The sequence below is a fragment of the Callospermophilus lateralis genome, chromosome 7, assembly GCF_048772815.1.
Source record: "Callospermophilus lateralis isolate mCalLat2 chromosome 7, mCalLat2.hap1, whole genome shotgun sequence".
In the NCBI taxonomy this organism is placed as follows: domain Eukaryota; kingdom Metazoa; phylum Chordata; class Mammalia; order Rodentia; family Sciuridae; genus Callospermophilus; species Callospermophilus lateralis.
Window position 1 is genome coordinate 103,098,881 of NC_135311.1, and position 228,689 is coordinate 103,327,569.

At 42.8% G+C, this 228,689-nt stretch overlaps 3 protein-coding genes across 9 annotated transcripts; 1 reads left to right on the forward strand and 2 right to left on the reverse strand.

The window, feature by feature from the left end:
• Nucleotides 1–43,960: 43,960 nt before the first annotated feature.
• On the forward strand, nucleotides 43,961–86,527 carry Slc1a7 (solute carrier family 1 member 7). 2 transcript variants are annotated; one of them, XM_076862733.2, is made up of 11 exons: nucleotides 43,961–44,110; nucleotides 51,384–51,463; nucleotides 68,106–68,321; nucleotides 76,560–76,602; nucleotides 78,966–79,188; nucleotides 82,050–82,149; nucleotides 82,764–82,997; nucleotides 84,347–84,541; nucleotides 85,099–85,233; nucleotides 85,713–85,815; nucleotides 86,309–86,527. In XM_076862733.2, the coding sequence occupies exons 1-11, from the start codon at nucleotides 43,976–43,978 to the stop codon at nucleotides 86,525–86,527; spliced, it is 1,683 nt and encodes a 560-aa protein (XP_076718848.1). In that variant the 5' UTR covers nucleotides 43,961–43,975. The 2 variants fall into 2 exon arrangements, with proteins under 2 accessions (XP_076718848.1, XP_076718849.1); XM_076862734.2 differs by lacking the exon at nucleotides 68,106–68,321 and having other exon boundaries at nucleotides 43,976–44,110; nucleotides 86,290–86,481.
• Nucleotides 86,528–88,831: 2,304 nt separating this feature from the next.
• Nucleotides 88,832–110,081, reverse strand: Podn (podocan). 4 transcript variants are annotated; one of them, XM_076860341.2, is made up of 11 exons: nucleotides 109,782–110,081; nucleotides 102,679–102,917; nucleotides 101,716–101,809; nucleotides 100,353–100,417; nucleotides 99,026–99,135; nucleotides 98,299–98,455; nucleotides 97,828–97,943; nucleotides 96,627–97,284; nucleotides 93,228–93,376; nucleotides 91,936–92,155; nucleotides 88,832–89,744 (listed from the first exon to the last, which is right to left on the reverse strand). In XM_076860341.2, the coding sequence occupies exons 1-10, from the start codon at nucleotides 109,954–109,956 to the stop codon at nucleotides 91,963–91,965; spliced, it is 1,956 nt and encodes a 651-aa protein (XP_076716456.1). In that variant the 5' UTR covers nucleotides 109,957–110,081; the 3' UTR covers nucleotides 88,832–89,744; nucleotides 91,936–91,962. The 4 variants fall into 4 exon arrangements, with proteins under 4 accessions (XP_076716456.1, XP_076716454.1, XP_076716453.1 ...); XM_076860339.2 differs by having other exon boundaries at nucleotides 88,832–89,682; nucleotides 102,679–102,995; nucleotides 109,782–109,944; XM_076860338.2 differs by having other exon boundaries at nucleotides 102,679–102,995; nucleotides 109,782–109,944.
• Nucleotides 110,082–119,615: 9,534 nt separating this feature from the next.
• Scp2 (sterol carrier protein 2) lies at nucleotides 119,616–218,108 on the reverse strand. Of its 3 annotated transcripts, XM_076860342.1 has the most exons (16): nucleotides 217,956–218,104; nucleotides 211,022–211,079; nucleotides 207,224–207,295; nucleotides 203,145–203,276; nucleotides 200,529–200,593; nucleotides 195,607–195,733; nucleotides 186,058–186,121; nucleotides 181,377–181,463; nucleotides 180,030–180,180; nucleotides 175,793–175,940; nucleotides 171,699–171,806; nucleotides 151,637–151,790; nucleotides 141,390–141,483; nucleotides 132,650–132,779; nucleotides 123,278–123,357; nucleotides 119,616–120,655 (listed from the first exon to the last, which is right to left on the reverse strand). In XM_076860342.1, the coding sequence occupies exons 1-16, from the start codon at nucleotides 218,022–218,024 to the stop codon at nucleotides 120,560–120,562; spliced, it is 1,635 nt and encodes a 544-aa protein (XP_076716457.1). In that variant the 5' UTR covers nucleotides 218,025–218,104; the 3' UTR covers nucleotides 119,616–120,559. The 3 variants fall into 3 exon arrangements, with proteins under 3 accessions (XP_076716457.1, XP_076716460.1, XP_076716461.1); XM_076860346.2 differs by lacking the exon at nucleotides 132,650–132,779 and having other exon boundaries at nucleotides 120,568–120,655; nucleotides 217,956–218,108; XM_076860345.2 differs by lacking the exons at nucleotides 195,607–195,733; nucleotides 200,529–200,593 and having other exon boundaries at nucleotides 217,956–218,103.
• Between the last annotated feature and the right edge of the window lie 10,581 nt (nucleotides 218,109–228,689).

Below are 228,689 nucleotides of genomic sequence, written 5' to 3' on the forward strand. Positions count from 1 at the left end.
ATGTTACTGTTGTCTAGTAATCCGTGGCGTTAGCCCGCTGAGGATCTTTGACAGGCAGTGATTCTTAACACTGCTCAGCTGCCCTGCCAGCTCAGCTGAGCAGGTATTGGGGGTGGAGGGAATGTACAGGAGCCGGAAACCGTGAAATCTTGGGACCTGGCCACCTCATCAGTGCAGAGGTGAAGACCCTTCTCAGTGAACAGTCTCAGCTTGAACAGTTCCAAAGAAAGGAAGCCCGTTGTTAAGAGGAAACTCTTGACCTTTAGCTCTAGGGACTCTTCCTGGTTCAGTCGACCGCAGGAGGCTGCTTGTCACCACACATTGTCCTCAATGCTTCTTCCAACTCTGACTTGAAGATTCCTCAACTTGAATATAGTTCCACCATCCCTCATCCATTACAAAACAACCGCAAAACAACAACAACAAAAAACCCCACCCACCCCTTCCTTGATCTCAGCTGTAGCTAAAAGATTATGTAGGCTCTGCTCCCATTTTACAGAAGAAGGAAGATATCAAAAGACATAGAATTATGCTGTCTGGCCTGAGGCACAACAGAATTCCATTCTGGGAACACGACCTTCCTTTAGCTCCAGCTCTCAATCAGGACCCTGTGGGTTTGAGGCAGCCAAGTACATTCTGTTCCTTTCATGTCGGCCAGGCAGAGTCAGGGGCTGGAGTGCATCCAAAAGAGCACTGGATTGGGAGTCAAGAGACCTGAGGTTTGGTCTCAGCTCTGTCCTTATCTATTTAGGTGACCACCAGCTGAACAGGAAGATCACAAACCATTTCTGACACTCATTCAATAGTGATTACAAATGCTGAAGAACTAAGCAAGAAACTGGAATATACTGATTATCTAATCCTTCTCCCTTGAGGAGAGGACAGATCCAACTGGCTCAAGTCCAAAACACCAGTGCCATTTGAGTGTTGAGTATAGTGTCAGAAAGAGCATGTAAAATCCTTTCTGAAAAAAAGATCAATTACCCCCTCCCGAAACCCTAACAGTTTTCAGAGCCTTGAAACTTAAGGCAGATATCTGGATCTGGGTAGAGCTTGGGGGATCAGAGGAAGAAATTTTGGACTAGTAGAAGAGCACTGGTCAGTTCTAAAGACAGAGGACCAATCTAATGGCTAAAAGGGGCTCAAAAGTCTTCTGTGGTATGTGGCCAATAGGAACAAATCTATCCACCAGGCTAGTGTCCACAGCCTTCTGAATTTTGGCTCCCACCTATTTCTCCATCTCCCATCATGTCATCTGAAGCACTCCGTGCTGTAGTGACACTGAACTACTCATCATCCCATCCCCACCTCTTGTTTCTTACTCCATGCCATTTCTTTAAAAGAGCTGTCTCACTGCCTAGAACATTCTTTTCATGCATCTCTACCTAGTAAACTTTTTTTTTTTTTTTTTTTTTTGAGACAGGGTCTCTCACTAAGTTACTGAGGCTGAGGCTGGCCTTGAATTTGCAACTCTCCTGTCTCAACCTCCAGAGCTGCTGGGATTACAGGTGTGCATCACCAAGCCTGGCTCTGCCTAGTAAACGCTTCCTCGTCCCGCAAACACCATTTCAAAATGCACCACTTCTATGAAGTCTTCCTCAGTTCTCAGCATTCTTCCCCAAGAGAACAAATTCCTCTGATTCCACAGCACTTTTCACACTCCTTTACTGTTTTGTATGTACAGCTGTATTGTGAGTTAATGATGAGCTATTTAATTGTTTATACACTTCTCACCGTGAATTTTGAGGTCCTCTAAGGCAGGGACTTTGTTTTCATTTATGTGCCCAAGTATTTGGCCTGGGTCCTGGTGTGGGTAAGTGCTTCCCTAGAGATGGCCCTGGGGACTGTACCACATTAAGGATAACATGAGCTGGGAGTTTAGAAAGACCATATCTTGCTATGCAAGGGTCAAGAAAGTTAATCTGCTTAGAGAAACGTCCTGAAGAATAAATTGTTTGTATTGTAGTAATCCCCAGGGTTTAGCTCTGTTTTTAATCAACTATGAAAAAGCAGAACACAGTGGCCAGGTTAAAGTAATATTCATATTTTTTTAAAAAAAGTTCTTAAAAACAATGAACTTTAACTGGATAGCAGGAGAGTTTACATTCAACAAAAAAAATATCCAGTTGGTTAAGTATGAACAAAGAAATGGCAACCCTTTGCTGGGTGTGGTGGCTCACGTCTGTAATCCCAGCGGCTCAGGAGACTAAGGCAGGAGAAACTCGAGTTCAAAGCTGGCCTCAGCAAACGTGAGGCACTAAGCAATTCAGTGAAAATAAAATACAAAATAGGGCTGGGGATGTGGCTCAGTGGTCGAGTGCTCCTGAGTTCAATCCTCAGTTAAAAAAAGAAAAGAAAAGAAAGAAGATATGGCAATCCTCAAATATTTAAAGAAATGACAGAAACTGCTAGTACCTAGAGTTGAAATGGCTTAAGTCTGAAGTTCTCAGGTTTTACTGGATTTTACCTTGACCAAATATTGCTTAAAATAAAAAATTTATAGTCCAGACTTTGAAAAGCACTGCCTGATTTAATGGGATTTATTATGATGAATTATAAACCCTTAAAAAGTAATTGTCAGAAAGTATGTAAAACCAAAGTGTACAATTACTTTCTGTGCCCCAAAAAGAAATTTTTAAAACTTACCTGTGGATACACTAGATATTTGATTAAACCAATCAATGAGGAATTAGTGATGTGTGAAAAAAATTGTTCCTTTCAACTTTACAACTAATCTGACATTGGTTGGAACTATTGGAGATAACCAAAGATAAGGGCATAAGGAGCTTATTACATGACATGAAGTTCTGTGGGCAATGGAAAATGCAAAAGACATTTGGGCTAGGGCTATGGCTCAGTGGTAGAGTGCCTGCCTGGCATAATCAAGGATCTGAGTTCAATCTCCAGAACAGGGGGAAAAAGAAAAAAAAATAAATGCTATATATCCAGCATAGTGTACTCTCTCTCTCCACATACCCTATGTAGGGGCCCACAGAACCAAATTTATGCATCTCAGACATGGACAATGGTCATCTGAGCTGGCAGAGTTCTGTGTCCCTGTTTACAAGGGTGCAATGGAGAATGGGAATAGGGGAGGAGGTGAAGGCTTGGGTAGGTAGGAGAAAGGGAAGATGCTATTTAGCCTCTTTGAATATTGGAAAAGGATGGAAAAGCTTGCCCTGACGGAGCCCAAAGATGCCTTTTTATCCACTCCTGGAAAGGATCCTTTGGAGAAGAGATCAGTCCAGTTGTGAGCCCAGCTGTGGGATGAGAAGTTGGGCTGAAGTGGCTGCACTATTTTCCTCATCCCCACCCCTTCTTAGGTGCCCTGGCCCATTTGTCCAGGGCCTAATTGATAATAGTCTTTTTGTTTAAAACACCAAGATCCTTTCCCAATCATTCTATTACATCCCTTAGTCAATTGTTGGATGTTCCTCCTGGAGTAACATGTGACTTTAAAGTCAAGGCTGAGCTGGTCAGCACACTTAGGTGAGGATGTTGGGATTCATCTGGAAGTAGATTGGGTTGAAGAAGACATCAAGTAATCAGATTCCTTTGGAGGCAGCTCAGGTCTGCCCAGCGAACGTCTGGGTAACCCCTGACCTGTGGGTGAAAGGAACAGAAGAGAGATTGGATCTCAGAGGACATCCCTCAGGAACCAGCCTAGACTTCCTTCTTAGAACAGCTTCTGGTTTCTCTCCTTCAGGATCTTTTTCTCTAGCTAGGCTCTCTCTCTTCTCTCACCCTGAAATTCTCCAAATTTGTTCTGGCTTCTGTAGTCTGGACATGTATTTCTCATCAGCTAGAACATGCTCACTATCCCCTCCTCTCTTGTACAACATTTTCCTTCCTTTCAAAACCCCATTCTACCCACCAACCCTTGCGGCTCTCTCATAATGGCTCTTTCCTGTCAACACAGAGCACTTCCCATCGTTCCCCTTCATCTGCCATTTGGCACCTTGAGACATTGTCACTCACGTTCCTGATGGCATCATGACTGAACTCTTGTATCAGAAGCTCACTTTTTTAGTGTACATCTTGTTATACCAACTTCATATTGGCAGATGGGGCTGCTCTCTTACTTTCACTCTGAAGTACCCCTAGTGAGTAAGGGAAGTGTTCCTTTGAGAGGTTCAAGACACAGCTCACATGGGATTTCTATGCAGCCACCAATTTTAATCTCTGAAATTAGTGAAGATTTTTCGTTCTGGGTCATAGCATATCTATGTTTTAACATAAAAAATATTTTTCTCCAGGTTGTATAGGCTTGAATAAGTTATTCCACCTCTTTGGGACTCAGTTTCCTTATCTGATAAGGGAGATAATAATCTCTATTTCACAGGATGTATGCTGTATTTAAATACTTTAAAGCCGGGCATGGTGGCGCATGCCTATAATTTCAGCAGCTCGGGAGGCTGAGGCAGGAGGATCAAAGCCAGCCTCAGCAATTTAGAGAGGCCTTAAGAAACTTAACCAGACCCTATCTCTAAACAAAAAATAAAAGGGGCTGAGGATATGGCTCAGTGGTTAAATGTCCCTGGGTTCGATCCATGGTACCAAAAAAATACTCTTAATACATGAAACATTAGTAACTATAACTTCTCTTCTACTCAACTAATCTGCTAGCAAAATCTCCCCCATATGGGGGAAATGTGAAGCTGTCTGATGACAGACCTTGGTTGACAGACGCAGTCCATCCTGAACATTCTGCTCCTTAGCTATATCCAGCCAAGGTGGTCATATGAACTGTGGTGGAAGCAGAAGTCTTCAGGGTGTGGACTCCAGAAAAGCTTTTGTCTTCTTGATAAAGAGTGAAAGATTTGACTAGCAAGGTCCTATTTTTACCTCTTCGCCTCTTCCTGCTTTTTCCTATCTGGAAGATACCTGTAGACACATTGCCACCTTGGGCCATCATATCAACATATCAAGGGTGGCAACATGAAAAGACAGGAGACTAGAATATTGGAGACTGCTGCAGCCCTCAAATACCTTCTCCTGGATTTCTTTTTTTTTTAATATTTATTTTTTAGTATTTGGCGGACACAACATCTTTGTTTGTATGTGGTGCTGAGGATCGAACCCTGGTCGCACATATACCAGGCAAGCGCGCTACCACTTGAGCCACATCCCCAGCCCTCTCCTGGATTTCTTGCCTCTGAGGCAAATAGGTTAATAAAGTATCACCTCTGTTCATATTGTATCATATGTTAAGCCAGTGGACTTGGGTTGTCCCATTAATAGCAGTTGACACACTTAATTGATGCACTATCTCTTGGAGTAAGTAGCATTAAATGACTACATTTACATAGAAATTGTCCATGAAATTTCAGACGAAGAAAGTGTGCCATTGGACCCATTGGTAAGCCATTATTCTTCATGGGAGTCATAATAAATTAGGCAGCCAACTTTGAATTCAAGATAATCAGAGAGCCTAGTCAGATGACAGGCAAAAATTAGCTTGAAACTATCCCATTCCTCTGTGAAGCATTAGTGGCATTGTTGGTCAACTCTACAGGGCATAGCTTGAGAAAATGACAGGACTGAGATGGGGTGGCTCTTTAAGAATGGATGAGACTGGAGCAAATTTGAAGTCTTCCAAGAGGGAGCCCATATTATTGAGAGCCACAGCCGAAGGGGCCCCAGCAAACTTTCAGACTGCCAGCTGATGAGCTGAAGGGGCCCCAGCAAACTTTCAGACTGCCAGCTGATGATTGGCTCACAGCGGCCCAGCAACATCTAGCTGATTGGCTCCTCTGCGGTGATGCTCATTGGGCTGTTTCCCTGCCCTTTCAGACCACGGAGCTGCTCATTGGGGGACTTTTTTGGCTCCGCCCATGTGACCCAGCCAATCGGCCTCAAGAGCAGGAGGATTGTGGGAGGAAGAGGTTGTTGGGGTGTGTGGCTTGTGGGAAGCTGGTGGTGGCAGTTGGGCTCTGAGGGTTTTTTCCTGAGGAGCTGTTTTGTTTATCGTGTGTGGTTCTAAAAATAAAGTTAGTTTCTTTTGACAAGTGGCTCCTGAATTGTGCCCAGCCAGACTGCGGCACATATGAAGGCAGAGATTAAATTAATTGATGGAAAGTGTCTTGGAGGAAATGGGGGAGGGTTGGAGAAGGGGACATGTCTTTGAAACAGAGATGAAAGAAAGTAGAGGTGGTTCAAGATAAGGTCACCACCCCTCTCTGCCATTGGCTTCAATATCTGTCCTTCTGCTGTTGCTTTTATACCCAGCCAGCTCCAAGACCATGTGGGGAAAGCAGGGAACCAGATATGGGTCCTTCTCAAAATTATCTAAGAATCCTAATGTTGGGGATTCCAGCTTCTCAAAATTTTCATACCTGGGGATATGGAGCTAACAGTAGCAAAGATTGACCTCTGAGTCCCTTTAAGTTCAGATCAGTCCACTCCACACACCAACCAGGAGGAGGGACCCCAACCTTCCCAGTGTTCATACAGGTATTCCATCTTCTGCACCTTATAGGTGGGATCTGGATGTAGCAGGAGTGCCTTGGGAAGTCGAATAGACAGTGTTTCTCCATGGATGTGTCACATGACCTTAAATATGTCAGTTTACCTCTGAACCTTAGTTTCCCTTATTTATAAAATCAGACTAATCCTTCTACATCGTCTCAAAATTGTTGCATGAAAGAAATTTGCAAATTGGTACATGAAGATGTGAGGGTTTTGTTGCTTTCGTTGTTTTGTTTTTGGTGGTCTTAGCTTTGTTTGTTTTATGAGATGGAGGTCTGGTTATGTTGCCCAGGCTGGCTTTGAACTCGAGATCTTCCTGCCTCATCCTCCCAAGTGGCTAAGATTACAGCCTGGCAAGATGTGAGTTTTTAAATTACTGCGGGAACCAAGTCCTCTGAGTCCTTTAAAATCCACCTGTTCCCTATCTTTCCTATTCCTTAACTAAATTTACTTAATTAATTCTTTTTTTAAATCACATTCCCTGTTTCCAGTCTAGGTTCCCTCTAGCCCATTTTCCATCACATTGGTATAATATTTCTAGAACACAAACATGACAATAATAAGAATAGTATTGTGTTAATGTAATAGTGTTAATGATGAGAGCCAAGATTTATTGTGTTTGCTATTTGCCAACATTCTGTCTTCTTAAAATCCTAGCACTGAGAACGAGGGGTCAAACTCCTTAGCTTAGGTCCCCTTTATGGACTTGTTCCTAATTTCTTCCCTAGCCTAGTTTACTCTGCCCTCCCTGGCTGAACTAAAGTCATTCCCAACATATAGAATGCTATGCAATTCTTTTTTTACTTCCTGTTGCTCCTACTTGGTCCTATCCCACTGTCCTCTCACACAGGGGAGACTTCCTGCTCTTGACCAAGCAAGCTGGCTGATCCCATTCCCCCTTCCCGGGATCCCACACAAAGCCCTCTCTGCCCAGCCTTTATCATATGCTCTCTCACCACTGGTTCTTTTGTTTTTCCTCCTCAGCAAGGTCAATGCCTGGCAGACAGTAGAAGCTCAACAAATAACTGATGAATGAATTGGAATTATCTGGAGATCAGAATTAAAGAGAATTCTAGGCCAGAGCGTCTCAGCCTTGGCTGAGTACTAGAATCATCTGGGTTGCTTATTATAAGTATAAATGCCCAAGCTCCATCACTGGAAATGCTGATTCCATACTTTATAAATCTCATACTTTATATAAATCTGCATACTTTATAAATCTCACTAGAACATTCTAATGCACAGTTAAGATCACTGTTAAATACATCTTTGCTATTCAAAATGTAGTTAGTTAATTGGAATTAATAAGATTCCAATCCACTAACTTGAAGCTTGTTAAAAGTGCAGAATCTCAAGCACCACTCCAGACCTGCTGATGCAGAATCAACATTTTAACCAGATCCCCAGAAGATTTAAAAGTTCAAGAGATGGTTGATCTATTTCCTTTGACTGCCTCATTTGCAATTTAAAAACACAGTTCAAATAGTAAAAGGAAAAGCAACTAAAATTTATTAACTGTCCTATTCTGCTAGGTACTGTGTACCCACACTATTTAATTTAGACTTCACAGCAATCACTTGAAATAGACATGTGTCACAAGAGGGGTTCCCAGAACTCCAAGAGTTTGACAGGTGAAATCCACCCAAGATGGTTCTCAAATCAAACACCTATGTGTAGAGCCATCCTGCAAAGCCAGAGAAAGGTTGTGGATAATTTCACATTATTGACATATTCTTTTCTAACGGGTCACCCTAATGTCATTTACATTCTTTTAAGACCAGGGTCCTGAGGTTCTTTGATTAAATCAGAGTCAATCTGTCACCATATTTTTGAGGATTTGCCAGAAGGCATGCAATCAGAGCCCCTGTGTGACATCAGGGGCTCAAGATTTCCATCTACTTCACATGCCTTCTTCATTCAGCAGAACGTGGTAAGAGCAGGTCTGAACTGTGATTGGCAGGTCACTGCCTTAGACGCTCCCTAGTAATGCCTTCAGAGCACTTGGTGTGGTTGGCAGTGGGATGGTCTCCACGTGGCTGTGTTTGAAGCCTGCAGTGCTGCATGATTCATGGAGGGTCATCACCTGGTCACAGAGCCAGAGGAAGGCCATCTGGGGAAAATAGAGTCATCAAGCTGAGGGTCAGGCTACACTTTTTGGGAAAACTCTTGCCTCCTTTCTGAAACTGGACTTGGGGAGTAGATAGAGACTGCTTTCACTGAGTCATCAAAATGTCCTCTGATTTTGGCAATCCCAACTATTAACTTGAATTAATTTTATTTTGATGATGCTGCAGATCAGATCCTAAGCAGTTCTGCATGCCAGGCAGGCACTGCCACTGAGCTACACCCCAACCCCTGATGCTAAACTTCTTAGCAGCACTCAACGGGACCATATTGGATGGCTCGATTCTGGAGGAAATGGCAGGGGACCAAACATGATCTCTCAGCACCTCACTTATGATGCTGAGCAGTGTCTTGGGTCACCCCATGACTGCTCACATGAACAACCACAGGCTCAGCCTGTGTTAGGGTCAGGTGGACAGGACTGTTGAAGCAGGGCACACCTATGCCATGGAGCACAATCTGGGGCGGATGTCTAGGTCCCTTGAACACACACCCTGGGTGCACAGGCAGATTTTCACTACTGCTTTCACAAGTCTACCCTCTTCACTACTCTACTAGCTTCTCCCGCCACCTCATCCACATACGTCAGCTTTCCATGGGCAAGCAGGATGGGGGGAATTCTGGGGTGGAGCTACTGTCTGAGAAAATATACTTCAGATGGACCTGGATTTTGGAGGCTTCACAATGGTTACATTTGTCCATAAAGCATTCAAAATGCTAAAAAAAAAAAAAAGTCTCTTCTGGGATGTTCTGATATATTAGATCCTTTCATCAGTGTAAAGTTTTGCCTTTCTGGAGCTTGGGTGACTCACTTGTATTAAAAAGCAAAAAAATGGGAAGTCTCTGGAGTAGATTCTAAATGTGGAGGCAGCTGCACACACCAAAGTTTTATGACCATTGAATAAAACTTCTTAAAGAATTCAGATTCAGTTATATGGGAACAGCTTTGTAAGACATCAGGTTATGGACAACTACATCTAAAAGACTTCAGTAAACTTAAAAGAGCTGAGTTTGTGGCCCTGGTGAACTGGTGGTTACATTCAGCTCCAGAATCCTGATGGAATGCCAACCATGTCTTTGTATTAAATATGGTTGAGTTATGGCATCTCAGACAAGAATTCATCCACATCTCCAGAAAGAAAGCAGAGATGTAACGAGATAGAACAGAGGGAACCTGCTTAAGAGTGTGGCAAAGAAGGACAAAATCGCTGTCTTATTAAAACAATTGAATTTCTGCCTTCCAGTAGCTGGTGCTTCATTCAGTTCCCTGGATATTTCCAAGCACTTACTGTGCCAGTCTTACAGAAATAAATGTGAAATACAACAGCCTGCAAATAGCAGGTAGACTCATAAACAAATAATCACACCACAGTGGGAGGCATGCAGCAAGCACAGCATGCCCAAGATGCCACCAAAGTATACAGAAGGGATGCTGCTCCCCACCATCCTCTCAGTTACAGAGACCAGGAACCTGGGAGGCAGCCTTGACTTCCCCCTCACTCCACAGAACTCAACGGTCTCCAGGTCCTTTTCACTGAAAATGCCTTTGGATTACTCTCCTCTCCACCCTGCTTCCAAGGGCCTAGTGTAGGCCCTTCACATTGATTGCTTTGGTATCATTTGTCAATTCTGTCTGGACCTCATATTTCACCTTGTTTGTGGTCTCATTTCTCATCTTTCCCCTAAACAATTGCCTCTACTCTATGTCCGCAATACTTTGTACCCAATCTTTATTTGTCATTGTTGCTGTTGGTTTGGTAGTGGGGATTGAACTCAGGGTCAACCACTGAGCCACATCCCTAGCCCTTTGTTGTATTTTATTTAGAGACAGAATCTGAGCTGCTTGGTGCCTCACTTTTGCTGAGGCTGGCTTTGAACTGGCAATCCTCCTGCCTCGGCCTCCCAAGCTGCTGGGATTATAGGGATGTGCCACAGTACCTGGCTGTACCCACTCTATATTAAGTCTGTTCCTACTCACCTTTCACCCCCTACTTTTCTTTCTTTCTTTCTTTCTTTCTTTCTTTCCTTCCTTCCTTCCTTCCTTCCTTCCTTCCTTCCTTCCTTTCTTTCTTATACCAGGGATTGAACCCAGGGGCACTTAACCACTGCCACATCCCCACCCCGTTTTATCTTGAGATAGTTTCTCGTTAAGTTGCTTAGGCCCCTTGCTAAATTGCTAAGGTTAGCTTTGAACTCACAATCCTCCTGTCTTAGCCTCCCGAGCTGCTGGGATTACAGGCATGCCTGGCTCCCAAATGATTATTTCTTATCCTCAAATTACTTGACCTATCCAAGTTTGGTATTCCCGACCACACCTTTCTCCTTACAGTACCTTCTTCCCTTGAAATCCAGGATGCCACACCTTCTGTTTTTCTGTCTTCCTTGCTGGCCACTCCATCTCAGTCATCTTTGATGGTTCTTTTTTACCTCCTTGGACTCAGTGTGCTCTCTTCTGACCTAACCTCAAGCAGACTTGATCTTCCCACAACCTTTCTCTTTCCAGTAAAGAGAAACTCCATTTTTTTCAGTTACTCAGACAAAAAAAGTTACTCTTCCTGAATTCCTTTATTTCTCTCCACACCATATACTATCCATTTGGGAATTTTATTTGCTGTACCTTGAAAATAAGCTCAGATATACACACACACACTCACACACACACACACTCACACACACACACTCACACTCACACACACACATACTCACACACACACACACACACTCATTCTCACAGGTCACTTTTTATTACTTCTACCAGCATAACCTGATCCAAGTCATCACTATATTTTGTTTAAATTATTGCATTAATAAAGGTGGTAAGGGGCTGGGGATGTGACTCAAGCGGTAGCGCACTCGCCTGGCATGCGTGAGGCACTGGGTTCGATCCTCAGCACCACATAAAAATAAATAAAGATATTGTGTCCACCTAAAACAAAAAAAAATATTAAAAAATAAATAAATAAAAATAAAGGTGGTGAGTAGGCATATAATGCTTACTGTGTGCCAGGCACTTTCTATGTGCTTTATGTATACTTATTTATTTACTCTTAACAACAGCTCCATGAGGGAGGTATTACTATTACCCCAATTTACAAAGTCAGAAATGAAGCCCAGAGAGGTTGAGTGACTTGCCCGATATCTCTCTGGAGTGAGTAATGGAGCTGGTCTCCCTCCCACTCATGGCTCCCTACAATCTGTTCCCACATAGCACCCAGAGTGACCCTAATGAGATCAGAGTGTGTTTCTTCTTCACTTAAATTCACAACAGTCAACAGCTCTCCATCTCACTCAAGTAAAATTAAAACCTTATAATGACCTCCAATCTCCTATACTGGGGTCAATAAACTACAATTCGTAGGCAGTTCTGGCCCATTGCCCCCTTTTTTTGTAAATAAAGTTTTATTGGAACACAATCATGCTCATCTTTTGCATGTAATTGTTGACTGCTTTCCTGTTATAGTGACTAGTTTCAAGAAAGTTGAGTAGTTTCAACAAAGATCCCCACAGCTCGCAAAGCCTGGAATTTTTACTCCCTGGCCCTTTACAGAAAAAGTTCACCAACCCATGTCCTATACAATTTGGCCCCTGTAATTTCTCTGACAACACACACACACACACACTCACACACACACACTCACACACACACACTCACACTCACTCACACACACACACACTCACGCACACACACTCACACACACACACACTCACGCACACACACTCATTCTCACAGACACACACACTCACACACATCCACACCTTACCTGACTTGATTCTGCTCCAGTCACATTGGCCTCCTTGCTTGTCCTAGATCCCACCAGGTATGAGGTGACCTCAGCCTCTGACCTTGTTGTAGTCTCTGCCTGGAATGCCGTGGCCCTTCCTGACCTGGTCTTGACCCTCCCCTAAAGCTTCTATGCCCCTTTCAGGGTCTAGTCTCTGAATCTTTGATGTCCCTTTAGGACTCTGGCATGTCATGTCCTGCTCCATATTCCTGGACCTTCTCCCCTTGTCTCTGCTGTCCCCTGGGTGTTCCTTTAAGAACCTCCCCCAAAACCCAGATCACATAGTACCTGCTTTCGGGAGTCTCCACAGATCCTCCTTTCAGGGTCCTGTTAAACTCCCATGCCCAGAGCTCACCTAGATCATGGCCCTTACCACATGGCATGGAGGAGTCACATTTAGCCCACATTTAAAATACAGGAATATGATATCGTGTGATAGAAAATATTAATGAAGTCTGATTCCATTTCTACACATTTAAAATAATGCAACTCACTGAATGTGATGACACATGCTTATGATCCCAGTGACATGGGAGGCTGAGGCAAGAGGATCACGAGAGTGAGGCCAGCATGCAAGACTGTCAACCAAAAAACCTAAAAAACAAAATCCAGGACTGAGGATGTACTCTATAGTAAAGTGGCCTGGGTTTAATTCTTCCAGAACTCCCCCAGAAAAAGACACTTGCAAACGAAACAAAACAAAAAACAACAATAATGTAACTCTCCCCAATTTAAATGAAAGTTAATGAGTCTAGTGTGATTTCAAAGATGTGTAGCCAAGTTAATCACAAATGTTGGTTACAGTCCAGCCACACGATGGCGCCACTTTAGCTGGTTAAACAGAAATCCAGGACAGGAACTGCCAGCCTTGTCTCATCAGGCTCTTTAAACACACCAAAATTTCTGTGAGTGATTGTGGCAGCTTAATTCAGGTTTTGTGCCTTAAAATATCTTTAGATATCTTATAATAATGTCATTCATTCAGAGAGAGGTGGTGCATGCTTGTAATTCCAGCAAGAGGATTGCAAGTTTGAGGCCAGCCTGAACATATTAGTGAAAACCTGTTTCTCATATTAAAAATGACTGCGGATGTAGCTCAGTGGTAGAGTTCTTGCCTAGCATGTACAGGGCCCTGGCTTCCTGGGTTTCATCCCCAGTACTGAAAAAACAATTAAATGAAACAACAACAAATGTCACTGGGGGCTGGGGATGTGGCTCGGTAGTGGAGTGCTTGCCTGGAAAGCATGAGGCCCTGGGTTAAATTCCCAGCACCAAAAAAAAAAAAAAAAAAGTCATGGGTTACAATGGAAGGGAAGCTGAATGTGGTGAAGCAGAAAGCAAAAATGTGCTACAGAGATTATAGGTGACTGTTTTCCTAGAGTGCCTTCCATGGGAAATATCCCTAGAGAACAGGAGCACTGAGAGATGGTGCCTGACTCCTGCTCTGTGTGTGAGGACTTGTGTTTCTTGCTTTCTCAGCCCCTCCTTGGAGATTCCTAACACCCAGACTCTGGCTTAGCTGCTGTTTTATTTAGCAATTAGGTGCATGGGCTGTGGGTGAGACTTTATGGGTTCAAATCCTGATTCTGCCATTTGCCAACAGTGATCTTGAGCAAGTCATCACCTTTCTGCATCTTACTTCCTTTTCTGTAAAATGGGCACATAACAGTACCCAGCTCATAGGGGTGCTGTGTAAGAACCAACTGGAGACAATCTATTAGGGTTAGCACAGTGCAAAGCCCCAGGACCATCACCGAGAGCATCCCCCATCTTGCCTCCTGACCTAGCCAGTGTGCTGACTATGCTTGTCCTAGAGAATCGATGTGCTATTCAGTTCTTTGCCAGTTTGAAATCTGTGGGAAAACATTGGGGAAGGGAACTTCATGATGTCCCTCTGCAAGCTGCACTGCTTCTCCTCCCCTCATGCACTGCTCTCCTCCCCCCTGTGGTCCATACTGGTCTCCTCAGGGCACTGCTGACCTGTGATTGCACTTATCTGTCTCCAAGCCTACCCCCCCCCCCCGCCAACACACACACACACTCTGAGCTCCTCCAGGCCTGGCACAGGGAGCCACACAGCAGGCTCTTATTAGAGATTCATTAGATGAATGAAAAACCCAGAGGCATGAAGGGGCATGGACTATGTGAGTGGCAGGCAAGAGTTCTGTGCACCTGGCAGGTGGGGCGAGAGCTGGGAGTGGGAGGAGGGAAGCTGGGGATTAGGGGCAGTCAGACCATCAAGGGTCTTGTATGACTGGCTGGGAATTTCTGTGATGGTTCAGACTAAGGTGGCAGCAGTGAGAGGGGAAGTATGCGGATGTCACTAGATGGCTCCGTGGCGGCAGGGGCTGGTGGAAGCAATCAGGGCTGACATTCTTCTTGTGTGTTGAACTGCCTTCCCACTCTTGAATAATTTACCATGTCTGCCAAGAGGCGACAAACACGCAATCAAACCAGGCCCCAGACAGTCTGCTGTGGTTGATTGGCTCCAGTCGTGACTCTCTGGCAGGGAAGGTACTTGTATTAGTCAGGGTTCTCCAGAGCCACAGGACCAAGGGTGAGCGGGAGGAGTGGTGTGTGTGTGTGTGTGTGTGTGTGTGTGTGTGTGTGTGTATGGAGACAGAGAGATGCGTATTGTAAGGAATTGACTTATGTGATTCTGGAGATTCAAGTCCAAAATCTGTCGGGGGAGGCCAGCAGGCCGGAGACCCAGGGAAGTGTTGCTGTTTAAGTCCAAAGTCAGTCTACTGGCAGAGCTCCCTCTTGCTCAGGGGTGCCTATGTCTGTTCCATTAAGGCCTTCCACTAACTAGAGGAGGTCACCACGTCATAGAAGGCAAGCTACTACCCAGAGTCCATCCATTTCAATGTTAAGCTCACCCACAAAACACTTTCACAGAAACATCCAGAATAATATTTAACCAAGTATCTGGGTACTGTGGCCCAGCCAAGTTAATGCATAAAATTAACTCTCATAGCACTCTAAGACTTCAGCCACTTGCTGATGGACAGCCCACCAGCAGTGTATCTGCTGGGTCTGTCCCTCCCCTCCCCTCCCCTCCCCTCCTCTTCTCTTTCTCTCTCTCTCTCTCCTCTCTCTCTCTCTCTCTCTCTCTCTCTCTCAACTAAGGTCACCTTGGGGGGAAATTTAGGGGCCCATCTCTAGCCCTGTTTTGCCCACACAGCCTCCCAGCATCTATTGTTACCCCCGCATCCCTGTAACCGGCCACATCTGTAAGGCAGTAGCTCATTAAAATCTCCTGAGAGTAAGCAGGGAACAAGTTTTCTGTACTCCTGGGTTCCCCCAAGTTTAAGGAAGAACACCAATGTGTTCCTTCCTGGCCAGATGTGGAGAGGCAGGGGCAGGGAGCAGAAGCTATGCTCAAGTCGTCTAATTTGTGGAGAGCTGATAAAGGGACCATTTACAAAGGTGAGGGCAGGGTGTGGGAGACCCACGGCTAACGCAGCATCCCTGAGCTACCTAGTAACACAGGCGTCACTATTGCCTGATGGGGCTGGCGTATTTACTCCTGTGGAGAGGCCACCTTGACTAGACACACAACCTTGATCAGAATACTCCCAACCTGTGGTGACCCTGCGGGAAGGGAGCAGGGGAGAAAATGAGCCCACCCCACTTTCCTCCTGCCTTCCTTGTCCTGTCTGAAGCCAACTAGAAACAGGACAAAGGGGCCCACAGGTATATTCATAGGCCAGTTTTCTGGGGCAGAGAGCAAAAGGGAGAAGGGAAAGGAGGGAATCTGGAAGGGGCTCTGGTGCTCTCTGGCTGGGTGGGCTAGAGATCCCTTCCTTCTCCAGACCCTATCTCCTTGTCTACAGCTCAGAGCTCCGGGTGGTGACAGGAGATGGGAAACTCCTTCTGCCTTGTCATTCTCTCTTTAAAACAGTTTTTGTCTCTGCTGGAGATATAGCTCAGCTAGTAGAGTGCCTGCCTTGCATGCACAAGGCCCTGGATTCGATCCCCAGCACTCCCCCCCGCCCCCCCAAAAAAAACAACCCCACAACAACAAAACAGCTTCTGTCTCACACTGTAGATCTAGACTCTAGACCATGGCAGTTTGTGCTTAAACTGAGGGTTTGCCATCTTTTTTGAGTGGACCCGTTTCTGGCAACTATCTGCTGGGGCAAACAGAGGACCCCAGGGCAGCCTTGTAAAGTGTGTGTGTGTGTGTGTGTGTGTGTGTGTGTGTGTGTGTGTAGGGGAAAAGCAGGAGAATAAAGAACATTCTGGTAAATGTCTAAGACAATCCTTCACAATAGTTTATGTTTACTATGTGCCAAACACTGCCCTGCTCGTGTCATCCTCTCCCATCTCCATAGTGGTGTTTTCTCCCTACTTTGCAGATGAGGAAACTGAGACTTCAAGAGCCCATGGGACTTGCCACGTGAACTCCACAGGAGATAATGAGAACAGTTTACCTTCAATCTTATGAGCAACAAATAATAAGAGAACAAGCTCCTGCTGGGCATGAGTTTATCAGCTTCCCCCAAGCTGAGCGCAGCCCCCATAGCCAGCACCATGCAGCTTCAGCACAGTTGATGTGACTGGGCATCTATGAGGGCATTCAGGCCACCCAACTGGGTGGGTGGGGAGACTTGAGCAGATATGCAGTGAGGTCAGTGTTGGGGCGGGGAGAGGCAGGTGGGCACACAGAGCAGACAGGGATTTACACTCTGGGGTATCTGTGAATTCCTGTTGAGTTTTAAAAGACTAGATCACTAGATGGACTGAGAGAAGAGGACCTTCCAAGCAATGGGAATGGCATGTGCAGAGACTGAGAGAAAGGCCAGGTGGGCTGGAGAAGGGGAATCCACCGTGGGTGGAGTGAGGGGCAGAGGCAGGGAGGACAGTCTTTGGCCTTTGTGATAAAGTGAATTCCCTTGGCAGAATTCTTGCTGAAGCACTAATTCAAGTTTTACTCAAAACATAGAACACGCAGTGATCAACCAAAGGCCCTGCATGGGAAGTGGTAAGTAAATTTCATTTGCTTGACTTGTCCAAACACGGCTATAAAAAGAGTTAAATAGAACTTGGAAAGGATGTTTTGAATTTAAAAAAAAAAAAAAAAAACAACCTTTTGCAATGCTCAGGAAGATCAACGTCTCCATGCTTTGGAAGCAGCGCACATTTGGGGTAGTTGGAGGACCTGGAGGACTCTGGTGGTCCAGCAGCACGTGGGCAGAGCAGCTTCTCAGGGTCGTCTGCTAAGCCTCCTCTCTGTGGCCGGATGACTTCCTCATCAGCCACCTCAGACCTTTCTTCCCTTAACCACCCAACTGTGCACTTATCCTCCTCCTCCTCCTCCTCCTCCTCCTCCTCCTTTTGATACTAGGGATTGAACACAGGGGCACTCAACCACTAAGTCACACCCCCAGCCCTTTTTTGTGTTTTATTTAGAGACAGGGTCTCACTGAGTTGCCTAGGGCCGCCTTGCTAAGTTGCTGAAGCTGCTTGGAACTCACAATCCTCCTGCCTTATGCACAATCTTAACAACCGAGAGATCAAGAAACTCCACAGGAGATGAGAACAATTTACCTTCCATCTTATGAGCAACAAATAATAAGAGAACAAGCTCCTGCTGGGCATGTAGTTCACCAGCCGACCCCAGGCTGAGTGTAGCTCCCATAGCCAGCACCATCCAGCTTCAACACAGTTGATGTGACTAGCCTTGCTCTTGGGCACCCACAACTTTCACAACAGTATTTTGAAATTTTAACATCATCTGGCTTTCTAAGAAGCATTAAGGATTATTCAGTGAGTGGCATCTATGAGGGCATTCAGACCACCCAATTTGGTCAGCCAGGAAGTTCAATTAACCAGAAAACTCCATTTTCTTAAAAAAAAAAATCAGAACAACTAAGAGTTCATTATAATCTCCCTAAAAACAATTCTTCTGGATTCATCCCCATGGACTTGCTCTAAAAGCTTGGATCTGCAACATCACACTTTACCTAAACCTTAGAGGGCTCTTCATTCACTTGATGATGATTTATTCAGCATCTACTATATGCCAGGTGCTGCATTGGTTTCCATGGCTCAACTTCATAGGCGATGAGCATAACCAAGAGGTAGTGAGTCTACATGCATTCAGAGCAGAATGGGAGAGATCATCTGCACTGTAGCAATAGGCCTGAATGAGAATAGACAGGCTATTGATTCAGAATTTGCTTGAGCAAGAGTCAGCCACTAACTCTTTGGGGGGACTCAAAGGCAGGTAAAGGAGCAGGAAAACTTTATAGTAGAAATGAAAGGAGGTTTAGGATTCTAAGTGAATGGAGGCTATTAGAGTTGGGGAGCTGGAGGTGGGCTGCCTAGAAGTAGACATCTTTACACAATCGGTTGAGGAATGTATTTATTTCTCTCTGGTTGGTCTTGAGTTTTAAGTGGAAGCGAAAAAAAAAGGAAAGTGGATAGAAATTGACCAAGACCTGACTGTTCCAGACCATTATTGCAGAGGCTGTGGCTCCCCAGGCTGGGAGCTGCAGAGACTGAGGGTCAGAGTTCCACTGTCATGGGGTCCAGCCAGGGTCTGTTTACATATTCCATCTCTTCATACTTACACATCCCTGATTTATCAAATAGGACACAAGCTTGGGGCAAAACTGGATCAGGAAGTGAAGAGGAACGTTCAGCACCATGTTGGGAAGATAGCAGTCGTTTAATAAGTCCATGGTCTTACTGGTGAGGCTGGGAAACAGGTCTAAGAGCCCAGACTTCTATTATAGCTCCTTCTCAATTCCTTTCAATTCATTCCATTCATTCAACTCATATTTCTATGTCTTAGTGTTGTGTTTCCCTCAACCACCACCATCTGTTGTGCTGTTTTTATCTGAATTCTGATTTCACTTTTTTGAATTCTCGTAAGTGAGTGTGTTCTGGGTCAAATGGTGTCTCCCACCCCCAAGAAAAAGTTCCATCCTTATCCTAATCCCTGGAATCTGTGAATGTTGCCCTATTTGGTAGGAGTCACTGCAGATGAGATTCAGGAAGGATTTATGCAGATATCATTAAATGAAGGTCATCCTGGATTCTCTGGGTGGACCCTAAATCTAACAACAGGTGTTCTTCCAAAAGCGAGGCAGAGGGAGACCAGAGAGGCAAAAGAGAAGGCAACGTGAGGACAGAGGAGGGGACTGAGTGGTACCTCCATAAGCCCAGCACTACTGGTGGCCACCAGGCACTGGGAGGGGAGACTGGAATGCACCGTCCTCCAGAGCCTCAGGAGGGAGCGTGGCCTCCAGACACCTTGATTTTAAACTCTGGCCTTCAGAACTGTGAGGGAACCCGTGTATGCTGTTTTAATTCACTGAATCTATGGTTATTTATGACAGTAGCCACAGAAAATGGATATGGTCACCCTAGAAAGCAATTATTTTTGGTAAGCCCAAATAATTATATAATTTTGAATACTATATTTCTAGAAGTTCTATTAAAACCACCTAAAAATTATTAAAAGAAATAAACCAACTAAAAAAATACCCATGATCCCCACTGTTAGCATAACTGCACCCATCTTCCTCCCCCACCCCCACCCTTTATGAATACTGTTCTTATTCCCAAGAAATAGGAAGTAGCCCAAGGTAAATCCTGGGGATGTGCTAGTTTCCGTGTTCTCTCCTTGAGAAGATAAAAGGACATGGCAGTTTCCCTGTTTCCACTTTGAGAGATAGGAAAACTGCTTGTCTCTGTTCCCAAGAAACAAACTTGCCTTCCACAAGCTCGGGGGTTGCTTACCGTGTCAGTCAAGACTAAACCCGCCCCTAGCTCGCAGCCATGATGCTAGCCTATAAAAGGTAACACTCAAGGGGGAGTTGCTGCTGCTCTCCCTCCTTGCTGCTGCTGTCCCTCTCTTTGTGCAGAGTAGCCTTGTCAGGCTCCTGACAATAAACCCATTTCATATCCCGGGTGTGTGTTTGATCAGTCCTGTGCCACTTTTCTTTCACCCACCAGGCATGTTGTTTATTTCTATTTAAAAAAAATTCTATTCATTGTACTTAAGAAGATAGTAAAACTAGACTTTGGATTTCTTGTTTTCATTTAATTTATATGGGAGACATTGTCCCTTGTAGCTACACTGTTTCACCATTGTATTCAGATTGTATTTTTTGGGGGGTGGAACTTCAAGCATTAATTATTAATCATTCCTATTGTTAGATTCTAGGCTGTTTCCAGATGTTTTGTGTTAAAGATAATTCTGCAAAGAAGAACAATAGCTATAGCAATCACCATCCATGGTGCACCTATTATATTGCAGGCTCAAAACTTCACTTTATGGGATTTTATTTAAGCCTGTCAATCAGTAACTCTCTGAAGCAAAAGAACATTTGGAGTGGGAGTGTCAGAGATGAGGAAACTGGGTATCTGAGAAGTAAACCAACATGCCCGAGGCATAAAGCTGGGAAGCAGGGAGACTTGGATTGTAACTAGGTGTGACTTACTCTAAAACCCACACTTTGTCACAGGACCACATTGCCTTCCCAAAGTCTTCAAATAAAAGTTTTAGTTTGCATCGTATCCTCAGCCTCATAGTGAGATGACAAAGTCAGGGGTCAAGTACTTACTGTGTCCTAAACAAATATGGTCACACCACCTGGGCTGATTATTTTCCACTAAGACATCCCTACCTCTGCATCCTCTTTCCATCCTGCCCTTCCTTGCTCTGGGACCCAAGAGGCTGAGCCCAGTGGACTTCATCACTAGGTACCCTTGTCTTCTGGCTTCTGGTTTGGTGGGAGGAGAGAACAGTTGGGGATTTACTGCTTGGCTTGCTTGCCTGATCAGCCTCAACTTCCCCTCTGACTCCTGGCTGCTTCTCTGGCTCCAGCAATAGACCCTCCCCCCCCTTCACCTTGCAAGGGAACAGCCCCCTTTGTGGGCACTGTTTCCTTCCTGCAGAATAGTCATACTAATTCACAAGTTTGCAAAGAACTGAAGGATCCCATCAAGGCCTGAGACATGGAAGTGCAAAAAAGAGTTGCCAGGAAGGTATGAGATCCCTCTGGAAGTAGATCTTTCTGAGTTTCCTAGTCAGTCCTCCAGATGTGGTTTCTATGTGAGAAGCAGACTTGTTCTCCATGTAATCCCTCTTGCCCCAGGCAGAGGCTGCACCTAGATAGGACAGCTCTCCCAGGAATTTGAACTTGGGACCTATATATCAACATACCTCTATGATGGTGCTTGAGCTGAGAGATCAGGAACCTCTGGGTCTGGGATCTGAGGTCCACCATGACATGTTGGAGGAAAATAGTCTGGCTTATGCAAGGGAGAGAAGGTATACTTGCAATGTATACAATAGCAAAAAAAAAAAAAAAAAAAGAAAAGAAACAAAGAGAGAGAGAGAGAGAGAGAGAGAGAGAGAGAGGGAGGGAGGGAGAGAGAGAGAGAGAGAGAGAGAGAGAGAGAGAAGGAAAGTAAAAAGAAAACCAATTTCTGACCCTCAGGGATTAGCCAAGTAAATGTGGAACAGGTATGTCATGCATTATTAAGGCCTTAGGGAAATTAGTTATTCTGAAAAGATGTCCATAAGTTAAAAAGCAATATATGCCCAATAGCTAGCTACAGGTGGAAGCAACTCATGTGCCCATGGACAGATAATGGGTAAGATGTGACGTATACATATGACGTATGCATATTAAACCAGAACAAGGGAGGGGGCTCTGACAACATGGATGAAATTTGAGGACATTTTCCCAAGTGAAATAGACTAGAAGCAAAGAACAAATATTGTTATGACTCCACTCAGAGGAGGTTCCTAGAGTGGTGAGATTCATCGAGACAAAACAGAGTGGTGGTCGCCAAGGGCTGGGGGTGAAGAGTGGGAAGCCAGTGCTTCATGGGTCCCGAGTTTCAGCTGGAGAAGATGAAAAAGTTCTGGAGATGGATGGGAATGATGGTGGCATAATAATGTAAATGTTCTTAATGCCACAAAATTGTCTGCCTAAAATTGGTTACAATGATAAATTTTATAACAAGAAGAAAAAGTAATATATGGCTTTTGCAAAAAAGAAAGAAAAAAAGAAAAGAAAGGGAGGGAGGGAGGAAGAAAGGAAGGAAGGAATAAAGAAAGAAAATTAAAATAAAAAATGTTTAGACCTAGAAAAATGAGAGTACAGTCAGGTGTGGTGGCACATGCTTTTAATTCCAGCAGCTCAGGAGGCTGAGTTAGGAGGATCGAGAGTTCAAAGCCAACCTCAACAACCGAGAGGCGCTAAGCAACTCAGTGAGACTCTGTCTCTAAATAAAATACAAAATAGGGCTGGGGATGTGGCTCTGTAGTTGAGTGCCTCCCCCTCAAAAAAACAAAAAAAAAAAAAAAAGAAAGAAAAGAAAAATGGGAGTACAAACCAAAAGAGATTTCTTGGTATTGGATTGCAGAGACTTTCTATTTAGGTTTTTCTTAGTTTTTGACAATTAACATATTATTTGCAGTATCTTCTTTTTTAGATAAAAGAGGAAAGAGACAGGGCAAGTCTGGCACAAACTGGCTGGGCCTGTGCACTGGTGGGAGGAAGGGTGCAATGCCACCTGCAAGTGTCAGATATTGATTACCACTGGTGGGATCCCAACCAGCTCATAGAGCCCAGGCCCGTTCTTCCACCCTTTATGCATGTGGATGCACAGGCAGACAGCACACCATGGAGAACCATAGAAGACAGGAAGAGTTCCCAGACTGCTCTTGAATCTCCCTCACCAGTGCCTTGCACTGTTTCCATCATTTGGTTCATACGGTACCTTGTCTCTCCCTTCTGCACCTGGTCACCTTCATCATTTAAGGCCCAGCTCAGCTGACACCTCCTCCAGGAAGCTGTTTGGAGGCAGGAACTCTGCAGCTCTGCAGCCCTGGGGCCCAGCTAGATGCCCAAGTGGCAGAGGGGATCAGGGAGTTGAGCTGAACAGAAAAATCTCCATGCTGAGTTGCAGCTGCCTTATTACTGGAGGTCATCCAGGGCCAGCGGCTAGATGTACAACTCAATTTCCAGCTGCATTCTGAAAATGATGGCAAGAAATTTGTTTTCCTAAAACAAAAAGGGGCAGTATCATGAATCCAGGTGGCTTTTGTTTCATTTTGGGTTTTGGCCTTGTTTCTTTAATCATGAATGGTAAGAGCAGAGAGGTCCTGATGATGGAGCCCATGCTCTTGCTGGCAAATTAAGTAGTGAGGTGGCAGGAGGCACACAGCCTGGTGTTGGAGGATCATCCCAAAGAGAGTGACCTCACCTCTCAGCAAATCAAATTCCTCATTAAAATGTATTCCTTCTGCTCCCCCAAATTCAGTCCAATGTAAAATAATATGCTATGTCACACTGAAGCAGTGGCCTCATGTCTCAGCCTAAAATAGTGGTACAAAGTCTAGTCCTGTATAGCAAAAGCATAACCCAGAAACACAGCCCTTTGGTATCTTTATCAAGCATTTTGTACTGTATGTAATTGGATAGGTTCTATTTTATACCAATACCAACACAGTGGATGCATATACAATCAGCATCACCACAGCCATGTGAGTCACATATGCTACGGCAGTATGACTTCATATCTTCATTGGATGATAGGAATTTTTCAGTTCCTTTATAATCATAGGACCACTGTCAGATATTCATTCCTTTGTTGACCGTATGCTGTTAATGTGTATTAAGAATTTCCCTCTCTCAAGATACACACACACACACACACACACACACACACACACATGTGTGCATATACATATATGTGTGTTTATATTAATATATGTGTATATATACACACACACATATACATACTTACTTTAACATGAAACTATGAAAAAGCCAGGTGTGGTGGCACACGCCTATAATCCGAGGCTGAGGCAAGAGGATTGCAAGTTGCAGGCCAGCCTCAGCAATGTTGTGAGGCCCTAAGCAACTTAGGAAGACCCTGTTTCAAAATAAAATACTAAAAAGGGCTGGGTTGCAGCTCAGTGGTAAAGGGCCCCTGGGTTCAATCCCCAGTACCCTCCAAATATACACACATATATATATTTATGTATGTATATATATAAATATATACATGGAACAGGTATGTCATGCACTATTAAGGCCTTAGGGGAAATTAGTTATTCATTTGAAAAGATGTCCATAAGTTAAAAAGGTAACTTATATATACATATGTATATATGTATATATTATATACATATGTACATATGTATATATAAGTTATATAAATATGTATATATATGAAAAAGAAAAAGATATATATAAAATAATTTACTTGAAATATTCTGCTTTAGTATTTTCTCTGCCACATAATGCTATTGTCTTAACAAAACATTGATGGAAATAGTTAATAGTAGCACTTAGTAATTAATAATAGAATTATGAAACATTCTTATATAAATATGTAGAATTTTATTTGTCAGATAGTAGGATTAGCCGGGCACTGTGGCCCATGCCTGTAATCCCAGTGACTCAGGAGGCTGAGGGAGGAGGATCACTAGTTTGAGGACAGCCTCAGCAACTTAGCAAGGCCCTAAGCAGCACAGTAAGACCCTATCTGGATTTCTTTTTTTTTTTTTTTTTTTTAATTTAAAAAAATAGCCAGCACAGTGGTCCATGCCTATAACTCCATGCCTGTAACTCAGGAGATTGAGGCAAGAGGATTGCAAATTCAAAGCCAATCTCAGCAACTTAGCGAGGCCCGAAGCAACTTAGTGAGATCCTGTCTCTAAATAAAATATAAAAAGGGCTAGGGATGTGGCTCAATGGTTAAGTGCCGCTGGACTCAATCCCTGCTACAAAAAAAAAAAAAAAGGAGAAACATGTTAAACTTCATCATTGCTGGATCCCAGTGAGCCTGTCCTAGAAAAATGGAAATATTTTATCAGGGAATTCTTCCAAACTGAAGTTTGTCTTGGGTTTTCATCATAAAATTTCTGGAGACTCCAAATCTTCCTGCCTATAAACCCAGTTTCATTGTTGAAATATAAATAATAATAAAATAATAATCTTTCTAAACTGGCTTGATTTGATTTTTAGTCTATATTGTAAATATTTAGATCATTGATAATTTCTAAGGGAAAAGTAATTTTCTTGGCAAATGACTTGTGTCTGCACATATCCTGTATTTGAATTTTGTCAGTCAATATTTCTTACTGAACATGAGCTGTTTAAAAGCAAGAACCTGTGCCTGCATAGTAGGTCCTCATCTTTATGCTAATTAATTAATCAAATTAACTTATTTACAGACTCTGGGGGTACTGACAGCTGGCAATAGGCCTCTTTTGCTATATTCTTTCAATATTCCTTGGACTTATGCTACATGCCAGGCACCATTCTCAGTGTGGGAGATATGGCAGGGAACAAATTTACAAAAATACAAAATCTAACTGGAAGCTGGGGTCCACAGATTTGCCTATTTTGGAAAAGAGAGAGGTCCTCTCAGCACCCTCTGCCCTCTGCATTCCTCCGTTGATGTCCCTGCTATATAGCAGTTACTTTGTTTATACTCTGTCTCCCCGTGAAGCTGTCCCCCACATGTTTATATCCTTGGAACTTGGCACAGGCTGGGATCCTGTAAACATTAAGTGAATTTCAAACAGAGATGCAGTTCCTGGCTTGAATTCATCCCACAAACCACTGAGTCTGTCTTAAGAGCCAGGAAGACCCTGTGAAACCTCAGGTGGGCTTTACCTTCAAGATGTTTGCATTTACCCCTACAGGATTTAAGAATAATGGCGGCAATAGCTTCACCTTACAAGGACCAGGCACCATGGAGGGCCTCACAGTACCCCGAGTCGTCAGGGCCATTTTGCAGGTGAAACAGTGAACACTCTAATGGGTTATGTGACTTTCTCAAGGCCACAGACCTATCAAAGGGCTGAGCAGGGACTGTCCCTGACTTTTATAACACTTGCATAACTAGCAGGTTGAAAGGTATCATGCCTACTCATAGTCTATCACCAAATCAGAGCAAAGGTCTTGAATCTGGATTATGGAAATCACAGAAGACACCTATTTTAAGATGAAATAGGTTCACATGAAGAAGCTGGGAAATAGCTTATTTTTTAATTGACAAGTAAAACCGTACATATTTATCATGCACACATGATGCTTAGAAGTACACATATGTTATGAATAGTTCTACACAGCACATATAGAAACTGGGGGCTATGGAAGCCCCAAGGACACTGGGATACCGATCAAAAGATCTTCAAACTAGACCATGGTGTTTAGAGAAAAATTTGAACCAGGACCAAGGCCCTGGTGGATTTTTAAAAATATGACTACTGAGGTGGTGGCGAGCGCTGGGTAAACCTGTCATTCAGAATACAAATGATGCAGTCTTCCGTGTGGAAATGAGGATCACCTGGCCGAGGGCTGAGAGGGTCATCAATTCCTGGACAAAGCTGATAAACTGCCTCACAGAAACTGCTGCTTCTCCAACTTGGCCTTGACTAGCTTCGTTCAGTGTTTACCTGATTTAAATCTGGAAATGGCTGGGCAGGGGGCTATGGAACAGCCAGAAGTACAAAAGAAATGCTCTTTCTTCTTTCTGTGCTGACACTGGACTCAATGCTAGGACACTTTAAGAGAGAGACAGCAGGCCCTGACGTCCAGAAAGTAACCTGACGCCCCCAGCAGAGTTGTCAGAACACCAGTGTCACACAAGGCCACTCCATATACCTGATGGAGTGAGACAGAAAACTAGATCATTCAGTGAGTAATGACTGTGAAACTTGTGTAAGTACTTAAAAAAAAAAAAAAGCAAGGTCACTGGGCATTAGAATCCTGGCTAATGGGGTGACGGTGGCAGCTTACCAGCAACAGGTCTAACCTGTTCTAGTCTTCCTGTTTTCTAGATGAAATTTGTTAAGAATGTCCAATCATAGAATTCTCCTTGATAATATCCAATCCGGAAAAAAGTCCTGCTTCCTAAAATCCCTATCCAAACATCTAATATGAACTTAAATCCTGTAAATTCTTTTCTAACGACCTTTTACTGAGAAGCCTCATGGTCCCCAGAGAGATGCATTCTCCTTTCCCGAAACTGATTCAATTACAAACATAAAAATAAATTTTAATAAGAAAGAAAAGAAAGGGGCAGGAAAGAAGGAAAGAGATTGGGACAAGTGTAGATTAGGATTCAGAAGGCTTGAGCTGAGAGTGTTCTAGGTGTTTAACCTTGAGGAAGTTGCTTAACCTCTCTGTACCTCAATTTCTTCATCTATAAACTAGGGATAATGAAAATATCTAATAAAATTGTTGTGATGATTAAATTAATGAAAACCTGCAAAGTATTTAAAATAGGCCTGGCACATATGAATACCCAGCAAATATGAGTTATTTATTACTGTTGCTGTGATTTTTCACCCTGAGTAACCCTAAATATGTCACAAAACATTTCAGAGTTCGTTTCTTCCCCTATAAATTGGGGACAATATTAACACCTCTGTCACAGGTAAGTACCAAATGGCCTGAAGTAGATGAAAGCATTTTACAAACCAGGGCTCTAACTTAGGGATGCAAAGCCCTTAGCTTCTGTCCATGCTGGGGGCCTGGGGGCCCTGGGGACAGGGGTAAGGAGGCCGAAGGTGGCAGGGAGCTGTGGGAACGCGCAGCTGACTCAGCCCCGGCACTTGTGGTCACGCAGATGTTTCTAATGAAGCCACAAATCCAGGTTTTTATGTAAGATCCACAATTTTTAAATGTTGGCAACTAAGTCAGGTTTTTGTAAGTCACTTTGAAGGCCAATCAAAACAAGGGTGCGGGCCGCCAATTCGTGACCCGTTATAAACTTTTACAACTATTACTTAATAAATCAAGCAGGGGGGGCAGGGCCATGGAAACAGCTGATGAAATAACTAAACTGAAAATCCAAGAAGTAAGGAACATGCACTGGGGACTACATATTGTGCCCAGCATCATGTGACTCTTCCAGGAGCCCAAGAGACAGTCATTACACCCAATCTACAGGTGAGGAAATCGAAGTAGGAGACAGAAGGCCACAAAGCTGGTGGGCGGCCAGTGGGACGGCAGCTAGGACTGTGAGTCCCATTCTGATGGTGAGGCGAGATGACAGCACAGACTCTCCTGAGCCCCGACCCCACAGCCTCACTGCAGAGCTAAGCCGGGGACCCAGCCTGCGGGCTCACTGCCTGCCTTGCCCCAAGGTGGGGAAAGCCTTCATGAAGACCGTGAAGGCTTGAGGCCACTATGGACTTTTGAGTTCCACCATCAGACACCTGGACTGCTCCCCACTTAACAGGGGCCTTGGCCACTTAGCTTTTCAGTTAGGCTTCCAGATCTTTAGGCAAACTAAAGAGAAAAGAGAGAGGGCAGGGTGCTGGGGCCTCCAGATCAGAAAGGACCTCAGAACTAGGCCCCAAAGCAATGTACAAAAAACAACAGTGGGGCTGGGTTTTCCTGGCATGTGTGTAGCGGGGGAGCCTGGTGTCCATCCTCAGCACCATGTGCATGTGCACGTGCGCACACACACACACACACACACACAAATGTAGCAAGGTCTTAATTCTAATACAGTTTATGTGCATAATCCAAACCCTAAGTCTCTAGTTGCTGTGGTTTTTAGGTCAGCACCTCCCATTAACCTCAACCCAGTGCTGGGCCTCACCTCCAAACAATTAAAACCTAGGGACCTAGTGGGGACATTGTTTTAAAACTTCCCAGATGACTGAGAATCACTAATCCAGTGAATACTTACAGAATTCATTCATCCACTTAATTTATTCAACAGTTATTTCTTGAGTACTTACTATGTGCCAGTCACAATATCAGTATTAGGAACACAGTGGAGAGGGGGCAGAAAGCACACAAAACAAAGTAACTTTAGGCACAATAATAATTGTGATAAAGAAAAATAGACCTGGTAGGAAGGTTGAGAGTGATTGAAGAACAGGTTATTTTATTGAATATTTTTGTCTTTTGAAAAATAATGTTTGTTTTAAAAATTAATATTTATTTTTTAGTGGGTAACAAGCACCTATAACCCTATCCATCTTATTCCCTAACCAGCAGCATCAACACCACGGGGAACTTGTTAGAAATGCATATTTGAGCCAGGCATGGTGGCCACTCCTGTAATCCCAGTGATTTGGGAAGCTGAGGCAGGAGGATCTCAAGTTCAAAGCCATCCTCAGCAATTTAGCCAGGCCCTAAACAACTTAGTGAGAACCTGTTTCAAAGTAAATAAAAAAGGATGAGAATGTAGCTCAGTGGATAAACCCCCCTGAGTTCAACCCTCCCCCATCCCACTCCCTCCTGTACCAAAAAAAAAAAAAAAAAAAAAAAAATCCATGTTTGAGAATCTAGCACAGACCTCCTGGATCTGCAGCTGTAGAGCAGGAGCTGGCAATGTTTCAACAAGCCCTGCAGGTGATGACAACCCACGCTGAATCTGGAGAACCACTGCTCTCATCTAATGCATAAACATTTCTCTTGGTTTCTTATGCATCCTTCCTGCCTCTCTTGTAAATAATGGTAACACAAATATTTATTCTTGGGTTTTCCTTTCTTATGCAATTACTAGTTTACACCTTAGTTTTATTACTATATGTGAGAGACCTTTCCATGGAAGTATTAAGATCACTATTTTCCTTGCCTGTCCCACAGAATAGTTAACCAGTTCCCACTTATTGATTGCAGGTTATTTCCATCCACAGGGTGATAGCAAAACTAACCTTGTGTTTGTGCCATTTCAAGCTTGTGCAAGTCAGAGATGAATTCCTATAAGCAGGTGTGGGATCAAAGGGTCAATGACTTTGCAAATTTCATAGATGTCAAATTGCTGCTCACAGAGTTTTGCTTTTCCATCAGCAATGGGTGAGAATGTTTTGCATCACCACAAATTCACCAACAGAATGTGTTTGGATTTTGCCAATCTGTTAGGTAAAAACTGTAGCCAAGGATAATTTTAATCTAAATTTACCTTATTTTGAATGAAGTGAATTGTAATCTGCTTTTTTGTGTCTTTTCTCTCTCTCTCTTTTTCCATTAGATTGACTGTCTCTTCTTCCTCTGTTTCTAGAAGCTTTTTATAGATTAAGAGGATTAATCCTTCGTGCTATGAGCTGCATTTTATGCCTCTCAACTTATCTTTTGTCTTTTGATTTTGCTTGTGGATGTTCTTTTTGGCTTTTCATTTGATTTTAAATTTTTGATATTATTGGTTTTGGTTTGTTTTTACCTAAAACTTAGTTCTTGAAAAACTTGAATTCAATAATTCATCCAAAATCTATTACAGGGCTCACTTGGCCTATCAGAAGCAAAAGATGGAGCCGTTCCCTTCATGAGGAAGGCACCCTATTTCCCCTCCTCTGCTCTCTGGATGGCATCAGTACACCAGGGTAACGGGTCACCTGAGGACCAGTCACAGGGAGTGAAAAGATCCAGGCAACTGGAGCCAAGCCCAGAAGGCTGGGTGAGCGAGACTCCCCACACAGGCTTTGTGGCCTTTGATTGTGACTCCTTCCCTGTGGACCCTGAGGGAACGTGCAACCACCACCCTGTGTGAACAGAGAACAGCTGAGGGCAGGGTGCCTTCTCACCTTTACAAGTTAGATTCTGACTCTGGGCCTTGGCCTAGGCCAGGTCCCACAACAGGGGACTGGCAGCCACTGTGCTGGGGCTCTGCCCTGCTCAGGAGGCATCCAGATGGGCCTGCTCTCTTCCATGGTCCACCACACCTTTCAACCTCATCTCTGCTCTCTGATCTGAGCTCCCCACTTGGCATGAGGGAGGCATTCAGCTTCCTTGTCAGGGACCCTCTATGTGCTGGGGCAAATGTTACCATCAACCACGCTTTCTTCTTTAATCCAACTCAAGCATCAAATTCCAAAATTAAATAAGGCAATAGAATTTTTAAAATTTTTGTCTACAATATGTGTACACAAGTGATTATGCACTATTCACCTTGTGTCAGATACAAAGAGTTTTTTTGAGCTATGTTTTTTCCTACAATTTTTCTTCTTCTTCCTCATACTCCTCCTCCTCCTCCTGCTCTTCCTCCTCCTCCTCCTCTTCTTCTTTTTTGGTACTGGGGATTGAACTCAGGGTTACTTATCTACTGAACCACATCCCCAGCCCTATTTTGTATTTTATTTAGAGACAGAGTCTCTCTGAGTTGCATAGTGGCTTGCTTTTGCTGAGGCTGTCTTTGAACTTGCAATCCTCCTGCCTCAGCCTCCTGAGCTGCTGGGATTACAGGCATGCGCCACTGCACCTGGACAATTTTTCTTCTTTAAGAAATTTTTATAGAAAATGTTATTCAACACACTATGTTTTCCAGTAAAAGGACAATATATGGAAAGAGTTGATGTATCTTGCAGCTACAGGAAAAACAAAGGAGAAAAACTAAATGTGATTTTATGATTCTGTTTACTTCACTCAAAACTAGACATAAGGCTGGCATTAGTTCAAAATAAATGAGGTGGAGGCTAAAATAAAGCTATACATTAAAATGAGTCTCAACATCAGTCATATCCACTTGCAGACCCACCCAATAAAAAGTGACTCCTTCCCAGTGGCAAATTGTATAGGTTCATTCATTAAATATGCAATTTCATTTTTCCATTTTTCATTTTTATTTTACCCTTTCACAAAGTCAACAACTTACTAACCACTAGTGAGTGTGCCCTCTTGCTAAAACCTACAAGTTTTCAATACAAATGTATATATCTATAGATAATTATATATATTGGACTTAATATTTTCCATGTATGGAATAGGAGTCCATGTATAGGATGGTATAAGTCTTTTCTATCCCCCCAAAGAACAAATGATTCTGAGAACCAAGCATGAATTTACACGTGAAATTTTGGAATGTGGTCTATTTGTAGAATCTTAAATGACTTGGCTTATCTTACATCTGCACTTTAATGCTAGGTTCTGAGGAGGCAAAAAATCCAAGTCACACAAAGCTCACACTAAGTACTTCTGAGAACACTTTATCAATCAATGAATCACAGAGAAGGTGGCCAGTCAAACATATCGTGTCTTAAAGTGCCCACGTGCTGGTTCTGTGACCTGGGGCTCTCTCTCTGTGTCTCTCTGTTCTGGGACTTCTAGGTCCTCAGCTAGCTCCCTGGGAAGGGCCTCAGACAGGGACTTTGTCACTTTCAGATCATAGCCCCTCTACACTGTTGGAGCTGGGTGGTCCAAAGTTCATCACATCTGAGCCAGATCAATTCCTTTAGTTAGGAGCGCCCCATGATAACGAGACCCACCATGAACTCAAGATAGTCCTTCTCTGTTTGGAACTTCTAGAAGACAGAGGAAGAAAAGAAAAAATAAACTAATATTTTCATTTTCAATGTTTGATCTTTAAACCCATCCCAATGAAGGTAGAGTTACATTAATTCCCATTAGAAGAATGAGGAAACTGAGGTCCAGAAAGAAAAAGGTATTTGCTTATGGTCATGTAAATTAGTAGGAATCCAAGTCTAGAATAGTAGCAATAATAGTAACAGGAATAGCTAGAAATTACCAAAAGTTTGCTGTAAGTCAGAAACTGCTTGATGTTTTCCATGCAGGATGCTATTTGATGTTCATAGTCACCCTGTAAGTGTCCATGAATTGCTGATGAGGATATTGAACTCCTTAGAGGTCAAGTGACCCCAACAGCACTCCTCTGGAAGGATGGTGGAGAAGGATTCACAACCAGGTCTCTCTGTTCCCAGTCCCACTGTGCCACCTGGTTGTCCCCTGCACCAAGAACCAGAACTCAGAAGGCTGTGGGAGAAAGGATGTCCACACTTCCTCCCCTAACTCCACTGGCTTTCCTGGCTGCCCCAAATGGATCAGAAATTGTTTCCTACAGAAGTCAGGTTCTCTGGGTTCTCCTTCAAATGAAGAGCTATAAGAGGTTAGTCCAGATCCTGGCTCTGCTACTTGCTAGCTGAGTCCCTTGGGAAAGCCTGTTTAAGTGTTCTCAGGACAATATCATCCTCTTGGAGTTATTGTATAGATTGGATGTAATCAGGGATGTCACAGAGCTGGCCCAGAATAAGTACTGAATGAGGGTTTTTATCTTGTGTGTTGGTGAGACCAAGGCCAACTTCCTCCACACTGGGGGAGATTATTTCTCTCAGTATGTGCTTGTCTCCTCTCCAAGCCCAAGAGTTACTCAGCATCAACCAGGGAGGAGGAGGAGGCTGTTCTCAGGAGGTGAGGTGATATCTGGGCTGGGAGAGGGTCTCACCCCCTTTATACAATTCCATTTATGTAAAATGTTAGAAAAGACAAATCTATAGAGACAGAAAGCACTTAGTATTTTCCTGGGATTGTAAGTGGAAATGGAATTGATTAGAAATGGGCATGAACATTAAACAGGGATGAGAGGTGGGAGGGAAAGGGAGAGAGAAGGGAAATTGCATGGAAATGGAAGGAGACCCTCAGGGGTATACAAAATTACATATAAGAGGAAGTGAGGGGAAAAGGGGAAAAATATAAGGGGGAGAAATGAATTACAGTAGAGGGGGTAGAGAGAGAAGAGGGGAGGGGAGGGGGGATAGTAGAGGATAGGAAAGGCAGCAGAATACAACAGACACTAGTATGGCAATATGTAAATCAATGGATGTGCAACTGATGTGATTCTGCAATCTGTATACGGGGTGAAAATGGGAGTTCATATCCCACTTGAATCAAAGTGTGAAATATGATATATTAAGAACTATGTAATGTTTTGAACAACTAACAATAAAAATTAATTAAAAAAAAAAAAGAAATGGGCATGAGAAGTCCTTGGAGGATGATGGACATGTTCTCAAATTGGATTGTTGTGATGATCACACAATCCAATGAACTTACTAAATACTATTGAATCATACAGTTAAAATAAATGAACTGTATGACATGAAAATAAAGTGGCTCACTACAACTTTTTTTTTTTAAATAAAAAGATAATTAGGAAACCTATGTTGCGAAGTTAAGAAACGTACATGTTTACATATAATGTATTCAAATAACAAAAAATATCATGGCCAGATTTTGTTTATTCCAGTTATACAACATTATTAAATGTTTGACAGCTTTAATGTAATTCAACAAATGAAAAGAGAAAAATAATTTGATAAAATTCAACATTAAAAAAGGCAAAAATCACCAGGTATGGTGGTACACACCCGTAATCCCAGCTGCTCAGGAGGCTGAGGCCAGAGGATTGCAAATTCAAAGCCAGTCTCAGCATTTCAGTAAGGTCCTAAGCAACTTAGTGAGACTCTGTCTCAAAATAAAATATAAAAAGGGGCTGGGAATGTGGCTCAGTGGTTAAGTGCCCCCTGGGTTCAATGAAAGCAAAAATCTTTTTAACGAACTAAGACTAAAAGAGAATTTCCTTAATGTGACAAAAGGTATCTCCAAAAAAGAAGACTTGTAACAATAACAATACTGATAGTAAAATGCTGAAAACATTCCTCTTAAGATCAAAACCAAGGCTGGGGATGTGGCTCAAGCGGTAGTGCGCTCGCTTGCGTGCGGCCCGGGTTCGATCCTCAGCATCACAGACAAACAAAGATGTTGTGTTCACCAAAAAAAAAAAAAAAAAAAAAAAAGATCAAAACCACGACACAAATGCCACAAATCATGATTTTTCATTCATTTTTGTACTGAAAGTTTTAGCCAGGGCAGAAAAATCAATCCCTCAATAGTAAATGAATCTACGGTGAAAAAATTAAAGTGAAAGAAGCATAGTTATTGTTATTTGATTCTCTTGCCTCAGCCTCCAGAGTTGCTGGAATTATAGTTGTGTGCCACTACACCCAGCCCCATGTTGCTATTTCTAGTGCCTAACACTACCATATTTTGGAATATGACAGTCAGAGAAGGTTAAGAATGGAATGGGAACTTCTGGAGGTGGTATTCACAGAGAACCAACAAAAGGTATACAACATCCTGGGTCACACAGCAAAAGATGTCAAACAATTGATGGGATACGGCACAGGGAGGAGGGCACTAGGCAGTAGGCCTCCATGGCCTTTTCCAGACTTTCTCTCTCACTATGCCTACTCACTCCCAGGTCTAGGGAAGGAATGGTGACCACACAACTCTCATCTGGGCAGTGCTAAGGAAAATCCTTCAGAGGACCAGCCACCAGGAAAGCCCACAACACACAGGTCCCTCCACGTATGTGCATGCATGCCTGTGTCTGGATGTTTCCCCTCACACACAGCCCAAGGGTTGATCCTGCAAGAAGAATGTGCTAACTGCTGGCTAGTGGAACCCCTCAGTCAGAACCCAGCTAAAAACGGATGGCAGCGATCGTGAAGAATCTCCAGTTGATGTCTGAACCTTCACAGGGAAAGAGGGCCCACCTGAGCAGCCACCTAAATTTCCCTTCTGGGCTTCCTCAGATAACCCAGATCAGAGATCAGCACAACCACAGACTGTTCATTTAATGAAAGGATTCTCAGCTCTGGGAGGCAAGGGGTCAGCACAACCCCTGAGGGTCATTGGAAGAATCTTTGAAGGAGGTTTTGCTTCAAAAAGCAACTCATCTGGGCTACTGGGGTATACTTATAGTCCCAAGCACTTGGGAGGCTAAGGCACGAGGACTCTCAAGTTTGAGACCAGCCTCAGCAACTTAGCAAGACCCTGTCTCGAGGTTAAAAAAAATAAAAAGGAGTGGTGATATAGGTCAGTGGTAAAGCACAACTGGATTTGATTCCCAGTCCCAAATAAACAAATACTCAATATCATAATTTTATTTCTTGAAAATAAGCAATAATTCTCTCTTCTTTTACTCCATGAACCACAGAATAAAGTCCAACTAAAGCTTCAGGGCTAAGAGAGCCTCAGCTATTTAGCAAGACCCTGTCTCAAAATAAAAAAATTAAAAGGTCAATCCCTAGTACTGTAAAAATAAAATAAAATAAGGAAAGAAAAGAAGAATACTGACATGGAACTTGGGTCTTGGCTCACTGCTAGAGCATTTACCTAGCCTGTGTAAGGTCCTGGATTTGATCCACAGCACACACACACACACACACACACACACACACACACACACACCGCCCCCCCCACACACACACACAGAGAAAGAGAGAGAAATGGAAGGAAGAAGGGAGGGTGAAAGAACTTTCAGTAAATTGGCTAAAGCTTTCTTGATCGGGGTCTACATGTCTTGCAGCCATTTATTACACAGTACATGCCAAGCTCTGTATTATTTTTCATGTAATATTCTATTGAAACTTCCCTAAACCCTTGAATTGGGTACAGGTAAGGTCCTCATTTCAGAGATAAGGAAAATGAGACTTAGAGTAGTGAGGCATAAAGGTCACACTGCTGGTTAATGGCAGGGCTGGGACTTCCAACCTGGTCTGTCTGAGACCAGAGCCCATGCTCTTGACCACCATGTACCCTGACCTGCAGCCTTGCCACAGATTGCGTCGTGTAAGGAGTCTCCTTTGAGCTGAGGAAGCTGAGGTAGCTGAGGTTCAGGGAGGTCAGATGACATCCTGAGATCCTTCTGTAGCATCAAAACAAGATCCTTAGCTTTTTTTTTTTTTTTTTGCACCAGGATTAAACCCAGAGGTGCTTTACCACTGAGCCACATCCCCAGCCCTTTTTAATTTTTATTTAGAGACAGGTCTCCATGAGGTGCTTAGGGCCTTGCTAAATTGCAGGCCTGGCTTTGAACTTGCTATACCCCTGCCTCAGGCTTTTGAGCCTGGGATTACAGGTGTGGGCCACCATGCCTGACAAGACCCTTAATTTTTATCTTGTCCTGATTGTTCCACCCTCTGCCCAGAGCCTCAGGTGCTCTGGCCCACTCTCAATTTTACATTTTCCAGAAACCAATGCTGAATATAACTCTAATGGAAATTAATCCATTAGAGAATATTGCCGGTTCAATTCCTTAAATATTCCTTAACATATGATCATAATTCCCCAGTATCTGTCTTCCCCTAGCCACTGGCCACTGTGACCCTGAAGACAGCTGTCCTGGGGCCCTCAGCCTACCTCTGCATTCAGTAACCACCTACCTCAGTACCTTAAGGAAAATGAGCACCTGGCAGCCAGAGGAGCATGTGCCTTGGCCCAGGCAGTACCTGGTTCACCTGGTGACTGCCATGCTGGGTGGGAGGGAGAGGCTTATTCTACATCATAAAGGAGACGGGGCTGCAGGAATGGTTCTTTCAGCTGTGTTCCCAGGCTTGGCAGGACTGAGTAGGAAGGAGAAGACCTTCTGTTCCTGTTCTGGCAGCTAATCTCCAAGTCCTTCCCCTCTAGGGACCTCAGACAATGAGCCAAAATGGCTCAGGGTTCCCTGTGGGCTTTAGGCCTGGTTATTGAACCTCGGCTCCCTAATCTGGTTGGTGGCTGTGTCTCCCAAACAAGTGAGAAGCAGTGGGCTGAGAAGGGGTAAGGGATCACCTGGACCAAAGTCGGCTGGGGGCTCACTGTGGGTGGGACCTCAGGACCAGCCACCTGGAAGGGGAGAGGCAGATGTCAAGAAGACAGCAACAAGACACCTTCAGCATTGGGCCCCCAGTGATGGGGCAGGTTTAAAGGGAACAAGATGTTGGGTATTTTGCACGAGAAAGAGAGGATAGTGAAGGCTTAAGTGAACAAGACCAGAGTGACTAGGACGATGCACTAGGCCTCAAACTGCTGCTACACACATCTGCTTAGTGGAAGCAGCACTTTAAAACAATGGAACCCTGCCTCTGCCCTCCTGCCCTCAGTCTAAGTTGAGCCAATCAGAACCATTTCCTGAAGATTTTGGAACTGGAGTGAAATAGCTGCCGAGGGCCACGTTCCTTCCATGTTGTCCCCAGTAGTAGTGGAAGTGAATCCATTAGAGAAAGAATAATGTAACTCAACTGTCACCATCAAAAGTAAGCTCTTTGAGAGCAGGGACTATTGTCCACTTCTACTTACAAATGCCTCTTGATTGGAACCATTAAACTCCCGAAAATTCCTTTTCCTTTCTTTTCTTTTTTCTTTTCTTTTTTTTTTTTTTTTGGTGCTGGGATTGAATCCATTTCTGTCCTTCCTTACTCTCAGTAAGCCAATGATAGAAAGTACTGGTTACATCCTAATAAAACCTTCATAAGTTGGAAATGCACATAATAACCCAATACATTCATTGACAATTCAAAAAATTATAAGCTGAACCCTGGTAAGTCCAAATGCTCTTTTATTTACAATGGGACTACACCCTGATAAGCCCATTGTAAGGTTGAAAAATGATATTACAGTGTCTCCCATGTCTGGAATGTGCCTGACGCATAGTAATAATGATAACAGCAACATGGACATAGATGGTGCTTACTGCGATCAGACAAGTTGCCTAAGCTCAACACATGTAATTAGTTTAGTCCCCACGACAACCTTCTATGGTAGAATGTTGTTACCCCCATACTCCATGTGAGAAAACTGAGGCTTGGGGTCACTAGCCTAAAATCACTCCTGAAGGAGCCAGGATTCAAGCACAAGTCATTTGGTTGCAGAGTCACTAACCTCTACCGCAGCTTAGTATGCATGTGTTGAATGAAGAATGAATGAATGGATCAGGCATGCAGAAGGAAGAGCTGGTGGGAGGGAGAATTCTAACCATCCAGCACCTGGCTCAGAGGGTCTTTGCAGCTCAGTTACCACCCACTCTTGCCCTTGGGCTCTGTGAAACCCTCATGCACCCAGCCTCCTAAACAGGACTGCTTTCATGGCATGTGACCAGTGCAGTCACTCAGGGTCCCAGGCTTGGCTTAATGTTCACCATCTTTAAATTCTCAGTAATTTTATCTTTGAGTTTGTGTCTTACAAGCAAAGTGTGGTGGCACCACGGAGCATGCCTGGGAGCAGAAGAGGTACATGCCCCATACACATCTACCATTGGTCCTTGCCATCTCATGCTCACGCTTTGCTATACACCACAGCCCTAGGATTCTGGTCAACTGGTGTTTTAGTTAGCTTTTCCATCAATGTGACCAAAATCTCCAACAAGAACAACTTAGAGGAGGGAAATTTTATTTCGGACTCATGGTTTCAGAGGTCTCAGTCCTTGGATGGCTGACTCCATTGCTCTGGGCCCAAGATGAGGCAGCACATCTTGGGAGAAGGGCCCGGCAGAGGAGAGCTGCTCCGTTCATGGTGGGATCAGGGAAAGGGGGAGGGGGAGAGGAAGCAGGGAAGGGGCCACAAGGAAGATGCACCCTTCCAGGGTATGTCCCTGGGACCCACCTCCTCTAGCCATACGCCATCTGCCTATGGTAACCACCAAGTCAGTCCATGCACACCAGTAGGGATTGGTTAGGTTCCAACTCTCACAATCCAGTCATTTCACATCTGAACATTCCTGCATGAACACAGGAGATTTGGGGTATACCTCATATCTAAACCATTCTCTCCCACGACCCGTGTGGGCGGTGGAATTTGGGTTTTCTCTATGTGTAACAGGCTGGTTGCGAAATAAAGCTAAGAAAGAGAAAACGGCAAAGAAACTACAGGACACAGGAAGTAATTTTAGAAAGCAGCGGGCAGGACGGCTCCAATTTTAGGGGTCAAGTTCCACACTGGAAAGAGCAAGAGGGCCCGCACTTGCTTTATTTATACAGGGGAAGCATCAAAGGTTTTCCACGGAATGTTCTTTGCCAAATAAGGTAGGAGGTGGGCTGTCCAGTTTCCAACAAGTAACCCCAACTCCGGAGCTACAAGAGCGTCTCCCTAGCCAAACAAAGACCTCTGTGGTGGTGGGCATGATGCTATCCATTAAGTGGGAGGAGCCACAAAATAGTTTGCAATTCCAAACCTAAATCTCCCCGGCTCAAGGCTGAGTGAAGACACTCAAATAAGCTAAAATAATTCATGGTGGCATCCCACAACCCATAACAATTGGGTTAAAACTGACATTGCATAATATAAAGATTAACAGCAAAATTCATGCTAATAATTCATACTAACAATTTAACATATTTCTTTTATTTACTTAAGGATGACATTAAATAGCAAATTAAAAAAAAAAAACATGATAAGTTAAGAAGCTGTGGTAGCTTAATACATTTTTTCCTGCTTTGTGAACAAAGACACCCTGGGCCGTGCCTGCACATGTCCATCTGGGCATGTAGTCAACCCTGCTTATAAATTCCCTTTTTACCTGCTCCAGGGTGGTTTAATTTCCTGTAACTTGCTAACAAGAGTCCTAACAAATTTGGAAACTTAATTTGAACTTGCTAGGGGTTTCAACATTACACTTTGCTCCAACTAACACACTCAAGCAGGAGGAAGTATGATACAATGTAAAAAATATGGGCTTTTATAGATGCAGGAAAAGGTTCAGAGAGGTTCACTAATTTGGGAAAAGTCACATAGTTTCCAAGAGGAGCTGTGATTTGAATTTAGCTCAGTGCCACTATAGAAGGCTCAGTAGAACTTTCTGTGACCATAGAAATGTTGTGTAACTGCACTATATAGTATGGTGACCACTACTAGTTACAGTATCTATTGAGACCTTGAAATTTTGCCTAGTGCAACTGAGGAAGTGAATTTTAAACTTTCTAAACTCTTACTTAATTTGAGATAAATCTCATGGATCCAGAACCTGTTCCCTGAATCCTGTAACCCTGACCCTTGATGGATCCAGTGAACACTTGTGGCACTGACTCGTGTGGCTCCCTGGCACTGGTGCGTGTGCGAAAGAGTTCGATACTCAGCCTGGCCCAGGGTGAGTGCTCAGCACACAGAAGCTGAGTTTGGTTCCTTGGGTGCTCGGGCCTGACTTCCATAAGTGACACATCTGGACAGGAGGGGCGGGAGGGGAAGGAGGAAGGCAGCACGTGTGAAAGTCACTTGCTCCATCCTCAAAGACCAATCTGGGAAAGGACCAGCTTTCTGCAGGGGTCAGATCAGCACCAGGGTGAGTAAGGCTAACAAGAATCCACACCCGGCTAGATTAACTGCCCACAGAAAGCCTTCCCAGAAGGGCCCAGCCTCTCTGTGCTGGGGAGACATGTCATGGAGATTAAGACACCTCTGGGATGTCTCTGGAAAGCAGCCAATAAACCTGGAGCTCTCTACAAACCAGCTAGGAGCTCAGATGGCTTGACCCAAACATATTGTGACACAGTGGCAGGGGTGAGGTCCCAGGACCTGCTGGCCGCTCCAGCTCCCTGATCTCTTGCTGGTCCCAGAGGGCTCTGCTCTCCTTCCTCCAGCCTGGGTCCCTCTCCTCTCACCAGACCTTGACCAGCATCCTACAACCCGCCGCAGACTCCCTGAGGTCTCCCACTAAATGACCCCTCTCTGGGAAGCCTTCTTGCACCCTCCTCCCCAGACAGAGGTGCCCTCCTCTATGGGGCCTGGGGAATCGTCAGTCATTAATCATTAGCTGACCAGGCGCCCTGCTCTCTCCCACAGCACTCCACACAGGGTGGCAGGCCTGGGAGACCCAGCTTCTCGCTGGGCCGCTGCCCCTAATGCTTTGTGACTGGGCCTGACTTTTTTATTTTTGGGGGGGAGGGTTTCACTTTCGACAGCACTGCCTATCTCCTGCCCACACATATACATGTCCTCAGCTCAGGTGTGCTGCTGCCCGTCAGTGTTGGCTGCTCTGAAGGACAGCCCCTTGCTCCCTGGGATGCCTCCAAACACCCAATTACCAGCACACCCTCCAGCTTTGGGGTTTCTCCACCGAGGGGTTTTCAAATGACATGGTGACACACACAGACTGGTTTTATTCTCATTGATTATTATTCTGGTGTCAGAACCACTTAACAAGGATCTGGGGCTAATCCCTGGCTGGTGACTGTGGAAAATAATGAATGTAAAACCATATTTTTCCTGAATTATATTTACTTATCATTAAATTACTTAACACTCCATTGTTAGTGGAGGAAAGAGAGGGGTGTAGATCCAGGGTAGTCAGGGAAGGCTTCGAGGAAGGGCACATCTGACCTGTGACTTTCATATCAGTGAAGGACATCCTAGGTAGAGGGAATAGCATGGGCAATGTGTGGAAGGCTGGGAAAGGAGGTGGCCTTGGAGGATTGGGGTCTTGCAGTTGGTTGGGGTCTCTCAGACTTGAATCCATCGGTCCCCCACTCCTCTCTACACCCCCCACCTCCAGTGACTGCAAAGAGCAGGGACTTCAGAAGGTTGGTCTACTGGACTGAAGCTCCTTAGGAGGCCTGCAGCCCATTTCCCTCATTCTCAAAAGGGCAAGACTGAGCCCAGAGAGGGCAAGACCATAAGCTGATGGCATTCGGCAGAGTTCTAGTGTCTCCTTCTTGTCTCCTTCCTGTGGCCTGGGAGCCTGTGCCCCAGACCCCTCTGTCCTTCTGCTGCAGACCCTTGGCCCCACCCCCTTGTCAGCAGGAGGCAGGCCCTGCTCACACCCCCACACTCAAGCCTGTCACATCCCCTCCTCCACTGCTGCCACCTGACTGCCCCTAATGGGATTGCAGATTCCTGATGAAATTAACCAGAGGATTAATTCCTCTGGTTTTAATGACATGACAGGCCACAAGAAACTTTACGAAGAAAATCTTTCTTTAGAATGGGGTGTGATAACGATCCTAACAGCCCTGGCTCCTGTTCAGCACCTGGCATTCACCACCGCTTTTCCAGATACTCTCGGTACAGAATTTTGCACCAGCCCTAGGAAAGTTTATCTCTATGGGTGGGAGGAAATGCCTCATCCAGGGCTAAGAGCTAGTAAGTAGCAGAACTGGATCTTGCATACAGACCTCCTAGCTCTGTCATCTTTAAAATTAACAGGTACGCAGAGCCCACAGTGGGAGCAGCTCTAGGTTTAAGGGCCCTGAAGAAGGTGCATCCTTCCTTGGCTTTGCAGTGGGTGGTGGCCCGACTCAGAGTTGAAGTCGGGTCCCTTGAACTCAAAGCTACATTTCTCACAGTACTAACTGCCCGGAGCCCCATCTACCTGTTCATGGGTAGAAACTGAACTTCATTTCGTCACGTGCTCTGTGACGTGACCGGGGCACTCTGGCTCCTGGAGTCCCAGTCTCCCTTTTCAGTGACACGAAGGTGGGGATCTGAGGGTAATTGGGAGGAGTTCCCATGATTAGTGTAGATAAAGCAGCAGAACAGGCCTGGCTCCCGGTGCTCACTGGCTCCTCACCCCCTCTGGCTCTTCATGTATTAAATGGTATATGAATAGTTCTTTTCCCTTGGGACTGGTGTTAGGATTAAATATGCCAATATGAGTAGTGTGCTTCCAGAATGACACCCAGTGCCCAGTAAATGTCTAATTAATGTTGGTGACTACTGGGATCTTATGGCCTTGCTTTCGGTTCCTTCTGGAATGAAGTGGTGGGTACAAATCAAACCAGCCAAGCAGATGTTCCTCTTCTTCCTCCTCCTATCCCTCCGCGGTTCTAGAGGAGCTCTCGGCTTTGAGGCTGAACTCCCAGACCACGTGGCCTGCTCTAATTTCCCAGGCCCTAATCTGTTCCCTTGTTCCTAATGATGCGGCTGGTAATAGGATTGTGGCTTCCCTCCTGAGCGGCCACCCAGGCCATGGCTGTGGGGCCAGCAACTGGTGCTTAGCAACTCTGACAACCTGAGTGCCAAGGAGTCGGTGTGCAGCCCGGACCCCGTGCCCTGGCCAGTCTCACATGCATGGAATGGTGCTGTGGCCCGTGCCAGAAGGCCCTGCTCATCATGGTGCTGGGTGCCTTCCTGGCGCGAGGGAGAGACGTGTGCAGGCGGAATGGGCTGCTCATCCTGTCTGTGCTGTCTGTCATCGTGGGCTGCCTCCTCGGCTTCTTTCTGAGGACCCAGCGCCTCTCCCCACAGGTGAGCCGCCCAGAGCACCTCAGGGTCCCTGTAGGAGGAGTGTGTGGGCTTGAGGGATCTGGGGCTCCCCGTGGCATGATTGCCAGTGAGTCACTCTGCCTGTCTGAGTCCCCGTTTTCTCCTCTGTAACATGGGTCTGATAAATGCCTGGCAGGACTAGAGGAGACACAGAAAAATGGCCAAGGAGAGAGAAAATAACAAAAAACCTGGCATAGCCAGGCGACTAGGAGGCAAGGACACCCTGTTGGAATGACTGGGGGCCTAAGGGCTCTGGTGGAGGAGACAGAGGAGTCTCAAGAGCTCAGCACTCAGCTCCTACAGGCAGCCCAATGACTAGAGGTCCAGGAAGGGATTTGTAGGCAGCAGTCACAGCAGGAGCCACACACAGGGCTGTGGAAGACTTCAGGTGAGCGCAACGTACAGTGGGAGGCAGGGTCCGCAGGGACAGAGGGCTATCGCTAGATCAGGACTTGGGGCAAGCATGAGAAGACTATTAACAGAAAAATGAAGCAGACAGTTTGGAGACGATGCCTGGGTGCCGGGGAAGAGGGCAGGGATTAGTGGGGCAGGCAGAGACCACAGGGGGCAGTTGTAGGGGTGAGGTCTGATAGGATGAAAGGGGCAGATATGAGAACTGTTCCTAACAGAGGAGGTTTCAGGGTGCAGTGGCTGATTAGAGATGGGGTTGGGAGACAGAAGCAAGGGGGCCCCAGGTTTCCAGTCTGGATAACGGCCATGGGGAAGATGCATTGACTAGTTCCTTCCCTCTAAAGCTCCAGCTCCTGTGGGAGAAGGGAGGACACTCACATGGTGTTAGAGAAGAAATTATTCTGACATTTGTTCAAATAGTAAGGAAGACTGAATACTATTGTATTCAGGTGTCAAGACTTCCTGGAGGGACAGAGAACTCAACTCTAAATACAACAAAGACATCTGGGGATTTATAGCCAAATAGCCAGCAAAGGAACCCCCCCTCCCCGAAATTACTAAGAGGAGACATCAAAGGTGGGGAAGTGTGCCTGAAGGCAGGCCAGGGTGACCAGATACCCAGAGTGGGGGTGGATTTGAGGGATGAGGGATTTTCACTAAGCTGAGTTGCCAGAATTTTGGTTAAAACTGTGTTATGCAAATTGAAGAAAAGGCCCAAGGACAAGGCTTCAGTGAATAGAGGGCCTAGAGGGAGCTGTCTACAGTTTGGCTAAAGAGAGTTATGGTCAAGGGACTCCTGGAAGAGTCCTGATAAGATTCTTCTTCCTGCAGCTCACTGATACTAATACTCTCTCTACAACTGGGATCCAGGCATCAGATTTTGTTTTCCATTAGCAGGTAAATGCCATCAGGGTGCAGTGGCACACCTATGTAGTAGTGACCCAGGAGGCTGAGGCAGGAGGATCCCAAGTTCAAGTTCATCCTCAGCAACTTAGTGAGACCCTGTGTCAAAAAAATGAAAAGGGCTGGGGATGTAGCTCAGTAGTAAAGCACCCCTGGGTTCAATCCCCAGTCCAAAAAAAAAAAAAAAGGAAAGAAAGAAGAAAATGCCCTCTTTCTAGGCACTGGGTCTCTGTCACTAGAACAACCTGGTCAATCTCAAGAAGTGACTAAGGAAAGCCATGCACTCTGGAGACAGAGGAACTTGAACTCTAACTCTGCTAAAAAAATGGCTGGGAAAAATCCTTTCCCCTCTTCAGGATGGGATTATGGCTCCATGGCAGGGCACTTTCCTAGCACACGTGAGGCACTGGGTTCGATCCTCAGCCCCACATAAAAATAAACTAGTAAAATGAAGGTATTGTGTCCATCTACAACTAAAAAAAAAAAAAAATTAAATCCTCTCCTCTCTGTCTCGATTCCCTATCTGTAAATGGAATGGGAGGAGGTCTATGTCTTCTAGAATTGAATTAGTGTAAAGAGTAAAGAGGATTCACCAGCATCCAGCATATAGAAAGTGCCTACTGAATTTTAATTTACCTTCCTTCCCTCATTTACCTGTCAAAGTCCTGCCTACATCAGGAACCACCCATATTCTGTATCTTCTAGAAAGTCTTCTAGAACTGTCTCTGTCTGTAGTACAGTCCGTCCTGGGATCACACCTTGCAGCCTTGTCCTCGGCAGGCCAGCTGCTGGTTGCTTGCTCAGAGCCGACGGTGTCTGTTTCCCCGAAACAGACTGCAATAACCGAACAACTCATGGGTTCTCTTGAATCAAAATGTGAGCCACGTGCAGTGCTAGGCATGGGAAGTAGAGGTTTTGTCAGTGTTAAACCAGCGATGGCACAATTTGCAATCTGCTCTCTTTTGATTTTCCCCAGCAACAAATACACATTTCCCGAAGGAAGATCATTTTGTGAAAACAAATTGGAATGCCTATTATTAAAAGCCAAACCCATCTGGGGCCTCCTATGCCAGAGCTGCCTTTCCCATCTGTTTGGACATGCAAATGTGTTCCCGTCTGTATTAACCTGCCAGACAAACTGAAGGAAGGATGTGGAGTTTTAGAACAATTACTTGGCAGGAATTGGCTTTCTTAGCATCTTACTTTGAAATCCAGGATTTCTCTGTTTGATCTCTTTGCTTGTGACTCAGAAACTAAACCCGTCTAATTTTGTAAGCTTATGCAATAGGCAAAAATCATAAACAATTTAGAACATGGTAGAATGTTCTATTTGTGAAAAGAAACTTACAAAATTATATGATTTTTACCTTTGGATATGAATAGCTAGTAAAAAAAAATATGGACTGTTTTGAGACTTCCAGTAAAACCAGTTAACAGGGAATTACAATTACATTCATTTTCCTCTCCTTCCTGGAAATTATAATAATGGAATTTTTAGAGGCTATGAACCACCCCAAACAAAGGGGATATAAAAGCAGATAGCTAAGAAAGGAAGCAGAGATACTGCATCAAATTCAGCGATGTGGAAAGAGGATGGAGTTGAATGATCTCATTTAGTAATGTGCAGAAAGCCAACATCTTAATGTCTATAGAAGTGAGACCAAGCAGCTTGTCCTGCAGAACTCCAGAAGTGCTCTGGATTTGGAGGTGCACAGTGTGTTCTAGCCCCAGGTGAGGCATGGAGTTGAAAGTAGGGACATTGGCTGGAATTTTGTAATCAGAGTAATGAGACCCCAAGGGCCCCTCCAGTTCATGGGAACCAGAGGACTCTCCATCCTCCTGCCTCTACCTCCTGCCTGTCCAAAGAAACAGAAGCTTGACTTAGGGACATCAGACCCACCTGCCTGTGTTGGGGAAAGGGACAGTGGTAAGGCACAGGCTTCAAACAAATTAACAGACACCTGCACTAGATTTCTGTCCACAGTCTCCTTCTACAATGGGAGGAAGAGAACTCACTGAAGGCTTGGAGCAAAGATCTCCAAATCCTGATAGAAAAGAATTTCCATTCTACCCATCTCCAGTAAAAAAGCCAGGTTGCACCCATTACCCTGCCCCCAGGGGCCAATCAGTTGACAAACCCCATACATACATCTAAGTTCAGTGCTTTACTCTTTTCTTATTGTTAAATTTATTTATTTATTTTAATTAGGTATATATGACAGCAGAATGCATTTTGATTCACTGTACACAATCGCAGCACATCTTTACATTTCTCTGGTTGTACACGATGTAGCATCACACCCTATGTGCAGTCATACATGTACCTAGGGTAATGGTGTCCATCTCATTCCATCATCTTTCCTGCCAGTGCTTTACTCTTAATGTGAGCAGAAAGCCAAAGTCATCAGAAATTTAAGGAAAGCAGCTGCAAATGTAAAATAAACTAAACAAAGAGAAAAATAAATCTTCTTTTCTCAAAAAAGAAGCAAAGACAATGCAGGGAGTAGAATACAAACTTTTGAAATCTTAAGATCTTTGGTGACCTGAGAGAAGATATAGTTACCATAAAACAGAACAGAATATGGGGGCTGGGAGTGGGGCTCATGGTTCAGCCCCCCACACCACAAAAACAAACAGGCAAAAAGCAGAATGGGATGCTAAAAAGAAGGAACAATACATTGGAGAATAAGAAAGAGCTTTGGGAAATCAAAAAATAGAAGAACCAAGATAAAAATGTCAATAGTTGGGACACAGTTGTAGAAATCACTCAGAAAGTAAAACAAAAAGATGAAAATAGAAAAAGAAAATAGAAGCAAAGTGGAATGCCCAACATGCCAATTTTAAAGAGTGTTAACAGTAAAAATGGAGGAAAGAAAAAAATTGCAGAGAATACTCCAAGTTTCTCAGTGTCAAGGAGGCATAGCACAAGAAAGAGAAAATGCCATCACATACTATCACATGTCACCATGAAATTACTGAAAAGTGAAGATAAACAGATAGTCTTTAAACAGTTCCAAGGGAATAAGAACAGTTCTCATGTAAGGAGCAGGAGACGTAAGAATGGCTTTGAACATGTTAAGCAACACTGGAAGTTAAAGACAAAGGAGAAATGCCTTCAACATTGGGAGCAGAGACTATTTTCAACTGAGAACCTTACCAATGACCAGGCTGCACGTAAAGATTCACAAGTTTCCCTTCCTCCCAGCCTTTCTCAGCTACCAAAGGAGATGTTCCATGAAAACAAGAAAATAAACTAAACAAGGGACCCAGGAAACAGGGATCCTATGCAGGATAAAGTCCTAGAATGTCAGCCAGAAGAGGCCCATGACAGCTTTTGGGCCTAGAGAGCAGGCTGTCCAATCTGGGACGGGAAGACAGAGAGCTGTCAGAGGGGTAAAGGAAACCGAGGTAACTGTGTGCATAGAAAATGCTATTATTAGACATTTAAAAAAATATTTTTTTTTAGTTGCTAATAGACCTTAATTAATTAACTTATTTATTTATTCATATGCGATGCTGAGAATCAAACCCAGTGCCTCACACATGCCAGGCAAGTGCCCTATCGCTGAGCCCCAGCCCCAGCCCCTACTACCAGACATTTTAATAGACAAGTTTGAATATTTGGAAGAAATTGATGAGTAGTTCATCAAATGAAAAATCATTTTGAAATTTTTCATTTCAAAGCAAATGAAACATCAGTGAATTACTAACTTCAGGAGGAAAATAAAGGTCTAACAGATGAGAAGGCCAGGCTGGAGCACATTACTTGGCTCAGCAGTGAACATATTTGATGATCAAAATTTTGTAAACCTCAACTACTGATTCACCCAAAAATCGACATACGAATAATGGTGAAATGGGAAGAGGAACAGCAGGCGGGGACGAAGTCCTCATCATCATGGCAGGGAAGTTAGTAGATGTCAAACTGGTAACATGAGAAATAGCATTGTAACCACATTAGCTAGAAATAGTCATACTAGCGGAAACAGAGAAGTTGAAGGTGTTCCTTCCTGGGAAGTTGAGGGGTGGAGATAGAGAGGGGAGGAAGAGGCTACCTTGTATAATTACAGCACTATTCAATTTATAGAAAAAAATGCATATGTGGATTATAATTAATCCAAAATATATAGATGCAACAAGTATACTTCTTTAAAAAGCCAATTTTCCAGGTGCATTGGAAATAGTAGAATGAAACTAGGAAGCCTGATTCTCTGTCCCCTCTGTCACTCCATGAACAAGTCACCTCCCACTCCTGGTTCAGTTTCTTCCTCTACTGAATGAGTGGGCTGGACGAGATCTTTAAAGCCCCTTGGAGCATCAAAATCCTATGATTTGAGGCTTTAAAAAGCATCAGACCATTAACAGATCCTCATGTTTGGCACTGATATTTTAGAAATGGTTGCAAGCACAAAAATGCAACTTGGATGGTGTTTGAAAGTCCATTTGTCTGCCTCACCCACAGCCTCACCGGCTGGAGAAAGGGGCCCCAAGCCAGGGTTGCCAGAAATAGCAAAACTGAATTAAATTTAAACCTGAGAAACAGCACACCCCGTTAAGTTAGACTTTTTGAGAAACAATAAATCAAGTTTTAGAACAAGTAAAGAATGGATTATTATGATCTCAAAGTCAAATTTAACTGGGCTTGGTGGTCTCTTCTGCATCTGCTTCAGGGATTTACTCCTGTGACTTGTCTTCAGGAGAGCAGATGGGGCAAAGATTTGGGACCCTGGAGAGATCTGGGGATAGGCCTGAGCCCACAGCTGATGAAGGGGCGGATGCTAGAACTCTGCCTAGTGGGGACCTTTGATGCAGATTGATGTCTCACCATCCAATCAGGTCCTTTCTCGGCATTTGGAGGGAAAGGCTAGAGAGTGGACCAGCATAAGTGGAGAAACTTTCTCTCAAGAGGGCAGTGGTCTGCTTATAAGTCCTTCTTCTCGTAAACGAAACTGGGGACTTGGGCAGGAACCATTCCTAATTTATTTGGGGGTCGCCAGTATGATGCCCATCACAGTGTGGGTTGCAGGAACAAGGCTCAGCCCTGCCTTCTTGCCACTTACATCTGCTGTTGAAAAAGGATTCTATACCATGGATCAGATAGGCTGGTGAACGGAGCCAATGGGAGAGCTGTTGTTTACTGGGAGTACTGAACACTTGTTCATCCAGGTGCTGTGCTAAGTGCTTATGTGCATTCTCTCACTGAGCCTCCCAGTAACTGTCTGAGGTAGTTATTGAAAGGAAAGTGACCACTACACTTGGAGTGACCAAGAGATCTTTATTACGGTTGTGTCTGATTAACAGGGAAGGAAGAGAAGAGAGAGAGAGAGAGAGAAGAGAAAGAGAGGGAGGAAGAGAGCAAAGCGAGAGGGGGAGCCCAGCAGGAGAGAGTTTTTATAGCCAAAATCTAACGGGGTCTCTGGGTCTGCAAGCTGCCTTGTTGGAGTACAGTGATTGGATCATGCAGTAGTTGCTAAGGGTGTCATCTTCTGCCTTCAGGCAGACTGGGCAGGGGCCAGATGTGGGTTTCCATTGGACCAGACAGGTGGGGGTCAAGTGTTCAGCCTTGAATGAGGTTGAGTGTCCAGCCTTGAGGCAAACAAGCAATAAGGAACCAGACAGATGGGGGTCGAGTGTCCAGGCTACCCTGCAGCTAACATTCATTCAGCCTGCTCCGCAATTAACAGTTATCATCTTCATGTTACAGGGGGAAACTTGGGGGGGATCACCTGCTTAAGGTCACACAGCTGGTTATGAAGGGGAGTTGCTGGGATTGGAACCCAGGGCTGTTTGGCTCCAAAGCTCGTTCTTTCTCCCTCGACTCTGCAGCCCATGTGCTAGACAGGAGGGTGCAGATGTGATAGCACTTTGCAGATGGCAAAGAATTGAGCAACCAAGAAGTCTGTGCCCCCTGCTATAACTCCAACTCTTGCTGTGTTTTCAGGAAATTAGTTACTTCCAGTTCCCTGGAGAGCTCTTGATGAGGATGTTGAAGATGCTGATCCTACCACTGGTGGTCTCCAGGTGAGAAGCAGGTGGGGCGGGGGCGGGGCAGTCTGTCCCCTGGGAGGTTGTCCTCCGGGCTCCCCTGCTGTTGAGGAGTGAGCCAGCTCCTCCTCTCTCTCTCTCTCTCTCTCTCTCTCTCTTTTCTTTTCTTTTTTTTTATTTTTTCCAGTTGTTGTTGGGATGCATGCCTTTATTTTATTTATTTTTATGTGGTGCTGAGGATCGAACCCAGTGCCTTGCACATGCTAGGCAAGTGCTCTACCGCTGAGCCACAATCCCAGCCCCCCTCCGCCCTCTCTTGTAAGGTGGGGATGAAGCTCCCAGGCTAGGGGCTCCTCAGTGGTACCTCGTGCTCCTACTGGGAGGCTCTTGTAGGCAGCATTCAGATCTCAGACTCAGTCTTCTAAACTCTGCTGAAAGCCACCTCCTTCAGGACTCCTCCTCTGACTCCTCATCCTGCTCTGGTTAATGTCTTCTCTTTGTGCATCCTTGGAGTCATTCATGGAGCTGGTGAATTTGTCAAGGTCATCAGTGACCTCCATGTTGCTAATTCCAAAGGACAATTTCAGTTCCTGTTCTGCATGACTTCTCCATCAGCAGTTCATATTGTTGGTCCCTCTTACCCTCCTGGGACACTGCCAGTGGCCTTGCCCTCCCCTGGCTTCTGCCCCCTCAGCTTCTCTTCCTCTGCCTTGACATGTTGCAGCCTCTCAGGCCTTTCCTGCTCTAACCTCATGGCTTCAATATGCCACCCAGGGCTCTTAGGTGTAGGAATGTGAGCTCCACACTTGATTAACCAGCTGCCTATTTGACATCTCCACGTGGATATTTCACATGTATTTTAAGTTTAATGTCACCAACTTGAGATTTTACCCTGCAAACCAGTTCCTTCTGGTTTTTGCTGTCACGTAACGCAGCTCCCTGTGCCCAGGCCCTTGGTCACCCCTCTCCTCACTCCACAGTCAGGCAGCAGCAACTTCAGCTCAGCTCATCCCTCCCCATGGGTCCAGGGCTCTCTCTTTCATGTCCTGACTCCACAGTAATCTCACCTAGGTTCTTGTCCCCCACTACTGCTCCCCATCTGTTCTCTACCCAGTGGCAGAATGAACTTGTAGGAAGCATTTGCCTTCAGTAGCTTCCAAGTATTTAAAATAAACCCTAAGCTGGGCACAGTGGTCCAAGCCTATAATCCCAGCAGCTCAGGAGGCTGAGGCAGGAGGATCACAAGTTCAAAGCCAGCCTCAGCAATGGCAAGGTGCTAAGCAACTCAGTGAGACCCTGTCTCTAAATAAAATACAAAATAGGGCTGGGGATGGGGCTCAGTGGTCAAGTGCCCCTGAGTTCAATCCCCAATACCTAAATAAACCCTAAAATCATTTACCTGGTTTAGGAAGCCCCATATGGTCTGCTGCTTCCTGTCAACTCCACCCCTATTTCATGTCATATTCACTCCAGTTCTGAGGGCCTTGGTCCCCTAGGGAGGCCAGACCCTCCCACAGCTCAGGACCTCCACACCTGCTGTCCCTTCCACTTGGAACATGCTTCCCCTGTATCTTACACCCCTTCCTCTTCCTCTTTGTGTAGATCTCAAAACTTACATGTCACCCCCTTAGAAAGGCCTTCCCCGCCTGTCCCCACCCATCCCCGCACACCACCTTGCTCTCCCTTGCTCTGCCCTTTCTCCCCCTGGTGCTCATTGTGTTGTCATTCTGCACATATTCATTGTCTCTTTATTTTCCAGTGGATGGTAAAGCAGCATCAGCACTCTGTTGACATTCAATTCCGGGTTGTCAGCATCTAGCCAAGTGCCTGGCACATACTAGACACTCAGTAATACTTCTCTAATGAACTAATGAATGAATCAACAACCATGCACTATGCTTCTTGAGTACTTTTCCCTGTGGTGGGCACTGCAGATACAGAGATGATCAGGTACTTGTCTGACTCAAGGAACTTGCAGGCTGTGGGGGAGACTTGGCAAGGAGATGAAAGGAGGGAGCCCAGGACTCCTGCCAGGCTGTGTTGGGCCCCTTTGCTGTTGGCTCTCCTTGCTGCCTGGGCAAGGAGAATCAACAGCAAGGAAGACACTGCAAAGACAGAGCGCAGACCCTGGAGTCAGACTTGTTCCTGTCCTGCTCTTGATGGCTATGTGCCCTGGTGCAAGTCGCTCAGCTTAAGGGGAAAAAGCCAGTTCAGAAGTCCAAGGCCTGGTACTCGACCTGCCCCTCACTGTTGTGATCTGGGATGAGGCACCCGTCCCGGGCTCCTGTGCTCCCCGTGGCTAAGGGCTGGTCCAGCTCCCCTGAGCCTTGGCTCTTGCCCCTGGTCCCCTCCACTGGGCTGGAGTGCTTTTTCTTGGCTAGAACAGGAATGTAGTATTAACTTGAGAAAAGCCAGTGTATTCATACATTTCATTTGTTTATTATACAGTTTGGGCTGATGCAGAGCAACCACGTCACTGAAAAATGGAAATGCTCTAACATTTTCCAACCAAGGGAGAATTAAACCTTCTTGGGGGGAAGAATGACGCATTTCTGGGCCCCAAATCTCCTGAACCCTCCTTCCGAGATTCTCAAATGAATCTATAACCCGTCATGCATCCACTAGTGTTTCCTGGGCTTTTTTCCTGCTGTCCCAGGGCTGGGTGTCCCTGCTCCTAAAGAACACCCACTCTGGTGTGGCTGTCACTCAGGGCAAGACAAATCTCCAGAGCCCCTTTGACAAATTTGTTTCAGACCTCACCCTGGGCTTACTGCACCAGAACTGCCAAGGGGCCCAAACAGAGCTGTGTTTTTAAAGTCCCACAAGAATTATGATTTAAAAAAAAACAACAGATGGTCTTGGGGTCCGTCCTCTGGCTGGGCAGCTAGAGTCCAGCATAAGGCAGCTACTCTTCCATCCCCAGGAATCAGGGGCTTTGGGGGTATATTGGTCACAGGCAGCAGGGAGGGTTCACATTCAGGCTCATTTGCTTCTGGTTCCAATAAGCAGCAAGTCTGGGCTCAAAGACTGGCACCCATGTCTGCTCCCATCTCATCTCAAACAGCCTCTGACTCCTCCCAACACCAAGCCTTGGAGATAGACTGCCACCTCATCTGTCCCTAAGCTTTTGTGTCTGCACACTGTCACTCCTGCTGAGCCCCTGCCTCCAATGCCGTCTTCTCTCTGTTTAGTTCTAAGTCTCACCCTGTGTCCATGACTGATTTACTAGCTCAAGTTTCTATCTATGAAATCCTCCCACCCAGCTCCTTGTTTGTTGGTAACCACTGATGACAGCCTGTGTCCACCTCTGATGATACTTTTAACCCTGGATGTGCCCAATGTTGTTAGATAAATGAATCTGTGGTCATAGTTGATGGATCTCACTATGGGATATGGGCATCCTTTTGGGGTAATGGCATCTATTTGAGTAAATGAAATAGCATTCCTACCTGGAGTAATCACTCTTCTGGCTGAACAAGAAGTGGCCCTGCCAAGGGCCAGGCCCAGTTGGCATGACCCCACATGGTAGCGTGGTGTGTGCTGGGAGGGGATCAGGTTCTCCCCATCTTGGTTTCACAATGACCTCCTTTTGGTGGTCAGCATGACCAGCAGATGTAAAAAGATGACGAGATGTAAAGAGCTGTGGCAGTAGCAGTGAGGTTGACGGGAAAGATGGTTCTGCCTTAGAGGACCTCGCCATCTGGTAGGGAGACCATCACAGAGACTCTTTGTTCCATAGAAGGGAAGGGAAGTCCCTGGGGAGTGAGGCAGGACCCACAGGGCTGAGTTGGAACCCAGCTTAGTCACTGTTCCCATAATCCAGCATCTTCTAAATCTGGGGCCTCTTTCTAGAATCTGTTCTAACCCAGCCCCTAACCTGAGCCCCTCAGATATGCTACCATCCAGCAGGATGCCACCTATGCCTGCTAGCTGTGGCTGAGGAAGCCACAGTGCGGGAGGGGACCAGCAGCACATGCAGGGTGCCAAGGACCTGCAGGAGGTCCAGGACAAGAACAGTAACTCTGTTCTTATCACTAGATGTGCCCACTTAACCAAGTCTCTGACCACCTGAGTCTCAGTGTCATCTGTAAGATAGGAGAGACACCTTCTTCCCATATGAAAAAGTGACATACCCGAAGACCCAGCATAGCTCTGTGGATGTTACGGATGCTACAGATTTGTTTTTCTAATTCTTTAAAGCTTCCCCAAGGCCCAGGAGATTCATGAAACCCTGCACTTCTGTTCTCAGCAGGCAGTCCCCTTGGGTGACCCCTCTCTTCTTCATGGGGTTTGGCCACTAGAGCTTACCTGACACCTCTCCTAAGAAGTCCCCTCAACCGGGCCCCATGTGGTGCTTCCTCGACACGGATGTAGACCTGCATGCAGCACCTGTGTCACACACACCATATCTCTGGTGGGTGGCCTTTTGCAGAGGTATGAACAACCTCTCCCATCTCACCATGTGTGCTCATCTACTGCCCAGGCCAGTCCCCCAAGCCTCCGCCTTTTCCATGAACTCAGTGCTCACTGTATCTTGCTTTTGGCCCTCACACTCCTGTAACCCAGCAGTTTCTCCATTCCCCAGTCACGTGGACATTGCTCCCTCACAAGGTTGATGAAGCTAGCAAGCTCCCTGGGGAGAGCCCAGTTAGGATCACAGGCTGTCAGCTCTCTCCTGACCATCCCCCAGTTATCTATTGCTATGTAACTTTACCACAGACTTGATGTAAAACAAACCTAGGGTTTCTGTGGCTTGGAAGCCCACGCCCTCACTCCAGTGTCTCACAGGGTCTCAGCCAAGGTGTCGGCAGGCCTTTGTTCTCATCTGGGGGCCCTGCCATGGAAGAACCCATTTCCAAACTCCTTGAGGTTGCAGGCAGAGTCATTTCCTTGTGGCTTCTTAATGGCTGCCAGCTGGAGGTCACTCTGGGTTCCTGGAGGCCACCTGCAGTTCCTGACAGCTGGCTCCCTTCACAGGCAGTTCGCAGCACGGTCCCACACCTCCCCTGAGCTGGGGAGGCTCTCACTCTCCAGTCCTCTTAGACCAAGTCTTATACAATATGATCATATGAGTGACATCCCATCATAGCCTATGAGAAGCAAGTGACAGACCTGCCCGCGCTCAGGAAGAGGCCTACACTGGGCACAGACTCTTGGAGGTCTCCTCATGGGATATCTACCTCTTTCTCTCCCTTCACCTTCCTTCTAATTTTGCCCTCAGACAAGCCAGAAATCCTGCCTTTGCTTCCAGAATCACTTCAACTCATGCTCTGTCCCTGGAGCAGCTGGGTTGGGGGCTGCTGCTGCTTAGCTTCTAGACCAGGTAGCTCGTCAAGAAATTTTTGAACAAGCACAGCTCTCTTACCATGGAAAGAATTCTGAAAAATGCACTTTATCTCTTTCATCAGATTCCTTATTATCTAGCCTAGGGATTAGGAGGTACCCAATAGTGTTTATTAAATGAATAGAGAGCAGTAGGAGCACACCTGGAGCAGAGGAAAGTTTCCTGTCCAACATTTGAACCCTTGTGACATGGCGAGGAGTCATCTTTTAAAGATTATTTTTGTACATTTAAAGATGTGTTTGTAATTTTAAAAAATACATAAACAAATTACAAACATTTTGGATAACAGAGGGAAAAAACCATCATTCCACAATTCAAATTCTGCCACTTGTATTATTGTTGTTGTTGTTGTTGTTATTATTATTATTTTAAATGTTTGCTCTCATTTTTAATAGTGAGTTCATAGATCCAGGGTGTCCTTGGTGATTAGTTCAGAGGCTCAACCTTGCCTGGTCCCCAGAGCTGGTCAGCCAATTCTCTGATGCTGCCAAGAGATGACCAAATAAACCAAATGCTACTTTATTCATTCACAGAGATAAATATACTTGCCAAAGGGGGCAGATACATACAACCTCTGGCCAGAGCATTCTCCCTGTAGGTTCACCACATGGGAACCCTCTGGTTAGCTCTGTTTGCTGGTGGGACAATTTCATTATTTAATTATGGAACCAATATGACTACTCCAGGTTTGCCAGCTCTGTTCTTGTCTGAGGCCCCAACCTCATCATATGTGTATTTCCGTGAAATCAGTTACAGGTGCTCTGAAAAAGAGAGAATATCATTTCAAAGAGGCAGGAGACTCCTTCAAAGGGTGGTGCCCAGATGGAGTGGGGCCTGCAGGAGAGGGACTGCTTTGTTCTCAGCCTGTCTCTTGGGGACTCAGCTCTGTGCTCCTAGATCACATCCACATGTCCCTCCAGGTACAAGCAGCTCCCAGCTCCCCTGGGGATTCTGGAGAGAAGTACATTTTTAGCTAGTAGCCTCTGAATGTAGACTGACTGCTTCATCTGGTAGTCATCTAATTAGAGAGTAGCCATTCCAAGGCTGGGAGGATAAGCATCTGGAGGATGCATCCGGAGGGCACTCTGACACTATGCCTACTGACTGTCACCAGCAGCTCCAGCTATCTTCAAAGGCAAGTTTAATTATGCTTGGTTATAGCTTTGTTACTGACACTGGAAAACTGTGTATGTCTAGTACAGTCCAACTCCTAATACAAACAGGAAGTCCAGTGTCTCTACCACATCGGCCAAGGTCAGCTTATTTTGTTCAGGGAAGCTTCCTTCCAGTGCCCAGTAGCTAAGAGAAGTAAAATGGCTGCCCTGCCACCCTGCAGCTCTGGTTCCTTATGTACAGCGTTACTGTGGATCACAGGTCCTGTAGGGCTGACAGGAGTCTGCACACAGCTCCTCTCAGATGCACATCTCTGCTCAGACCACAGGGACTCCCGCTCTTTGGTACTAGATCACACCCCCATGCTCCATCATTGTTTATCAAAGCACCCCAGACATGCCCTGAGATTAGCTCCCTGGGAGTTGAGATCCAATCCCCTTTCCATCCTGTGGGTTCACTCTGAGGGCCTTTTATGCTGACAGGCCTTGGTCTTCAAACCACAGGAAGCAGGGATTGGGCCTTGACCTGATTTATCTCAGGGCCCCTGGGTCTCCTGGACATTGGTGCACCTTTCCATTACTCTGCAGATCTGCCATCAAATCACAAAAGGGTCTCTCTTCTCCTGGACACTGTGTGCCTTCTCACCTCACACCTGCCCTTCCAGAGATTCTTCTCAAAATGAAATTGGCTATAAGAGGATTTGCTGTCTCTCTACTTCTGAGCTTAGAAACCTTGGATAAAATTCAGAAAATTCTCTATCATGTGACAACTGGCAAAGGAACAAATAGTCTGATGGATAGGACGCGTCACAGCGCCATCATGTCCCTAAGTCAGGGGTGCTCTCCAATGGGCGTGCTTAGATGGGCACCAAGTGGTTTGCCCCCAGCTGTGTTCTCTGCACCTCCACTCTGACCGATCCCATGATCATCACACCTTCTGCATCTAGAAAAGTCCAGCCTTTGGGATCGAGCAACCCTCTTTTCTCAGTCCCTTTCAGTTAGGACACTCCCCACTGCTTAAATTCCTTTTGCTTTTAATTTATAGACTAACCCTCTCCCCATATATCGATAACTTTCTCCTCCTTTAAGTTCTTGGAGACTACCTTACTGTTAACTTCCACAAAAATAAATCTGCCCCCTGCTTTTTTTGGTTTTCATTCAACATGTCATAAGACTTTCCACACGGCACCCTTGCCTGGGGAATCCTATTTTGCTCTTCCGCTCAGGGCTGGAGCAGAGTTTGCAAAGCCCTTTTCCCCTCACTAGACACTTGGGGTGCTGCTGGAGAAACTGCTGTGGTACCACTGCACCCCCGGCCTCTGGAGTTACCTCGGGTTCTGTGATTCACAACACATTCAGCCTCTACCATAAAACAGACACAATATCATCTGCAAATTTACAAGGCAGGCTTAGCAGGTGGCATGTGTGCATGTGTGCATGTGTGTGTCCCATTATGGCCCCTCTGGGGCTGGAGATTTTGTCTAACCTTTAGAATTCAATTGAGCCTTGTTTTCACACATCCCCAGACAAGAGCCACACAAGGAACCAGGGGTGGCTAAACCAGCATCTGGATCCAGCTAGAGCCTCCAATTCTCCACTTGCTTTTTGCCAAACCCTCCTCTCCCCTTATTCTTCAATTTCTTAAACCAGGCATCATTCAAGCAAAACTCAATCCATGTGTTTATGATTCACTGAGACCGAGCATGGCAGTGTTTTGTAAGCTCCACATCACAGCAAAGAAATCCAAGTGTGTGTTTGTGGGTTTGTGTGGGAATCTGTGGTGTGTGTCTGTACATGTGTGTGGGCTGAATGTGTGTTCCTCTGTGTGTGTGTGTGTGTGTGTTGTTGTTGTTTTTCTTCCTATTTCTTGTAGACTTTTAAAACTTACTTGTCTTAGAGTCAGGAAATCATGTTTGGCCAAAGAATCTCCCCCACTCCCTTCTCCCCCTTGCTGAGGAACTCTAGTTTGGCAGAAAACTCCCAAACACCCACGTTCTGACTTCTTGGAGATGGTCCTGGGCCAAGCAGCCTCTAAAGTCTGGTCTGGAAGCCAGGGTGTAGGGGCAGCTGCCCTGGGTTCCCCAGGACAGGCTGGGGGTGGAAGGGAGGCAGGAGCTGTGGGCAGCCAGGGGGCCAATCTGGTATGGCCTGTGCTTCTGAACTCTGCTCTCAAGTCATGGGCAGCCATTCCTAGCAGAGCTCTGTGGAGTCTTCTGATGGGAGCCCTAGGGAGCTGCCTTTGGTCCTCTTGCCCAGTCAGCTGAGAACCTTACTCATCAAAAGGGAAACATGGCCCAGCTGTGGGCTGTGGGTGGGTCAGACCTTCAGTCTGGTGACTCTGAAAATCTCCAATGGTCCCAGATGCCTATGCCCATTCTCCCTTCCAGTTAGAGACCTCCTCTTCCTCAGAAGATCCATTCACAGTCACCTCTGGCCCAGCTCCCGGGTGAGCCAGCCCCTGCTCTGGTCTCTCTCAGTCACAGCTACCACCCAGAACTTTGTGTTGTCCAGCTGCAGGTGTCACCAGTCCCTGAATGGAGCTCCCAAGGACCACAAACCCATCTCATTCATTTCCAGAACCCAAGGCACCCAGAGCAGGAGCTCATCAGGGGTGGGATGAGAACATGTGCCAGGGTCTGGGGAGATGAGGGGGTTTTTGAAAAAGCTCTTGCTGCCTTCTATGGAGAACCACTGCCCTGGGAGAACCTCATTCATGCAGGTCCTGTCTGAGCAGGTGGGACAGATACTAGATACCCCGCTGGTGAAGGGAAGGGCAGAGAGCTGTGTTCCCATGTGCATGGGCCTGGTCTTCCCTTTCCTTGGGAGTGGCTTCCCTATCCATGGCCTGGTGGTGACCAACCTGACAGGTGGGCCTAGGAAATCCCTGCTCATGGTGGACAACGATGTGGTGGTCATCCTTAGAGACACTGCCCTGATGTTCTTTGCCACATGAGAGAGAAAGGGGTAGGAGGCCAGCTCACGCAGTGTGGAACTGGAGCCGACCCTTCACGGCAGGATACAGCTGAGAATGATGGTGGTCAGACATGAGCTCTGTGAGGGCTGCAGCTGTGGCTCCCCTGGCTTGTGATTAGGTTCAAGTTTGTCACTTGTACAAGTCCCAGTGGAGCTTCCTCTGGGGGCCTGGGGGCCTGGGAAGGAGGAAGTTTCAGAGGGCGGCAAGGATGCCAAGGCAGCAGTGCCCCCTGCCCACTTGGAGCCACCTTTGCTCCCTGGAATCACCAGTGGAGCCGGAGAGGCATGGCCTGTGTGGCTGCAGAGGGCTGCTGGGCCCAGCGGGGGCGCTCTCCTCGAGGGGGGTGGATGTCATCCTGGCACCAGAAGGGCTTTTTAGGAAGCCAAATCAGCCCGCAATGGCAGGGCTGACTCTGGAGGTGGTGGGTCTTTGTCCTCTGAGGTGTATATGCAGAGGTTGTAGAGAAATTTCTGCCTTCAGGAGGGTGTGCCAGGACCGGGAAGCCCAAATTTTAGCAAGCTGGAATCAGGGCATCCTGCCTCAGGTCTTCGAAGGATTTGGCTTGGGGGCGGGGTGTGGCAGAGCCATCTGGAAAGTGTAAGTCCTCCGTGCTAACATGGCACTTGCCGTCAGCTGCCGGGGCCTGTCATCTGCTCAAGGAAAAAAAGTAACCCAAGATGCTTGGAAGGGCTGAAGGGACCCTTCTCACCCACAGACACCCTCTCCCGCCCCAGATGCCTCCTTCTCTGTGGGGTGGAGTCTGCAGCAGTGTCCCGGGGGCCAGTGTGGGAAGGCCTCTGTGACTAGGCCAGCTGAGGTCAGAACCCATGGGTCTGGTCCAAGGGCTCAGGCTCCTCCCTGTCCCTCAGGTCTCCCAGAGGCAAGATGTTGGGACTGGCTGTGCTGGCAGACCAGGGTACCTGTGTTCTCACTGTGGCTTTAGCAAGTTATTTGCATACCTCCAGTGACTGGAACTTCACTCCTTCTCAAAGCAGCTCCTTCCAGGGCAGGACAACTCTGCTGGATAGTCACTCCTGGTGCCAAGCCAAGGTCCCCAAGGCTTCCCCATCATTCCCGGTGTCCCCAGTCTACTGCGCTCTGGGTTCCGTGGTGCTGCCCCCAGCCGCTCCCCCAGGCCTATGTCTCTGTCATCTGCTGCCTACCACAGTCACCCTCTGTGGGACACAGCCCCCTCCCTGGTCTCTTTGGTAGAGGGTCTCAGTCTTAGAGCAGACCCATAGCATCCTTTATGAGTCCCCAGGCTTCTGGCCCCACAGGCTGAGGGTCCATCAGCCCTTTGGTGGCTCCATATGCCAGGTGACTCACCAGGCTGGCAACCAACAAAACCCCACTGTCCCCTCTTCATGGGCTGCTGTTGTGGCTCAGGCTCCCTCTCCCCCACAGTGTTTGTATTCTCCAGGCTGTTGAAGCCGAGTCCAGCCCAGCATGTCTGTGTTCAGTTGCATCGTGTCAGAATTGGCCCGTGGTCCCAGCCTGCTGGGGTCCCTCATCTGACACATGAGCGGCTCCTCCTGGCTTCCTGTGCTCTATAAATCTGATCCACATGCTGTCAGCAGCCTTGGCCAAGCCATTGATAAAAATGACCAGAAAGAAGAGGTCTGAAAGTAGAGCCTTCCTCTAGAGGCCATGTCTACTGTCTGCAATAGTCATTCAACTTCTGTCCCTTTACCAACTCACCATCTGTTTCTGGAAGTCCTGAGGCCAACTTCTTCAATATCACACAGACTCAGTGCCAGGGCACTCCCTAAACTTGGCCAGGGGACCAAAGCTGGTTCAGATGACTGTTCTTAGGGAAGCTACGATGGATGCTCACAGTCACCAGAGCTCACAAGGTATCCTCTGATCCTAAACGTCCCCTGGTTTAACATCACATCTATCACACACCTGCCCCCAGGCCTGCCTATGCCAGGGTCTGGGATTCTGAGGTCCTAAAATTGAACTAGATCCAGCCCTGTACTGAGGAGCTCCCAATCTATGGGCCAGGTGGTCAGAGGACATTGACAACACAGGAGCACAAAGAATTGAAATATATTGTGTGTTTACTATTCTAAACCTCTCATGACAAACCAGCCATTAATCCTCCACTGGGAACAGAGGTAGGCAGAGGCTCTGGAACTTGCCCAAGGGCTCTGGCTAGTAAGACATGCCCAGGAGCTTTCTAGCCTAGCCTGGGTCAGGCAGGCCTTCAGAGAAAAGAGGTGCTACAACCTGAGAGGTGAGCAGCAGGAGAGGACAGGAAGGGAAGAGCTTCCTGGGACAAACAGGAAGCACAGGGTGCCTGAGAAGTGACCAAGATGGTGGCAGTCAGGGAAGGCCTCCCCGAAAAAGTGATGTCTAAGCTGACCTTGGAAAAGGCTCATGGAAATGTCTGGGCTGGGGACATAGGGGCAGCACTGCTCGGTAACCAGCCCTCAGGCAGATGGCTGAGCTGCCCAGAGCTACCTGGTGTAAGAGGGGGTCATAATTCCCACCTGGGGGTTGGTGTAAGAACCAGGTGAGGCCAGTAAGCAGCCTTTTTCTCCCTTCACCAGGAGCTGGGCAGCGGCTGCCTCCCTTCCCCCAGCCCCTGCAAGTGGAACAATTACCAGATTGAATCGGGCGGGGCCCTGGGAGCCTGGCCAGCTCCCTACTGCCTCTGCGAGTCGGTGCCTCTCATTACTACAATCTCTTGATCCCCAATCCCTGGGCTCTGAATGGTGGCCAGATGGCTTAGGAGGCAGTTGCAGGCCTCTAGGCTCCTGGAGCTCTTCTCTGGGGCCCTCATGGGCCTGGAGGGCTCCCAGGAACACCCACCGAGATTGGAGTAGGATAAAAAAAGGTTACCTGTTGTTCCCCACCCCCCACCACAAATCACAGAGCCGGAGAAACATTCGAGCTCATCTTTATGGGACCTCCCACGCTATCTAGGTTTAGCATACCGAGGTGGTCATCTAGGCTCCACTTGGACATCTTCCAATAGGGAAGCTCCCTACGACAAACACTGGGGCCACAGCCATGGGCAAATCAAGAACTCTGATAATTGAATTCAAAAGGTTGGATCACATTACAGTCATGGTCAGTCCAAACCAGGACATGGGGGTGGGGGTGTTAAACCAGATCTGTACCACCAAGAAGCCTTGTGGGAGATAGGAAACCTCCAAGGGTTCTGAATCTGAAATCCCTGTTCCAGTTTTGACTCTAGAACTTACTAGCCTGGTCCATTTGCCTTCCCCTCCCAGAGCTCTGTTTTCCTTATCTGGAACTCACTCAGACCTAGGCATCCACTACAACAGACACTGGGCAGAAGCAGCTAATGAGCAATTGAAAGGTCGTGAGTGCAATCAAGGAGATAAATCCTAAATTGTTTAAAACTAATTTTAATTAAAATATGAATCATGAGCAATGTAAAAATTTTTACATTGATTACGCTTTGAAGTGGGAATATTTCAGTTCAAGTATTATTAAAATTAACTTTGCAAAAAAATGCATTTTACCTGTTCCTTTTTATTTTTATTTTTTCAACGTGACTATTGGAACATTTTAAATGACAACTTTGGCTGGGATTATGCCTATAGGGCAGCACTGATTTAGCAAGTTATTTAAGGATTGAATGAGGTAGATTAGATGTTCAGGGCTTGAGGAACAGTATATCTTGAGGCAAATTGTGGTTTATGCCTCTGTCAGGTGCTCATGTGTTCTGTAGCACATAAAAGATGCTCATTCTAGAGATTCTAGAAAACATGGACAAAAAAGAAAAACAAAATACAAATTACCTGTGAGCCCACCACCCAAAGAAAATTACTATTAACTTTTCTTTCTAGAGTTTGTGTGTATACATACATACCATGTCCATATGGCCTAAAGTGCCCCCAACCACCATTGTGTCCCAGCTTGTAGATTCTTAGAAAAGTCACTTTAACAGATAACTCTAAAAAGTCTTGGACCTTGAGGAGCCCTGCTCTGAAAAGAGTCTCCTAAAGGACACACTACAGAATTTTCCACCTCCTTTCTTGTTGCTGTGATTTCCAGGAGTGGCATGGGTCACACATGGGGATCAGTGCCCTCCTAGTACTTCCCCCTGCTTTTGGCTGCTGCCATTGCCTACGGTCACACCGTCACCACTGGCACCTGCCTAGGGAGCAGCCTCTGGATCAGCTCTTGCCAGCAGCTCCCACTCCCCTGGTCCCATTTCTGCTCCCCCTCCCTTCAGCCAGTAGGAAAGCCCTTCCCCTTTGGGGCTGGAGGGAGGGAGGTTCCAGAGTAGAACTGCTTGGGTCCCAGGAAATGGAATTCCTTCCATTTTCTCAGGCAGCCCTCTCTCTCCTTTCTAGAGGAATGAGGGACCCACAGGGCTCGGGGTGGAGATCATGTTCTGTCCAGAGCCTGTATTTCCTGCCTCCCATGCTGCTTGTCCCTGTGTTGGCACCATCCCTGTTAGGGCTATTTTTTCCTCCAGGCCTCTTTACCCCTTTCTGAAGTCTGGTTTTTATCCCTCTACCGCATAATCCCTCAAATATATCTCTCTACATTCTGCCCAGTAAGCTGGAGAGGGCTCACTTACCTCGAGGGCTTCCTGCAGGGCTATAACAAGTTGGTAAATTGCTTTTCTCCATTGCATTAGATTAGGAGCATCTTCTCAGTGATACCATCCATTGTAAAGGCTGCTTAGAACTCTGGCACACGGACTTGCTGCACTTTTTGATCTAAGTCTTTGCCCTTAAAGGGACCATTCCAGTACCCTTCGGGTACATTTTCCTCTGATATTCTCAAATGCAAGGAGTGTTTAGTTCTCTTCCTCAAACATCCAGCAAATTCTGCTAGATGAATTATGCTAAAGTTCTGCCAGGCCCTTGCTCCCAACTCTGGGCACCACCTTGGTGGCTCTCAGTGCCCCCTGTCTGACATTCAAGGCCACCCACTCCTGCATTCAGTTGGTCTTTTCTGTCCCATCACCATTCTTCAAATATGACCTGAACTCTGTCCACACTGAACAGCACAGTGGCCCCACGCTTTCAGCCTCCCCGTTACCTTCTGTTATCCCCTTCCCTGGCACATCTGCCCCACCTCCAACTCTTCCTTATCTTCTAAGAACCTCCTCCAAGAAGCCCTTCCTGACTGTCCTAGCTGGAGTTAACCCTCATCCCCTAGAGAGATAGATAGTCCTTCTTGTCTCTTTCCTTGCCATACCAATGTATCCACCTTGTCCTGTGGTTATTTCACATCCCCTCCTATCCCAGATTTTTGTCTCCATCCCTACTCACTGCAGGAGTAGAAGCTCCCTAAAGTCAGGAACGGGTGCTGACTTCTCTCTTTGGGCACAGGGCATGACACAGAGTGGCACAAATTTTAAAAAGACAGGTCTGGAGTTGGGGCCTGAGTTCTAATCCAGTTGGTCTGATCCTTCTCTCAAGGCCTGAGGTAGCTGGACTTGCCTATGGAATTCTGTTGGGAGAGAGGACTGCTTGGTTTGGGGTCAATGTGCTGGCTCTGGCCTGGGGTAATCTCCTGGATAATGATTACAACAGCCCAGCTCCTCCAGCTACACAATCCCATTATGAGCCCTTCAGGATTTATGTCTGAGCCCCACCCTAAGCCCATCACTAACATATGGCATCCTGGCAAAGGAAGATGACAGCAATTCTAAACATTGATTCATTCATTCAATCACTCATTCATTAAACAACAAGCTACTGGACTAGCCTGGGGCTAGCTCTGGGTGGACTCAGCAGATACCAACCTGGCCTGGAAGGTGCTTCTAGAAAACAGTCAGTAATTCAGTGAGGTGGGGACTGTGGGAGCTCAGATAAGGGGTTCCTTTCAGCAGGGTGATCAGGAAAGGCTTCTGGGAGGAGGGACCCTTGCCTCTTTTGTTTCCCCCCCTAAACTTTTCCAGTTTATTCTTGTTTGAACATTTAGACAGTTTATTGACTGCTAAGAATAACCTAGAAAGAGCTTATAATTATGTTAAGAAAATTAATAACAACTACTTCTTTTCCTCCACATTTTGTACTGGCGCACTCTAGTTGTACCTAATGGTGGGATTGTTGTCACATATTAGTCCATGCACACGCCCTGTGTCTTCATATGGCAGGCCAGCCATGTGGCAATGAGCAGGACAGCAGGGCTCAGGCCAGGGAATGGGCCTTTTGTCCTAGCCTTGGCCTGGCACTGGCTGCTGCTGCCTGTAGTCTGATAAGAAGAGCGTGGATGGATGGGGAGGGATTATCTGCTCTTGTTTACATGATTAAAACCAGACAAATATTTCCCTTATCTGAGAGAATGAAAGAGCTTTGGGGAAAAAATCCTTTTGGCAACAAAACAAAGCACAAGCATTTCCTTAATTAATCTCTGTCCCTCCCCTTCCCCACCCTCTCCACACCCCTGCACCAGCCACAGACTCTCTGGGTCTGACCTGCACTAGTGGACAGAGGGGTCAGATGGGGGTGGCCAGCAATGGGGAAGAACTGAGTGGCGAGCGATCCGCAAGCGCCCTCCACACAGCCTCCCACGAGGGAGATCTGGTCTAGGCACCAACCCACGATGGCCCAGGCTGGCTCCTCTCTGAGAGGGGGTCCACTCTTGTTCTCATTTTGGAGATGGGACTCCTGAGGCCCCAACATGGAAGGATGACTTGCTTGCCAGAGGTCGCGTAACATGTTGGCAGGACTCTAGCTAGGCCCAGGTCACCGACCAGTGGGCTCACTGGCTTCTCACTCATTGATTCACTCAGCAAAGCTGAGACTTGGCTAGTGCTGGGGACTGGGGTCTCACAGATAATCAGACCTGTCCCTCTCATATCACTCAATCCAGAGACAGACAGAGACAGGTCAACAGACGGTGATAACCAGGGTCGTGATAGAGGAGGCTGGGGGGTTGGGAGAGCCCCAGAATGGGCTCCTAACTGTGGGAGAGAGGCAGGTAGTCTAAAAAGACTTTGCTGAAGAGATGACACTGAGCCTGGTGGGTAGGAGTTAGGCCAGAGAAACTTCTGAGAAGAAGGGAACCACACCAAGGGAACAGCACCAGCAAAGGTGTGAACAGCTAGGCTGGTGACCCTGGGTGTCAAGAGGAGAGCAGAATGGAAAGAGGTTAGCAGGAGCCACAGGACTGGATTACTGAGAAGAGGGTTCCCTGGAGCATGCGGGGGGTTGGGAGCAGAGGGCTGAGCACAGCCAGGAGGGGGCTAGGGTGGTCACACTGCCAGGGCCTGTGTGCTTCCCATAGACCTGACCTATCTCTTCCTCCCAGCTTGATGTCTGGCCTTGCCTCCTTGGATGCCAAGACCTCTAGCCGCCTGGGCATCCTCACCGTGGCATACTACCTATGGACCACCTTCTTGGCCGTTATCGTGGGCATCATCATGGTCTCCATCATCCACCCAGGTGGTGCAGCCCAGAAGGAGATAACAGAGCAGAGTGGGAAGCCTGTCATGAGCTCGGCGGACGCCCTGCTGGACCTCATCCGGTAACTTGCTACTGATACCCTGCTTAGGAGTGCACACCTGGCCAGGGGTGCCCTGCATGGCCTCCTCAGGGTAGGATAGGGCAGACGCTGGGGGCTACTGGGAGCTGCTCTATTATGTGTGGTAACAAGAAGCAGGCTTGGAGGTCCTGCCAAAGCCCTGAGCTCCTGGGACCCTGAAGTCAATGAGGAGCATGTCCCTGTCCCCCAGCCCAGGTTTCCATCTGAGCTCTTGCTGCTACCTGCCCCATCAGTCCAGAAGCAGGAGGGCAGGACAGGCCTGCTCCCATGCCTGCGTTTTGGTCAGAGCAGGGTCAGTGAGCACCTGCTGATTCCATAAGCAGCTGTGAGCACCTAACCTATGGGGTTGGAGGCCTGAAAGGATGGGTCTCCTCCTCTTTTCTAACAAAGAAAAGGTCCCCTTTTCACAGGTGAAGACATGCAGCTCCAAGAGGTGGTGTGACTTTTCCAGGGGTATCCAGCAGGTAGACTGTAGGAGCAGGATTCCATCCAGGCCTGTCTAAATCCCAGGATGGTGCTCTTGGCCACCATTATGGTGCCGCAACAGCTCTGCTGACCATGTGCCATGGACCTGAGCCCTTGTCCCCAGGAAAGTCCTGCAGACTCAGCCATAGAGCCAGAAGGGACACCTCCCCACAGACTCCCTGCAGGCAGCCCCTCTCCTGTCCCTCACCCTGCCTTCTAGGAGAGAAAGATACAGAAATAGGTAGAGACTATATCAGGGATGGGTGCTGTGATGGGGTAGGAGCAAAAAGAAGTCTAAAGAAGGGGATAGGGAGGTGGTGGAGGGCAGGGATGGATGCAGGTCTGGAGATGGGAGGGAATGGTGTGGGAGGGAGGGCCCGCAGCCATCCAGCCTGACTGCAGCATTTGTGTGAGGAGAGACATGGAAGGTGTTGCTGGGCAATTGGTTGGAGGCCCGTAACGGCCCCAGGAAATAGGTTTTAAGCAGAGGAGTGGCATGATCCAATTCAGAAGGCTTTGGCTGTGAGAGTGACTCTGGGTGGAAGCAGGGGTAGGGTGGGAGGAGAAGGTAGATCCAGGGACTGGCGGCTGTGGGGTGGGGGATAGGATGGGGACTGTGCAGCAGCTCAGGGGGTAGCATCAACAGGGGGAAGAAGAAATGGAAGTGAGGCTGGAGGAGGTGAGTGGCGCTGACATGCATGTTTCTGGCCTGATAATCCAAGTGGACAGCAATGTGGTCACCAAGCCACAGGAAGTGCCAGTGCAGGGACAGATCTCAGTCTTGTGGGAGAGAGTGAGCTTGATTTGGAGGTTTGGAAAGTACCAGGGTAGAGGCAGTAGGTGGCTCTGATGGTGTCTTTCCCAGGACCATGTGAATGTGGACGAGGGACTAGACGGTGCCTGCAGAAGCACACACACCTGGGAATGGCTTGGTGGACTTGATCTGCTACCCCGTTAAACTTGCCCTGTGGAGTCCTCCTTGTCCCTCTCATTTTCCAGCCAATTTAGGATATAAGGAGTCTCGGCCTGTCTAATATTAAAACTCCAAACTCATTCAATTTAAACCTAATCCTGTCCTAGCCTTGAGGATCTGATCAAGCTCAGGAAGCTGCAGTGGGAAGAGGATCGTCAGTGTTTCTTTTCTTCTGTCTGCTCCTCTGCTGCCAGCACTAGGGTTGGAGCAGCAAGGAGAGAGGGGAGGCTGGGGGCACTGCAAGATCCTCCTTACCGGGATGAGTAAGCTGCAGTGGGGCTCCCTGGTTGAGATTCTTCAGGGATATTTTTGTGGGTTCATTTGATCTACATCTTTATATCTCTTCCATCTGTCTGCTTCAAACACCCTCCTCAGGCCTGATCTCTGGTTAATCCCTCTGCTGTGGTCAACTCACCCCTCTAGGTGATGCTCTTGGGCAGAGTCCCTTCTGTGACTGGCCCATGGGAAAGAATACATATTCTTGTTAGAAGTGCAGGTTTTTCCCAGGGCCTTTGGACATGAGTCAGGCACCAGCCCCTACATTCCTCAAACCCTGGGGAACATGAGCCAAGATCTCTGAATAGTTCTCCTGGCTTCAGTTTAGGGAGAAGCATTCCTCTCATCCCCCATGGGGATACATGCCTAGCACAGCTTCTCTCCCCCTCTTTAAAAAAACTCTCACTCTCTGTGTCAGTCAGTTACTGCTGTGTAACAAACTAAGATTTTTGTGTTTGAAATGACCACCAGGAGTCTACAGTCAGCTGGGAGGATCTGCTGATTTGGCTGAGCTCAGTCATGGCCTGCAGGAGGCCAATGGCCCCACTGTGGAATGGATGGCTTGGCTGACATGGCTCAGCAGGGCTGCGTGTGGTCTTTACTCTGGCAGGCCAGTCCAGCTTCATTCAGGGTGCCAACAGGATTCTAGGAGACAGCTTGTCTGAGCATCCTTTTATGCTGAAGGTAGAGGAGAAAGAGAGGAAATAGAAGCTTGTGAGTATGTTTTCAAGCCTCTGCTTTTGGCAAGTCTATGAGCATCCTCTTGGCCAGAGGAAATCACACGGTCAAGCCCAGACTCAGAGTGGGAGAGGCAACTCTCCCTTCCTTCCCCTGACCCTGGCCACACTGGCCTCCGCTGTTCCTCCATGTCAAGTGTGCTCCTGTCTTGGTGACATTGGTGCCTCTCTGAATGGCCTTGATGGGGGAGCACATGGCCCCTTCCCTCACTCTGTCGATGTCTCTGCTCAGTATCACCTTCAGAAGGTCCTCATGGTCCCTTCCCCACCCCATTCTCTCTCTCCCTCCCTTCTCTTTGCTTTTTCGGACAGCCTTCATGACTACAGACACTATCACATCCATGAACTTCTTTATTTCTTCTTCTGTGGCCCCCACTGGAATATACCCCTTGTAGCCAGATCTCTACTTGGAGAGATCCAGGCTTGGAGCCTGGAACAGCACAGAGCAGGTACTAGGTATCTGCTGAATGCATACATGGGACACAGAGTCTTCAGTGGAGTTGGGGTCTGAAGCCCTGGGAGGAGCTGGAATCACCCAGGAGAAACACCCTGTGTTCCAGCCACAGAGGCTCAGGACCAGCCTTGGTGCACAGCTATGCTGGAGGCTACAGGAGCAAATGGAACACAAGTGGGGACAGGAGGAGATCGAGTGTCCTGGCAGCCAAGGCAGGAAGAACTTGGAGAAGCCTCATTTCTAAGATCATTATTTCTAGGATCTGGTGCCTATGACTCATCATTTCTTGGATTCTGTGATTCCAAACAGCTTCTCCACGTGGTAGAAGAAGTGGTGGGTGCTGGAGCAGATCTTTCCTCCCCTGCACAGCCTCCCCTGATCAGGGACTGCAGAACTTTGGATCAGACACACATGTCAAAGTCAAATGTTCCAGAGCTGCTTCTCACATGGTGAAAACTGATCCTTCTGCTTTGAGGCTTTTGCAAAACTGGGTGGTTGGGCATCACCGTCACTATTTCTTGGTCAGAGTGGGGCTGCGGGGAGGGGTCACATGCTTTCTGGGGTGGAGAACCAGAACCTGAGAGACCTGCGGTCTCTTCTCAGCATTGCCAGCCATAAGCCACTGTGTGACCCTGACCAGGCCAAGCCCTCTCTCCACAGTTCAGTTTCCAGTGATTCTCAAGATGCCTCCGGTTCTGTGGTTCTACACACCAAGGCCCACGAGCCAGTGAACAAGCAGCAGAGAATGAGCTGAAGCTTCTGGAAGCAGATTCTAGAGCAACAGGACAGCTCAACCTCCTGTACCTTGCATGTCCCCAGGGTGGGGTTGGCTGTTTGGCCTTAGAAAGGGAAGCTGGGGCTGGAGGGCAGCTCCGTGGAAGAGGGCCTGCCTAGCATTCTTGACACCCTGGGTTTGATCCCCAGCACAGCAAAATAAATAAAAAAGAAAGGGAGGAGAAGCTGGTGAGGTTGGGAAGAATGAGCTGGAGAAGGATGGAGTGGACAAAATTTGGTATAGAGATGCCCAGGGAGCAGATGTGGTCACCCACACCCAAAGCAGCCCACCTTTACTAAGAACCGGCTCTGGATAAAGACATTGTAATAGAAACTGGGTGTGGGGTGGTAAATACAAGGCTCTGCAATAGGGCTGTCTCCCATCTATAGATAAGAAGGGTGTGAGAGATGCCACTGTCATCCTCTGAGAGGATGTGAGGACAATGAGGACACTGGCAGTGAAGGTACCTGGGGTCTCCTTCCCAGAGACCAGAGCAGGTGCCTGCAAATGTTTTTGACTGAACAAGAAAATGTATGACTGGGACAGGGAACTGGGATGTGGGGGCAGATATGACAAATGAAAAGCCAGAAAGATGCAGGGGCTGACTGCACAGGGGAGAAGAAGCCACACAGCTCACCTCCAGGGGTGCAAAGATTTGTGTCCATGTGTCAGGATGATTCCAGAGGAGTGCAACAGGCTGTGTCCCTGGATGACCTGCCGAGACATGAATTCATTTCCCAAGGCTCCAACTGGGGGCTCCAGAAAACTGACGTCTGATCCCTGTGCAGCCTCACAGAAAAAACCCACGCGGAACACTAATCAGAGTTGGCCCCTTATTCTTTCTTTTTCTTATTTTTTTTCTTTTTCTCCTCCCCCCCCCCCCGCAATCTTATTAAAACACCACAGAGGTTGAGTAATGACTTGGCTCTATAGCTCCTAGTTACCATCTCAGGGACTGGACAAAACTCTCAGAAGCTGTGTTTGAAAAGAAATAATCTCCACCTTTGGGGCCTGGATTAGAGACAAGTGACTGGGGGCTAATTTGAAACTGTCATAGTGAGAACTCAAATAATAAGTGAGGGGGAAGTCTGGAGATGGACCTTGGCCCTGCCCACAGAAATGCACAGGGAGTGTGTGGGGATTTGTAGGCATGGTAATTGTCTCCAGTCACATTGTAGCTGCCACCAGGAGCACAGGCCTCACCGGACATGCAGAAATGACTCCCATGGATATTCAAAGCCAAAAGAAAATGTTGTACATTTTCCCCAAATAATAATCCAAAGCAAAATTCTTGATTAAATCTGCAGTTCCCTGATGTTAGTACGAGCAAATATGTCAGTCAGGAACTGCTCCAGGCTGTTAAGAGAAACCTGCAACAGCAGAGGTTAGGTGATTGATTCCTAGCGGGGGGATAAAGCCCTGCATTTTCTCCTAAATGAGTGGTCCAGAGGCGGGCAACTCTCATGCATCAGGATCTCATGCTTGGTCATCTGTGTGCACTGCCATGCTTAGCATTTGGCTTTCATCATCAGCGTGATGATGACGTTGTGCTGACGTTAAAGGAAGGTTCAAAGGAATGTACATACCAGGTACAAATTCCATTTGGTTTTTCCTGATCTTTTACATGTTCTTTAGTTTCTGCTCAAGCTAAAGCAGATTTCCCTTCAAATTTCATTAGAAAACAACCTCGGATTAAGTCACTTGAATCTCCTGGAGCTAAACCTGGGAGAGATTTTCAAACTATTGATGCCCAGATGCCCAAGGCAGGTGGACCATGTACCCCAGCAGGTTGTACATGCATGCTCCTGGCACAAATGCAGGCACTGTGCTTCTGGTCTGCTTGACATCAGAAAGATTTTTGCGGGCTGCTCCCATACTGGTGGCAGAGATCTGCTTATCTCTCATAGGAAAAAAAAAATTCTTCAAACCTCTGAGATCCCAGTTCCTGACCTTTGCTTCTTCTCTCCCTTGTGACAAAGCTGAAACTCCTGGGGAATGGGTAAATGATGGTTGGGTCACAACATACCCATGACCAGCCTTCTGCTTTGCTAGCTCCTTCTAACCCTCTTCCTCTGGCCATATATGTACACTGAACCAGAGTCTTGGCAGCAGTGAAAACATGACAGCGTCTGCCTCCAGCGGTGGCTGCTTGGGAGTAGGGTTAAGAAAGCGTGCACACTCACGTCCACGTGTCTAACTCCATGCATGTGTGAACTGAGTCTTGAGAGAGAGAAGAGATTTGCCAAGAACAAAAGTGAGTGGGAGGGTGATCTAGGAGGAGAGCAGCGTGAGTGTGTTGCACATGGACTGTTCCAGCAAGTACAAGCTGGAACAAGAGTCTTTTTAGCATCTCTGATTTCAAATCGATTCCTAGAAGGAGAATTCCTATAAAGACAAGGATATAAACTCTTTTAAGACTCTGGACATGAATTGCTAAACTGCTTTGGGAAAGAAAAGGTCACTCCCAGATCCACCTGAGGGTGCCCATCTCCCCAGCATGTGGACTTCATTTTAAAAAACACATGGTCACTTTCATAAGTGGAAATGTCTTTCATGCATTGATAAAGCCAAACATTTTTTAAAAGTGTTTTTGCCCAAGTGCATCTCTTTTGGAAAGTAAATTGCCTGGGCCTATCTTCCAATCATTTGCCTGTGGAGGCATTACTGTTTTGGGGGTCCTTTTGTTTGTTTGTCTATGCAGCAAATAGTTGCTGAGTCCCTGATGTGTGCCAGGCCCTCTTCCAGATCCTGGGGACACCACCGGAATCAAAACAGAGGTCTCTGCCCTCCAGGGAGCTGGTACTCTGTGAGGGGAGACTGGCTGGGAGCACGGGAATAAGGGCAAGATTTGTGAACCTTTTAAATAACGCTTGGTCATCTGGTCTCCCTAGTTGGTCATTTGCCTTATAATCTCATTTGTATTGTAATCCTTCTTATAGACCTGCTTTTTTTTTTTTTTTAGCTTTTCATTTTGTCAAAAAAAAAAAAAAAATTGCAAAGAAAAGATCCCCTACCCCACCCTGGATGTTAGTTAGCATCTTATATAAAAATGGTCCTTTAAAAAAATAAAAAGAAAGAAAGGTCCTTTAATCAAAACTAAGGAATTAAGTGAGTGCAACACCATTAACTAAGTTACAGATCTCATTTGGATTTCATCAGCTTCCATTAATGTCATTTGTTTTTTCTGTTCCAGGATGTAATCCAGGATACCAGAGTGCACTTAGGAATTTCTTATTTTTAGTGTAGTAACTTTTTTTTTCCCTCAATTGCTTCATTTGTTTTTAGAGAGTCCTTTCATAATCTGAGAGATGATAAAAATATTAACTTTTGTTTCTTCTAACTATTTATTCATTAGTACTGGGGATTGAACACAGCAGTGTTGAGCTACATCCCTAGTCCTTTTTAATTTTTTATTTAAGACAAAGTCTTGCTAAATTGCCCAGGCCATCCTCAAACTTGAGATGCTCCTGCCTCACCCTCCCAAGTAAGTGGGATTATACTTGTGCACCACCATGCCTGGTTTTGGGTTTCTTTTTTCTTTTTTCCAATTATGTATGTTTTGAAACCATCTGTAATTTATTTTGGTAAAAGGTGTTAAACAAGGATCTAACGTTTATTTTCCCAAATAGTTGGCCAGCAGCAATCCATGATGAGCCCTCCCATTCCTCACTGATTTGTGATGTGAAATGTGAAAGGTCCTGGGTTCTATTTCTGGGCTGAGGTTCTGGCATCTTTGTCCTTCCACTGATGGCTGTCTGTGTCACATTGTTTTGACAGTTACTTCTTTAAAGCTGGCAGGACAAGACTGGCTTCATTTTAAGCTTTATAATAAAACATTAATGAAAACACAATCAACTCTGTATCTATGGGTTCCATATCCACAGACTCAACCAACTGAAGATCAAAACTATTTGGAGGAAAACTGCACTTGTGTCATTTCTCCCCCTTGTCATCATTCCCCAGACAATTTACAACTATTTACACCACATTTAAATCATATTAACTATTATAAGTAACCTAGAGATGCTTTATATAGGAGGATTGTGTAGGTTATATGCAAATACTACATCATTTTATACAAGGGACTTGAATAACCTCGGATTTTGACACATGTGGGGGCGGTCCTGGGAACAATCCCTATCCCACGGGATGATGTGATTATCCCATGGTTGAGCCAGGTCCTGTGTCAGGCCCCACAGATAGGATGTGAGCAACCGAGACTTGCCTTCAAGGAGAGGCAGACAGAGGTAGAGAGTCAGACAGGCCTGGGCAGAGGAAGTGGCGCTTGACTGTGATTGAGGAGTTGGTCAGGCAGAGAAGCCGGAGGCCATTCCAGGCAGAGGGAACGGCATGAGCAAGGCCTGGGGCTGGAAAAGTGCAAAGGCCTGGTCCGGTTGCTGTGGGTGATGGCGGCAGGGCCAGCTGTGTGGGGAGAGGAGACTGCAGGGAGAGGGGCTGGCTCGTGGAGGGCCTGGGCTGCCAAGGGAGGGCTCTCCAGACCGGGGCTCTGCAATTCTTCATTCGCTGACTCTCTTCCCAGGAACATGTTCCCAGCCAACTTGGTGGAAGCCACATTCAAACAGGTGAGCAAGTGGGTCCTGCCAGCCTCCCAGGCTCCTGAGGAGGCAGGATGCCAGAGGAGAGATGGGGGGACCTAGGTCCTCAGAGCCTCCATGTCCGTACCCCATGAAGAACAATTACTGGGTGGAGGGGAGCCTGGCTGAGTGCCTGTGAGGCCCTCGGTGCACACAGAGGCTCACACACCTCCTCACCGTCCTCACAGGAACCCACACTGAGGTCAGATCAGCCCCATTGTCTGGCTGAGGAGACTGAAGCTCAGAAGGATTTGATGATTTTGTCCAAGGTTAGGCCACCAGCTGCTGGAAAGACTCAGGCTCAGCTGGCTGCTAAGTCTTTTGTTTTTTAAATATATATATTTTAATTATATATGGACACAATATCTTTGTTTATTTATTTTTATGTGGTGCTGAGGATGGAACCCAGGGCCTCACATGTGTGAGGCAAGTGCTCCACCACTGAGCCACACACCAGCCCTGCTAAGTCTCTTTTCTTCTTCTTCTCCTCCTCCTCCTCTTCTTCTTCTTCTTTTTAATATTTATTTTTTAATTATAGGTGGACACAATGTCTTTATTTTATTTATGTGGTGCTGAGGATGGAACCCAGTGCCTCACACATGCTAGACGAGCGCTCTCCCTCTGAGCCACAACCCCAGCCCACTTTTTCCTTTTTTTTTTCTTAAATAATCCTTTTACTCCCTAATAAGAATAGTTACAATGTTCACTGTAGAAAATTAGGAAAATATTAAATAAAGTAAAAAAAAAATTCTAGATAGCTGACTCATCTAGAAAGGTGTCCTGGCAGTACCAGCAGGAGAGGTAGCAGATAGTATGTCTCTAGTCCATGTACGTATGTGTATATATCTATATCTATATCTATGTCTATCTATCTATACTTTTTAATTAAATAAGGATTGTAGTACATGCACGGTTTATATCCTGTTCCCCCCACCCTCTTTCATCATACATGAGTATTTTCCCTGGCTACTAACTGATCCTTAAAAGCACAACACTGAGTGGTAATATAGGAGCCGTGGGAAGGCTGGACCGTCATTTACTGACCCATGCCCCTTTCAGTGTTCCTTTAGGTTGCTTTCAAAGTTTTGCCTCTTTTAGAAATTGTGGTAAACTTCTTTGCACCTCCATCTTTGTCTGCATTTTTAACAGCTCTCCTCTCCTTCCTCATGTCAGCTGTTTGGTTGACTCAACCCAGCAGGTGTGTCCTGAGCCCCTTCCTGGGGCTGGGCCCTGTGTTGGGCTGAGGACACAAAGGAGATAGCTGAGGGTTGGGAAGGGAGCTCCAAATGAGGAGCCTGCATAAGTCACTAATATCTTGGGTCTTTGCCTTCAGAATTAGCCAGATTATGCAGGGTCTCGCTGCCAACTATGGTAGGAAATTATTAAAGGCAACAGAGAAAGAGAATATCACTCTACCTTATGCCTTCTTGGAGTAATCTTTTTCTTTTAACAAACCCCTACTCATCCTTCAAGACTTAAACCAAAAAGTCCCTTCTCTGTAAGGTAGTCTGACTCCTCCAGGCAGAGCTAGTCATGCTAGTCACTCCCTCTCCCAAACTTTCAGGGCAGAACTCGTATTTGGTTCATTTTTGTATCTCTGGCACCCAGCACAGAGCCTTGGGTGCTGTTTTCACTGCTGCTGAGGGTGGCAGTAAAGTGTACACAGGCCTTGCCATGTGCCCAGAACTGCTGTAGACACTATATATGTGTGTGTACAGTTTTCTTTAATCCAGCAAGATAGATGCTGTTATGATTCCATTTTACAAATGAGGAAAAAGGAAGCTTAGAGACCTAGGTCCCATGTATTTCCTGCCTGGTTCTTTTCACCCCATAGAAGGATTATCTTATTGATACTGTGATGTTCAGGAGGGTGAGGGCTTCCCTTTTTGGGTTCCCAGCCCCTGAGGCCTGAGGAGGAGAGATCCAGGAATGCTCTAGGGACAGAGGAGGATGAGAGGCAGGCTGAAGGCAAGTGGAGCTGTCTCAGAGGGAAGCCCCCACTCCCACCAGGTGGGAAGCAGGCTGGCTGGTGGGTAGGTGGATGGCTCCTGTGGGGAGACGTATCTCAGTAGAGGGACAGATGGTCAGACAGGGAACCAGGTGGTGTTCTGATGCATATCAGAAGAGGCTGGAAAGCTGGAGGCAGGCACTCCAGGTAGTGAATGAAGGAAGGAATCTCAGTTTCTTTTGGATAAAGTATTAATAATAACCCCTGCCCTGCCTACCTCACAAGGCTACTGTCAATTGGATAAGATATAAGGAGATGCAAATGTGCTTTTGAGACATTCTTCTTGTTGTTGATATCATAACACCGGATCCTGACTCCTTCTGGCTGGAATGTCACCCACCAGTACCGCACCAAGACCACTCCAGTTATCAAGTCACCCAAGGTGGCCTCAGAGGAAGCCTCTCCTCGGAGGATCCTCATCTATGGAGTCCAGGAAGAGAATGGCTCTCGTGTGCAGAACTTCGCCCTGGACCTGACCCCGGCACCTGAGGTAGTTTACAAGTCAGAGCCAGGCACCAGCGATGGCATGAATGTGCTGGGCATCGTCATCTTCTCTGCCACCATGGGTATGTGCTACCTGCCCACCCCCACAGTGCCCAGCAGCCGTCCCCTCCTGGCATCCTGCCATCCAGCTCTCTAAGTAACCTGGAGCCCTCTAGCCCTCCAGGCCCTTCTTCCTTTTCCTAGGCAAAGAGTGGCTGGAGCCCCCCTCACTGAGGGTGTCCACCTCCCCACCCCCACAGCAAGCCAGGGGGTCCTCGCTCAGAATCCCCATCCCTGAGGACCGATTTTCTTCCAGGGACACTGGCTCTCCCTCTTCTTTTGTGTCTCCAGTCCCGACCAGCAGCTTGTCCCTGAACCTTTCACTAAGGCCTGGAAAGGATGGGGAGGGGTGCCACTGTTTACTTAAGGTCTATCACCCCACCCCACCCCCAGGGCTTCTCACTGGCCACTTCTCTCTTCAGAGCCATTTCTTAGGCACAGTGTCCTCCCTGTCCACGCCCTTCCCCAGCTACTCTTCTCTGGGTCCCCAAGGCCCCTAATCACCATGAAGCCATAAAGTTCAAGGCTCAGGACCCCTCATTTGTATAGGAGCCTTCCGAGGCCTAGACCTTTTTATTTTTAAATTTCTTGTTCTTAAAAAGAGCCCCCAAGGTGTATAGCTTCAGTCTCCACAAAACCTATGCTGTGCCTCTGCCTGCGGTGCCCCCACAATACCCTTTTCCTTCTTAGGACAACTCCCAATCCTGCTCCCCATGTCTCCACCAGGGTTTCTTCTCAAGTAACCAGCTTCCTTATCCTCCTGGCTGCAAGACATCTGGGCTCACTTTCTCCCCCACTTCTGCCTTAGCCCCACGTTCAAATCCTGTCAGGTCTGCCTCTGGATTCTCCCTCTACTCATGCATTTCCCTTTCCCACCACCACCACCCTGGTTCAAGGCCACCTGGTTCCTGCAAATGCTGCCTAAAGAGTCCCCCACACCCTCCTCTTTTGTCCCCTCTTGGTGTGTCCTCCTCAGAGGGTCACAAAGCTGGACATGCTCTGCACTTAGAAAGAAGCCAAGCCAGCTGCAGAGCTCCCTATGACCTGGTCCTTGGGCTCAGTCAACCTGTTGGAGAGATGAGTGACAGATGGCCAAATGAATGGACAATGACAGACAAGGCTCTGATCATCTGGGCCAAAACGTCTGGCATGTGAAGGGGCCAGGACAGGCTGGTGCGCATGGGGCAGGCTGGTGCTGGAAGGACCCTTCAGCATTCCTGGCACTCAGTCCTCAGACCTGGACATTCTTCCCTTCCCCACCTGGAGATTCTCTTAGGGATGGGGACATGGAAGAAGGAATCTATTAGCAAAGCCAAAAAAAAAACCCCATGGGACTCCAGGCACCTGGTGATTACTGAACAGGTGTAACTGTCCACATATCAATGTTTGTGTGTGTGTATCAAGTCAGTGTGAGCCAGCGTTAGTGTGTGCCCACCTCTGTCCGTGCCCACATCTGCTGGTGCCCGTGTTTGTCAGTGCTAATATTGTGCTCTGAATGGGGTTCTCTTTGACTCCTCAATTGAGCCTTCTTTCTCTAACCCTCCCTGGGGCTGGGATATAGCTAGTGCTGAGGTCTCCTTGGCCTTGCCTGCAGGGGCACCCTACTGCCACACCCCCAGATCCCTGCACACTAGCTCCCATCCAGCCAGAGTCCTTGGATGCCCCCAGAGAAATCCAGGTGGAGGCTGGGAGGGGCAAGAGTAGCCTGGGGAGGGATGGAGCTGGCAGAAGGAACCTGGGTCCACATCAGCCACGCTGTGACAGGCCAGCTGGGCAGGGCTAGGCCCAGTGTCACCTCCAACTCTAGCCTCTCCTGCCCAACCAGACAGGGCCTCCTTTTCACCCCATCGCCACAGGGCAGCTGCTCTGTGGACTATAGGGAAAGAGTCCCACAGGCCAGGAGGGGAATGCCACGCTGTCCCCCACTGGCTGAAGCAGTCACTGAGCTCTGAGCATGTGACATGAGCTTCCCCAGGGCAGCCTGGGAGTGTGCTCTGTGACCCATCTTGGTCTCATCACCTTTTCAAGACGGGCATGGTGGTGTCCAGTGTCATGGACCTGACCCCATGGTACAGTCTGCACCTGTGTAATTTCCAAGTGTGTTGTGAGCACTGAAGGGAAACCCAGAATACCCCAGGGGCACTGGAGCTTCAGGGATGGCTTCAGCATCAGTCATTCAATAGTTTTTGTCAGGTGTCTCCTGTGTGCCAGCTGAGAAGCCAGTTCTCACCTCCAGGGAGCTAACGGACCAGAAGGGACAAGGAGAAAAAGCAGACAAATGGGGAACAAAGTTATCAGTTGTAATAAGCAACAGAAATGATTCAGCGAGAGACAGAGGGGAATAATTTGGGAGTTGGCCCAGGGGAGTGGGGAGGGGCTTCTAGGCCACAGGAAGTACTCAGGCCTTGGGAAGGGATGGTCAAAGGCCCTGAGGCAGAGCAGACCTCCATGTATTCTGGAAGCCTGGGGAAGGCCAGCAAGGTGGGGGACAGTGAGGAAGGGAAGAGCAGGGCGGGCCGAGGAGGGTGGCACAGCAGGGTCAGATATAGAGTGGAAGTTGTGGGAACTTGGTTATGGTCTAAGTGCGGGGATTCAAAGGTGTTTGGCAGGAGCATTTTTATCTTGAGGGGATGCCATCTGCCATGTGGAGACAGGTTAGAGAGGGGTGAGAAGGGCGGGGTGGGGGCCCCGTCAGGTCCAGTGGTGGAGGCCAAAGGGAGATGGGAGTTGGGGGCAGTGCTGCTGGTTAAAGCTGCTGGGGAGGCAGCCAGGGCTGGGACGTGTGTGTGTGTGTGTGTGTGTGTGTGTGTGTGTACGTGCGTGCACCACTGACATGCCTGTGCCCTGGCCTGGCACACCTGTGATATGCTGTGTGTCCCCACAGGCATCATGCTGGGCCGCATGGGTGACAGCGGGGCCCCACTGGTCAGCTTTTGCCAGTGTCTCAATGAGTCTGTCATGAAGATTGTGGCTTTGGCTGTGTGGTAAGCTTCCTCCAGGGAGGGTCCTCTTCAACCTGCCCCCTGACCCTCTCCAGTGCTGGGCAGATGGAGAGTCACCACGGTCCATCCCATCCTGTGGTCTCTTAGGAGCACAGCAGAGGCTACACGGGAGGCTCAGCCTCCAGAGCTAATCATGTAGGCCTGAACCCCCAGCTCTGACCAGGCCTGGTTCCAGCCCTGGGCGTGCTACTTCTGGCAAGGCATGGAGGAGAGCTAGCCTGGCTCTGCTGCTCACCTCAGTTTCCCTCACCATGGAACCTCCTTAGCTCTGCTTTTGAAGAGAGTTCACACTGGAAGTGAGAACCAGCTGCCAATCGTTGGTTCAGAATTCAGATATTAGGAACCTATAGTGAGAGAGGAAATGCAGAGGCCTGCCCACCGTCCCCCAAGGAACTATACCATTGCTGGGGCTGAAATGGGGGCCTTCTGAGGGCAGGGATACTTCTCAGAGGCAAGAGCTTGCCCAGGGTGGGGTGGTTGAGGGAAAGGGTACTAGGGATGCGGGGAGCCTGATCCTAGGCTGGGTCTCATTCAGTGACATGGTGCCTGGGCCGAGATGGGCCTGCCTGCCTGAGCCCAGGGCTGCCCACCCCCAGGTACTTCCCCTTTGGCATTGTGTTCCTCATCGCTGGCAAGATCCTGGAGATGGATGACCCCAAGGCTGTTAGGAAGAAGCTGGGTTTCTACGCCATCACTGTGGTGTGCGGGCTCGTGGTCCACGGCCTCTTCATCCTGCCCCTGCTCTACTTCCTCATCACCAGGAAGAACCCCATCGTCTTCATCCGTGGTGTCCTCCAGGCCCTGCTCATTGCACTGGCCACCTCCTCCAGGTATCCACTTGGAATGAGCAGGGCAGGGTGGGGTGGATGGAATACAGCTCTGTCCATCTGTCCAGCCATCATTTGTCCACAGCCACAGAATCATAGAAAGTGCTAATATGGCCCACTTCACAACCTAGGGATGGCAATGGCGCTGTGGTATCAAGACCCAGGATAGAGATTTCATGGTTGAGACTCCACCGAATCACTCTTATGGCCTTCCCCTGCCCACGGTCTCTAACACTCTCTCCATGCAAATGGGGGTTGCTTCCACATCTCAGGGGAGAAAGAGCTGTAGAGTCTGAAGAAAATCACCACTGGCTTACCAGTCCCCAGGTACTTCTGCCGGAGTCAGGCCCCACACTGAAGACCCCACACTGTCCTAGGGGCTCTGCCTGTCCACTGTTGCTGGGATGTCTTGGCTGGATGTCCTGCTTCAACCTTGGCAGTGAGGCTAGGCAGGGGGATTCAAATCACGGTCCCCTCTCACACTGAAGGTGGTGGGCTGCCCCTTGATCTCCCTGGGCCTCAGCGTCCTCATACTCAGATTGGGATCATTTGAGCCTCTCCCTCCCAAGGTTTGTGTGGAGAGTGAGATAATCCACTCAGGGGCTGGAGAGTGCGGGGGACCCCAGGGAGAGAGAGCTGTGCAACCCAGGCTGCTGGGCAAGGAGTTGGAAGGTGACAGCCACTGCTGAGCCACTTTCCCTGTGGAAAAGGGCATGCTCCCCACAGCACGTGTCCATGCCCCCCAGGGACGAGGCACGGGACCAAGTCCATCTTCCTGTCCCAAAGGCCTCACTCTTCTCTGGAGCCCTTGCTGTCTTCTCTTCCTTAGGCCTCAGATCCTCAGTCTGCAAGAAGCCCACAGGCCTCTTTCCCCAGCAGACACACAACCCCAACCCTGGACGAAGCACCTCCTACAGACTCAGTGCCAAGCACTCTTCTGGGCCCCAAGTGACTTGATCCTCCCGATAGTTCTGAACTCTGAGTATTGGGTGGGAGAAGGAAACCAAGGCACCCAGGTTGAGGCACTCGCCAGGGCCCTGGCAGGAGGCTGACTCCAGGCCCAAAGTCTGGCGCAGAGCCTGTATGGTTCGCCACTTCAGAATCTCTAGGCCCAGCAGCGTGGCATTGCACCAGCCCTCCTCCCCGCAGCCCCAGGAGGAAGCAAGTAAGAGGACGGTGGGTGCCTTGGTGCAGTGGGTGCCCTGTTGTGGTGGCTCCTCCTCTTGTCCCAAGGAGGCCCCACATGGGTGCCTGCACACACCTGTCAGGGCACCTGTTCTCCCCTCTCATGAGCTGCCTGACTTTGCCCCTGGAGAAGGGCAGTGGGCAGACTCTGGCCCCTCTGCCTGTAGCTCAGCCACACTGCCCATCACCTTCAAGTGCCTGCTGGAGAACAACCACATCGACCGGCGCATTGCCCGCTTTGTGCTGCCTGTAGGCGCCACCATCAACATGGACGGCACTGCGCTCTACGAGGCCGTGGCTGCCATCTTCATTGCTCAGGTCAACAACTACGAGCTGGACTTTGGCCAGATCATCACCATCAGGTGCGTCCTGACACCCACACCCTGGAGGGGTCTCTGAGGTCAGCAAGAGTGAAGGACTCACACCAAGCCACACAGCAAGTCGGCACTGGCTCTGGGACTCAGGGTGCCCGAGCGTGGCAAGGAAGAGGGCCTGGGCCTAGACAGGAGGGAGGAGCGGACACTGCAGGTGGGCCAGGGACAGGACTGAGCACTGGTGTAGCTGGAGCCAAGGGCAGGCACTGGGTGGGGCAGGCCTCACCCTGGAGATCAGACGCCACAGCAAAGCTGGGCAGAGCTATGCTGGTGGAGAATCAGAACCCGTGGATAGTTCTAGAACCTACAGAATCTGTGCAGGGCCACACCCTGGTTTCCACACTTGCCTCAGATTGGACCCTGGGTCATAGGACCATGAGCAGGAACATGAGAACAACCTAATGTGGCATTCCTAGCAACCTTGGCCCCACGTGGCTGTCTCAGAGGCCCAGCCTTCTGGCCTCCTTCTTGAAGCTAGGGCCCAGACATGAGCCCCCCATCCCCACCTACTGCTCCTCCTCTTCCTCTCGCCGCTCCCCCTGCAGTATCACAGCCACTGCAGCCAGCATCGGGGCAGCTGGCATCCCCCAGGCTGGGCTTGTCACCATGGTCATCGTGCTTACCTCTGTGGGACTGCCCACCGACGACATCAACCTCATCATCGCTGTGGACTGGGCTCTGTGAGTTCACCCAACCCCAGTCCCACCCCTTGGCAAGGGCAGCAGGCAGCAGGACAGGGAGCCAAGTCCCTTCCCCAGGGCAGAGAGCCAGGGAGCTGCCGTGCTCAGCACAGTAGGAGTGCCTTACTCGCCTGCAGGCTGGCTGCATAATTTGGGAGGAGGGGGCAGAGTTCGAAAATGAAAACAGGAGGCCCCTTGTTCAAAAATTATCAAGAACTTCAAGAAAGTGACTGCAGAGCATTAAGCTAAGTTGGGCCCACCTAAGCACCGGGTCCTGTGCAGCACACAGCCATGTGCCCAGGAGCCACCCTGCACCAACTCACTTCAACACTCACAAGGAGCGGGCTTGGGCACTCTGCCCTGCCTCCCAGCACTGCCTGGGCCGCTGCTGCAGTGGCCTTATGCCTGTGAATTAAACATGGTCCTTCTCCAGCTCCCCTCAAGACGCCCACCACTCACCGCCCACCTTGGTTTCCCAGGGACCGATTCCGCACCATGATTAACGTGCTGGGTGATGCATTGGCTGCAGGGATCATGGCCCACATCTGCCGGAAGGACTTTGCTCGGGATACAGGCACCGAGGTGAGAACAGAGACCACTAGCAGGGTGAAGCTGGGAGGGGCAGGCAGAGCAACAGGCCTTCCAGCTGGGCAGCCTTCAAGCAGTCTCCCCTTGTCTCTGGGCCTTGGTCTCCTTGTCCGTTACAGAGGGTGACTAATTCCTCTAACATTTATTTATTGAGCTCCTGCCAGGGCCAACACTGATCTAGACAGAAGAGAAGACAGTAGGAATAGAATATAACAACCCGTGCCCTGGGAAGACTCACACCCCAGGGCAGGATGGGGCTGTCCTGCTCAACGACTCCGACACCTGTGGGTTTGTGTGGGGCTGCAGGGTCTCCAGGGCTCCCTAACGCATGTGTGCTATAGGCACCTTGGGAACTGGTGTCCAGTGACCTGCTTGGTCCACTCATGTCTGTAGAAAAGTCCCCATCACGGTCCTCAGCCCTGTGTTTGCACTGCTCCACCCACCCTCAGTCCCTCCTGCTGATACCAGGCCTCTTTCCCTCCCCCAGAAACTGCTACCCTGCGAGACCAAGCCCATGAGCCTCCAGGAGATTGTGGCAACCCAGCAGAACGGCTGTGTGAAGAGTGTGGCTGAGCCCTCCGAGCTGACCTTAGGTCCTGCCTGCCCCCACCATGTCCCTGTACAGGTGGAGCAGGATGAGGAGCCAGCCATCACCAGTCTGGACCATTGCACCATTGAGATCAGTGAGCTTGAGACTAATGTCTGAGCATGCAGGGGCTGCAGGGACCAGGCAAGGCCCCTGGGGCCAGGAGCCAGGGGCAGGATCTTAACTTATAGCTCACAGGGAATATGCTCACACATTCTTCCCTTGCTAAGGGGCTGGAATTGGCTCTATGGGTGGAAAATGGGGTCTTCAAAAGGGAAGGTGCATACAGGAACCCCAGTCAGAGAGCAATGGCCTGCAAAGCCTAGCTGTGACCACTTCTGCCCTGAAAGAGCACCAGGCAGGGGTTATTGTCCCCACCTTCTGGATGACAGGTTTGAGGCTTTGAGAGCTGAAAACACTTGCTCAAGATCTAAAACAAGCAATATTAGCGCCAAGAGCTAACTTAAGTCTTTCGGGGCTTGGCCACCACCTCTTGAAGGAGAGGGTGGCCCGCTTCCAATTTATGAAGACAAAATAACAATGTCCTTGTTTCTGCCCCAGCTGTGTCCAGGTCCAGGCCAGCCCCCTACCCCACCCTAGAGCATGTGGCCTCAGTTAATCGGCTCTCCTCAAGGGCGGGCCCATCACAGGGCCCAGACCCACCGCCTTCCACGGGCCACAGCCTGCCCTGACTCTGCCCACATGTCTCAAAAAGCTCATCTGATGTGGAGACAGATGTCTTCAGCAGGGTTGGAAGGCCTTGTGGACACATCCAGGCTAGCCTCCCATGGGATGGGTGGGCCAGGCCAGGCCTCAGGAAGGGAAGTGCTTGGGCCCAGGTGCCAGTGGCTCCCTTGGGTCAGAACTCCACAAGGCCTATGTGGGAAAGTGGAGTCAGAGTTCATACCCTTTCTGTGTTTGTAAATTCAGTGATAACTAAATAAAGATGTTTGGTTTTTCAAGTCCTATGGCTTAGAGAACACATTCTGAGCAGCACTTCTTTGTTGGGCTAACACAGGCTATCAGAATGCAGATAAGCCTGTCTTGGTGGCCAGAGTGAAAACAGGCCTGTCTGAGCTGTCACATGCAGAAAACGGTGCAAATCAGCCTGCCCAGGGGGCCTACCTCAATAGGCCTGTCTGCGGCTGGGCCTTGTTCAGGGATCTACAGTGCAGACAGACCTCTCTACCCTGACAGAAGGCAGGGCAACGAGATCAGTCCCTATTGTTCCCTTTGGTGAATGCTTTGCCTTAGACAGGGGACATGCTTGAGAACATTTCTAGTGAGTTCCTCATTCTCTTGTCACAGGGTGATTCCAGGAGACCTGCAGGGCACACAAAAGGGCCCTGGCCACATAACTTGTTGTAGATGTGTGACAGGGAGAAGATATGGCTCTGTGGTCTATGAAGGTCTTATACCAGGATGCTCACAAAGACACTGAGATCCAGAAAGGGGACAAAATTGTCCAAGGTCACCTGGAGAGTTGGGAGGGCACCTGCTTCCACCCCCAACTCCTGAACTACTTCTATTCTTCTCCCAGGGTCACAGCTGGAGGAGGAAGGGCCTCCACCCCAGAACTCTTCCCACTGCAGGGCTAGAGGTTTAGGGCCACCATCCTCTGTCAGACCCTAGCCACCTAGGAGAAGTCAGTTGTCAAGCTGTTAGTCACTCCTACCTTCATGTGGACAGGGTTATTTGCCCTTTCCCTGGGTCACATTTCTAAGATCCTTTGAGTAATGGAGTCTACCCCTACCGGCAAGGCAGGAGTCTGCTCTTTAGCAAGCTTGATAGAAATGTCGTACACACCTCTAGAAGCAGAGAGGTCACTACTTCCTGGGCATCTAAATCCACCGAGTGGGTAGCACTGCCTGTCAGAGGTTTTCTTTGCTCACAGCTGAATGCCACCTCTCTGCAGTTTCCCACTGTGGGCCTAACTCTGTCCCCGTGGGAAGGCATGTCTATTACCTCTTCCCTGGGAAGGTCTGCAGAGACCAGGCCCTCAAGTCAGGTCTACTCCCATTCCTAGGCTTGCGTCCTATTCCCTTCCCACCTCTGTGGGACTGACCCCATCAATAACAGCCCCTCAATATAAAGGCAACCCTCCAGGTGAGCCCTGAGTAGCCCGAAGCCCAACAGGTCCTTTGCTTGAAGTTCAGCTCTTGAGAATGCAGAGCAGGCAGTGTGGGCCTACCTGCTGATTCCCACCCAGCTGTGTCTGCACACACCTCCCCAGGCCTCTTCACCTACCTCTAAGCCCATCTCTCTGGCTCTCTGCCTGTGTGACTCCTTTAGGAGCCCCGAGACCTGAACTTTGCCCTGATTCCTTCTGGTCTGGCCAAAGGGCAGATTTGCATGTAGGCTGCCAACCCTACGCTGACGCCCAGCACGTGGCTGGAAGCACACAGACGCAGACACGGCTGCAAGGACAGGGATAATGCTTTTATATTAGATTTTCTGTAACAAGAAAAATCAACTTTGAGATTTTTATCTTTTTTTTTTTTTTCCTTAAAAAACAACACCCAAAGCACCCAGAACTTCCCTGCAGGCCCAAAGATTCAAGAGTGTCTCAGAGGCACAGCTGGGCCTTTTCTGGATCCTCCGGGCCTTGCCTCCCTCCTGCCCCAAAGCTCCCTCAGTGGGGCTTGTCTATCAGAAAGTGCCTGCAGCCTGACAGCAGGGTGACTGCTCTAGCACCTGGGGGCAGGGGCAGAGCCAGGACAGAAGTCCAAAAGGTTCCTGTCCCCAAAGGGAGGAATAGGAACAAAAGCCAGCTTTTGTGAGTTCCAGAGAGTGGAAAGTACCCCTCCACAGAGCAAGGAGCTAAGCTGTGTCTTCTCCAGGGGACTGATGGACAGAGGACGGGGCAGATGGCAAGTGACATGTATATTTGCTAGTGTGTGTGTGTGTGTGTGTGTGTGTGTCAACAGGAGGGAGTAGGCTCCCTTGTGGGCCAGCTCCTTCCCCAAATTTGCATGACTCAGGGAGCAGGCAAGGCAGCAGTGTCGGGCCTGGGCAGAGTGGGATGGTTTGGAGGGTGATGTGCAGCAGCTGGCTGTGTGTGTGGCCGAGCTGTGTGTGGGGGTGTGACGTGGTGTCTGCACGTGTCTGGTTGTGAGGCACACTGCAGGAAGGGGCAGGGATACGAGACTGCGTTTAGCCTGTGGTATGAGGGATGCCCCGTGGTTTAGCGCTGGCTGTGTCCATGTGACCGTGGCAGATGGGGGCTCACAGGGCACAGGCATGTGCTGCAGAAAGGAGTCCGGTGGTCCATCGTCCTGCAGAACATGTAGGAGAGGTCAGGGGCCAGCCCAGGACAGAGCTACCAGCCACAACCAGCCTGGGAGAGATGGACTAGAGGTTAGGTTAGATGACCCTGATTGAGGGGGCTCTGATAGGCCAGGATCCTCTGAATGAGGAGGGGGAGTCACCCCTGGAAGCCTGGAGCCAGAGGGAAGTGTCCAGGCCAATGTGGGCAGGACAGCCTTTGGGTCCCATTGGCCACTCCTTAAGATTTTTCCCAGGGTCATCCTCAAATGATGACTATGTCCAATGTCCTCTAAAGGGGACAATCCCCTACTTCAGGATTCCACAACCCTCCTTATGAGGGCCATGAAGTCCTCACTGAATGGCCAGTCACCCCTGTTGCTGACTGCTGGCTCCACATGAAGACAGTGCTTCAGAAGAAGGGTTTCCACCTTCACACCTGGCCCCAAAAGCAGGGCCAGGGACTCTGGGGCACTGGCTCTGGGTCTGCACCTTCACATTCAGACAGCCCTGCTTCTATCAACGGGGACCCACCCCTTTCCCCACTCCTGCTGTCTACCCACTGGGTTGAAGCCATCCATCAACATACCTGCAGGCTCCTCTCTGCTCCAGACCCTGCTTCAGGTCAACATCCTTAAGTGGCCCAGCAACCCCCACCCATGTCCACACCCTGGCCCTGTGACCCCCGCATGACTCACTCCCAACTCTTAACTAACCTCTGACATCTCCCTGACTACCTGCCTCTCCTTCCAACCACCCACTGTCACTGTGCCCAGGCTCTAACACCCTCCCCAGTGTCTATGCATAATGATTCCTCTGGTCTCTACTGCCTTCCCTACCTAGGCTGGCCCTCAGGACCCATGACTTCAGTCATCCTCCTGTTAATATACTCTATTTCCTTGTTCCCTGTCCTCTTGGTCCCATACCCTTGGTCAAAACCCAGCCATGGATGATCCAACTGTCCCTCTTCTCTGTGCCCCATGGTCAGCTAAGCACCCCCTACTGCACGGAGAAGGTGAAAGGCTGAACTCATTGGCTGATGTGACTTCAGATCCAGCCACCACTATCAGCCTGCCTGTGACTGCAACCATTTGGGCCTCCAACCAAGGTAGAGGAAGCCTGGCCTCCTGTGGCTCACAGTGCCTTACACTCACTCTCCTTAGCACCACACCCCTCATGGCCACCACCAGCAGCCAAAACAGCTTCATCCCTAAAGGAGCAGCAAATGAAATGAGCCCTTCCTAAGCTCACATGCACCCACTACTGCCCCTGCATCTCTTCAAACCAGACGTCCTGAGGGTATCTACACTCCTGGATCCACTTCTTCACTCCCATTTTCCCCTGTAGTCACTTGCTACAAAGTCATAGATGACTCCATGTGGACAAGTCCAGTAGCTCCTTCAGCCTCTCGGCAGTACTGACCCAGCTGGGTACCCCACTTCTGGAGAAGCCTGTCTGTATGAATCATGCATGCATATGTGTGTCCACATGCAAGGGCCTGAGTGTGTGGGTACATGTGTGTGCTCATATGCAGGCACACTTGTGAATGCTATTACTACATGGCCTGTGCCTATGAATGTGTCATGGAATATGTGTGTTTCTGTATGCACATGAATGGCATGCATGTTGTGTGTGTGCTTTGTGAGTGTGTGTACATGCTTAGACATGGGTGTGTCTATTTGTATATGTATGCTGAGAAACAGGTGTGCGTTTGTGTGCATGTGCATGGGTGCAGGTACCTGTGTTACACGTGTGTGCAAAACCCAGCCATAAATGATCCAACTGTCCATCTTCTCCATGCCCCATGGTCAACTAGGATCCCCACCCCTGTGCCTGCTAGTCTGTGGTTCCCACCTCCTCTCCTGACTGCTCCATATCAGCCTCCTCTGCACACCCCCTACTTGCTCACCCTAGGCAAGACCTCAGCCATCTGCAGCTTCAGTGCCTGTCTCAAAGCTGAAAATGCCTGGATCCCCATCTCCAGCCTAGACCTCATTCCCAAGCCTCAGGCCCTAAGTCCAGTCCATTCCTGGGCTGCTGCCATCACAGTGCCTATCACTTTGGACTAGAATCCCCTGGCACTGACTGGCCTCCATGGCTTGATGTCATACCCCAACCCAGGGCCTGCTGCATCCCTATCTGCAAAATGAGCATGTAGATTTACAAAATGAAGGGATGAAACAGAGGCCAGAGAATGAAGAATGGACAGAGACAGGCTAGACTGGGGTAGAAACAGGAAAGCAAGGTGAGGAGAGGCCACCTACCTAGGCCAGAGCTGTGTCATCCTGTCCCTATCTCCTGTCCTCTTCCTCCTCATCCTCCTCCTCTTCCTCCTCTTCCTCCTCCTCTTCTTCCTTCTCCAAGTGGCCACGGTTCTTGGAAACGTCACCAAACTCAAAGTTGCCTTCGATGTCCAAGACCTGTAGGTGCTTCAGCCTCCGGAAAGCACTTTCCACCACAGAGCCCACAGCCAGCTTGTTAAACCTAGGAAGTCATCCACGTGGGGGTCAGCATAGGCGCCCACTTCTGGGGTCCCTCCCCACTATCTACCTTGGAAGGTAAAAGAGGAGGGAGTGGGCCCTCCAGGAGATGATACATAAAGTTGAAAAGGCCTGGGGTGGAGAAGCATGGTGCACTGTGGGAAGTCTCAGTTGTTCAGAGTTAACAATGGCTTGGGGGCAGGGAATGGCACTGGGCTGGTCATCCATAAAGCAAGAATTCTCTCTCTGCACACACATTCACTACGACTTTGGGAGTGGAAGACCTGGGAATGCCTCTCTGCCTGCCCTCCTGCACTAACCCCAAAGCCTGAGCTGGCACACAGGCAAAGCCATTGCTGAAGTGAGCCAGAGACACTCTCAGGCCATGGGAAGGCCGAGACTCTGATCTCAGGCTCCCCTACTCTCTGCACCTCAGCTTCACTGTAGAAGCCTGAACATATGTCACTCCACCCCAATGTCACCAAGCTCTTGGCTTTTTGCTCTACTCTCTTCCGTTTCAAATCCGATTTGAGGGTTGGGATTGCGTGGGGGGGTGTTGGAAAGAACTACTCTGGCTCTGGATGGAAGTGCCATATCCTCCAGGAGCTGGGTCCTCGGAATCACTGCAAACTCCAGTCCCACATCCCTAGAGCCCAGTGAGGACCTGAATGTGCACATCGTGGCTCTGCGGCCCAGGCCCAGTCTGGCTGACTGTGGATGAAGCAGTCACCTGTGCTGTCTGGGCCTTAGTTTTTCCAACTATAAATCAGGAAGATGTTTTTTGGGTTTCCTTCCCATCATATTAACATCAAAAACACTATGGTGCATTGGTTTTAAAGTTTCCAAAGTCCATTTATGAGGCATATCAGACCTGGCCAGAACTGTCCTCACCCTTCAGGGTTGAGACAGCAGAGGCTCATGGGATTCTGTGATGTCTCCAGGGTCCCACAGCCAGGCAGTAGTGGAACCAGGCTCTGAACACTGGTCTATTCATATGAGATACTCCCGTGTCTCAACTGTCTGGCTGGAGTTGGGCATGTGCCAAGGGTTGTATGAGGGCATTGGGGACTTACTACCTGAGAAAGATCCCCTTGAGGTTGGGTGTGGAGTCAAAGGCATTGGCAGGCACGGTGCTAATCTTGTTGTTCTGCAGGTACAGGTACTCGAGAGACTTGGGGAGCCCTTCGGGGATCTCCGTGAGCTGATTCCCAGCAATGTCCAGCAGCTGCAGAGGTGACCATGGGAGTCAGGGACTCCCACCTGTGCAAAGCACTTAACAGCTTACAAAACTCCCACCAAACCCCAGTCTATCTAAATCTAATGATAATCCTGTTGAGGAGAGGGGGTCTATGATTATCTCCATTTTCCAGGTGGGAAAATAGAAGTTCAAAGAGAGTAGGTGATCTAAGGACACACAGCCTATAAGAGGCTGAAACCTGTTGTGCCTGACTCCAAACCCTTGTTCTCCAAATCCTACCAGCACCTCTGCCTTCACACATGAAGTCATAGCCAAGATATTTGGGTGTCACAGTCCTTAATTCTTTTTTAAAAATATTTATTATTTTTTAGTTTAGTTAGACTAATTATCTTTATTTCATTATTATGTGGTGCTGAGGATCGAACCCAGGGCCTCACATGTGCTAGGTGAGCGCTCTACCGCTGAGCCACAATTCCAGCCCCTACAGTCCTTAATTCTTAACACACTTCTCCCATCAGATTAAAGACCTAGGACAGGCAGAGGCCAAGGGTCCTCTAGTCTTTGAATTTTGCTCCACTGGCCCTAGAGCGCACACAAGTGGGGTGCTCATTTGTGGACCTCAAAGGCCACATGCACAGGGGTCCTGAGCAAGGGTGTGAGGCCTACAGTGATCCTGGTACAATAGCCAGGATTATACCAGGCTGGTCAGACTCAGTCATCAAGTGCCAGGAGCCCATAGCCAGGGAAGCGGGAATGGGTTTGCCCAGAAGAGGAACACACCTGCAGTGGGCAGGAGGCTGTGGCATGTGCTGTTGTGGCCACTCTCACTGTCCCTCAGGGCAGGACCCCATGATCAATAAGCTCCCTTCCTTACCCTGAGGCCAATCTCAGGGTCAAAAACTAGGGCCATTAATCCAGACAGCCAGGCACATTGGCATCAGGATTCCAGGGGAGCAAGAGCTTCACGGATCACCCCTACACACAGGGCTCCTGCTTTCTGCTGTCCCCACAGTACTCAGTGCCCTCCATGTGTCTCCACTTAATCCATTTCCTCATGCATCCCAAACATCCTGTGCCCATGGGTTCAGGGGACACGGACTCCACTGAGACACTGTGTCCATCTTCAGGAAGCCAGACCAGCTGTACAGATGGACCCAAACTGAGAAGGACAAGTCAGTGGAATTGGCTGTGCTGAGGGAGTGGGGGCGGGGGAGCGTGGCCCAGTCTCGGGACAGGGAAAGCTCTCCAGGGTGGGCTCTGAGGCAGCAGGAGCAGCTGCCTGTAGAAAGATCACAGTGTGAGGAAAAGTTCTCTGTCCACCAGACATCCCAGGCTGAGCTCGCCCAGGCTCAGGGAGGCAGCTGACCTGCCATGAGTGATAGAGGAGAAAAGGGCCTCCTAGAGGAGGCAATGTCCTAGTTGAGTCCTAGGTGTGTGCTCCAGGTAGTAGTGGCCTTCTATCTGTCTTAGCCCCAACAGGTCCCCAGTTCTGAAACTGTCTGACACACAGCAGGAGCTGCACGTAGGCTGGTGGAACAGATGAAAGTCATGACTGAGTAACTATCACTGGTGGGCAGCATGGAGAGGTACTTCAAGCAGAGGAGCCAATGTGCATTGGGAACAGGGGCAGAGCAGGCCTTGAAGGCCATGGCCAGGAGTCTGTCCTGGGCCCCCAAAAGACCAGGGGGAGCTGTGGAATCAGGACAGGAGTATGAGAGGACATGTTTTTAAAGATACCCTTGATTGCATATGGAGTACTGAAGTGATGAGCTCCTAGGGAGCTGGGCCCCAGGCAAAAAGTACAATGGCCTGGTCTGGAGTGTGGGCAGTGGGGCTGGAAAGAAGTGGACAGACAGAGATACGGTGGTAGCACAGCAGAGTCAGGTGCTGCTAGGCTGCTAGGGAAGTCAGTAGGGCAGAAGGGGATGCCAAGGATAGCTTCTAGGTCCCCCCGGATGGATGCTGTCTTGTCCCTTCAGTGAGTTGGAAAATGCAGCAGGAGGAATGGGCATGGAGGAGAAGATATGGGCTCTGGGTCCTCAAGAACAAGCTCCCGAGGGACAGTAAAGAGGGGCAGAACAAATGATTAGATGCTGGGGTCTGGTACTCAGCAGGGCAGTCAGGATGAGGTGAGACCCCAGCTGACCTGCAAGATCAGCTGCCTGGCACACCCCACCCTGCTCTGCCTCAGGGCTCCCCCAACCTCTCCCTTGCACTCTGTTCAGACACCCTAGTCCAGACAGCAAGTTCTATAAAGTTGGATCAATTATCTAGTCATCCCTCCCAAGGAAGTGACCACAAGCCCACGCCTGCTGCTCATTTGGGCTGGAAGGGCAGTCAAGGAGAGCAAGCAGAGGACCTGAGGTCTCAGGGGACCAGGCTTATGAAGAAAAACAAAATGAAGGAAGGCCTCCCAAGGAGATACACTTGAGCAGGACCCTGAGAAAGAGAGCAGAGGATGCCCTGGGGTGAGGGGATAGCAATGTGGAGGCCCAGAGCCTCCAGGTCGAGGTCTGGTTGTGAAGGGGCTCTGGTATGGCAGTAGGGAGGCTGTGGCCAGTTCAGGGGGGAACCACCCAGCATTTCAGCAACACCCTCCTGGTTCTGCAGTAAAGTTTCATTTTTGCCTGTACTTGTTAAGTTGGGAGGTTCCACCTATTACCCAAAAAAGCTCAGTGCATGTGCCCAGACATCACTGATCTGACCACGTGGCCACAGCAGTCACACTCACTGGCCAACCTCAGAATGCCTTGGGCAGACTCCCCACCCCTAGCACTCTGCAGTATGGTAAGGTGAGCCCATGACATGGGCAATACCCTCCCAACCCAAGGCCCAGCCTTCTCCAAGAACCCACCACTGTACCTGCAGTGGGGTGAGCTGGACTTTCCCAAGCTACCTGAATGAACTGCCTCCAAGTGGTCCTGTGGGCCTCCCACCTGCAGGCATGAGCTCCTACTTCCACAGCCCTTAAACCTCTAACTACCTGTGGTGAGCCTGACCTGGCCCTTCCAGACAAACACTTCTGTACTCTGCCCAAAGTGGGCTGAGCTGACCCAGGCACGCTAGTCATGTCCTCTGCATGGCCACCTCCCTGTTACCTTAAGGCCCAGCCTCTGCCTCCCTATTCTCCCCAATGGATACCTGAAAGTAAATGAGCTCAGTCTGGCTATACCAGAGGATCCTCCCTCACGGCCCAGCCCTCACCATGTCCCACAGATGAATGGGTGCAGGGCAGCCAGACAAGTAGCACCCCACAGGCAGGCCCAGCCCTCCTCACCTGCAGATGGGCGAGGTCCACCCAAGCGCGGGGACCCAGGGCCCGGCTGCGGAGTCGGTTGCCAGTGAGGTAGAGCTCCCGCAGTTGGGCCATGCCTGCCAGCGCCCCGCGTGCCAGGGCAGCCAGCTCATTGCGCTTGACCTTCAGCACGTGCACATTGCGTGGCAGGCCGGGCGGCAGCGTGTGCAAGCGATTGCCCGACAGGTCAAGTGAGCGCAGGAGGCGCAGCTTGCGGAAGGCGTCGCGGTGTATCTGAGGGCTGGTGATGCGGTTGTAGCTGAGGTTGAGCTCCTCCAGGAAGTAGGTGGTAGCGAAGTCCTCGCGGCCGATGCCGGTGATCTGGTTGTGCAGGATCATGAGGGTGCGCACGCGGCGGGGCAGGCCGCTGGGCACGCGCTCCAGGGCGTTGTTATACAGGTGCACGGTGTGCAGCCGCTTGAGGCCCTGGAACGCCAGCGGGTGGATACCGTCTGCCTGCAGCTGGTTGCTGTGCAGCAGCAGGTACTCAAGGCTGCGGATGGGGGTCAGCACGTCGGCGTCCACACTCCGGATGACGTTCTTCTCCAGGTGCAACAGGACCAGGCTCCGTGGCAGTCCTGCAGGGACCCGCGTCAAGTTGTTGCTGGACAGATCCAGGTACTCTAGGCTGGAAAGCTTCCTGGGGGAAGGAAGGAATTAGAACTTGGCAGGAACCCACATCTGCTTGATTCCACCATTATTCCCAAGGGAGGGGTGTGTGTGGGGGTGGGGGGGTGCTGTCTCTAATTCACCCAAGCATGGGGGTTGGCAGGCAGCTCAGTGTAGGAAGGATCTGTGCAAGGTTTTTGATATATGAGAGCTTTGAAGGGACCACGGTGGAACCTTATGTTAGCCTTTTGTGGCTACCCTGGGCCCCCCAAAATGAAAATGTATTTGCTTTCAATAATAATGTTCAAGTATGTATTTGGTACCAACAAGCCAATCTCCGCCAACATTCCCTGGACTCCCTGCCACCTTGGCATCCCTTAGCTGTACACATCAACTCTTCTTGGGGACAGCATTGTCAACTGAGGCACAAACCTTACAGATCCTTCCTTCTCCAGGGAAAGTGTCCAGGGGAGATGGGCAAGGGATGCCTGAAAGTGTGTGGCTGGGGCTGGGCCCTGGGAGGAGCTTGCTGGGTACAACAGTGAGGCTGAGGATGTGTGAGAGGAGGACCCACCAGAAGGTCTCATTGTCCAGGCCCTCATCAGTCAGGTAGTTGTTCTGCAGATACAGCTCTCGAAGGTTGCTCAGCTCACTGAAGGCCCCAGGGGGGATCTTCTCCAGCTTATTGTTCTAGAGAGTCGGAAAGTAGGGAGGGAAGAATGAGGGAGATGCAAGGGACAGGGACAGGGCCTCAGGATAAGGTGTAGAGAGGGGACTGTGGAGAGGGGACCACCAAGAGGAAACTCAGAGCACCTGGGTGTGAACTGACAGCCCTCCACGTAACCCACACCAAAGGTCAGGTGCCCAGGTGTCTCCCTGCTTTCCTACAGTGACTTGTTGGTCTCCATCCTGTGCCCACAACCCCATAGCCTCAGTTGGCAGTGCTGTGCCCACTGGGCCAGCTCTTCTCCTGCAGGTCCCTGTTCTCATGTGGGTCCCTGCTGTGGGTCTGTTCTTCCCCCACTTTGTTCTCTTTCCTCCTTACCTTGAGGTGCAACTTGTACAGGGCAGGTGGCAGGTGCTTGGGCACATGGCGCAGGAAGTTGCTGGACAGGATGAGGATCTCGACATTGCTGGAGCCGTTGAACATGCTGTCCGGCAGCCCCGCATCTGCTAGCTTGTTGTTGTGCAGATACACAGACCTGGGGGCCAAGGCATAATCTTCACCCCACCTGAGGGGCCCCGAGGCCAACTTCCCAGTGAGGTTTCAAACCTTTACTGAGGCTGGGACCAGGGTCCAGAGTGCTCTCCTCCCATATTAACCCAAGGATGCAGTTAAAGAGCCTCAGACCTCACCTACACAGCTTCTGGACCAGGCACCAGAGGGGTCAGCACCCCACCGGGAAGAAATAGAATTTCCTGGCCCCCTCCACACTACGCCTGTGCTGGAGGTATTTGCTCCTCCCAAAGCAGCTCCAGTCAGGGCCATTCTGCCTGCTGGAAGGGGCTGCCCTCCATCCTGTCCCCACTATTCCCGAACACAGTGTTCTCACCCCGTGGACACGTCTTCCTCAACCTCTAGGTCCATCCTTTGGGACCCTGAGCTCTCCAGTCCTTGGGTGTCCCTCCACCACAGCTCTGAGCATGGCCCTTGATGCCCCATTACATAGCACATCCCTCTCAGGGTCTTGACTGTGCCTCACACAGGAGAAGCAGCTCTACCTCAGCCCTTCCCTTTGCCCCTGCCAAGTCCAGGACCATCACCCTCTGACCTCAAATTTGGCTTCTGGCCAAAGGTGAGCCCATAGATCTTGGTGAGATAGTTGGCAGCAAAGTCCACGCTGATCAGGGCATTTGGCAGGAATCGAGGTGCCAATGTCAGCTGAAAAGGGAAGAGTCCGTCGGAAAGACCAATAGAGAGCAGAGGCCAGCTCTGGGCCCCATGGCCAGCTATTCATCTGGGTCCCTTCAAAAGTCTCTTCTCTACAACCAGCGCCATCTTTCTAAAGTGGAAACCCTACCCTTCCCCAAAAGAGCAGAACCAATGTATCTCTGGCTCCCCAGTCCTTAGCTTGACAGTCAAGGCTCTGCCTGTCTGCTAGCAATTTCTAATCTGCCCCACCCCCCATGTCCTCCTGGGCTCATCCTAGGTATGGAGGGGTAGAAGTGGATAAGATTTTAAATGTTGCTCTGGCTGCCCTGAGGAGAAAGAGGAGAAGCAAATGAGGCAGAGGAGCATCCAGGGAGGGGTGGTAGACTGGTGCCTGAGAGAGGTTGAGGACCTGCAGAGGGTTGGACGTGGGTGAGGGATGCCCAGGCTCTAGAAGACTCCTGATCTGTGGTCACACCAGTGCTGCTGTGGTGGTTAGAGATGTCCTTCACCCAGATGGAAAGATAGAGAATTAATTTTGGGGCTGGGGGCAAGAAGCAATAGTTCCACTTCCATTAGACACCTAGGGGAGATATCGAGGAGGCAGGCAGACCTCAGGAGTGGAAAGGGCTGGAGATTGCCATCGGACATGGCCAGAATGCAGATGGAAGTCAGAGCCTTGGAGGAGACAAGGTGGCTCCAGAGTGTTCAGGGAGAAGAGGCTAGGATAGGCCCTGTGTATTTTGAGATTGGCTCATGCTGGCCCTTTGTTTCTTCTGTTTTGAAATGGGGTCTCACTATGTTGCCCAGGCTAGTCTCGAACTCCTGGACTCAAGTGATACCCATGTCCGGCTTCCTGAGTGCTGGTACCACAGGTACACACTTCCACACCAGCTGTTGACCCTTCTTCTGCAGTGTCCTCCTCAGGGCCCGTAACTGGAATCTGACTACCCTTTATTGCCTCACTTCATCTCCACAACGAAGCCCTCCAGGCACCCTGCAGTGGGTCTCTTTCTTCTATACTCCTGGAGGCCTGGGCCTATCTTCATTATCTGACACTCTGATGCCCTAGGTGGGGTCTGTCTCCCTCGCCTCCTCCAGGGTCATGTGTGAACAGCAAGCTAGACCCAGCAGCCAGCCAGGAAATGGCCTGGTAGAAGTTCATGGAACTTAGCAGAAGACAGCATCGGGAGGGCAGGGCAGTACACCCCACCCTCCGAGGCCCTCACCTTGTTGTTGGCCAGGTACAGGTAGTTGAGGTTGGTCAGATGCTCAAATGCCTCCTCCGGGAGCCCTTCAAAGGACAGGTCAGAGCCCTGGATGAAGGAGACGCTGCAGGGAAGCACGCGAGCCACCCGACCCTCGCCCTACCCACCACTTGCCTGTACAGGGAGACAGGCCACTCAGATCCCTTCCCGGTCAGTTCCAACAGGCCTGCCCAGCCCCATTTTCTTTCTCCTTGCTCACGTGGCCCAAGCACAGGAGCAAGCAGTTAAGTGCCAGCTGAGGGACTGAAGGATGAAGTAGCCTGACCCTTTCAGCTAGGAAGGAATAATCCCCTTGGGATGGCCACAGGTGTCAGAGCCTCTCTTAACACCCAGACCCCTCCACAGGTGGGGGGACAAGCTGGGACAGCTCCGTGTATGGCAGGGCTACCACTTCTGGGTCTTCCAGCCACCTGGCTTGCCCCTGCCCCTCTGACAGATGTTGTGTTGCTGGGAGCCCAGCCAGGCTGGCCCCTCTCCAGCCCTAAGGCCAGACTCCGACACTCAGTTCCAAGCTCCAGGACCCCCAGATGCTGGGACTTGCCCAAGTTTTTAATGAGAGGGAACAGTTACATAAACCCTGGAGTGTCCCTCCACGGATACCCTGCTGGTGTAAAAGGCCGGCCAGCAAGAGCTGCAGCAACATGGGGAACACCGTCACGCAAACTGCTCAGAGAGGCCGATTATCACATCTGAAGTAGGAATTCATCGATGAATTGAAAAACACTAGGGAAAAAAAATGACTGGATTGTGAGATGGTTGGACATCTGCATAAACTTACTAGAACTCATCAAATTGTACCGTTAAGTTGGGTTCACCTTATGGAATATAAATCACACCTCAATAAGGCTCTTTTTAAAATTGGAAAGAAATATACCAAAATGTCGACAGTGATTAATTCAAAGTGGCAGAACTGTACATGATTTTTCTTTCCACTTTTATTTTCTAAGTTTTCTATCCTAATCACATACCATTTTTGTCATCAGAAAAAAATAAAGCTTGAGTTATAGCTCTTTGTTTTGTTTTTGACTTAGATTCTAAAGGCCTCTGTGAATGGAAGAATCTATGATAAGGTCCTGGGAAGCTTGGCTGCTCCAAAGCCCCACCCCAACTCATGTCAGAAAGACCTAGGCCTGGCTTTCAGGCAACATCACGGAGCCCCTGGAACATGTGGAGCCCATCCTCACGCAGCCCCACTACCAACCCATCCCAGCCCTACTCCTCCACACCCCAGGATCTGCAGGGCCAAGCTTTCCCCATGGATACTCGGCAATGCTCAGGCCCCTGAGTCCCCACCTGGTGTCCCATGGCTCTGGTGACCCCTCACCTCTGGAAGTCAGGCGATTGTTCTGGAGGTTCAGAGTCTCCAGCCGCTGGAGCCGAGAAAGCTCCTCAGGATAAATCTTCTCCAGCTGATTGTTCTAGAAGTGGAAGGGGGCGGTGAGGAAGCAGCATCAGTCTGGAGGGGTGCTGCATGTACCTATCCTTAGTCCCAGTCCTGGGAGCCAGTTCCTCTCTTGGGCATCTGTCTTGGCAAACAGAACCTGCGTGCTGACTCATAAGGGCACTGGGGGCACAGCAGTGACCACAGAGATGTGTGAGCCTTTCAAAGGACCCACAGGTATGGGTAGGGATGTAGCTCAGTGGTAGAGCACGTGCCTAGCATGTACTGAGACTCCAATCCCAAGTACGGGGGTGAGGGGAAGGAACCCACATGTAGACATCTACAGACAGTTGTTCATGCTTAGTGGGCTATCTGCCCTCTAGACCCACCCCCTGGGTATTTCTACTTGGTGACAGGCATCCATAGCTGTTCTCCAAGCAGAAACCACTATGCTTCCCCTTTCTAAGCCCCATGGACCCCTCTCCTCTTAGAACATTATAAAACCTGGGTCATTTACCACCTTCCCCAGCCTTCCTAGGTTGAACTGGGGCTGGATTAGGAGCTTGCTCTGTGCACCACAGTGGAGGTCCTTTTTGTGCGGTTTCTGTGTTTCGGTCTCTAACTTGCCCATGGACTGTGAGCTCCTAAAGGGCAGGGCATGTCCAAGTCCTCTGTGCCCACCATCCCACGCATGACCGGAGGTGTAGAGCAGGAACCCAAGAGATAGTCTATATGTGAATGAGTAAGCGAACCTATGTAAGAGTTGTCCTCTACTTGTCTCTTCTTATTACTGGCCACCCTGGCCCAGGACCCACAGCTGCCAGGACTCTACAAGTCTAATCTGCCTTGTACCCTGAATCTAGAGATAGGGAGCATCCCTCACGATCACTGGCACATCAGCCTCACCTGCAGGGACAGATGGTTGGTGTGCTCAGGCAGGTCCCCGGGGAACTCACGCAGGTCGATGCCACCACAGTCCACAACACCCTCCTGGGAGCAGGCACAGTCTCGTGGACAGTCGACAGTAGCTGGGCCAGGCCCTGGCTCCTCGGGGCTTAGGACCAGCACAGGCTCCTCCTCCACAAATTCATTCTCCTCAGGGCTCAGACTGTGGGTGCTGCTTCGGCCAAACATCGGGGCCCTCACTGCGAGCACAGGTCCCAGGTGTAGCTGTGGTGGCAACAGCAGCAGGAGCAGCAGTGCCCTGCTCTGAGCCATGGTACCTGGGGAAGGTACTGAGTCAGGCTTTTCTTGGTGTCAGGGCTGACTTGGCCTGTTAGATGCACTGGGCACAAGGCTTGGGCCCTCAAAAGACATGACAGGGCCTGCTGTGGCACAAGGCAGGACCCACTCTGGTTCCCGTCCTCGGCACCCTGCTGTCCTGCCACCCTTCCCTCCCCACCCAACCTCCATCAGGGCTGCCCTCTGGAGGGATGGGGTGGGGTGAAGAGATGAGATGAGACCTGTCCTCAGGCAGTTCTGCAAAAGCTTCTACAACTCAGCAGGTTGGGTCCTGAGGAATTGTATCCCCGTCTCACAGAAAAGAAGATGAAGCAGGATCTGAATGTTGCTAAGCTCCTGCTGCCCTGACACCAGTAGTGTAGGGAGCCACTGTCCCTCCTCCAGCAGCCGCAAGCCATGGTGGTCCAGCATCCGCAGTTGCATCCCAGAGCTTCAGCTAGCCATTCAGGATCTTTGGGACTTGACCCTGCCTCTCCCACAACCATCTCAGTTACACAGAACTCTGAGGTGGATCCTCCCTCCAACCTTTGTACCTTGCTGTTCCTTCTACCCAGAATGCCCTTCCCCTCTCTTGTCCAATCAGTAACTTCTTTTCCAAGAACCAACTCTAAATGCTATGATGAGGGGGAGATTCCAAGATGGTCCAGGGCTTGGTTGACTTGGGTTGTGTCTTTATCACACTTGGGGCTGTGAGCAACTCCCAGTGTCTGTGGTAGGCCAAGCACAAAGCCTAGCACGGAGGAGACCTCAGTGAGGGGAGCTGCTGCTGCCCTGTGACCCCATCCCATTCCTGGTGTTCACACGCTCGGCTGCCCTCACCAGAGCCTAATGGGCTTACATAGTCGTTGCCATTCTCAGGAGGTCCCTCCCCAGCATGGTCCCCTGTTGCAGCAAGGAGAGAGGGTGCAGACAAGGAAGAAGCTGGAGTGCCACTGACCCAGCAGTGCCGAGACCTGGGTCTGACTTAGATCTGGTTTCTGAGTCACTGTGACAGGAACTCAGAAATGTCAATGTCACTGGGATGTGGTAAGCTGTGTCAGGTGATAGTCAGGGAACACAGACCCCAGTTTGAGTCCCACCTGCACCATTTAGGGGGTTGGACCTCACTGAGCCACCACTTCCTTATCTGTACCGTTGCAGACCATATGTCTAAACACAGGCTTCTATGAGGAGTTAGTAAAATAACAGACACAGAGACATGGCACCTGGCAGGTGATGAGAAGCTGCCATTGCTACGTACTGAGTGGCACAGTGACTAGCCCCAATAAATGGGCAGGGGGTGCAGAAACAAGTATCTAGGCCTCAGCACATCCAAGCCAAGGGCTGGGTCCCAAGTCTGCTTATGTCACATGGACCAGTGGGTGAGTCAAGGAGGCCTGGCTGCCCCCTCTTTCCTCATACCTCCTCGGCCTCATCTTCCTTGGGGCCCCTTTATGCTCCCACCCCAGTCTGGAGCAGGGTAGCCACAAGCACATGGCCCAGTAAAACGCTCCCATGGCAACATCAGGGTTAAAAGGTTCTGACCAGAAATTGGGCCTGGAAGAGTATGGGAAATGGGGATACAATCACACAGATGGCCGAGTGGGCTTTGCAGGTACACAACCAGGGCTGTCATCTCAGCTCTGGTCCCTAACTGTTGTGTGACTTCAGGCAACTTTTTTTTTTTTTTTTGTACCAGGGATTAAATTCAGGGACACTTGACCTCTGAGCCACATCCCCAGCCCTATTTTTGTATTTTATTTAGAGACAGGGTCTCACTGAGTTGCTTAGCGCCTCATCTTTGTTAAGGCTGGCTTTGAATCTGCAATTCTCTCTCGTCTCAGTCTCCCAAGCCACTGGGATTACAGGCGTGTGCTACCACATCCAGCTTCAGGAAAGTTTTGAAACAGTCTAAACCTTAGCTTCTCATCTGTCTTTGGAATGATACCAGAACTGCCATCATGGGAGACTGAGAGGGTCAGTGAGATGCACACTGCACACAGTAAATGCTCAATCAATGTCAGTTCTTCCTGCCACTATTCATATGCTCCATGGTGTAGTTCGCTCCCAGCCACACCACTGCCCACTCCAGAATCCCCTGCTCCTCCCTCCCCTTGTCTAGACCTCACCTGGGCTTTTTGGTCAGACAAGCCCATCTGCTCTCAGAAGATGTTGCCAACATGCTGGCCATCTACGAAATCCAGCCCTACGGCTGGCCGCTCAGGATTTCAGATATGGCTTCTCAATCCTCATTGGCTCAGCCAGTTCTCCAAGGTGAGGCTTGTCTGCACCCAGCCTGGCACTGGGTGCTGGGGACACAGGTGAGGTAGATAAGGTCCTGCCCTTCTTTTGCAGGAAGCAGTGGACCCCAGTACCAATAACCACTTTCTACCCATATGGGGATGGCAGTGTAAAGGGATCCCTTGGATGACAAGCCCTAGAAGGAAAAAATGTGAGGAGAGAGAAGAGCCGGGACTCCTTCACCCAAAGGTCCACTTGTCCAGGCAGACTTGGGTCCCAGCCTCCCGGTCAGACAGAGAACAAGGGAGCCCAGCACATACCCAGCTCCTGAGCTCAGTTAGCAGCAGTGAGTGACACCTGCCTCCTCTCTGCTGCCTCAGTGCCTTCACCAAATGCCAGTCCACAGACTGCCACTCCCCTGGCTCACTATGAACCCTACAGCTGGCTCCACAGCCTTCAGCCCAGGAGCTGCCAGCACTAGTCTGAGGCAAGCCTTCCCTCCCTGCTGTCTGACCCCACCACAGACAAGGTCCCTGGGAGAGGGGTGCAGGTCCAAGCCTGGGCCCTAAATTCACTCAGGGCAGGAGACCAGGGACAAAGGATCTAGGGGAAGGAGCTCAGGTGCCTCATACTTTGTACACTGACTGGATAGGCTGATCTTTCTCCCTTATTTTCTGTTTGTATCTAAAAAATCTGTAAATTACATCTGTACAAATATTTAATTTATATTAGCATTCTGAACCATACTGAAGATGTTTCCATCACTTCACAGATAGGGGAGCTGAAGTCCATGGGGTTCGGCCATTAAAATAGCTGTTAAGTGGTCAAACTGAGCTCCCAGCCTATGTCTTCAGTGCTGTCTTGTGCTGCTCTGCCTGGGACAAGCCCAGCTGGGTGCAGCCTCCTCCCCTTAAGAGGCTCACACTGTCCCCTCTAGTAGCCACTTGAAACATGTGGCACTTAAAATGTGGCTAGTCCAAATTGAGCTGTGCTGTAAGTGTAAAATGTAGTATATGTGGATTTCAAAGATGTAGTAAAAAAATGTAAATATATATAATTTCACATTTATTTTTATACCAATTACACAATAATACTTTGAATATATTAAACAAAATTAAACTTGCCTATTTCATTTTACTTCTTTAACATGGCTTCTAGGAAATGTTACATTGCATTTGTGGCTTGTAATTCTATTAGATAGTGCTGACCCAGAGCGTTATGTGTAAACTGAGTCTGATGATCCCAGTATCTTCAGGTATAGAATGGAGGGACGCTTAAGAGAACATAGGGGACCAGGGGAAGCCTAATCTTGCTAGAGGTGGCTTCCTAGAAGTGAAGCCTGGTCTAGCCATTCTGAAGGATGAATATCCAATGGAAAATAAGGCAAGGGTGGGGTCAGTGTGTGTGAAGGCCTGGAGCAAGAGAGTCCATGCTGTGCACTAGATCTGCAAGCTCACTAGACTGTCTGGTGACAGGTGGGGACTGGGAGTGATATGGGTGGAGGCAGTGGACACAAGTCTAGGCCAGGTAAGGCCATGGAGTATGAGCTTTATCTCTGGAAGATGGCCTGTGGAGGGACAGGGGTGTGGCAGGGGTGGCTTGTGAGGCTGTGAATGGCATAGGGGAGAGAAAACGAGCCTACCCTGGGTAGAGAGGGAGGTGCTGGGCTTCAGGGATGGAGAGGAGGGACTGGATTCCATGGAAAGGTAGGAAGAACAGTCATGTCTTGAAGAGTGGTGGCTGCAGTGGCACCTCCTTGTCCTCCACTTTCCAAGCCACCCTCAGGACCATGGAAGCCTGGGCAGCTCCAGCTCTACTACCTGATTTGCTGTGTGACCTTGGGCACACCACTGACCCATCTGAATTTCAATTTTCCCATCTGTTCTTATAAGAATGTTGAGCAAGGTAAGCCCCAAGGCTCCTTCTGAGTGCCTGGCCACATGGGAAGAGCAGTGGAGAAGCAGACCCCCAGGTCTCCAGGAGCTTCAAATCTACCTGGGGAGGGACAACTCAAACCCTTAAAGCAGCTTAGTCTATGGCAATCTCTTCCTTGGGTGGAGAACATTAGACATAGGGGAACACAGGTCCTAACCTGACTGCTGTGTGAGCCCAGAGGATTCACTTCACTGCTCTGAGCCTCCATTTACAAGCCGAGGAAACAGAGGGAGCTACACCCCAGGATTAAATGACAGGATGGGCCCTGCCTGATGCTGGCACCAAGTAGGTCTTCCATACACAGGGTCACTATTACTGAGTAGGTAACTGGCACGTGCTGCCAACCAAACCTCAAGGCCAGAAGTGGGGGTGGGGGTTAAGGCAGAACTAGAAAAGAAGAGGGAAAGGCCAGGGGGCAGATCCTGGGCCCCCAGAACCACCTTTTTCCTCCATTCAAGGTCAGTGAAGTAAATACTCAGTGATCACCTACCTGCTCTGTGCTGAGCCAGACAGCAACAACTTACTGATGCTACCTTCCTAGTTTGCAGGTTCAGAACTCAAACACAAAGGGGACCCCACTGCTGCCCATCCCCGGAAATCTCCTCCTCAAATTCCCCTACTCTGGATAGCCTCTTTTGCTCCCTCCTCTAGGTTAGGGTGCTCCCTGGGTGCTCTCACAGCACCCTGCCAGCTTGGTCCTTGGAAGCTCAGTGGAGCCTCCTGTGACTCCCCAGACATGGAGTGGGTACTCAGGAATATGTTTGTTGAATGAATGAATTTGTGAAGGGCAGAACTGGAAAAGATTTGCAATATTATCTGGTCTGACTCCTCAGTTTACAGATTAGTACGTTAAAAACAAAGCCAGGGGGCTGGGGTTGTAGCTCAGTGGCTGTAGCTCAGTAGCAGAGCACTTGCCTAGCATGCGTAAGGCACTGGATTCCATCCTCAGTACCACATTAAAAAATAAAAAATAAAATAAAGACATTCTGTCCATCTACAACTACAAAAATAAATAAATAGATAGATAGATAGATAGATAGATAGATAAGTAAATAAAACAAGGCCAGGGCTAAAATTTTTCTTGAAGGTTGAGTAGGAGTTCTCCAAGTAATTAAAGGGAAGGCACTCTAGGCAGATGAAAGGGCATGAGCAAAGGCAAGGAGTGGGGATGGGGAAAAGGGAGGTGTGTTTAAGGAGAAATTAAGTTGGGGCTAGGGGCAGGTTGCCAAGAGCATCAGCCACTATGCAAAGGTTATGGTGATAGGGAGCTATCATGGGTTCCAAGCAGATGGTGATCAGCAGTCTTATACATGATTCCACCAGGCCTAAAGTCTCCACCATTAGCAACTTCCTCCCTTCCCAAGTTTCAGACAGAATGGACAAAGTATGCAAGATCGTTATGAAAACAGTCATGTGAATCTGACACTTCTTAACTTGCACTCTAGGCTAGGAGTAGACTGAACCCCAGCGTGGACAGAAACACTCAGACCAGCCACAGATCCTTGCCAGGACAGCCCACAGACTATTTTGAGTGGTGGGCTCTTCTACCTTGGAATGGTGTGAGCCCGGGGATCTAATTGGGCCCCTCCTACCTGGCCTTGGCCTTCCAAAGGCAGAGCGCAACTTCATCTTCCCTAGCCGCCCAAAGCCAAAGGGCCAATGCTCAGGTCTGGTATACTGGTCCCTATGTACTTTCAGACTGCTGACCATCAGCGGTCGGTGCCTCAGCAGCACGGGGGCCGGGAGATCGCCCCTGCTGCAGTGCCTCCTTCTTTCCCGCAGTTCAGGCTGCAGCTGCCTCCCAGCTCCAGCCCCGGACGCAGCCGGGAGCTTGCCGCCGCCACCACCTCCTCTTACACCTGACGGCTCAGGGACCCACAACCTGGGTCTTCCGTTGCATTCGCTGTAAAGTGCGGACCTCGCTCCTTGCCTTCCCTTCTTCCTGCCCCTACCTCTGTCCGGCTGTCCTGACCGGGAATCAGCCGCCTAGACAGATTGAGTCCAGGCTCCACTAGTGCGCGGCGCTGGGCTGGTACCGCACAGGGGCGCAAAGCCGAGCCCCTCAGGACCCCGAGGCAGGCGCGCGGGGTGCGCCCCACCTGTCGACTTGCCCTAGGGGCATATTTCTGCCTCTTTCTGGGCCTCAGTTTCTTGGTCAGTATTGAGGCTGGAGGCTGGGCCCAGGGGAACCTGAAGAAAAGACGCGGGGATATTCTGGGCCCGGGCTTTAAATATAGGGGTCCGCATCCCTCTCCAGTTCCACCTGCCCCCACATTCCCAGTCCCCGCCTGCGTCCTTCCACTATCTCCCTCCGCCCCATCCGCTCACAGATTCTTTCCAGATGTGCGCAGCAGGAGGGGCCTGGGGTCTAGGACTAGCCTGACCAGAGAAAAGGGCCCTCCCTGCCCAGGTCGGGATCGCTCAGGAGTCGCACCCGAGGGGAAGATCTCCGGGTCTGCCCTCCTGCAGGCTCCGACCGGGGGGCGAGTGCGGCGGCTCCGCCCCAGGCAGCTGTTGAGGTGTCCGGAGAAGAAGGGGAAGTCTGAGTCTGCTGCCCAGTCTCGACCCGCGGCCCCTGGCCCCTGGCCCACCCGGCCGCCGGCGCCTGGTACCTGCTGCGCCCCGCGCGGTGCCGCGCCCCGCCGGCTGAACACTCTCTCCCGAGTCTCCGCTGCGCTCCGCGGACGCGGGCTCCTTCCATTCAAGTCGAGCCGTGCGCGCCGCGACGCAAGTTTTGTTGTGAGTTTTCTTCTCCCCGCCTCTCCCCCGCCCCCACCCCGCGTGCATCTGCTGGACGCCGGCCTCCTCTGGACACAGGCGTAGGGTCCCCCCGGGCGCGGGAGGGGAGGGCCTGCACCCTCCGGCACTGTGCTTGGCGGGGCCTTACTTCCCGGGGAGACAGAGCCGCCTCACCGTCCCCTCCGCCCCGCGGGCCGCCGCACCACGCCCCCCCCAGACCGGGAAGGCGGGGTGTCTAGCCCGCAACGCTTCCTAGTTCCCAGCCTTCCACCTTGGAACTCGACCCTCTTTAGGCCCTCGCACCTGAAAGTAGGGCGGGGGAGAGGGCTCCTTCCACTCAGGGGCTCCGATCGCAGCTTCTTCCTCGAGCGGAGGATTTTGCGACCACTCCAGGCATGACTACCTTTCCATTCACTCTCCTACCCTGGGGTCTCCGGCCGTGGCTAACACGGCCGCCAGCCAAGATCCTGCTGGGCCCCTTCCCGGAAAAGTTCCCAGCTCTCTCCCCCTTCCTCCGCACCCATCCTCCAGTGATCCTGGGCCACAACCTGGTGAACCTTGAAAGACGGTAAATTGGGCTGGGAATAGGATGCCTGCAGATCCCGGTCGCAGCAAGAAGACAAGGCGGGCGGGTGGTGAACAGTGAGCCCTCGCGGCATCACATTGCTCCCAGGAGCGCGAAAACGTTTCCAAGTAAAGGAGTATTAACTACTAGCAGCTGAAGCAACACTGTTGGAGCCAGGGACTTCGGTGGTGGAGGGCAGTGGGGCTGGTTGAGGTGGTACTTGGCACCTCTGCTGCGGAACAAGCCTCTCCCTCATACCTACTCTGGCCCACAGACAGGGCACCCATAAGCTGCTTCATTTGGCGCTTGGATAAATAAGTCAATCGTGGGACCATTTATTCACCTAAATTGCGTAGGCCCTGAAAAATGAATGGTTCATGTAAAGATGCTCCAGACATTTCACTCCTGCCGCTGCCCACCAGGGCATCCTGTTTATACACCATGTGCATTAAGTGCATCACTCCGTTCTTCACAAGCTTATGAAGACCACCGTCTGTGGCATCCTACAAGGAAGGAGATGACTTCCAAACGGGCGAGTGGCTGAGTAAAAAGACCATTAACTGGCAGGACTGGGGAAGAGCCCTAATCTACCCCTCTTCACTGCCCTCTCCGGGTGGAAATAGACACATGAGAGGCAAGTGTAGAGCCTGGATTTGAACCCACAGCTGTCTGTTTCCATTACACCACTAACTCAAGAACTTAGCAGAATGAGAAAAGGAAATACTTTGCCTTCTTTGGCCTCAAGTTCCAGTCATCTCTGGGTCCAAACTTAGGAGTTGGTGTGATTCACAGGATTGGACTGGGGCCATCAGAGAGATACATCTGGTGTCTTCTGAACAATGAGCCTAGATTCATGTGCAGCTAAAAGAACAGGATTCTATTAGCTTGAATATCCATGAACTAAAATCCAGGACAGTGAGAGCCAGCATATACTGAGTGCCCACAGGCACTGTCCTAAATCTTAAGTATCCTGTCATCCCAACCCAGGGGAAAGTAGGCTCTACATTTGTAATTGCCAGGGCCAGCCCCTTGGCACACCACTCACTGTTCTCCATCTCCCACTGACTGAAAAAGGCACTGCCAAACCAATGTCCATACATGCTTTGTGGCTGCCTGATGCTATGGACACAATCATTTGTCTGAGGCACAGACCCTTTGAGGGTCTCTGGTGGGAAAATGGAGGCAATCCTGGTGCTCCAGAAACAAGTCTTCTAGCTTTTAGAAGAGTTGTAAAGATCCCAGAAGATCGGAAGTCTGAAGCAGGAAGATCACAAGTTCGAAGCCAGCCTCAGCAACTTAGTGAGGCCTTGAACAATGTAGCAAGACCCTGCCTCAAAAAAAAAAAAATTTTCTTTTTGTTTTGGTTCTACTTAGTTATACATGACAGCAGAATGCATTTCAATTTGTTGTACATAAATAGAGCACAATATCTCAGTTCTCTGGTTTTACTTTATGTAGTGTCACACCATTCATGCAATCATATATGTACCTAGGGTAATGATGTCTGTCTCATTCCACCATCTTTCCTGACCCATGCCCCCTCCCCTCCCCACCCTCCCTTTTACCCAAAGTTGCTCCATTCTGCCCCTCCCCCATTATGGATCAGCATCCACTAATCAGAGAAAACATTCGGCCTTTTGTTTTTTGGGTTTGGCTTACTTTGCTTAGCATGATATTCTCCAACTCTATCCATTTACCTGCAAATGCCATAATTTTATTCTCTTTCAATGCTGAGTACTATTTTATTGTGTAAATATACTAGTTTTTTTAAAAAAATTATCCTAATTTGTTATATATAACAGAAGAACACATTACAATTCACACTACACATATAGAGCATAATTTTTCATATCTCTGGCTGTATATAAAGTATATTCACACCATTTGTGTCTTCATACATGTGCTTAGGGTAATGATGTCCATCTCATTTCACCATCTTTTTTACCCCCTTGCTCCCTCTTTTCCCATCTCTCCCCTTTGCCCCATCTAGAGTTCGTCTAATCTTCCCATGCTCCCCCTCCCTACCCCACTATGAATCAGCCTCCTTATATCAGAGAAGACATTTGGCATTTGTTTTTTTGGAATTGACTAACTTCATTTAGCATTATATTCTCCAACTCCATCCGTTTACCTGCAAATGCCATGATTTTATTGTCTTTTACTGTTGAATAATATTCCATTGTGTATATATACCACATTTTCTTTATCCATTCATCTACTGAAGGGCATCTAGGTGGGTTCCTCAGTTTAGCTATTGTGAATTGTGCTGCAATAAACATTGATGTGGCTATTTCCCTGTAGTATGCTGTTTTTAAGTCCTTTGATACCATAGTTTCTTTATCCATTCATCTATTGATGGACATCTAGGTTGTTTCACAGTTTAGCTATTGTGAATTGTTCTGCTAAGAACATTGATGTGGCTGCCTCACTCTATTGTGTTGATTTTAAGTCCTTTGGGTATAGAACGAGGAGTGGGATAGCTGAGTAAAATGGTGGTTCCATTCCGAGTTTTCTGAGGCGTATCCATACTGCTTTCCAACGTGATTATTCCAATTTGTAGTCCTATCAGCAATGTATGAGTATACCTTTTCCCCCACATCCTTATTATTGCTTGTATTCTTGATAACTGCCATTCTGTCTCAAAATTTATACACACACACATACACACACACACACACACACACACAGAAAGGGCTGGGGATGTGTCTCAATGGCTAAGTGCCCCTGGGTTCAATCCCTGGTCCAAAAATAAATAAATAAATAAATTGTAAAGACAGTTGAGTTTGAAATTTGGGTTTCCTAACTCTACTTGCTACTTCAACTCCTTCATGCTGCTCCCCAATTTCAGATCCTATTTGATATTACAATGGCACATAGTATCATGCAAGCCTTGAATGTAGACCTGGGTTCAAATGAAAATAAAAATAGTACCTACACATCACAGAATGTCTACATTAAATGGGGAGTTGCAAGTATGAGATTCTGTAGAGCACCTGGTACATGATAAGCATTCCATAAATGGCAACTGTAATTATTACATAACTATCATCCACACTTAACTAGCATTCAGTAGATATTAAAACAGTAATGTTAAGTGGTAAGAATCAAACAGAACTTCGCCACTACCTGGGACAAGGGCTTTCTAACAAAACAGAAACAAAGAACACTCAGTAGGGAGGAAAGACAGACACTGTAGAGATAACTGGGGCTGAAGAATAGGAACGCTCTCAAGAGGGTCTAATGAAGAAAAGGGAGAAAGGAGCAATGAGCTGTTATATTTCATCATCAGAGAAGATTACTCTCTCACCTTGAGCTGATGGCCCAAGACCTTTCCTTATTAATACTGAGCTACAACAGTGGCTTGATCAAATCACATGGTGTCATTTGGGGTGTATGGATTCCATCTGAAGGATCTTGATAAGACTCACCAAGGAACAAGCAGAGAATGATGAAAAAGCCACTTTGTGCCATCAGGTGTACAAAGTCTCTGGACTCTGACAACGTCTTATGAAGACTCTTCATTATTGAACTTTTCTTGCCATATTATTATATTTTTCAACTTTGTTTTCTGGATTATGAGCCTTCCAGGGCAAGAACCTCATTTCATGTAATGTGAGGTCTCCTTTCCAGCCCTAAAAAACATTGTAATAGGTAGATCACAAGATGCCCCCTAAGATGTCCACGTCTTAATCCTAGAATCTGTGAATATGTTACATGACACCAAGGATTTAGGAGCTATAATTAAGACTACAGAGACCCCTCCTTAGTGCTAAGCATCAAACCAAGGGTCTCAGGCATGCTAAGCAAGCATTCTACCAATCCAAGGTTATGGACCCGAAAATAGGGAGTTTGTCATGGATTTTCCAGATTTGCCTAGTCTAATCATGTGAGCTATTAAAAACAGAGGCATGTCTGTGGCTGGAGGTAGGAGAACTGAAGAGGAATGGTCGGTCAGAGAAATTTGAAATGTGAGACATACTTGACTAGCTTTAATGAAGGGACCATGAGCCAGGGAATGAGGCAGCTCTAGAAGCTGCAACATTCTCAGGCTGCCTACAGGGACTTCAGTCCTTTGGAGCATGGAACTGAGTTCTGCCCACATCCCAAATAAGCACAGGAGCAGGTTTTCCTCCAGAGCCTCCGGATGGGAGCCCAGGGTAGCAATATCTCCACTTCAGCCTTGAGAAAGAGCCAGAACACAGAAACCAGTTGAATACTATCTAAGCCTGGTGCTATTCCTGCCCCTTATTTTAGGAAGCATGCTCAGGGAGGATTCAAAACCTGCTTCCGTGGCCCGGCTGGTGAGTGCTTGGGGCAGGGTTCAAACTTGTCTTCACATTCCAATTCCATTGAGCATGGTCTTCAATGCTGCAGCTAGGGTTCTATGGCTTGAAGATTATAATACCTTAGGCCAAATAAAAACCAACTACAAAAAAGGACAAAACCAAGCCAACACCCCTCCCCACAAAAAAACAGAAAAACACCTCAAGCCTTTTTCACATTATGAAAATGTAAAAGCTTTTGAATATTGCTCCAAAGTAAATTATGAACAAGTCAGGGTATAAACAAGTAAAAAACAAACAAACAAATATTTTGATAAAGCAAAAATAGAAATCCTCAAGTGGCTATCAATGAGATAGCACTTCCTCCCACTCAGATGATCTTTCAGCCACTATTAATGTCCATCCATCTCTTGAAATGAAAGGCTCTCAGTGTTTGCAGTGGGGTTTAGGAACATCTCTGACTGGAGTTTCCAGTCTACTCATGACCGATTTTTATTGTCAGGAAGTTCAACTGATTTTTCAGTCTTAAATTTATCTATTTTTCCCTTTACTTCTAACAACTAAGCAAAACAGTTCCTCCCCCTCTTTCGGTCTTTCCATCTCTCAAATATTTGTGAACTGATATCACACCCTGCCTTTGGGTATCATTTTGCCAATCCTAAGCCTCTTTCAGCCTGCTTAAGTCAATCATTCTCCCACACTACTGTGTCTTCATGCCCAAAACCCTTTTCCATTTATTTCTGTCCTAACGTCTACTCTTAAACAGACAATGGTCTGCACAGTACAAAAGATGCCATGTTCCAAAAGGCGAATTACATAATAACTTGCAGTGGAAAATTTAAGTGTTGTTGGGTAGTTGGTTAGAAAACTAGTACTAACAGCTTCTCTGCCTACAATTTAAACAAATAAAAGACTATCATACATTTTCCCCAATTCTACATAAAAGTTTATGGCTACAGATACAGCAACTAAAAGGTCAAGTGCTTACTACATGCTGCTGAAAACAGTATTGTGACTATTTACAAAGTATTTAAATGACTATTAGTATAATAGGCTAAATGGACATCACTTTTTGCAGTAAGTTTTGGATATATTTTTGAAAAAACATTTCTTCAAGAACTCTGGCTAAAATGTCATACCAGATTAAAGTTACAGCCAAATGGAATCAGACTCCACATTTCTTAAAGGCCAGAAATCTGGCCCAATATTCTCTGTTCTTACCAAGAACTAAAGAACTGTTTGTTTGCAGCAGTCTCCAGATAGATCTAATGTTGGCCCTTTCCAGAAGATTTTGTAACACTCTATTGAGAAAAACTCTAAAATTTGGCCAGAGTTGGCTGTTATTTCTGATAGCATGTAAACCCTTCAGGCCCCTCATGAGCCATTTAGTACAAATTCCTAATTCATGTCAGTGTTGTCTCTAAACAACTTCAACCCCACGGAGTAATTTACTAGGAGGTACTATCTGGCCAGTTACCTTTCCTTTCTAGTCAATAACATCAAGCAACTTCTTTGTGTTCAACAAGCAATCATGGCATGGACTTCTGGAACTATAATTTTTGGCCAAATGAAAACCTTCTGAAAGTCATACCAAATAATTCTATACCCATTCAATTAGTTACAGAAGCTATTAAATTTAAGTGATTTTAGAGGTAACTGTAAGGATGCAGATAGTCAACAAAAGTAAATTATTCTCCATCCTAAAGCCAGCCCATTATTTGGTCCCAAAGGATTATTTCAGAGTATACCAGTGAATTTCTTCAAGTGAAACAAATCTCTTAAATAATAGTAGGCCTCATTCACTGAGTACCTACTGTGTACTTGACATTTTACAGCTACAATTGCTAATCCTTACAACCACAGGTTGGCACTACTATTGCCATCTCATACAGGGAGAAACAGGCTTCCAGTCCTTACTTATTATTAGCTCAAGGTCACAAAGCTATTTAAGTACCACAGCTAGAAACAGAACCGACATCAGATGGGCCCCAAAGTTTCCCCACCATTCCAGGCCTGCTCTTAATGTATTACTTTCTAAAACCACTAAAATTTCAGAAGATAAAGATGCTAGCTACAGGCTTTAATTTCCTGTTTCTTTTTCCTTAAAGTGACAATAATATTGAGGAAAATGGAAGGATATTTATATGTGACTGAACCTTTTAATAGGTATTTTACAATCTACAAAAGGACTTTAATGGTCTTTGGTTTAACCCTAATTTGTTTAAGAAATAGCTATTTTTTTCTTTTTTTATTATTAGTTGTTGAAAACATTACAAAGCTCTTGACATCATATTTCATACATTTGATTCAAGCAGATTATGAACTCCCAATTTTACCCCGTATACATATTGCAGATTCACATCGGTTCCACATCCACTTTTTTACATACTACCATACTAGTGTCTGTTGTATTCTGCTGCCTTTCCTATCCTCTACTATCCCCCCTCCCCTCCCCTCCCCTCCCCTCCCCTCCCATCTTCTCTCTCTACCCCATCTACTGTAATTCATTTCTCTCTCGTTTTTTCCCCTTTCCCCTCACTTCCTCTTATATGTAATTTTGTATAACAATGAGGGTCTCCTTCTATTGACCTTAACTTGATGGGCCACTACATTAACACTGGACACACAGAGATGAATAATGGTTTCTATATTCAAGGTGTTTATGGTCTAATGAGACACATCTACCCCCAAATGAATGGTCCCCCTTTTGCAGAGGAAGAAATTAAAGGCTGGTGAGGCCTGAATGTCTTGTCTTGACTTAGCTTCAGGAGGCAGAGACAGGACCAGTTACCAGGTTCTGCCAGCTCTACCTCTGCCTACTTTTTCACATCTATCTCCATTACTGATACCCTACTGCACTCCGCCACCTTCTTGCATGTGGACATCCATTCTGCAACCCTCAGCCTCACATGTCCTCTACACAGCAGCTACGGGGATAGCTGAAGATATCTCACTCCCCTGCTTTCAGTTCACTGCTTTGGTGGCCATCAATTCTATTCACAAATATTCTAACTCCATCCTTTCTTTCTGGTACATGGTAGGGTTTAGAAGTTAAATGGGGCACATGACTTTCTTTGAACAATGAAATGGTAGCAAAAGTGATATGTATCACTTCTGAGTGGAAGCTCTAAGAGCACTTTTTCTCTTCTCTGCCAAAATGATGTTCTAGATAGTGGTTATTCTGTTAGCCTGGGCTCCATACTGAGAAAAAGATAGCAAGGTAGTCATGCAGCATGAAAAATAAATATGTAAAGCTGTATCTTCAACCACTCCAACTGCACTAAAATGAAACACAAAAGTCTTACCATAAAGAACAAATTCCAATATAACTATCTCCTATGTACCTTCTGATCTTATCTTGGGCCTGTCCTTCTCACTTGCGTATATGGCCGCTTACAATTTTAAGAATGAGCCAAGCTCCTTTCCACCCTTTAATGCAAGATCCTTGGCATGGTTTGCTCTTTCCTAACCTTCAGAGCTCAGCTTAAAAATTACTTCCTCAGAGATGTCTCCCTTAATCACATCATCAAAGAAGACCTTCACTGTGATTCTCCATCACCACACCCTGATCACCTGCTGCATGGCATTTCAGTTTGACTCTTTGTCCCAGTGGACTGTAAGCATTGTGAGGGAAGAACTTACCAATATCTCCAGTGCCCAACACTCTACTTTCTAGAAAGTACCTGATCTATGATAGGCACTCAATAAAAACTTGGTAAATGAACAAATGAAAAGGACTAGACTCCAGAAATGAGATAGAACATTACAGATAGCCTATCACAGGAACAAATGGTGGTGGTAATGGTGAGGATGGAAGGGAACTCATGTTTATTGAGGACTGTCAGGGACCAGCACTGTTTTCATACAGATCAGGTAACACAACTAGTAACAATTTTAACCCTGACCTCTAAACCATAACATTAGGGAAAAAATAAAACTGATAGTTTTTTTTTCCCAGTAAGTACCTGTTGTACACATAAATTTTATTTATATACAAATACATTTCTATTCCAAGAATCAGTTTTTGTTTTTAATAGGATCATCCTAAAGTCTATTTCAGGCATCTCATGTTTTCAGGGACCAGTGAGGGCAGAATAAAACAGCAAATTCAAATCAGTAGATTTATCATTTCATTGAAACTTCTTTCTTAAAGTCATTTTTTTGTCAGAGGAAGAAGTCACTATGATTAGGAAGTCAAGTTCTGAATTTATTCTATGGGACTCGGGAACAACTTGTATTGGCCTAATTTATCCTCTGGCCCTATCACCAAATACTATTCTGCTGGTCACAGAACATACAAAGCTGAATGCCAGCAAGAGCTCCAAACATCTAAAACAAATCAAACAATCTGGGTTTTTTATAGCTAAAGTAACAAAGAAAGTGGGCCTGCATAACTCCCAAACAGTTCTGTTACGCTCTGCATAGACTCTCGGGATTATCAGAGCAGAAGGACCCTCAGGGACCATTTACTTAAATCCCTTCCTTGAATAGTTTAGGAAATAGAGAAGCAAGTTTCCTGGCTCTGGTCTGGTGCTCTTCCCAAGACCCCATACTGACTCCCTAACGAGAGCTGGTCATGTCAAAGCACCCAGCAGGCACTATCCAGAAGATTCAGCTGGTAAACTCCAAGGTTTCTTTTTTTTTTTTTTTTTTTTAAATATTTATTTTTTAGTTGTAGTTGAACACAATACCTTTGTTTTATTTATTTATTTTTATGTGGTGCTGAGAATCAAACCCAGGGCCTCGCATGTCTAGGCGAGCGCTCTACCACTGAGCCACAACCCCAGCCCAATATTTCTCTTATACTCCATCACTTAGAAAACCCTGAGCAGAAAGAACATACACAATGAAACAAAGGAGATCAGCAAGAGTTATTTTAATTTTCTATTAAACATTCTTCCAAAAGCATTATATTTATCCTGTATTTTAGATGTAAGAAATAACATTAGAATTAGAAAAACTAGGAAGATAAATGCAGATAATTAACCAAACATGAAAAAGAAAAATTATAATAAAAAGCTAAGAGCTTTATAAACTTAAATGATTATGAGATAATAATTGGAAAACTATGCATCTAAAATTAAACTTTTTTCAATTATTATTAGCAACAGCATTTTATGACACGAGTACCCTGATTTTTCAAGAAAGAAACCCATTTACAAATACTTTTACTTTAAAAATAGGCCTGTGTTCGCTATAAATGCCCTCCCCTCCAACACAAGCTCTGATTTTATCACTTTATTTGGGAAGAAAAAAAAATCTTTTCTGATGTCATGAAATGCGAAAGTTTACAAGTTTTATTTTGTTTTGTTTTGAAATCTCAGTACAGAATTTTAATTATTAGTAAGAAACTGATTCGGGTCATTAAGTGCATAACACTAATTACTGGCCAGCTTCTGCTATTCTGTTTCTTCCCTAGTTCTCCCAAGAAAAACTTACACTGAATCTTCAGCAGAAAAATCCTTAAATATAATTTCTAAGCAAAATGAGAGCTTTTGTTTGCATAGTTTTTAGATTTTTTTACTGTTCCTAATTTTATTCTGAAACTAATTTACCCCAAACCATAATTACCATATTAACTTTGTCATGCACAGTTGTATGCAATTCCTCAAAGCAGTAGGACACCATCAGGCTCTGTTTACCAAAAGCATAGGAAAAACACAATTGGTTACACACCCATTTAACAAATCTGTCTCATGCTATTTGCCAATGTGTAGTTTCAGTCTAAGTTCTGACAATGAAATATGTGGATATAGATCTATATATCTCATCTCGATTTTCCAAAGTTGCCAAAGGGAATTCTTCACAGCTTAGCTTTGCCTGGTTGAAGCTGAAGATTTTGTAACTTCATTGCTAGGCCCATGTTGCCAGTGATTTTCAATTTGCCTTGAAAGAAGGCCTGTAAGACAAAAAAATACTTATTACTTGGTGGTTTTTGTTTTGAGATTGCTAATGTTTCTAGACTATCCATCCCTGAGATCTGGTATCTACATCACGTAACTTTATTCAAAATACAACACTTGGTTTTCTGGAATAGACATAGAACCAGAATATTCAGGAAGAAGAATATGTAAAGGACATGCTTTACCTATAGCACTGGAAGGAACATCTTTTAGAAACGGAATCTGTCTTTACCTGCCTTACTCAAAGGTGGTACTTTTTCCTCAATATTAGGCAAAGAAAATTCATACTAGATAGATTTCATTTAAAAACATTACATATGGGTTGGAAATACAAACTGAAATTCTCAGTAAACTGCTGGGAGAAGAAGCACACTCAAAACACATTTGGAAAACTCCTGGGATTCAATACCATGTAGATGAAATGCCACCAACTGCTCTGCTCTTTGCTATCCCTGAAAAAGGATGGATTCTCCATCCTCAAGAGGACAGGCCTTCTGCTGTAGGTGCTCAAGTTACTCTCTGGCTCAGTGAGAGGGATTAGACCACTCTGAAGGGCGGGGCTGTGAGCTGTTCCATTTAACAAGGCCTGGGATTAGATCACACAATGTTCGAAATGTTACCATGTAATAAAATCCTGGGGAAACTCTAGAGAAATAGCAAAATTGGGACTGAAGTATGATTTCCTTGACATGATCTCAGTTTTTTAACTCAATTCCTGAAGTAAGGAAGAGCTAGATGAGAAAAGTTTCTGTAATCTTAGCTTTTACACAAGTACACTGAAAAGTAAGGATCTTTGTTGTTTTTTTTCTATACCTCCCGGTAAGGGTGACTAATTCCTTTTTTTTTTTTTTTCCTCCTCTGTCTGGACAAACTAAATATTTCCCTCTTTATATGGCACAAAGCCTTCTGTCTGATGATTTAAAGGTCAGTTCTCTCAGACACAATATATTTAACATATGTCATTTAGAAATATGGACCAGTAGCAGCCCAAGAGAAACTCATCATCTTCTCCTTTTTTTAAGTTAAAAAATAAACTTTTTTTAAACTAATAGAGAAAACATGAATCTCTCTCTTTAGAGAACCCAAACATAAGGATCATTTTAATCTGGCCCCTAGGTGTTCTTCATGTGTGCTTTTAGACTGGAGAGCACATTGCTTTGTTTCAACTGTAGCCAAACACTGAAAGTAGAATTTCCATTGCATTTAATGATTTCCAGTCAAATCCTCTACTGAGCATAAGGGAAGGCCATTAGCACATTAATAGAAATGTCTGCCATTTTAATATTTAATTCCACTGGGTGCTAACAGGTGCTGAATGAAAATAAGCTAACACCTTTCCCCCCCAAATAGGCAGAACATAGATAAACTGAGGGAATGAGGGCAGCAGATGTGTGAAGTTTGAGAACCCTGCCAAGGCTGTGGACAGTACATGCCATGGGACTGGGAATAGCAGCTGGGAAGGAGGATGACAGCCAGCTCCTATACTGGTGGCCTCTGTTTCGTCCAGGTTTCTGGAGCAGGCTCTATGGTAGAAATGTCAATGCCATGGTGTGGATTCAGCTAAAATGGCACACAGGCACATCTCTTTCTAAAAAGCGTTTAAAAAGGAATATAAGTGGGAGTCAGAGTTGGTTGTTTGGGCTAATCTTATGAATTACCAGGGAACAACAGGAACAGGACCTGAAATGAATAAGGCTCAGGCAATTAAAAGAAAGATTTTAGGTTTTTGTTGTTATTTTTCAATGTATCGAGTTGACAGAAAGTTCAGCTTGTCCTGTCTATTGAATGCTGTGCCACCTGAGTATAAGGAGACAATAGATCATTTCGGGACCAGGATGATCCGAATAAGTTATAAATACATTTTAGACAAATAAAATTTAATCCAGCAATAGTTTATAAACCCTAAAAGCATCAGGCATTGTGCTAAATTCTAGAAACACAAAGATCAATAAGATGTGGTTTGTCCTCTGAAACTCACAAACTAATGGGGACAGGCACATTAAGGCACTATGGTAAGTGCTAAGCTAACAGCCCAGTAAGTGGTTCGAAGAGGAACTGCTATATCCCCCCAACAACCTGGAAGTAAATCCTTGGAGATAACATCTGAGGTAATTTCAAAAGACAAGGGAAGGACAGTTCAGAGAAAAAAAAGAACATAGGCAAAGATTTCTGTTCTCAGCATATCCTCCCTCCATTAGGAGCATGAATTCCTCTCCACTGTGCACTACTAACTTCTGGTTATCCTGGGGGCCCACTCCGTATTGTTTCCTCTGTGAGGCGTCCCCTGATGGTCTAGAACACGTGGCTGCTCCTTCTTCCACCCTCCCCAGTGACTTCAAGCTAAGAATGGCACCTTGGATCTTTGGCCACATTTGATCTTTTAAGACCTGTCTTGTTCCAAACTGTGCTTACCCTAAGCATGGACCTATTTCCTACTCTTCCAGCACATAGGACAGGGTGTCTGGCACATAGCTCACTCCACAGGTGCCTGCCATTTTTAGGTGAACATTTGGGAGAACACTGAGTTTTGTGTGTCTGACCACTTTGTACTTCAGGAAGGAAGCTGAATGGGAAGGGCTAAAAGATCCACCTAGTAACAGGATATACATCAAACTCACCGACTGTGGATTCATTTTACCAGTCATTAAAGCCAGTAAGTCCGAGTCAGCCATGGTGATTGTGCAGTCAGCCTTCTTATCTAAAACAGAGACATGAAGGAAAAGGAAGAGAAAAGGGAGAGTGTTCAGTTTCCATATACATTTTAGTCAAGAGCCACTGACTGCAATAGAACCAAACCCAGTCTGAAGCAGCATGGGGAAATGGGCATCCACCTACACTTCTATGATAGCCTAGTAAGATGTGCATAGACTACAACTTCCATATCTAACTGAATGAATTAATTAAGTAAATTATGGTATAGTCATACAATGAGATACAATGTAGTCATTATAAGGGATGATGTGAATCTAGACTTACTGACCTGAAGAAATTTTCATGTTATATTATACATGACTTTGCTATATAAGCCAGTTACAAAAAAAAGCTGCATGATCTCATTTCTGCTTAAAACAGTATCCAAATACATAAGAACAGGACAAACATCTGTCCCCTTAGACAGCAATATTTCCACTTAGACAGCAATAAATTACTTATAGTTATTGTGGACAGATCTAAGGTGACCCCTATGACCTCTGCCTCTTGTCATACATACATGCCACTGTGTAATCCCCTTCCCTCCAATTTGAGTAGGACCTGTGACTTGCTTCTGGCCAAAAGAGTGTGGTGACAGTCAGGGAATGGCAGTCCTGAAATTTTTCTTATGTTATATAAGCCTCCATCTTACTAGCAGACTCACTAGTGACTCTTCTGCTGGCTTTGGATAAACTAGCTGCCATGAGTGACCTTCTCACAGAGAGGGCCATGCTTCCTGAGGAGCTGGAGGGACTCTGACCTGGAGCCAGTAAAATACTGTAGCTGTCATTCTCACATCCATAGAAAATGCATCCTGCCAGCAAATGGAGTGAGCCTGGATGCCAACCCATCCACAGCTAGGCCTCCAGATGAGGGCCCAGCCCTGACCAACACCTTGACTGCAGCCTGTGTGACCCTATGCAGAGGACCCAGTGAGGGTGTCCTCAATCTCCTTAACCATGGACATCTACAATAAATGTGTGTAGTATTTTAAGCTTCTAATTTTGTGATAATTTATTATGCAATAAAAGAAAATGAATACAGTTACCTAGATCCAAAGTTAACAAATTTGCTCTATAAAGAATCAGACACAGGGGTGGGGGGTAGGGGGTGGGGAGGCTGGGGTTGTGGCTCAGTGGTAGAGCACTTGACTAGCTTGTGTGAGGCACTGTATTCGATCCTCAGCACCACATAAAAATAAATAAATAAACAAAAAAACTATTTTCAAAGCAGGTGGCAAATAGAAGAGGAAATTTGCAACTCATATATATCTGACAAAGAATTTGTTGTGTCCAGAACACAGAAAGAACTCCTTCCATTCAGAAAAGCTCAGATAATCAATACAAAAATGGGCCAATGATAATAAGCATAGTGTAAAAAAAGGCTAAGTGGCCGAAACCCGCATTAAAAAGTGCTTAACTTCAATAGTCATTAGAAAATGCATATTACAACTAAGATGAGATAGATGCCACATATCTACTAGAATAAATGGCTGAAATTAAAAAAATATATATATATATAGTTGGGTAGTGATAATATATATATATATATATATATATATATATATGTATATATATGTATATATAAAATATTATAACAGCACTAGTAAGAATGAAGAGCAACTGAAAAGTCAACCCAATAGCAGAGTTGCAGGTACTCTGGAAAACAGACTGGAAGCTTCATATAAACTACATGTACACATACCATGTGAACTAGCTATCCTACACTTACATATTTTCCAAAAGGAAAAGAAAACTTATGTCCACACAAAATCCAATATGTGAACATTTATTGTGGTTTTATTTTTAATTGCCCAAAGCTGGAAAGAGCCCAAATGTGCTTCAACCGGTGAGGAGATAAAGTACTCAGTAACAAAAAAGAAACTACTTGATAATATACAAGCAACAATGCATGAATCTCAATGACAGAAGCAGGCTCCAAAAGCTACACTTTTATGATACAATCTGTATGACACTGTACGAAACACAAAACTACAGGGACAGAAATCAAATCAGTGCTGGCCAGGTCCTGAGGGCAGGAGGAGGGGGATGACAACAAAGGGACATGAGGACACTTTCTGGGGGTGGTGGTGGAAATATTCTATATCTTGAATTTTGGTAGTGGTTATACATCTATGCATTTGTCTAAATTCATAGAATTGTTCAACTAAATAGGGTAGATTTTATTCTATAAAAATCATACCTCAATGAACATTACTTAAGAAAAAAAACCTGTCAGTATCAAGTACTGTCAAAAACATGGAACTGAAACTCTCATATTAAGTGGAAGGGAATATAAAATAGTGCATCTACCTTAAAAACCCGTTTGACCACACTGTACCTTATAACCTAGCATTTTCACCTCTCTATATATGTCCAATGGAAATGAGAACAGATCCATTAAAAGACAAAAGAACCTTCAGAACAGTTTTATGAATAAGCCTCCAAGACGGGAACAACGTTAAACAATCAGTCAATAAACAAATTCCAGGGCATTCACACAGTAAAAACAAGCTATTGCTACATGCAACCATAATACTGAAATTTTAGGCTGCCAGGTGAAAGAAGCCAGACTTAAAAATGAGTAAATATTGTATGGTTCCATTTATATGAATTTCCAAAATAAATAAAATCAATCTGTGGTGAAGGATTCAGAACACAATGTAGATGGTGATGGGTAGGGCCTGGGGGAGGCTTATGGAACGCTGGCAACATTCTCCATCCTGACTTGGGAGGTATGTGCATCTACAAACACTCATCAGCTGTACACTTAGATTTATGCCTTTTACCACAGGCTAGAATTTAATAAAAATATTACCAAAACAAAGCAAAAAAAAAAAAAAAAAAAAAAAAAAACAGGTGGTAGGCTATATTTGGTCTACATGCATAATTCACCTACATGCATAATTCACCAATTCCTGGGCTATGTGGTAGAATTCTGGTATACTCTTCTCTATTTTTTTCTAAATTTTTCATGCCAGGTGTATATTGCCTAAACAATACAACATTTAAAATGTTAATTTTAGTACCATCAAAGTAAAAAGACTGAACAACAAGAACTAATATCTTCTTGCTAAATCAGCCATGTTTACCTTGGGCAAATGGGATGTGTCAAATGCAAAGGGAAAAATTCACTAAGAGACCAGTTTTTTTAGCAGTCAATATTTTAGGCAATCTACTAACATAACAATAGTGCTTTAGCAGCTGGCTCCACCTCTCATTAAGGATTAGAAAATTAAAAAAAAAAAAAAAAGAGGATTACCTCAAATTCAAGTTGACCACTTTCTAAAACCAAGGCACTTTCTAGTCTACTTTTTATTCACTGTATTTATGTGAAACCACCTTACATATTTACATATTTTTCTGCCTGTATTTGTCCAAGAGAATAAAAACTTCAAGGGGGCAGAGCTTCATCAGTTCTGTTCACTGCTATGTTCCCAGGCTACAGAAGAATGCTTTGCACATAAAAAGCAATCAGTAAATGGCTCAGTCAACCTTTGCCTTAATATGAGACAGAGGTAAACTGTTAAAGCATGGCATGCCCATATTATTAAATAACTAGGCAAGAGAGAGAAAAAAATGTTTTTATTTTATGTCTTACAATTCAGGAAGAGTCTCTAACTCAATGTCATTCTATCTTAGCTACTAATGAAATTTTCTCTTATTATGGGGGAAAAAAGGTTTAAAGCCTTCAAAGTAAAGGAATTTACAGTCTAGAAAATGAGTTCTATTGTAGATTATATATATATATATATATATATATATATATATAGAGAGAGAGAGAGAGAGAGAGAGAGAGAGAGAAGTAAAAAGCTAACAAAGTGAGATAGTTGGGCCTGGTTCTAATACTCCAAGAAAGGACTCCTAGTCACTGAAAGGTGACTTGGGGTAGGGGTGAAATCTGTGGCTGCTGTAATACTGACATCTATGGTACTCTCACAATGCTAAGCAGTTCACATACCTGGCCTCATCTGATCTTTATAACAATTCTATGAGAGTTAGAGAGGTCAAAAAACTTGCCCAAGATCACACAGCAGATTCATGTTCTCAAAGCCCATACTCCCAACTCCTGTATTCTATGGCTTTCTTCGGTTATAGGAAAGATGCAAACATTACTGTTATAGTTTGGATCTAGAATGCCCCCAAAAGCTCATATGGTAAAAACATAATCCCCAATGCAGCAAGGCTCAAAGGTGGGGCTTTTGGGCAATGATAGGTCATGTGCACTCTGATTCATCAGTGGATTCATCCATAGTTGGATGGACTACTAGAAGATAGTCCCTAGTTGGAGAAGTTAGGTCACTAGTAGTGTGCCTTCTCTCCCTCTCCCCCTCCCCCTCCCTTCCCCCTTTCTCCTTCCCTATCCCTCCCTCCCTCCCTCCCTCCCTCCCTCCCTCCCTCCCTCTCTCTCTCTCTCTCTCTCTTGTTCCTGGTTGCCATGAGGTAAGCAGCTTTCCTTGCCCATGCCTTCCACCATGATGCACCACCTCATCTCAGGCCCAAAGAAATCGACCCAGCTGGCCATGGATCAAATCCTCTGAAATCATAAGCCAAAATATACCCTCTTCTCTAAGTTGTTCCTGCCAGATATTTTGGTCACAGTGACAAAAAGTTGACAAACATAATCCCTCAACTTAGTTTTGACTGGGCCTTCACCAATTCATTAGCATCTAATGAATCCCAGATGTTTTCCCAGTTCTCCAAGTCCTTTTGGGGGGATTAGCTGACAAGTTTATGCATTTAAACTAATCAGTATTTAATACATGGATTGGGGTGGAAGCTTGGATTTAGTATGCACTTATAAAACTAGGTGCTTTACCTACCTTATTTAATCCTCAAACCAGCTTTACAGGTTATTTTCACCCATTTTCTAAATGAGACACTTAGATTCAGGGAAGATATGTACCTTGTAAGGGACAGAGCCAAGACCCAAACTAAAACAAGGTCTAGGTATCTCCAAAGGCTATGTTCCTTCTAATGTACCTTGGAGGTAGAAGACTCTGAAGCTTTCTCTGTCATGTTACTCTTAAAGGGATAAGGTTGAGAACTCAAGTGCTAGGAGGGAAGAATAAAGAATGAAGGAATACTACATAAATCATGTAATGTTAGATAAATCAAAGCTGGCTTCTTGGAGATATGCTATGTGAATCATTTCAATGGAGAGACGGGAAAGGCGGAACTCATGAAAAAGATACTAAAAGGTATCCAGGAAGCAAGAAAAGATTATGGAAAGTGCACAAAATCTACAAGTCTTTAATATAATCATTACCAAGCTCTTAAAATACAAGCAAATTAAATACATTTAAATGAATTTTACTTCTTTAACAAGAAGTAAACCTCCTAGCCCTATATACAGGTCACAAGAATTAGCAATTCTCCTTCAGATGCCAGTTCAAACTAGGACAAGTTACTGATGCTTTAACATGGCTAATGTCTAACAAATGGTCATTTGTTAGTGGATGTAAAAAGAGCTGGCAATTTCCAGTAGTGGCTTTTACTGGCTAAGACCATTTTTCAACACCACTGCTGACTGCCAACAGGTGTCAGTTTCAGCAGAAATTACCCTGCCCCAGGCTAAGATCTCTTCAGCACCTGAGCACATGAGAAAAGTCACTCTGCAGGGAACAAGGCTTTTCTGAAACCATTCACAAGCAAATTGCCTTTCATGTCAAATGACCAACCAAAAACATTGAAACAGGAGAAAGAGGAGAAATTTCAAAATCACCTTAACATTTGTTGGAAAATATCAACAAACTACTAACTTTAGTTATTTAAAAAAAAAATGGCATTAGTATATTCCCCAAAGCTCTTTCTATTTCTAAAAGAATCCAGATTAAGCTTTAGCTTTTCTTCCTGTACCTTAGAGGGCAGCTCATAGAATGCAGACATAAAATCTTTTTCTGCCTACTTGTTTTGGGGGGGAAAACAAAAAAAGATTATGTGTAAGTCAGGAATCTTCACAACAAAGTCACACTGCCCATACCAGATTCAGGCCCTTACCACTGTTTAGCTTTTCCTTCTTTATCCTCTCACTGATTCCTTATCAACAGTGCACATAAAATGCTCTTAACTTTTTCTCCTGCTTCCAAGCTCTACACTCTATTCCAGGAGCTTTGTCAACCTACTCTCCCCTTGAAGTGCCCCTGAATATTTAAGCACCCTTGCAGAAAAAGAAGTATTCATCCCACCCTGCTAGGCTAACCCTCCTTTCACTGTGCCTGTGCTCCTGATGTCATCATCTCCTTCAGGACCTTCCTCAATACTGTATCAAAAATGAAGCACTATCATCTGTGATAGACCTCTCTCTCCTGCACAGATTCCAGGACCCACCAATTTTACCTCAAATACCCCAGCATTGACCTTGAACACCCTCCTCTGCTCACTGCCACATTATGCTGCTCACTCAGTGGTGACATCCATCCTAACTGCTCTCTCTGCCTCTGATCACTCCCTTTCCAGTTCATCAGGTCCAAAGCACCAGCTTCATCTTCTAAAATACAGCTCGGACTTTTACTATTTTCTACTTAAAAAACAAAGGATTCACTATGTATCAAATAACTTTCAAAGTTCCTATCATGACCCTTTAAACCCTTCAAAAAGCAGGTCCCAATCTATCATACATCTAAATTACACTAAACCCTGTCAGACAAGAGAAATTTAACAGTGTGATACAGCTACTACTGAGTGAAGGCTTGCTGAGTGCCATTCATTCAGTTGTTTGAATATCTTGATTTTTGAAGGCCTACCATGTGTCAGGTACTGTTCTGGGGCTAGAAAGGCAGCAGTGAATCTAACAGGCAAAAAGCTCTGCCTTCAGAGATTACAACTCACATGGGGAGATGAACAATAAGTAGATAAATAAAAAATTATTATATAGTATATCACAGAGTAACAAATACTATGGAGAAAAATAAGGTAGAAAACCACAACAGGGGGCTGGGGTTGTGGCTCAGTGGTAGAGCACTCGCCTAGCATGTGTAAGGCTCTGAGTTCAATCCTCAGCACCACATAAAATTAAATAAATAAATAAAGGTATTGTGTTCAACTACAACTAAAAAAAACATCCAAAATGATTAAGAACACACACACAATTGGGAATGACAATGGGGTATGATTTTTTAAAAGGGTGGTTAGGGAAGGGCCCCTGGGACAAAGATCTGAAGGAACTGCCCAGAGAGCCAGGAAGAAACAGAGAGCAGAAAATCCCCTACCCATCGAGAATACCTCACATTCATGAAATAGCAAATAGACCAGTGTTACTGATGCAAAGTGAGGGAGAATGTGCCAAGACCAAAAAAAAAAAAAAAAAAAAACTGGGGACAGATCATGAGGTGCCATTGTAGGATTTCTGCTTTTACCTGGAATGAGTTGAAGGTCATCAGATGGTTTTGAGAAGAGGAGGGCAAAAACTGGACTTGAGTTTTTAAATGATCACTCTGGCTAGTTGTGCAAATGAACAGAAGCTAGCAGACTCAGCAAAAATAAGAGGACAGCTCAGACCAGGTGGTAGGAGTAGAGGACAGGATTTGCTGCTGGGTTAGACTGTGTAGTATGAGAGAAAGTGGGGGTCAAGGATGACTTCAAGGCTTTTGGACTAAGGAAACAGTAGAACACATGAGTACAGTGGGAGGAGTACACACTGCAGGAGAAGGATCAAGAGTTCAGTTTGACACTTGTTAGCTTTGACATATCTGCTAGGTATTGCTATACTTTGAATGAATGTTTCCTCTAAAAATTGCATGGCCATTGTAAGAGCATTAAGAGGTGAAGCCTTTAAGAGGTGAATAGGCCAAGAGGGCTCTGCTCTCATGAATAGAGTAATGCCATTGTTGCAGGACTGGGCTCCTGAAAAAAGGGTAAGTTCTGCCTCACCCTTCTTCTTCCCTCCTCTCGTTCTGTCTCAAGCACATTCACTTGCCCTTTCACTATATTATAATGCAGTAAGAAAAGTTCTCACCAGATACATCTGCTCATTATTGGACTTCCAGTCTCCAGAACCATAAGCCAAATACATTTCTTTTTTTTTAATATTTTTTTTAGATGTGTAGACCTTTATTTTATTCATTTTACTTATACATGGTGCTGAGAATTGAGCGCAGTGCCTCACACATGCTAGGCAAGCACTCTACCACTGAGTCACAGCCTCAGCCCCAGCCAAATACATTTCTAATGTTCATAATTTACCCAGTCTGTGATATTCTGTTATAGTCACAGAAAACACCCTAAGACAGGTGTCCTAGAAAACTTGCCATTTAAGCAGCTGGATAAACCCCTTGGAGTTCAGTGGCTGGATACTTGCTAAACACATACATCTGGGAATCATCACTGTAGATTGTTCTAAAAGCATGAAACTAGATGAGATCCCCAGGGAGTGAATGAAATAGAGCTGAGCCTTGTAACACTCATGAACTTGAGAGACAAGGAGAAATCAGCAAGAGAGGCCAGGAAGGACCAGCCTGGAAGAGGAAAAGCTGGAATTATAATATCATGAGGGTGGGAAATTAACCACTGAATTCAGCAAGATAGTGGCTATTGATGACTTTGGCAAAAACAGATTTATGATACTGATCAGGAAAAAAGGTGACTGGAATGAATTCAAGAAAGATTTGGATGAGAAGAAGAGGAAATAGTAGCAAAGCCAGTCTTCCAAGGCCATACATATAGCCATGAACTGGACCATGTTCTTTACAGGCTAATTAAAAGAATATTCCTAACCCTTCCATTAACACTATGAAATAGGAACCATTTATCAGGCCCATCTACACATGAGAAAATCACGGTTAAGAGAAGTAAATAACTGGTACAAGGTCAGAATCTTAGAGAGGCAGGGCCAGGACCCCAACCTAAGATTATTATTATTTTTTTTTTTAAAGAGAGAGAGAGAGAGAGAGAGAGAGAGAGAGAGAGAGAAGGAGAAGGAGGAGAGAATTTTTTAGTATTTATTTATTTATTTATTTTTTAGTTTTTGGCAGACACAAATCTTTATTTGTATGTGGTGCTGAGGATCGAACCCAGGCGGCACGCATGCCAGGCGAGCGCACTACCGCTTGAGCCACATCCCCAGCCCCCCAACCTAAGATTATTTAATTCCAAAGCCTATGACTGGCAGCTCTGTGGTTGAGTCTCCCAATCTTGGGAAGAGGCAGTTTTGATCTACTTCTGTATCCAAGATTCAATGGTTCTTTAACAAGGTCCTGTAACTCCACTTTTGGGGAATAACCAAGTAGACTCCAGTTCTCCCAGCTGATAGTCTTTGTGAACCAGTCATTGTTCCATAAACCAAGTTACTGCTGCACTGACCTGAGTTGGGAAGCACCGATCCTTTGCCATTTTTCACATCCACCACCCAGGTGGCTTCTTTACCCCCAGGACCATCCTTCACCTTGAAGGCAAAAATACCACCAATTTTCTTCACAAACTGTTCCCCATCCTGGAAATAAAAATAACACTCAGAGTTATATTAGGTCCCTTTCTCTGGCTTTCTCCCCAAGCAAATAAATGTTTAAACAGGTACAAGATGTGAGCAGCTGGGCCACTGGGCAGTCCCCAAGCTCCTTAGGATCTTTCACCCAGAAGTCAGAAAGGCAACCAGGCAACAATTCCCAAATCTGCCAAGTCCTTTGTTAAAAATGGCTCTCAGGCACAACTGCAGGAAGGGAAAGAAAGAAAGAAAATGTGCCAGCATTTTCTGCTGAAACAGCCTTCATTTTTCTCAATCATTTGGGCACGATTCATTCTGGTCTCTTAAAATGCAGGCATCCTCACTGCCTTTCTGCAGATTAATGTTTTTTATGTCTAATTTTGTTTTCTACAACCAGACTTAAAGTGAGACCAAAGACTTTTGGGGGGAGTAATTTAATTTTTGTATTAGTCTAAAGAATTATTTATGTAGTATAATGCTTATATTCACCACTTATTTTTGGATCTTGGGGAACAAAGCTGGCCTAAATATAAAAACATATCCTCAGACCCACACCTCTTCAGATGGGTGTCCTTTCTCCTTCCCTTCTTCTCCCCTTCATTCCCACTCTGTTTCAACTTTCCTTCCTGAATCATTTATTAAGTCAGACATTGTTCCAGGCACCAAGGATATAAAAGCAGGAGACAGAAAAGTGAATGCTGGCAATCCTTCATGACCACATGACAACACATGGGGATAAGGGAAGCACAGGGACTGCAGGAGCAGCTGGTAGGATGTGCATGAAAGGATGACCACAACCTCATACTCTAGCTTTTAAAAAACAAAAGCAGCACAATAATCTTATTGAAAATATTTTTCCTTAGAGAAGAAACACATTTCATTGTGTTAGAATTAGAAAATATTGATAAGCAAAAAGAAGAAAATACAAATCATTCAGAATTTTATCAAAGAAAATCATAGTTGGAATAAATTCCATCTCTTTTCTCTGCATATGCATTTTAAAAATGGGATCATGCTGTCTTGTAATCTTTTGTTTAATTACTCTCATTATGTGTATCACTTAATATCCTGTCATACAATTTTAATTTATTTAATTTTTTGAAAGGGGTCCCGCTATGTTGCATAAGCTGGCCCTGAACTCCTAGACTCAAGTAATCCTCCCGCCTCAGCCTTTTGAGCTGCCGGGACTTACAGGTATACACCACCAGGCGAGCTTCCACACAATTTTAAATGACCACATATAAAACTGTAAAAGGGCACTTCATTTAACCAGTACCTTTTTTCTTGTTAGAATTTGCTAATTCTAACTCTGGCTCTTATTATAATGCTATGAATAATGTTCTTATATTTCAACAATTTTATATAACTCACTTTTATATATGGGTAAATTCCTAGAATTAAACTCTGCTAACTTTGATTCTGGCAATCACCATAAGTTCCTCCTTTTTCATATATTTCTATCTCCCTGGACAAGTTATTAAACCAAACCTCTCTATATCTTAGGTTTTTTTTATCTGTTAAATGGAAATAAAACAATAACTACCTACATAGAATTGTATGAGAATTAAATTATATAAATACCCACAAAGCACAGAACAATTGCTCAATGGATGTTAGCATTTTCTGTTGTTATTTTATTCTATAATGTTTGCTAATCCTATGCTAATATTGTAGATATAAAATGTATTTTACTCTTAGGCATAGAAAATCATCATCTTCCAAATATTCTTGGCTGTTCTTAGATTTGGGGGAACATTTTTTCCTCCATATGAACTTATAATCATTTAGTTAATTCTTCCCCACAAATGCAGTTGAATTTAGATGCCATTACATAGAACATATGGATCAGTTTGGGACAGAAGTAATCTTTAGAATATTAAGCGTCTCTACCCATGAACATGGTGTATCTTTATGGTATATCTTTTTTTTTTTTAAGATGTAGATGGATACAATATCTTTATTTTTGTTTGTTTGTTTATTTATTTATTTTTAATGTGGTGCTGAGGATCGAACCCAGGGCCTCAAGTGTGTGAGGCAAGCGCTCTACCACTGAGCTACAACCCCAGCCCCTTCATGGTATATCTTTAATGTCCCTTAGAGAAACAGTTTCTCCTTGTAGGTTCCAAACCCCCCAGTCCCCACCCACCAGTGCTGGGGCTCGAACTCAGGTCCTAGCACACGCTAAGCAAGTGTTCTACAACTGAGCTACATTCCCAGCTCCCACACAGGTTTTTGAACATTTCTTAAGTTTATTCTTAGGCATTTATAGTGCTCTTATTAGTAATATATTTTATGGCTGGGTTACTAGAAATATATAGGAAATCCAATAAACATTTACATTTAGTTTGGAACTGGTTACCTTTTAAGTTCTCTTATCTCTAATAGTTTTTATTTCCTATCTTTTTTTACTTAAGACTTACAGTCCTGCAATAATTTATACGCTAGATTCTTTCTTTTGTGTCATAATAGTCATTCTTTTAACAAGGATTTAAGAGTTTACTATGCTCAGGAACATGATGTACCTGAAATACTCAAATAATTATTTCCCCTGAGGAACATACATTAGATCATATGAGACACCAACCTTCGTTTCTATGTATGTAGTGCTATGTCCTAAATTTGTTCTTTCTTTTTGTTGTGGTTTGTTTTACAATAGCAATTGATATATAATTTACACCCCATAAAATTTATCATTTTTTAGCATATTCAAAGAAGTACAACTAAGGAAGATGGAAGGAGACCTTCATCATTATACAGAATACATGTATGATGTTGTGAGGAGAAAAAAAAGTGTGTTACATTAGATTGGACAGAGAGAAGTGATGGGAGGGGAGGGGAGAGGAAGGGGGGATAGGAAGGGCAGCAGAATAAAATAGATATTATTATTGCTGTATGTATATAGGTGACTGTATGACCAATATGATTCTGCAACCTGTACAATCATAAAAATGAGAAATTATACCCCATTTGATTCAAATGTATGAATTGTCAAGATCATTGTACTGTCATGTGTAGCTAATTAAAAAAAAAAAGAAGTACAACTAATATGACTAATTTTAGAACATTCTCATTAATCCCAAAAGAAATCTGAACCCTTTCATAGTCACTCCCTGTTCCTCCCCACAAACCTACTTTCTGTCTTTACAGATTTGCTTATTCTGGATATTCCATATACATAGAATCATACAATATGGGTTTGTCTGTTTGTTTGGGGGGTTTTTTGGTACTGGAGAGGTGCTTTACCACTGAGCTACATCCCCAGTCCTTTTTTTATTTTAATATTTTTTATGCAAGGCAAAAGCTCTACCAACTGAGTTATAACCCCAGCCCCCCAGTCCTTTTTTTTTTTTTTTTTAATTTTAAGACAGGGTCTCACTAAGTTGTTGAGGCTGGCCTCGAACTTATGTTCCTCCCACCTCAGCCTACTGAATAGTTGGGATTACAGCTGAGTGCCACCATACCTATCCAATGTGTGGTCTTTTGTGACTGGCTTCTTTCACTTAGCATAATGTTTTCAAGGTTTGTGCATGTTGAAGTGTATATCAATCAGTATTTTGCTCCTTTCTATTGCCAGGTAATATTCCACTATATAGATGCATCTTATTTTGTTTATTCATCCATTGATGGTTGTTTTCACTTTTTAAAAATGAATAATCCTGTGATGAACACTTATGCAAAATATTTTGTGTGTACATAAGTTCTAGTTTCTCTTAGGTATATAGTGGAATTGCTAATAATAAGGTAATGTCTAACTTGTTTAGGAACTACCAAACTGTTTTCTAAAATAGGTATACTATTTCATAATCCCACTAGCAATGAATGAGGAGTTCCAATTTCTCCACATTCACAACATTGTTATCTTTTTTTAGTCATCCTACTGAGTGTGTCAATATTTTTCTTATATAGGTAAATCACCCTAAGCCTATTTGAAATCAATCATGGGTCCAAAGCAGCTGTCTTAAAAACATACAGTCTAGGCCTACTTATCTCAAAAGCCATGGAGGCATCTTTTACGTGAATATTTTTAAATTAACCACCAATATTTTCTAGTCAAACCAAAAAACCAAACCACTGTCAAGTTTTTAAGTAAAAAAGAAATTATCTTATTTTGTTTTCCCTTAATAGAGCTTACTCAAACTGTTTTAAATAAATTTTAGGGGCTGGGGATGTGGCTCAAGCAGTAGCGCGCTCGTATGGCATATGTGCGGCCCGGGTTTGATCCTCAGCACCACATACAAACAAAGATGTTGTGCCCGCTGAAAACAAAAAAATAAATAAATAAATAAAATATTTTTTAAAAAAATAAAATAAATTTTAATAACTGGGGAGAGGGGGCTTCAAAGTTTTCAAGTATTTGTACAAATACTATTTCTTTAACCTTCATAAAGCCCTATAAGTAGCTGGGTAGGTATTAACATTAACTTTTCTAATTATGTGGAAAAGGCAACCAAGGCTCATAAAAATCAAGAACCGGGCTGGGACTATATAGCTCAGTGGTAGATTGCTTGCCTTGCACATGTGAGGCACTGGGTTTGATCCTCAGCACCGCATAAAAATAAATAAATAAAGATATGATGTCCATCTACAAATAAAAAATATTTTAAAAGTAAATAAATAAAGGTCAAGCACCCTCAGACTATCTTCTATATTGCTGCCAAGCAATCCATCTAACATAACCTAACTCTAACTCTTAACATAATCTTCCAACACTTTTAAGGCTTGAATTTCATACATGGTCTCCTCTAGGCAACAGGGTGAAGTCTATCTTTATCATTTAGGAATCTTCATGAGTTGAGGCATATTCGTCTATCTGATCACCAGCCACTTTCTCTCCCTCACAGATTTTATGCTCTAACAATACTGATAATTTTGAATATAATGCCAAGGTCTCTTATGCTTCCATGCCCTCACCTCATTCATGCCCTTTGTCCCATGTTGCTCAACTCCTATTCTTCTTTCCTACCCTGACCTCATCATTCAAGTCTCAGCTCACATGCTAATTCTTCTGGGAAGGCTTCCTCTGAAGAATTCTGATGGACTTCTGCACATGCACCCAAATAGTTATTTTTTTCTGGAAAAAATTTTCCACGTCTCTCTTTCCACTAAACAATGTTCCCTGAGGGGCAGGAACACACAGTTAATAAGTAGTAAAACCTGAATTCAATCACAATCCCACATTCGCTCCTCCTTCCATCTGACCACACTGTACCACAACTGTAGGTTATATCAATTGTCCAAACATGAGCCTATGACAGCAGAATAGTATCTGCTACCATAACATGAATTAGAAGAAAGTTCAGTCTTCCCCACATTCCCTGGAGTCTTCTCTCACTCTGGAGATGACCTAGGGGAGGGAGTTAATAATGTTGGTGTGATGTGCTAAGACACCCAAGAGCCAGACTTCCTCTGGGGCCAGTGGCCCCTGAAGGACTATTGTAGGTACATCCATACCACCCGCTTGCACAATGGCTCAGGAATACATCTATGAGCAGATGTTGACAAGTCAGAGCAGGAAAACATCAGCAAGCACTTAGAAATTTCACCTGCATGCTTGAAGAGAAATTCCTGCAATCTTACTACTACTTACCTCTTATCTCCTTAAGACAGTTGTAGATTAATTTGTACTTGGTATTACTTCTGAGAACCAAATGACTCTTAGAAAATCACATCCCCTTGAAAAGCATTTTCATTTGAAGTGGGAATGAGAGTATTCAAGGAAATGAAGCAGAAGGACAGAGAGTTAAAGAGAAAAAGAAAACACAGTTGCGAAACTGGAGATCATTAGTAACTAAGAAAGTTCTAACTGCCTCCTTATGGGAAGAAAAGTACTTCTTTCTGAGTAGGCAAAAGGTCATGGAGTAGGGTCCTGTTGTAAACTCAATAGGGACAAAAAAATTAAGACAAATTCAAAGAAGGGCAATGGAGTATTGCTAACAAAGACAAAAGTGGAAATAAAATCTCTTACCAAGCAGCCTTTGCTAATGTAGAAAATGCATGAATTGACAAAAGATTCCAAGACTTTCACTTTTTAGTGCTGCAAATACTGAGGAAACTGACAATCGTGGGAAGGAGAAAAGAAACAAGGGGACAAGGTCTGTGGGGGTGAGTTCATGGAAGAGAAAGGAATTAAAATGGGAGCAAGAGGCATACATTTGCAAAGCTAAAAGCATACTGCAAAATAAAAACAGCACTGCTTTGTTAATCTCAATAATGGAGTATTCAATGATTGATCTATGGTCATACCTCAGACCTCATACTAGATGACCTCTAATCCTTTTATTTGATTTTTCAAACAGACTGCAGTTAAAAAAAAGAAAAAGAAGAAAAATCAAGCTGATGGGCTGGGGATGTGGCTCAAGTGGTAGCGCGCTCGCCTGGCATGCGTGCAGCCTGGGTTCGATTCTCAGCACCACGTACAAACAAAGATGTTGTGTCCGCCGATAACTAAAAAATAAATATTAAAAAATTCTCTCTCTCTCTCTCTCTCTCTCTCTCTCTCTCCTCTCTCACTCTCTCTTTAAAAAAAAAAAAAAGAAAAGAAAAATCAAGCTGAACCCTCATTAGAGTCCATCTTCATTTTACAGTGGACAGTTAAAGAAATTCAAAACAATTATGAGATTTTTTTCCCTACTAGGTTGTCAAAGTTTTTTTTTTTTTTTTTTTTTTTAAGCAACCAACATAGTATCAGAGAAGGTATGAAGAAAGAAGTTACTCTCCTGAACTGTTAGGAAGTCCACCAAGCAGTACCCTCCTTCTGGTGGGGACTTTCACAAACTATTAAAATGAGAAATGTATTTATCTAACTATCCAACAATTCTGTCCTTTAATTATTAAACTAAGTTGATCCTGTAATAAGTACCTAAAGACAAGTGCAAAAGGAAATTCATTATAGTAGTGTTTTACTTTCAAAATTTAAACACAATCTGATATTAATCATAGGAAGCTTGTTAAATAAATTATGATACATATGTGCAAGCACATACTATGTACTGAAAAGGATGGTAAAGATTTATACTGATGGCCAAGAAACAGCAAGAGAAAACAGCAGACTATAAAACAACAGGTAGCCCCATGCAGATACAACCTCACAAGATGACTATGTGAACCTCCTACAGCTTCTGATCAGTGGCACTCTCTTGGAGCTATCAGCCTGGCCCTGCTCCATCTCAGGAAGGCTGCTGATCATTATGAAGATCCTGGAAATATTAGGCCCTTTCACAAGACACAGCTGCCTCCCACCCACAGTGTAATCACCTTAGATGCTGTGCCCGGCAGTAAAGATTACGAAACACACACAGTGTTTGCTTCTCTGTGGCTCTAATTGGACTGAAATACACAGCTTAAAAGTTTTGAATCCTCTTATTTACTTCAGTCCACTTTGAGCTCCACATCAGATGTGTAATTTGAATTGTGATAGTGGCTGTAACTGTACTTTGCATGAAGAAATCAATAATGAAATCCCAGATATTTCTAAGTTTGAAACAATGAAATAAATATCTAATTCTATCAAAGGAGAATAATGTTCCTGTTAGGTTGCTTCTGTATGATTATTATCAAGAATTATTGTACAAAAATATCTGCATATATGGTATAATTTAAAAACCCAACATATATTGTATGATCCTCATTATATAAAATTTTAAGTTTATGTAGAGAGAGATGTCTGAATGAATATTCACCATTGTTGACACTTCAATGAACTGTGAGTAGTAGAATTTGGGGAGGTTTAAATTTTTATTTTGGGGACTGGGGATATGGCTCAAGTGGTAGCGCACTTGCCTAGCATGCGTGAGGTACTGGATTCTATTCTCAGCACCACATAAAAATAAAATAAAGATATTGCATCCACCTAAAACTAAAAAATAAATATTAAAAATAATTATTTTGTGTGTATTTCTGTACAATGTAAATTTTTGAAAAATTAGTATCATTTCTTATAAGAAAACAATTAGTTAAAAATTACTTTGAAAAGTAATTTTGTGTGTGGTGGCACATGCCTGTAATGCCAATTACTTGGGAGTCTGAGGCAGGAGGATCATAAGTTCAAGGTCTGCCTGGTTAACCTACAAGATCATGTCTCAAAATAAAAAGGGCCAGAGATGTAGCTTAGTGGTAGAGTGCTTGCCCAGCATGTGCAAGGCCCTATGTTCAACTCCCAGTACAGAAAAATAGAGAAATCAAATACATATGATTCCTTTTAAAAAAAAGAATTTTGACATCATGTACATTTAAAGGCTCACTTAAATATTATTTAAAATATTATTCTTTGGAATTATTCTACATAAAATATTTTTAATTCAGAAGGAAATTACACCAAAATATATGAGAACCCCTTATATACATGAACTTTGTCCAGAACTAAATCTCTCTCTTACAAGGGACTGAGTGACAATTTTAAACCTTATTTATTCTAGTTCTTTAACTCCATCTGGAGATCTGTACATTTCTGAAATAACATTCTTACTAGAATTACAAGGAAGTCTTAATTAAACTCTCAGAAATCTAAAACATACTGAATACTTGACAACATGACATAAATTCTCAACTTGTGCCACAACATGAAACCTGTGTGCACTTCCCAGCCTCAGAGTCCCTGGCAATGTTTTACACAGATCTCACCTCTTCAAGCTTCTTCTCGATCTCCTTAAAGACAAGATCTGCCTTAAATCCATCACTTGCAGCACTGGTGGGAGCAGCCTCAATCTGATGTGTCCTATGAGAATTGGGGAAAAGGATCAATTTCAATTCATGGGTACTAGGGTTTTCAACATTTATACAATAGTAATTGTCAAAAACTCCTAGAGATATTGCAACTCTTATCTAAAATTTTCAAAAAGCACATAAAACAATCCTTATTCCCAATTTTTCCCCAAATATTGAGCACTCATTAGGTGCTAGACATTATGCTTGAAAATACTGTAGACCAAAGAAGCCCCCCCAAGAAACTTATATTAGCAGTGGAGAGAGACAATTGGCAAGCAAATAAATAAAAAAATATAGTTACTATGAAGAAAATAAAGCTGGTTAAGGGGATATAGAGGGAGTACTTGCCAGCTGAAAATGGACTGTAAGGGAGTATGTGGGAGGGCAGGGAGATCAACCAAGTAGCTTTTGCAACAATCCAAGTGAAAGATAATAATTACAACAGGGAAATAAGAGTGGGAAGGAAGCATGTTGGATTTGAGATTGTTTTGTTGTTGTTTTGGTTTTTTTTTTTTAAATCTCCAATACAAGGGTTTAACAACCACCTGTCTACTGGATTGTTTGATACTTAGGAAACAACTACAGAAATATGGCTTGATGTGGCACAAGGAACACAGCCTTTACAGAGCCACAGGCTGAACCCAAGGGCCTCCTCCACTCACAAGTGACATGATTTAGAGCAAGCTACTTCACTGCAGTGCACAGTGGGAGAGAGAGAAGAGGTGGAATGTGCTAAAGACTGCAGGATTAAAGGGGATCACCTCTCAGAGTTCGTGGCCCATGGTGAACAACAAGAGCCATAACTACTGTTGATTCAGAGCCTCAAGGTTAGGTATGGACACAAATCCCATCAGTCTGAGGAAGAAGAGGGCAGCTTAGGCTGCCAGGTAATTCCTCTCACATACCACCGCAGCAGACTGGAATGCAGGAAGGAAATGTCTGAAGGAGAGGAGCAGAGCAGCTACTCATCAACAGCCCTTCTTTCTTTCCCCTTTTCACCTCCTCCCTATACAGGCTCCCAGTTCATTTTTCCTTTCCTTTTTTTGCTCTATCACTTCATAAATATTTAGTGACCTTCTGCTACACTGCCAGGTGCACTGGGGATTTTAGGGTGAAGCTGTCACACCCAATCCCTGTCCTGAGTTTATATTCTTCTGCTGGAGAAAAAAAAAAAAAAAAAAGCCACATATTCCCCAAAAGATTGGGAATTGTAGCACGTATCTGGATACAAAGAAAAAGAGAAACTTACTTTATGTAGGACAGTCAAGAAATGACTCTCTGAACAGGTGATTTCAAGCTACTATTCTATTAGAGAAAGAAAGGGAATTAGCTATTCAAAGAAGAAACTGCCAAGATCCTGAGGGAGAAAAGAGCTTGGTATGTTAACCGAAAGTAAAATAAGACCAACCTCACTAGAAACCAATGAGTAAGGGAAAATGACATGAAATGAAATTGGAGAATTAGGCAGAGACCAGATTATGTAGACAAGCCAAAGCAGGGAATCTGGAAAACCACAGAAATGATAACAAGGAAAAGAAATAGTTTGTGACTATTCTTACAACAATGAACAGAATGATTTGGAGAGAAGGGACAAAAACCGAGGTAAGGAGACTTATTTTATGAGTTCTGGAGTAGTCTTGATAGGTGGTGAGTAGAAATGGAGAGAGAGAAGTATAGTCAAAGTAGAATCCATAGCTTGTGTTGCTGGGGATGGGGGAGATGGAAAGGGACAAAGAAAGGGCAAGGAAGATTCAGGAGTTTGAGCATAACTGGGGACAACAGGGTCATTTCCTGAGATATGAAAGAATATAGAGAATAGAAGAGCTCAACTTTCGGTTACAGGTACAGTCAGTATGGGAGATCAGAAGGCAGTTGGATGAGAGTCTGGGGCTCAGATGAGAGATCTAGCTGGAGACAAAAATGAAGCAATCATCAGTGTTATGGTTTAGATGTGGTGTCCCCCAAAAAGCTCACATGTGACACAATGCAAGAAGATATAGAGGAGAAATGATTGGGTTGTGAGAGTCTTAACCCAATCAGTGAATTAATCCCCTGATAGGGATTAACTGAGAGGTAATTGAAATAGTAGGATGTGGCTGGAGGAGATGGGAATTAGGGGCATGGCTTTGGGGTATATATTTGTATCTGGCAAGTAGAGACCTCTCTTTCTGCTTCCAGATCACCACATGAGCAGCTTCCCTCTGCCACATTTCTTCCACCATGATGGAGCCAACCTTCTATTGACTGAGACCTCTGAAACTATGAGCCCTTAAATAAACTTTTCCTTCTCTACAGTTATGCTGGTCAGGGCCTTTTAGTCATAGCGGCAAAAAAAACTGACAAAAAACAATCAGCATAACCCTTTAAATCCCTGGGAATGGAACATAAGGGAATTATAGAGAAAGAGAGCCCAGGACAATGCCCTTCAGAACCCCATCATTTAGAGTCTAGGACAGAAGGGGAGGAGGCAGCAGCCAGTGAAGACTCAAGCAGAAATCCAGGGAAGTATGGTACCACAGGAGCCCAGAGAAGAGGGAGTTCAGGGGGAGGAGTAAACTATGCCAAACATTGCCAAAGGTTAAGTACCCACTGGATTTGGTAACAAGGTAACACATGACCTTGACAAAGGCTGCTTCAAGTGGCAGAGGGTAGTGGTCAATTACAGTGGACTGAGGGGAAATGAAAGGAAACAGGACAGTGTGGCTCTTCTGAGACATTCCTTTTAGGGGAACAGTGAAATGGAATAGTCTTTAGAGGGGAACACGGTATCAAGGAAGGTTATCTTCTTATTTTGAGGTGGGAAAAAAATAGAATCTTTTGACTAATCTCTTTAATCTCTTCAAGAAATGTATATTTTTTCCTGGATGTACTTCTAAAAAATTTTTCTATTTTTTTCACTGTGTTAAAATATATATAACACAAGATTTACCACCTTCTTCTTCTTCTTTTTTTTTCCCTCCCAGTACTGGGGATGGAATTCAGAACCTTGTGCATGCTAATAATGATAAAGCAACATTCCCAGCCCTTTTCAAAATTTTATTTTGAGAACCATAAGGTTCTTACTAACTTTCCCAGGCTAGCCTTAAAATTGTGATCCTCCTGCCTTAGCTTCCTGAGTAACTGGAACTACAGGCGTGTGCCACACAGTTCAGTGGTATTAAATATGTTCATAATGTTGTGCAACTGTCATCAATATCCATCTCTATAACTGTTTTCATCTTGTAAAACTGAAACTCTGTATCCATTAAGTAATAACTCCTTAATTTCCCACTCCCTGCTATTCCGGGCAAACACCACTAGCTTTCTATCTCTATGACTGTGACCACCCATAAGTACCTCATATAAGCGAAATCATACAGCATTTATCTTCATGTGACTAGAGTCTATCACTTAATGTCTAAAAGGTTTATTTATGATGTAGCATATGTTAGAATTTTCAAGGAATGTTTGGTTTGGTTTCAAGATTGACTTATCAGAAGAGCTATACCTGATGATAATAATAAACCAGAGGAAAGAAGGTGGAAGGAGAGAAATCTTAAGAAGGTGACAGGGGACGGGATCTAAGCCAAGGAGGCTGAAAGGAAGAAACAGGATCAGAGAGGTGCAATTCCAGACAGGTCTATCAGTCTAGTGATCAATGATAAGGGTGTTTGAGTTTAAAAATTGCTACATTCTCAATAAAGAATAAGATAAAGCAATCAGCAGAGTGGGAATGAAAGGGTGGCTATGGAAAATCTAACAAGTTGAAAAGTGAGCCTACTAGGGGCAACACAGTGATAGGAACCAGGAATGGATCTGAAGCAGTAGAGCAGGGAGGCTTCAGGGCCATGTGGCTTTGCTTCTGGGTCTGAATGTCTCCTTCTTGGCTTCTCCCTTCAAGTCCTGGCCCAAGAAACTCCTTTTTCTATGAGACCCTACTAAAGATCTACTTCTCAAAAGCAGATGCCACATTTAAAAAAAAAAAACCCAACAGCAACAAACAAAACACTTAGCATCACTAGTTCCCAACACATAAAGTCTGAGCGATCTAAAGCCAGGTGACAACATTAGTTTTTCTCCAAAAGCCAATTCCATTTATCAATAGTTGAATTTTCAACCTTTACCCACCACCGTGTATTTCTCCAAACTTGCCACATCTTAACTGAATATGATAAATAAGATATTAGTAGCAGTGTACAGTATTTGTTATGTGGTAATGTCCAGACATGTTCCCAAAGATCACAGACTATCTCTTTATCTTGTTTGTTTTGAAAAGCTCATCAAGTTGATGATTAACCAACTTTTCATTCAGATTAGGAAAAAGTTAATATGTGGTATGCTATCAATATTTTCTGAAAACCCCTCCTTACAGTTTATTTGATGTGTGTCCTGTTCAAAGGAAACTGAAGCTATTAACTAAAATTCAGAAAGAGAATATACACACTCAAAAAAGTTTATTCTCACCATTTCTTTCCATTGTTTTGTTTGGTTTTTGATATGGGGGTCTCACTATGTTATCCAGGATGACTCCAAGCTCTCAGGCTCAAGTGATCCTCCCATCCTGCTGGGATTACAGATATAGGGCCACTAAACCCAGCTTCTCATGTGGTTTCTTTATACACAAAGTTCTTTTAGCAAAACTAAATTCTGACTGGTTTTATTTAAATTTGGTTTACCTATAAATTTCCTGGAATAAATCTAGTATGTAAAATGTTGGAAAGAACCCTGAAGAGAAACCAGAAGACTATCCTAGTTGGTGAATATCTAGATTGCTGAAAAATATCATTGTAAGACCTATACAGGCTTCATTTAAACAATGTCAAAGACTGGGAATCCAATAGTCTACAAAACACATACCCTGCCCTGAGACAGATGATGGTTAGAACCCTGATTCCTACCACTTGAGGCTTTCTTTAGATAGACTTGTCTTCAATTTCAGGGCCCCTGTTGCAGCACATTAATCTCACCTACAAACAGGTATATAATACTGACCATGAAGGAGTTTTTTATGAGGATTAAACAAAGATGTGCAGCTGGGGGTATAGCTTAGTGGTAGAACACTCACCAAGCTTGTATACAGTCCCTGGGTTTGGTCCCCAAAACTGAGGGAAAAAAGTAAGACTGAATGTGAAACATCTAGCATGTATGGCCTGGCACATACCAGACCCTCAAAAAGGAATTGTTTAAGAACTCTCACTCCAGGAACAGTGTTCACACCCATAATCCCAGCTACTCAGGAGGCTGAGGTGAGAGGATTGCAAAGTTCAGGCCAAACTGGGTGCTGAGAGCCATTAGCCAAGTAGGTATGACAATTTCCTTGCCAGCGTACCCCATGTTGCTTAGAAGAAGGACTCGTGGAAATGGACTTGCCTTGGACATTTTGCAGTGACATTGCATGTAAGGTGACCTTGCTCAAGGACCAGGGTGGATCCCGGTTTAGGGCGGATCAGGGTTTAGGGCTCTCCTTGGGTTTAGGGAGGTTCCAGGTTTAAGTTGTACCCTGCTGGGAATAGGGCGTATCCTGCTGCCTCAGGCGTGCCCGCTCCTGGAGTTCCCGTTGAGTTCTCGCAGAGAGTTTTTGGGATCCAGAACGTTGAACTTGGCAGAGAACGTGGATTGCCTCAGAACGTGTTTGTAGAGTGCCGGTGTGAGTTTGGGAATAAAGAATTGCTGTTTGAATCTACAAGGCTGTGTGGTGGCTCGTGATTTTGTGCCCAGCTAGACTGCGGCAACTGGGCAACTGAGCAAGACCCTGTCTCAAAAGTAAAACTAAAAAAGTGCTAAAATGTAGCTCAGTGGTAGAGAACCCCAGTTCGTTCCCCAGTAAAAACAAAACTTTTATCAACTCAATAATAAAAAGACTTAAAAACAACCCAAATTACAAAAGGCCATTTCTCCAAAGATGATATACAAATAGTTAATAAGCACATGAAAAGATACTTAACATCATTAGCTATTTAGGAAATGCAAATCAATATCACAATAAGAAACAACTTCACACAGAATAGGACAGGTAGAGAAAGGATGTAGAAAAATGGAACTCCTCATACAAATAAAGACAATAATGAGGGGCTGGGGATGTGGCTCAAGCAGTAGCGCGCTCGCCTGGCCTGCGTGCGGCCCGGGTTCGATCCTCAGCACCACGTACAAACAAAGATGTTGTGTCCACCGAGAACTAAAAAATAAATATTAAAAAAATTCTCTCTCTCTCTCTCTCAAAAAAAAAAAAAAAAGACAATAATGAAAGACCACATATTGCCTTATTTATATGAAATTTCCAGGGTAGACAAATCCACAGAAACAGAAGGTAGAGGAGTGGTTTCTAGATACTGCAAGAAGGAAGGGACTAGGGAATGATGGGTAATGGGTATGCAGTTTCTTTGGGGGTGATGAAAATTTTCTAAAATTGATCATGGCCCTGAGTGCACAATTCTGTCTATTCTCTAAATTGCTGAATGTACACTTAGAATAGATGATTTGTGTGGCATGTGAATTGTGTCTTAACAGTTGTTTAATTTTTAAAAAGTGGTTGCTATTATTCTTAGTGCATGAGAAGAATTAAAAAATCCTATATTTTAAATTTCAATTGCAAAATCTACAGTTAACCCTAATCAGTTTATTCTAATTAGCGATGGTTTTGCAATGTGCCTAAGGACTACAAAGTGAAGTTCATTCTCAATCAGCAACTCCACTTGACCTCAGAGAAGGCAAATGGTCCCATCACAACTGAAATACAGCCTTTGAAGACAAAAAGAAACCCTTCAGGATAAGTAGGAGGTGCTCCTCATCCCAAACCACTATTTTCGACAAGCTGGGTATATTTCCCTTTCTGTACAAAAAAATTCAAGTTCATTTTCTTCAAGTCCCTGGGTGACAGCTGTAATTTAATAAGTAAAACCACTTTTGGCCATTTAATCAGTGATATGAACTTGAGACATAAGAAGAAAAGAAAAAGCACTGGAAAATGAAAAAACAACTATAATGTGTGGCAGTTGTTTTCTGTTTCCCTAAAAGAGATACCTTCAATATTTTCTAAATGAGGAAATGCCCAACACAGGCAGTGTGACTGTACGTCAATAATGTGCTCTTTCCACTGATCAATATTGCCTGTTTAAAAAAAAATCTGCCTCCAGTCTATTAAGAAAAAACCTAAAAAGATATTACTTACAGATGGTATTTAACTAAGGAAGACGACAGGAGCAGAAAACAGACCAGTGGTTTCCAGGAGGGAGAGGATAGTGGGGAAGGCTGGCTAGAGAGGTGCACAGGAATTTAGTGGGGGGGACAGTGATGGAACTGTTCTATATCTTGATATGGTAGTAGTTATGACTATGCAGCATATGCATGTCAAAACTTGCAGAAACCTGATGAAATGGTAAATTTTACTGTAAGTAAATTTTAAAAAAGAAACGCATAACAAAGTTGAGTTTTAGAAATAGGTTTCATTTAACCTATTAGAATGAATTAGGTTCTATTTAACCTAGTACAGAATGCAAACTTAAGTCTGTATCATAAAAGTTCCCTAGATATCATAAAAGTTCCCTAGTTAGATAAAAAGAATTTTGTGTTATGTAACACAAAAGCCAATCATATTTAAAACTGATCTAATTTTTAAAAATTTAATTGCAAATCAAATGCAGTTGTCATCACTCTTAAATATGGCCTCAGTTAAGAGAGGTGGCACACACCTGTAATCCCGCTACTGGGGGGCTAAGATAGGAAGATCCCATGTTTAAGTCCAGTCTGAGCAACTTAGCAAGACTATTCTCAAAAATAAAATATAAAAATGGCTGGAGATGTAGCTCAGTAGTAGAACACTTGTCTAGGCCATAAAAGGCTTTGGGTTCAGTCTTTAGTACTGGGGGTTAGGGGCGGGGGTGATGGGACTCTCCTCTTCATTTTCAGGGACCCTGCTGCAGCACTAAACATTTCTTTTCCACACTATTGCACCATCTGCCCAAGCATTCCTGGCCTCTATTCTCTCTTCCATCCATCTCAAAGTAATGCCAGGCTCTTGTACTGAATAATCACATCATCTTTTTCTAAAACATATATTCTATGAGAGAAATTCCAAACTCCTCTGAGTGTTATAAAAGCAAGTTGTACTGCTTCTGTTTGCTACACAGTACTGACTCTGTCCCTTTACCTAGATCCACACAAAATAATCTACCCTCCACCCATGCAGCAGTACTTGCCAAACTTTCAAATCTATATTCTTATGTACAGGCCTGGACTGCCCTTCCCCTACCCTTCTGTTGAGCAATCCTAGTCATCCAAATTTAAATTTACCTTCTTCAGAGTAATCTCTTCCTCTGAGCTTTTATGGCATTTTGAAAAGAATATGTTCTGCCCTCCCCATATACTTAGAAGATGACACTTGAGGGACCTGAGCACGTAGCAGTTGCTCCATCAAAGTTAGCTAAATGAGTACACAAATCAGATTATGTGCAGTGAGTAGCTTATAATTATTTTGTTTAAAAACCAAACCATAACCATATTTTTAAACTGTATTTCTAATACCAGAATTAAGAATTTTCCAATTTTGCCTTTCAGCATAAATTACATTCTGTCACTAAAACTACCAAATAATGTCTGTAATATCTCCAGCCGATTTCTTTTCAATCATTAGTGTATCATCTGGAATTTTTTTTCATGTTTCTGCTTTCCCAAAAATATCATCCCTGGGTTATGTGAACATTTATTTCTCATAAAACTATGAGAATTCCACATTTAAAAGAAAATCTATTGTAGAGAGCCCATAACTTTCTACTCTTAAGAAAATTAGAGAACTATACAAATTATGCTGACTAAGGTAGCTTTTTCTAATTTGCCTTTTACTAAGGGTTTTCAACTCCAAATATAATAGGGACTTCCAGAGTGAATACAGAAACAATGAGTTCGATTTAGGAGCAAACATTTAGATTCAATACCTTTTATTTAATTCAATAAACATTTATTCACTATGAGAGATTCTAAGAGCACGATAAGGAAGTCACACTCTTAGGCCTAAAGTATTTCATAGTTAATGAAACCAGACAGATTACAAATCAAACTGAAATAGGACCCAAGAGGCACAAAGAGCTGTGAATATTTAAAAGGTGATGATACTTGAAATGTCTCTTAAAGAATTTTTACAACAGAAATGATACTCTGGGCAGAGGAAGAATAGAGAGAAGAGATCCAACAACATGTAAAGAGTAAGAATACAGGGGATTCTGTGTGTCTCACACCCTTTGTAAAGCAAAAGGTATGAATAAATTTCAGGAGAAAACAAGGGAATTAAGTGCTAAAAGCTAAGGTATGGTTAAAGAGAATAATGAGGGAAAGTAAGAATAATGACCTTTGATTTCATTCACATCAGCCTTGCCTGTCATCAGGAGTGAGGCTATACTATGAGGTATTCCAGCACACAACAGTAGCAAAGATGCCTCTATATAAAAGGCTTATCATGAAAGAATAATTATGTCAATGAGAAAAATCAATTTTTTAGAATAGGGAAGATTATGTTTGCTGATAGAGGGAAAGGAGCCAAGGGAGCAGAAAGATGGAAAGATTCAAAAGAGAGTATACATGATATTTGGAACAAAGTTACAGAAAGTGGTGGGAAATAAAAGCATGCAAAGAGGAAAGCTGGGCCTCTGAAAGGAAGGGGGACTTTCTTCCTCTTGGAAGAAAGAGCCCTTCTTAGGTGACAAGGAAGTTGAGGGACCTAGAGGGATGGCAGAAGGTGTCTGAGCCTTGGGGAGAGCAGGTGTTTGAAGGAAAGGAAAAAGTCAGCAAGAGGCCAAAGAATGCCAGCAGCAGTGAAGGCCTGGTGACTCAGAAACACACATTTGCGAAGTTCCAATCCCACATGTACTGACTGGGTGGCTTCCTCTATCCACCTCAGAAGCCTGGGCGGCCAGGAGAGAAAGCCTGTGGAAAAGGAGACCAAAAGGTGATTCACCTGAACTCCTGCTCTGGCCGCCCGCCCAGGGCTCGGGTTCAGCACTCTTGGCTTCGCAGGATGTGGGTGGAATATTTCCCTAAAGCTGCTGAAGTTTAAAAGCCGTTGCCAAGGCAATCAACGTAATGAGATTACTTTTCCCTGAATACTAAAACAATAAAATTAGGACTTTTACCTGGAATGGGTCCACTGTGAAAAGTCAGAAGGATTAAATGACAAAACGCAGAATGCCACTTACCTGGCGGCTTCCGGAAAACCCATCTTATAGAGCGTGACCACCACTGCTCCTCCGAGGCCTAAATTATGCTGCAGAGCAACCTTTGCACCAGGAACTTGCCTCTTCCCGGCTTCCCCTCTCAGCTGCCAGCAGAGTTCGGCACACTGAGCCAGACCTAGCGAATCGAACACAGAGCACGGGAGTGCGGAGTTCAGACAGCGGCAGCCACCAGCCTCCTACAGCCAGAAACGCCGAGCGTCTAATAGTGACTTTGGATTAAAGCAGTTAGACAATCTTTTATTTGGGAAATATCCAATATATCTGAAGAAATTCCCTCCACTCTTTCAACGCACTCAACCTGTCGTTTTCTGGCACGTTATAAGCGAAAACACCAAAAAAACGATTTGCCGGCCCAGGAAGACGGGCATAAAACAATTTGAGTATGTCATTTTTAATGTATCAGAAGAAAATACTTACCTAGGATTTGAAAGTTCATTAGAAAATAATCTAGGATTTGGACATTCACTTTCCCTAAAAAAATCTAGCTGATAAAGCAATTTTTCCCATTATTTTCCCCAAGTAGTTCCCAACAAATATGAATTGCTTTCCAGACCCATTCCCAGCTGTTCGCAAGAAAAGTTAGGGATTCATAACATTCTGGCCCTTGGATAATAAATTCTAATGATATAAACACCGAGAAACAGAAAAATTAAGTAATCTGAATAGTCAGAGCAGGCTAATTCCAAAGCTGAGACTAGAACTCATGTCTCAAAATTTAGGTTTGTCTATCAGCCCAGCTATTACAAGAGAATTGAATTAAAAATGGTTAATCAAGGGACTGGAGTTCTATCTAGCTCAGTGGTAGAGCGCTTGCCTAGCATGTGTGAGACACTGGGTTTGATCCTCAGCATCACATAAAAATAAAATGAAGGCATTGTGTCCATACACAATTAAAAAAAAAAAAAAAAAAGAATGTTCAATCAGGAAAGACTGGTTTCACTGTCCTGGAGGCAGAGCTCTGCAGGCCTACCTAGTGTTTATTCCACCCACATCCTAAGTAACAACTGCTGATTTCTGAGCATCTGTAACAGTTTTCTATACAATCCCTAACCCTTAAAGACATTTTTAATATGGACATAATATCTTTATTTTATTTATTTTTTATGGTGCTGAGGATCAAACTCAGTGCCTCACATGTGCTAGGCAAGCGCTCTGCCGCTGAGCTACAACCCCAGCCCCCACCTCCCCAATAAATTTTAATTGCCACTTTTCATTTCTAAGCAGTGCCACATATTCAAAGTATACCCTAAACACATTTTTTTAAAGAGCTAACTCCCGGGGCTGGGGATATAGCTTAACTGGTAGAGTGCTTGCCTCACATACATAAGGCCCTGGGTTCAATCCCCAGCACCAGAATAAAAAAAAAAAAAAGCTTTAACTCCACATCTTTAATTTTTTTTTTCCCCATGATACTGGGGATTGAACTCAGGGCCTTGCACACACTAGACAAGTGCCCTAGTGATTTTTTAAAATTGTGAGCATTTTGAAAATTAATGAAGATCAAATTGAAATTATTGTATTATACCCAAACTTTGGAGCAATCAATTGCTCTAGAAATCTGCCTTATAAAAAGTCTAAACATCTAATGAATATGCATAACAAAAAGTATTCAAACTGGTTTTATATTCACTGGTTAGAGAAATATTGCTAGTTGCCTTCACAAAAATAATCTCAAATGATTTACAACCACTTGAGAAAATATTCAAGCTCACCATTGATGAAATAAAACAGAATCATACCACTTTCAACTGATCAAATTGCTAAGAGTATTTAAAAATGAGAAAAATCAAAGCTAGGAAACTATGCAGAAAGACACTCAGTACTGGTGAATGTTTAAGCCAGCACAACCTTTTAGAGAAGAAACAGGTATAGGCCCAGTTTTATATCCAAAGTTATCAGTTCACCACATTGTTATGACAGTGAAAAACTAGATAGTCTAAAAGTGAAATAATTGGTTAATGGTTTTATAAATTATGAGCTATCCATATGCCAAAAGGAAAAGTCACACACATTTAATGACTCTATGACTTATGACCTCTCTGATCAACACATTCACAACATTTCTGTGATCAGATATATGGGAGAGGCAGTTTCCCCATATACCAAGAACTCTTCAGTGGACACCAGTTGGGCATCCCACAATTCCTCCATGGGTTTGATTAATTTACTAGGATGGCTTATATAACACAGGAAACACATTTTGCCACTTCATTACAAAGGACAGAGATAAAGAGGTACATGGGGCAAGGGCAGGAAGGACCTGAGCATAGGAGCTTTTGTGTGCAGCCCTTCCAGAAGGAGTATATGCTCACCAACAATGAAGCTCATCAAATCAAGTTGTCCAGAAGATTTTATAGAGTTTGATCTCTAGTTCCAACTTTTCCCTGGAGGCTGATGGATAGGTTTGAGGGTTCCCATCCACTAATCCTCTGACTAGCCCCAGAAAAACTGTTTTTGCATAAATTCAGGTGTAATGGAAAGGGCTTGTTATGAATAATGATAGATACTCCCACCCATTAGGATATTCCAGAAGGTTTAGAAACTTTGTAAAAGAACAAATACTATAACAAAAGATGCTCCTCTCACCCTTATACAGAAAATTTTATAAGGGATTTGGAAACTGAGTGTGTCAGAAACCAGACAAAGATAAAATATATACATATATATATTTTCATATTACATAGTATATGATAAAGTACTTTGTTCCCATTTAAAATGGTGCTCATAAAGTTTTTTTAACAATACAGAAAAATGCTTATGAATCTTATTGGATATATTTTCTTACCCATCAACCCAACAAATATTTAGGAATACCTAGAATGTGCCAAACACTGCAGGAATACCAATATGATACAAACACGGAATCAGGAGATCCAGCAATAAATAAGATAAGCCTGGTCCTTTCCCTTGTGAAATTGATGGCCCGAGAGAGATGCTGACAGTTGCAATGTAGTCTGATAATGCCACCACAGGCATCAGCATATATGATCCCAGAGCAGAGAGGAGGAATATCTAGTATAGCTTAGAAGGTCAAGGAATGATGTCCAAATGCTAGAAATCTAAACTGAGGCTCTGTGAATAAAGAGAAGATAGAGGGAAAAGGAGAAAAGAATGTTTCTAGAAGAGCGAGAAACATGTATGAAGAAACATGGTCTGCTTAAGGAACAGAAAGTTGGGTGGGTCAGGAAAGAGAGTGTTTAAAACAGCTAAAATAGGAGGAAGGGGATACAGAAAGGGAAAGTAGAGAAAAGAGGGAAAGGAGAGAGAAACACAGAGAGAGAGAGAGGTGGGAGGAGGAATAAATGTAATGGAAGCACTTCCAGATTTTGCAATAATTTCAATCTCTACTGCAGAAGACATGATAGACTACACAAGTCTCTATTAATCATTTGCCCAACTTAAATGAAAGATGAAGGAAGGGAGGGAATAAAGATCCATGTAATTAATTTATTTTCTCATTCATTTGCTTTTGACAAATGCTGAGTGTCAGGGGTGGTGGGGGAACATACTGTTTATATAAGCTTTCTGATTATCTACTTTCAAATAAACAGGTTCCTTATATTGCTAGAATCTATTCTGTGAAGAGCAGAAGTCAACAATTGGCCTCAGGAATTCACTTGCCAAGAAAGTGGGAAAACATCAATTATTTCAGCAAATTTTTTAAATTTTTTTCCCTTGGATAATTTCTGGCATTGAATTGAAAGCCATCTTTCCCTCTGCCATGAACATATTATGCTTATAAATAAATTATGGACAAGTATAGGAATGTGCATTTTGTCAAATTAGTATATTCAATCAGTAATAGCCTTCTTTTAATTAGGGGAAATTTTTTTTAGCCTTATTACTTCATTTACCATCATCTTTCTGGAAATTCTTCCTAACAAGTTATTGCTCAATATTTTTATATAAAAACAACTGGGCTAGTACTCAGCTATATAGATAGAGTATTTGCTTCTAAAATAAATCATTCAAACATCTAATATATAAAAATATAAAGAATTTATAGCTTGGAGCTGGGGTTGTGGCTCAGTGGTAGAGTGCTTGCCTAGCACGTGCGAGGCCCTGGGTTCGATTCTTAGCACCACATAAAAATAAATAAATAAATAAATAAATAAAACAAAGGTATTGTGCTCATCTACAGCTAAAAAAATTATTTTAAAAATTTATAGTGTAACTTAAAATACTATCAAAGATAACTATTAAGTGCTTTGGAAAACAACAGAATAGAAATAACTCTAAGGGATAATGTTTTGAGAAACTATCTGAAATCTTTTCTTCATCCTGTTTTCTTCAACCCATGACCCTTCCTATTACCGTGAACACAGCCAAAGCCAGGCGTGGTGGTACACAGCTATAATCCCAGCTTACTCTGGAAACTTGAGGCAGGAGAATCCAAGTTGGACACCAGTCTGGGAAACACTGTTTTAACAGTGGGATACAGTCTGAGAAACGTGGTGTCAATTTCATCACTGTATAAACATCATAGAGTGTGCCTATATACAAACTTAAATGGTATAGCCTACTGCATACCTAGGTTGTATAGTATATATCATCACATATGCAAATTGTTGTTGACCAAAATATCATTACAGCTCATGATTTGGAAAGTTCTTTTATATAAGTGAAGCAGTACAATATCACTTGAAGACAAACTATGATTAGATGTATACAATAAAGCCAGGTATGGTAGCAAATGCCTATAATCTCAGCTACTCCAGAGGCTGAGACAAGAGGATAGCTCAAGCTCAGGAGTTTGAAACCAGACTAGGAAACATAATGGGATTCCACCTCAAAAATGAAAAAGAAAAGAGAAAAACAAACAAAAAAAGATGTATACAACAAGTTATAAAGCAACCACTCAAACAATAAAACACTGTTGCCAGGCACAGTGGCCCATGCCTTATAATCCCAGCAGCTTAGAGGCTAAGACAAGAAGATCACAAGTTCAAAGCCAGCCTCAGCAAAAGTGAGGCACCAAGCAACTCAGTGAGACTCTATCTCTAAATAAAACACAAAATAGGGCTGGGGATATGGCTCAATGGTCTAGTGCCCGTGAGTTTAATCCCTGGTACCCCCCACCAAAATAAAATAAAACAAAGTTATACCTATATCAACCACCAAAAGAGGTGAAATAGTCATTTAAAAAAAAAAGGAAAAGAAAATAAAAAATAGCTGGGACAATTAGAACACAAACCTAACCATATGACAGACTCAACCCTAACCATATGATTAATCACATCAAATATATAAACAGTGCTGGGGTTGTAGCTCAGCAGTAGAGTGTTCACCTAGCACATTCGAGGCCCTGGGTTCATTCCTTAGCACCACATAAAAATAAATAAATAAAAATGAAGGTATTGTGTACAACTACAACTAAAAAAATAAATATTTAAAATATATATATATAAATATTTAAAATATATAAATATATATACACACACACACACACACACGCACACAGAATATAACAACAGAATACAACAGACACTAGCAGGGCAATATGTAAAACAGTGGATGTGTAACCGATGTGATTCTGCAATCTGTATACGGGGTAAAAATGGGAGTTCATAACCCACTTGAATCAAATGTACGAAATACGATATGTCGAGAGCTTTGTAATGTTTTGAACAACTAATAATAAAAATTAAAAAAAAAAAAGAAGAAGTGTAACCAATTTCCAGCAGAATCAACAGGAAGGACTCTGCAGGACTCCTACATTCATAGCGGTGCCTGGCTTTAGAACCAGAGAAAAACAACAGACTTTACATTACAATTCACTCACCATAAAGAAATATTAAAATTTTAATGTTAAAAATATATATATACATATATATATGGTATATATTATGTATATATATATATACCGTATATATATATATATGTGTGTGTGTATATATATATATATATGTATATACAGTCTAATCATCCAACTGAAGTCAGAAATAATCAGAGTGGAGAAAAAAGCAAGAACCAACTAAATGCTGCCAATGGCCGTTAAATATAAAGACACGAATAGATTAAAAGCAAAAGGATAAAAATAGAAATATTTGCATTATTTAATTACTAACATTATTCTTATTGTCAATAATAATTATTATTTAAAAATTGAAAGCTGGATTGGCTGTATCAAATCAGCCAAAATAGGTTTCAGATTTCATAACAGTAAAAAAATTATGTTTTTAAAAAGGGACTAGAAACTAGGGCATGGTGTGCATGCCTATAATCCCAGTGGCTTGAGAGGCTGAGGCAGGATGATCTCAAGTTCATGTCAGCCTCAGCAACTCAGCAAGACCCTAAGCAACTTAGCAAAACCTTGTATCAAAATAAAAAATATAAAGGGCTGGAATGTGGCTCAGTGGTTAAGCATCCCTGGGTTCAATCCTCAATACCAAAAAAGGTACTAGAATTAGTGAATGTTACAAGGCTGTAGGATACAAGATCAACATACAAAACTTAATTCTATTTCTACATATAATTATATTTATACATATTATTGTAGCTTCTTTAGCTAAGGATAACCTAAATAAATGGAGGAACAATCTTTGTGGATAGGTCAGAAGAGACTGATTTGGGGATGTCAGTTCTCTAAATTAATCTACACATTTAACATAATCCCAATCAAAAGCCAGAGAGTATTTTTTTTTTAAGAGATCAACAAGCTGATTCTAAAATATCTATGGAAATGTAAAGGATCTAGACAGACAATTCTGAAAAAGAAGACCAAAGCTGGAGGGCTAAGACTACTTATTTCAAGAATACAGGGGTTGGGATTGTGGCTCAGCAGTAGAGCACTCGCCTAGCACATACGAGGCTCTGTGTTCGATCCTCAGCACCATATAAAAATAAAATAAAGTTATTGTGTCCAACTACAACTAAAAAATAAATATTAAAAAAGAATTATTACACAGCTACAAAAAATCAAGACAGTATGGTATCAATGTAAACACAGATGAATGGATTAAATAAACATAGAAGATAGGTCCAGAAAGAAGGCCCTGTACAGTTATATACAAATGATTTATAACAAAAGTACAAAGTCAATGGAGTAGACAAAGTATAGCTTTTTCAACAAATGGTGATGAAACAACTGGAAATCCATATGCAAAAATAAAGTTGGATCTATAACTTGTGACACACACACACACACACACACACAAATTAACTCAAAATGGATCATAGACCAAAATGTAAACTTAAATTATAAAATAGCTAGAAGAAAAAAAAGGAAAAGATCTTTGTGACCTTGGGTTAGACAAAGGTTCTTAGATACAGCATTATATTGGGGATCAGAACATGATATCCCAAAGTTTGACACCTTGGCATGCTGAGTATTTTTTAGCTAAAAAACACAGGCGGGCTTCAGAAACAACAACAGTCTCTCTGATCTCCTCATATCCTCCTATCTCCTACCCCCCTCAACTCCTCACAAAACAAACAAGAAAACCTGGAAAGGTCACCATCTTGATCTATCTCCCCTAAAAGTGAGTTATAAGATCTCCATGTGACAGTTGTCCTGCCCTAAGCACAAAGAGAAGGAATGCTACATAGAGACCTAAAGGGTTCTCCTTCAGGTTTACCATTACATCATACACTTTTTGTCCAATCATGTTTCACAGTGATTATCCACTTCTTTCATTAGACTTAGCATAAAAGCGTAGTTTTCCTCTGTGTCTTGGGTCTTCATTTCTGAAGCCTCCATGTTATATAAAACTTTGTTAAATAATATACTTTTTTCTTGTTAGTCTATCTTTTGGTATAGTAATGTCCGCAGTAACCCTTATAATGGATGAGGAAAAGGCATTACTTTTTTCCTCCATAACTAGATGTATAATATATAAAAGGACAAATAAATAAATTTGTATAAAATTCAATTTATACAAATTCCATTTATAAAATTCCAAATAGAAGTTTACAGCAATTTAAAACTACTGCTCTTCACAGGACAGTACATGGAATGAGAAGAAAAAAGCCATAAACTGGGAGAAAAATCATTGTAAAGCAAATATCTGATAAAAGACTTGTATATAGAATATATTTAAAAAAAAAACTCTTAGATTCAACAAAAAGAAAAACCCAACATAAAAAAATGGACAAAAATCCGAATAGACACTTCACCAAAAATGGAATACAGACAGCAAATAAGAACATGAAATGATGTTCAACATCATTATTCATTAAAAATATGTTAATTACAATCACTAGGAGATGCTAATACACACTGATTAGAATAGCTAAAATTAAAAGGACTAGTCATATCAAGAGTTGTCATAGATCTGGGGAAACTAGAACTCTCTTGCATTTCTGGTGGGAAAGTAAAATGAAACAACCTTCAAAACATTGAAAACAGTTTGATGGTTTCTTAAAAAGTAGCAGATGATTTAGTCATTCCACTCCCAGCTAAATAAAATTCGTTCATACAAAGATTTTTGGTTTGTTTGTTTGTTTTGGTTACCAGGGATTGAACCTTGGGGCACTTAACCACTGAGCCACAACCCCAGCCCTTTTGTATTTTATTTAGAGATGGTCTTACTGAATTGCTTAGGGCCTCACTAAATTGCTGAGGCTGGCTTTGAACTGTCTTTGATCCTTCTTCCTAAGCCTCCTGATTCACTGGGATTACAGGCATGTGCCAACTGTGCCCAGCTCCTCATACAAAGATTTATACATGAATGTTCCTAGTATCTTTGCTTCTAATATCCAAAAACTGAAATCAACCCAAATGTCCATCAACAATACATTGTGTTATATCCATACAGTGGAATACTAGTTAGCAATAAAAAAAAATGAACTAGCTGGGCACAGTGGCATATGCCCATACTCCCAGCTACTCTGGGATTTGGAAGTGGGACTCTGTTTGAGGCCAGTTTGGGCAAGACTCAGTCTCAAAATTAAAATAAAATACCAAATGCTTAATACCAAAGAGGGGGAAATGAAATATTGATACATGTGGTAACACTGATAAATCTCAGGCACACACACAAAAGTACATGATATTAAAATTCCATTTATATAAAACTTTAAAAACTGCAAACTAATTTACACTGTCAGAAAGCAGATCAGTGGTTGCTTCCAAATGAGGGTTGGAGAGTAGTGGAAGGGAGGTACTACAAAGAGGTTCAAAAAGACTTTTAGGGTTGATGGATATGTTGACTACCATGACTATGGTCACAGTTTCATAGGGGTATACATATTCAAAATTATTAAGTTGTGTATTTTAAATATATACAATTGGTTATATGTTGATTTTACCTAATTATTTATTACTTTAGTGGTAATTTTTATTAACACTAAAGTAATAAATAATCTTCCCTCTCTCTCTTCCTCTTGCCTAGCAGGAGCAATAAGAGCCAGAGCCTGCTCCTAGGCATTTCTAGTTAGAAATAAGTATCAAGATAAATACTTTCAGCAGGGTGTGGTGGCACACTCCTATAATATCAGGTGAGGCAGGAAGATTGCCAGTTCGAAGCCAGCCCCAAAACATAATAAGACCCTAAGCAACTTAGTGAGAACCTGTCTCTAAATCAAATAAAAAAAAAAAAAAAAAAAAAGGCTGGGGATGTGACTCAGTGGATAAGCACTCCTGGGCTCAATCCTTGGTACCAAAAGAAAAAAAAAAAAAAAAAAGAATAAATGATCCATTTCTTTTGGTACTAGAGGGTGTGCATTAGAGTTTAATTATAAAATTTACCTTTCCAGGGCTGGGGTTGTAGCTCAGTGGTAGAGGGCTTGCCCTGCACGCATCGTAGGCCCTGGGTTCAATCCTCAGCATCATATTTAAAAAATCAATAAAAATAAAGATACATATATAAAAAAATTTACCTTTCCTCACATTCATTTCTGCAAAATGGAAATGAGGATGGGTGTCCTGGAGGATATAATGAAAGGTGACAAAGAAGTTTTAGAAAAAAGCCATTTATGTTTTCTGACCTGCTGACTTAAAGCTCTACACTGGATTTAGGTCTTGCCAATCATTGCCCAGGGATTGACTTCTTTTAGGAGTCTTTTGTAGACTGAAGAAAAACCACATCATGTTTTGCATATGTTAGGTCCCCTGGTTAAAATTCCATTTACTCTCACTTCATTTACACTCAAGTTCTTAACACTTAAAAAGTCTGCAATACCTTTAAAAGTACTGAAATGTAAAAATAAAAATCATAGGATAGAATAATAGATGTGCCACTAACAACATCAAGAACCATGTGAACTCAGAAGAAGAAATAATTACATCCCATTAAGAATCAGAGCATCTTAGAAAGAGGAAGAATCTAAGAGTTCATCAAATATAAGCCCTAACAAAATAGACAATTCCTCTTACAACAGTTCCATCAAGTTGTTGTATGCATTTTTAGTCTGTAGCCTCTGTGACAGGCAATGCAAGCCGACAGAAGGCAACTTATTCCACTTTTAAGAAGCCATATTAAAAAGTTCTTTCTTGAGTCAGGCCAAAATCTATCTTTCTGTGAATTCTTTCCAATGATCCTAAGTCTTCCCACATTAAACAAATGTATTCCTTCTGCCCTATCCCACTTTTCAGAGGTTAATGGAGCAATAATTTCTTCCCATGTGTAAAGTCTTATCTTAGGCACTGTACAGAAACAAGTAAAATGTTTAAGAAACAAGTAAAATGATTAAGAGTCTGCTTCACAGGCTCTTAATCAAATAGAGGAGATTTTTCTAAAAGCTTATAAATAATTAGAATACACACTACAAGCATAAAGGTTAAAAGAGAAGTACTAAGAAAATATAATGGGAATTCAGAATAGGGAAAGACTAATCTTTGGAAAAAATCAGAGAATCAGGAAAGGCTTCATGAGATAAATAACAATTGAGAGGAACATTAAAGATGGGCATTTCTGCTGAGGAAAATGCACTGAGTACAGAGAAGTCCTTAAGACCTTGGACTCTACATGGCCTGGGGCTGGGGATGTGGCTCAAGCTAGCCTGGCATGTGCGGGGCTCTGGGTTCGATCCTCAGCACCACGTAAAAATAAAATAAAGATGATGTGTCCACCAAAAACTAAAAAATAAATATTTAAAAAAAACCCTCTCTCTCTCTCTGTTAAAAAAAATATATATATGGCCTGGGTTTGAATCCTAACTTTGTCTCTCTCTAGCATGGTGCCTTCAGGCAAATTACTTATACTCTCCATGCTTCTATTTTCTTTTTTCATAAAATATTAAGAACATGGGAATTAAAGGCATGAAGAGTACTTAGAACAATACCCGACACTTAGCATTGTGTGTTTACTGAGAAAATAACAGAGTTTGTAGAAATAAAAAGAATTAAATCTGTTTGAAAAAAGCAAATAGTCTGGTTTAATTAATTTAAGCATGCTTTCTCTTTTTGCATCTCTTTCCCTGAATCCCAACTAAGTTATAAATGCTAGAAAAGTGCATGGTGTGTAGTGGATATTTAATTTATCTTCACTCTTGCCATCCCCGTTTCCCTTTTTCTTCTTTCCATAGCTCTGGTCTGTGTTTCTCCTAAGACACCTATATTCTGCCCTGTATTATATTTATTATCTTATTTATTTGTATTATATACACTACTTTGCATTATCTTCTTCTTGTATACTTCCTGAGGGCAATAGTTATTTGTATATCCTAATCTTCAAACCTGGCTATGCATGAGAGGCTCTTGGGGAACTTTAAATGTAAATAAATTTTTGGGACCACCCCATATCTAAGAATCAGAATTTCTAAGGGAAAGGTATCAATGTATTTCGTTAACAATTCTAGGAGGTTCTGAATCAGTCTGTAAGTAGACCTTGTATTTAAGAGGCAATGAGTTTCTGGTACATAATGACAAGATGGACATATACAACAAGCAACTTCTGAACTTACATGGACTGAACAGTGGAAGATCAGCACCTAAAACTAGGTGAAGCCATGCTAGAAAATTCTAAATGGAAAAAAAAAAAAAGTTCTAAAGTCAGGCCAAATTGGTATAAAAGGACAAACTAAAAAGCCAACTCTCAGCTTTCAAACCAACAATCCCTTGTCAGGAATTTAATCTCCAAGGCACTTCCACATCCTTTGACCAGATTACAAATGCTAAAAATAGAAATAGCTAAGAATAAGCTAAAGCCAATTTTACTCACTTATTTTTTTACAAGTGTTCAACAAGTACTGGGCAATAAATGGAAAAGTCAGGTAAAGACCAGAATACAATATGGTACTATTGTTTAGACTCTACTTTTTTTTTTTGTCATATGACCAAAGCAAAATAAACAAACCAAAAAAGCTCAAATGAAAAATCTAAAAAGAATTTGTTTTTAAACTGAAGTTGAACAAAAGACACAATTCAAATGTCTGAACTATCTTTTTTTCTTGTATGGGTACTGTTAAAAACAGCTAGAAACTTTTTTCACTCAGATCGGAACAAGTTAAATTCAGAAAACATACCTTTAATTTAAAAGTTCTCACAATATGTGAAAGTTAAAATAACTGAGTCCCCCCGCCAAAGTATCACTTTCCTGATATTAAACTAACACCACTGGCAGAGGAGAACCCTCACCACCCAGGCCTTACCAGGGTTTTTTGGAAGCATCTACTTGACCATTTTCTGATTCTTTCAGACATCTTTTGCGGTTTGTTATCCAAGTAACCAAGGCAAAAATATTTAAACTACTCAGCTGTCATTCTGATATATTTTCCAGGAGTCTGAATTCTTTCTTGGAACACATTGTAGCTAGTAGCCATGTGTCAGATTTACTTGAAATATATCCAAATCGACAATATGTAGCAAGTAAACATTTACTCTCCAATAATTCCTTGTCCCTATTCAGACTACTACTTAGGGCATCAAGATTTTTAAGTTTCCCATCAAAATGCTACATCATCAATAAACACTATACCTCAAAGACAAATGGTAAGAGGAAAAATTTACCAAACAGTGTAGATGTAAATAATGGAGAGTTTTAAAAGGATATTGCAGAAGACATTCTTGTTTCCCTCCAAAGTATTTTAAAACTGAATAAATTTTATTTCTTGGGGGTGTTTTAGGTATGCTTTTTAGTACTCAGGGGAGAGAAATGAATGACTGCCAGAACTATTAACATCTGATAAGAAAACCCAATGTTGACAAAATTGGAGAAAAAGAAGCACTCTCATACTTTGCTGTTGGGAATATACATTGGTACAATCATTTTTAAAGAAAATGTGGCAATCTCTACCAATTTTAAAATACATATTACCCTTTGACACAGTGAGTCCACTGTTTGGAATTTATCCTATGGGTATATTTGTTAAAGTATAGAAAGATACAAGGATACTTATTTTCAGCATTATTTGTAATAACAAACTGGATTTAACTTATATGTCTATCAAAAAGTGAATGACTAGCTAAATATCTTAAAATGAGAATGCTAAGTAGACATTAAAAAGAATAGGACTGGGCTGGGGATATAGCTCAGTTGTTCGAGTGCCTGCCTCACATGCACAAGGCCCTGGGTTCAATCCTCAGCATCACAAAAAAAAAGAATAGGGCTGGGGTTGTGCCTCAGTAGTAGAGCACTTGCCTCACACATGGGAAGCACTGGGTTCGATCCTCAGCACCACATAAAAACAAATTAAAAACAAAATAAAGATATTAAAAAAGAATAAAGATTGGGGCTGGGGTTGTGCCTCAGTAGTAGAGCACTTGCCTCACACATGGGAAGCACTGGGTTCGGTCCTCAGCACCACATAAAAATAAAATAAAGATGTTGTGTCCACTGAAAAATAAATATTAAAAAAAAGAACAAAGATTATCTTTAAATGATAATATAGAAAGAATTTCAGATATAAATGATAAAATAAGTCTTCAATGTGATAAAATATATACTTAATCACAGAAAGATTATATAACATGTACATATGTTTTTATGTAACAATTTTTGAAAAATACAATGTTAATAGAGATTAACTCTGAGAAATAAAACAAATAGTAAATAGGAAAATAAAGATTATTATATATTAAAAATTTGTCACCCTGCTATAATATTAAAAGTACATAAGGGGGGCTGGGGGTGTGGCTCAAGCGGTAGCGCGCTCGCCTGGCATGCGTGCGGCCCGGGTTCGATCCTCAGCACTACATACAAACAAAGATGTTGTGTCCGCTGAAAACTAAGAAATAAATATTCTCTCTCTCTCTCTCTTTAAAAAAAAAAAAAAGTACATAAGGGCTGGGGATATAGCTCAGTGGTACAGCACTTGCCTAGTAGGTACGAGGCCCTGGGTGCAACCCTCAGCATCATGTATGTGTGTGCATGTGCGTGCGTGCGCGCGCGCGCAGCACACACACACACACACACACACACACACAAACACAGTAAATGATGTAGAACTATTTGTCAGTTTCCTATAAAATTAAACATACAAATGTCCTGTGATATAACAATTCTACTCTGAGGTATTAATCCAAGATAAAGACATGTCCACAAATAGACTTATACAAAAACATTCACAGTACCTTTATTCATAACATCCCCAAACAGAAAACATTCAAATATTTATTAACAGGAAAATGGATAAACAAACTGGCATATATCAACAGAGGAATACTATGTGGCAAGAAAAAAAAACAATGTACTGGGCCCGGGGCTGTGGCTCAGTTGATAGAGCACTTGCCTAGCATGCATGAGACACTGGATTCGATCCTCAGCACCACACAAAAAAATAAACAACTAAAATAAAGATATTGTGTCCATCTCCAACTAAAAAAAATTTAAAAATTTAAAAAACAATGTCCTAATATGAGAAAAACTTGAACTTGACATTCTGCTGAGTGAAAGAAGTCAGACACAAAAGATTCTATTTCTATGAAATTCTAGGGTCAATCAAAATAATTTAGTGACAGAAGTCAAAAAGTCTTAGCCTGTGGTGGTAGAGAGTGGGGAGAAGAATTTGAGAGAAGCCAGGGGATTGCCTGGAATAGATGGATGGAGCTTTCTGGCATGATGGAAATGTGCTTTATCTTGTTTTGGCTGGTAGTAATGTGGAGGTATACAATTGTAAAAACAAATCATCTTTTTAAAGTGTGCAATTTAATGTTTTTTAGTGTTCAGAGATAAGTGCAATTATCATCACAATCAATTTTAGGATATTTTCATCACCTCAGAAGAAACTAAAAACCCTTTACTATCAACTTCCATTGTTCCAATCCTAAGCAATCACTAATCTACTCTCTATCTCTATGGATTTGCCTATTCAGGACATTTCATTAAAATGGGATCATATAATATTTGACCTTTTATGACTACCTTCTTTTACTAGAAAAATGTTTTCAAGATTCACTTACGTTGTAGCATCAATCAATATTTCATTCTTTTTCTGGCTGAAGAATATTCCACAGTATGTATATACCACTTTTTGTTTTTACATTCATCAACTGATGACAGAAATTTGGGTTGTTTCCACCTTTTAGATATTATAAATATTGCTACTAACAAACATGTCTTATTATATGAAAAAATTTTAATAAAGAATATGATATGAAAAATCATATTGCTACTAAACAGTATGATTTCTGAATGTTTCAATGGATGGCAGAACAAAAACATCTCAAAATGGCAGACAAGTTTTCCTATAATAAAAACATGTTTCAGGGGAGAAAAAAGTTTTATGTCAATAAAATGATGAACTGTATGTGGTATTCGTCTCCTGTTGAAACAGAGGTTTCTTGTGTGAGGAAGAACACTGTCTGAAGGAGAATTTAAGCGCCTTCTCACACACATTTGATGACTCCACTGCCTATAACCACACCCCAAGAATGTTCTACACCCAGGAGAACAAAATCAGCATTGAAGCATGACCTAATTCTCTTTCTGAGGGATAATAAAAACAGTTTAGCCTGATTACCAAAGACAGAAAATAGTTTCAAAATAATCTGTGTAGCATTTAACACAATATTTACAAAAAGATATAATGCCTTGAAGCTGTCATAATAGAAGGAAACTTATACAGAATAAAGAACATTTTTCCTGAAATAATTATAAATTATTTTTTATGCTATGGTCCAGACAAGATTTTTATTACTGGCAAAAATGAACAAACAAAACAACTGTTAAGTGGATCTCCATGGCAACTTCCTTTTGTAGAGATGAGGGGAAGAGAACATTAGGAATTATTGTGTTCCTACTCCCTTTTGGCAGGGGCTCTGCTATATATTTTATCTGCACAGATTTCCTCATTTAATCCACAGAACAGCTTTATGTCGTAGGTATTATACTTTATTCCCATTTTACAGATATTAGCTAGCTATGTGCTGAAGAGAGTGTGCATGTTCTGTGTGAGCAAAGAACTAAGAGTCTCCTGGTCTTTGCTGGGACTGACTCTGTATATCTATGTATGTTGGGGTACTGGGACATGCAGTTACAAATTTTATTTCTTGCTTATGCAGAGCCCAACGTGTGGGTTGAAGACCTTCCCAGGTCTTTCCTGAGCATGCACACTCAAGACTTTGCTCACACAGAACACACACCTACAATCCAGGTACAGTCTTCCATATCCCTCTCCATTCACAGCCACTATTCCTAAAAACTAACTACACTATTGCTGCCACTTCCTCACTTCTAATTCTTTTTGAATCCTATGTGCTTCCATGCAAAACATTCCCTTTAAACTGCGTCAGGATTCATAATGACTTTGTAACAGTCAAATCCAAATCCAAAGGATGTTCTTTACTATCTCTCTAGCCTTTCTGACTTCTTACTTCTCAAACACTCTCTTCCTTGGTTAACTGACCTTTTTCTTTATTCTTAAATGGCTCCTCTTCTCCAACTACACCTTTAATTCTTTAATGTCCACCAAAAACTAGGGGTTTATCCTTGATCTTTGTGCTAGACCCATTGGTTCTTTTCTATAATTTCTATTTATTAATATTCCCTATTTTGATGAAATATTTTCATACTTTCCTTTAGTTCTCTATATACAGTCCCCCTGGATTCTTTGGCTATACTTAAAACAGTTAAAGTCTGGATTAATAAATTCAATATTTTGGCTTCCTCAGGAATAGTTTCTATTGTGTATAGGCCATGCTTCTTATTTCTTGCATATCTCATGATTTTTGTTGAAAAATGACTTTAAGTAATATAGCTATTCCGAAAATCAGATTCTCCCCCTTTCCCACAGTTTCTTTTTAGTGACTTTTCAATACTAATTTTTTAAAATCTATATTTTCTTGTCAGATACAACCACTGAATTTTCTTACTGATTGAGTAGAGATTTCCTCAAATTCCTGGAACTAAGAGGCTCCTGGTCTTTGCTAGGACTCTGTGTCTCCATGTGTGTTGGGGTACTGGGCCATGCAGTTACTACTCCACCTTAGCCTTTTACTTCTTGCTTATGCAGAGCTCAATGTGTGGACTGAAAACCTTCCTGAGCATGCACACAGTCTTCTATATTCCTAAGTCTATGTTGGATTCTTTTCAAGGTCTCTATGATTATTTCATTCCTCAACTTTTCCTTTTAATTTTTTGGGTTAGTCTGTTGTTTGCCCCAATTGACACTTCAGAGAGCTGCACTATTAAACAGTTGTTGCTGACTGGTCTTAGCAAATGCTTCTGGAGAAAAATATTCTTTATGCTGGGTGAGTATTCATTCAGGTATAATACAGATAAACTTTTCAAGGGGGGTTTGCCAGGTAATTGACAGGATAATGACAGTTCTCAAAGGATGGGGCTTTGAAAGAGCTTCAGCTCCATTTGGACTCCTCTAGGGCTGGTGAGGCTGCTTAATTTATACCATAATTGCAAGCTGTTGGTTTCCAAGACTACCATGGAGCCAGGGAGAGGGGGGTGGTATTTTTAGTGGCATGTCCACTAAAACCTAGGAGTTTATTTTTGATCTTTGTGCTAATGAAAATGCCATGAAGCTTGCTGTTCTTACAGAGATTCAGTTCTTTGTTGTTTTAAATACATATTCCTGAGGTTATAGAATTAAATCTGGTTAATTTCCAAAGTTATCAGCAAAATTGATCAGGATAATTTATGTCAGAGTTGTTGGCACTTTTTTTATTATTTTTTTAAGAGAAAGAATTTTTTAATATTGATTTTTCAGTTTTTGGTGGACACAACATCTTTATTTTATTTTTATGTGGTGTTGAGGATCGAACCCAGCACCCCCGCACATGCCAGGCGAGCACGTTGCCGCTTGAGCCACATCCCCAGCCCCTGTTGGCACTTTTATAAAGGAGAGAATTTTCCAATATTGTCATTTTTGCTACTCCCAGTTAAAACACTCATTCCACTCATTTCTAGACTTCTTTGAAAAATATCAGATTGTTTGAACCAGTAACTGTAGTAGTACACTATGGGAATTATCATATATGAAAAGTAAGTGTATGACAATAATAACATGAAGAATAGAAGGAGTAAATAGAAATAAGCTATTGAAAAAGTCTTTTTAAAAAAAAAATATTTATTTTTAATTGTAGTTGGACACAATACCTTTATTTTATTTAATTATTTTTTGTGGTGCTGAGGCTTGAACCCAGGGCCTTGCGCATGCTAGGCAAGCTCTCTACTGCTGAGTCACAACCCCAGCCCGAAAAAGTCTTATATTAAACATGAGGTGGTTTGACACTACATGAAGGTAGACAGAGGTAAGTTAAAGATGTATGCTGCATATCCTTGAATTATAAAAAAAAAAATTAAAGAACTAATGCAATATAAAAGAGAAAATGAAATACTAAAAATCACCAATTGATCTTTAAAATGGCATTAAGAAAAAGAATCAGGGCTGGGGTTGTAGCTCAGTTGGTACAGCATTTGTCTAGCATGTGTGGGGTACTGGGTTTCATCTTCAGCACCACATAAAAAATAAAATTATTTATTTATTGTGTCTGTCTACAACTTAAAAAAATATTTTAAAAAAAGAGGGGCTGGGCTTGTGGCTCAGTGGTAGAACGCTCATCTCTCATGTGTGAAACACTGGGTTCAATCCTCAGTACCAAATAAAAAATAAATAAATAAAAACAAAAGTATTGTGTCCATCTACAACTAAAAATATAATTTAAAAAAGAATCAAAGAAGACACAAGGGGCTGGGGATGTGGCTCAAGCAGTAGCGCGCTCGCCTGGCATGCGTGCAGCCCGGGTTCGATCCTCAGCACCACATACAAAGATGTTGTGTCCGCCAAATACTAAAAAATAAATATTAAAAAAAAAATTCTCTCTCTCTCTCCCTCTTTCTCACTCTCTCTCACTCTTTCTTTAAAAAAAAAAAAAAAAAAGAAGACACAAGACAAAAATAAAACAAATGGCAATACATCATATTGCAACTTTCTGTGTGTTTGAAAACATATCCTTCTGTCTCTTTCATATATTTTTTTTCTACTAGGTTATGAGTTTACTAAATTTGAATGATAAACAGACATAAAACAAGGTTAATTACTATAAGAAATGCACTGTACATTTTAAATTCTCTAATTTGGAATCTGTAAGAATTTATAAAATTTTACTAATCAATTAATATAATGAGATGATATGAAAAAACCCAAGATTATGTTATTGCTAAAAGTTATTTTAGAAACTTCATTACACAAATTTGTCATTTTACAATTAAGAAACTAAGAGTCAAAGTGATTAATTGCCAATTGATAAAAACAATCATATGGCAAATCAGAAGTAGAACTGTTGTAAAATACCTATTTCATACTTTCAAGTCCAGTTGTTTCAAGAGAAAATAATTTCCATGCAATGTCAACAATGTATACAGCATAAATAAATGTGCTCATTTGAATTGATTGTTGATTAACAGGTCCAGCAAGATCTTTTACTAGTTAAGTTCTATACATATCTGAAAATGATTAAACTTTTAAAAATAGATATTGTTAATTTTAGAGTTTTAATTAATTCCAATTCTTATTGATTAATCAATATTACGGAAGTGTGCAGCAGTTAAAGAAATATCAAAAATACCATAGCTAAAAAATCAAAGTTCAGCCTATCAAGCTCAGAGAATACAAACTTACATTCAACTCAAGGAAAACCACATTTATGGCAAAAATAACAAACACTTATGAAATCTGTGTGCAGTATTACCTGTAGCTCCCAGTGGGTGTCCTTTTGAAATCAATCCACCACTAGGATTTATGACCCACTTTCCTCCATAAGTGTTATCTCCTCTATCGACCAGTATTCCACCTTTCCCTATGAAAGGAAAAATTATAATCACAAATGTTAAAAATAACACTGGAACAAATGGCATGGATTTTTAAATATCCACATAGCCAAAAATTTCTTAGACCCATAACTTAACAACAATTTGGTAGGAACACTTCTAAAAGTTAAGTGATAAATATTGAGCAATAAAGGCTTATCTTTTCAGAACATGTCCTGCATGAAATAAAGCTCCTATTAGTTCCTAAGAGCTCTCTGGCTTCCAAAATTGTTCCAAATATAAAAAAGTTTCAAAAAAAACAGAAGAAAAGCACTGAAATGGATATAAATACTATATGATATTACAACTAAAATAATTATAACAACTTTAAAATTCATGTTTTCATTTCTTTCTGTTTTCAATTGTACTGCTGTGTGCTAGATAAACATTTTTAATAAAAGGAAAAACAAGAAAAAAAAGCCCTCTTGTGAAACTAAGGGAAATGGCTAAAAACACGCTGAGCCACAAAAGTAATGTTGAAAAAAAATCACTTCTTATTTTTGGTGGCTTCAAAATTCCTGTCAATTTCCTGCTCACTGTTTCAAGTTGTTAAGAAGCAAATCAAAACGCATACATTGTATAAAATATTATTTCAAATGATATTTCTGACAAAGGAGAAATGGGCACTCCAAAAGATGATCATAATAGCAATGGTGGTACTGTGTGAAGTAACTCAAAATCTCCTTGGGGCATTCACTGTGTCAGGTCTTGTTCTAATTATTTTCCATATATCTTTACAATTTAATCCTACAATCCTTCATAGAACCTATGAAGTAGGTACTATCATTTTCATTTTCCAAATGAGGAAACAGTCAAGGTAAGAACAACAGGCAGGAAAAAAAAAGGCATATCTCTACTGGTAAAATAAAGTATACCAATCACAGAAATTCAAATGACCAATACTTCTAAACTGCTTCTAAATCTAGATTATAGATTTTAAAATCCCATAGGGTCTGGGAGTGTAGGCACTCTCTCTATCTCTTGATATGTTTCTGACTTAAAACCTGCTACAAGGCCCAAGTCATCATAGACATTCTACCTGTTATTGCTGTTTTCACAACTGTTAATGTTGTTACTGTACCAAGTCAGGGCAGACTAAATAAAACCTAACCCCAAGAAATAAAAATTTTACTACATGTTTTTTCCAAAATACATATAAACCTGCAAAACAATAAAAGATTGTTAAAAGATTTAAAATACTGTCTTGAACTCAACAACTAAAAGATAAAGTACTGTAAATGACCACTCTGACCTACCATGGAAAGAGGAAATATGTGCACACTTTTGGAAAATAATTATTATGACTATTATGTGCCAAAAGTAACATGGGAACGAATGGATACAATGTGACCAAAACAGACAAAAATATGTGCTCTCATGGAATTTAATTTTTGATAGGAGAGGAGTGAAGAAAAGAGAGACAATGTGTAAAATAATAATATATAGAGTGACTGAAGTCCATAGAAAAAAGAGGCAGGAGGGGCTGGGGTTGTGACTCAGTAGTAGAGCGCTCGACTAGCATGAGCAAGCCCCTGGGTTCAATCCTCAGCACCACATAAAAATAAGTAAATAAAATAAAGGCATCCATGTACACATAAAAAACAAATATTAAAAAAAAAAGAGGCAGGAAAGGGAACTTAGGAAGTGCTGGGACTGGGATGAAGGGACTGAGGGAACAAATCATAGGGTATCTGGAACAAAGGCCTGAAGAAAGGAAGGAGTCCAGAGCACTTGAAGGAGACTGACATAGCAGCAGGAGAGTAGGATCAGAGAGAAGTAGAAGAGGTTGGAGAGCTGGGAGTGGGGATTCCAGAGATCACATTTGGCTCATGAATCGGGGTGAGATAAGAAACTACAGGGTTCTGAACAGGGGACCAACACTGACCTACTATACTGGCTTCTGTCTAGTGGAGACTAAGGAGCCAATGCAGATGCATGGGACTAACTGGGAGACTACTACAATAATCGGAGTAAGAAACAAAGCTGGTGGTGACAAAAAGTGATAAGGTTTGGTCAAACCCTGGATTTATTCTGAAGGGAAAATCCACAGCCAACATGACTTGGAGATAGATTCAGTGGAGGCTGTGAGAGAAAGAAAGGACTCAAAAATGATCCTAAGTTTCCAGTTTGGTTAACTGGAGGATAAGGAAGATTGGGGGAGGAGGAAGTTTGAAAATATCAAGAGTTCAATTCTGAACTTAGGTTTGAGATGCTTATGAGAAATCAAAAACTAAAACAAACAAACAAGAACCTTGAAAAATAGATAGTTGGATACCTAAATCTAGAGCTGCAGGAGGCAGACAGAACTAAGATATACACTTGAAAGCTGGCATCACATACCGGATGCTTAACCCTGAGACTGGGTTCCAGTTCTGCTATGGCAGCATATGATCCCTTCAGCCCTTTTCTCCCACTGATCACAATTGTAAACACTGGATAAAATAATAAAACAACTACCTGAGAACTCTGAAAAGTAAATAAAAGCAGGGGGGTTACAGGAGGAATTAATAGTGGAGAAGCACTGCACCAGGGTGAGTTCCCAGCTATCGTCCATGAGACTCTTTCTTAACAGCCGTGCCCAGGATGAGCACGGTTCTGGAACAGCATGGTAAGCAAGGGTGACCATGACTCACCAAAGGGAATCAGTCAATGGATCTATATAGTCACTAGATTTCTCCATTTCATGTGAAATGGTGTAATTTTAGCTCAAAGGAGACTATGAAGGTTAAATACACATACTATGACCCTTATAGCAATGGTTCTAACTGGGTTAGATTCTGCCACCAGGAGACATCTGGCAATGTCTAGAAATATTTTTGGTTGTTACAACTGTGGGGGGAGTTGCTACTGGCATTTAGTGGCTTAAGAGGCCAAGAATACTGCTGAATACCCTAAAATACACAAGCCAAATCACAAGAATAATAGAGCTCAAATGTCAACAGTAATGAGGTTGAGAAACCTTGCCCTACAGCAACTACTGGTAAAAAAAAAAAAAAGAAAATACAAAGAGATATAGCCAAAAATACCAATACAGGAGAATGGAGAACTCTGGAGGAGGAGAACAAAGGAACAGAAAACAGATAATCAAATGGTCGATCTAAATTCTACTGTATCAATAATTACATTATATGCTGAAGGTCTCAAGTTAGCACTGCACAACAGAAATATAATGCAAACAAAACCACATATGTACTTCATTTACATTTTAAAAATTTGTTTTTCAAAAGACATTATTAATGAAACAAAAGGCAAGCCACAGACTAGGAGAAAATGTTCACAATGTACATTTATCAGACAAATGACTTGGATCCAGTTTTAATTTTTATCTATATCTATAGATATGAAAACTTTTACAACAATATAAAGACAAATAACCAACAACCAAAGGGCAAATATTTGAACAAGTACTTTATAAAATAAGACACATGAATGACCAGTAAGCACATGGAAAGATGTTCAATATCATTAGTTATCAGGAATATGCAATTAAAACAAAAATAAGATACTACTATATACTCTTAAGCATGATTGAAATTTTAAAAACTGACTATGTCAAATGCTGGTAAGGAAGTAAAACAACTAAAAGTCTAATATACTGCTGGTAGGAAATGAAGACAGAACATTTAGATTCTACCAACATTTTTTTTCATTTCCTTTGTGCAAATATTTATTCATACATAATTAGAAAAACTTGAAGCATATTATACCAATTTTAAAATGTAACAGTAATTTTTGGATAACATAAATTATTGACTTGGATAATATAAATTATTTGTATACTCTGTTACTTCTGTGCTGGTATTATCTAAGACCACATGTTCTAAAAAGTCCAGTACCAAACCTGCTTATATTCACTCTGCACAGTGCAGTGGTGGAGCCAATGTGGAAACAAAGGTGGATTATTCTATTTAATGGTGAAAGTGAAGCTTTCTCAGTGAAAGTTACCCAATTAATCTGCCTTCTTCAAAGATACTACCTTCTGGACAGAGTCCCAGTGCTTCATAAGTAAGGAGCTCATTCACAGAAAAGCAATCATGAAGTTCAATTACATCAATATCATTTGGTCTCAGGCCAGATTTCTCATAGCATTTTCTGGCAGCTTCTTTACTCATATCATAGCCAACCTAAAACCAAAATCATGTATAAATAAATTAATGCAACAAACTGGGATTTTTAGGTAAGGAATTTTAACAAATTAATTATGTACCATGCATGGTGGCATGTATCTGTAATCCCAGCAATGTGAGAGAGAATTGCAAGTTCCAGGCCAGCCTTGGTAACTTAGGGAGGCCCCAAGCAAGTTAGCAAGACCATATCTCAAAATAAAAAAATTTTTAAAGGGGCTGGAAATGTAGCTCAGTGGCAAAGCACCACTGGCTTCAATCTCCAGTTCATCTCCCAAAGAAAAAAAGAGAGAGAGATTAATTATAAATAATCTTGACAGCTCAGAATACCACACATATTGAAATCTCAGTTTATTCTACATTACACAAAAAGTCCAAATAACCCAGCTACTTGGGAGGATGAGGCAGGAGGATCATGAGTTTGAGGCCAGCCTGGGCAACATAGAACCTGTATATAATAATAATAATAATAATGTCCAGGAAGGAGAATGTACATACTAAATTTTATACTACAAACTATAAAACTTTAAGTAAGACATGAAAAGGACTTAGAATTCTTAGATCATATTTTATGCTGTTACAAAAACTCTATCAAATCCTAATTATAGTTGTGATAAATCAGTTGAAGAGATTTGTCAATACATCATTAGAAGTAACAAATAGTGAAAAATATCAAAGAACTTCTGTATGAAAATACATGATTTTTTTTAGAAGATAATATAGGATTCAAACCATTATTCCAAAGTCCATGCTCTTAACCTCTCTTTGGTCTCGCATAATAAAAGAATATGTAAACTCAAATTTCATCAAGAAATAAAACTGGAATAATATAAACTATACCACAATCATTAAACCTGAATATAATTTCCACCTCTACCACAACCTAACTTTGTGATCCTGGGCAAGTTATCAGGACATTTTCAAGTTCACAGCACTGCTGTAAAATCATTTTGTATACTATAATTATCAAATAATTGCTTCTGTGGGGGAAGAGGGAGTTTTCAAATATTCAACTAACTCTAGGTCTGAATTCTTATCTTCTTTATCCATATTGCACAAAATCTTTAATCATGATTTTTGAAATGCTAAGGGTTAAGAAAGTTCTCTGGAGCTAGGCATGGTGGTACATGCCTATAGTTTCAGCTACTTGGGATACTCAGGCAAAAGTATCACTTGAGCCCAGGAGTTTAAGGCCAGCTTGGGCAACACATTAAGATTACATTTCAGGCTGCAGTTGTGGCTCAGTGGTAGGACACTTGCCTAGCATGTGCAATGCACTGGGTTTGATCTTCAGCACTACATAAAAATAAATAAATAAAATAAACATATTGTGTCCATCTACATTAAAAATATTACATTTCAAAGCCAGAGAGAGAAATAATAATAATAATAATAAATAATAATGGATCACAAGAAAATAGAAGGAAGATGAACAGAGGAGAAGGAAGGGATAAAAGGGAGGGATGAGGGAAGGGCATGGGGAAGTACTGGGGTATGAAATCTATCAAATTTTGCTACATCCATGTATGAACATACTACAATGAATCTTGCTTATATATATATTTAGAAATAATAATAACAATAATAATAGGGGCTGGGGTTGTGGCTCAGAGGCAGAGTGCTTGCCTTGCACATGTGAGGCACTGGGTTCAATCCTCATCACCACATAAAATATATAAATATGTAAAATAAAAGTATTGTGTCCATGTTCAACTAAAAAAATTTAATAGTAATAATAATAATAATAATAATGGAAGGTAGATCAGTAGAAAAAGGAAGCAGATGGACAGGGAGGAGGGGAAGAAAAGGAAAAATACTGGGGAAGGAGACTGATTAAATTATGTTATGTGCATGTACAAATATGGCATAATGAATCTAAACATTTTGTATAATTATAATGCATCAACAAAATATACTTAGAAATTTTTTTAAAAGACTACATTTCGGAAAAAGAAAAGAAAGAATCTCTAGAAACCTCCTTGTTTTCCCCATAACGCTGTAAGATCGAAGTTCGGTCAACTCAGAACAAAAATAAGCAGCACTCCTAGTTAGTTAAAAGTTATCATATTCATGGTTCCATCATAAGAAGCATCTATTCTCGTCAATTGTTTTCTCCCAACAGATCTTTTTGTAGTATTAGGTATTGAAACCAAGGGCTCTCTACCCATTGAGCTACATTCTCAGCCCTTTTATTTTTTATTTTGAGATATTAAATTTCCAGGTTGGACCTGAACTTGCAATCGCCCTGCCTCATTCTCCTTAGTAGCTGGAATTACAGGCACATGCCACCACACTCAACTTCTTAACAGAATCTTAAGAATGGGTTATAGATCTTTCAATTGTGTTAGCAGCCGCCGCTCTCTAACGCCAGTGCAGCCTCCAGTTCGCTGAGCTCCAGCTGAAGGAGAAGGGGGTAAGTAAGGAGGTCTGTCTATCATGGCTCACACAAAGCCGACTGCCTGCAAATCCACTGGTGGTAAAGCACCCAGGAAACAACTGGCTACAAAGCCGCGCGCAAGAGTGCGCCCTCTACTGGAGAGGTGAAGAAACCTCATCGTTACAGGCCTGGTACTGTGGCACTCCTGAAATTAGACGTTATCAGAAGTCCACTGAAATTCTGATTCGCAAACTCCCCTTCCAGTGTCTGGTGCAAGAAATTGCTCAGGACTTCAAAACAGATCTGCGCTTCCAGAGCGCAGCTATTGGTGCTTTGCTGGAAGTGAGTGGACCTTTTTGAAGACACCAACCTGTGAGCTAACCATGCCAAACGTGTAACAATTATGCCAAAAGACATCCAACTAGCACGCCGCATATGTGGAGAACGTGCTTAAGAATTCACTATGATGGGCTGGGGATGTGGCTCAAGCGGTAGCATGCTGGCCTGGCATGCGCGGGGCACTAGGTTCGAGCCTCAGCACCACATAAAACAAAATAAAGATGTTGTGTCCACCGAAGACTAAAAAATAAATATTAAAAAAATTCTCTCTCTCTCTCTCTCTCTCTCTCTCTCTCTCTCTCAAAAAAAAAAAAATCACTATGATGGGAAACATTTCATTCTCAAAAAAAATTTTTTTTCTCTTCTCCCTGTTATTGGTAGTTCTGAACGTTAGATTTTTTTTTCCCATGGAGTCAAAAGGTACCTAAGTATATGATTGCAAGTGGAAAAATAGGGAACAGAAATCAGGTATTGGCCATTTTTCCATTTTCATTTGTGTGTGAACTTTTAATATAAATGCAGGGATGTAAAGCATTAATGCAAGTCAAAAATGTTTCAGTGAACAAGTTTCAGCAGTTCAACTTTATAACAATTATAAATAAAACTGTTAAATTTTTCTGGACAATGCCAGCATTTGGATTTTTATAAACAAGTAAATTTCTTATTGACAGCAACTAAATGGTGTTTGTAGCATTTTTATCATATAGTAGATTCCATCCATTCACTGTACTTTTCTAACTGAGTTGTCCTACAGGCACGTACATGTTTTTAACGTTGTCTGTCTTCTGTGCTGTTCCTGTAAGTTTCCTATTAAAATACATTAAACTATACATAAAAAAAAAGAATGGGTTATAATAGCTGGTTTCAGTGGTAAACCCCTGTCATCCCATTGACTGGGGAAGCTGATGCAGGAGGATAGCAAGTCCAAGGCCAGCTTCTGCAACTTAATGAGACTCTATCTCAAAATAGAAAATAAAAAGGGTTGGGGATGTAGCTCAGTGGTAGAGCACCATGGATTCAATTCCTAGTAATAATATACACACATACACACACACAGAGAATGGATTATAATATTAAAATTTAAAATTTCTACCTTTTTTTTTTTTTTGGTATGGTATTAGGGATTGAACCCATGGCCTTGGACACACTAGGCAAACCCTTTCTACTTACTGCACCACATTCCCTGTCTTTTAAATTTTATTTGAAGACAAGATCTTGCTAAGCTGTTCAAACTTGCAACTGTCCTTCCTTAGCCTTCTAAATGAAATTTTTATAAGTACATAACTTCCAAAGCTAATGACAATATAATATTGCCTCAAAATTTTAAATAGAATTTCTTCAACTGGATTAATAACACAGAATTTCAGACATACCACTTTAATAACACTTTCTTCATCAAATGTACTTGGCAAATCGGTCACCATCTCCTGTGCCAAAATTTCCACAGCTTTGGATTGCAGTCCATACTTCTTTACAAATTCTTCGCTGGCCAAAATTGCTGCTGCAGCACCATCTGAAGTGGGACTAGAAGAAAGTAAAAATAAATAATTATTTATACCAGCACCACCTCAATTGTAAGATTCGAGACTACACAAGAAGAAAGGCCAAGTATTTTTGCTGGCCAGTGCACTATCTCTTTTATGATACTGACAGTTTAAAAAATCATATATGCTGGAAAAACTGAACTTCCAGCAAGACCTTAAATGTTATCAGTCACTGCTTGGTCTCTATCTCCCAAAAAAGTTTTCTTTGCAAGGAATCCAGGATTTGCCACTGCAGTTACATAAGGCACTGTCTGGTAATCTTCTGAAGAGTGAGTACAAAGGTTATTTTATCTTAGTACAATAAAGATTCTACTATAAGCCTAAGTAGTTCCAATGTTGCTACCTCTGAAATAGCTCAGTACAAAAATCTTTTCAGAAACTGGGAAAGGAGAAAACAAGAGGAAAGTCCACAGTTAAGACTCTTAGTTATAAAAGTCATAGTGAAGAAAATATCAGAAAGTCCATAGTTAAGACTTTTGAGATCTCCTCAAAATATATCTTTTTTCCTTAGAGCAAGCTGTAAAGCTAGGTTGCAAACACAGGAAGCCCTCTGTGAGTTCAGCAGGGCTTTCTAAATGGGAAGACCCTCAGATTGCAACAGATAAAAGCTGGCCCAACTTGTTCACCTGCATCCCAGCCAGCATCTCCAGAGCAAAGCCAGGTGTATACAAGGACACAGGACAGGCAAGAGCTATTCAACATTCACTCAATCTTCTAGGAAACAGATCACATCAGGCAGTTTGCAAGTTGCCAATATTATTATTTTTAGAGCTATGATTTTTGTTTTACTTCTACTCTTAGCTACTATTACACAGTAAAATTTCCTGTGTTAGAAGTCTATAGCAGGAAAAACAAAATGTTCAAGGAAAAAACCTTGGAACTCCACTAGCCTCCTAAGCCACATTTTAGTGAATAAATATAATTAAAACAACCAAAGTGGGTAGAAGTTAGGAGAGAGGGAAGAAGTAAAACACAGTTTTTCAACAAAGGAGTCAGTCTGTCTCTGGGCAGGAACAGGAAGAGAGTATTCTAGTGAAGGACCCAAAATGGAACTACTTGTAGGAATTCTGTAAAATCTACACCCAGATACAGAGCCTAAGATTTAACCACAGAGAGATGAGCAAGGAGAGAAACAGCTACATCTATCTTTTAAATGTTAAAATGTGTTTTTCTTACCAACATTGTAAGACAGTCAAAAACTCAAAAATGCTTCGAGATGCCATCACTTCATCTAAACTGTATTCATCTTGAAATTGGGAATACCTAAATACAAATAAGCAGTTACAAAATGTGAGGCAGCGATTATAATTTTTGTTGAAGATGTCTGGGTCCAGAGTTACAGAGAGAATAATCTGTGAATATTCTTTTCACAGCCAAAGACAAACTTTTATGAATAGTTTCAATCTTGAATAAATAAGTCATTTGAGCTTTATAAAAAAAAAAATCCCAACTCCAAAATATCCAATAAAATCTCTGGACACAGAAGTTTGGTGAGGCTTCCTAGTTGAGAAACACCTGATGTGCCAAAAGATAAAGTGCCCTGTTGCCACAGGGAGAGGACATGAAAGTTCTGCATTGGAACCCTCCCAGACTCCACCCTACATGCTTCTTTATTTGGCTGTTCCTTATTTCTATCTTTCATAATAAAACTATAATTGTAACTAGAATGCTTTCCTAAGTTCTATAAGTTATTCCAGAGAATTATCAAGCCTGACAAGGTCATGGTAACCCCTGGATTTGTAACCAATCAATCAGCGGTGTAGATGGCCTGTCCACCACCTGCAGCTGGTGTCTGAAGTGAGGGTGGTCTCATGGAGGATGAAGGCCTTAATTCATGCGGTCTGCATAAACTCCAAGTGGAGCATGGCAGATTTGAGTAGCAGTACACTCAGCTAGTGTTAGACCTGTTGAGGGTTAAAACAGAATTGCACAATTTTTGCTGGCAAATTATACAATACTGATTCCTTAAAAGCAAAATAAAATGATGTGCAACTCAACCCTTTTTTGTGGTGATACTATACAAGAACATTTAATGAAGTCTAATGGAGCTCTTAAGTAAATGTAAGTTCTGCGAGTTCGAAAGCTAAAACCTGTAATAACTTTTTTTATCTTTATTTTTCAGGTCACAATATTTTTATTCATTTATTTTTATGTGGTGCTGAGGATCGAACCCAGGGCCTTGTATGTGCTAGGCGAGCGCTCTACCACTGAGCCACAACCCCAGCCCCTGTAATAAATTTTTGATTCTTAAAAAACATATTTCCTATGCCAGGCATCATGGCATACACCTGTCATGCAACTACTTGGGAGGCCAGGGCAGGAAAACTGCAAGTTTTAAGCCAGCCTTGGCAACTTAGCAAGTCCCTGTTTCTCAAAATAAAATATTTTTTAAAAGGTCTAGGGATATAGCTCAGTAGTAGAGCTGTAGCCTAGCATGTACAAGGCCCTAGGTTCAACCCCTGTTTCTGCAAAACACACAAACAACAACTAAAAAACACATTACCCTTCCATAACTGCAAAGAAGAAATTTACTTTTATTCTCTTTGGCTCCTCTAACAATATAATCATATGGCTTCAGAAGCCACCCTGGAGAAAATAGTAGCAGAAAGATAAATTACAAAGGAGTTTATAAAAGCAAATGTCAACTCCTGGGGAAATTAACAAGCGATTCAAAATTTTAGAAAATAAACCAGTGGCACATGACTATAATCCCAGCTACTCAGGAGGTTGACACAGAAGGATCACAAGTTTGAGGGCTGCCTCAGCAATTTGTGAGAACCTGTCTCAAAAAAAAAAAAAAAAATTTTAAAGAGAGAGAGAGAGAGAATTTTTTAATATTTATTTTTTAGTTTTCAGTGGACACAACATCTTTGTTTGTATGTGGTGCTGAGGATCGAACCCGGGCCACACACATGCCAGGTGAGCACACTACCGCTTGAGCCACATCCCCAACCCCTCAAAAATTTTTAAAAAATGGGAATTGAAGATGTAGCTCAGTGATAGAGCACCCATGAATTCAACCCTCAGTAACATACAAACAAAAAAATTTTTAGATGATAAAGCCTGCATAACTTAAGTTTATATACTAGTGTCTGCACTTTCACTTGCAGATGAAGTTAACAGTAAACCAGATTTCAAAAACCATCTTATTTGGGCCACATACTGTGCTAGGCACCAGGCACAGTTTATAATCCCTACCCTCAAGGAACTCAATATGATTCCATGGCAAAGAAATATATAATTCTAATATGTATAACAAATGTTATGATAGAAATGTTATATGGGGTGCTGTGGGAGCACAGACATGCTTCATATATCAGAAGATAAATAAGAAGTGGGGAAAAAAGAATTCCCAACGGAAGTAGCAGCACAGGCAAAGCCTCTCCAAGGGAAATGGTCTATCAGAGCAAGGGCATAACGTGTGGAAGAGAATGTGGAAGCAAGGCAAAGAAGATGGGATGGGAGAAATGAACAGGGATTAAACCATGCAGCCCAGTTATGATGTTTACATTTTATATTGAAAATACCGAGTAACTACTAAAAGATAGTTAATCTGAAGTGTGACATGACCAGATCAGTATTTCTGCAAGAAGGCTGAGGCATGGGAAAGAGATGGTAAAAAGGCATTACCAAGAGCAAGTAAAGACTGGGGCAAATACTTAAGGTAAGAAATGATAAGGCCCACCAGGCCCAGCAGCACATAGTTTGTAATCCCAGCAATATAGGAGACTGAGGCAGGAGGATCACAAGTTTAAGGCCAGCCTCAGCAATTTAGGGAGGCTCTGCCTTAAAGCAAAAAAATAAAAAGAACTGGGTATATAGCTTAGTAGTAAAGCACCCCTGAGTTCAATTCCCTGTACTGAAGAAAAAAGAAAAAAGCAGGGGAGAGGCTGCAAACTGGAAATGAAAGATGGAGAGAAAGGATAAATTCAGACATAGCAAGGGGGGCAAAATCTCTAGGACTTCAAACCACTACATATGGGACACTGAGGGGAACGCCAGACGCAAACATGACTTCTCATTTTCTATCTTGGATGACTAGGTGTATACTGATATCATTTGCTAAGATGCAGAACAATGAAAGGGAAACAGGATTGAAGGGAAATGACAAATTCTGTATGAACATGTTGATTCATAGGCACCTGTGGGACATCTGAGGCGACAACCAAGGGAAAGTTATAGACACAGGTGTGAAACCTCAAGTGACACAGGCTATCCCTAATCCTTATCACCAATTCTCACTGTATTCTTATAGTTGGTAAGAAAATGCTTGAGAACAATTTCTTAATTCAACCTTATATAGGAATATGTGCCAGAGTATCTCTAATGACTGGTCAGCAAGCCCAGAATTCTCTTTATCACTAGCCAAGTAAAACCGAGTACAAGAAGTTACCATCTAAAATTTCTGAAACAAACCCAAAAGGCTCTTCTGGGCTGCTTCAAAGACTTTTTTTTTTTTTTTTTAGTTGTTGATGGATCTTTATTTTATTTATTTGTATGTGGTGCTGAGAATCAAACCCAGTGCCTCATGCATGCTAGGCATGTGCTCTACCACTGATCACAACCCCTGCTTCAAAGAATTTTAAATAATAAAAATGACATCAAGTGGGTAGGGTTGTGGCTCAGCAGTAGAGTGCTCACCTCACATGTGTGAGGCCCTGGGTTCTATCCTCAGCACCACATAAAAATAAATAAATAAGGATACTGTGTCCAATTACAACTAAAAATAAGAATAATAAAATGATATTCAGTAATAACATATGTCAACCTGGCGCAGTGGACAGGAAGATGACAAGTTTTGAAGCCAGCCTCAGCAATTTAGCAAGACTTTCACAACTTAGTGAGACCCTGTGTCAAAAAGAAAAAGGGGTAGGGGACTTGGGATATAGCTAAGCAGGAAAGATCCCCTGGGTTCAATTCCCAGGCCCCCCCCCAAAAAAAATAAAGAAAAAAGAAAATCTTTAAAGAAAGAAAAAGAAATAATGTCTGCCTATTCAACATAATTGACAATTTATATTATGTAACAGAAGATCCATGGAAGCAAGAAACTCAACTGTGTTTTCACCAGTAGCTAGAACAATGTCTTATATGTAGTAGGCTACTGAACATATATTTGTTGAAAAAAATTCCTTAAGAGAATATATAAAAAGTGGATAAATAAGTGCCTGGTCAGGCAAGTAATTAAGCCAAAGAAAGACTTAGAAGCTCTAATTCTTTGGGTAAAGTGAAGAGCTACTTTTTAAGCCTCAAACTGTAGTGCTATCAGACAGAACCAATTCCTTATAGTTTCAGGAAATCACGAAGAGTTTTTATGATTTTCTAGTTCTAAATACAAAGAAAACCAATTCTAGACCATATTTATGGGCTTAAAACTGCTCATCCTAATTCTACTATTCAACAGCCGCAAAGTTTCATTGCACATTTATGTACCCTACTGGATCCTATAAACACCAAGATGAGACACATGGCTGCTTGAGGATCATCATCATCAGAGGAAGACTCACAGGTAACTAAATGTGACGTGTCAAAACAGAAGTATTCAGAACAGGCAATGAAGCTCTAAGAAGGTGTTAAGAGAAGCAAAGAGGGTTGTAGTTGTGGCTCAGAGGTATAGTACTCACCTAGCATGTGGGAGGCACTGGGTTCTATCCTCAGCACCACATTAAAAAAAATAAAAATAAAAATAAAGATATTGTGTCCACCTATAACTAAAAAATAAATATTTGTTTAAAAAAGAAGCAATGAGATTCAGGCTGAAATCTTTGAGGTCTTACATTTATTTTTTAAGTACAAAGTTGGATATTACACAGTAGGATAAACCAGATTTCTTATAATCTCATATCTCTGAAATACTTACGGGTTATTAACTGAATGTTTATGATTTTTCCATCCAATTTTTGCAAAGTGTTCAGTTTTTGTTCCTGTGGAGAAAGAAAACATCTATTAGTGTGTTAATGTCTTTCTGCTGCTTATTAACGAGTGCTGCAATGGTACTTAGTGTTCTGCTGAATATTCCTACATTTCCCCCTTGCATAGATATCAGTATTTAAAACTTGAACACTGACCTTCACATATACTTCTTTATAACTAAATTTGGGTATGTTTAATTAATTGAAACAACAAGAGGCATATGAGATAAAAATAATTCAAACTGCTCTATTTTCTTTAGTATAATGAAGAGTCAAATTTGAAAAACTAGAAAATTATAGTCTAAAATCACAGTGGTCTAAGTCAGGAGAGCACTGCAGCAATCCTAGAGTCTTCCAGAAACCCTGATGACCCTAGGGTTAGTGAACAACAAGTCATGCCCTCCAGGGCCTGATTAATACCTCATCATCAGGCAAAAGGTTCTTTAGAAGAATCACATCCTGACAAAAATTATGTATGCTTTTTAAATTCCTTAACAGAAAATGTGTAAATATATAACAGTGTAAAGAAAACAAGAACAAGTACACCAATGAGGTAAAACTTGCAAAAATTTACCTCTTTTTAAAAAGAAAAAATGGAATTAAAATAGTATTTGAATTCTCCTTTGGAGTTGGAAAGGCCAACAAAAGAAAAAGTCCAGTGATTAGAATTGATGTCATGGATGGAATGGCATGGTAAAATAGAATGTCCCCATTTCTGTTTTATCTCTGTATTCTCCGTCAAGGAGGAAGATTTTTCAGGCCAGAAATGACATACATATAATCAAGCACAACTTATACCAATTCTAATAAAAAGAAGATAACACCAAAACAACAAATAAGCCAATCAATGGGAACAAGGAATTGAACAGACACCTCTCAGAAGATTTGAATTAATCAACAAATATATGAAAAAATGTTCAACATACCTAGCAAATAGAAAAATGCAAATCAAAACTACTCTTAAGATTTCATTTCCCTCCAGTCAGAATAAGTGTTGACGAGGATGTGGGGAAAAAGGCACACTCATACATTGCTGGTGGGATTTCAAATTGGTGTAACCAATATGGAAAGCAGTATGGAGATTCCTTGGAAAACCTTGACTGGAACCACCATTTGACCCAGCTATCCCACTCCTTGGTCTATACCCAAAGGACTTAAAAACAGCATACTACAGGGACACTGTTGCATCAATGTTCATAGCAGCACAATTCACAATTGATAAATTGTGGAACCAACCTAGATGCCCTTCAGTAGATGAATAGATAAAGAAACTGTGGTATATATACACAATGGAATACTACTTAGCATTAAAAGAGAATAAAATCACAGCATTTGCAGGTAAATGGATGAAGTTGGAGAATATTATGCTAAGTGAAGTAAGACAATCCCAAAAAACCAAATGCCAAATGTTTTCTCTGATATGAGGATGCTGATCCATAATGGAGATGGGGTGGGGGAACATGGGAAGAATGAAAGAACTTTAGATAAGGGAAAGGGAAGGGAGTGGACAGGGAGGTAGGAAAGATGGTGGAATGAGAGACATCAATACCCTAAGTACACGTATGAAGACACAAATGGTGATACTCTACTTTGTATACAATCTGAGACATGAAAAATTGTGCTCTATATGTGTACTATGAATTGAAATGCATTCTACTGACATATATAACAAATTAGAATAAATAAATTTTTAAAATTTAAAAAAAAAAGAGAAGGTAGATTCCACACTGGTGATCTAATAACAATAAGAGTGGTGATATAGATGTCAACATGAGTTCAATTAAGGACAGGCCAAGCTGAGGACAGTGGCACACTCCTGTAATCCCAGTGGCTTGGGAGGCTGAGGCAGGAGGATCCAGAGTTCAAAGCCAGCCTCAGCAAAAGCAAGGCAATAAGCAACTCTGTAAGACCCTGTCTCTAAATAAAATACAATATAGTGCTGGGGATGTGGCTCAGTGGTTGAATGCCCCTAAGTTCAATTCCTGATACCCGCCCCCCAAAAAAAGAACATGTTAATATCTTTTTGTGATTTAACTGAATGCTAACTGAAAGGAAACATCTTATCTGACTATTAACAAGACAACTAAGTTCTTCAAGACATCTTTTTCAACAAGAAAATAGTGTTGTGTGGGTTTTGTTGTGTTTGTATTTTAATTATTTTTGGTGGTTTTTTTTTTTTTTTTTAATGAGGGTTCTTTTGTCAAACAAGAATAGATTCCTTTACTAAGATATTTAGAGTCCTTACCATGGAATGTGCACTGTGACTTCCCAAAGGAGGATTAACATAGAAAGCATTTCCCAACCTATCTGACCCATGTCATGGTGCATCTTAGGAGCTTAGTGCCCCATGGAACACTCATTGGCAAACACAGCATTAATTAATGCCTCCACTTAAAGAAAAGCCCTAACCACTAACCTTAGCTGTGTTCTGATTAATTTTTCCAACTGAAACTAAATTAGAAGATTAAAATGACACTCACCAAACCTGAAGCTTGAAGGAAATGCTGTAATAATGAATTCAACTAGATTTCAGCAAGATTTATCAGTGGAATGGGCCAGAATATAAATTAAATGCCCAGTTCTGTTCTTAAGCCTCCCCCTACCAAAAAAAAAAAAAAAAAAAAAAAAAAACAAGCCCTGGGAAAAGGAACAACTATGAGACACACTCTGAGGTTCTGTTCAACTACAAGCTCAATGAGATTTAACAGAATGATGTGGCTCCCAGAATTAATTTACTAGTTCTAGAAGTTTTCTGGTGGAACTTTTTGGGTCTTCTGGGTATAGAATCATATCGTTGGCGAACAGTGCTATCTTGAGTTCTTCTTTACCTATCCATATCCCTTTAATTTCTTTCATCTGTCTAATTGCTCTGGCCAGTGATTCAAGAACTATGTTAAATAGAAGCAGTGAAACAGGGCATCCCTGTCTTGTTCCAGTTTTTAGGGGGATTTCAATTTTTCTCCATTTAGAATGATGTTGGCCTGGGGCTTAGTATAGATAGCCTTTATGATGTTGAATATGTTCCTATTATCCCTAGTTTTTCTAGTGTTTTGAACATGAAGGGGTGCTGTATTTTGTCAAATGCTTTTCTGCATTTATTGAGATGATCATATGGTTCTTATCTTTAAGTCTATTGATATGATGAATTACATTTATTGATTTCCATATGTTTGAACCAACCTTGCATCCTGAGATGAACCCCACTTGATCATGGCAGACTATATTTTTGATATGTTTTTGTATTTGATTTGCCAGAATTTTATTGAGAATTCTTGCATCTATGTTCATTAGAAATATTGGTCTTAAGTTTTCTTTCTTTAATGTGTCTTCCCTGGTTTGGTAATCAGGGTGATATTGGCCTCATAGAACGAGTTTAGAAGTGTTCCCCCTTTTTTTTTCCTGAAATAAATTAAAGAGTATTGATATTAGTTTTTCTTTAAAGGTCTTGTAGAACTCAGCTATATATCCATCTAGTCCTGGGGCTTTTCTTGGTTGGTAGGCTTCTGATGGTGCCTTCTATTTCATCACTTAAAATTGTTTAAATTGTATATATCATCCTGATTCAATTTGGGCAAATCATATGATTCTAGAAATTTGTCAATATCTTTGATATTTCTAGTTTATTGGAGTACAAGTTTTCAAAATAATTTCTGATTATCTGTATTTCTGTAGTGTCTGTTGTGATATTTCCTTTTTCATCACTTATGTTAGTAATCTGAGTTTTCTCTCTCCTTCTCTTCATTATCATGGCTAAGGGTCTGTCAATTTTATTTATTTTTTCAAAGAAGCAACTTTTTGTTTTTGTCAATTTTTTCAATGGTTTCTTTTATTTCCATTTCATTAATTTCAGCTCTAATTTTAATTATTTCCTGTCTTCTACTGCTTTTGGTGTAGATTTGTTCTTTTTCTGGGGCTATGAGATGTAATGTTAAGTCATTTATTTGTTGACTTTTTCTTCTTTTAAGGAATGAACTCCATGCAATGAACTTTCCTCTTAGAACTGCCTTCACAGTGTTCCACAGATTTCAATATATTGTATCTGTGTTCTCATTCACCTCTAAATTTTTTAATCTCCTCCTTGATGTCCTCTGCAACTAATTTTTAATTAATGAATTAATTTTTCATTTAGTAACATATTATTTAGTCTCCAGGTGTTACAGTAGCTTTTATTTCTTATTTTATCATTGATTTCTAATTTTATTGCATTATAATCTGATAGAATACAGGGTAGTATCTCTATTTTTTTATATTTGCTAAGAGTTGCTTTGTGGCATAGTATATGGTCTATTTTAGAGAAGGATCCATGTGCTGCTGAGAAGAAAGTGTATTCGTTCATTGAAGGGTGAAATATTCTATGTATGTCAGTTAAGTCTAAGTTATTGATTGTGTTATTGAATTCTATAGTTTCTTTGGAAGTGCTCCCTCTTTTTAAGTCTAAGTTATTGAAATATATATTCATGTATTTCAGTAGCTTCCATGACCTTGGGCAATCCTTCCAAACAAAAGCTGAACAAAGAAAACATATATAAACACAAATATGTATGTGTGTAGGTGGTGTATATCCACAACAATATAGACTCACAAGAAAAAATAAGATAGCACAAAACCATACAATCAGCATAACCAGAAAACAGAAGATGCCAAAACTTTAAATTATCTGTAAGTTAGAAAAAATGAAAAGGGAAAAGACCAAATCCCAGCCAACAACTGCTCATTCTTTGAGGGAACAAAAGCAGCCAGAAGAAAACCTGCAGAGAGCAAAGAGGTGAGCTGGTGGCAGCCTACTGTTGCTCTACAGTTTCCAGCAGTAAAAGTAAGAACAGGCTGAGAAACTTTTCCTACTTTAAATAGAAATAAATTTTTAACTATAAAAGATTACTTTTCAGACTTCCATATAAGTTGACTTAAAAATCTAAATTGAGTAATTTCTGGACTGCCAAAAATGGTTACAGAATATTTAAACATAGAGGAAATTACCAAGCAACTACCCTGGCGGGGGCGGGGGGGGGGGGGTAGAACAGGCCCACACAGTTTCACAGAAAATTCTACCAAACTTACAAAGATCACATGGTCCCAATGCTCCATAAACTATTTTATAGCATTAAGAGTAAAAAAAAAAAAAAGAAAAGAAAAAGAAAAAAAGAAACTTCATATTTCTTTTTATGAAGCAAGTATAAAACTTGTTAAAGACCTAACAAAAAAATTATAAATCAACATCAGTTATAAATATTAAATTGAAAATTGAAATTACTACATAAAATAACAGCAACAGAATCTAACCCTACGTTTCAGATTTCAGAGTATTTCAGATTTTGGATTTTTGGATTGGAGATGGCTCAAACTGTACATATCATTGTCCTGAAGCCAAGATCTTACTTAAAGGGAAAACAATGAAATCAGGAATAGGACAAGGATGTCTATTATCTTCATTACTATTTAACATGTACTTATGGTATTGGCTAAAGCAATTATAAAAAAGAAATCAATTAGAAACATTACACTTAGTAAAGATGCAGTAAAACTCACTCTTTTTGCAGGTGATATAATATAGTTGCTTATCTGAAAAACACCTTTAAATAAAATCAATAACAAAACTAACCCCCAAATTAGAAAATTTAATAATATAGCAAGTCATAAAATTAATACACAGAGGGTTGGGGTTGTGGCTGAGTGGTAGAGGGCTTGCCTAGTACATGTAAGGCACTGGGTTCCATCCTTAGCACCACAAATAAATTAACAAAATAAAGGTACTATATCCATCTACAACTAAAAATATTTTTTTAATTAATAGAAATCTATATACATATATATACATACACACAGCTAATAACTAATTTAGAGGACATAACAACAAAGAAACATCCATTTGCCTCAAAGACGACTAAAGCAATTAAGGAAGTTATTTAAAAATAAATAAAATGTGAAATAAATTTATTTCACATGAAATAAAACGTTTATATATAAGGAAAAACTTTAATTTTCTAGGATAACAACATCATAAATACAACAGTTCTCTCTAAATTAGTTCATTTATTTCCTTTCTTATTTTTGTTTGTTTGTTTGTTTTTGTAGTGCTGGGGACCAGGGTCACATGCATGGTAGAAAAACCTCATGTGAAGCTCTATCATTGAGCTTCATCCCCAGCCCCTTATTTATTTATTTATTTATTTATTTATTTATTGCTTGTTGTTGTTATTGTTGTTGTTTTGTTTTGTTTTAGTTTTTGGTACTGGGAATTGAACCAAAGGGACTTAATCACTGAGCCACATCCCCAGCCTTTTTGCATGGTAGAAAAACCTCATGTGAAGCTCTATCATTGAGCTTCATCCCCAGCCCCTTATTTATTTATTTATTTATTTGTTTGTTTATTTATTTATTTATTTATTGCTTGTTGTTGTTATTGTTGTTGTTTTGTTTTGTTTTAGTTTTTGGTACTGGGAATTGAACCAAAGGGACTTAATCACTGAGCCACATCCCCAGCCTTTTTATTTTTTATTTTGAGACAGGGACTCCATAAATTGCTTAGGGCTTTGCTAAATTGCTAAGGCTGGCTTTGAACTTACAACCCTTCAGCCTCAGCCTCCTGAGAAACTTGGATTACAAGCATGTGCCACTGTACTTCATTCCCTTGAATTCTTATGTCAAACCCTGTTCCTAACTGTTATTAGGAGATGGGCCTTTGAGGTGCACAATTGACTGAATGTTTATATCTCCACAAACTTCATATGTTGAAACCTAATCCCCAAGGTGATAGTAATAGAAAGTAGGACCTTTGAGAGGTAATCAAATCATGAGGACAGAGCCCTCATGAATGGGATTAGTGGCCTCATAAAAGAGGTCCCAGAGCTCTCTTTCCTTTTTCTTGTATGAGGACATAATGAGAAGATGCCTTCCATGAATCAGAAAGTGGGCCTTCACCAGACAATGAATCTGCCAGTTCCTTGATCAAGGAACAATCTATCCTTGATTGTTCAGTCTCACTGAACAAAAATTTAGAATATTTGAATGGCTTTGGAACCAGAAAGTAGACTTTGAAGAAACTGCTAGTGAAAGCCTGAAGTGCCTAGAAGAGAATATTAGTGGTATCTTTGAAGTCCTTTGAAGATGCTGCAGGTGAGGGCTTATAAGAAGATAAAGAAAATCTGACCGGGAACTAGATGAAGGGAGATTCTTCTTATAACCGGGAACTAGATGAAGGGAGATTCTTCTTATAACAAGACAGGGATTTTTATAATACTATTGCCTGAAATTATGTACAAAATTAGAAAACATACAAAATGTTGAAGTTGCTACCTGATTTCTTATTGCAGCTTATAGTAAAATTCTGTATCTTTATATTGAGGAAACAATTGTTAAACAAAAAACCTAGAACGCGATTGTTTTGAAAATTCTCAGATTTTTTAGTGGTAAAAGATGCTAAAATTAAGAAATAGACTTTCAGCAAAGATCAAATTCATGACACTGCCAGTAAAACACTGTCTGAGATGAAGCCCAGGCTATGTCAAATCCTCAGTTAAGATCTCAAAAAGAGGGCTGGGATTGTGGCTCAGTGGTAGAGTGCTCGCCTAGCACAGGCAAGACCCGGGTTCGATCCTTGGCACTACATAAAAATAAAGGCATTTTGCTGTGTCCATCTACACCTAAAAATTAAATATTAAAAAAAGATCTCAGAAAGATCAAATGGAATACCTCAGTACATAGTTCAGACAGCTCTGTTTTACAAATTCTCTCAAAAAAAGGGCCACTAGGAAGCTTAAGATTTTTGACCCTCAACCATTTCAGAAGAGTCTCATGGTAGAAAAGAACACATTACAATAAGATTTGTGGGGTTAGCTAAAGCAATGACTCAAGATGATCAAGAAACCTACAAAGTTCATAAGACAAAAATAATGTACACAGAGGAATTTTGGATGCTGACAACATTATTTTTTTTAACCTAGGTGGTGATGTAGGTCACAAGCTATCACCTTTATGAGAATTCACATTCTTGCTTGCTGTGTACAGTGTTTTGTTTACTTCTCTGTTTTGAGTGATAATAGACAACAATACAAAGTTCAGATTAAAAGAAATGGTTGGCTTGACCCACTAAACTTGATTCGATTCCATAATTTCCTAGTGGGTTACAATCAATGTTTTAAAAATTCTAACCTACCCAGGGGCAGAGGGACCTGCCTATAATTCCCAGTGACTTGGGAAGCTGAGGCAGGAGGATTGCAACTTCGAGGCAAGCTTGGGAACTTGGTAAGACCCTGTCTCTAAATAAATAAATAGGACTGGGGATATAGTTCAGTGGGACAGCACCCCTACCCGCCCCCCCCCCAAAAAAAAGTCTACCTAAGAAAAGAGCTATGGTAATGAAAGAACTGGACGAAAGAAGATAGTTTGATGGTTCACAGGTAGAATTTCTAGGATATAGTAAGAAACTGGAGTGGAAGAAAGGGAGGAAGAATTATCAAAGTTGATTCATGTTTCTGCTTTGAGAATTTTAGTAAATGGAAGTGCCACTTACTTCCATTCTTGCTGAAAGACTTGTTTCCTTTCTGACTACTTGATGCTGCCTATTGAGCCTAGGATATTTTTCCTGCAAAGAATTGGAGTGCTGACCTGTCAAACATGGTCATCTTCTTTCTTATCTCATAGTATTCAATAAGGCAGTGGTTCAGTCATACAACAGAAAAAAAATCACCCTATCTTCACTAATCCATGCTTTACCCATCTGGTAACCATTGACCATTAGTCAAAGAATATTAGCTACAAAATCCAAATCAACTAAGAAATTTTAACCCCTTAAAATGCCATGGAATATGGGATGATGACAGACTCCTGACAGACTCAAATTAAAGAATACAATTTGAGGGGGTGGGGTTGTGATTCAGCGGTAGTGCACTCGCATACCACGTGCGAGGCCCTGGGTTCAATCCTCAGCACCACATAAAAATAAAACATAAAGATATTGTGTCCAACTGCAACTAAAAAATTTTTAAAAAGAATACAATTTGGCTATATAAATCTATTATCAAGAACAAGTTTAAAGTTTTACTATCATATTCAGAACTGGTAATCCTCAATTTATCATCCCTGATTAAAGGAGACAAAAAATTGTACTTTTTCCTATTTCAGTTTCCTACTATGTAGTATTCTAGGTGTACTTCCCATATGATGTCCTATGTATACTTTCTGTACAGGGACTACTTCACCAACCTAGTTCAAAAACTAGTTTATATCTTATATATATCATGATGTCCTCCACAGTTCCTTAATAAATATATAACTAGTAATGAGTCTTAAGGTTTTGTTGTTTTTTTGGTGCTGAGGATTGAACCTAGAGCTTCGCTGCTAAACAAGTGATCCATTGAAGACCTACAGGGCCTCATTAAGTTGCCCAGGCTGGCCTCAAACTTATGATTCTCCTGCCTCCATGTCTCCTAGGTAGCTGGGATTACAGGATGCATCACTGTACCTGTCACCTTAAAGTGTTGTTTTGTTTTTTAACATACCATATTTTTCCATGTGTTCTTTTCCAGCAGAACCAAACAGCTGAGGAACAATTGGGTGGGCAGAAATTCCATACTTATTGACCAAGACTTCAAAATGTTTATCAATTGGATTGGTCCTATCTGAAAACTAAGAGGTAAAAAACAAAATTTAATAAGTAATAGCATTGTATGTGTCTCTTTCAAGTATTACACTATTTGAAAGAACTTTGCTTATTCTAAGAACATAGTAAACCAAAAATTGTCAATGTAAATAAAATCATCAGTAAATCCTTTGCAGGAAAACATGAGAAGAAGAAAAATATTCAAACAATCAAAGAGGTATTAATTATTTAAAAAATACTGATCAAGCATGCAATATGTGATAATAACTATTCAAGGTTCAGGGAATAGAAGAATGAACACATCAGTTAAAGATTCTTCTCATCTGACATTTCCAAGAAAGGAAGAAGGTGATGATGGAGACAAGAATAAATTGAAACGTAAATAATAATGCTATGAAGAAGAATATATATGAAGAAAAAGATAAAGACTGAAGGTGAGAAGTGCTATTTTACAGACAATGGTCAGGGGAGATCTCATTGATAGTGACATTTAAGCAGGGATGTAATGGAGTGGGGAGGAAGTTATTTAGGTAATCTTGAGAAAGGAACATTCTAGGCAGATGGAATAGCAAGAACAAAGACACTAAGGTAATAGCATAATTAGGTGTTTCAGAGAAAGAGCTAATCAGGAAAAGGATAAAGTGATACACAGAAAGTATAACCACATCTGTTTTCATGGTTCTAGAAAAGAAGATCAGAATTCCCCACTGCAAATATTCCATAGAGGGAAGGCTAACTGTTTTGTCAATTCACCTATTACTCTACCATACACCTCTGTATGCAAACCCCAATCTAGCACACAGCCTCCCACACAGTAAGTAGAGTAGATGGCCATCACAAGAAAACTACAGACCACTATCTCTGATGAATATAAAATCATTTTTTAGAGAAAAAAAAATCCTAAACAAAATACTAGTGAATTGAAAGCACCAACACATAAAAAGGATGAAACATCACACTAAGTGGAATTTATCTCAAGAATGCAACGTTCATTTAACACCTGTGAATCAATTTATGTAACACCCTATATCAATAGAACAGAGGACAAACACCACCCAATCATCTCAATAGACACAGAAAAAGCACTTAAAATTTTTTTAAAAAGACAATTTGCATTACAAAAACTAAAATAAAAACAAAAAACAGGAAAAGGTAACTTTCTTCAACCTAATAAAAGACATCTACCTACAATCCACAGGCAGGACTGGGAATGTGGTTCAGTGATAAAGACTTGCCTAGCAGGGGCTGGGGTTATGACTCAATAGTAGAGCGCTTGCCTAGCATGTGTGAGGCACTGGGTTCAATTATCAGCACCACATATAAATAATTGAATAAATTAAAGGTCCATCAACATCTAAAAAAGACTTGCCTAGCATGTACAAGATTCTGGGTTCAATACCCAGCATGATAAAAAATGAAAAGGAAAAAAATTTTTTAATCCAGAGGTAATATTACTATTCTAAGAACATAGTAAACTATTGGTAACCATCTGGTAACCATTGACCATTTGATTTTGTAGCTAATATCTTGTTCATATTTAATGGCAAAAGACTTATAAGATCTTATAAGGTCAGAAACAAGACAAGGATTTCTGTTCTTACCACTTCTATCCAACAGGAAGTTCTATCAATGGTAATTAGGCAAGAAAAAAATCAAATAAAAGACATCCAGAATGTTGGCGCCTTACTTCATACCTCATAAAAAAATAAATAAATAAAGCTCAGAAGGAACAAAGACCTAAATGTAACAGCTAAAACTAAAAAACTCTTAGAAGAAAACAGGAGCAAATTTTTATGGCTTGGATTTGTCAAAGGTTATCTTAGCTATGACAACAAAAGCACAAGCAACAAAACGATAACTCAATCAGGAGGCTGAGGCAGGAGGATCACAAGTACAAAGTTAGCCTGGGCAACTTACACCTTATCTCAAAATTTAAATAAACAAATAAAGGGCTGGAATATAGCTCAATGGTAGAATGACCCTGGGTTCAAACCCCAGTACCACCTAACAATAAGAATAACAATAAATACTGATAATATAAATTGAACTTCATCAAAATTAAAACTCTGGCATCAAAGGACAACATTAACAAAATGAAAATACAACTCAATTAATGGGGAAAATATCAGCAAATTAAATAAGGAGTTGCATCTAGAATGTATAAAAAACTTTTTTTCCCTATTTTGGATTTTATTTTTTTTTATTGTTTGTTCAAAACATTACAAAGCTCTTGACATATCATATTTCATACATTTGATTCAAGTGGATTATGAACTCCCATTTTTACTCCGTATACAGATTGCAGAATCACATCGGTTACACATCCACGTTTTTACATATTGCCATACTAGTGACTGTTGTATTCTGCTATCTTTCCTATCCTCTACTATACCCCCTCCCCTCCCCTCCCATCTTCTCTCTCTACCCCATCTACTGTAATTCATTTCTCTCCCTTGATTTTTTTTCCCTTTCCCCTCACATCCTCTTATATGTAATTTTGTATAACAATGAGGGTCTCCTTCCATTTCCATGCAATTTCTCTTTTCTCTCCCTTTCCCTCCCACCTCTCGTCCCTGTTTAATGTTAATCTTTTTCTCATGCTCTTCCTCCCTGCTCTGTTTTTAGTTGCTCTCCTTATATCAAAGAAGACATTTGGCATTTGTTTTTAAGGGATTGGCTAGCTTCACTTAGCATAATCTGCTCTAATGCCATCCATTTCCCTGCAAATTCCATGATTTTGTCATTTTTTAGTGCTGAGTAATACTCCATTGTGTATAAATGCCACATTTTTTTTTATCCATTCATCTATTGAAGGGCATCTAAGTTGGTTCCACAGTCTAGCTATTGTGAATTGTGCTGCTATGAACATCGATGTAGCAGTATCCCTATAGTACACTCTTTTAAGGTCTTCAGGGAATAGTTCGAGAAGGGCGATAGCTGGGTCAAATGGTGGTTCCATTCCCAGCTTTCCCAGAAATCTCCATACTGCTTTCCAAATTGGCCGCACCAATTTGCAGTCCCACCAGCAATGTACAAGTGTGTACCCTTTTCCCCACATCCTCGCCAGCACTTGTTGTTTGACTTCAGAATGGCTGCCAATCTTACTGGAGTAAGATAGTATCTTAGGGTGGTTTTGATTTGCATTTCTCTGACTGCTAGAGATGGTGAGCATTTTTTCATGTACTTGTTGATTGATTGTATATCCTCCTCTGAGAAGTGTCTGTTCAGGTCCTTGGCCCATTTGTTGATTGGGTTATTTGTTTTCTTATTGCTTAATTTTTTGAGTTCTTTGTATACTCTGGATATTAGGGCTCTATCTGAAGTGTGAGGAGTAAAGATTTGTTCCCAGGATGTAGGCTCCCTATTTACCTCTCTTATTGTTTCTCTTGCTGAGAAAAACTGAATCAAGAGAACATAGAAAAACCTAAATGTATCAGTAACTAGCAATGAAAGAGAAGCAGTAATAAAAAGCCTTCCAACAAAGAAAAGTCCAGGACCAGATGGATTCTTAGTTGAATTCTACCAGAACTTTAAAGAACTAATGCCAATGTTCCTCAAATTATTCCATGAAATAGAAAGGGGTAGAACTTTAACTTTCTAATTCATTCTATGAGAGCCAGGCATACGCCTACAATCCCAGTGGCAGGAGGATCTCGAGTTCAAAACCAGCCTCAGCAACAGTAAGGTACTAAGCAACTCAGTGAGACCCTGTCTCTAAATAAAATATAAAATAGAGCTTGGGATGTGGTTCAGTGGTTGAGTGCCCCTGAGTTCAATCCCCAATACCATTCGCATCCCGCCCCCAAAAAAACCCTAAATTCATTCTATGAAACCAGTGTCACCCTGATACTAAAACTAGATAAGGACACACCAAGGAAAGAAAGCAACAGATCAAAATCATTGACGAACTTAGATGCAAAATTTCTTAATAAAATATTAGCAAATCATATTCAACAACATATTAAGAAGATTATACATACTGACCAAGTTTGTTTTATTCTGAGGTGTAAGGATAGTTCAACGTATGCAAATCAATAAATGTAATTCACCATATGAATAGAATTGGAGACAAAAATCACCTAGTCATATCAAAAAATGCAGAGAAAGCTCAAATAAACTATTATACTTTTTTTTTCCCCAGTAGTAGGGATTGAACCTAGAGACTGAGTCACATCTCCAGCACTTCTTTTTTTTTCCATTTTAAGACAAAGGGACTGGGGTTGTGGCTCAGAGGAAAAGTGCTCGCCTAGCATACTTGAGGTACTGAGTTCGATTCCCAGCACCACATAAAAATTAAATAAAGGTATTGTGTCCATCTACAACTAAAGAATAAATGTTTTTTTTAAAAAGTGAACATAAGCATCATTTTAAAACAAAATCTTACTAAATTGCTTAGGGTCTCACTAAATTGTTGAGGCTGGCCTCACACTTGTGAATCTCCTGCCTCAGCCTCCCCAGCCAGAAGTCCCATGCTTTATTAACTCTTTCCAATTTGTTGAATGAAATTCATTTGTTGAATAAATGAATGACTTTCAAATTAAGTAGATAAACTAACCTGAAATTCAATAATTTGACCCCTTTGAACACTAATTTCATCACTGATTTAAAAAGAGCTTGAACTAAATAACTCTTTAAGATTCTTTACTATTCTAAAATACCAAGGTCTATGTGTACATATATGGTAAAATTACAGCTTTTAGATTGTATCGTTTATTAAATAACTGTGACAAATCATGCTATATATTGCTTACTAACAGACTCTATTTATGATATATGAGCAAAGTTTCTCATAAAAACTCCAAAATAATAAGCGAAACTCACTTTTGATTCAAGACCTCTCTTATACATCTTCTCAAAGCCAAGAGCTAAGGCACAATCTGCCATACCTTAAAGAAAAATGTAATTATTTTGAAAATGTAAATTTCCAGATACCCAACAAAATAACATTAAATACTTCAATTAAAATAAGTATAATAATTTATATAAAATGCAAAAATATATTATAATTCTACAAAATTTTTAATAAGTAAAAAATTACATAGAAAATTCTTACATGCTTCTAGATAAGAAGAAAAAAATATTCAAAAAGAAATGCTAATTCTTCTCTTGTGTCTTAATATGCCAATAAAGGTTTTGATCAGTGGGTATGGTGGTGCACACTTGTAATCCCAGCTACTCAGGAGACTAAGACAGGAGGATCACAAGTTCCAAGGCAGCCTGGGCAACTTAGTCTCTGCCTCAAAGTAAACATAAGAGCTGGGGATGTAGATTGGTTGTAGAGCACTTAATTAGCTATGCTAATTAATGATGTGAGTTCTATCCTAGCATCACACACACCAAAAAAAAAAAAAAGAAAGAAGAAAGAAAATTGATTAATGTGGAAATATGTTTCAATGAAAAACAAATATAAAAAACTAATCCTGGCTAATCATGGTGGCACATGCCGGTAATGACAGCAACTTGGAAGGCTGAGGCACAGGAGGATCTGGAGTTGAAAGCCAGCCTCAGCAGATTAGCAAGGCACTTAGCAACTCAGCAAGACTTTGTATCTAAATAAAATATAAAAAGATATAAAAAGGGCTGGGGACTTGGCTCAGTGGTTAAACCCCACTGGGTTCAATCCCTGGTACCAAAAAAAAAAAAAAACAAATCCTGAATTTTAAATAAGTGGTCAATTAAATGGAAATTTTAACTAAAAATTTAAAAGAATCAAAATCAAAATCTCAACAGAATTGCTTTTGAAGTGAGGAAACATCTAAAAACAATGTTAAAGTTCAACTAAAAAGCAAAACATGACAAAATTTTCAAATATTTTCTTTTTTTTTTTAAAGAGAATTTTTAATATTTATTTTTTAGTTTTTGGCGGACACAACATCTTTGTTTGTATGTGGTGCTGAGGATCGAACCCGGGTCGCACACGTGCCAGGCAAGCGCGCTACCGCTTGAGCCACATCCCCAGCCCTCAAATATTTTCTTTAAAAAATAGAAGATAAAGCCAGACATCATATCTATAATATAATCTCAGTTACTCAAGGAGGCTAAGTCAGGATCCTTGAAAATATGAGGCAAGCCTCCTGAGTAATGGGAATTACTAGTGTATATAACCACACCTGGCTTTGTATATAATTTGTGTGTGTGTGTGTGTGTGTGTGTGTGTATTCTCAGTTCTTGTGGATACACATCATATTCTATATTTCCAAATATTCTAGGGTCTTTTATTAAGCTCTCTATTCTGTTCCACCAATTCAACTGTTGATTACTGTTCTACTACTCAGTGTTTTAATTCTTGGAGTTTTGTATTTACTGTTTGATAAAACTAGTGTCCCTTGTTCCACTTCTTTGTTATTTTTCTTTCTTTTGCTTTATATTTATTTATTTATTCATTCTTTTCTTTCTTAGCAATATTGGGGCTTGAACCCAAAGCCTCACACATGCCTCTCACATGCTAAGCAAGTGCTCTGCCACTGAGCTATATCCCCAGCCCTTTTTATTTTGAGAAAGGGCCTTTTGAAGTTGTGTAGAAATTTTAAAATTATTTATAGTGATGTTATGCTTAACAGCAAAAAATACAGAAACAAGATAAAATATGGTACATCACACAAAGAAATATTATTTGGCCATAAAATAGGAATGAAATGGGCTAGGGTTGTGGCTCAGTGGTAGAGCACTTGCCTAGCACATGTGAGGCACTGGGTTCAATCCTCAGCACCACATAAAATAAATAAATAAATGAAATAAAGGCACTGTGTCCATTTACAACTAAAAAAAATATTTTTTTAAAAAAGGAATAAAATACTAGCATATGCTATAACGTGAATTAAAACATTATACTATGTGAAACAAATCACAAAAAGCCTTATATTATATGATTCTGTTCATAAAAATGTTCAGAATAGATAAATCAACAGAGATTAAAGTGGATTAAGGTTTGCAAGGGGCTGATGGGAAAGCAAAAAGAGGAGTAACTGCTAATAGATACAGAGTTTCTTTTTCTTTTCTTTTCTTTTTTTTTTTTTTTTTTTCTGTTCTAGGAATTGAATCTAGGCCCTTGCACATACAAGAAAAGCACTCTAACTTGTCCTCAGCCCTTTATATTTTTTGAGAAGGACCTCGCTAAATTGCCAAGGCTGGTCTCCAATTTGCGATCCTCCTCTCATCTTCCCAAGTACCTGGGATTATAGGTGTGTAGCACCATGCCCATCCCAAGGTTTCTTTTTGAGTAATAAAAATGTTCTAAAATTAGATAGTGATGATGACTGCACAATTCTATAAATATAATGAAAAACACTGAATTGTATGTGTCAAAAGGGTGAATTATGTCTTAATAAAGCTTTTTTAAAGAAATACATTATAAATCAATGATAATATGGAGAAATGATTAACCAGGAAATAGTCCCACACTTATTCAAGTACACTAAACATATAACCTCTTCTTACCTCCCTGAATCAGTTGCCGGGCCATAAACAAAGCAGTAGAACCAGTGGAACAGTTATTGTTAACATTGATTATAGGAATTCCAGTCAGTCCCAAACTGTGATAGATAGCCCTCTGCCCACAGGTAGAATCACCTATATAGAAAAACAAATTAAACTTTTAATGCCTATAATACAGGAATCATGGAACTGTAATACAATATAATATTGCATTATGTTTTTTCAGTATCATGCCTTTGCCTAGCATACAACACAGGCAGGACGTATACATTATTGACATCTGTTACAGTTGAATTGTGAAGTGTTCCCCAAAAGCTCATGTGTAAGACAATGCAAGAAAGTTTAGAGTTTGAAATGATTGGGTTATGAGAGTCTTAACCTAATCCATGTGTTAAGTCACTGGATGGTAACTGTAGGCATTCCTTACGGAATGGCTAGAAGAGGCTGGTCCATGGGGGCAGGCACTGGGGTATATAAAATATATACCTTGTTGAATGCAGCACTCCCCCCACTCTCTCTCTCTGCACCCCCCCACTCCGCCCACTCTGGGTGGCCATGGCCTGACCTGCTTTCCTCTGCTATAGTATTCCACCATGATGTTCTGTCTCACCTCAAGCCCCAAGGAATGGAGACATCTATGAACTGAGACTTCTGAAACCATGACTCTCAAGTAAACTTTTCTTTCTTTATTCTTGTCAGGTCTTTTGGTCATAGCAGTGAAATATCTGACTAAAATAACACCTTATTTAGAAACAGTTATAGCATTAAGCATCATATACTCTTCAAAAATAAAAAAAATATTAAAATAAAGAACATATGTACACTTTCTTTATATAATACAGAGGTGGGAAAGTAGAGAATTGACACTATAGTAGTAAACAATTCAATCTGGGTAGTGGTATGGACCATTATTTCATGGATACTTGCCTATAAGATATAAATTTGCTTTTTTAGTGCTGGGGATTGAACTCAGGGCCTCACACATACTAGACAAGCACTCTACCATTGAGTAATATCCCCAGTCTTCTTTATTATTTTAAGACAGGGTCTCACTAAGTTGCCCAGGCTGGACTCCAACTTAAAATTCTCTTTCCTAAGTCTCTTGAATAGCTGGGATTACAGGCATGCACCAACACACCTAGCTTGGTATGTAAATTTTTAAAACTATACCAACAGATTGAAGGCCATTATTTTTAACATTTCATATACACACTACACAACTTAAACCAAGTGTGGCAGCATATACCTCTAGTCCCAGCTACTTAGGAGTCTGAGACAAGAGGATTATATGATCCCATTAGTTCAGGACCACATCAGTTTAGGAAACCAGGTCTCAAAATAAATAAATACATAAAGACTTCACAATTTCAAAAAGTTTGAAAGAGCCTATGTACAAGGACATTCCAGAAAAATGTGATCCATATTGAATACACATGTGACTTCTCCCAAGTAACATCATCACCAAGGCAGAAATTCTGGAGCAGTAAGATGAGAACATTGGAAGGTAGACTCTCCAGCAAGGTTTAAGAACATCCTTTTCATATACACATTTTTTATTTTGAATCAGCAAGTTTCCCTCCTAGGATTCCCTCAACATCTTGAGATCTCAAGGAAATAAATAACAGGCACAAAAATTCATCTGCAGTGATATTTCCTATAATATTTACAGTATTTTCATAACAACTAGAAATTTAAAGTAACTTTAAATGTCAAGAACAAAATATCATTACTACCATTAAATAAGCTGCAGTAGATCTCCAAGACTAGAACTCATGTAATTATTAAAAATGCTATGTGAGGGGGTGGGGTTATGGCTCAATGGTAGAGTGCTTGCCTGGCATATGTGAGGCCCTGAGTTCAATCCTCAGCACCACATATATTTATTTTTTATTCTAATTTGTTATATATGATAGCAAAATGCATTACAATTCATATTACACATACAGAGCACAATTTTTCATATCTGTGGTTGTATATAAAGTATATTCACACCATCTGTGTCTTCATACATGTACTTAGGGTAATGATGTCCATCTTCCTCCCATGCTCTCTCTTCCTACCCCACTATGAATCAGCCTCATTATATCAGAGAAAACATTCAGCATTTGGTTTTTTGGGATTGGCTAACTTTACTTAGCATTATATTCTCCAACTCCATCCACTCACCTGCAAATGCCATGATTTTATTCTATTTTATTGCTGAGTAATATTCCATTGCTCAACACCACATATAAATAAATAAAATAAAGGTATTATATCCACCTACATCTAAAAAAATACTTTTAAAAAAATGCTATGGAAATAAGGGGAAGATACTAGTCAAAGGGCTCAAACTTTCAGTTTTAAGATAAACAAGTTCTGGAGATTTAATGTACATCATAGTTGGCAATGGATAAGCTAATTAATTTGATTATGATAATCATTACACAACATATACATATATCAAATCATTTATACACCTTAAATATATTCAGTATTTATTTAACAATTAAATACTTTTAAAATGCTAAAAATAAAGAACATCCTAAATATCCACTAAAAGTGGATGGATTAGGAGCTGGGATTGTGGCTCAGTGGTAGAATACTTTCCTAGCATGTGTGAGGCACTGGGTTCAATTTTCAGCACCCCATGTAAACAAATGAACAAAAATAAAGGCCTAACAATGTCTAATAAAGTATTTTTTTAAAAAGTGGATGGATTAGCTGGGCATGGTGGTGCACACCTGTAATCCCAGTGATTCGGGAGGCTGAGGCAGGAGGATCACAAGTTTGAAGCCAGCCTCAGCAACTTAGCAAGATCCTAAGAAATTGAGTGAAACCCTGTTTCAAAATAAAAACATAAAAGGGCTGGGGATATAGCTCAGTGGTAAAGCACCCTTGGTTTCAATTCCCAGCACCCCCGCCCCCGAAATTGGATGGATTAAATAAAATATGATACATTTATTTAATAAAACACTACTCTATAAAATAAGACTAATAAAGCTCTTTTTTTAAAGAGAGAGAGAGAATATTTTAATATTTATTATTTTTTAGTTATTGACGAACACAACATCTTTGTTTGTATGTGGTGCTGAGGATCGAACCCGGGCCGCATGCACACCAGGCGAGCAAGCTACCGCTTGAGCCACATCCCCAGCCCCAAATGAAGCTCTTTATAATATGAACTTAAACCACTAAACAAACAAAAAAACAGGATACAAGATAATACTTATGCTACCATGTGGGTAACAAAAGTAAGGGGAAAGGGAAATTACATATGCACACACATGTTTATATATGCATGAATTATTTCTGAAAAGATATACTAATAATTTGGAAAACTGGTTGTATGAAGAAAGAAAACTACAGGACAGGTTATCAGAGTAAAAGTGAGACTTCACACTATATAACCACTACATAATCTTTCATATTTTTTAATCAAGTGAATATTTAATCCATTCCAAAAAATAATAAGTTTAACTAGAAAATGTTCATGATGGTAGAAGACTTAATGAGATGGGAAATGTTCAATGTAGTAAAATGAGAAAAGCAGATTACAAAAAAAGACCTTATTTTCTTTAAGAGAAATCCTATGTACATGCTATGCACACACATACTCACTAAAGGATATAAATCAGTAAATCAATGGAGATCGGCTTTGTATAACAGGATTAGAAGTAACTTGTTTCATCTTATGCTTTTGGAGGGGGGTTCCTTTTTTTAAACAATTAGCGTGTATCATTTTCCTAATCAGAAAAATTCTGTTAGACAAAAAAAGTCAATAAATACAAATTTTAAGACAACAAAGAGTAAAATTTATCTTCTGAACACTAATAGATGAATATACCCTTACATGGTAGAATTATGGATAATTCTTCTCTTTAAAGATCAAAAATTTTTTTTTAATTCATCTACAGTTTTGGCAATACAATAATGGCACCAAAAAAAATTACAGTAGGTCGACACATAAGGAAACCTATAATAATGAGAATAGGATTCTGAATTCTATATTTTGAGGCTTATAATTCACAAAAGCCTCTATCATGTATGAAGCTGCTGCCATATCTAGGTGAGTAATTTTTAAAACGTGGTTTACCACCTACCATAAACGTAGCCAACGCACGCCTGCTCCACTGCCGAGTAGGGGATCTGCGCATCAGCTAACGCCTTCTGGCCTATAAAAACAAAAGGGCTGTGTCAAAAGGTACTTGAAGTATTTGCTTTGAGTGAATAAAAATTAAGTTCAGAGTTTCCTCAGGGTTAATTTACCTCTATATAATCTATGTTCAATTCAAATAAAAATCCTTCTCAAATCATCTCAACTCTCTCCTTTTAGAAGTAATCATGTTTCCTTGAGACTATAGTATTACTTTTCCATATCACCTTCTTTGATACTTGACCCTTCGTGTCCTAACTACATACCTAACTATAAATATAAGGGTCTTATCTTGTTCACCTCCGTGGTTCCATCACACGTGTAGAAGGCAAAGGAGACACAGTCCCACTCCTGGGGTTAAGGTTGGTGGGAGACAAATGACGTGTTCATTCCTACAAAGCCAGTGGTCCTGTCTATAGAGCAAGAAAGGAGATTTAATGCTATCCATAGAGGGCTGAAATGACCCTGAGTAAAATTAAGTATATAAACTAGAAAAAAGACTGAAAGGTTGGGGCTAGAGGAATACTCAATGGTAGAGTACTAGTCTCACATGCACGACACCCTGAGTTCAGTCTGCAGCACTGCAACAAGACAAAACAAAAACAAAGACTGGATATAATCCCAAAAAACCAAAGCCCGAATGTTTTCTCTGATAAGTGGATGCTAATCTGTAATGGGGGCAGGGTAAGAAAGATGGTGGAATGGGATGAACATCATTACCCTAGGTACATATTTGATTGCATGAATGGTGTGACCTTACTTGAGTACAACCAGAGAAGTCAAAAATTGTGCTCCATTTGTGTACAATAAATCAAAGAGCATTCTGCTGTCGTGTACAACTGATTAGAATAAATTAATTAATTTTTTTAAAAACAGAGGCTATAGAAGTGTGAGCTAAATACTCGTCTACCATAGTGACATGCAGATATCTAAAACCAACTATTAAAAAACTCCAGTAAGCATTTATATATGTAGGTAAGCACCAGAAAAACTAAAGCTAAAGAGTTTTTTGGTTTTTTTTTAAGTTTCCACTTGGAAATAGGCCTAGGAATTTTAAGCCATTCTGTACTTCATTTTAAAACCATATGATATATATTACTTTGGTTTGTTTGTTTTAATTTTTTGTAGTTGTAGATGGAAGAATGCCTTTATCTTTTTGTTTATTTTTATGCGGTGCTAAAGATCAAACCTGGCACTTCACATATGCTAGGCAAGCGCTCTGCCACTGAGCTACAGCCCCAGCCCTCGTATTTACTAATTTATTTATTTTAATTAGGTGTATATAACAGCAAAATGCATTTTGATTCATTGTACACAATTGCAGCACAACTTTTCATTTCTCTGGTTGTACACAATGTAGTGTCACACCATATGTGCAGTCATACATATACCTAGGGTAATGATGTCCATCTCACTCCACCATCTTTCCTGCCCCCATACCTGACCTCGTTTTTTTTTTATTAATTTAAGAAGGTATATAATTGCTTATGGGATTAGTTTGGTCAGAAAATAAGTTATCTTTTCCGGCTCAGAGTATAAGCAAAAAAAAAAAAAAAAAATCTCTTATAATAATGTTAGTGAGATCATGTTTCCTGAGGGAAAGGAAGATAGAATAATGGAAGTGACAGGACACTTCTGGTTGTACCCCTCTCCATTCCATGCATTTAGGGAAAGAACATGGTGGCAGAACCCCCCTCCTAAGCCACTTTGGAGAAGTAGAGGTTAGAATTTCTTGATCCATTACTCCATGAAACAAATCCCGCTGCCTCAGTACATCTACAAATGAACCTATAGAGAGTAAAATGCTCTCATTTACAAGAAGGAGCTCAGGTGTTTTTCCCTCCAAATTGTGTTTAAATAAATGTTCAATCAAATGTTACCAATGTGGTCTGAGGGTACTTAAGGTGAAATGTATGGGTGGAATTCTTTTTCACTCCCAGTGTTGGGGATTAAACCCAAGGCATTGTACATGCAGGGTAAGTGCTCTCACTGAGCTACATCCCCAGCCCAACGCTAAGTTTAAAGTCTATTCTATATAAAATGTTCTTATTTATTTTCCCACTATTGCTTGCAAAGGATTTATAATAACAAGAAACCTGACTTGATTAAACTCACCCTGCAGGGAAAGGCAGAAAATAGTCACAAGAAGAAAATTTATCAACATGGAGTATAAACCTTAAATGGTGTCTACCCTAAAAAATCAACAGAAGTTAGTTAATTAAATATCATGAATCTTCCTTTTGGGGGATGAGATGCTCTAATTTCTCATACAATATCTAAATACTGAGTTGCATACTAAATTGATGCAAATCTAAATATATATGTACACAGGGTACTCACAGAAACAAGCAAGAACATCTTATTGTGGAATAACCACAATAATTCTTTTTGGTTTTCCCAGCAACAAACTAACAGGAACCGGGGTGGGGGAGATTCCTAGGGCAAGGATCATGCCTAACACTGGCATTTAAGCTTAACTACATGCTTCTTCCTTCCTCCCTCCCTCTCTTCCCTTCTTTTCATTTATTTACTTATTTAAACCATGCAAAGAAGCTCTCATGTATGTCCTCTTTAAAGAGAGAGAAAGAAGCTGGGTGCGGTGGCACATGCCTGTAATCCCAGCAGCTCTGAAGGCTAAGGCAGGAGGATCACAAGTTCAAAGACAGTCTCAGCAACTTAATGAGACCACAAGCAATTCAACTGTTTCCAAATAAAATTGTAAAAGGGCAACAAAAGGACTGGGACTGTGGCTCAGGGGTTAAATGCCCCTGAGTTCAATCCCTGGTAGGAAGAGAGAGGGAGAAAGAGAGAGAGAGAGAGAGAGAGAGAGAGAGAGAGAGAGAGAGAGAAAGAAAACAATCAAAGAGGATCCCTGCTAGAGCTCACACCCATATTCAGGCAGGTGCAACATGGTCCAAGTTTGTCTCTGAAGAATACCAAATACATTCTCCTGTGGATTCTTGTCTCTCGAGTTTCAGCTCACAAGTATTCAACCATTAGTCCTTTGCTTGCTAGCACTAACACTAGAATATATAATAACAAAGTGCACTCCAGCATTTAGTCATGCAGTAGCCAGTAATAGAAAAATAATCCTCAAGGTTGGCTCAGCAAAGTGAAGAAAGAAAAACTACCATATAGGTATTTAAAACATTTTGAATGTGGTTATCCCTTTTCCAGAAAAGGAAGACATTAATTTTGTTACAAATCCAAAGAAGAACAGATATTAGAATCTAGTTATCCGGGGGTTTTTTTTATTTTTTTTATTTTTATTTTATTTTATTTTTTTTTTAAAGAGAGAGTGAGAGAGGGAGAGAGAGAGAGAGAATTTTTAATATTTATTTTTTAGTTTTCGGCGGACACAACATCTTTGTTTGTATGTGGTGCTGAGGATCGAACCCGGGCCGCACGCATGCCAGGCGAGCGCGCTACCGCTTGAGCCACATCCCCAGCCCCTAGTTATCTGTTTTTAATAACCCTACCTTTCTTTCCCAGAGATCCATTTACCATTCTAACAAACAGCTGGATAACACATAAAATCAGAAGCCACTGTCTGTCCTGGCTCTATATCGGTTAAGGTCCTTTTCCTTTCCCTTTCTCTTTTCTAGTGAACCACTAGGCAATGTGCCACATAATTTTTTCCCTTTCGCCTGGGTTCCTTTTGCTTGCCAGGCTGCTCCCCTTATGCAATAAAGACAGACCACATAATAAACTATGAATATTCAAAGATCTAAATTTTCTCTATTACCTGCTTCTTTTGCCAAGTCAGGGTAATCTTTTGAATTCTCAACTCCAGGCTTCACAAACTAGAATGTAGAAGAAGATAATAAACAGAAACAAGTACAATTAGAATTTTTCACAATAAAGCATCATAGAAATTCATTGACTATTTATTCAAACAAAAATATATTATTGAGAACTTGCCATGTTCCTCAACTGTCATTATAAATAACGTACAGTTCTTGCCCTCTGGGAACTTCTAGTCTAATGTAAAACAGACAATTACACTATAGTATCATAAGTGCAGAATGATTTGTGAGAGACATGTACCTAGCTTAAGCGAGAGCAGAAAGTAAGACCATTTTTTTCTCTAAAGAATAATTAAATATAACAGATAATTAATATAACAGATTCAAGCACAATGAAGAAAATAGAAAGTGATAAGGACATAAAAGTAATTTAGGATCAAATGATAATAACTAATATTTATTTGGCATTTATGTGTAATATGCATTGTGCTAAACATTTCATATGTAATAACTTGTCCAATCCTCACAATTTTGCAAATAAGAAAACAAGGACACAGAGAAATTAAGCAATTTGTGCAAAGGCACTCAGCTAATAAGTAGTGGAACTGAATCATTAGACAGTCTAAGTCTACAGCCAACTCATGAAGGACCTTATATGCCCTATTACGAGGTCCTGAAGACAATGGATTTTTTAAGAGAATGGAAAATAATGATATGCCACCATCTACTAGAAGAAGAGTAAAACCCCAAAACAATGACAATATCAAATGTGGCAAGAATGTGAAGCAATAAGGACCCTCATTCATTGCTTGGTGGACCTGCAAAATGGTACAACACTTTAGAAGACAGCATGGCAGTTTTCATAAAATTAAACAAACTCATATATGATCCAATAATCACATCTTGGCATTTACCCAAAGGAGTTGAAAAGTTATATCCACAGAAAAATCTACACATAGATGTTTAGCAGCTTTCTGCATGGTTGTCAATTATTGAAAGCAACAAAGATGTCCTTCAGTAGATGAATGGATATAGTACATCAAAACAATGGAATATTATTTGGTGATAAAAAGAAAAGAGCTATCAAGCCTCGAAAGGACATGAAGGAATGTTTAATGTATACTAAGTGAAAGAAACCAATCTGAAAAGACTGCCTACTGTATTATTCCAAGTAAATGACATTCTATAAAAAGGGTAAAATTATGAAATCAACAAAAAGATTAGGGGTTGGGAAGGTAGGGAAAGATGAACAGGTGGAGCACCAGGGCTTTGTAGGGCAATAAAACTACTCTGTAGGATGCCCTAATGATGGATATATGTCATAAATTTGTTGAAACACTAAGAGTGAGCCCTAATGTAAACCATGGTCATTGGGTGATAATGACATGTCAATGTAAGTTCACAGATGTTATAAATGTATCACTGTGGCATGGATTGTTGATAGTGGAGGAAGCTCTGTGTATTGGTTAGGAGAAACAGGATATGGGAAATCTCTGTGCTCTGTGCTCAATTTTGCTGTGAAACTAAAACTGCTCCGAAAAGTAAAAATTTAGATGCATGCGAAGTAGAGAAAGGAATGAAAGGAGCAAGGCTAGAGGCAGTGATACCAATTGACATAATTCTAAATCAGTCCAAGTGAGAATTAACTATGACAGTATCAAAAAGAATGGAAAAAGGTACATGGACATGGAAACAAAAGAAATAAAATCTACTGAACTTAGTGACTGATTAGATAAGGTGAAATGATTTGCTGATCGGTGAGCATGTTAAAAGAAATGGATTCCAAACATTCTTTTGACTGCAAACCACAATAAGATACACTTTATAACACAATAAAGTATACCCATGAAACCACATGATGGAAGCAAAAATTTCATAAAATAATTATCCTTGTTATAGCATAAGTATTTTTAGATACAATATTTGGCATTTTATTTTAATTTTTCTTTTAATGCTAAAGGTCACCTTCTATATTGATTTCATTACACAAAACACTGTTTGAAATACCAGATACTTGATGGTTTGAAATGCTAGATACTTGACTTAAATGGTACACTAATTACACAGTGCCAAAATATAACCATTAAACTGAACAAAACATTGGACATGTGTTCCTATTTGTGAACTATTCTAATTCTTCTCCATAGTTCTTGAATTAGGGATTCCTTTTTAATTCCCTAATACAGCATTCACCAGTTACAGCCAGATCATTTATACATAGTACCTTTCATAAAAGTACTATGCTAGACCCCAACAAGCAGTATCCAGTAATAATTAAATTATCATCTATATAGTAAAGAACTGTACTTTTCAATTTCTTACTGAAATCAAGGCAACTTTTAAAAGATTAGTCAAGCAAACAAACACATACTTTTCCCTTTCAAAATTAAAACCAAATTTAGATGGAAACTACCAAATGTCCTTTAATAACTGACTAGATAAAATATGACATTTAGGGGCTGGGGATGTGGCTCAAGTGGTAGCCCGCTCGCCTGGCATGCGTGCGGCCCGGGTTCGATCCTCAGCACCACATACAAACAAAGATGTTGTGTCCGCCAAGTACTAAAAAATAAATATTAAAAAAAAATAAATAAATAAAAATAAAAGTTATACTTGTAAAAAATAAAATAAAATAAAATATGACATTTAGCAAAGATTTGCCCCTACCCTCAAATTCCTTGCAGTACTGGAGGTTGAACCCATAGGCACTCTACCACTGAGCTATATCCCTGGCCATTTTTATTTTTTGAGACAGGATTTCACTAAATTACTGAGGCTAAGTGTTGAGACTGCCTGGAATTTATGGTCCTCTTACCTCGGGTTCCCTAGTCCCTGATTACAGGAGTGTACCTGGCAAAAAAAAATAAAACTTTCTTTTGAGGCCAGGCGAGATAGCACACACCTGTAATCCCAGTGTCTCTGGAGGCTGAGGCAGGAAGACTGCAAGTTCAAAGCCAGCCTCAGAAAAAGCGAGGCACTAAGCAACTCGGTGAGACTCTGTCTCTAAATAAAATACAAAATAGGGGTGGGGATGTATAGATGTGGCTCAGTGGTTGAATGATCCTGAGTTCGATCCGAGGTATCCCCCCCACCCCCACCACCACCAAAAAAAGAAAAAACAACCTCTCTTGAACATTTCTAGCTAGAATTCCAAACCCTCATCTCAAATGAGAACACTAACATAGTTTCTAATAGTTCGAGGCCATACCCTTAAAAGATCCTTGCCCCCATTTCCAGTGCCTGCTTTAGAAACTTCAAGGCTGCTACAAAAAAAAAAAAAAGTATTGTGCTTCATTCAACACCTAAGGTTAGACAGATTGTCTCCTGGTCTCTGAGATGAGCTAAAATCCTAACTTTAATAACTGCCAGCTAGCAGACACAGCAGGCCTAATTGAATTTATACCAATATTTATTACTTTTCATTTCCTGTACTCTACTGAGCCCCTTCTGGCCCCCCTACCTACCCTTCATTCTTCCTTTAAATCACCCAGTTACTTCTGTACAAAATGTAGTTGAATTTAGTACAGGCTGGACTCCTTTCTCTACCAACTAGTTATTGCAGATTAAAAGCTATCCTTATAGACTGGGGCTGGGGCTCAGTGGTAGCATATTTTCCTGGCATGTGTGAGGAACTGGGTTCAATTCTGAGCATCACGTATAAATAAATAAAGTTATATTAACAACTAAAAAAATATTTTTAAAAAAGGGGGATGGGGGGGCTATGGTTATGGCTCAGTGGTAGAGTGCTAGCCTTACACGTGCAAGGCCCTGCCTGGGTTCAATCCTCAGCACCACATAAAATAAATAATAAATAAATAAATAATAAAGTTACTTAAAGGGGGGGGCGGGGGCTAGGGATGTGGCTCAATGGTTAAGCACTCCTGAGTTAAATCCAAAACTAATCCATAGTATCAAAGGTCAGAAGTCAGGTTAATGGCAACACTTTGCTAGAAGGGAGTCAGTGACTCAAAGAGGGCACAAGGCCAACCTCTGGGAATTCTGTTTATATTTGTTTCTTAATTATTTTTTAACCAAAGAAATGCAAGAAAAAAAGTGCCACATGACTTATTATATAATCTTCTGTTTCACTATGCCCTACAAAGTCTTACTTGCTCCTAAAACATACATTTTAGATTTTTTTAGGTATTTTTTTCTGATATAAACTGCCTTCTAAATATTATTTTTTTTAAATTTTTTTTTTAATATTTATTTTTTAGTTTTCGGCGGACACAATATCTTTGTTTGTATGTGGTGCTGAGGATCGAACCCGGGCCGCACGCATGCCAGGCGAGCGCGCTACTGCTTGAGCCACATCCCCAGCCCTCTAAATATTCTTACAGTATTATTTCTTTGTCAATTTAAGAAGTTATATCATGGTCTCTGTTAGTAGTTTGGACCTATAGTTTTGGATCTATAATGTCCCCCAAGGGCTCATGTATTGAAGGCTTGTCCCCAGTGCAGCAATGTTCAGGTGGGGCTTTTAGGAAGTAATTGGATTATGAGGGTTCTGATCCCACCAATGGATGTACCATCCATTGTTGGGTTCATAATTAAATGGACTATGAGGTGGCAGAAATGGTAGGAGGTGGGGCCTAGTTAGAGAAAGTAGGTCACTGGAGGAATGCCTTTGAAGGGTATGTTTTGTCCCCAGCCCATTCCTCTCTTTCTCTCTCCTAAGGAAAGGCATAGTCACCAAGTGGTAAAAGAGATGTTGGAATCTGATTGTTTCATAGAACAGTTTTTCTTTTCTTCCTGCCTTACTCAGTAGCCACTATGTCCAAGCCTTAAGCCTTCTGAAGTTCTGGAGGAAGACTCAGCCAGTATTACCCCTCTTCCAGAACTTGGTTTGTGGGCTCCTCTGCTGAGTCAATGATCTTCTCCAACAGCTTTTAGTTTTCCAAAATTTTTCTGACATTTCTCTGTTAATTTCCTCTCCTATTCACATTGCTTTTATATGTCAATACCTTTTTATTTCCTTATTGTTGTTTTAGTGGAATTTGGAAAGCACCAAGAGAGATAAATTCATGATTTTGGTCTGCCATGTTTAACCAAATGTCCCAAATCATCCTTGTTTATTACTTGTTTATCCTTTTCTCCTCCAGATTATAAATTCCTTAAGAATAGGAATCTTGTTGGTGGTGGTTTTTTTTTTCTTCTTTTCTTTTCATTTTTGCCATCCCTAGCAAATACCACACAGTAAATGTATTAAGTATATGCTTAAATGATGAAAGCACTCTCCATATTCCCCATCTCTTCCCTCAGGATTATTAACATATCCCCCCACCTCCCAACTTGAGAAAAAATACATCTCCTACTTTTATGAGAAACTGCTTTTTTATACAGATCATATAATCAGACATTCAACACCAATGGAAGATACCTAAAAGTGGAACACACTGTTTTACTGTTCACCTCTTCCATGAAACAACAGGATGATCTCCAAGCTTCTGCTTTATAACATAGAAGTCAACTTTTCTATTTTGATTGAACTACATGCTCTTAGCCCACTGATAAGATAATAATAAAAATTAATGCTGCCTTCACAGAAAAAAAAACAAAAAACTCTCTCCAGGAACTCTTTCAGTGAGTACATCCATTTAATATTGTTCAACTAACAACTATCTATTAAGGGTCTTCAGGCACCTTCAGGGTGGGAGGGGAACAGCAGAGAATAAATAAAACATGGTACCCACCCTGCAGCAGCTTACAAGAGGAAAAAGAGAATTTTAGTACAACTTAGTAAGTTGTAAGATAGAGGTAAGTACAAGGCACTGTGAGAAGGCCAGGAGGATTAGAGGTTTTCTGGGGAAGAGATCTGAACTGATCCTTTAAAACCTGGTGGCCCATGCCCTATAATTCCAGCTACTAGGGAAGCTGAGTCAGAAGGAGCACAAATTCCAAGCCAACCTGGGCAAGACCCTGTCTCAAAATAAAATATAAAGAGCTCAGTGGTAGAGCACCCCTGGGTTCAATCCCCAATACCAAAAAAGAAAAGGATCCCTTCTTCTAGGCAAATGTGGTGGTACATTCCTGTCTGTAATCCCAGTAAGTAAGGAGATTGAAGCAGTAGTATCCCAAGTTCGAGGTCAGCCTCAACAATTTAGCAAGACCCAGTCTCAAAATAAGAAATAAAAAGAGCTGGGGCTGGGGATATAGCTCAGTTGGTAGAATGCTTGCCTCGAATGCACAAGGCCATGGGTTCAATCCCCAGCACCATCACATTAAAAAAAAAAAAAAAAAGCTCAGTGGCAAAGCTACCATGGATTCAATCCCCAGTATGGGTCAAGGGTCCGGGCTGAAGACAAATGATACAAATAATGACAAGAGAAGCTGAAAACGAAAGAAACCAATGGCAATTTGGCATTATTCTAGCACAGAAGTGTTGAAGAGAGACACTTCTGGCCTCCTGAGGACCAGGCAGACACAAAAAGATCAGAGAACCCAGGAAACCTACCACCGGTGCCAAGACGCTGAGGATCACTAATGTTTGCTCCCCAACCACTTCTGGAGACGGTTCTGAGATAGGGTACTACAAGTACTTTGGCGGCGGAGGGGGGGGGCGAACTGGTTACATTTACGACCTGCTTCCCTTTGGAACAGCTGTTGCCCTGTGCACATACTTCGGGACTCCACTTATAATCAAAGGAAGTGCGAGCCCTGGGTTTACTTGGGGGCTCCTTCACAAACTGACAAGGGAGAAGAGAGAAGGAAGGAGGAAGAAATAATTGGCCTCAAGACCAATCCGAGGCACAACACGAGACACCAATATCACATCCCACTCGAGCGGCCTCTCTGATGTCCCAGGCTCCAAGAAGCCGGAGCTAGGAAGGAGGGTCGTCCCCCGGCAGAAGGAGGGGAAAAGAACCTGGCCCCCGTTTCCCATCACCTTGGGGCTCCAGGCCTCCCGGGAACAAAGTCCGCCCCTCTGTTTACCTTGGTCATGCCAACCCCCACTACAAACACCCGGCGCTGGGGCGGAGACTTGCACGCGCGAGAAGGCATGGCTGGGCCTGCTGCCGGCGGACACAGGCTCTGCAGAAGCGGGTTCCAACCGACTGAAGCCCCGGCAGCAGCAAGCGCTCTCAAGGCAGGCGGGTGGGGCGGGAGGCGGGGCCTGCCGGGCGGACTCAGCAGTGCGCATGCGCGGCGGCGCGTGCCCTGTGAGGTGTTAGGTAGTCTGTCCCCATCAGAACCAAGCTCTCCGTATCCTAACACAAGTCACCTCCCACGCCCTGGGCCTGTTTAGTCTTCACCTTGAGAGAGAAGACCTGGAATAAGGCCTGAGACAGGAGGGGTTGGCCAAAAGGGGACTCTACATGCCTGAGATTCTTTAATGTTCTTTTAATGAGAGTCTTTTTAACTTTATTGCATTAGTCATGGTGGTAGGAGAGTCAATGCATGAGATAAACTTACTGTATACGCTCATCAAGGAAAGGAGAAGCTTGCCCAAAGATGCACGATCTTCAGTCTCCAGCTGTGCATCTTTGTTTTCTAACCTGAAATTCTCAAATGTTGTTTTGGTAGGATAAAATGAGTGATGAGGTGGAATAGAAGCAATAAGGATAAATAGAAAGGGGGCTTGCAGGACGAAACAAGAGTGGCCAGGGTATAAAGTCCACTTTCACATGGATTAAGTAAAAGTCCAGACTTAAAGGTCATGTTCACATACCTGGACATAAACAACACTATTAAATCAATTGTTAAACCTTAGCCACAGGTATTGTTGTAGGGGCAGACAAAGATAGCAGGAAACAGTTTTATTGGGCTGCAGCCAGGTTCAGAGGGCACAGCTTTTGCTGTAATCAATCAATCCCTTGAACCCCGAGTTCAGGCAGTTTCAGAGTTTTATACCCAGCATGTAAGGGAAGGGGCTCAGAAGTTCACAGTCTGCAGAAGTTTCCATAAAAGCAGTTTTTTCTTTCACTGTTCTGGGCAAGTTAAACCTTCAAGGACATCACCTGAGAAGGGGAGAGCTTCTTCTCCTTTTTTTCCTCCCCCTGCCAGCTGTACCATGGAGCCCAATTGGTAACTTCTCTTATCTTAGAAATGTAGACATCTCTGTGAAGCCCCAGCTCAAGGCCAAAGGTTAACATGTCTGGTTCTCCAAACTACTATACTGGATTCAAGTTTGTGAAAAACTGGTAAGGGGGTGTTCACACCTGGAGTGCTGATTTCTTCCCAGCCAGTGGCCAAGTAAATCAGGCCAACACAAAAATAGGAAGTTTATCTACATTGAACTCATTTGCAGAGACTCTTTTGCTGACAGTCCCAAAATCAACCATGGTGAAGAGAGGAGGCCCTAAGCAACTTAGATGTCTCAAAAAATAAAGAACACTAGGAATGTAGCTCAGTGGTAAAGTGCCCCTGGGTTCAATTCCTGGTACCAAAAACAAAGAAAGAAAGATAACCTCATGCCAGTAATGGGTGAAATGTCAGAAAATGGCCACATCCCAGTAATGGTTAACATGTCTGGTTACCTTCTTAGATCACGTCTCTGAACTATAGATTTATATTATAAATATGCCTAGCAAAAATGTAGCAAATGCATTCCTCTTCAATGCCCTTACTCTACCCTGTCTCTCAAATTGTGTATTTCATGTCATCACAGAAAGGAATGGGTGAGGATGGGTCAAAGTGAGGCATAGATCTCACATTGACCCATTCTGACCCATTCCTTTCTGTGATGACATGACGGACTCTCCTGGCCTAAATTGAGCTCCACCTCCCTTTGGGGGACCTCCTTAGAACCCTGGATCAGGTGACGGTGACAAAAACAAAGCCTTAACTATTTTTTTAAGCCTTAACTATTTAATAGAACAAATATATAATTTAAGTAAGGAGGAAGCTATTGGCCTGAGGCTGTCTCTGTACTTTGAGTTTCCAGCAATGTAACATAGTACATAAACAAACTAAAATTTAACTAGGAGTATATTTTTTGAAACAGTCAGGTTTCATTCAATTTTATGTCTAAATAAAGCAACCATCTGGCTACAACTAATTAATTCTGTACTTTTATTTTTTGTTTGTAGATACTGCTCACATTGGGGAGCAGAGCTCTCTGAAACTCTTTCATTATAAGTGATAACTGACTCATGAATTGCTCAAATTAACTGTGTAATTTAATTGGTCTGAAATTTTTCTTTTAAAATGTAGCCTGTCTTATTATGGGAAGACTCTATTTGACAACTCGCCTACTCACATTGATTTGTAACCCCAAAACTAATACATGAGCTCTTGAGGTGAACGAATTTGAATTGCCCAAAGCCACATTCTCAGTTGAAGTCCAACAAGACCACAGTCTGTCTTCTTGATCCAGTAAAAAAGCGTCTTTTTATGACCTATTTAGAAGGCTGAGGCAAGAGTATAGTAAGTCCAGGCAAGCCTCAACAATTTAATGAGGCCCTGAACAACTTAGTGAGACACTGTCTCAAATTAAAAATTTAAAAGGGCAGGGCTGTAGCTTAGTGGTGAAGCACCCCTGGGTTTAATCCTCAGTACCAAAAAATTAAAAAAAGAAAAAAGAACACTTCCCTTTCCAGTGTGGAGGACTATATAATTTTTAAAATTTCTCTGTTACAAAATACCTAGAAAATGCTGGATAAAATACAACATACATTATTTTAAATGTAAGGAATATGGAGGAGGGGAAGTTTTAGTTTTAATTTTATACCCATCTATACTGTTTTGACTTTGTATATATATATATATATATATATATATATATATATATATATATATTACTTTGCTTTACTATATCGTGTCATTGCTTTAATTTTTGTCATTGTGTTTTGTTTCCATTTGCATTATATTTTCTTAAATAAGTAATACTTAATACATAAATCAGGATTCAAAAAATACAAAAGATCAAATCATAAAATTCTCCCTCCTGACCCATCTCCAGTCTCCCACTTCCTCTCTCTCATCTTTTCAGAGATACTTTATGTAAATACAACCAAATATATGCATACATACCTAAGTAATCTCATTCTCTATATTACACTAGTCTGCATCTTGTTTTTTTATATGCCAATGGATTTTGAAGATCCACTTGTATCGGTACCCAAAGAGATTTAAATGTTTTTATATAGCTGCATAGCATTTGATTTGGGTGTGTCATAATTTATTTAACCAATCCCTTATTGATGGACATTAAGATTGCTTCTAGTCTGTTGCTATTATAAATGAAATGCTGTAATAAGTAACCTATGACATATGTCATTTCTTTCCTGTGTGGTTATATCTCTAGGTTAAATTTCTAAGATTGAAATTTATAAGCCAAAGATGTGGTGCATTTATATGTATGTATGCATGTTATGGTTTGAATATGAGGTGTCCCCCAAAAGCTCCTGTTAATGCAGGAATGTTCAGAGGTAAAATGGATGGATTATGAGAACCATAATCTAATTAGTTTATCCTAGTTTGAATGAACTAACTGGGTGATAACTGTAGGCAGATGGGGTGTGACTGGAGGAGGTGGGTCACTGGGAGTGGGCCCTTGGGGACTATATCTTGTCCGCTGGCTCCTTCCCCACTCCCCTACCTTCCAGCCTGCCATGAGGGGAGCAGCTTTCCTCCACTGTTGCACTTGGGCCATGGTGTTCTGCCTTATCTGGCCTAAAGCAATGAAATCAGCCAACCATGGACTGAACCTCTGAAACTGTGAGCCCAAAATAAACTCTTCTTCTTCCAAGTTGGTCTTTTGGGGTATTTTGATCACAGCAATATAAAGCTGACAGTGTGTGTGTGTGTGTGTGTGTGTGTGTGTACTATTTTAATGGGTTCTTGCTAAGTCACCCAGGCTGGCCTTAAACTCCTGGACTCAAAAAAATTCTCTTGCATCAGACTCCTAGCAGCCAAGACTATAAGCACATGCATTACCATGTCCAGAAGAGATTGTACATTTATAATTCTAACAGATATTTGCTAAATACTTTCCAATTAGAGACATCCCCCTCCAGCAGTGTGAGTGTATTCTGTATATATAGCTTTTATACTTAAAATAATAAGATTTTTTAAAAATTAGATATCAGTTCAGAAGATATTCTAAGGGAGAATTTCTTCTTAAAACAATCTATGTTTTAAAAGGAGGGGGAAAAAATGTTGTTTCCTATGGTCATGGGAACTATCATCCCATTTTCTTTGCTCCTTTGCTAAGTAAGCTCCCTTAAAGTCCCAGAAACAGTAATGTTGTAGAAAGAGGGCAAAGCAACCATTTTATTCTTTAAACCAGGCCCAAGATTTCCTCTTAGAACTTCCTCCAGTTAATGTATTAGTTTGCTAGGGCTGTCATAACAAATTACCACTAGGCTGAGTGGTTTAAACAATAGAAGTTTACTTTCTCAAGATTCTAAAGGCCAAAAGTCCTGTTTCTCGGGCTGGGGATGTGGATCAAGCGGTAGCACACTCGCCTGGCATGCGTGCGGCCTGGGTTCGATCCTCAGCACCACATACAAACAAAGATGTTGTGTCCACCGAAAACTAAAAAATAAATATTAAAAAATTCACTCTCTCTTTCTCTCTCTCTCTCTCTCTCTCTCTCTCTCTCTCTCTCTCTCTCTCTCTTTCTCTCTCTCAAAAAAAAAAAAAAAAATCCTGTTTCTCATATGAGGTTTCTCTCATTGGCTTATGGATGGCCATTTTCCCCTGTGTCTTCACACAGTCTTCCCTCTGTATTCATCTCTATCCAAATTCCCTCTTCTTGTAAGGACACTGGTCTTACTGGATTAGGGCCCACCCCCATGACTTCATTTGAACTTAATTACCTCTTTGGATATCCAATCTCCAAATATCATGAGGTACTAGGAGTTAGAACTTCAACATATGAATTCGGGAGGACAGAATTCAGCCTATAACATTTAGCATTAAATGTCTTTTACACATGAGAAGTGAAGTCTTGTACTTGTTCTCAAACCTTCTGTAAAAATCTACCACATGCATCTTGTCTGTGGGTTTTTTAGGGAGTGAAGGAATTGTAGCCACGTTCAGTAAGTTACAGAGAAGAGATATGGAAGAAAGGCCAGATGATCCATAATATGAATTAATTCATTGAAAGCAGGGGCATAGCATCAGAAATGACCAGGCTTAATATAAACCCATTTTTTTTTTTTTTTTTTTTTTTTTGGTGCTGAGGATCAAACCAGGATCTTGCACATGCTGAACATTCACACATTCACTCTATCACTGAGCATACCTTCAGCCAAAATTGCAATTAATCTTGAAAGACACAGGGGAAAGCTTAGATTTTCCCATTAGGCTCTAAAAGGGAGTTAAATCCCCGTTTTATTTAACTTTTTTTTTTTTTTTTTTTTTTTAAAGAGAGAGTCGGGGGGGAGAGAGAGAGAATTTTTTTTAATATTTATTTTTTAGTTCTCGGTAGACACAACATCTTTGTACGTGGTGCTGAGGATCGAACCCGGGACACACGCATGCCAGGCAAGCACGCTACCGCTTGAGCCACATCCCCAGCCCTTTATTTAACCTTTAATGGAAGAATTGGGAGCTTAGCTCAGTAGTAAAATGTTTACCTAGCACATGAGAGGCCGTGGGTTCCATCCCCAACACACAAACACAGACACACACACACACACACCAAAAAAAAAAAAAAAACCTTAATGGATATAGTGATGACCCCAAAAAGCTGGAATATTTGAGTGACATTCCAAATTAATTACTACCAATAATAATTCAACATTTATTGCGAGCCAGGCAGGGTGCTAAGTATTTAGAAGGCAAAACAGTATCAGTGTTTTAAGAAGGTTATGGAGTCCTGGGATCAAACCTAAACCAAGCTACTAGCTGGCCATCCTCAGGAAAGTTACTTAACCTTTTTGATTCATGGCTTCCTTCCATTTGTAAATGAAGATGATAACAATATCTACCCTGTGGCAGTGGGTGTGCCTGGCAAGCACAGTGACAATGGTGATAGTGAAGATGAATCCTCCAGCCCTTGATTCCAGTCAAGGTTTATTACCACCACTTTGCAGACAAAGAAAGAAGGGTGGAGGTTAAGCAATTTGATCAAGGACTTATTGAAAATAAGCAAGTAACTAAAGGAAAAATAAATCCTTCAGCTTCACTTGCCTTTAACCAATTTTTAAAATCACTAACTTTGGAGGTCATGCTGCTGAGCAATATATGAGTCTTCCTCCAGCTTGGCTCAAAGGACACCTCTGACTGGAGCTGCAAATGGATGAAAAATGTTGCCTTTTTCTTGTCTCCTCTGTTCTTTGGTGAAAGCTGTTTTTTGTATCCGAATGATTAACTGCAAGTTTAGCTCGTCTGGAAAAAGGAACTCAACTGAAACACACAATTAAACTTACTGATCATTCACTTTTCTCTGGATTTATAGAACCCAGGACAGACACCTGGCAGTCCTCAGATAACATATAAAAATGTGGGCCAAGGACTTGCTGATATTGTTCTTTAATTAAAAGTGGAATCATGTTTAACTTGCAGGGAAATAATGTGTTTGTTTAAAAATTTGTTTTCAAAAGCCAGCCTAGGAAGTGAAGGTCAGTTATTAATCTCAAGGATGTTCCAGCAAAAAAAGAAAAATACCCCCTTGAATGATAAATACAGTTACGGAGCCTGGATGTGCAACTCAGCACATAGTCTTTCTGCCCCTCCCCTTCCTTTCCCTCTATAAAAGCCCTTTGTGTCCCTGAGTTCCCTAAAATGGGGCTTTGAAGACAATAGCCCCTCAGTTCGGTTATCTCAGGCCACCTGTTCAATAAAACTGATTTCCTTTCCACCAGCTCATGTCTCCTGAGCATTGACTTTTGAGCAGCAAAAGGCCAGATTTGGGCCTGTTAACAAGCATTGGAGCCAAGAAGGTTTGGGCCAAAGTTGACTGATAGCAAAACTCATGATTTTAACTCCTAGTAATAATTATGCCATTCTCCTTCCTGATCCTGATTATTCCCAGTATTGGTGAACATGAAAAGACACAAATCTCATTTTTGCCTTCAAACCCAAATTTTCCTTTGATTTTCCCTGGAGGTTCCAAAGCTTTCAGGTAAACAGGAACCCTGGAAGTTCATTTAAAATCCTAGGAATCCAGGCTGGGTGCAGTGGCACATGCCTGTAATCCCAGCAGCTTGGGAAACTAAGACAAGAGGATCTCAAGTTCAAAGCCAGCCTCACCAACTTAGCAAGGTCCTGTCAACTTGGTGAGATCCTGTCTCTAAATAAAATATTTAAAAGGGCTAAGGGGCTGAGGTTGTGGCTCAGTGACAGAGTTCTTGCCTTGCATATGAGGCACTGGGTTCGATCCTTAGCACCACATAAAAATAAACAAAATAAAGATATGCTGTCTATCTATAACACAAAAAAATTAAAAATTTTTAAAAATTGACTAAAACCAACTACATTTATGGTCTATACCTTCCCCTAAGAGTTTCAAGTTTTCAACAGACTATAAGAGTTCCAAAATAGGTACTTCAGACCAATTCTGCCAAGTGTAATTGTTGTTCGGATAAGGAGACAGACTCCTTCTGCTTCCTACTCTGCCATCTTCCAGAATCCTTTTTTCCTTGTCAATTTTTTTTTTTTTTTTTGGTACTGGGAATTGAACCCAGGGGCAGTCAACCACTGAGCCACATCCCAGCCCTTTTTATATTTTATTTAGAGACAGGATCTCACTGAGTTGCTTAGCACTTAGCTTTGCTGAGGGGGGATTTGAACTCTCGATCCTCCTGTTTCAGCCTCCTCAGCTGCTAGGATTACCACTGTGCACTACCACACCAGTTATCCTTGTCAAATGCTTTTGCATCAGTCAACAATATGATCAGATGTTTTTTCTTTAGCTTGTTGATATAGCAGACTGCATTGATTTCCAAAAGTTAAACCATTGAACCAGAGGGCTGAGGGATATAGCTCTGTGGGAAAGCATTTGCCTGGCGCACACACAAAGCCCCATGCTATATCACCAGCACTGGAAAAAAAAAAAAAAAAGAGCCAGCTTTGGATATTTGAAATAAATTGCATTAGGACATGGTTTATTACCCTTTGGATAATAATAATCCAACAATTGTTGGATTTTATTTGCTAATGTTTTGTCAAGGATTTTTTGGGCCAGTGTTCATAAGAGATATTAGTCCATAGTGTTCCTCTCATATAATGTCTTAATCTGATTTTGGTATTAAGATAATGCTGGCCTCAGAGAATGGATTATGAAGTATTGCATTCTATTATCTGGAAATGATTGTGGAGAACTGGTATTATTTCTTCCTTAAATGTGTCCCCTCTGTCTTTTCTCTTTATTTCTCCATTCCCTACTTCTAATTCTCTAACTCCTTTTTGCCCCATGCCTTCTTCTGATCTCCTTCTTCCTTCCTTCACATTCTTCAGGCCAACAGCTAGTGCAGGCATCCCCAGTCTAGCTTGGTGGGGTGGTCTCAGTCCTGAGAGTCAAGGAGGTCTTTGTACACTGACTCAATTGCCCATCCTCGTCTCATCTGAGAATGCTCTAGTCAGAAAGAATACATGAAATGTGGAAACAGAAAGAAGATTTAATCATATTCTGTTTTAACCCTCACATATGATCCAGGAAACAGGCAACAGAAAGACACCACCCACCCTCACCATCCCAGATATATGCCTGGCCATCCACAGCCAAGCTCTCCCCACACCCCCAGCCTCTCTTCCAACCCTAGCAGGTGTCCAGGCCCACCTGGCTGAACTCCTCAAAATAGGGTAATCCTTTGGGAAAGGAGACAATAGCCCAACCTTTGCCCTCAGAACAGAGCCTGGCACTCATTCATTTAGTAAATATTTATTGAGTGACTGCTATGTGCTTGACAGTGAAGAAAACAAAGTCCATGTTCTAATGGAAATTTTATTTTAGTGAAGAAAACAAAAATAAGTTATTTTCTAATAGTGATAAATGTCTTGAAGCAAGTATTTTCTAGTGTTCAGGCTGCAGACCTCGTTCCAACTCAAAGTTCAAGCCCTGTACTCTCAATCCTGAACTGCAGGCCCCTCTGTTGGGCTCTCTTATCTGCTGTTGTCTGCCTCTCACAAACCATTTCCTCTGAGAAAGTCAGCATCATTTAAAAGCATCATGTTCCAAAAGAAACTTATTTTCTCCCCCACCTGGCTCCATATCAATGTGGAGGAGCTGACCTAATTCTTTCCCTAGGGGATGTTCTCTCTGCAGCCCAGTGATCATATTTAACCACATGCAGCCTCCATCTCCTAGCTGAACCCAAAAATGGGTGCCTGGGCAATGCAGGCCCACCAAAAACTCTTGGAATATGGATTTAGACTGATCTGTGTTGCTTGATGATGGTAAATGCTTAAATTCAAAAACCATGGAGAGAAGAAGCCAGGTGTAGTGGTGTATATACCTGTAATCCCAGTGGCTCAGGAGGCTGAAGCAGGAGGATCTCAAGTTCAAGGCCAGTCTCAGCAACTTAGTGGGGTGCTAAGCAACTTATGAGATCTGTCTCTGAATAAAATATTTAAAAGGGCTGGAGGTGTGGCTCAGTGGTTAAGTGCCCCTGGGTTCAATCTCTGGCAAAAAAAAAAAAAAAAAAGCCATGGAGAGTTGAGGAAGTTTAGAACAGACACATGGAAGCTTCAGTATGAAAGGAGCCCAGGAGAAGCAGCAGGGTCAGACCATGCACTTCCAGAAAGGAGGCATCTGGCTCCTTTTATGGACTGAATATCTATCCCTGACACCCTGATAATTCATGTATTGAAGCCTAATCCCCACTGTGGTGACAGAAGATAGAGACTCAGGGAGGCAGTTAGTTTGTGAGGATGGAACCCTCATGAATAGGATTATGCCCTTATAAAAGAGCTTGAGTTCACCCTCTCTGCTGTCTGTCATATGAGGCCACAGAGAGAAAATGGTGGGAAACCCTGAAGCAAGCCCTCTCAACACTGGGACTGGTAGTGCCTGGCTCTGAGACTTTCTAGCTTCCCAGACTGAGAAAGAAGTATTTGTTGTTTAAACCACCCATCCCATAGTATGCTTGGCATAGCAGCCCAAACCAGGACATTTCACTGCCCATTCTGCTCATTGTACCCTGGTACTAAAACTCTCTTACCTAAGCCAGTTTAGGTAGCTTTCACTTGTAACTGGTACTTGTAACCAAAATATCTCTGATTGGTTGTTCGCCCAGGACTCAAAACAATAGTAATCCTGCTGGTTGTGGTGGGCGCACGCCTATAATCCCAGCGGCTAGGGAGGCTGAGGCAGGAGGATCATGAGTTCAAAGACAGCCTCAGCAACGGCAAGGCACTAAGCAACTCAGTGAGACCCTGTTTGTGGCTCAGTGGTTGAGGGCCCTGAGTGCCCCTGAGTTCAATCCCCAGTACCAAAAACAAACAAAAAACCAGTAATCCTATTTTTGTTAAAGAGACTGTATTAATTGGTGACAAAGAGACCCCCCCCAAATAGCAGGGACTTGAAAGAGAATTTTTACATCACCTAACAGTACAGCATAGGGCAGAACTGTTGGTGGCTTTGGGGTCTTCAACAAATAAAGGGTAGGAAGTAAGGGGACAGGGAGCATATTCACTGAACACTCTTGAGTGTTCCACTACATGGGAGCCAAACACGCCCTGCTAGAGTCTGTAAAGGGAGTTTGGGTGGACTACGGGAGACAGAAGCTAGCAATTCACAAATATTTTTGTGAGCCAATTTATTGAGCATTAAATTGG

What these genes read in the sequence shown, in the direction of transcription:
- Slc1a7 (XM_076862733.2), top strand. Translation starts at nt 43,976, where the DNA reads ATGGTGCTGGGTGCCTTCCTGGCGCGAGGGAGAGACGTGTGCAGGCGG. An exon ending in CATCTTCTCTGCCACCATGG is followed by an intron (nt 79,189 to 82,049) that starts GTATGTGCTACC and finishes GTGTCCCCACAG; the next exon opens with GCATCATGCTGGGCCGCATG. An exon ending in CTCGGGATACAGGCACCGAG is followed by an intron (nt 85,816 to 86,308) that starts GTGAGAACAGAG and finishes TCCCTCCCCCAG; the next exon opens with AAACTGCTACCCTGCGAGAC.
- Podn (XM_076860341.2), bottom strand. Translation starts at nt 109,956, where the DNA reads ATGCACGCGGGGTGGGGGCGGGGGAGAGGCGGGGAGAAGAAAACTCAC. An exon ending in CAATCGCCTGACTTCCAGAG is followed by an intron (nt 100,418 to 101,715) that starts GTGAGGGGTCAC and finishes TGTCCTTTGAAG; the next exon opens with GGCTCCCGGAGGAGGCATTT. An exon ending in GGCCAGAAGCCAAATTTGAG is followed by an intron (nt 98,456 to 99,025) that starts GTCAGAGGGTGA and finishes CTTGGCCCCCAG; the next exon opens with GTCTGTGTATCTGCACAACA.
- Scp2 (XM_076860342.1), bottom strand. Translation starts at nt 218,024, where the DNA reads ATGCCTTCTCGCGCGTGCAAGTCTCCGCCCCAGCGCCGGGTGTTTGTA. An exon ending in AAACATTCAGTTAATAACCC is followed by an intron (nt 181,464 to 186,057) that starts GTAAGTATTTCA and finishes ATTTGTATTTAG; the next exon opens with GTATTCCCAATTTCAAGATG. An exon ending in ACTGGGACTCTGTCCAGAAG is followed by an intron (nt 171,807 to 175,792) that starts GTAGTATCTTTG and finishes TTCCTTTCATAG; the next exon opens with GGAAAGGTGGAATACTGGTC.